This window comes from Artemia sp. Qi Xiang Cuo, chromosome 12, assembly GCF_049724085.1.
Source record: "Artemia sp. Qi Xiang Cuo chromosome 12, ASM4972408v1, whole genome shotgun sequence".
Taxonomy (NCBI): Eukaryota; Metazoa; Arthropoda; class Branchiopoda; order Anostraca; family Artemiidae; genus Artemia; species Artemia sp. Qi Xiang Cuo.
Window position 1 is genome coordinate 31,727,913 of NC_142805.1, and position 265,745 is coordinate 31,993,657.

At 35.7% G+C, this 265,745-nt stretch overlaps 1 protein-coding gene across 2 annotated transcripts; it reads left to right on the plus strand.

Moving 5' to 3' along the window:
* Window positions 1-34,698: 34,698 nt before the first annotated feature.
* fab1 (1-phosphatidylinositol 3-phosphate 5-kinase fab1) lies at window positions 34,699-225,916 on the plus strand. 2 transcript variants are annotated; one of them, XM_089097957.1, is made up of 23 exons: window positions 34,699-34,728; window positions 47,790-47,952; window positions 77,133-77,344; window positions 78,815-79,004; window positions 89,497-89,677; window positions 91,048-91,347; window positions 103,496-103,719; window positions 109,971-110,126; window positions 110,856-111,156; window positions 115,142-115,340; window positions 117,148-118,415; window positions 121,767-122,208; window positions 152,465-152,645; window positions 154,392-154,594; window positions 160,329-160,568; window positions 167,843-167,906; window positions 173,289-173,494; window positions 176,674-176,867; window positions 192,099-192,326; window positions 199,018-199,242; window positions 203,305-203,480; window positions 206,936-207,215; window positions 225,549-225,916. In XM_089097957.1, exons 2-23 carry the CDS (start codon window positions 47,853-47,855, stop codon window positions 225,625-225,627), a joined length of 5,649 nt encoding a protein of 1,882 aa, XP_088954083.1. In that variant the 5' UTR covers window positions 34,699-34,728; window positions 47,790-47,852; the 3' UTR covers window positions 225,628-225,916. The 2 variants fall into 2 exon arrangements, with proteins under 2 accessions (XP_088954083.1, XP_088954084.1); XM_089097958.1 differs by lacking the exon at window positions 34,699-34,728 and adding an exon at window positions 34,746-34,765.
* Window positions 225,917-265,745: the final 39,829 nt, after the last annotated feature.

The following is a 265,745-nucleotide window of genomic DNA, read 5'->3' on the forward strand; positions in this document are numbered from 1 at the left end:
CTTGGGAACCGGGAGCTTCCTTCGAGGTAGGAGGATCGATACCCTTTCGAGTTGGGGGAATCGGACTTCACAACACTGTTCAAATAGAACAGCCTCAAATTCTTTTCTCAAATGCATCTTTTTTTCAACGAAAATAATTGCCTGAGTTGGTTCAAATTAATGTTTTCTTCGTATCGTTGTGAAAGACATAATTGGAGATTACTAAAAACCTTCTTCCTGTTACAAGGAAACCCCTACTTAAGATTCAAAGCGGATTAAAAAGTGATGGGAGATCTGATAAGAGCCCGGATGTGCATGACGGTTTAGTACAAAATATACGGCAGGTTGAGAACGATTTGTGAAACAGTGAATAGTTAAGTTTTTGTTTTTCAAATAGTTAGTTTTTGTTTAAGAGGACTATTTGATTTATTGTATTAGAATGTATCTTGTTTAGAAGTTACAAGGTAAGGTTTTTTTTGTTTTTTTTCTTATATAAATGAATCATAAGCATTACTTTATATACCGCTAATTTGGTTAATGAAATAAAATGAAATAGTTTTTAGAAACACATTTTAAGTTTTACTCATCAAAAGCTATGCGCCTGAGAAAATTTTGTCTTATTTTTGAAAAAAAGGAAAAAAATATATACATTTACAAGTTCTGGCTGCACATCAGAAGTCTCTGGTATGGCTTGAAGAGGAGTGTCTCTCCTATCTTGATCTGATGAGGTTAAGGCATTATATGAAGAAGCCCATTCCCTTTTCAACTTCTTTCCAGGTTGCGTGGAGCTAACACTTGCGTAAGAAGACCCTGGCATTAAAAGTTTCGTGGCCATTGGCCGGCTAAGATCATGTGTAATTCTACCAGCACATTCGATAAAGGATGCCCTTGTGGTTTGCATAAATGCAGGTTCGCTCCATCTTACCTTCTTTTCCAGAGGGGCATTATAGCACGTATCTTCTTTCTTGAAAAAAATGCAAAAATTTAGCATGAAAAAAAAATTCATTTTGAGTTTGGAAAATAATTAAGTTTATGTTATGAATCTAAATTTGTGTAAAAAACATCTTGATTTCAAAATCAGGGGTTTTCAATTACTTTTTTGAGCAACTGAATCTTAATTCGACAAAAACTGGGTTTTGCCACGAAATTTTACAAGCAAGATGCTTATCTTTCTGCTAAAAAGCTGGCTAACTGATCTTGATAAAAATCGCACCGTAAATGCAGACTGGCCTGGAAGTATTTTCAAAAACATCCCTAAAAAAGCCATTGATCTTGATAAAAAGGAAGCTTTTGTAACAATTAATACATTAAAAGAATCAACATTTTATTCTAATCCCAAATTACCGATCGAAAGCTAAGCACTTTTTTCAAAAACATCTCTAAAAAGACCCACTGATCTTGATAAAAATCGCACCGTAAATTTCAGCCTATAAGAGAACTATGTAGAGGTTTCAGCTCCTAAAAACAATAGGCTTCTAAGTGCATAAGTACCCTTAGTTCTAGTGTAAGGAAAGAATTTCTTCCTTAACTTAATGACAAGACAATTTCTTTTTATTATAACAATGAGAAAATTTTACTCACCAGAAATTGCCTACTATTATCCATTTTCTATGTAAATGTTTACAAAAATGTCAGTAGTGTTAAGTTGAATAAACTATTCAAAACTGTTGAAGAATCTAATTTGAAACCCGAATATATACAAAAAATAATTGCATAACAGCGAAACAAGACATGCTGGTTTTGATTTATCACTAAAAAAATACATTGAACTTTGAAATTGCATAAATCTCTTGACAAAGAAAGATGTAATGACCTCTAGAATAGAATACCTATCAGAAAAACCTGTTTGGTACGGAGGGGCCATAGAAATAGTACCTTGGACTATACTAAGTTTAACTTTTTGTTTTGTTTATTGTTATTTTTTCTGTGTTTTTAAGTGGTGTTTTTTTCGGGTAGGTGGGGGTAGGAGAGGGTCGGGGGCTAGATGGAAGGATCTTTCCATGAAGGAAGTTTTCATGGGGGAAGGGACATTGCTATGAAGGGGGCGCCGGATTTCCCAGCATTATTAAAGAAAAAGATCAGGAATTAAATAAAAAAAACAAGTTTTTCAACTGATCAACTGATTGTGATTAAGAGGTCATTTTTAAATAACTGGAAAAAAAATTCGAACTATAGTTTAAAGAGCAGGGTATTGACTAGGGGCCGAACCCCCTAGTATACGTGTTAAAAATTTATGAATATAGAGGTTCGTTACGTAAGTTAATTTTAAGTTACGTATATTTATTACTAATAAAAACGTTCGTAAATAAAATTAAACAAGTTTCGAGAAAGCCATTTAACCAAATATAATATGCAAATTTTGTTTTAATTATTCATGTACGGTGAGCCAAAATCAAAACCTGCATTAATTCAAAAACGTTCAAAAATTAAATAAAAAAACAAGTTTTTTTAACTGAAAGTAAGGAACGACGTTAAAACTTAAAACGAACAGAAATTATTCCGTATATGAAGGGGCTGTCCCCTCCTCAACGCCTCGCTCCTTACGCTAAAGTTTGACTTTCTCACAACTCTATTTTTTTAAACAATAAAAAAACTTTAGCGTAAAGAGCGAGGCGTTGAGGAGGGGACAGCCCCCTTCATATACGGAATAATTTCTGTTCGTTTTAAGTTTTAACGTCGTTCCTTACTTTCAGTTATAAAAACTTGTTTTTTTATTTAATATATGAAAAAGGCGACAGCTTGTCCTTTATCTTGACCGTGCCGAGTAAAAATCAGGGCAATAATACCATTTATAGGAGAAAGAATTTTGAAGGCATTTTCAGAAAGTTGGCTTCAGGGAAGAGCAAGCAACCCCGGAAAATAAATACAGAGCTTAAAAAATAGTATATATAAGTCTTAGCACTCATTTGGTGATGAATGACATTTTTTTATGAAAGTAATTTGTTTTACGTAATAATTTTGGAAAATGTGTCCACTTTATGTCCCAAATGTCTAAAAAGTGTCCATTTTTTGCCCTATTATGTCATTATGTCCAGGCACATAGAAATATGTCCTTTGGACATAAAATATGTCCAGTTGGCAACCCTGTGCACGACCCAGTTGCACTATTAATCTCACTATTATCTAAGTTAATCTACCTATAAATGTAACAGTTTCAAAATTTTGACTAATTGCTGATTGTAATTTTGTTCCTGTATATTTTGTAAAAGAAAAAAAGGCCTTTTTGGGAGGAAGCTTGGGCCAAACAGAAAAATTAGGGTGGGCAATGGCCCCCCCCTGGCCCCCCCCTAAATGGCGCCCCTGGAGCATGTAAGGTTTTTATTGAAATTGATGTTGTAAAACATCCAAAATGGGTCATTCAATTGAAAATTGAAAGGGCTATTGCCCTTTTAATAGTCGAAAGTGATTGAAGGGCAACTAACCCTCCTCTCACGCCCACCATTCCCCAAGCACATCCAATCAAAATTTTGAGATATCCTTTTTGTTCAACGTATTCGAAAGTTCTGGAAATTAGGTCATTTAGGATGATAAGCCCATCACAGCTTTCAGTGCAAGGGTTGTAAGTTATGCCCTGGGGGCATATAAAATTTATATAGAAAGTTGTAAAAATTTCAAAAGGGGCTCATTTGATTGGAAATTGAAATTGCCCTTTTTAATAGTCGAAAGTGAGGGGAGAGTAATTAACCCCCCCCCTCTTATGCCCTCCATTTCTCCAAACATATTCAATCAAAGTTTAGAGATAGCCATTTTGTTCATTGTAGTTGAAAGTTCTGGAAATTATGTATTTTAAGGATGACAAACCCCCCAGAGTCCCCAGGGCGAAGGTTGTAAGTTATGCCCAGGGGGCATATAAGGTTTTTAATGATAGAGTTGTCGTAGAAATTCCAAAAGGGGCTCATTCAATTGGAAATTGAGAGAGCTAGTTGTTCTTTTTAATAGTTGAAAGGGATTGGAGGGAAACTAACCCCCGTCACACGCCCACCATTTCACCAAACACTTCCGATCAAAATTTTCAGATAGCCATTTTGTTCAACGTAGTAGAAAGTTCCGGAAATTAGGTCTTTGAGAATGAACAACCCCCCATCTCTAGCACTCAGGGTAAGTGTGGTAAGTTATCCCTTGGGGACATATAGGGTTTTATTCAAAACGCTGTCATAGAAACTTCAATAGGGCTCATTTTATTGGAAATTAAAAGAGCTAGTGCCTTTTTTAATAGTTGAAAGTGACTGGAGATAGACTAACGCCCCTCTCACGCCCACCATTTTCCCAGACACGTCCAATCAAAATTTTGAGATGGCCATTTTGTTTAACATAGTTGAAAGTTCTGGAAATTAGGTCTTAGAGGATGACAACCACCTTCACAACCCTTAGGGTAAGAGTTGTAATTTTTGCCCTGGGGGCATATAAGGTGTTTATAGGAAGTGTTCTCGTAGAAATTCAAAAAGGGCTCATTTGATTTGAAATCAAAAGGCCTAGTGCCCTTTTCCATAGTTAAAAATCACTAGAAGGCTTGAAATTTTTATATTAAACATCGATGTGGGTAAAATGTATTAATTTTTTGTTGTTGTTGTTTTGTAGACCAGGGCACTTTGTATCGAAGGAGTTGTCGTAGGAACTTCGAAAAGGTGTCATTCGATTGAAAATAGACAAGGCTGAGGCCCTTTTTAATAGTCGAAAGTGATTGGAGGAAAACTAATCCCCCTTCCCCACCCACCCTTCCATTTGACTTTATGTTTAAAAACTAAATGTTTCCATAAGATTAAATCAAAATGCACTGTGTTAGTGCTAATTCCCAATAAGGCATTTCAGCAGTATCCCAAGAACGATTGAGGGTTTTATGTTCAAACTTTTGGGGCTGCTTCTGCTCTTAAAATTTAACCTAATCAAAATAGCGTAAGTGTATCCAAGCTATAAAAGAAAGTAAACAGATTTTTTTGCGAATAGTATCAAGTTTTCCATTTCAGGGCAACTAGACGAGGTATGAAACTAAATTAAACACTTCTATTCTTCTCCAGATTCTTAAGAGGGTGTATATTGTTAAAAATTGCTGAAATTTTTTCTCCAGCATACAAATAGCAGGCCAAACTATATATCTTTAAAAAAATGAAAAGATTTGAAGTGTTATTTCTTTTTCTCCGAAAAGACTATGTATATAAAACGAATATAAAATGAACAGAAATTAATTAAAAAAACTTTTTCCACAAAATAAGTTTTTCAAAGAAAAGTAAAGAACTCCATTAAACAAACAATGAGAAAAAATAAAATCAAATAATCTACCAAGCGTGAAACTACCACAAATCAGCATCGATAAATAAATGAAACTCAAAACGACCAGAAATTACAATAAATAACCGAGTCAAACTCAAAACGAGCTGAAATTAATACAAGTTGGGCTCAAAACCCCTATGCCTTCCCAAGGCCTGAACATAATTTGCACTTTACTGAAAAAAATACAAATGAATGTGCATTGTATGTTTAATATACATATACTGATGTTTAGTAATCAAAAACTTAATATTATTTGATTTATTAAAGTTATAAAAGTAAAAACATTTGTACTTTTGTCAGTAATGTGCAAATTATGTTCTGGCCCTTGGAAGGCATAGGGGTTTTGAGCCCAACTTATGTTAATTTCTGCTCGTTTTGAGTTTGACTCGGTTATTTATTGTAATTTTATTTCCGTTTTGAGTTTCATTTATTTATCGATGCTGATTTGTGGTAGTTTCCCGCTTGGTAGATTATCTGATTTTAATTTTGCTCGTGTTTGGTTTAATGGAGTTCTTTACTTTTCTTTGAAAAACTTATTATGTGGAAAAAGTTTTTTTTAATTAATACTAGTTAAGAGCAATGGACGTTTTCAAGACACAAAGCTGATTATGGTTTAAATCACATAATCACGCACAGAATACCAAAACAAGGACCGCCAATTAAAAAGTCACCCTATAAAACACCTTACCATTTAAAATAATGGTTTGATAACCAAATAAAAGAAATGGAAGAGCAGGGTGTAATTAAAGGGGTGTTAGCGAGTGTTTTTCACAGGTAATAGTCAGGAAGAAAGACAGTACCTGGAGACTATGCATAGATTTTAGAGCGCTAAATGCAGTCACGGTAAAAGATGCTATGGAATTGCCACGAATAGATACAATTTCGGATTCGCTGGGAGGATACAAATACTACACTAATTTTGACCTGATAGCCGGATATTGGCAAATAGTCTTAAACCCAGAAACAAAACACAAGGCGACAGCAATTTTAGACGATGAAAGAACGTTCACATTTGAACGCATGCCTTTTGGCTTATCATTTAGCCCAAACTGTTTTAGCCGACTAATGAATTTAGTGTTAAAGATAACTAAGAAGGAAAAAAAGAGGCACATTAACTTATTTAGATGATGTAACATTATTTAATGAAAACATAGAAGACCATTTAATTGGGCTTAGAAGAATGCTAGGAAGATTCAAAAAAGCAGTGTTAAAACTACTGTATATATAATTAGCAGTATGATCTGTCCCTATCTCACCCATATTAAAAACCCGGACCGAGGTGCGAGTGCTCCAGAAAACGTATAAACATAAGCAACATTAGATCTTTTCACGGGTAAACAAGTCAGATTTCTCTTGAACGCGAAACTTGGCTTCAACGTTGGAACACTAAATTTTGAAGAAACCAATTTTAAATTAATTTATTCCAATACATATATGAAAATCGGTAATTAGTGGTGCAATGTTATTATTAGATGTTTATAGGAATTAAAAGTAGGTTTCCAAGTCTCAAGTTGGTTTCAAAGGTATTTTGAGAAAGTTTCTGCCAAAATACCTGTTCCAGGGTAATTGGACCGCTGATGGCAGATCAAATGAGAGGAGCTGTTTGTACGCGCCGATATAAATATATATATATATAGTTCAGATGTTTACAGGAATTACAAGTAGGTTTCGAAGTCTCGAGTTGGTTTTAAAGGCATTTTGAGAAACTTTCTTCCAAAATACGTGTTCCAGGATAATTGGACCGCTAATGGTGGATCAAATGAGAGGAACTGTTTGTACGCGCCGATATATATATATATATATATATATATATATATATATATATATATATATATATATATATATATATATATATATACTACGAAAACTTTACGAAAAAGAAAGTTTTTTTTAAAGAAAAGTAAAGGCCACATTAAACATAAGATCAGTAGAAATAGAAGCCTAGATTTCTTATAGTTCCACTTTAGAAAAAAAGTTTTAGAAATATTTTAGAAATTGTGCCGTAAAAGGTCTAAGATTATATAGACTCCGCAGTAAGAAATGCATTTTATTTATTTTTTGGTAAACAAACTGGAAGAATGTTCTATAATAGGAATTTTTTCTAGCGTAAAGCCCCGTAAAATTTTGGATCTCCCACTAAAATGTGTGATGTTCTTCAATTTTCTGAAAGCTCCCTAAGAATTTTACGAAAAACACTTCTTAACAGACGTTTGGTATTTTCTTGGATAGGGCTATTGTGGGAACTTTTTCCACAGAAACCAATAATTAGAACCCAAGTCCTAAAATTGGTCTCAATCAGGAACCCTTGTCGCTATCTAAATTCACAAAGTGCAAAGATTTTCAAACAGAAGTGTTTATTCTTTAAAGTTCAGGAAAAGGTCTGCCCATTTCATACGAAAACACTGATTGAAAACTAAACTAGTCTTATCTCGGCTCTCCGCCAAAACAGTTAATTAGCCTTTTTAAAGTTTCAGTGGAACTACAATCTGAGAAAATAAATATCACGACGGGACAAGAAAAATGATAAGCCATTCAATGGTAGATCCAGAGGGGGGCGCCCCCCTAACATAGTCTAAAGTAGTGTAATTTAACTAGTTAACGCAACTTTGCATTAATTAAACTTGCTCCTAACGTAAGTTTATCGGATCAACCTATTTTGCGCCCCCCCCAAAAAAAATTCCTGGATCCACTCCTGAAACCATCACATCTATTCCACCAGTTATTAGAAGAAAAAAAAATCCTTATTTTCACAAATTTCATCAACCCCCCGTCCCCTTTTTTAGAAATTAAATAAAAAAAACAAGTTTTTTAAACTGAAAGTAAGGAGCGACATTAAAACTTAAAACGAACAGAAATTATTCCGTATATGAAAGGGGCTGTCCCCACCTCAACGCCTCGCAAATTACACTAAGGTTTTTTATTGTTTTAAAAAATATATTTGTGAGAAAAAAAATTGTGAATTTAAATTTGTGAGTCAAAATTTAGCGCAAATAGCTGGGCGTTTAGGAGGGAACCGACTCTTTAGTGTACAGAATAAATTCTGTTCATTCTAAGTTTCAATCTTGCTGTTTACTTCCTGTGAAAAAAAATTGTTTTTTTTATTTAATTTCTGATCGTTTTTTAGTTAATGCAGCTTTTATTTTGGCTCGCCGCCATTGAATAAGTAAACAAAATTTGCATAAAAATTTTACTTTTCTTTTGCTAAATGGCTGTCTCTAAATTTGGTTCTGACGTAATTTACAGATTAACTTACGTAACGAACTTCTATAGTCGTATATTTTTCTTCTGGAAAAAAATACAAAGTTGCAGATTTTTGCAGATATGAGCTTGAAACCCATGTTATAAGGTTTTCTGATACGCTGAATCTGACAGTGATTTTCATTAAATTTTTTTCACTTTTAGGGGATGTTTCCCCCCTCTTTAAAAAATCAGCTAAGTTTTCTCAGGCTCGTAGCCTTTGATGACTAATACTAAACTTAACAAAATTTGTATATTTAGAATCAGCATTATAAGCACATTCTTTTGATACATTTATTGACATCAAAGTTCCGTTTTTAAAAGTTTCGCTTACTATTGAGCCGTATCGCTTGTTTTTTTTTTATTACGTTTATGTTATTAGGTATATGATGGGGTTCTCCCCTTAGTCAATACCACGCTCTTTACGTTAAAAGGTAAAAAAAATTTAATTCACACACCCCTGAATCATAAAGGCCGTTTAATTAGAATAGATAGCTTTTTAGAAAGCACTAAAAAAAACTGTAGCGTAAAGAGCGAGGTATTGACTTGGGGGAGAACCCCCTAATACACGTAATAATTTCTGTTCATTTTAAGTTCTAATGTTGCTTCTTACTTTCAGTTGAAAAAACTTTTTTTTTAATTTAATTTCTGATCGTTTTTTAAATAATGCTTGGAAATCCGGCGCCCCCTTCATAGAAATGTCCCTTACTCCAAGGAAACATCCTCAACGGAAAGATTCTCCCGAGTAACCCCCTCCTCCAGCCCCCCTCCCCCCACCAAAAAAAATTCTTCCTGAAAATGTCTGTATACTTCCCAATAACCAATACAATATGCAAGCAATGGGCAAAGTTCATAACTTGCAGCCCTTCCCCTGGGACCTGTGGGGGATTAAGTCATCGTAAAAGACATATTTATTAGATTTTCGACTATGCTAAACAAAATGGGTATCTGAAAATTTTAATTTGGTGACTTTGAGAAAAAAATGAGCGTGGGAGGGGGCCTAGTTGCCCTCCATTTCTTTGGTCACTTAAAAAGAGCACTAGAACTTTTAATTTCCGTTCAAATGAGCCCTCTTACGATATTCTAGGATCACTGGGTCAATACGATTACCCCTGGGAAAAAAAACAAAAACAAACAAACAAACAAATAAACACGCACCCGTGATCTTTCTTCAGGCAAAAAATGCAAAATTCCACATTTTTGTAGATAGGAGCTTGAAACCTCTACAGTAGGGTTCTCTGATACGCTGAATATGATGGTGTGATTTTCATTAAGGTTCAATAACTTTTAGGGGGTCTTTCTCTCTTTTTTCAAAAATCAGCAAAATTTTCTCAGGCGCGTTACTTTTGATGGGTAAGATTAAATTTGATGAAACTTATATATTTGAAATCAAAATCAAAATCTGATTCTTTTGATGTATCTATTGGTACCAAAATTCCGGTTTTTAGAGTTTCGGTTACCATTGAGCCGGGTCGCTCCTTACTTACAGTTCGTTACCACGAACTGTTTGATCCTTCATGGGCCAATCACTTAAATCCACTGTATATAAATAATAGATTAAGTCATAATTTGTATATAAATTAAGTCATACCTGTGAGATGGGAGAGTTGCAAACCACTTGGCCGGCTCACCAAGTTTTTTTCTGCTTTTGCAATTACGAATAATACAATTTCATACCATTTCTCATTGTTTGACTAATACACACTAACCCGCTAATGCATGAATAAGTGGGAGGAGCTTTTTGTTCGCACCAACAATGAAGAGGCTGAAATCATCTGCGGTAAACTTACTGCCTAATTATATATACAGTGGTTAAAACTAAAACCAGAAAAGCTAAAAATTGTGGTACCAATATTGATTTTTTTTGGACATTTGATAAACCAAGGTACTAATCCAGAAAAATTCACAGTCATAGAACAATAAAACCACCAAAAGATCAAAAAAGCTGTAGATCAGTTTGTGGGCTTCTAAGTTATTTCTGACGATATATAAGAAGTTATACAACAATAGCTCAGCCTTTGACATATCTTAAAAGAAACAATCAGGCAAATTTAAATGTCCACCAGATGGTGTAGAAGCACTAAACGTAATAAAAAGAGAATTATTAAAGGCTCCCATACTTCAAATGCCAGATTTGTCACAAGAACTCTGTTTGCAGATAGACGCTTCTGCCTATGAAATTGGAGCGATACTATTTAATATAAATTCTGAAGGGGAAGAATCAATAGTCGAGTATACCATCAGATCCCCGACAGAGGCCGAAAGAAAATATTTAACGATTGAAAGGAAATACTTGGCAGTTGTCGTTTTTACCAAATATTTTCGCCTAATTTTACTTGCAAAAATGTACACTTTGCGCATTGATCAGAAATCGCTAACATATTTACATAAAATGCAAAATACTTCAGCAAGGCTGACAAGATGGGTATACCGTCTTGAAGCATATTCATATAACCCGATATATACATTTAAAAGGTCGTACCAAAATTTTACAAGATTATTTATCATGGAACCCTGGTAGGGAAGGAATTTTGATAACCGCTATCCAAAACAACTTTGTCGATGTGGAATTATTATCTAATGGAAATATTTCGTAACAGCAAGATAAAGATGATTTTTGTTCAGCCACGAAATCATTTTTACTAAATGGAAAAGACCTTCCGGATCACTTCAAACATTTTCTGAAAGACCTAGATAATATTGATCTAGATGAGAGTAAAAATCTTCTGATAAGATATTACAGAGCACCGCAGGATTTTACAGATGGCACACGCAATAAGCAGCTATCACATGGGAGAAGCACAGACGATTGGACGAATAAAGAGAAATTTTTATTTTCCGCAAATGTACTCCAAAGTAAAAACCTTCATACAAGGCTGTCAAGAATTTGTCAAGCAAAAGTCGCCACCAAAGATACCTAGGGCCGAATTCGATCAATACCCTAACCCTAGGATAGGAGAAATAATTTCTATAGACATTTGAGGCGCAGGAGGAGGTTTACCAGTTTCCAGGAAAGGGAATCGCTGTGTGTTATTAATAGTGAATAATTTCAATTCATATCTGTAGGGGAGAAATTGGTACCCTGGGACATGTTCAGCTTCAAGATGTATATCTCAAGCATTTGTGACTCGATATTACTGAATCACCTGGCTCTCAGTAGCCTAATCATTCTCCATTTTAATATAATTTTTTCATTTTTTAAAGTTTTTAACAGAGGTTCAGCCAATTTGTGTTCTGAATGCACTGATTTTGTCCCATAGTACCCATGAACTGGGTACTTTGGGACAGTTGTATGGTACTCTGGGACATAGTTGTAAATACAAACTTGTTTTTAGTTTCAAGTCATATACAGCCACATAATTTTACCAGTTTCTCTCATTCAACCGCATATTTAGATATATAAATCTAAAAAAAAAATCATCTATGAAACTCATTCAATCCAACCATGGAGCCTAGGAACTAAAAGACGCAATTTGACCTCTCCAGGATCCACAAAGGCCTCTTCTCTTTCACTGGGGAACACTAACTTCCAAGATGGGAGTTGCTTTTTCAGGAAGTTGACAAAGTAACCATCACCTAGTTCCTCTAGGACCTCACCAGTATTAAATGTTGAACCCTTCTTACCTTTGAACTCCACCAAAACAAAATCGCCAGGTTCTATTGCATCTGTTTTATTTTGTTCCATAGCGACCCTTAGGTCTTCATATTTGAAAGAGTCTTCCGAGTTATTGTTACAAACAACATCGTGCTCCTCTTCACTTTTGTCACTGAGGTTAAGTATTTTTTTGGTCATGCCTTTCTTTTGGCTGGTGTTTTGGCTTCTTGCACACTGCTTTTTCTCTTTCAATTTTGACTCTTTCCTTTCTTTTTTCTGTCTCCTTTCATTTCTGCAGCATGAACAGCATCTTTCATCGATGTAAATGTAAGTACATTTTTCTCCCTTCCGATTGACAGCTTCTCTCTTTGGTAGTGGAGCTATATCTTTTGATTGAACAAGCAAGGACCTGGATAAATTTTGAGATTAGTGAGGCAAGTCACCCATGAATCCATAAGTCTCTGGCAAATCATCTTCGAATGTTATAAACTGTTCCTCTGGTGTAGGAGGAGGTGCTCTAATTGTAGTCTGCAGAGCTGAGAGGAAATCACTCTCTTGACAGACATCAGTGTTGAAGGGAACATATTAGGCTTTGAACACCCACTGACAATGTTCCATCTATTCCAACCAACTCACTGTTCCAACCATTGTTACCAGCCTCCCCCTTTCTTGTGAACTAGCACAGCCAAATTGTTTGGCTTCCGTAGGACTCAGCACTTTTTGGCACTTTTTTTCGACATTTGGGGCCCTGTTTCATCCATATTGAAACTATGACTAGCAGGTAACTTGAACTTTGAGTACTGCTCACGAAGGAAGTTGTAAATAAAATTTCAAACAGGGATAAAATCCTTTTAATATAAAGTGATGATGATAACAGTTATAGACATTCACAAAAATACCAAATATTTTGGTCACATATGCAGTGACCGTCATCGGTAGTAAAGCTGTCATAGATGACGGTCACTGAATATGTGACCGAAATATCTGGTATTTTTGTGAATTTCTATCACTGTTATCATTATCACTTTCTATTAAAAGGATTTTATTCCTATTTGAACTTTTATTTATCGTCATGGATAGGCAGTGTGGTTTCCGAAATTATCTAAGGTTGTTGTAAAATACATCAACAGCCTGGCAATTGAACCATATGTTTCTATGATTGCTGGTAGGCTCCGGTCGACACAATGAGATAGATGGATATCTTTGAAGAAAACCTTTCAACCAGTCTTCACCGGCAACTTCATCTTTATCTTATTTTGCAGGATGGAAAATGCTCAGTTGGGGAAAAGCATCAGTTCAGTTGGAATTGTCCAGCAATTGAAAAGTGGCTGAGATCTAACCCTGGCAGAGCAGTGAATGAGTACGGAATAAGTCAGTTGCTTGGAAACCCATCTCAAAAGATTTAACTCCCGCAAACATTGTCAGTGGGTTTCCAAAACATGATATTTTCCCTTTTGACACTGATTTCTGACAAGAGAATGATTTTCTCCCAGCTGTGCAGACTACAAGTAGAGCACCTCCTTCTGCACCAAAGGAACAGTCATTAGTATTTGAGGATGATTTTCCAGAGACTGATGGAGTCATGGATGACTTGCTTCACCCATTTCAAAATTTATCCAGGTCCCTGCTTGTTCAACCAGAAGATATAGCTCCACTACCAAAGACGGAAGCTGTAAATCGGAAGGGAGGCAGAAAAACTGGTCAGTCAAAGGATTTTACATCTACAATGGGGACAGATGCTATTCATACTGCAGAAACTGAAAGGAGACAGAAAAAAGAAAGGAAGGAGTCAAAATTGAAAGAGAAAAAGCGTTGTGCAAGAAGCCAAAACACCAGCCAAAAGGAAGGAATGACCAAAAACCACACTTAACCTCTGTGACAAAAGTGTAGAGGAGCAAAATGTTGTTTGTGACAATTACTCGAAGACTCTTTGGGATCTGAATACCTAAGGGTTGCTATGGAGCAAAAATAAACAGTTGCAATAAAACCAGGTGATTTCGTTTTGGTGGAGTAAAAAGGCAAGAAGGGTTTAAAATTTATTCTGGTGAGGTCTTAGAGGAACTAGGTGATGGTTGCTTTGTCAACTTCCTGAAAAGGTAACTTCCAACTTGGAAGTTTGTATTTCCCAGTGAAAGGCAAAAGGCCTTGATAATGCCCATTAGTTTCTTCAAATCCTTGCCATGTTTTCTTAATCTTATCGCTCCTGAAATTTATGTGTCCTCATTTGAACTACTTAGCGTCACAGTATCTTCAAGTTTAAAAAGGAATATCCACGGTAAAGACATCATCCATAGAGCTAATGTGTCTATCGCCCTCCTTAAGCTCCTAAATACAGTTAGCGTCCCCCCTTCCCACTCCTTAAAGATTACTAAAAGCTTGTAAGCATTTAGGTACCCTGGGACACAATGTACTCGACGTGTCCTAAGGTACCCTGAACCAAATATCCCAGAGTACCCTATAGGGACTGTTCTTAAGAAAATTGATTCCCTACCAGTAGATGGCGAGCGGCCAAATTGAAGAATATACAAACAGAAAGCCAAGAAATTGATCAATTCGAACTGAACTAATGTTTTTCCCCAACTCATCTTACCTTAAATTACCTCAAAATTTCGCACACTGAATTTTTTTCAAAATACTCAGAAAAACTTCTCACCTTAATACTTTGAAAAAAAAATTCCCTTAAGAGCCACTATTTTTTGTCCAAGGTTTTAGCGATAGATGGCAAACACGATGCGCGTAGACAACTTTTTTTTTATCCCATATTTTGTGTAGGAAGTACACACGTTTCAACATACCCTTGTCCCAACATACCAACTTCTTCCCTACGCTTTCCCAATTCAAGACGAAAAGGCCAGGACTCTGGCAAAGGTTTTAGTAAACCGTCTCTTTTTTGAACACGGAATTTTCTCTCAGATTTTACTTAATGACAATGGCCCATGCTTCAGAGCAAACTTATTAGACGAAATAACGGAATATTTGGGTACAAAAACGCTGGTATACTTCAGCATATATGGCTTCTGCTAACGGAAAAATTGAGCGAAAACATAGGGAGTTGGCTTATATGCCAGGAATACGTGCAAGGCAGGAAAGCGAAAACAGGGATGACCATTTACCTTTACCATTGACCATTTGCCATTAATGTGGCTAGCTTATTCACGTTTTCTAACACCATTTTTTTTTACAACATTTGAGAGATCCTAGAGTTTGTATGGATGAAAAAGGAAATGAAGGAACATATTACAATTTAGATCTGTATAAGCAGGAAATGATTATGCTTATGAAAAAAGCTATGGAACAATTTAAACGTAATTTGGAAGATGCAAAGGCAATACAAAAAGAAAATTATGACGAGAGAAGTCAAGATAAGACGAAATATGTTTTAGGAGATCTGGTTTATGTGAAGAAAACCAACTTAGAAGGAACAAAAAAATTTAAACCAGAATGGGAAGGACCGTTTAAAATAGTAAATGTGCTACCAAATAACTTAACGTATGTTTTAAAACACTAGGATAGAAAAACAGAGGAAGTACTACACCATAACAGGATGAAAAAGGATTTTTCTCAAAACCATAGAAATCTGAGCCTTTTTCTTCAGATGAAGAGAAAGATGAAGCAATGGCACCAGCATAAATATGCATAAATAAGTAGAGCATGTCAATTTTATTACCTTTTTAATGACCAAAACAGTTGGGAGGAATGGAAAGAATATTTGGCCCAGTCTTGGCTACAAGCTTCCCACAACCAAATAGAGAAAAAGAGTAACGTAAAATGCCCGTCTGATAGTAGTGATTAAAGTGACGAGGAAAAATTCAAAAGACAACCTAGTGGTTCAAGAAATAATAAACAAGAAAATGAAATTCAAGAAGCGGAAAAATTGGAAGAGATACAAGAATTGTCTAAATTTAATACACTAGACTCACCTGCAGTCTTGACACAGAAATGGCTTTCTCAACAAACACCTGGTACAAGAAGAGAGCTGACAACCTGTGAAACAGACAACTCCTCTACAGAAACGGATATGCCTAAGCCTGGTCCCTCAACGAAAATACTTTAAGAGAAAAATTGTGAAGGTAAGTTAAAAAACTCAAAATTCAGCAACGTGTTCCAACTTCGGCCGCGCAAGTAGCCAAATCACTAATACAAAAGGCGAAATGTCAATATTAACAAAGATTACAGAGCTTTGTTGAAGCAACGAACCCAAGCTTGATTTCAGAACCACGTAAGCCACACTATAGGGACCACGGGAAGACTTGTCAATATTATAAAGAGGAAAAGTAAAGTTATTAATCCAAACACCCAGAAGAACAAATACAAACGGAGATAGGAAGAAAAAACAACGCTCCCAGTCGCCTAATATTTGAGTAAAGTAATATTAATCATTGAAAAAGAAATCTCTGCCAAATACGTTTCATGGACTCTGCCAAATCCGTTAGATTTCCATTGAAAGTAATAATTAGGCTGGAAACTGCCGAAAATTTTGAATTTTAAACGCAGTAAATTGGTGTGTATTTTGGGCAAAGATGATCTATAAATTAAAAAAAATACGTCAACGATTTGAGAACCAAAAAAGGTAAGACACGCTTTTGGATGGGAGAATTTGATAAATTTGAAAGACAAAAATCTAGTAGATAAAATAGGAGACTCCAAAATATATGCTTAAAAAAAAACCTGTTGTACTGACAAATCTGAAAAAAGACTTAGAAAAACCCTTAGGCTTAAGTAAATAATCAAAAAAAAAAAGAAAAAAAATGTTCAAGTTGGAAATATAAACCGCTGCTACTAATAGACTTTTTATTAGACCGACGGAAGTGAAGTAAAAGAAATTTAATGGAATCGGCTAGACTTCTATATAGCTCGTACGTGCATATTGAGCTGACCGAACAAGATTAGTACGATATTTTTTTCTTACTTACCTAGTGACTACAGCTGTAACCTTGGCCGTGATTAAATAGAAATACTGAAGATATGCGTCGGGTAGTGTTGGAATATTATGCTCTTAATGTGGGAGTCGTTTTTTTTAAATAACTAGCATGACATAAAGAGTTATAAAAGGCATATTAATAGCCTAAATTACCTAATTTTAAGTCGAAATTTAAGGCAGGGCTACTTAAAGATTTCGGAAGTTAAAGTGAAAACTGTTATATCGTTTATATGTCTTAACATAAACTACCGTAAGTAAGAAAAAATGAAAACAATGACATATTCCTTGTAGTAGAGCCACCTTTTTGGTAAGGAAAGAGCCCAAGAGAAAACTCTGGGTAAAAACAAAAAGTGTGGCTATAACTAATTAATTGTTGTGTGCAGGCTCACAACAGTCTTTTCAGCATTAGCAGTAAGAAAAAAGAACCTGGAAATGTTCTATTAAGCTACTAAAAGAAACTTGTGGTAAGCAAACCTTAAAGTACAAGCACAAGTCAGTTGATAGTAATATAAGAGGTAAAAAGTCGAATTTTGAGCCTGATCAAATCTAAGCTGTCAGATGCGGACATAAAACAAAAAAGAAAGAAAAGGAAGCCAAATATTTTATCACATTTTATTGGTTACAGGAAATTTGAAGGCAACTGTAAAGTTCAGAAGTTGGTAAAGAGATACTGACAGAAAGAGAGCTGAAAGTAACTTCTGAGAAAACTGTACTCAATATAGAACAAAAGAAAAACTTGGAATAAAAAGATTAAAAAAGCGAATAATAAATGTCTGTAGTCGTATATAGAAATGTATATAGAATAATAAATATATATATATAGGGGTATCTAATGTTATTGAGGAAATATATAGTTATAAATGTATTTTGCAAAGTCGTGTTGTAAAAGCTGCTGCTAAACCCTTAAATAAAGGCTAATCTCAGTTCTCTGTTATAGTCTTAAAGTTTAGTTATTATAGTGGAATTTTCCTTCATATATAAATAGCGGATACAATACTTACCGAAGTAAAATCATATTACAAAAAGTGAATAATCTCTAACAGCTGTAATTACACCGCTCTCCAGCAAAAGCCTTATTTTTATCTGTACAAGAGAGCCAGGAAACAATGGATTTCTATGCAGTGGTTACTCTTAGTGACTTATCTGATTATATGTCCAGTTAAATTTATTAAAGATTTGTACAAAGGATAAACACTGAAGTGATTAAATAAACTGTAAGGGTTTATAATTGTTGTTTGTTAAAAAACGTTAAATCATGGATCAACATAACTGAGTGTTGTTTAAAAAAAAAGATTTATACACAAAGTTTTGCTTTGTGAGAAACTAATATGGGAAAAAAATGAATGCTTCTTGTATTTGTTGTATATATATAGGCCTATAATCTATATTAGTGATGTATTAATTGTCATACGTAACATTAAAAAAAAGTTTTTTTGGCATAAATTAACATCAAACTTTTGACACCCCATTTGATTTGACACGACCTATGTACACAATCAAATTCTCCAATGCCAGAAACGATACCTTAGAAATATGCTATATTGTGGAAATTGCACAACAAATTCAAAGACTATAAAGTGAGAGTATATCAATTGTATATTTAGGCATAGTTTAGTGAAAGACAAGTAATTGATCCAAGCAAATGAGCCAAATTTGGCAAATGAGCCAAATAAAAATCATAAAATTTATTTGTTATTACTAATTGTAAAAGTAACATTCTATCATTAATTGTAAATGTGGTTTATTTCCTTACCAAAGCGATCCTGAACTTAAAAAATAAAGAAGAATCAGAATAATGTATTTCTTCACATTCCATCAGAGCTCAACTAATAAACTGTAGTTTACTATAAAAAAAACTTTCGTCTTAAGTTGGTTAAACACTTGGACGGTCGTCTAACATAGTTTTTTCTTCTACCATTATACGGATCATCATATAGAAAACCCAGAATATGTAAACAAGTAAACATGTATTCTCCTTGAATGGTATAAATAATGGGAAAGAAGAGAGAAGCCATTGGTGCACAGATGCAAACAATCAAAAACAACAGCTTTACAACAGCAAAAAAGAAAAAGCATCGGTACACAGGCATGCACAAGATACAAACAAAAAAGTAACCAAAAGAAGGTTACACGAATAGATTGCCACAGTTAGGAAGAATTATGAAGTATTTAGAGCATTTTATTTTTTGCTGTAAAAGAAGATGATCCTAAGACATAACGACTACATTTTAAGACTAGTTCTGATGTGTGAATCAGAATTAGCCTTTGAAGCTAGAACTAAAGAGCCGAGACTTCTCTTCTTAAAGAAAGGAGTCATAGAAAAAGAAAGGAGTCCTTTCTTAAAGAAAGGAGTACCAGACATTTTGAGTTTTAATAGAGATTTTAATAGAAGCATTTAAGAATGCAACAACGCGAATTATAAGTGGGTTCTAGATACAAAGTTTTGTAATTGACCACCAAACTAAGAGCTGACAGAATGGCGGTGGAGACACGGGAAAGTTGTAATACCACTTCCTTGTTTTAAAACAGGACGTGTGGTTGGGGCATAAAATATATATATATATATATATATATATATATATATATATATATATATATATATATATATATATATATATATATATATATATATATATATATATATATATATATATATATATATATATATATATATATATATATATATATATATATATATATATATATATATATATATATATATATATATATATATATATATATATATATATATATATATTATAAAAGCACAAAGCAACGGATTTAAAGCATCATATATATCAAGAAAATGTCTGAATATGCTCAAGGAATGATAATAGGTTACACAGGGTACCATGGGTAGTCACAGAATTCCACGGACCCTTAAATGTCATGGAGGATCACAAGGGGATGGATTACGAAAACAAACCATTAGAGTTAAAGCACAATTTTTATCTACACAATTTTTATCTTGAAATTCTCTGAAAATGCTTAAGGAATGATAATGTTGGCCACAGGGTGCCATGGAGTACCACGGGCTCGCCCTTTGAAAACCAGTTGGAAGAGATCTATGACATAACAAGAGGAAAAGTTCAGTTTTGAGATATTTTTTACTTTTATATCTCAAATGACCCCCTTGCTTAAAAAATATATCTGAAATAGCTTGTGGATGATAATTTTTTTAAACACGCTTGCAACCTTTGAAATTGGTCATGATTTTCCACGTGGATAAGAAGTGCCATGGACCAGGATGTGCTAAGAGTCACAGAAAATAACGGGCCACTGATTGTCACGGGGCCATGCACTACCATGAAGTGTCACAATTAGTTGGGAGTGTCCTGGACCGGGATTTTCCATGGGGTACGATGTGTCATGTACCAAGAAGTGCCAAGGGCAAGAGAGCACCAAAGAGGCATATAATACCATGGGACAATTATTTGCCATAGGTGTTACACAAGGGGTTGGGGAAATAGTGCCCCTACTTTTGAACTCATAGAGTTGAATTTAAAGCCTGTTAGTACAAAACCTGTTGCTTAGTTGGGAGTGTCCTAGACCGTGATGGTCTAGAAAGTACAACTGGTCAGAGTTTAATGAGCCACAGAGTGTCACGGAGTCATGAACTTGCATGAGGGTATCACAATCAGGGTTTCCAACTTTTTGGCCAATGAATATGTCCCTTGAGCATCCAAAAATGTGTCCTTTTCAACCAAATTATGCCCATATAATATGTCCATAATATGTCCATCTTGAAATCTCAGAAACTGTTTTTTTTTACAACTTGTAAACCCCTTTCAAATTGGTCATTTAACATCGAATATAATGAAAACGAAAAAGATTCATTTAGTTCATCCATAAAAAATGAACTAGTGCGAAGGCACAGAAGTCCTAGAAACATGTAAACAGTAAAAAACTAAGCGTCGGAGTTTAGGACTCATTTTCCTACGAGAGTTCCACTTGACAGGTATGGTCGGCATGAGGGTCAGCATTATCACTTTTTTTTGGTAGCTTTTTGCCAATCAGAGTATTTCTTGCGCATGTCATAAGGTACAATACAGGAGTCAAGTGACGTTGCGGAGCGCTAGGTTAGCAGGGTTGCCCTTCAATCATGGGGGGGGGGGGGGGACATCCCCAAAGGCATAATTACTGGACCTTTTGAACAATTCTGAAAAAAATAGATGTCTATAAATTCTGATTTTGATGCTAGTTTTCGGAAATGATAGGTGCGGGGAGGGGGGGGGGTGCCCTAAAATCAATTTTGACTCTTATAAAGGGCATTAAACTTCAATCAAATGAGCCCCATCTGAAGTTCATACGACTACCCATTCCATAAAACCTTATATGCCCCTGGGGCATAACTTAAAACCCTTGTCCCAGGGTTCTTATGGGTTGTATAAATGCTGAGGGCATTGTTATATGTTCTTTGGACCGTTTTCAACAAAATTTTTATCTCAAAATTTATGTTGGATGCATCAAGGGAAAAGAATACGTGTATGGAGGGGGTGGCTCCACCCCTCTCCACCAAGGTTGGAAGGGGTGGTTACTCCGACGGTGGCACGGCCCTTGTGTTTCAAGAATCGGTCTTAAAAAATCGGACAAAAGGTCGAACATTAGCGTTGAGAGGGGGGTATTGAGGAGGGAGTAGCCCCCGTCATATAGGGAATAATTTCTGTACGTTTCAAGCTTTAATGTCACTCATCAATGTCACTCACCCAGGAAATCCATCCCCTCTGTAGAAAATTTCCCCACGAAAAATTTCTCTATATAAAGTTCCTCCTATGTAAAATTCTTCTGCCGGGAAATTACCCCCGGACAATACCACCCTTGCTGCGCATCCCCCCATAAAATTTTTGCTTACGAAACTGCCTGAAAAATACTACCATACTTTTATGTGAAGAAGACTTGTATTCAATTAGTTTCTGATCCTTTTTAAGGTCATCGAGGAATATTCCTGTTTGGAAAATATCCCCCCCCCCTGGAAAGTGTATCTCCCAGAAATTTTCCATGGAAAATATCTCCTGGTGATAATTACCCTATGGAAATTTCTCCCGTGGAGAATCCCCCTCCCCAAAAAAAAGATCGCAAGAGAACTCAAACTCCGCTGAAAACTTCTCCCTGAGAGTTCCCTCAGAGCGTCTCTTCATGCACAATGGGATCAACAACGAGAAAAAAGACAAATAAAAAACATTCTGTATACAAATTCTGGTCGCCATATAAAATTTCCCCTGGAAAGTTTACCCCCAGAAACTTCCAACCCAATGGGAAATTCTGCCAATAGAAAATACATCCACAGAAGATGTCCTTCCTCCCTTGGAAAATGTCAGTATACTTCCCTATAACAAATAGTATACATAAGCAATGGGCAAATTTCATAACTTGCGGCCCTTCCTCTGGTGGTTCTGAGGGGTCAAGTTATCTTCAAAAACATATCTATTGTACCTTTCAACTACACTGAACAAAATGGGTAACTAGAAATTTTGGTCAGACGACTTTCAGGAAGAAAGCGAATGGGATGGGGGCTAGTTGTCCTCCAATTTTTTGGTCACTTAAAAAGGACACTAAATCTTTTAATTTTCGTTCGAACGATCCCTCTTGTGAAATTCTAGTGCCATTGATTCGATATAATCACCCCTGGATAAAGCATCGACAACAAATAAACACGAATCCGTGATGCTTCTTCTGGCAAACACTATGAAATTTTATGTTTGTAGATAGGAGCTTGGAACCTCTACAGTGGGGTTCTCTGATTCGTTGAATCTGATGGCGTGATTTCCATTAAAAATCTTACACTTTAATGGGGCGATTTCCACCTTTTCCGAAAATTTGGCAAATTTTCTCTCTACTTAAAAAATATAATATATTTGGAATCAGCACAATAAGCAAATTTTTAGGTACATCCATTGATATCAAAATTGATTCAGGATCATCAAGAATCTAATTTTGTTCTTTTGATAACTTTTCATTTTCAGTTAGTAATACTTAATAAATAGATAGAAGTTTTTGCCTGACTATTAGAAGCCGGAAGAGAATGTTAACTAAAAATTTGCCTGCTTGCCTATCATCTTGACTGTAGTGTAAAAGTAAGGAGAAATAAAATCGTTTATAGATGAAAGAATACAAACTTATATAGAGTTTCAAGAGTATTTGCAAATAGTTGTCTGCAGGAAAGAGCAAGCAACTCCGAAAAATAATAGCGTTTGTAATAAAAAAAATTACGTCTGTAAAAAAATTAGTAGAAAATAAGTAGTTAAGTAAATTTTATGCTAGACAAGTAATTATAATACTGATTTGGTGAAAATGACATTTTTTCTTACAAAGATATGCATCCAGCAGGGAAATGTTCTATTTTGTGTCATAAATTTGCAAAATATTTCCCTTTTATGTCCCAAATTTCTAAAATCTGTCCCTTTTTTGCCCTATTATGTCATTGTGTCCCGGCACACAGGAATATGTCCTTTGGACATGAAATATGTCCAGTTGGCAACCCTGATCACAATGGGTTAGGACTGCCCTGGACTTAATGATCCATGGGATAGGAAGGGGCATGGGACCAGGATTTGCACGGGCCACAGACTGCCACGTGCCAAGAACAGTCATGGTCCATGGACGGTAATTCATTTCTTGTTATTTCATCCAATGGTTTCATCATTTCCTTTAAAAGGGTATTCCCATTGAAAATTCTAATCAGGTCTTATGTTCGTAACAAAATAAAAATTATAAATTAAATAGTCATCTTACTTTATCGCATTACAAAATAATCGTTGGCAGGTTTCACAATCACAAGTACATTTACAAAAAGCCCGTGTCCTTGTCTAGCTCGCGTCATACAATTAATAACAATGGACTTTATATTTCCTATTCCCTTTAGTTTCCACAGAAAATTATCACCTGTTAACACCCCCTTTTGAATTTCCATGCTAGTGCCTTTATTTGATACAGAGGAACTTTGAAAAAACGAGTAAAATGCTTGCCATACAGAGAAAGGAATAGGGGGTGATATTGATTAGTGCACGAAAACTATTGAATAGAATGTATTGCTAAGATCACAATATCATTACTGTCTTTTCAGTTAAGCAGAATAAGGTGTCGTTCCTTTACCTTCGGAACTCTCGGGTCTCATGTGTGATTCGTAAACTAGACAAAAAACTTTTGATGTCGGGTTACATTGCTTCTAAGAACAATACAAGTCTTGCGTAAGCGGCTTGGGGTTGCCTTGAGTAAACGTCTCGAAGAAAAAAATCTTAAAAATGTCTTGAAGAAAATCAAATCTTGAAAAATGTCTTGAAGAAAAAAAAATCTCGAAAAAAATCATGAGAAATATCCTGAAGAAGAATATAATGAAGAACCAAAAAAAATGGCGAAGAAAAAATTTAGAAGAAAAACATCTCGAAGAAAAAATCTTGGAGAACGTCTATAAGAAAAAAATCTTGAACAAAAATGTCTTGAAAAATATCTTGAATAAAAACGTCTTGAAGAAAATTACTCTTGAGAAACGTCTTGAAAAATGTCTTTAAAAATGTCTTCAAGAATAACGTCTTGGAAAACATTTTAAAACATCTTGAAGTACGTCTTGAAACGTCTCGAAATATGTCTTGAAACGTCTTGAAAAGCGTAGAACTCCATAACATTGATTAATTGTTGGTTCAGATGACTAACGCGTCACCCATAAATAATAGAAACCCTCAAGTCGCGCATTCAAATCCTGCACCCACCAAATTCTTCTGAAATCATTGGTAACTGCTTAGCAAGCATATTAAATCATTGCACACTCTGTTCCGGAATATTGCCAACAAATGTAGAATCGCATTGTCTGGGTTTCTTCAGAGTTCATTGATCCTCAATAATGCCTTGGTTAGAACTCTTTTTTTTCAATTATTCTTACGTAACAATTCATTGTCTTCAATAAACATAACAGCCTCTTATGCGTTCTTGCGTAAACCCGGTAATGAGGAAAACCATCCCTTGTTCGATTAGTTCTGGGTAAAACTAGCTCATCCTTGTTCGAATTTGCATGAGTAAACTTGACGAGGACAATTCAGACAAATTTGACGAGGTCGCTTGAATTTCCAGATGTAAATAATAGCACTTGCGTCCTGGTGAAAGCCATGAGAGTTTTTTTCGATGGGCCCGTAGGTTTTTGAACATTTAAATTTCCATAAGTAAACAATTACATCTCCTAAGCTTTCACATAACAACCCCCTGTACGTAAAACCTGCCTCTTGCCCTGAAGAAACTCTGCCAAATGTCCAGTAATTTAAAAAGGTAACGGTACCGAGAATCTAAGGGATAGGGCCGCGTTTGAAGTGCATAAGGCCTCACTACTGTTGTGTTCCATGGTTCAGATTTAATATTAGCGTTCTTCGTAGTCGAATGATTATGATAAAATGAATTAACATTAAAAATGTCCATAAACATATTTGGCAAAAGAGCATTTCAACACTCAAATACAAATGCTCGTATTTGATAATATCTATTTCACCATCCTTTAAAATATTAAGCTTTCTAAAAAGTTACTCGGCTCTATCAGTACCACGGATATATCTACCTATCAACCTTGTAGCATTGCTGAACTTAAACTCGCCAAAAATTACGACTAAAATTAGTCCCCCTTATCAAGCAACCACAATTTGTATAACAGTGCTGCAAGGAAATAATACAATAAAATCAGAATTTTGAAATGTAAAAAGTGTTGAAAACATTTCAGAACTCCAAGGCTTTTCGCCAACTTCCATGTTATGATGTCGGAGTGTTTTCCCACTCAAATTTCAACCCAGAATGAATCCCAAACACTAAACCTCTTCAACTTGTATGAGTAGTAGACCATAATCCAAAACAACACCAGGAAGAATGGGAAGAGTAGTCCTCTTAAACGTCATGAACTTAGCTTTTATGAGTTGATACTGAGAAGGTAAGTGCAAACGAATTCCTGTGGACCATTCAGTGCCCTATTAGCCTTTAATAAGAGCTCCTTCAGTGATTCTGATGCAATTACAAAAGATTTTTAATCAGTAAATGAAATAATTGAAACTCCGGAAATACAGAATATTATTGTGTCTACGAATATCAGGTACAACAGAAGATCTGGAATTGAGGCCTGAGGAGCACAGCACTTTACAAAGAATGGTTGAAAAGATTTATTATTTATAGTCACACATACCTTAATTTCGTTAAATACAATTCAAGCTAATTTAAAATACTACCCTTGATATCTAGAAAATGCAGCCTTATCAATAAAACCTTAAAATCAATAGTGACAAAAGCCTTTCCAAGATCGTTAAAAAATAATCTTTCACTGCCCACCTTTCTCAAACGCTGTGTTGCTATTTTCTTTTTTTGTCATCATAGGGTATTACATTATTCTTAAGCTCTATATACTCCACATGGACCTCATTATCCTTCAGATCCTTCATAAATTCCTCGCATACCCAAATTTTTATTTTAAACAAATTAGTGAACCCATAATGATGCCATGGGTTTCTAGGTTTATTCTTTCTTCGCTTTATTTGTTTAAGTGAGCATATTCTATCATAAATATCTGACATCATTTTGATTATTTTTTTAATGTTTAAGGTGGATGACCTTCATTCAATACTGTTTCCCCATTAATAACACTTATTTCTTCCTCAAAATGTCAAAAGTTAATTAGCTTCAGTCCGAATACTAGCATCTTAGTGTGTCTATTATATTTCTTCACTCCAGGATTCAAATGCAGTACAGCTGGAAGATTCTCAGATACTGGGCTTATCGTAACACAGAGTAAGACACTTTATTTAACGTCACAGAAGAGACAAAACATTATCCATTATTAATTCCGAACGATCCGTGATTCTCGTTGGAATACTGACGGAATAATATAATAATATAATATATAATATAATATATATTGAAAACCCATCGTATACAATAAATGTACAATGACAGAGTATACAAAAATGCGAAAAGAGGAAACAAAACGATAATATACTACAGAAAAAAAATAATAACAACAAAAGCAACAACTTCTTAAATAGTATACAAAATAGTACGAAAAGTGGAAACAGAAAGATAACATACTCAAAGATTACAACAGAAACAACAACTTCTTTGAAAATAGCAACAAAGACAACAACTTTTGAAAGGAGAAAAAAAAAAGGAAACAAGAGGGAAAATTAAACAAGCAAACTTGCCCACTCGTGCTTTAGAATTGCTGGTTTTGTTTCTTGCCGGCTAATAAGTGTCTCAACAGCTAGATTCGGGTCCGCTAGGTTGTAGCGCCGAATCAGAAAACTATTTTTTGTCCAAGGTGGCAATTTTAGTAGGTAATTTGCAAAACGGAAAAATAAAGAGCGGATTTTAGACTCTTCACGGTTTGTCAATAATTTCCAGAAAAGGGTCACATATAATATATGTGACAGAGCGGTAGCGCTGTAAATACTTGACAGTAGTTGACGGTTAAACCTCAGAGTGGATTTAACGTTCAAAGCATAGAAGCTTGAAATTCGCCGTTCAAGATGTGAGATCAGGAGGGAGCGGGTATGCTGTAATGAGGAACCTATTGGCAGCCCAAGATATACTATTTTATCAACTGGTTTTACTGAGCAATCACCTAGTGTGATATTAGTAGGAGGGTCATTCTTCCAATTATAAAGCAACACTTCCGACTTTTGGGAGTTAAATCTCAGACCGACTTTCTCGTAATTGGACTGCAGACATGAGAATATTTCTGAAAGGTGGTTAAGCGTCCGGCTGAAATTCAGCTTGTCATCAGCATAGCATACTAGGGAGATGTCAATGGAACTGAGAATGCATAATGAAGGACAGCTGTCTTGAGGTTCAATAATGTAGTTGCTGAAGAAATTGGGGGATAAAACTGCTCCCTGACTGGCACCTTTACGGACTGGTATCAAAGCTGACCGTGGGGCTGGCGGAAGGCCTTTATCGGGAGGGAGCTTGAGTCGTACGCGAAGGCGAGAATAAAGATCACGGAAAGCCCGGATGATATTTGAGTTCACTCCTCTTTTAGCTGAGTTTAGCAACATAAGCGCATGAATCAATGAATCAAACGCTCTCTGCAGGTCTAAGCCCCCGATCGCTAGACTTTCTCCTGATTTGTGTGCATCCAGGAGTGCATATGCAACGACATGGAGCGCTTCCGCACAACCAATGCCGCGTTGGAAACCGAATTGTCTTGGTGGATTGCAACACAGTTTTTCAAACTCATCTACAAATAAAAGTTCAAATAACTTACAGAGAGAGGTAGTAACCGTGAATGGAAGGAAAGTGGGGCATTGCACGGTAACCTTTCCTTTTTAGGAACTAGCGTAAGATCTCCAATTGAGAAAGTGGTTGGGACAATACCCTGAATGAGGATAATCTGCATCACGAGGGTTACATGACTAATGAGAGCGGGCCCACCACTTTTTATATGGAGTGCACTGATACCGTCAATCCCAAAAGATTGTTTAGGTTTTAGGTGAGAGATGGCCTTGCATACAGCTCCCTCCGTTACAAGATAATCACTCCGAGGACAACTATCTAAGAAGTCGTCCAACTCAGCTTCGTATCTTTCGTTGAGGGCTGGGTCAGAAGGAGAAAATTCTGACCCATAATATGCGTACCATTCAGAATCAGGGATAGCAGATGCAGATAAAGACTCATCGCTTTTAGAGGACAGAAAACGCCAAAGGAGAGAAGGATTAATTTTGGCCCGTGTAGATTCGATATCAATCATCTTTTTTCTGTGAGCTTTTAGCTCCTTTGCGAATTTTCTTTTTGTGAGCAGGAGGATTGAATTTACTACCCTCGAACGGGGTCGTCCACAAGAAATCCGAGATTGAAGCCAAAATTTAGACTCAGAATGGGTATCAACTAACTCTGGATTTTCAGACCAGCCATAAAGGATAGGATGACGGGGTCTACTTAGAGGGACGGCAGCTTTTTCAGCACAACGAAGGACATGGCCAATTTCTGCGCAATAAAAGTCAACTGATAGTTGTGTTTCCTCCCTTGAAAGAGCAGTCAATCCAGAGAGAAGATGGAAAGGGACACGGATCTTACTAAGGACTCTGGCGGCTTCTTCTTGAAATAAAACAGGGTTAATTTTACACCAATCACGGTGAGACCTAGGAGGTGTTTTCGAAGTTGTTTGCGTTTGTTTATCTGAGCTGTGGCAAGGAATATCGGCTGAGAACTGTATTGGTAAGTGATCGGACAGCTGAAAATCAAGCACAACCTTGACACGCGAAATCCTGAGATTTGCGGACGCAACGACGTGATCGAGATCTGATGTGGACATAAAGGTGTGCACGTGTGTAAAATTTAAATCTTTGCACTTGAGGTCAAACTGGTCTCCAAAAATACTAAGCAACAACGTCAACTAATATGCATTGAAGGCTTAAGGATCTAATATGGTTAATACACTGGCCGAGTTTATCACTAGAATAAGTAAAAGCACGCTCCGAACGCTCATCATGGTAATTTGTAAGAAAATATACATTAATAAAAACACAGCCCTCAACACGAATCGCCAGAAAATTATCATTGACTTCAAATACACTAGATCTTAGAGTCGAACGAACAAAAGTGGCAATACCACCGAGGGTCGCCCTTTTCCACTTAGCTGCTTCGCTGAAACTGAATAAACCGATACTGAACTACTAAAACTAAGAATACTTTTACTGCGGCTTGTGACGAAATGTTCTTGTAAACAGACAACTTCATTTTGCTCAAATACAACATCTAAGATCGGAATTTTATTCGCAAACGAGCCATTAATGTTCCGCGATAAACATTTAACTGCAGAAGCTTCAGATGTCATTTCTTTTGTGGGTTACTGTTTGAGGGACATTTTACACTGTAACACGTGTGACTGCCGATTTTGCATTCAACACAGAATGTCGGCTGTCTGCATGGTTCATCTCGCGTAGAACCATGTTCACTTGAGGCACATCTAGAGCATAAACGTTCAGCCGTACACTGGGAAGCGAGATGACCGATTTTGTGACAGCTATAGCATCGTCTTGGCAAGAACTTAAACGGATCAGCAGGTAGACGCTCGTAACCGATAATCACCGAAACACTCAGAAATTGTTGGAGCTCACTGAAAGTGTCAAAATACACTTTGAAAGAACGGGATTTTCCGCACTGTTCAGTCTTTGTACTATTCGGGATTAGATATTTTAGTCCTTCACAGTTTATATCCTCAGGGACATTTCGAAGCACAGCTATGTGCAGGGGTTCTCGAACAGTAATTTTGAGATCGGGCTTGGAAGATTTTGCTTTCTCAACGATTTTAGCTGCTGCAGCTTTTGACCTGACCACAAGCTTCCATTCGTTTTCAGATTTGTGAAGTTCACTTATGCCACTTGCATTTTCACTGAAACTGTCTATGAAAACTTTTCGGTCATTTGGGCCATTGAGCTCCTTGGGGGGATTTTTCAAGACAACAGAATAGGTAGAAGTTTCTGGGCTTGGACGTTTCAGGTGCACTACGACTGCTTGTGAAAATACTGGTGGCTGGAGCGGACTGGGTAGCTAAAAAATTATCAAGCTTCCGAGAGAGTTCATTTACTTTGGCAGTAACTGTTGCATATACCGCAACTCCGATGACCGGAACCGAGCAGGGGTTAAAGATGACAAATTTTGGCATGCTCACATTATTTTTCGCAGCTGAAACTAGACTTTTGCATATTCCAATGATATTGTCTTCATCTTTAGAATATGTCACAAGACGATTCGTAATATTCAACTCCGTATGAAGGATTCGCTTTGCCTTTATAAAATCTTCATTTGTATAGAAAGCAACACACGCTTTTACGATACACTCCAATTTTATTCCATCTGTAAGTGCTCTTGTAACACAATTCAGTAACGGATTCAAAATAATTTTTTCACTTTCAGCCATCGTAGTTCCAAGCGTAATTAAATCTCAATGTAAAGTCACAAAACAATGACTTACCCGCAAGGGGGGCTTTTTTAAGTCCCCCCAATTTCCAATAAACGCCTTCTAATTATCCAAATGAAATAATTCAATCCAAATTAAAACTCAATCCATTCAAGCAGACAGTGATGTCACAGTGGAGTTATAGCTTTTTAGTCCGAGAAATTGTTTTCAAGGGCACTGAATTAATGAGATTTCAAAATCTAAAAAGATAATCTCACACTGAATCTAGGTCAGGAATTACAATCACTTACATTCCTTATGAAATATACTTGGGTTGCGCAATAAATTATCCTTTTTGACACTTCAAATATAATCCGATAACGAATGCTATTTATTTGGTTAGATGTCCACAGCACGGGAGCTGAACAAGAACTCCGAGCTGAATATAACTCAATTGGAATTATCAGGCTCAAGAAATCAAAGTTTGACCCAAAAATTTTAATTGATCAGATTAAAATCTCCCATACATATAGACTCTCAACTAGATCTATTTAATTTTGCAGCAACAAATTTAAATCCTTCAGCAAACTCGTCAAATAATGCACTTGGTGGTTTATTGGCTTATATATAAAAAATAAAAGCTTTATTTTTTTTACTGAATATTCTATACCAGGGATTTCTATCTTGGCTCCATTCCAAATGCCCAAATCCTTTTTTATGTTCAAATTTAAATCCTGTCTTACAATAAGAGCTAGACCTCCCAGTTCTATGGACAATCAATTACGAGCTATATTATAACCTGGAAATTTAAAGGACGGGAGAAGTCTGTTATGGTCTAAGAATGTTTCCCATAATAGTATTATAAGTAAATCATTAAATAAGGAAATAAAATAAAGAATCTCATGATAAGTAGACGTTAAATGACAATTTAATGTACAAGCAGGAAATCCAGACCGGCCTTACTCTTTCAAAGCTGAGAACTGGCTATATTTAATACCAAAAGATGATCGAAGGCTAATTTACGACTTATTTTTTCCAATATATGTCAACAAACATTCATCAGCATTAAACGCATTATTTTCTAAATCACTCAGTCTTCCACAGTAATTTCTACTTAGATTGATAGGAGTAGCAAATAATTGTAATTCATCCTTCCTCCACGCTAAAACAAAAGGATGTTTATATACAGAGTAAAAGAAAAAATAACCGACAAAACGGAAATAGAGAGAAATAAAAACTTTTTTGTTTTTTTTAAAGTAACATTGGGTTTATTTAAAAAAAAATATATATACATCATCGATTCCCTGAAGCAATGCTTGTGCGGGAGCAATGCTTGTTGAGACCAAACAGAACAAGACACAATCATAAAAGTATACAGGAAAAAAAGAAGAAATAAGACAATCACTACGAGACTACTCATAAACAACATTTAAACGGATCTGAAAGGGCGTTAATTCTATAAGCATCTCGTTTATCTTAAGGTATAGAGAGCATTTAACCACAATCCAATCACATGTATTTAACACTGTACTTGTCTCTCGCCACACTCAAATTATCACGAGTGCTTCGTCATATATTCAAATATGAAAATTTTAAAACCATCCAGTTTTGATTTGCTTGCGAATAAATTACGAGCTGTCTCAAGCCGTCACTATTTATAAACCACATTTAAACGCATCTGAAAGGACGTCATAACTATGAGCAGCTCGCTTATCTTAAGGCATAGAGAGCACTTAACCACTATCCGATCATATGTATTTAACACTAGACTTGTCTCTCGCCACTTCAAGTATCACGAGTGCTTTGTACTAGATTCAAATATGAATATTTTAGAACCAATCAGTTTTGATTTCCTTGCTAATAAATTACGAGCCGTCTCAAAAGTAAAAAATCCCATAAACGCTGGGGTAACTTTGTCATTTCCCAGCCATGAAATGTTCAATTTTATCTACAAACTAATGCAAAATTACGTTCAGAGACACTTGAAAGTCCTTATTTTTGCAATGCTACATTTAGAATGGTGGACTTCTGATCAGCACCCGGCTATTGCTTAACACCGTGAAAAACAGAAGTTCCGTCCTGTTTTTGTTGCTCATAGTCATCAATTTTTACCTCTAGCTTTGCTATTCGGTTCTCTCAATTTCTGACCATGCCTTTAAGATTCATTACAGATACCAACAATTGCTCTAGCTTGGGGTGAATTCGAAAGGCACTGACAAGTATATTTCGCTCATAACGGAATTTTTGAGTAGTTGGTCCTTACCATACCTATTCAAAAGTAGTTTTGAAATTGTGCTCATTATTGACTCCTTTGTTTTTGTGGCTTCCTTCTAAGTTGTGAAGATTTTTTTTTTTTTGCGAGTAAATTCCAGTAGACGGTTTACCGAAAATTTCTTTTAGCGATGTATAACTTTTGGAAGTTGCTTTATAAATCTCCAAGTTCTGTATGACCTCCCTAAACGTACTTTCAAAATTCTTGTCAATTTTCTTAGAAGTATTACGGTGATTATCCTTATACGAAACTGCTTTTCCATAACTCATAGTCTCCATTTGAAAATGCAAATTAGTTGAAAATTCCCTCCTTATCCTTTGTTACATGATTTTTCCGCAAGGACCTTAGCGGATAGCCTTTGAAATTGGTGATCGCAAGCTGAAACTGTTTACATTTCGGCACTTTTTAAGCTATGGCAACAGAATACAAAATCAACTTATCTTTAAGGCGGTAAGCCCAAGGTAGTAATGATAATCAGAAATTGAAGGCTAGCCCTAAGATACTGCGAACAGAGTACTTCACCACAGTACTCTGGCTCTTATTTAGTTAATCAAAAATCCCTCTGGATTTCTTATTTCACCTCTGATTAATTCAGATAATAATTTTTCTTAAAAGTACTCAAATGTCCAATTAATTTAGTTACAATCATTTTCTAAAATTAAGCCTAAAGTAGACATTAATCCTTTTTCAAAGCACTTGGATAGGTTAAAAATGGTCTTAACTGGTCATGAGACTAAACTAAACTGCAATTGGTCGTATACTTATTGGACCAAATATCTGGTCTTAGTCATTATCTTGCTAGTTTTTCAGAAATACTTTTCCTTTCTTGAAGTAATTGGTAATAAATTAATGAAAAAAAAAAATTAAATTGGAATTTTTATTCAAGGTCTGAACTTAGAAAATATGGATTTAAGGCTAAAAACAACTAGCTAGAAACAGCTACCCCTAGTAACAACTAATTAAAGCACTAAGCTAACTGAGGCCAACACAGCTTCTCCTGCATCCCAATCTATTCAAAGCCTCTCTCTTTACACCCTACCAAGAAGTTCCTATTCAACTTAAATCTTTCCTTATGACATCCCCCCACCTCATTCAAAGACGACCTGCCTTCTTGTTTTGGCCCTAAACAAGTGGCCGACAAAGACAGTCTTTGGCAATCTGTCATTCTTCATCAGCAGAACGTGTCCTAGCCATTTCATGCTTTTTCTCTTTAAAGCCCCAGAAATCGGGATTGAACTGCATTTTTGTACAGCTTATTGTTCGAGATACGGTTATTCAATTGGGTATTCAAAAAAAAAAATCCGTAGGTGATTTCTCTGGAAAACCTCTTGAAAATTCTCCTCCTTTTTTGGAGTGCCCAAGTTTCAGAAACAGTCTCCAGTAATGGTATAAATTTATTTTGCAAGTCCCTGGCATTTCTTGTCTTCTCATGAATAACGGTCTGGCAGCTTTCTGATAGTGGAAGTTAAGCCGACATTACCATTCAGCTCGCAAAAAAGGGCTATATTTGTTTTTGAAGTTTTGTCTTTTTGTCGGCAATGATCTTTGCCTAATTTTGAAAGTTTTCTGCATGGTTAACCGCTTCCCTGGCTAAAATTTAAGTACTGTACCCAAAAACCCATTTTGCTGTTACACTTGGTACTCTTGTGTTTTATCTAACCAAGATAAATCATGCTATTCTATTCCTAAGTGTGGCTTAACCTATCTGATGCTTATACTCAGTTAGGACATAGTGAGTTAGCCTAACCCCTTGCCTATTTTTAACTTATTTGAAGCAGGCTTGAAGCAATCTCCTTATAATTAAAAATATTTTTGCCATCTCAATCAATCAATTTATTAATACTAAAAAAAAACAATTACAAACGTAAGGTTTTTACAAGCCCAAAAAGCTCAGCTTGTAAAGGGCCAACAAAAAAAATAAGACACTGAGACATTAATGAAATAGGGGATTTAGAAGGAAACTTGGTCAATATATACAAAATCATATTATTGAGTTAGGAGAAAAGTGAATACACCATTCGATGCCTTTTTTATGCTGATTACGAATATAATAAGCATTTCTATCAGAGATGAGTTTCAGCCCCCCCCCCTATATAGGCCAAATCAGGGTTTTGTTAGGTATAGCCTATATAGGGGGGGGGGGGCTTAAATTCATTTCCAATAGAAATGCTTATTATATTCGTAATAAGCATAAAAAAAGGCATCGAATGGTGTATTCACTTTAGTCCTAACTCAATAATATGATTTTGTATATATTGACCAGAAACTTAACATATAACTGAAAAAAAATATTTAAACAAAGAAAAAAGATTAAAAATTAGGATATGGTATTTGTTTAACCTTGGGACACCTCATAAGGAGACATGTTAAGAAAACAATTCTTACTTTAAAATATGTATAATGATCCTAGTTCTTATATTATCCAAGGGGAGAACCTTTATCATGAAGTCTCTCCTCTGAAAATCCTCAAAAGAGAAAAAGTTTCCAAATATCACCACGTTTTTAATTCAATGCTTAAGTCTTTTTAAATTGCCGCTTTAAGTTGCCGACTAATAAGTTCTTTTATAGATAGCATTCATGCCGGTATTTTTTTTTTTTTTTTTTAAAGAGCAGTGGCAAAGGGCAAATAGCAGTGGCGTAAATACAAAATATTAATAGCAGTGGCAAAGGGCAAATAGCAGTGGCGTAAATACAAAATATTAATAGCAGTGGTTAGGTTAGGTTACAAAAGATGCACAGAATTTCAAAGGGCGAATAGCAGTGGCGTAAATACAAAATATTAATAGCAGTGGTGAAATATTTTTAACAGAATTAACAATTTCTATAATCTCAATATACCACTACTTTTTCTTTGAACACGTTTTTTGACACAGGTGCTAAACACTATCTATAAAACAACTTATTTGGTAGCAGTTTACAGCAGCAATTTCAAAAGACTTAAGCATTGAATTAAAAACGTGGTGATATTTGGAAACTTTTTCACTTTTGAGGATTTTTAGAGGAAAGACTTGATGATAAAGGTTCTCCCCTTGGATAATATAAGAACTAGGATCACTATACATATTTTGAAGTAAGAATTGTTTTAACATGTCTCCTTATGAGGTGTCCCAAGGCTAAACAAATACCAATATTTTTGCCATCTCAATCAATGAATTTATTAATACTAAAAAAAAAAACAATTACAAACGTAAGGTTTTTACAAGCCCAAGAAGCTCAGCTTTTAAAGGGCCAACAAAAAAAAATAAGACGATATTAAAAAGCACATAAAAAAATACTTATAGGATACAAAAAAAAAAAAAAAGAAAAAAAAAAAACTGGATCAAGAGACATTTATGAAATAGGGGATTTAGAAGGAAACTTAACATATAACTGAAAAAAATATTTAAACAAAGAAAAAGATTAAAAATTAGGTTTGAATTAAAAAAAAAAAAAAAAAATCAGAAAAATATATTAAATGAAGAAAAAGAGACATATAGATTAGGATAGAATTCTAAAAAAGAAAAAAGGGGAAAAATATTGTATACTGGAAAGACCCGGTGAGAAACTGCCTTTGCAGAAAGAGATAGAGGGAAATCAGAAGGGATAGAGTTCCATAGTAAAATTGATGATTGTTTAGGTAAAATGAATCTGTGATAAGAGCTACATAAAAAAGAAGAGTACCTACCTGAGCCTGACAGAAAGAAAAGCTGCTGCAGAGACAGTGGAAGTGTACCTAGAAATGCAGAATGTGCTAAGTAAAGGTAACTTTTACCCACAATACAATCCAGTGGAGCTATTCTGGTATCATTATAAAGATCAGAGGAAGGGTAAAAACAAGGTAGAAGAAAAGTAGCCTTCATTGCCATATTTTGGGCTCTTTGAAGTGAGCAGAGAAGAGATTTATTAGTACTACCCCAGACAGAACAGCAATAAGAAAGGTAAGGAAAAATAAAAGCAAAATAAAGAGAAAGCATAACATCTGGGGGAAGAAATGAGTTAACCCTGTATAACATTGAAGATTGGCTGAGGACAAGGGAGCGGGTACGACTTATATGGGGTTTAAAAGGAAGAAAACAGTCAAGATACACATCAAGAAATTTCACTATAGTAGCTTGCAGGATAATATCATTCCCATAAGTCAGGATGGTTGGCTCCCTTGTGTATCTTATATGATAAGGGGTCCTGAAGTGTACAATGGCACTTTTTTGGCTGTTGAGAGTCATACCATTTGACCAGCACCAATCTTTTACTTTATCAAGAAGACCTTGAGCTAGGGAAGAGGCAGATGGCAGGTCCACTGCAGTAATGAAAAAGTTACTGTTGTCAGCAAAAGAAATAGGGTGCACAAGGCAATGAAGACCACCAACAAGATCATTAATATAAATTAAAAACAAGAGTGGTCCAAACACACAACCCTGTGGGACACCTTTCAAAATAGGCAAGGAAGAGGAAGAAGTACCATTAACCAAAACATACTGAGATCTCCCTTAGAGGTAAGACCTAAACCATTCAAGTGAGACTCCATGCACTCAAATAAAGATAATTTAGACAAAAGAACAGAGTGAACAATCAATATCAAATGCCTTTGAAAAGTCAAGAAATAGACCCAAAACACACAAGCCCTTGTCAAGATTAACATGCACAAACTGTTGTATCTGAAAGTGCATGCAAGGTAGAAAAACTGGGACTAAAGCCATATTGATAGTTGGTTATGAGAGAATTTCCTGAAATCGTATTAGTACTAAATACAAATGAAGAGAGTGTACAATACACTACTTTTTCAACAACCATAGAGATTACAGGAAGGATAGAAACAGGTCTATAGTTTGAAATTAGAGATGAATCACCTTTTTTAAACAAAGGTACAACATTAGCAACCTTAAATATGTGAGGAAAAACACCAGAAGAAAGAGAGGTTAGTTATGTGTGAGATGGGGTTAAAAACAAACTGACTATTTTTTTTAAGAAAATTACAGCTCAAACCAAAACCATCAACTGAATGGCTACTTGAAAGCTGAGAAATAATGTTAGAAATTTTGGTATCACTGCATGGGAAAAGGAAAAATGACTTCTGCTAAGGGAAAACTACTTACTCTGCTGTGGAGTGGAATAGGAACTGAAGGAAGTGTGGTGAAATACGAATTGTAGGTGCTTGCTGAAGAATTTTTGTCTGCAAAAGATCCATCAGCTTTCCTGTAATGACATGGGGGGGGGGGCTGTTTGAGTTTCTTGCAGGAAAGAGCTTCATTAACAACAGTCCAAACCTTTTGCAGATTCCCCTTACACTCATCAGTTCAATGCTAAAAATAGAGCTTTTTGGCTGCATGTACTGAGGAAGGAAACACATTTTTTTTATAAAGTTTATACTTCAAAAGATCATCCTGTGTGTTACTTTTACATGCAGCCTGGAACAGAGACGCCTTCATATGTGTAGCATTGATCAGACCTCTAGACATCCATGGACATTTGGGTATGGAATTCCTTGGCCTCTTTCTAAGAGGAAAATGCTTATCCAACAGAGCTCCCATACAACACAAAAATAAATTTGTTGCACAATCAACATCATTAGCTTCAAGAACACTAGACCAATCATTGCTATGAAGACTATGTATTAAATTAGAAATTTCTTTATCTGTGAAATTTCTAAAAGAAAACTCACCCCGCTCATCCACATGATGCTCATGCCTCAGTTTGAGGCATAAAAAGTGATACTTAAATAGGGAAGCAATCAGAAAGATGAGTGAAAACAAGACCAGAAGTAAACTTCAAATTAGAAGAATGAGAAATGAATATATTATCTATTAAAGTGGCAGAATTTCTGGTAGGGTCAACACGAGAAGGAAAGAAAATTTAAGGATGTAGCCCAGAAGAAGAAAGCACATCAAAGAGATGGTCACATGCATCACTTGATCCAATATTTAACATATTACAATTAAAATCTCCCAAAACACAAATATGTTTTTTTGAGAAAGACCCCACACAAGAAAGTTGATCAAGCAAATTGCTGAACAGATGTGTTGGAAAAAGAGGGGGCTTATAAAACAAACAAACAGTATCACATGCAAACTGGCTTTTCAGATCAATTACAAGAGAATAAACTGTCCTACTATTTGACACTACTGATGTAAACAAGGATTCAAGGTCAGACCTTCTTCTAAACTCAATTTCAGACTTTATAAATCAAGAAATACCCCTTGAGCACTTTGTTACCATTCTGGGGATATGGACAGCAACATAACCATGCATATCATAGGCTGTTAAATTGTCACCATCTGATAACCATGTTTCTGTTAAATCTATTACATCAAAAGGGCAAGAATTATCAGACCAAAAATATGATTTCAGACTATCCCACTTATCTCTTATCCCTTGCACATTCAAACAAAATACATTGAAGCTACTATTTAAAGACAGTGAGGGTATAATTTTATCACAATAATCAATGGTAGTGTGATAATTGCAGCTAGAATTAAGCATAGATTCAAAGAGAGGTTCAAATGTGTGAGCTTCTGGTCTAACACTCCCACTTGGTTGATAAAATATAATAGAGTTCAGAATAGAAGAATTTATCAAAAAAGAGAAAATCAACCCTAATTATCACACACCATAAATCCATACATAGAAATATTTATGGAATGGCACAAATTATTCAAAGTTTCAGGCCGTAGTATAATGTGACACCAGTTGCTATTATATGAGCTGCAGGTGTGCTGGACTGACAAACAAATAATAGAAATTAGGCTACATGAAGGTGAGAGGATCACAAACAAGCATAAAGAGATATCAGTAGGATGGCCCAATTTATAATGAAAGACCAGTAAAAATTATGCAAGCTGTAAGTATGCTGACATAAAAAAAATATAATAGTAATCAGCCTACATGAAGGTGATAGGATCACAGACAAATATAAATAAATATCAATGGAATGACACATATTATTCCAAAAATTAGCCCAAAGTATAATATGGGTTGTAAAAGTTATGAGAGCTGCATATATACTGACATGACAAAAATATGATAGAATTCAGGGTACACAAGGGTGATAGGGTCACAAACAAAGATAAAGAATTACCAATGAGATGGCATACATTAGTCAAAATACTGGCCAAAAGTAAAATATGGGACCAGTAAAATTTATATGAGTTGTATGTGTTCTGACATGAGAAAAATATGATAGAATTCAGGCTATAGGAAGGCGATAGGATCACTAACCTAAATAAGGAAATAATAGTGGCATGGCACATATTCATCAAAATATTGGCCCAAAGTATAATGTGGAACCAGTCAATATTATATGAGCTGCAATTATGCTGAAATCAGCCTGCATAAAGGTGATAGGATCACGAACAAACATAAAAAAAAAAAATAACAGTGGGATGGCATATATTATTCATAATATTTGCCCAAAATGTAATATGGGACCAGCGAAAATTATGTAAGCTGCAAGTGTGAAGACATGACAAAAACATTATAGAAGCCTAGCTACATGATGGTGAAAGGATCATAAACAAACATAAAGAAAAATCAATGGGAAGGCACATATTATTATAATTATTGGCACAAACTATAATGTTTGACCAATTGACATTATGGGGGTTACAAGTATATTGACACGACAAGAATATAATGTAAATTAGGCAACATGGAGGTGACAGAATCACAAACAAACATAAAGAAATATTAGTGGGAAGGCACATTTCACTCAAACTATTGGCCCAATGTTACCAGTCAAAATTATGTGAAGACAGTAAAGAATAATACAGAAATATTGTAAGAACATAAACTAAATTCCTGCAGAAACAATTCAACGTATTATAAGAAAATAAAACTAAATCCACCACTTTAATTTTCTGCATTTGCAGTACACAAATAAATTTCATTCTGATCATTAAACTTAACCACTCTTCCAGATTGGGTTTTATACAGGATATCACCTTTGTTAGACCAAACATTACGTAAGCCAAGCTTTGATTTGGCATATGAACAAAGTTGTTAGTGTGGTTTTGTAAGTGTCTCAGAAAATAGTATCCCAGATCCTTTCAAATCCTTCTTTTGTCTGAGAAGCAGTTGACGAACTCGTAAGTTGCAAAATTCTACAATTATGGGTCTGGGTTTTGCAGATGGTTTGCCAATTCTTTTGATTGATACAACATAAGACTAAATAATTGGTGTGTCAGGAAATTTTCCAGCACTTAGTGAGAAGAATCGACTTTCAGTGTTTTCAATGGAGGCACCTTCTTTCACTCCAAAGACAATAATTTGGTTGCTCAAAGCGTGCTGTTCAAAACCGTCATTTAATCTTGCCAGGTTGGACTGGATAGGCTGGAAAGAGTTTTCAAGGTCTTTCATGGATGACTCTAAAGTAGCCAAGGAAGATTCAATAGGAAATATACATCTGTTATAGCTTTCAAGGGTTTTGTCCACTAGATTACTAAGATCTAGGTTGAGGCCAGCATACACCTCCTGCTTGATTGCATCCAGCTTATCTGAAGAGATAGTGACATTATGTTGCATGAATCTCTACTCCTCTTTCATTTTAACCACTGCCTCATCTACCTAGGAAGAGATCTTAGCCAATATAAGGTCATCAAGTAACTCTTTCACTGAAGATCTAATGTTGTCAGGTTGCAGTGAATCTGCTAGCGTTTTATGTTTGATTTTTATGCTATTTATGTGGTTAGTGAGCATGAGTAGTTGCTCTGAAACAGATTCTGATCCAGAGAATTGGATTGAGCTGTCAGACCTTAGTTCACGAGGTGGCTTGAGTTGACTTTTCATTTCTTATCTGAAGTAAACAACAAAACAGGAACAAAATAAGCAGTGGTATAAGACAGTTTGGGTATAAGGCAGGATATTGTCTGCAATCTAGTAACACATTTCAAATAGAAAAGCAGGGGATTGTGAAATTTGAAGAATAAAAAGCAACCAGCACAAAACATCAAGCATCAACAGTAGCAGTGGCGTAAACCCAAGGATTGACTACTGTAGGCAAATTACAAGTTAAAATTGGTATAGGTCTCACCTGATGAGTCCCCTCTTACACCCCAGGGGTGGGGGCTGCTAAGTGTGCCTGCCTTTACCCACTGGTAGGCGGGCAGAACCAGTACTCCAGGATGCTTAAAGTGTTGCTGGTTATGCCAGAAAACCTCAAATTTATCCTACTAATTTTAGCCACGTGTTTTCAAATTTTTTGCCCCCTCCCCTCTCATCTAGTTGGGAAATTTCGTCCATCCCTATACAAGAAACTTGTATTTGCCAACTAGTCGACTAACAACTTCTCCCCAGCAAATCTTAATTTTCCAACTAGTTGAATAGTTGACTAATAACTTCTCCCAAGAAACACTTAAATTTGCCAATTAGTTGACACTAAATTTTGCCCCAGCAAAACTTTAATTTTCCAACTAGTTGACTAATAACTTCTCCCCAGAAACACTTAAATTTGCCAACTAGTTGACAATAAATTTTGCCCCACCAAAACTTTCATTTTCCAACTAGTTGACTAGTAAATTCTCCTCAACAAAACTTCATTTTTTAAATGGGCTTTCGCCCTGGCCTATTTATTATAGGCTGGGCTACTTGAAACTGTATGTGCACACATCTCTAAGAATAGAAGGGTAAATTAGTCAAATTTCCAAATATGGTAAAATTTCAGTTTAGCAGCACTTCTCAAAAAAACATGGTAAACTGATAAAATAAAAATAACAATGATCTTATTTCATGCTCTTTTTCAATATATTAGTTGTTATCCTGACAACAAAGCAACCCTCCCTCCCTGATGATCCCATCAATATATACAAAAGTAAAAGAAAATTCCAAAAAGTGGATAACATTTTGCTAGATGTTTTCCATAGAAATTGCTTACAGATTGTTCTAGGCACCTAGATTACTAACCATATTTCAAACAGTAGGCTGTGCAAGAAATGTGGTTCAATCCTGCTTTCTAGGGCTATAATGAAAGAAAGGTTGGGATGGCTAGGGCACATTCTGCAGATGAATAATGACAAATTGCTAAAGGTTTTCTTTTTTGGCCAGCTGTCTAGGGCTAAAAGGAAAGCAAGTTGTCCTTGTTCGGGGTGAGAGGATGTCATAAAGAAAGATTTAAAGGAAATGGGAGCTTCCTGAGAGGGAAGAAGTTTCTAGTTTGAGAATGAATTGTTGTCTGGGCTAATTTTTTTTTCCAGCAAGATGGCAAAATTAACTGTTACTGGGAAGAAATTACTAGTCAACTAGTTAGAAAAATTAAGTTTTGCTGGGGAGACGTTATTATTCAACGAGTTGGAAAAGGAAAGTTTTGCTGGGGCAACATTCATTGTCAACTAGTTATCAAATTTAAGTGTTGCTGGGGAGAAGTTATTAGTCAACTAGTTAGAAAAGGAAAGTTTTGCTGGGGCAACATTTATTGTCAACTAGTTGGCAAATATAGATTTCTCCTATATGGATGGGCCAAATTTTCCAACTAGATGACAAAAATGATTTTAATTATAAGAAGATTAGATAGTACCATTCTATCTAAGCTTATAAAGTAATTTTGTCCAATAGTCAAAGGGTGGAGTCCCATATAAAATGACATTTAACAGATTTTCTGTAATTTAGGAATGTAATTATTCACCCATGGTCCTCCCAAGAAGGATAGACTGTAATAACAAAAGAATTGTACCTGTATAGTCCATTCAAGAGTAAAATTCTAGTTTAGAGGCTTTTTGCTCCATTTGTTTTTGAATTAAAATAAAGTTGCCATAAAGTCATGGCCAATTGGAGAAAAATCCAAGGCAGATAGTCTGAGTGAGGGGCAAAGCTGTTTTTTGAGTTTGAGTTGAGCTAGGTGAATAGATCCCTCACAAATGTATTGTGGGCATTATTGGCAAATATGTAGTGTTCAATTAATTTAGCTAGGATGAAAGTGAAAACATCAACTGATGCCTTTTTTATGTTCTTTTATAATTCAATTATCACTTCTGGGAGAAATTACATTTTTAGCCGTTAATAGGGCACCAAAAAGTAAAACTGCCCATAATAACCAAAAGTTCAAAAGCCTGTCTAGTGAGGAAAAATTGCCTTTTGTAGCTGATTCAGGAATGGTAATTATTATTTTCCTTATTCCTAATAGTAAAACATTATTTTAAGAACAAATTTACAGGAATTTTTAAAAACAGCCAGAATGATGTCACAGCAAAACTGGTGTCATTTTTGGGAGGTATCTAGGTACTAGTGCATTGATGGACACTTTTATATACTGTATATGGAATGTCAAGCAGGAGATGCTACAGATACCCAGTACTAAGACAGTTGTTAGAGTGGAATTCAGTGAAATGGGTGATCTAATATGAATGTTAAAATTGTGAAAGGAATTACAGCATTCTGGGCACATAATTGTAACATGTAATTCTAATAATTTTGTTCCTAAACCATTATAACCAGGTATCTGTCTCTGGTTAGGTTACATATTTAATATATGGCATGCTTTACCCCCCCCCCCCCCCTAGTGTGCAAATATATAGCCCAAATTTGTTTATAAACTATTATATATTCATCCTATTTTATTTTATTTCATTAGCATTAACCAAACTTGACTTCTTTAGCAGTATATAGAAGTGTCTGTATAATGCACCAGTACTGATATCTAGATCTTTTAAAAGTTCTTTTGAATATGTTTTCATAATAACACTACTATTAAAACTTATGAAAATAATAATTTTAATTTCTGAATCAGTTACAAATGGCAGTTTTTTCTCACTAGCCAGTTTTTTTAAAAATAAATTTTTAAAGTATTTGTTACTAAGGGCTGTTTTAAGCCCTATTAGCCCACTATGGACTCAAAATGTAACTTACCCCAAAAGCTATTATTGAATTATCAAAGAGTAAAAAAAAAACAGCATCAAGCAATTTATTCACTTTCATCCTAAATAAATTATGTTTAAAACTGCACATTTACCTGGTGATCTCAAGGAAAAGTATTTTGAAGCACCTACCTCTAATCCTTCTTTCTCAGAAGGGCTCTGACATTTTCTGAATTTTTACAATCCTTTTGCTATAAAAGTGAAGCCTTGCAAAATAGATCTTCTGCTCAAATGAAGCATAAGAAAAGTGTTTTGAGCCTCATACCTTTACTCAATTCAAATGTACAAGGTTTTAAAGAACTGCAGCCTAATTGTATTTCTTAAATTTAAGAAAGAACCTTCAATATGGCTTAAAATGCTAATGGAATGACAGAAGTTGCATTTTTGAAACCTAGAGCCAGTGAAAATGCAATTAAAACTCAAATTTAAGATAAAAGATTTATAGGTAAATACGTACATCTTCACATAATTTTTCTAGGATAAAAGTGAATACAGGGCATGATGGTTTTTTTATACTCTTTCCAAATTCAATAATTGCTTATAGCACCAATTATATTTTGAGTCCGTATCTTTTTCATAGTTTTTACACAATATTATAAGCTAGAAACTCGAAATTCAATAGTCAAATCTATTACTTTAAAGTAATAAATTCCAAAGGCATTGGATCGTTTGTTTTAAATGTATATAACCTAATTTAAAAAGCATTTGAGTGTACAAAAGTCATTCTATTCTCAAACATTTTTCTGAAATTTCTATTTAAGAATGTACTTTTTGCACAATAAACTTAGTAGTAGCATAACAATAGTGGACAGAAAAATTAAGTTTGGATGGAAAAATTAACCAAAAAATTATCAGTTACATTCCTTCTATAACAATGATGAAAAAGAAGTAAAGTTACACAATGCATCAGTTGAAAAAAGGGTAAGCTAGAAATTTTTGCATTAAAAAAATGGTTAAAGCTTAAGAAATGATTATAAAACTACAAAAAAATAAACAAAAGAGGGAATCATACCTATGTTGATGCAATTACATATCCTTGGAGATTGAAGCCTGCTTGAGGTCCTTCTCATCCAAATCATCACTTGCTTCAGAATCTTCATGGACAGCTTCAGCCTCCATGGCTCTGATCAAGCAAATTTTGCAAATCATGGTCATACTGTGAATTTTATCAAGCTAATATAACCTCACTGATATTTTTCTATGCATTCTTCTGTTTGTATCGTCTCATATAGAATTGCTTACTTTTTCCATCTGTGCACAGAAAACATACCCTTTTCTACAGATGCCAGGAAAACTTTTGACATTTAAGGATAATATTTATAAATCAAAATTTTGTGGAATTGTATTGTTATAAATAGGTGCCTTTGGAGTATATTACCTTTGAACTATTTTGGATATGCATGGGATCTGCTCTTTGTTTTTATTATAGTGCATCCTTTACAGGATGAATTTTCATGCATAATTATCTTCAGTGTCAGAGAGGCATCATCAAGAGGCAACACTCTTAGTGACATCAATTAGAGAGCTCAGGGTGGAGGGAAATATGCCTCCTGAATCCCCCCCCCCTACACATTTCACAAAATGTCTTTATTGGGAAATTCTCATTGGAAATTGCCTTTTTTGGTATTTTCTTTGCCAAAAATGACAAATTTACTCCCCCCTGTAGATTTAAAAAAATAAATTTCCCTCCCCCACCTCAACTAATTTTTCATGAATCAATGCCACTACGTTAGAAAGCTTTAAGTCACAGCTAGGCAAATTGTTTTTTTTGTTAGGAATGGATCTGCAATCCAGACTGGGGTTCAGGAGGGTCTTTTCAAATATCCACAAACACTAATGTTGCCAGATGAGGTATTGCCCACTACTGGAAATGAAAGGACATTTAAAATATGTGTCAAAAGAGAAAATATAGAAATACCCCCATTTAAATGTGGGTATTAAAAAAAGGCAAGTTTATGGTGTTCTATCATTATTTGTGAGGTAAAAGGTGAACATACCACATGTCTTTCAGCACTCTTTCCAAATACACTCATCACTACTGCCTTTAGTAAATTACCTTGCCCTTTCAATGCTCTTTCAAAGTATAGCCTACTTATCTGCATATGCTTATACTTATATTTACACTAAATTATACTCATACTTATACTGTTGCAAATTCATCAATGCTCTCTCTAATGGGGCTTGATACTGCCCTAAGCTGTGCACAAAAGTTTGTTTATTTTGTGCTTTATATTATTTATTGTGCTTATTTTGGTAAAATTCAAGATAGAGACTCTTTACCATATTGGAAACAGTTGTATTAGCAAAGCGATTTGAGAGTCTAGGCTAAACTATTCCCTAGGCAGGGGTGCAGCTAAGAGGAAACCCCCCTCCAAAGTTCCAGGGTGTGTGGACAAGCAGCACAAATACCTTGAAATTTAGCTTATGTTTTTAGTTTAACTTAGCTGATGTGTCCTCATTTGTCGGCACACTAGACGATTTTGTTGGCATATTATTTATATCCCCCTTCAAACTCAAAACCCTAGCTGCACTCCTGGCCCTGGGAAGGTGCTTCAGAAAACTGGAATTCTATAATAATTTCAGGGGAAGGGAAATGGTCTTGGAATTTTATTGCTGAAGTGTCCTAATGTTCTCAAACATTTACAACTGTCCAGCTGGTCAAGTATTGTGTCATCTACATAGATGACACATCTATGTTGGATAGTAACTGTCCCCTCACCATACCATGTGGGCATACTTGTTGTTATTCTACCAGCTTCAAATTGTTGTTTAATATTTTTAGATTATTAGGAAGTTAGATAATATAGACAGAAACTTAGTTAACTCATAGTAACAAATCTTTACAGTTATTACAGATACATGCTGCATCTCATGGCAGTGGTCTATAAAAGTACCTACTAATATATAACATGCAAACTTTGTCTGGGTTTGGAGCTCAAGGCTCTGATACAGAAGAAAAGCCTGAAGGCATTAGGACATCAATATCAAGACTCTTTAAACTATCTAAAGGTATCTGTGTTTCTTTTTTTTTAAGCGAAAATTAACAATAGTAAGTCTTTAATTTTTTATAATTTTGTTTTCTAAGGCTGTTCCTAATTCTTCACTACACCACCTCTCCTCGTCTCTCCCTTAGAACTAATTAAGTATTTACGTGAAGGCTCAATGAGAGCTGGGATATTTTGGCATTAAAATGTACCCCTTGAGGTATCTCCCCTTCCCTAAGTACAAAACAATCAGATATCCTTATTGTAGAAGTTTAAATGCCTTTTTAAGCTTTATAATTTGTCCATTGCTTGCAGATAGTATTTGTTTATGGGAATTATATGGACATTTCTTGCTGGGGAATTTTCAGTGGGGAGAAAATTTTTGGGAAGATTTACCCTGAATTCTTTTGAATTATTCTTAAGTATGGAAAGAATTTTACCTTGGAATTGTCCAGGGGAAATATTCAACAGGGATCAAATTGTCTGGCAAGATTTTCTTCTGAAAAAAAGTGATTAATGTCCACAAAGATACTGCAAGGTGATCTACCTTCTTAATGCACAGAAGTATTTCTGGCATTTATTTTAATGCTTTATTTATCCAAAATGATTTGCTTCATAGTAGATTGATATATTATTAAGGAGAGGGGGCAGATCTTTGTGTAAGGAGTGGAAAAACGAAATGAGTAATCTTCAATGACCTAAGTGTTTCTCAGGGATAATTATATCAAACCAAGGATCCTAGAAGATAGGGAGAGGGTTCATTGGGAAAGAAATTTTTAAGTTTAAGTGATCTATGCTAAGACACTACTACCCCCCCCCCGCCGCCCGATGCCCCTGGACCTATAATAAAGGCATAAACTGAAAATATACGTGAGATTTAAAATAGCAATTTTAAAATAGCAATTTCATTAAAAATAGTTCAAAGGTCAGATAAGATAAACTCCTGTGTCGACGCAACCCCCGAGGGCCCGGAGGCAGGCGTTGTAAGTTATGCCTGGAGGGCATATACAGCTGATGTGAAGGGATGCTCATATAAACATTAGACAGGGCTCATTTGATTGGAAATTGAAAGTTCTAGTTTAGTTTTTAAGAGTCAAAAGAGATCAGAAGGCATCTATCCCCCACGCCCCTTTTCCCCCAAATGTATGCGATAAAATTTTAAGATAACCATTTTGTTAAAAATAGTTCAACTGTCAGATAAAAAAAAAACTCTGAAGTCGACACAACAACCCAGGGCCAGGGGTCAGATGTTGCAAGTTATACCCTGGGGGCATATATGGTTCTTATGGAAGGGATGCTAGTATAAACTTCAGAGAGGGCTGATTTGAATGGAAATTGAAAGTTCTAGCTCAATTTGTTAGAGTCAAAAGAGATCGGAGGGCCCCTAGCCCCCCCACGCCCTTTTCTCCCAAACCCATCCAATAAAAATTTTGAGATAGCCATTTTGAAAATAGTTCAAAGGTCGGATAACAAAAACTTTGGTGTCAACACAACCACACAGGACCCAGGAGGCAGGCATTGTAAGCTATGTCCTGGGGCCTTGAATGAAAGGGATGCTAGCATAAACTTCAGAGAGGGCTCATTTGAATGGAAATTAAAAGTTCATGTTCATTTTCTCAGAGTAAAAAAGGATCGGAGGGCAACTAGCCCCTGCCGCCCTCCATGCCTTTGGGTTTATTGGATGGATAAACCCATCTGATAAAAATTTGAGGTGACCATTTTGTTAAAAATAGTTCTAACGTCAGATATTAAAACTCCGGTGTCGATACAACCCCCCAAGGCCCAGGGACAGGCGTTGTAACTTATAGTCTGGGGGTATATATGGTTCTTATAGAAGGGATGCTCGTATAAACTTCAGAGAGGGCTCATTTCATTGAAAATAGAAAGTTCTAGCTCACTTGAAAAGAGTCAAAAGAGATCGAAGGGCAATTAGCCCCCCACACCTTTTTTTCCCCAAACCCATCCGATAAATATTTTGAGATACCTATTTTGTTAAAAATAGTTCAAACATCAGATAATAAAAACTCCGAGGTTGACACAAACCCATTTTTTTACTTTGAAATTGGTACTTTGATGCCAGTTTCGACACTTTGATTAACATTTGATTTTTTTTTTTAAGTTTGATTTTGAAATAAGGAATTTTCAGTATTAAGTACAAAAGAAAATATTTGTAATAAAATTGGTTTTCAGTAAAGCGCCAATGACGTAGCAAATTTTAGACTTTTACAGTGAGAGAAAGAGACAATCCCAAGACACTTGTTTCTTGCGATTTTTTTATGTTTCAAGCTTGATTTGCATATTCAATTAAGTTTCACTCGTTTTAAGATTTATTTATTCATTTACATTAATATCGGTTGTATATTTGTTTGCATTAATTGTTTATTTAATTTCTGTTCGTTTTAAGTTTAATTTTTACTTCAATAGCAAAATATTTTTTTCGTTGTAAGCTTGATTTTGATATCCAATCGAAGCATTACTCGCTTTAAGATCTATTTTTTCATTTATATTATTACTTGTTGTATGTTTTTTGCTATGATTGTTTATTTAATTTCTGTTCGTTTTGGGTTTCATTTATTCTTTAATAGTAATTTCTGGTTGTTTTGAGTTTGAATTTTAACAGTTATGTGTATCTGCTGAGCTTAAGTTTAAAATGGCCTTTACTTTTTTTGAAAAAGTTATTTTTCGGAAAGTTTTTTTTAATTAATCTATTTAAATAGACAGATAGGGGGTATACCTGAAGTTGCTAACCCCTCAAGATGCCAGCATTATTGATTATGCACACCTGAGTGTTACGTAACACTATAGGGAGTGTTTTTTCTTTGCTTGTTGCGTAATTGTTTCCTCATGCAAATGTTTTCTTCGAGAATTCTTTGGTTGTTACGTAATACTTATGCAAATTTATTGAGGATGATTTTATCGCGTGAAACTTGTTTTTTTAGAGCTCAGGGCCCACCAATGAAGTAGGGAACCCCCTGTTGTAACTGAAGATAACGTATTGCGCGCACGTGGGTGTTGCGTAATACTTTAGGAGATTTTTTTCTTCGAGATTTCTTTTTCTTCAAGATATTGTCTTCGAGCCTTTTTTTCATCAAAATTTCTTTTTTTTTGTTTCGAGATATTTTTTTCTTCAGTAAATTTTCTTCGAAATATTTTTTCTTCTTGAAGGTGGTTTTTCCCTCGAGATGTTTCATCAAGGCATTTACCAAATATGTGTTTTGATTCAGGGAACCTTTATAATCCGTCATAAAGGATTTGTGTCCACTGTAGGAATCGAGCGTAAGACCAGAGATTTCCTCAACGGATTGGTACCTTAGACAACAGAGCAAATATGCAATTAATGTTATCATTTTCCAGGAAACAAATTCTTTGCAATGTTCCCAAGCGCAAGCCACCTGATGTTACATCAAAGTTAATTGAATATTGATCTTGTTCTTAGCATATTTTTAGTAATGGATGCTTTTACTTTATTGGAAGTTAAAGGCACTAACAGCGGTGAAATGAAACCAAGCGTTCCCTTATGGTTAGAATATGGTGCATCTTCTTATACGGTCAATAGTTTGTATTTTCTTTTTCGCTACACAAAATTTTACAGTTATATTAGAGACAATCTTGAACGGGTGTATCTAATGACTACAGATGTACGTAGGCTACAAGATGCCGTGTCTATCTTTGCGTGTTTGAGTGTCTGACTGTGTGTTTGTGTGTGTTTTTGTCTCTCTCTCTCTTTTTAGAAGGTATTTTCTGTAGGTTTTAGAAGATTTTAATTTCACACGACAAAATATATAAAACGATGTGTTGAAGGGAATAACCAACAGACGTGTATGAAAAAATGTTTCTAGGCCCTTTTTAACAATAAAGGGGAATTTTTGTACAAAATCACTGGAACTATGGAGAAGGGGCATGAAATGCCATGGAGCATCACGATCCCAGAATGAAAAGGAAAGTCCTGCAGTTCAAATAAAAACAATGATCAATTTAAGTTTATAGGGTTATTTTTGTAGTAAAATGGCTGAAAATATTTTACAACTAATAATGTGTGCCACAAGGTAGTCGCATATTGCCAGGGTGGGGCTTGAAGTGTGCTGATGCTTGAAAATTGAAGACAATACGCAAATCAACGCTTCCGCAATCCAATGGAGTCAAGAAATTATTTTTATCAAGCAAATTTAAAAAAATGCCTTAGGAAGGATAATGTGTGCCACAGGGTGCCACGAGCCAGCCCTTGAGTGCCACATGCTGGGAGTTGCCATGGAGTATCACGACCTAATAATGGAATGGTAAGTTCCCACTGTTCAAATAAAAAAACATCTGTTAGGATATTCAAACTTCAGAAAACGGTTAAGTGATGATGATGGGTGACACAAGGTGCCACCGGGCAGCCACATAGTGCCATGCTCGCGATCTGCCATGGTTAATCACGATCTAATGATGAAATGGTATGTTTTCACCGTTCAAATGAAAAATATCTGTCAGGATATTCAAACGTCAGAAAGCGCTTAAGTGATGATGACGGGTGAAACAGGATGCCACCGGGTAGCCACATAGTGCCACGCTGGCGTGAACTGCCATAGTATATCATGACCTAACAATGAAATAGAAAGTCCCGCTATTCAAATAAAAACATCTGTCAATATTAGTTTATGTGGTTATTTTTGTAGGAAAATGGCTGAAAATATAAATGTTTTTACTTTTATAACTTTAATAAATCATATAATATTGACATTTTGATTACTAAATATCAGTATATGTACATTAAACTGACAATGCTCATTCATTTGCATTTTTTTTAGTAAAGTGCAAATTTCGTTCTGGCCTTGGGAAGGCATAGGGGTTTTGAGCCCAACTTATGTTAATTTCTGCTCTTTTTGAGTTTGTCTTGGTTATTTATTGTAATTTCTGTTCGTTTTTGACTTCATTTATTTATCGATGCTGATTTGTAGTAGTTTCACGCTTGGTAGATTATTTGATTTTTTTTTGCTCGTTTTTTTTTTAATAGAGTTCTTTACTTTTCTTTGAAAAACTTATTTTGTGGAGAAAGTTTTTTTTTTAATTAATTTCTGTTTGTTTTATATTGACATAGTCTTTTCAGAGGAAAAGAAAATAATACTTTAAATCTTTTCGTTTTTTTTAAGACTTTATAGTTTGGCCTGCTATTTGTATGCTGGAGAAAAATTTTCAGCAATTTTTAATAACATATACCCTTTAAAAATCTGGACAGAAATAGTAGTGTTTAATTTAGTTTCATACCTCCTCTAGTTGACCTGAAATGGAAAACTTGATGCCATTCGCAAAAAAATATGTTTGCTTTCTTTGATAGCTTGGATGCACTTACGCTATTTTGATTTGGTTAAATTTTAAGAGCAGAAGTAGCCCCGAAAGTTTGAACATAATACCCTCAGGCGTTCTTGGGATACTGCTGAGATGCCTTACTGGGAATAAGCATTAACACAGTGCATTTTGATTTAATCTTAAGGCAATATTTAGCTTTTAAACATAATGGGCAAATGGGGGGGGGGGCGTGGGAGGGGGATTAGCTGCCCTCCAATCACTTTCTACTATTAAAAAGGGCATCAGCCCTTTCTATTTTCAGTCGAATGAGCCCTTTTATAGGTTCCCACCACAACTCCTTCGATACGAAGTGCCCTGGTCTAAAAAAAAAAAAAAAAAAAAAAAAAAAAAAAAAATACATTATACCACATCGATCTTTACTATAAAAATGTCAAGCCTTCTAATCACTTTCGACTATTAAATAGGGCACTAGGCCTTTCGATTTCCAATCGAATGAGCCCTTTTTGAAACGACAACGCTTTCTATAAGCACCTTATATTGTCCCAGGGCATAAATTACAACTCTTACCCTAAGGGCTACTAGGGTGGTTGTCATCCTCTTCCAGACCTAGTTTCTAGAACTTTTAACTACGTTAAACAAAATGGCTATCTCAAAATTTTGCTTGGATGTGTTTGGGGAAATAGGGGGCTTGAGAGGGGCGTTATTCGCCCTCCAATCACTTTCGACTATTAAAAGGACACAAGCTCTTTAAATTTCCAATCAAATCAGACCTTTTGAAGTTATTACGACAAAACTTTCAATAAAAATCTTATACGCCCTCGGGGCAAAACTTACAATCCTTGCCCTGAGGACTGAGGGGGGGGGTTGTCATTCTCAAAGACCTAATTTCCAGCACTTTCTACTACGTTGAATAAACTGGGTATCTGAAAATTTTGATTGGATGTGTTTCGAGAAATGGCGGGCGTGAGAGAGGTGTTATTCACCCACAAATTACTTTCGACCATTAAAAGGGGCAGTAGTCCTCTCAATTTTTAATTGGATAAGACCTTATTGAAGTTGTACGACAACTCCATCTATAAAAACCTTATTTGCCCCAGGGCATAATTTACGGCCTTTGCCCTTGGGGCTCTGAGGGGTTTGTCATCCTTAAATACATTCCAGAACGTTCAACTACGTTAAACAAAACGGATATATCTAAAGTTTGATTGACTGTGCTTGAGGAAATGGTTGTTATTGGCGTAAGAGGGTGGATAATTACTCTCCTGTCATTTTCGGCTGTTAAAAATGGACGTTTCAATTTCCAATCAAATGAGCCCTTTTTGAATTTTCTACGACAACTTTCTATATAAACCTTATATGCCCCCAGGGAACAACTTACAACCCTTACACTGAGGGCTCTGAGGGGGTTATCATCCTATAAGACCTAATTTCCAGAACTTTTAACTACTTTGAACAAAATGGATATCTCAAAATTTTGATTGGATGTGTTTGGGAAAATGGTGGGCATGAGAGGGTTGTTAGTCGCTCTCCAATCCCTTTCAACTATTAAAAAAGACACTATCCCTTTCAATTTCCAATTGGATGAGCCCTTTTTGATGTTTCTACGACAACGCGTTCAATAAAAACCTTATATGCCCCCAGGGCATAACTTATAACTCTTGCTCTGAGGGCTGTGGGGGGAGGGGCTGTCATCGTTAAAGACATAATTTCCAAAACTTTCAACTACATTGACTAAAATGGCTATCTAAAAATTTTGATTGGATGTGTTTGGGGAAAAGGTGGGTGTGAGTGGGGGTTAGTTGCCCTCAAATCACTTTCAACTTTTAAAAAGGGCACGAGCCCTTTGAATTTCCAGTCGAATGAGCCCTTTTTTAAGTTTCTACGTCAAAGATTTCAATAAAAACCTTATATGTCCCCAGGGCGTAACTTATAACTCTTGCCCTGAAGACTGTGGATGGAGTGTCCTGCTCAAACGTAAATTCCCTGAACTATGAACTGCGTGGAACAAAATTGCTATCTCAAAATTTTATTGTATGTGTTTTGGGAAATGGTGGGCGTTGAAGGGGTGTTAGTTGCCTTCCAATCACTTTCGACTACTAAAAAGGGCACTACCCATTTCAGTTTCCAATCAAATGAACCTTTTTTTAACTTTTTATGAGAACGCGTTCTATAAAAACCTTTCATGCCCCCAGGGCATAACTTGCAATCCTTGCCCTGAGGGCTGTGGGGGGGTTGTCATCCTACAAGACCTATTTTTCAGAACTTAAAACTACGTTGAATAAAATGGCTATCTCAAAATTTGGATTAGATGTGTTTGGGGGAAAAGTGGGCGTGAGAGGGGGCTAGTTGCCCTCAAATCACTTTCGACTATTAAAAAGGGCACGAGCCCTTTGAATTTCCAATCGAATGAGCCCTTTTTTAAGTTTCTACGACAAAGATTTCAATAAAAACCTTATATGCTCCCAGGGCGTAACTTATAAGCCTTGCCCTGAAGACTGTGGGGGAGTGTCCTGCTTAAAGGTATAATTTTCTGAACTTCAAACTGCGTGGAACAAAATTGCTATCTCAAAATTTTGATTGAATGTGTTTGGGGAAATGGTGGGTGTGGAAGGGGTTTTAGTTGCCTTCCAATTACTGTCAACTATGAAAAAGGGCACTAGTTCCTTGAGTTTTTAATCGATTCGGCCATTTTGTAATCCATATGGCGACGCTTTCTTTAAAAACATTATATGCCCCCAGGGCATACGTTGCAACCCTTGCCCCCGGGCTTGTGGGGGGGTTGTCATCCTACAAGACCTATTTTTCAGAACTTAAAACTACGTTGAATAAAATGGCTATCTCAAAATTTCGATCGGATGTGTTTGGGGAAAAGGTGGGCGTGAGAGGGGGGTGAGTTGCCCTCGAATCACTTTCGACTATCAAAAAGGGTACTAGCCCTTTGAATTTCCAGTCGAATGTGCCTTTTTCGAAGTTTCGACGACAACGCCTTCTATAAAAACCTTATATACCCCCAGGTTATAACTTACAACCCTTGCCCTGAAGGCTGTTGGGGAGTGTCCTCCTCAAAACATAATTTCTATCTGGAAATCAACTACGCTGAACAAAATAGCTATCTCAAAATTTTGATTTGATGTCTTTCAGGAAATGGTGGGGGTGGAAGGGGTGTTAGTTGCCTTCCAATCACTTTCGACTATTAAAAAGGGCACAAGCCACTCAAATTTTCAATTGAATGAACCCTTTTCGAAGTCTCTACGACAACGTTTTCGATGCGAAGTGCCCGGCTCTAAAGGAAAAAAATAATAAATAATACATTGTGGCAACATCGTTCTTATATGCCCCCAGGGCATAATCAACTACGCTGAACAAAATGGCTGTCTCAAAATTTTGATTGGATGTGTTTGAGGGAATAATGGGCGTGGGGGGGGGCTAGTTGCCCTCCAATCACTCTCGACTATTAAAAAGGGCACTAGCCACTCCGATTTCCAATCGAATTAGCCCTTTTTGAAGTTTCTAAGACAGCTCCTTCGATACGAAGTGCCCTGGTATGAAAAAAAATAATACATTGTGCCAACATCGTTCTTTACTTAGGCACCTCCTCAACGCCTCTCTCTTTACGCTAAATGCTTTTATTGTTTAACAAATAGAGTTGTGGGAAAGTCAAACTCAAGCGTTAAGAGTGAGGCGTTGAGGAGGGGACAGCCCCTTTCATATGCGGAATAATTTCTGTTCGTTTTAAGTTTTAACGTTGCTCCTTACTTTTAGTAAAAAAAAAAACTTTTTTATTTATTTAATTTTTGAACGTTTTGAATAAGTGCAGGTTTTGATTTTGGCTCACCGTACATTAATAATTAAGACCAAATTTGCATATTAATTTTACTTTTATTTGGTTAAATGGCTTTCTTGAACGTTGTTTAACTACCCTGAAAATTACCCTGAAAACGTCTGTATACTTCCCAATAACCATTAGTATATGTTAACATTAGGTAAAGTTCATAACTTTCAGCCCTCCCCCCAGGGACTTTGGGGGATTAAGTCATCCTAAAAGACATAGTTATCATATTTTCGACCATGCTGAACAAAATGGCTATCTCAAAATTTTGATCAGGTGAATTTGGGAAAAAATGAGCGTGCGAGGGGGCCTAGTTGCCCTCCATTTTTTTGGTCACCTAAAAAGGGCACTAGAACTTTTAATTTCCGTTCCAATGAGCCCTCCCACGATATTCTAGGGCAACTGGGTCGATACGATCACCCCTGGGGAAAAAAAACAACAAACAAGCAAAAAACAAATAAACACGCATCCGTGATCTTTCTTCTGGCAAAAAATACAAAATTCCACATTTTTGCAGATAGGAGCTTGAAACCTCTACAGTTGGGTTCTCTGATACGCTGAATCTGATGGTGTGATTTTCATTTAGGTTGTATAACATTTACGGGGTCTTTCCGCCTTTTTCGAAAATCAGCTAAATTTTTTTCAGGCGCGTATCTAGGACTAAACTTATATATTTGAAATCAGCATTAAAATCTGATTCTTTTGATGTATCTATTGGTATCAAAATCCCGTGTTTTAGAGTTTCGGTTACTATTGAGCCGGGTCGCTTCTTATTTACAGTTCGTTACCACGAACTGTTTGATGACAAAAACGTCCTTAAAAATGCTCCTTTTGTTAACTAGTAACAAAAAACAATGTCAATTAAAACCTTGTAGAAATGAATGTAAACAAACTTTTTCTGCAAAAGAAGTTCCTCAAAAAGAAGTAAACAGCTTTAAGCCAAAGACGTAGTGACATAGAGTTAATTAATAATTCAAGCTTCAAACTAACAGAAATCACTGTCAATAGATAAATCATACCCAACACGAACAAAAATTACAATGAATAATAAACTCAATAATATGTAAACCACTTGAGAAACCAATATACGAATAGCAGTCCACTGCTATAAACTGACTCAATTTTATAGCAGTAGACTAACAAAAAGCTTACGGCCTAATTAACCACAACAAGTTGGTAGAAAACTTTTCAATGAATTTCAAGTTAACCCCTAACTAATAACAATAATTGTGTCTTTCCTCTCTAATAGTATACAAGTTGCCAAATGCCTAAATGTATATTTTTATCCCCTTCTAGTTTACAATGGTGTGCCCCAGGGAACCCTCTTAGATCCAATTTTATTTTTTTCAAAGAAAAACAACTTTGGTGTCTATTTCAGTAGTAAGGCAATAGGGAATCCGACCAGTGATTGCGTAATATGACTTACCAGGGTCAGTCACCTATTACTACGAACGGTACATGCCTTACCAGACGGGTTTCTAAGGTAACACCCATTTTTTGGGGTCAATCAGAGAGAGAGCGGTGGCTACTCCATATACAGTAACTTGATGAGTAGGGTTTTTTTTTTAAACTTGGCAACGTATAATGTACTCAAGCATGTTTTGAGAGTTTGATTACATGCCTTACCAGACGGGTTTTCTGAGGTAACACCCATTTTTTTGGGTCAATCAGACAGAGAGCGGTGGTTACTCTACATACACTAACTTCATTAGTAGGTTTTTTTAAGAACTTGGTAACGTATAATGTACTCAAGAAAAAACCCTATAAGATGTCCACACGCTTCATTTCAATTTTCATTATGTTTTAACACATTGATTATAGTACACTACATATTATTAACTTTGAAAACAATGGATTCGTCAATTTCCAATGTGAGTACACTTTCATTCTTTATTTCCCAAAAAAATTATAAAAAAAAACGTTTTACTAGTAATGTCAAATTTAAGGGGGACTTAGCCCCTGACAAAGAACCACAAACAAGCGCTAGTATAGTAAAAACGCGTACCTAAGGGGTAAAATATAAATTAAACATACACACAACAGGTGAACTTGACCGAGCCCTCCATTTTGAAACATATTAGAGTCATAAAGTAATATAAAAACAACCTTAAAAGGAACTACCTTCAAGTCATTGTAAACCTAAACCAAATAAATAAGAGGGTAAAAGCTCCCGAGACCTTAAGACAGAGCAGTAACAATTAACACCAAATAACAAAATGAAATACCGTTGAATAGTTAATATTGTTATACAGACATGCAGACAGAAGCACCACACATTATTACTCACAAAAGAATTAACGCATAGAAAAAACAAATAAAACCCACGGCTTAAAATACATTGAAATTTGTGGTATCTAAGCCACATGTTTTGGCCCGTGAACTCAACCTTGAAAAAAAAAAAACAGACTCGAGATAAATTTGAACCTGTAAAAATAAACCCGTAAATTGAGTCAAAAGCTAGAGAAAGATAAGCCATAATGCAGAAATTATCAATTTGAATATCCTAAAAGCAAATTAAAAACGCACAAATAAATTTCTTAAACCAAAATGCACATAAGGAACCATTAATAGGTGATGCGGATTAAACAACTTACACTACTCATATTAACAGAGTTGACCAGCTGATCGAATAAATCGATAGAGCCGTTGTTAATGAGTAGAGGAAAACACCTCTGTTTATCAAAATTCCTAAGTTAAAATTTGCAAAAAATATCTTCATTTTTGTCTCGTGACTGTAGAGCTAAACTGTAGCTTTGATAGCAATTTTTAAACAATCAAGAATGATAATGGAACTTGTGCGAACGAAAATGTCTGTTTTTTGAACTTTCACTTAATTTCACTACAAAAGAATAATTTGCAGCAAAGAGACGAAAATTGGCAACCGGGATACGCAAGCATTACGAGGCATTACAGCCAGAAGGAAGATTATCCCGATTGGCTAGTCACAAAGAGATAAGTTCTTTATGACGATTGGAGTAGCAGCCGAAAGGTGGCTACTTGTCAGCTGGTTAAGATACAGAATATTTTACTCTTCGAAACCTGAACTAACAAAGAAACACAAATGGAAAATATTACTGATGCTTTGCCAATGTTAAAATGTAATAGCCAGCTGTGATTACTGATAATTTTATACACCATTAAGCCAAGTACAGTGCTTGATTTGGCCAAAGCCTGCTTCATCATGTTATTCATAATATCATAATTAGCAGTATGTTATTAACGAAAAGTTTATAGTGTCACAAAATAGTCTTTTGAAAGTCCAAAATATAGTAAATTCATTGAGGCACATATAAATTTTAACTGAAACTAACCGAGATGCATCAAGTATATATATCAAAGTGGAATTAATCGACGAATATACACTTCACGTCTATGTTATAATTAAATTGTTTATGATTTGCAAGTTACCCTTGGCTTCTCTCATAATGGCTGCAACGGGATATATATAAAACGGCTACAACTATAATAGGCCGATTATTTCTTGATATTCTAAGTATTTTAATAAAATTCTGGTTAGAATAGATATTGGCTAAAGAAATCGCAAGAAAAAACAACTGAAGCATAATACAGGATTTTTAAACTAGCCTCTACAAAAAATAAACCAATGAAGAAAATAAAATTTTCAGTAATATTTAGCAGTAAGAAGAAAAAGGAAGGTCAAGAAATTAATAATAGGAGCACCTTTAAGCCATTATGCACACCACGCCTTAAAGAGCAATAAACTTTTTGCCTTTAAACAAGAGGAGGGCAAAATTGGACGTCTTAAGCATTTATTCAACAAACTAGTAAAACAGTATTGTTTTTTTCATGCTAAATTTTGCCTTCTTTTAGGAAGAGCATTCGAACACTTATCTTTCCTCCAAAAAGAGATCAAGATGAAACGAACCCGCATTGATGCAAACTACAAGAGTAACTATTATCATATGGGCTGGTTCAATTATAAATGCTCTGAACCAGCCAATGACCACGCAACTTTTAATGCCAGGAGCCTCTAATGCCACTGTTAGCTCTGCGCAAACCTCTACGCAACATGGGAGGAAATTGAAAAGAGAGTGGGCGGCTTCTCATAATGCCTCAGCCCAGTCTACTCAAGATCGTGAGGTTGACCCCCTTCATGCTTTGTCAGGGACTTCGGGTGTAGAAGCCCAGTCAGAATTTGTAAGTATATATATATATTTTTTTTCTTTCCGTATTTTCAAAAATAAGGCAAATTTTCTCAAGCGCATAACTTTTGACGAGTAAAACTTAAATTTGTTTCTAAACTATTCTATAGTAATGCTATTTAATTTTCTTTTATTAGCCGACTTAGCAGTACCTAAGAGAATAATTATAATACAGAAGTAGCAAATAGCTTACTATATATTTCTTTAAAACCTCACGTGTAACTTTTTTTTTTATTAAAATGTTTTCTAATGCAATAATCCATTATTTATTTAAACAAACTAACTTTATAAACAAAATTACCTATTTCACAGTTGACGATTGAACAATCATTCTTAAACTGGTTTATCTCTTGCACTAAGTTTGAGAGTGTATATAGTTCAGCTAAAATATTCTATCCGTATGTCTTATTTATTAATCTTACAGGTCTAAATTTGAATTTTAATTCCTCGGTGCAAAGTAGGGTTTCAAAGAACATAATGCTTATCTTAGACGGGATATTAAAACAGGAAAAAAGGTTTTTTAATAATTTACAAATATACCATTGCAGTGATGTCAAAAAACATTATTTGGGTGAAACTGTTTTTGGTCATTTCAAGCAATTATTTCGACGAAACAGTTAGGGATATTTTAAAAGATGTTTTTAAAAAGAATTTGAGGCTGGAAGTCTAGGGTCGTTATAATACACAAGTTCTATTTGAACAGTGTTGTGAACTCCGATACCCCAACTCAAAAGGGCTTCGATCCTCCTACCCCGAAGGCAGCTCCCGGTTCCCAAAGGTCCTCCCAAGGGGCTCTAAAAAGGACCATCCGGCATTTTAATTGCACATTAATTGTTGATATGAAAGGAGAAAAAAAAAGTTCTTCTCTCTTACAATGATTTATTTAGTCCAGGTCAACTACGTCCGGCGCTTCAAACAAATCCGTTGCCAAAAGACGTCGGAAAATTCAAATTGTCGAAATAGTAACACCGACACCAGCAATTAATGTAAGGGCTTCATGTCCATTAACCAAATCTGAAGAGCAAGGTTTCATACAACACATTAAGTCGGCTGAACGATGGTCAGAGTTTAATTGAGAGTTACATTCGAGAGGCCCAAAAACTAGAATTGGGCCCCTATCTTACGTTTTTATTCTGAATATATTTGGAATAAAATCATTAGTTTTATATATGATTCTCTTGTTCTAACTTGTCCTCTAAGAATAACACTTCATTTTCCTGACTAAAACAATATATATTTGTAACATGTTCAGTTGTCATTATGAAAGACATATGCCAATGTAACTTTTTTTCTTCTTCTTTTAATTGTTTAGGTGGTGGGACAGTGACTGAAAAATTTACATAATTTATTAACTTTATAAAGATAATGGTTCTTTCACATAAAAAAAAAAACTTTTTTCTATAGATTAATGATATAGCACCACCGCCACCATTGAGTCCTGAAATAATTGAAATTATCTAACCAATTCTTCTCCCGACAGCAGTGTTCAATGATGAGCTGAAACTAGTTCTAGAAAGTATTAAATGGCAAAGGGTTGTTCTCAGGAAGATTTCTGGGTGAAAGACTAGCCTATACGACTTAGCCTGCGATCTTGACTTGCATGAGGATCCAGGATATGCCTATATTTTTATGTGTCCGCAGCTATAAAATGTTACTAGTGCATCTGGACTGGGTCCTCATAACAAAACTTCATGACAGAACAAACAAAGCTGGATTAGTCAATTGTCCCCAAGAATCTTGAAAATTGCATTAGATGTCTACCTCAAGCCATCTCCAACCAGTGTTATTGATCTGACCGTGAATGGTGGTGTTATTTAACCTTGCTCGTCTTAGTGAACAATTCTGCTAAACGATTTAGGTAGTAGTAGTAATACAACAACAACAACAACAACAGCGACAGCACCAGTATCCCCTCTTCCAGATTTTTTTCTGTCCAACTTTACCTTGCATTACATATTGGTCTACAGTGCCGAATTCAGTGACCCGTTCAACTCTCTAGTGTTGGGGGCTACAATAACAGATGTCTTGACCATTATAAATGCATACAATAATAAGATTCAAGCCATTCTTGAACAAAATATGAGGGTGTGGCGAAGGGGGCTCAGTATAAAAGCATCAATAGCACTAAAAATATTTTTTCTAAATTAAAAAGCGGGTGAGATGTATTCGAAATACTTGCACACAGAGATTTTGGCAAATTTATCAAATTATGGGGTGGTTTTTCTAAATTGGGCTCATATTATTCAAAGTAAGGGTGAAAATTATAACGAGGGGTGTAGTGGATCTGTGGTTTTATTTATTGAAAGTTTAAATGTTAATATATGTAGGTTTAAAAAGGATTTTATTGTAAGAGGGGGAGCGGGGAATATTGAATTAAAATATCATTCAGATTTAGAGGGGTCTCAGGGGATACAACAAATCTATTTCGATACGAGGCTGCAGTGTTTCAAGTATGCATTTTTGATTGCAGCATACAGACCACTTCAAAAAGATGCATCTAAAAAAAGGTTGGATAAAATGGTAGGTAATGGCAGGGAGGGTTCAAAGTTTTCCAAAGCAAATTGAAGTTGTCTAAATTGTCAATATCACGTGACACTAAAAGGAGTAGATATTTTTTAGCGGGCTAATGCACATTTAAAGATTGGTGTCTCGGTGTTACAGTAAGAAACAGAATTTGAAGAGGTTCAGCGTTCCGATAAGGAGGGTATATTATTTCCAGTGGGAGCTCCTTTAATTGAATCAGTAGAACATTGGGTGTGGCTTCTATACACCCAACCCACAGACTCCAATTCAATTGGTCATTACAATGCAATAAAGGATATTAGTATGGTGTTGAGGGAGGTTAAAAAGCGAGATGGTGTGTGTTATTACTGTCCAACAAGTCTCTCAAGATTTTGCTCTGATTTAAAGTTAAAGCATCACATAAAACACTGTAAACGTCATGGATACCAGGCTGTGGAGACGGTAAGCGGAGATAGAGCGATCTTACGTTTTAAAAATTTTCAAAACCCGCTCCTGCAGAGCAATAAGATCGCTTTGGACTGCGAAGCTAAACTGACAGACGTGTGCGATCCGTCAAATTCAAATCGTGTTAAAAGACATGAAGCCATAGGGGTATCTTAAGCTTATCCGAAAAAATATTCCAATAAGATAATGCAATTTTTGTATGTATTTGATATGTTGAGTGACATTAAAGATTTCTCGCGCTCAGCATTGGTCAGTCAAATCCAACCGGCAAATAGTGCATTTTCGTTTTTTAGCTATACAAACTATCCTATGCTCTTATCACCAGATGACATAGTGGCCATTAAAAATCGTAAAATGTGTCGGGTTTGCAAGGAAGAATTTGATGATGGTGTTGGGAATGGGGGAGGAGGAAGGTGATCGACCATGATCATTTGTGGCAGGAAATTACACCGGGAGGGAGTAACTTTAGAGGGGTAGCAAACCAGTCATGCAATTTAATAGTTAGAAAACAATATTCCTTACCTGTTTTTATACGAAATTCCAATTACGACTTAAAGTTTGTTTTACCGGCGTTGGCCCGTATTACCAAGGGTGGTGTTGTAGATGACTCATGGATAAATGGTTCTTTTTCATATAATATCATACCCAAATCATCGGAGAAGCTACTGCTGCTAGAATTCATGTAGAAAACAGTTGACAAGGGTGACACGTACCTGAATAAAATACGTTTTGTATACTCTTCCAGCTTCTTTCCCAATTCCTTAAGTCAATTGATTCAGGTACAGAAAAGGGACAATTTTGACAGCTTCCCCTTCATCAAACCGCATTATCCCGATGACGAAAGGTATGATATATTAACATGTAAGGGTATATATCCATATGATTATTACAACTCTGGCTCGAGGCTAGATAAGGTGTCACTACCGCCCATTGAAGCTTTTTACAATTCTCTTACTGAGAGTGAGTGTACCACTAGCGACTACGAATTTGCTAAGAGGGTTCGGGCAAAGGGCGGATGTAAAAAAGGGTGGGATTATTTTAAACTATACTTGGCCTGTGACGTACTCACTCTTTTGGACATTCTGTGTTCAAATCCAGCTAACGTCTATGGAGATTTTGGGTTGGATTTAAGTTATTATTTTCTCCACTCCTCATCTCTTGATGGACTTGATGCTTAATATCAGCAAAGAAGAAATAGGTTTGATCGCCGATCTGTATCAGCATCTGTTTTTAGAGTGATCATTGCGGGGGGGGAATGTTTTTCACGGGGATAGTATCATGAAAACTGATCCGACTGGACAGCACACCGATGAAAAGTCGAACATGGTTTTTTTGGATCAGACCTCTCATGACCCGTCGGCAATGTCTCACTACTTTTCGCCGTGTGGCAATTGTAAATAGCACAAAAATCGATGTACTGCGAATTTTATCAACATTGCCAGTGTTAAGGAGAATGGGGCACAGGGGTGATTCTTTTAAATTGACGGTGAAATACCCATGGAAATTCGTGACTCGGTAAAAGACTTTGTTTTTCCGTGCATAAATAGACGGGTGGGTAGGGATTCTCTGAGCCCCTACAACTTATCTTTAGTAGAGGACGGAAGTATGCACTGGGTAGCTTCAAAATAAAAAGTAATTGCCGACCTCAGCCCGAAACAGAATATCGTTGTTCATCACGTGCTATTGAAATGGATCGTATCCAGTGGTTTAAAGTTCAAAAATATTTACAGAGCCCTCAAGTTTGTTCAAAATCTTAACATTGATACTTTTATTGACAACTTTGTCAGTGAGTGTTCAAAAGTTAAAAAGAAAGTTGTAAAAGAAGTCTATAAACTCATTTTGAACTCAGCTTTAGGTAAAATGTGTGAGAGCGTACAAAACAGAAGTTGATGTGACATTATAACCAACCCCAAAGATTGTGCCCGAATCATTGCGGATCCAAACTTCACATCGTTCACAATTACAGACTCTAATATGGTGCTCCTACATTGCAAGAAAACAAACATTGTATTAAATAAAAATATTGCAGGCGGAAGTGCAATAACTGAAATATCCAAGAAACTCATGTTGTCATTTTATTATAATGTATGCCAGGTACAGTGGCCGATTGTGGGACAAGTTCAAATGTATTACGGGGACACTGATTCACTCCTGTTAAAAGTCAAAACTGAAAATCTATTGAATGATTTGGAAAATGGCGAGTACATTAGCTCACGAATGGACTACACTAATTGGGACGAATCCCTCTACCCAGAGCTAGTGAAACGTCAGGCCCCAAATCAATTGTTAATGCTAAAATCTGAAACAGGTAGCGATCTGATATCCATGGATATGTTTTCTGGTCTGAAGGTATGCTGTGTGGAAACGCATAGCAATGAGATCAAACAAGTTTGAAAAGGCGTTCCTACACAGTTTGTAAAAAATAATTTCGATGTGAGTGTTTATAGAAACTCTGTGGAACATAGTTTAGTGCCAAGGGCGAAAGTCATGGCGATTCGCTCTTTACAATTTAAAAACTACACAGTTAGAGTTGAGAAAAACGCCATGTCGGCCATATAGGACAAAGTCTATGTACTAGAGGATGGTGTGACGTTACTACCACACGGTAATTATTTAATTACAGACCTATTTTAATGTGTAGATTAGAGAAAACAACTCGGTATAGAAAAATTAACTTAAATTCATTAAAAAAAAAGTATAAATTGGGTGGGAGTTTTTTTTTTGGGTTGTTAGGTGTTTTTTAAATTATTTTTTTCTATATCATAAACAATTTTCAATGTATGTGTGTGTGCAAGGCAGATCAATTTCCAGTTTTTAATGCCAGCCCCCGGACCAGACCCCCCGCTGCGGGCCCCGCCTTCCGGTGCCTGGTGCGTACTCGCCCGCCCCCGGCCACCGCAGTGGCCGCCCCCGGAGGGGAGGGGGGACCCCAAAAATTAAAATGCTGTAAATAAAAGTGATATTATTTTAAGTGCATTATTCATTAATAATGTATTTTTTTCTATAAATTCCATAAAAGTCAGTATTTTTTCTATAAATAGACAAAAAAAAGTGTATTTATTTAAGTGTTTTTTCTAGTGGTTATGTAAATGTTGTATTTTTTATTATAAATAAATTAAAAAAGTGTATTTTTTTCATCTTTAATGTGTCTTTTTCAAAGTAGATTTTTTTAAAATTATTGTTACTTTTTTATGTTTAATCTAATAAATTATTTTTCTTTATTCGTCTTCTTCTTCTTATTATTATTACTATTATTCTTGAACGGAGTAGTAATAGGGAAATTATTTAGTCATTAGACAGCCATAGTCTACGGTTAGTTGTCTAGGTGAACTATTGAAGGGAACATGTATCAATTTAAAACACCATTCAGATCGTTTCTGTGTGGACCGTTAATGTCGGGCAAAACAACACTCTTAACTAAAGTAATTAAAAATTACGATAAAATGTTCGTGGTAAAACCAAAAAAGATCTACTATTGTTCCAGTATTTGACAGGAGTCATACGATAAAATAAAAGAAATTGCCACGACAGGGCTGGTGCAGATACAATTCATAGAGGGACTTGATTTTTTCAGCATTATTGGACCAAACTCGTCGTTGATCATTTACGATATGGCTGAATCTATTGAACAATTGTCCAAGGAAATGCTACAACTGTTCACTGTTCGCTCTCATCATGAACAGATTTCCGTTACTCTGGTTCTACACAATCTCTTTCATCAGAGCAAATGTATGCGAACAATTGCATTGAACTGCACCTACTATATTATCTATAGAGTTTTTCGTAATTCTAGCTTGCTAATAACTTTCAATAAAAAAATCTATCCAGGCACCCCCAATTTTCTGTTCTCAGAGTGTAATCAGGTACCTAATAAACCCTACGGCTACATCCTATTGGATCTTAATCAAAATACATCCGAGGATCTGCGTGTAGTCACAGATATTTTCGACAATTAAATTACAGTATATCTCCCCGTGAACACTAAAAAGACCTATTAGTTGCTGTCATGACACTGAAGAAAATAAATGAAAATAGACATCTGTTTTCAGTTCTAAGCAGTTCAAAACCTCCGCTTAGAAAAGCCATACTCAAACATGGTATTGACAATGATTTCATTAATCTAATATCTGAAATTTGTTTAAAATTGACGAAGGGTAACGTTCAACAGCAAGAAGCATTTAAAAAACAGGCAAAGCAACATCGTTCCATTGTACGTAAAGTGGCATCTTAAAAGAAAAGACAAAATTTTAAAAAGAAAAGACTTCTTCAGGCGGGCGGTAGCTTTTTCACACTTACTGCCAATAATTGTAGGAGTTGTAAACAGTTTTCTCTAGTGTGAATGGCAAAACCCTATAAATTGACTCCAATAGAACTCGCTCTCTCGCCCATCGAACATTTTGAGAACAATCTGAGTAAATTAATTGACAACGAGAATATTGAGGATGATAAAACTGCTTTTACTTCAAGATGCACTTCGCCGAGTGGACAAACATAAACCCTATCGTGTGAAGCCCACTGCTGCTGCTGCTGCTGCTGCTGCTGCTGCTGCTGCTGATATTGATCACAAAAAAGAATCATCTCAGGATTCTGCTGGAACACAATTAAAGAAGGAGGAATTGGATTCAATTGTATTGAAAATTGGAAATCTAATGCCCCGCTAATATGGTCAACAACGAAAACGACTCCTAACCTATCTCATGGAAAGTGTTCAAGATCATATTCAATTTGAGAGCAATGGGAAAGGGATTATAATTCAGGGCAAGAGCTATAATATACTTGATTTAATCTATGACATGGTTACAAATCGCAGGACTACAATGCAGGACTTGTATTACATTTTGTATTACATTATTACAATTACATTGCAGGACTTGTAAACAGTTTTCTCTAGTGAGAATGGCAAAACCCTATAAATTGACTCCAATAGAACTCGCTCTCTCACCCGTGGAACACTTTGAGAACAATCTCAGTAAATTCCTTGACAACGAGAATATTGAGGATGATAAAAAACTGCTTTTACTTCAAGATGCACTTCGCCCAGTGGACAAACATAAACCCTATCGTATGAAGCCAACTGCTGCTGCTGCTGCTGCTGCTGCTGGCATTGATCATGAAAAAGAATCATCTTCTCAGGATTCTGCTGGAGCACAATGAAAGAGGGAGTAATCGGATTCAATTTTTTTTAAAATTGTAAATCTAATACCTTACTAATATCGTCAAAAAATTGCACGACTCCTAACCTATCTCTTGGAAAGTGGTCAAGATCATATTCAAGTTGAGAGCAATGGGGAAGGGATTATAATTAAGGACTATTATCATTTGATACTCATCTATACAACTTTCTAAATACATTAAACTTCCCCAAAAGTCTTATTGGCAGTAGACAAATTCTAAAAAAAATAAATGAACATGCATCATCATCATCATCAACAACATTGACACCATTAAAATATGAAGAAGAAGAAGATTTTAAATCAATTTTGGAAAATACTAGCACACCACTGATAGCTAGACAAAAGCGAAGACGTATCAAGTCAACGTCACCATTACCATTACCACCATCACCACCAACAACCAGTATACAAAAGGGTAGCGGACGTTACACAACGTGTTTAGGTTCAAAATGGTTGAAATTCTGAATGGTATTTATGAAAAAATTGGAGAGGCGGGGAATTTAATCTCCCCCGCAACTTTTTCCAAAGTCTCCGGTGTCCACACCAAAAATGTACAAGAATATCTAAAAAATGAATCAAGTGACGCTCTGCATAGAAATCATATACTTCATGACAATCAATATCGAAAAACTAAAGTCTTTTACCCATTGCATATAATGCAAGCAGATCTCCTGAATCTAGATGAGCTTCAAAGACGTCACAATACGCCGTAAAAATACATTCTACTAGCAATAAGTGTTTTTAGTCGCTATGCATATGCAATTCCATTGCGATCAAAGAGAGGTGTTGAAGTTGCTCAGGCCATTGAAAGTATTCTCGAACATGATTCATATAAAAAAATTCAAACGGATAGCGGTAGTGAATTTGTTAATCCCCATGTTGCAAAAGTACTAGAGAAATATAGTAAACTGCTCTATCATAGTCATAGTCCTATAAAGGCTGCATTCGCCAAACGATTGATAAGAACTATTTGACTTTTAATTTCAAGATATTGTAGATTGAAAAAAACACCGGCTTTTATTCATGATCTAGATAAAATCATGCTAATTTATAATCAGCGACCTCATCGATCATTGTCCAACTCTACGGCATCGGAAGTTCATCATTCTGATCATGATACAATTGACACATTTCTTAAACAGTATTCCAATAAATTAATTGTAAAGAAGAAGAAAAATAAATGCGAGATTAGTGATACTCTTCAAATTAATAGAACAATTAAAGTTTTTAAAAAGGGGAATTACTTGTGGTCCACCGAACTTTTAAAAGTGGCAAAAATCCTAGACACTAAACCCATAACTTATCGCCGGTGTGATACCAAAGATGAAGAGATTCTCGGCGGCTTTTATGACTATGAACTACAAAAAGTTAAAAATGCTAGTGAAATCTATCAAATTGAAAAGATATTAAAGACACGTACTCGCAGGGTATACAACTCTGATTTTGATTCTTGGATCGGTGTTGAAGATATTGACAATGCCCCATGATTTCTATGTAACTTTCATGTCCAACGTTTCCGATCCTCTCTACAATGACTTGAATACGACAAGTGATTTTTGGACAAAACTCTCCCCCACCATTAAATTTGACGGTGCGTATGAAGTGGCTCTTGTTGACTATATTCTCAAAAATACCTATGAAATCCTGAGAAAGGATTGAGAGTATGATAAAAAAATTTTACCATTTGATTGGACTATGATCCGACTATGCTGTGACAACTATGACTCTGTTCAAGCACTTAAAGCTAGCGAATATCCACCCGCGAAATTCAAATATATTGAATATGATAATATGGGAGATTTGTGTCGTACAATCAATAGAAAAATCTCGTATCGTAGAAATGGTACATTCCATTTTAATTATTCATTGGAACATGATAGGATTTACATTAGCTCACCTGTTGACACTGAAAGAATTATTCTCAATGATAATCTGAGAAATGCTCTTGGCTTTAAACAGAATATGATCAATGGGAAAAATGCTGGCACCGTTTACGGGATGGATTAAGTTATTTTTGCTGATTATCCGCCTGGTTTTGCCTCGGACTCTTGCACATTTCTTAATGCATCCTTTCTGAAAATATTGAGAGTCGGTAATTCAAATATCTTCCTCCTACGTGTTCTTGAACGAAAAACAACTCATGAGCTTGTTCATCATTATAATATAAAGCATCTTCAATATGTTCCTGTAAACACTTCGTATTTGGAACTCTGCCAGTTAACACTAAGAAGTGAATTGGGTGATCCTCTAGCAATAACAAAAGGCTTAGCAGTGATTAAAAGTCATTTTCGACCCATTGTCAACGACAGCACAATCACCTAAAATGAACAATAGGAGAATTCCATTTGACTCCCCCGATATTGACTGTTATGTCGGTGCTATGAGTCCAAGTAAAATACGCAATGGATTGGACTGCTATAAGGTGCGTACTACACTATCTGGCTATGGTCTTAGTAGCTCGTATGATAGGATATTTCGTTCTGCACTACCCCTTGCCAGAAAATATCTTGTACCTGCTGCATCAAATTTTGCTTCCTCAACACTACAGGACTGGGGGTTAGGCAAGAATTTCATTCATAGTTTTAAGGAATACATAAGATACTAAGAAAGAGCCGTTGGTGTGCAATTAAAATCTTAGAAAAAAGTAAAAGGATTTACATTGATGCGTGCATGTCAATCACTCATCCGTTTCTGCCCTGGTAGGACGCGACGGACATCGACAGGGTCTGTGAGGAATAAAAAAACGAAGGCCAATAAGCAGCATAAGAAGAAAAAGAAAACGATTGTTAGATCAAAGAAGGATTTCTTCTCTTAAGATGACATATCTCCCCCACAAGGAATCATATGCATCAATTAGTTCCTCATTGAATCTATTCAATGCTGAAAATGTTGATGTCAGTGTCAAGTATGGTTACTATGAACAATTTCACCCCCAACAACCCCTCTCGGAAAATATACACTTTCAAATATTTTCCAATGAAGACTATTTCATTGATTTGTCGTCAACATTTATTGATTTGAATGTTGTGGTGAAGAAAAAGTCAAATAATGCAACTCCAAATGCCGGCGATGGTCTCTCCTATGAAAACTGTATTCTACACAACCTATTCAAACAAATAAATGTATTTATTAATGGAACATCGTGAGTACTAGCAATAATTTATCAAACTATGCAAGTTACATACAATTTATGATGATGACACCAAAGGCATACATTGAGAGGACAATCATTGGGCTATGAATATCGATCAGGTGTTGATACTGACGGTGAGTTGACTACTGCAGTGACCCAGGAGTAGCATCTGGTTGGAAAATTAAATCACGAGATATTCAATATATCCCAATGACTACCCCCCAATGTCAAGATTGACATAAAGCTAAAGATGGCCCCATCGAATTTTATTTTGAGAAAAACACTTTCTCCAGCACCCAATGCAAATGTAATTGTCACTTCGGTAATTCTCCACGCCTGAAAACAACGGGTTATGAGCTCTTTTGCATTGGCATTGGAAAAGCTAAGAACCAATTGTAACAACATTAAACTTCTTGTTCCCCATACTATCACCAATCAACGTCACATTGCCACCGACTCTTGTAGCAATAGTGATTTATTTTTTATCACTATAGAAAAACCATCATAATTGGCTTTGAACTTTGTGAAGAGTAGCAGTACCGTTGGGTCCTGGACTGAATCCCCCCACGATTTTAATTTTTTTGGTCTGTTTAGCCCCGTATGCAAAGTGACTGGTACTACACTGTAGACTCTATCATTTGACAAAAAATCCTATAGAACTCTGTACGAGTTGACTATGCAATCCCTAGATCATGACTCTCAACTATTTGAAAATTGATTAACCGATTCAATGTTTTCAAAAAATCACGGGGTTATTGTTTTGGACTTATCAGGGACTCAGGATATGAGCATAGTACGAAAAGGGAATGTACGTTTAGAGTGTATATCTGCAAATGCTCTGACTGAGAGTATCACGCTACTGTCACTAAGTCAATTTGAAACCTATTGGTAAATGAGATCCGACCGTATTGCCCTACAAGACCTAGCACCATGAATACAAACCAAATAATCAACGTATTTAGTATGGATCCATACGTGTCCCAGTACAAGTCCTATTGCAAACCATCGGACTTCATTGAAGAAATTCTATGTGTTAACAATATTCTTATCGTTGCTAACAGCAGTTCATTAAATTTAAAAACTAGTCATTTCCTATGCATCTTTCAAATAACGGAGAATATTAAATTTTTTTATCCTTTTAGCCTCTTATAAAAATTATAAGCTCCATACATAAACAAATTTATCGAAAGCAAGGGAAAGACAATTATTCAAAATACACGAAGAGTACAGGATTTAATGACTTTGACATGTGGCTTTCAGGCACTACTCTTTTTCATGTTCAGATGTCGTGGCTACACATACAAGCAGTTTCTCAATATCTACGTTGACTTACCTCAATTGAACGACTTTCTAGCGGATAATATACTTTACAAGTGTATTTAATATTAGTTTTATTGCCCTTAGAATAAAATGTTCTTAAGATGTATGTGAAATTGTTTATTAATAAAAATTTACATTCATGATAAAACAACTTTTCTACTCTTTAGATTTCACCCTCTACTAGGTATTTGTCGACAACAACTAGTGCAGGTAGATTATCTGAATTCACAGTGTACTGATCCTGATGTACTGCAATGTTAGGGCCACATTTTCTACAGTAGAGTGTGACTTCACTCTTGTCATATCTCTTTGTATAGTCAATGATACTATTCTCATTAATTCTATAGAATTCACATGTTTCAATTTGCTTATTTCAAGCAATTTCATTAACAGTGTCCTCAAGTGTCGAATCACAATCCGTCACAGCCAAATTAAAATCAGTGGGCTTATAATCATAACACCCACTGTCTTCACAACGATGACGTAGAAACCATATTCTTTTGTTGATCCAACAGTTGAGTCGTTGACCCGGATCCTTCTCTCATAACAATCTAAAACCACGACGATACCAATCTTGTAGCGATAAACTAAAATCACGGTTAGGATTCTTTCCAATCATACCGGGATATGTATTCTCCCACTGATTACATTTATCATAATGACAATTGGAGCATAGGTTGCCTCTAGGATGAGAGTCACACACCTCTTCAAGACAGGAATTACAACCTTTAATTTGTACAGCATATCCTTTATGCAATTTACACGGGTTGCATAATCTACACTTTTCATCATACTCATCAATCATTGTGCAATTCTCACATGATGACCAGCTGCCCAGTGTGTACATACTTAACGGACATGTATGGAACATTTTGTCATGTGTTGACACTCTCACTACCACAATGAAACTGAGCTAGCAACAACAAAAATTGTCTGAGATACAGAGAGAGAGGAGTAACTCATCCTTGAGCACCATCTTTCTCATGAAAAAAAGTCATAAATTTCTAAACTAATGTTTAAAAGTGTATCCACAATATCATTTTGCCGTGTGGTGATCAATATATCAATATATCGTGCAAATGCATTTGGACCACGATGTAGAAGCCTTATACAATAATCTAATGATGGAGAATCAGTTTTCATTATATCAACAAGCATTCCGCGAGAAAATATCTTCCTTTGAATAGACAACTCTAGAAAATCATCATCTAGAATCAAACGTGTTTCCATATGAACTATTGTTACTGATATGTACTCTGATCCAAAACCGACTGTGTTCTTTAGAAGCCTAACATCTCCCACATTAACTTAATCTCAGCAAGAATTTCTTTGTGAGCTTTAAAGAGTATACACATATTTGATATAGAAAGAAAAAAAAATACAAGCGATCTTGTAACAATTCGATTTTGCATAAATACAATAATAATATTCACTGATGCATTTTATTCTCATTAATATATTTCGATAGGATATATAATGCTGACCGAAGTTTATTTATATGGAGAATATTCACTTTTCCAGCAAAACATAGATGCTCCTCCTGCTTAAATTTGCTTAATGACATAACGTATCTCGCATACATACTATCCCATTCAAGGCATAGTCTACAGCCAGCGGTTATTTACACAGCTACATTGGGTACTCGTATATCGTTGCTGCTGCTGCTGATGTCGGTTCCATCATTAATCTCCAATAATGTAAATGCACCACTCATTTTTTCTCCACTTATATCTTCTCAAATAAACTATTCTCTCTCTGAATTCAATTCTCTTACTAATATGAACTACAATGAAAATTACTCCTTATATTTGAATCCCATTACTAATCAAGTTACTGTATATGGAGTAGCCACCGCTCTCTCTCTGATTGACCCCAAAAAAAAAATGGGTGTTACCTTAGAAACCCGTCTGGTAAGGCATGTACCGTTCGTAGTAATAGGTGACTGACTCTGGTAAGTCATATTATGCAATCACTCGTCGGATTCCCTATTGCCTTACTACTGATTTCTTGGATCGTTGAAAATTTGTTGACGATCCAACTCTCTTAAAGACACATTTCAAAAGTCATAAAGTCATTGTTTTTATTTAACTTTATTTTTGCGTGTCTTTGATGTAATGTAGCTCCTCACTATTGTTTGGAAAACTTATTTGTTGAAAATTTTGTTTTGTTTTAATTAATCAGATGAAAAGTCAATTATTGCTATACACCATTTTAGTCTTTTTTAGTTTAAGTTTGTGCTGAAAAGGGCCACTCTTTACCTACAGTTTGTAACCACCAACAAATATTCCTTGAGAGGGAGAGGGTGGAAATTTCAAAATGAATTTTAGGGTCATGATTCTCACATTTTCCAAGGAGGACTCTTTGGAAAAATTTTATTCTTAGTATATGCCAGCCCCAACCTTTTGTTTCCACATTGAGTTCCCTTTGGCCAAAGGACATACAAATTTATGTTTCAACCTACTCAGCCATTTCCGAGGTCCATTTCCAGGTGAACCAATTTATTCTGTTTTTGGTCATTGGGGCTCTTTTATTCAAGGGACTTAAGGAGATAACTTTCAAGACAATCCAAAAAAGAAGATCCATTTTCAGGCACATTTTTGGCTAGCGAAAAATTAAGCGAGAAAATGGGTTTAATTTAAATAAAGCAGTGACAAAGAATAAAAAAAAATACCACACAGTAATTAACAAAAAAATTCTGAATATTTCAACTCCACATCCTTTATCAACAGAAAAAAAGGGGAAAAAATAAATCATCTACAGAAAAAGACTAAAAAAGAACACAAGAAGACAAAAAAAACAAAAGACAAAACAAATAAATGAAACTCGCATCTTAATAAACTCTCACAATAGTGCAACACTATAACACAGAAAAGATACCCGAAAATGTCTAGCAGAGCAGATATTACTCCTCTATAGATCAGATTAGGTCAATCTGAATCTATAGAGGAGTAATATCTGCTCTACTAGACATTTTCGGTGTCGTTTCTGTGTTACAGTGTATAACTTAATCATTTAGCATAGAAAATTACATACGTAGTGCGACAGCCGCTTTAGCGTCAACGACAATCATTTATTACTCGCTTGTAAAAAACACAATGAAAAAGTGAAGTACAAAAAAGAAAAAAGCACAAACCCATATTTAATTAGTTTAACATACAACACTGCAATGTTAACTCTAAAAACATTACAAAGTGAAAAAATAATCGTTCTCAGAAAAAGGAACTAAGGGACCAAGGACAAGAATGGATAGGAAAAGGGGCTACTAATCTTTGCGAAGTTTTACGATTCATATTCTCCAGATGGCTAGTAACTAAGCTTTACTGCTTTAAGGTCCGAGTCTACCTATTTCACAGAACTTAGCTACATGCACTGAAGTGAAGAAGGAAGATGAGTCGTTTTGTGTTTTTTCTATGGATGGTGAACCTCCTTCAGGCTCATCAATTGGATCATCGCCACCTCAGGCACGATCTGAGGATGTTTATGAAAGGACTCCAAAGCGTGTCCACAATATGATAAGAACTCTTTTGGCCGTTAAAGCTAATGTAAGTATCAAGAATTTAAAAATTTTTTTGGGTAAAAGAGAGGTTTTCAAAATAGCCAATATCATAAAATTCTCGTGACATTAAGATATCACGTCATCAATAGCATCATGATCATATCATCATAACATTCGGAAAACGGAGCTATTGAAATGTTTGTTTGTAGTCTTATTAATTTTTTTTAATTGAGTAAATTTTGTAAACAGAAGTGAGAAACAACCAGTATTTTCCGTCTAAAAACAAACTCGCAGTCCGAAAGTATAGTCGGAAGATATTATGTTATTTCTGCATATTTATTCTCACTTAAAGATAGGTTACTTGCGCTTTTGAGAAGCCATTCTGGCCAAATCCATTTGTTTTATTTTTGAGGTTCCAGTATAAAATGACTGATTAACTTTTTACATTCACTAGGCTTATGGCTCACTAAGCATGATTCGAAGTTCCAAAAATAAGGGTCAACACAGTAGCGTTGACCTGATAAAGAACAATGCGTTTTCCGTCTTTCATTTATATTCCTTTGCCGTTTACTTTTTTTGTAATAAACAAATTGTGTTAGAAACTTAGAAAATGACTCAGGAAGTTCTACCGTGAAAACTGAAAGTGATCGAAAGGTAAGTAGCCCTTACATTATTTTTTTGCCCCGGGGCCTCCCTGTAACTCTGCTTTGCAGCCGACAAAAATTTTAAGGTAGCCATTCCAAACAGACCGTCAAAAGGTCAAGAAAACGTCCTTCCATGGGGAAATGATACACACAGACCTGGGGACAAGGGTCTTAAGTTAGGGAAATGCCCCATTCTTTACAGATACGTTTTGCTAAAAAAAAAGTCTGTACAATGCGCCTTTCAAAAACCAGAAACATTTAAAGAGATAAAATTTTTATAATTCGAGGTAAAATGTGGGCCACGCCCCTCCATACCCTGCCGTCCACCGCCAGCGTTTTAGAGGAAAGATAGGCATGTTGTAGCTTGGTTAGATGGGGATCATGTAGGATTTTCAGTCTTGATTTGATGAAAAAGTTAGCAAAGTCCTCATTCGGTGTAAAAATGAGCTACGTTCTGACCTACTGTGCAAACCACCTAATTGCTGACTTGTTGTAAAAATGAGTTAAGTCCTGATACGGTGTGAAAATGAGTCAAGTCCTGAGTCAGTAGACAAACGGTTAAGTCCAAGCTGTAGAATTTCGATGAAGCGGGTGTAAAAATAGGCCAAGTTTAGATTCGGAGTGAGAAATGAACTAAATTGAATTGGTTAAAAACGAGCAAAGTTCTGACACTGGGGAAAGACGAGCTTAGCCTTGACTCAGTGTGAAAACCCGCTAAGTTATGACTTGGTACAAAAGCGAGTTATCTCCCAACTCTATACAAAAAGTGTGCAAAATTATGTTTTAAGGATAGCGAGGGGTATGTAGGAGCAATGGTAGTAATAGGTCGAGTTCCGTCTCAAATATTAATTCAATTCATATTCTATCTTTAGAAGGATGATAGAATGACAGAAGCAGAACTGAGAAAGCATTGGCTACCTGATGAAATGGCACTTCAGTGCTATGAATGTTCAAAGAAGTTTTCAACGTTTTTGCGACGTCATCATTGCCGAATCTGTGGACTTATATTTTGCAGCAAGTGCTGTAATTCAGAAATCAGAGGGAAAGTCATGGGGTTTATAGGTACGTATTATGGATTAAAAAAAAAAAAAAAAATTAAAATAATAAATGATTCTCTGCTCTGGTTTTCGAGACTGACAAATGACAATAAATGTTTAGTTTCAGAATACAGAGTATATTCTGATTTTCAGATTTTAACAGAAGAGAGTATTACATTTGATAATGATAGCTTTGGTGATTGAAAACACTCCTGTTTTCAATTGTTAGCAAATTTGAAAATGACGTGGTAGAGCATTAAAATGTCGTGAAACATTATCTTCCCATACACATCCACATTTGTTTCCTGATTGACATTTTTTTGCACACGAAGACTCGTCTTTTTCCATATTGACGATAACTACCTGGGGTTTTATAATCGGTCTTGAAGGGGGCTAGTCAGGTTTTGCACTGATTAACAGCTCTTTGTAAAATCCCAGTCGCATATAGATGATAATTTCCTCGCAAGACATCCTTTGTATCATTGACCGACGGGTCGAAACCAGATAAACCCGTGTTTCTTTATATTGTCTGTCACCAGATGAACCGTTTTATTGGAACCAGATAAACCGGTGTTTCTCTTTTTTGTCTGCTAGTTCGCGTCTCTGAAAATTTTGCTTTCGGATGACTTTATCCAAACCCTTGTTCGGCAACATGGAAACACAAGATTCTTCCTCGGCTACTTTGGTTGAAGGCTAAGTGCCTCATCATTAATGTCTTTCATTGTCCAGATTTTACTTCAATACACCTGTTGTGATCAAACTTTCGCCTCGTCAATTTCGTGCGGAGATGGATTTACTGTAACGAGTCATGCATAGACTATGAGATTGTTCTTAGTATTTGAGCTGGTGCATAAAGTTGTTTAAGAGTTGTGCTTGTAGGTAAAATACTTAAGGTGAATGCAACAAGTAGCTACTGGTACGCGTATGCTTGCTGTAACTAAAAAAATCACCAAAAATTGGTGTTTGTATTTTGGGCAGAAAATGAAAAATCGAGTTTTTTTTAAGTGGCAAATTCATGGTTCAATTAAAGCACCAGGAACAGATGGTGCAAACTGAACAACTTAAAAGAAAAGTAATATTGTAGAAACAAAACGGGGGTTGTGATATCCATAAGAGCAATAGAAATCAATCGAATGTTACAGAAACGTCTAGATGCATGAGTTATTTTCTGAATGGAAACTACAGGTTTAGTACAACAGTTTTTGGCTATGCTGCATGATACCTTATCAGAGGCAACGCTATAGAGCTCCATACGGCTCCAATGTTTTATTATTTTTTTCCCTGGGACACTTTATATGGAAGGGGTTGTCGTATAAACTTCGAAGGGGGCTCATTTTATTGGAAATCGAGAGTTCTAGTGCCCTTTTTAAGAGTCAAAAGTGAACGGAGGGCAATAAGTCTCTCCCCCACGCCCTTTTTTCCCCAAACACATCTGATAAAAATTTTGAGGTAGCTATTTAGTTAAAAATAGTTCAAAGATCATATAACAAAAACTCCGGGGTCAACACAAGCTCCCAGGGCTTGGGGGCAGGCGTTGTAAGTTATGCCCTGGGGGCAAATATGGTTCTTCTAGAAGGGATGCTCGTATAAACTTCAGAGCGGGGTAAATTAATTGGAAATTAAAGGTTCTAGTTCACTTTTTAAGATTCAAAAGAGATCGGAGGGCAATAAGCCCTCCCCCTCACGCCCTTTTTCCCCAATTGCATCAGATAAAAATTTCGATATAGCCAATTTGTTAAAACTACTTCAAAGGTCAGATAACAGAACTCCGATGTCGACCCCCCCCCCCCCCCAGGGCCTAGGGGCAGGCATTTTAAGTTATGCCCTGGGGGCATATATGGTTGTTACGGAAGGGACGCTCGTATAAACTTCATAGCGGGCTCATTTGATTAAAAATTGAAAGTTGTAGTTCACATTTTAAGAGTCAAAAGTGGTCGAAAGGCAGCTAGCCCCCTCCCCACGCCCTTTTCCTCCAAATGCATCAGATAAAAATTTTGAGATACCCATTTTGTTAAAAATAGTTCAAGGGTCAGATATAAAATTTTCTGTGTCGACACAAGTCCCCAGGGCCTAAGGGTAGGCGTTGTAAGTTATGCCCTGGGGGCAAATGTGGTTGTTATGGAAGGAATGCTCTTATAAACTTCAGAGAGGGCTCATTTGATCGGAAAGTGAAGGTTTTAGTTCACTTTTCAAGAGTCAAAAGAGATCGGAGGGCAACAAGCCCTCCCCCTCCATGCCCTTTTCCCCCAAATGCATCCCACAGGGTCCGAGGCAGACGTTGTAAGTTATGCCCTGGGGGAAAATATGATGCTTGCGGAAGGAGTGATCGTATATACTCCAGAGATGGCTATTCTGTTTGGAAATTGACAGTTCTTGTTCACTTTTTAAGAGTCAAAAGAGATCGGAGGGCAACCACGCAGATTGTTCCCAAATGCATCAGGTAAAAATTTTAAGATAGCTATTTTCCTGAAAATAGTTAAAAAGTCAGATAACAAAAACTCTTAGTGTCGAAACAACCCCCCAGGGCCTGGGGGCAGTCGTTATTAGTTATGTCCTGGGGTATATATGGCTCTTATGGAAGGGTTGCTCGTATAATTTTCAGAGGGCTCATTTGATAGGAAATTGAAAGTTTTAGTTCACTTTTTAAGAATTAAAGAGATCCAAGGGCAACTAGCCTGCCCCCCCCCCTCCTACGCCCTTTTCTCCCAAACCCATCCGATAAAAATTTTGAGATAGCCATTTTTTTTTAAATAGTTCAAACATCAGATATTAAAACTCCTGGGTCTACACAAACCCCCTGGGCCCGGGGACAGGTGTTGTAAGTTATGCCCTGGGGGGATATGGCATTTGGGGAAGGGCAGTAATTATCTCTTATCTCCCATCATTTAGATTAAGCCTGAATGAGGTTGCTGCAGGCTAATACCTCCCTTTTTACTGAAGAAAAGATTTCAGACATTTATTTTGTAACTTCATTTAACTAAACTAATTTGCTTCATATTTCATAAAAGTATATCATATTATAGGGGTTGGGGAAGGGGGGGGGCAGAGGCCGCAAAGAGTGTATTTTAAAGCCAACCACCATCACTCTTATTCAGCCTCCAGATAAATGTAGAGTGAGTTCTAGAAAACTAGGGAGGTAGAAACTAAGATCTAATACCCTCTGATTTACGGGAATATTTTTGGCCTACGTCTTTATTTTGAAAGTGAAAAGTAACGTTAAACCCAAAAACGAGGAGAATTTTTTCATATAGGGAATTTCTTCTCCTAAACCCCCCCCCCCCCTCGCCGCGGGGGCGTAGAAACTTCGGAAGATGGTCGTTCGATAAGAAATTGAGGATTCTAGTGCCGATTTTTTAAAGCCAAAAGTGATTGTAGAGCCCCTGGCATTTTTTTCGGAAATTGAGTTCTAGTGCCTTCTTCAAAGTAAAAGTTGATTGGAGAGCTACCAACCCCCATCCTAAAACTTTTCATTTATATCCAGTGTTTTTGTAACCCTTTGGGACATATGCTCAACGTTTTGACATACTCATTTTGTTCAGAATAGCTGAAAATGTAATTTTCTGCTATCCTGCACTCCTTTAACCCCTCTGATATTGAATCGAATTTTGGAATATCCGTTTTTTTCAAAAACTTTGAAATGTCTAATAAGTTTGCCTTCGGAGTTGACATCACCCCACAGTCCCAATGTTAAATTTTATCTTACCTTGCTATTATAGATGAACCCTAGAAGCACAAAAAAATTAATAAAACAAAAATGTAAAAATAAACACTATAAGGTATTCCATATTACATATTCTGGCTATCCTTGGTAGAATATATCAAGATTAGATCTTGTTTCATTATTTTTATTTGTATTTCTTTCTCTGTGGCTGCTCAATTAGGCATGGGAGGGGGGGGGGGGATTTCCTCCCACCACTGTCTACGCTAAGGTTTCAGTTTTTATCGCAAGGCTTAAAAACGAACGCAATGCGATAAAAGTATAACTCAAAATAAAATATATAGAATAATCTAAGCACTTAACACTGACAAATTAATCAAAATTGCACATTATGAATTGGGGCTCACCCAAATCATGGGTCAGAGGGCTCACTATTCCGCAATCTATCATATCAATCCTGCAATAATTAAAAGAAGTACTTTCGAGTATTTTAACGTCTTCCAGAACTTCAGCGGTTCTAAAATTCTACAGCCCGAAGAGTGTCTAATCATCTAAATCGGGAACAGGGGAGATCAGTGGACTTCCGCCCCTGGATTGGTCTCCAACCTCCCCCTCCTCCCTCTTCTGCTGTCTACGCTAAAGGTTTCTTTAAGCCAAATACATTGGGACCCCCCCCCCAAAAAAAAAAATTAATAAGGTAAAGTTTTGTAATAACTAGAATAAGGTTAATAAGAACTAGCTAAAGAATTGGCTATCAAATTACTTTCAGAAATTCTGTCAAACGGAAAATGCTAAAATACTCAAAATTGCTGCCATACTTAAAATAAGGTTAAAATAGATACTTTGCGATAGATGCTAAATTGTTGTGGTACAAAAAATCTGATAATGGTCAAATCAAAATGATCTCGTTGTCTCTAAGTCAACAATTGAAATAGTGTAACCACTTTTTTTGAAGCTATTCTTTCGTTCCATTCAACGTTTTGTGAGATAAATCAAGTATGATTTATCAGAGGCATGTATTCACTTTGCCTATAGCAAAGGCCATAAGGCTTCAATGTTTTATTATTGTTAATTAAAAAAACTTGCATAAAAAGAAGTTTTCTAAGAATATTAAAGAGCCATATTGAACTCAGGACCAATAGAAATTAATTCCTGTTATAGTTAAAACTCAAAAAGACCAGAATTTATTCTTAAAGAGTAAACGAAACCCCAAACGTATAGAAATTAAAATTAACTATCTGACAAACATAAAGCTAACAGGGGCAAACATAAATGAATGAATAAATCTTATAGAGCTTTAATATTTTTTTTATTATATTCCCCCCAGAGGTGCTTCATATGCAAGGGGTGGTGCTATAAACTTCGGAGGAGCTCATTAAATTGGAAATAATAATTTCTATTGCCCTTTTCAAGAGTCAAATGTAATTGGGAGGCACCAATCCCCTGACAAAAACGCAAGGGGGGAGGGCCTCCGGGTCCCACCCCCCAAATCTCATTAATTTTTTCCCCATAATTTTCTGATACTTCTCATAGAATAAGGGATTTGAAGGATATGCCCCCCCCCCGAACCAAATTCCCGTGTACGTGCCTACCAAGCCCCCCTCCCTTCACGCCCTCTTTTCCCCAAATGCGGCTAATCAAAATTTTGAGATGGCCATTATGTCCAAAATAGTCAAAAGGTGAAGCAATTAAAATAATTATGCCTTGGGGGTTGACAAAACCTCCCACTTCCCCCAGGGCAAGGGCTGTAAGTTAAGCAAGCTGTGCATTGTCATATATAAGCTTTTTATCAAAGGAATAATCGTTTTGACTTTGGAAAAGGCTCATTCGATTTAAATTGAAAGTTCTAGCTCCGTTTTTAAAAGTCAAGAATAATCGTACGGTAAGCAATCCTTCACCCCCCCCCCCCCCACGCCACTTTTTCTAAATGCTTCTGATCAAAATTTTGAGTTTGCTATTTTGTTCAAAATAATCCAAATGTCAAACAGCTACGGTTCCGGGTTTGAATCTCCCCCAGCCGTGGGGAAGAGGGCTGTAAGTTATACTAGCAGCCCATCGTTAACGTATAAAGTTTATATTATAGAATATAAGGTTTTTGTGGAAGAGGTGGTCGTATTAACTTTGGAGGGCTCATTTGATCGGAAATTGAAACTTCTAGTTCTTAAGAGTCAAAAGTCATCAATGGGCAACTAGCCCACGTCCCACTGTTTCAAAGGGAATCCGGTCAAAATTGTGAGATTGCCATTTCGTTCAATAAGTTCAAAGGCAAAATAACTACGCTTCTGGGGTTGAACCCCCCGCCCCTAACCCCAGGGAAATGGGTCTGAGTTGCAGAACTTGCTTATTGTTACTTTGACTCTTTTTTTACTTAAATTAAATAAAAAAAAACAAGTTTTTTCAACTTAAAGTAAGGGGTAACATTAAAACTCAAACCAAATAGAAATTATTGCGTATATGGGGGGGTTTGCACCCTAGTCAATACCTCGCTCTTTACGCTGAGGTTCGAATTTGGTAGCAATTCTTTGAGAATGTCCCCCTGAATCCCAAAGGCCGTTTAATTAGAATATATAGCTCTTTTTAAAGTACAAAAAAATTTTAGCGTAAAGAGCGAGGACATGACTAGGGGGTAAACCCCCTCATATACTTAATAATTTCTGTTCGTTTTAAGTTTTAATGTTGCTCCTTACTTTCAGTTGAATAAAAATTGTTTTTTTCTATTTAATTTCTGATCGGTTTTTAAATAATGCTTGGAAATCTGGCGCCCTCTTCATAGAAATGTCCCTTCCCCCATGAAAACATCCTCCATGGAAATATTCTCCCACGTAATCACCTCCCCCGCCCCCCCCCCCACCACCATAGAAAAAATCCTTCCTGAAAACGTATGTATACTTCCCAATAACCAATACTATATGTAAACAATGGGCAAAGTTCATAACTTGCAGCCCTTCCCCCGGGGACTGTGGGGGATTAAGTAATCTTCAAAGACATAGTTATTATATTTTCGACTATGCTGAACAAAATGGCTATCACAAAATTTTGATCGGGTGACTTTAAGAAAAACATGAGCGTGGGAGGGGGCCTAGTTGCCCTCCAATTTTTTGGTCACTTAAAAAGGGCACTAGAACTTTTCATTTCCATTCGAATGAGCCCTCTTGCAATATTCTAGGACCACTGGATCGATACGATCACCCCTAGAAAAAAAAACAGCAAAAAAAATAAAAATAAAAAATAAACACGCATCCGTGATCTTTATTCTGGCGAAAAGTAAAAAATCCCACATTTTTGCAGATAGGAGCTTGAAACCTCTATAGTAGGGTTCTCTGATATGCTGAATCTGATGGTGTGATTTTCATTAAAGTTCTATGACTTTTTGGGGGTGTTTCCCCTTTTTTTCAAAAATCAGGCAAATTTCCTCAGGCTCGTAACTTTTGATGGGTAATCTTAAACTTGATGAAACTTATATATTTGAAACATATAGTATATTTGAAATCAGTTTTTATATATTTGAAATCAGCATAAAAATCCGATTCTTTTGATGTATCTATTGGTATCAAAATTTCGTTTTTTAGAGTTTCGGTTACTATTGAGCCGGGTCGCTCCTTACTTACAGTTCGTTACCCCGAACTGCTTGATACTTTGATTTAGTGATTTACGTGGCAACTTCGATGTACGGTGCAAGGGATGTAAGTTATGCAAGATGCTTATTGTTACTTTGATACCTTGTTTACTTTGATGCTTTCTTTACTTTTTATTTTTTACTTTGACATTGTTACTTTGATATTAGTTTTGATATTTTGGTGAATAGTTGATGTTGAAAAAAAATTTGATTTGAAATAAGGAATTTTTGAAAACTTGAACCTTTTGCAATAAAAAACGAACAAAAATCTATTAAAAAAAGACTTTCTGAAAAAGAAGTTTTTTCAAGGAAAAGGAAAGGCCATTTTAAACTTAAGATAAGCAGATACAAATACCTGCTAAATTCCAAACTTAAAACGAGCAAAAATTACTTTTAAAGCATAAATGAAACCCAAAACGAACAGAAATGAAATAAACAATCATAGCAAAAAAAAAATACAACAAGTAATAATTTAAATGATTAAATAAATCTTAAAGCCGGTAATGCTTAAATTGAACATGCAAATCAAGCTTAAAACGGAAAAAAATATCTTGCTATTGAAGTATAAATGAAACCCAAAACGAACAGAAATTAAGTAAACAATCAATGTAAACAAACATACAATAGATGCTAATATAAATGAATAAATAGATTTAAAAACGAGTAAAACTTAAATTTAATATGCAAATCAAGCTTAAAACGAACAAAAATCACTACAAACAGGAGTTTGAGTATAGCTTCCGTCTCTCACTGTAAAAGTATAAAACCCACTGCGACATTGGTACTTTACAGAAAACGGATTTTATTAGAAATCTTTTCTTTTGTACTTATTATTGAAAATAAACATTAAAATTACAGTAAAATTTTGAACTGATGATCTTTCAGCAATTAATATTACTGTACATCAAATACTCAGTTTAATTTATTAGTTATGTCTAAGAGTGTTCAAGACGAATATAGTTTCACTACAAACAAGAGTTTGGATACTGCCGCCTTCCTAAAATGTAAAAATCTAAAGCATACTGCGTCATTGGCGCTTCACTGAAAACAAATTATATTGCAAATATTTTCTTTTCCAGTTCTTGCAGCATTGAAAAGGAAAATAAAATTATAGTGAAATAAAATTCGTTGATGGATCTTTCAACAATTAATATCATTATATATCAAAATTCAATTTGATTTTGTCTATAATTTCCAAGACTATTCAAGACACATATAGTTTTCAGAAAAGCGCCAATGACGCAGTAGGTTTTAGACTTTTGTTTGTAGTGACCCGAACTCTTGTTTGTAGTGATTTCTGTTCGTTTCAAGCTTGATTTGCATATTCAATTTAAGTTTTACTCGTTTTAAGATTTATTTATTCATTTAAATTAGTATATATTGTGTGTTTGTTTACATTGATTGTTTATTCAATTTATGTTCGTTTTGTGTTATATTTGTACTTCAATAGCAAAATATTTTTTTCCGTTTTAAGCTTGATTTGTGTATTCAATTTAAGCATTACTGGCATCAAGATTTATTTATTCATTTATATTATTACTTGTTTTATGTTTTTTGCTGTGATTGTTTATTTAATTTTTGTTCGTTTTGGGTTTTATTTATTCTTTAATAGTAATTTCTGGTCGTTTTGAATTTGAATTTAGCAGGTATTGTATCTGCTGATCTTAAGTTTAAATGGCTTTTACTTTTCTTTGAAAAACTTCTTTTTCAGAAAGTTTTTTTTACAATTAATATTAAAAGAATACTTCAGGTTAGATTTCAAACTCGCTGACTAGAAGAGAATATTTTTAAAAAATGCCCTTATTTTTAAATTTACTCAAAATAAAAAAAATCTTTTTTCTTGCTATCGGGAAAACTTAAAATTTCTCAAAGCTCAAAAGGAAAGTGAAGGGTGGTCATGACATAAGAGTTGCCTTTGAATATTTGCGAAGCGTCCCATGGTTTTATTTTTAGTCTTAAAGAATTTCAATTTTTTGATACATTGGAGATGAAGGGATTTAAAAATAAAAATCTTTTTATATTTTACTTTTGTAATTCTTTTAATAATTTATCCCCTTTATCCAAACCGTGTTTTGGTAATATTTTAGAATATCTTCTTGGTGACTTGGAAAGTAGTTGAGCTAGGTGGATAAAACTTATACAAACCTCCCCAGAGCCTAAATTATGCTCATGGAAGGTCTCTTGAAGCATTCAACTCCACCCAACTGCCTCCGAAGGGCTCTGACCTTTGATGAACTTAGAAGAACTTTGCGGAATAAATTCTGAAAATTCTAGAAGTAGATCTGAAGAAAAAATAAGGCACGAAGAGAGTGTTTTGAGCCTCATAACTTTGCTAAATCTTGGTTTATAAGTTATTGAAAGAATTAAAAAAAATGTGTCTAAGATTTGAAAAACAACGACAACTGTAATTTGGCTTATAATCCCACTCAAATCATCGGAGTTGGGTTTTCAAATCCGTGGGTCAAAGAGAAGCAGACTCAAACCAATATTTGTATTTTCTATGCAATTATTTAAGCATCAGAAACAGGGAAGACGTAGAGATAAGAACATGAAAGTACATTCATGGTTGGTGTTGAATTCATTTCAGAAAGTTTTATTCTCTTAACTACTTTTAAAGATAACAAAAAGCCCAGTATCTAGAATTTTACTGATGTTTTTGACAATGATAAATTAAAAACTGATTATGAAATATAAAGCTTGTTTTACAACCGCGAAAAGTTGTAAAAACAATTTATGGTATTTATTGACATTTATTTTGATACCCTTAACAGTGCGACCTAAGAGTAACTCACGCTTAAAAAGTAAATACTTAAGTACGCTTACTCACCCTTACTATTTAATTTGTGTATATAGTTAATGTGAGATACCCAAATATTAACTTTTCAGCCTTATTTGCTTTTCCCAAATCTTGTAATCAATTTTTGGTCACTACATTGAAAACGAGTCTTATGTTCCTATGAATCAAAACTGAGGGTGTGTGTTGCTCTAGGGGGCTTGATGAGAACTGGGTGATCGTTCTCTTTTTTTTTCTTTCCTTGACCCAGACAAATGGATTTAAGTAAAAGGTTTAAAAATGGTGATTTTCTTTTCGCGCTGGTGGTAAACGTAAATTTATTCTTTTAGATTTTGGACAGCTCTACTTTCTGCTTTTCAGAATTTTGCTGATTAGTGTTCTATATAGCTAAGTCGACTCCTTATTATAGTTTGAAGCAAACGGGAGTGTTTTCTATCTTTTTTTTGCAGAGGATCTTCGAGTTTGCGATTATTGTTACAAGTTTGCAATGAAATACCTACAAAATATAGCGACTGCTGAGACACGAAGTCTTCAGGAGGATTTCCATTCTTTTGATGATAGTCAAAGCGAGATTGGAAGTATTGGAAGAAGCAGACGCACATCAATGTCTATATTTGATGAACATTTAAGGTTTTTTTCATTTTACCTTTCTTCTCTCTCTCTCTCTTTGTCTGTGTATCTCTTTCTATGTTCTTTCTCTTTCTCTCTTTTTTTTCTCTCTCTCTCTTTTTCACTCTACCCTGCTTTGTTTTAACTACTGAAAGAAGAACACTAAGAGGTTTAGTTTCTTTTTCTAATAATAAAACTGAAGGACGTAGGCCAATAAGTGTACACAGACTAGATCTTTTCAAAGAGGAGTATAAAAAGTAGAAAATATGTCACAGCTCTTTATTTTATCTGATTTGGGGAGGGGCACCCTTTCCCCTCTGTGCCCCTGTTTCAGACAGGAAAGGCATATAATAATATTCCTCAATCCTACAAGTTATCGCCTCTTAAGGAGATACTAGCACTCCTACCTGAAGCAGAACTAGAATGATCTCACATCTTAGTTAGATTTCAGTGAAAAAGATGTTATGCAGAAAACCAGTGAAAATCCCTGTCTGTATACCTGAAGACCCATACTAGATGATAGTTTTCTAATTTATACCAAAACAGAGTGAACAAGTCTGCCACATTGTACTTGACTTGATAGGTGGACCGGCTCCAAGTTATGAATTGCTTGTTCCATACAATCCATTTTTTATTCCTCCACTGGATAAAAATTCCATGGAGCGGAGAGGAAAAAATCTGTTAAGAGGGGGGAAAATTTGTAAAAAAAAAACTTTGTTAAGCGGAGGGGAGCATATTTTATGTTCCCCTCCGCTTGAAAAATTATGTCATGTTTGAGTGCCAAGTTACTTGGTTGACTTACTTTTGTACAGTTAAAAGGATATTTTCAAGTTAAGAATTAATGTCCCTAAATAACAACAAATCTGCTATGATGAAACAGTATATAGAATTTTTTTTTACCTCATTTTACCAGACTTGCTTCTGTGTACTTTGCTTATTGTCCAAGCGAAATTGTACATGCAAAAAGTAAAAAAACAAAACTAAAACAACAACAAAAACTAGAGTATCATCACTTTTAGAGCTCCTTCGGTACTGCACTTCAACGGTATCCATATTTACCAAATGGGCACCCTTTTAACATTTTCCTATAAAAAAAAATCTGTTTCACTCTGTCTTTTGATAGACGTGGGGGAATGTTAATTAATCAAAATTCTGGCTTAGTTAAAAAAAAATTGATTATGCTTTCATTGATTAGCTGAAAGATCATAGTAATTGTGGAATAGATAAATAGGGAGAAGTGCCTAAAAATTAAGTTTTTTAGGATGTCCGTGTATTTTTTTTTTTTGCTTATGTGCCTGTTGTGGTAGGTTCTTTTTCTAAATGGTTGTGATGTTGAATGTCATATTCGTTGAAATTTATGAGTTAAATTTGACGTGTTTCCGATTTTTTAGGTCATCACCGTCCACTCCTTTACCGGCAATTAATGCAATTTATGAAACGATGGAACCCATCCATCCCTTGAGTGGTGCCACACCTGTCAAAGAAGCAAGACTTCACCAGCCCACTGCTGAGGAGAGAAGGAATCTTGTCCAGGACTCAGTTCAGCTGCGGCAGTTGAGAAATATTATAGTTGACTCTGTCTCTGGTGTTGAACTCAAAGTTCATAGAAACCGGCTGAGAACTTACCATAACTGTTGCACTGGGAAAGATATCGTGGATTGGCTTATTAGTACTGATAGAGCAATCACAAGGTGAGTTTTCCCATATGCAATCAGTTACCCGAAGAAAGGTCCAACGAACAATTTAACATAACTTGCCATACTTACCATTATTTTTGCACTGGGAAAGATATCGTGGATTGGCTTATTAGCACTGATAGAGCAATTACAAATTGAGTCTTCCCATATACAATCTGTAACCCGACTAAAGACTCAACGAATGATTAATGGCCTTCCAGTCCGATCTTTGCAGCTACTAGATCGTCTTTACTAATTTTCACCAAGACATTATATATTCTGAAAGCAGATCGAGGTTTTAGGTTTGAAAGCAGATTGTGTTTGGTAGATGATAAACAAGTTAGGTGTTTCTGCCCAAAATCTGAAGTTCAGGTAATGTGCCTCTTCCTGGCGGACTACCATATCATTGACTCTGTCTAATAAACGTTTTCTTTATAATCTGTTATCGTTAAATTATCGTTATTATCAGTTAATAGACTTGAAGTCTATTATTCTATATTATTCTATAATTCTATTATTCCTTAGTATTCTAAATTATTCTATATCATTCTATATTCTATTATTGAAGTCCTTATTCTAATTCAAAATCCTATTTTAGGTGCGGGTTACTGCATGTTACCTTATGCTTAGATAAAATAATACGCGTATTATAAACAAGAAATAATACACATATGATGCAAAAGCATTTATTATACTTTATATTCTTATTTAGCGTTATGAAGTCTTTCTGTTTACTAATACTGCTAGGTTGCCAGATACTGCTAGCAGTCACTGCTAGGTCGGTGCTAGAATCTTATTTAAATTCATTAAATAGACGAATTATTTAAATAGAATCTTATTAAATTTCTAGAATCTTGTTTTACATCGGCTATTGGTCAAGCTAGAAAAAAAAAACAAAAAAAACTAGAGTTGCAAATACTGTTAAGGAAATTTAAAAACATCCTATGAAATAAGTAAAGGGTCATCCACAGACAAAGGGAAGAAAGTTTCTTCTTCTTCTTCTATTTAACGGCAGGCGGGCTTTTCAGTAAAACCATTCAGCCCTTTTCCTTTTGCTTCACTCTGTGGGCTACAGAGCTACTGGCTTGATTGGCTCATATTTATTCGATATATTCAGATATCTTTCAGCAGATCTTTTGACTCTAGGAGTTCAAATATAAGTTGATAGATGTCGATTTCTATGCTCTGTGTGCAGGTATAGTTGGCTAGGCTTTTGGCTGATAGTGGGATTTTGTGGTGTTTGAAGTATTTTAACAGTTTAGAAAGCAAGGTATGTTGTGCAGACGTCAGCATATTACATTCAAATAGGCAATGGTCAATTGTTTCATTATTCATATTACAATGCCTGCAAAGAGGGGACAGGGGAATTGAACCACTTGAACTAGAAAGCTTATATGAGAATGCAAGGAAATTTCGTCCATTTGTTCCAGAACGAATTCTATGATAAATTTTAGTAAGATACTTATTGGGAAAGGGGGAAAGGATAGGATTAATCTTATTAAAATTAATATCTAATAGCCTCCATCGGTAAATATCTCTAATTGGGATTGATCTCCCACTTGGCTGGTCAATATTTATAGCATTTTTTGCTATTTCATCAACCTGATAATTACCACTTATGCTAGAGTGGCTAGGAAGGTACTGAAAATAAGTTTTTATGCCATTTGAAGCAAGATTATCAATAATACTGAGACAATGATAAGTGTCAATGTCCAACTTATATTGAGGAGCTGAGGCCAGCAACTCAAGGCTTGATAAAGAGTCAGAATAGATGATAATATTATTCGAATTTTCAATCAAAGATTGGTTTTGCTTAAGGTGTTCTAATGCCATGATTATGGCATTTAACTCAGCAGACATTATTGATAAATTATTAAATAATCTCTCACCCATTGCAATTTTCAGGTGAGGAAGGAAAACACCAATTGCAACCTTCTCTTTCATTTTTGACCCATCAACAAATATTTGGAAGTGATTTTTATAGGCAATTGTATTAAGTTCTGCAAATTTTTTCTGAACAAAAGCAATTGGGGTTAAATCTTGATTCCATTTTGAAAATTCAGTATTTATTATGGGAAATGACCAATTCCATGGAGGGGATTGGGGGAAAGTAGGTGCAATAGACTTTGCTGGTACAGGGAACTTCTTTTGAATATTGGCATACTCATCTGCAATACCTCTATACATGGCTGGATTTCTTAACCAATTATGTAATTTGTGTGATCTATTTGATTAAATTTTTTTAAGATTTTTTATCAAGAGAAAGCTACGCCTCTCACTTATTGTTGTTAATCCGCTCTACATAAGCAGAAACTTGCTGCTTGTGGGTTTCCTAAGACCAAATATGAGACGTATTATATCATTTGGTGTTGTTTCAATTTTTTGCATCTGGGTCTTTGCACAAGCACCATAGACATTGAGCCCATAATCAATATGGGGTCTTATATGGGATTTATAAAATTGGAGTAAAGTTTTCTCCTTACAACCCCAGGGTGTGGAAAGAAGTCTTTTTAGTATATTTGCTTTTCTATAGCATTTTTTTATTGTGTTTGAAATGTGGAGGTGGAAATTAAGTTTTTGGTCAAGCATAAGACCTAGGTAATTGATATTATTATCTTCTGGAATAGTTTTTTATTTAGAGTTAGTTTTGCATTAACATGGTTTCGCTTCCGGTGAAATTGGATTATTTTTGACTTGGTGGGTGAAATGGGTAAATCTGAATGTTGAGAGAATTTTTCAAACTGGAAAAGTGACTTTTGCAGATTTGACTGTGCTATCTAAAAGCTGTTGACAGATGACCATAGCACCAGATCATCAGCATATTGTAGATTCGTGTGGGGTAGGTTCATGTCCCAGAGATATAGGGCAAATAGGAGGCAACTGAGGACTGCTCCCTGAGGTAGGCCTTTGGATATTGTCTTTTGGGGTGAAGAGACGGAACCAAGACAGACAATGAAACTTCGCACTTCTATGAAGGATTTAATAAAGGATAATAGCTTAGGAGGTACTCCAAGGTTTGCAAGTTTATTTAAAAGGATTTGGTGGTTTACATTGTCATATGCTCCTTCAAAATCTAGGAAAGCTGCCACTAGGATATTATTTTTTGACAAAGATTCATTTATTGCATTTGTTAGCAAAATGAAAGCATCTGTTGAGGAGTGGTATTTCCTGAATCAAGTTTGAGTGTGTGGGATCATGTTATTTTTCTCAACAAACCAGAGGAGTCTGTGATAAATCATTTTCTCCATTATTTTCCCCATCACAGGTGTAATCATTATGGGCCTATAAGACTCAGGGTTATCTTTTGGTTTATTTTTCTTTAGGATTGGTAGGAGGGACGAACATTTCCATATATTGGGGAACCTAGAAGATGCCCAAGCGTGATTATAACAATTTAGCAGCTCGTGTTTGTATGAAGGTGTGAGATTCTTTATCCATGTAGGGTGTATATTGTCACAGCTGCAGCTAGTTTTGGACCTAATATGATGTATTGCATTATTCAATTCCTGGATTGAAAATGGATTAGTTATGTACTCGGATCCTGGGCGCGGTTGGTAACTAGGGTTCATAGGAATTGTGGACAGTTAGCTGTGATTATTTGATGTTAGCTTATTAACAAAAAGAGTTGCAAATAGGTTAGCCTTTTCAATATCATTGTCATAATGGGTATTATTATGTATAAGCTCATACAGGAGTGGGTTGGGAGAAATCTTTTTCCCACAGATGTGGCTTATGAATTTATGTATAACTGGCTCATGTATTTCTCTGTAGAGATTATATGCAAAATTATTCCAGTATTTATATTTAGCATCTATTATAGTCCTTTTTAAATTAGATTCTGCTTGTAATTTTTTTATATATGTGGTAGGTGTTGGTTTTTTTATGAATTCTGTCCTAGCTGCCTTTTTTATCCTCCATTTATTTAGGCACTCATTTGTCCACCATGCTTTAGGAATTTGTTTAGGGAATGTTTTCTTAGGTGTTGTCCTGGGGATAGCATGATTATAGACTCATAGACTCATAGACTCATTTATTTATAAACAACTATCGTAGCCATGGCCGAAGCCCCGACTAAATGGCGCTGTTTAGTACATTGCATAAAACTGGGCACTGGCGGTTTAAATAACTGACAAAAAAAAGGACGAATGAATTGCTGTGACGGGTTTTTTGACACTTTGGCGGCACTAGTTGGTTTTTATGGCGGGTGTTGGCGGTGATAGGTGCAGGTGGGGGAAGCAACGAACGGTGTTTCTGGGACGAAAGAAGGGACTGCCCAAAATTACACATTAACTGTAAGCGCCTATCACGCAACGTTGGCAGTCGTAAGGTACTAAGGGCAGCCTCATAAGAGTTGTATTTCGGGCCTAGTATCACTTTCACTGCCCGTTTTTGAATGGCTTCCAGATCTTCACTTAGGTGTTCAATATTATGAGCCTGAGGGCCCCACACAGGACACGCATATTCAAGGATTGGGCGCACATACGTGACGTAAACCGTCTTCAGCTGACTTTGTGAGAAACCCAATCGGCGCAAGGTAATTAGCGACTGTAATGCGCAACTACCTTTTTCACCAGACCGGCGATGTGCGCGCTAAATGAACAGTCGTCACTGAAAGTAACCCCGAGAATCACTGAGGTTGAGGTAGTAGGGTACCAAGGAACCGGGCATGAGAGGTCACGCTTAAGCGGATTAAACCTCATGACTTTTGTTTTATTCATATTAAGCTGGAGGTCATTAATGCTACACGCCTCGAGAAAGGAGTTCCTGATCTCACTGCTGAACTGGGGATACACGTCTGACTTTTCAGCAAGATATTTCAGAAGTAGGGAGAGATCGTCCACGTATTTGAATCTGTCTTCAAACTCGAGGATAATGTAGTTAATTACCGCTGAAAACAAAAGAGCTGCCAGCTTAGTGCCTTGTGGTGCGCCACACGTTAGTTCAGCCCACTCAGAGTTTAAGTCACTAGGGAAGAGAGCATAGACACACTGACAGCGGTTACGCAGGAAGTCAACAACTAAGAGCAAAATATGCTTCCTAGCGCCCATCTTTTTGAGGCTATTTGCTGCTGTATAGTGGCGGATCGAGTCAAAAGCCTTACGATAGTCGACTAAAAGCAGGTCAACGAGGCTACTGCCTTTGTCCAACCACTCGGTAATCAGGTGGTAGAGACGTACTAGATAATGCGTCGTACTACTCCCTTTCAAGCAGCCGTACTGAAACGGATCTAGGGCTGGCTGAACTTGGGCTAGGAGCTCTCTATAAATAAAAGATTCAGTCACTTTAGCCATATTAGGCGTAATAGAAATCGGACGAAGCTGATTGCAGGACTTCGGGTCTTTGACTTTAGGTAAGACGCGGACGTAGGCTTTTTCCAAGCACTCGGGAATTTGTGCTCCTTGAACGACTGATTGATCACTGATGAGAGTGGTTTTGCTAAAAACATAGAATATTCTCTTAAAAGTTTAACTGGCAATTCTCCTGGGTAAGAAGCACAGTTGCTTTTTAACTTTTGAAGTTCTTTATACACCGCGAACTCGGATACTTCAACGATTGTATCTTCAGAGACGTCAGCAATGAGGGCTTCGATTTCGGCTTCGGTGAAGGACGGGTGAGTAGTACAGATTGAAGTGAAAAAGGCGTTCACTTCGGCTGATTTTATCAGCGTTTTGTCGTCTTTCTGTATCTTAATTTCACTGGTGGTACGTTTACCGGTAAGCCGCTTGACTTCAGAGTGCCACCTACGGGGCTCACCTTGAAGGAGAGGCGAGACTTTGTCATGAACGTACCTTTTCTGCGCTGCTCGTAACAGTTTAACAATGCGGTTACGAAGTTTATTTGCTTGAACAATATCCCCACTGCGATGTAACTGGCAGCGAGTTAAGATAAGCTTCTTTAGATCGGGTGTTACCCAAGGTTTGTCAGTATCACTAACAGTTATTTTTTTCTCAGGGAAATGTTCGTGATATTTACATGACAGCAAAGAGTTGAAAGTATCAACTTTCTGGTCGATATCTGTCATAGAGCAAATCTCATCAAAGTCAAACGTCCCAATCCACTGTCCAAAGGAACGAATTGCCTCTTTAGTCATAGGTCGAGTGGTAATTTTTACTTTACGTGGTGCTGGAAGGCCAACTTTGGCCTTCCAAAGAAGTGTGTTATGGTCAGAGTTATGCAACGGACCGAGAGAGAAGGGTACTTCGTAATAATCGGGAATGTTCGTGAAAATAAGATCTAATATACTACCACTGACGTGAGTAGGGATTGAGACAACTTGCTTGAGGTCAAGCATGCTGGAGACCCATGCCTTATTAGTCTGATTGAAATCACCAGCGATTACAAAAGCAGGCGCTGCGTGGCTGCGGCGTAGGTCATCAGTGCAGTTTTGGATATACTGGATCAGTTCTTTCCTATTCTTTGCACTTTCGGGGTAATAAACTGCAGCTACAACCAAGCACGAATATCGCTTTGATAGGCGCTTTGGTTTGCATTCGACCCAAATTACTTCATGGCATGATTCACTGGGCTGACTTAGTAATTTACAAGGTAAGTCTTCCCGAAAGTACAGTCCGACCCCACCGCCTCGTCGGTTAATCCCTCGGTCGCGTCTCGTATTAAAAAAACACTTGTACCCCTTGATATGCCCGGTTTCATCGTTAATATCCCAACATTCTGTGATAACAGCAATGGGGGAACTCGTCTGTTTGAGAACTACTTCAAGTTCGTCGGTTTTATTGTTTAGTGATCGGGCATTACATACTAGGATATTGGGAAGTCTGCACTTCGACAAGAAATACTCAGGTGTTAGGGGGGGTGGGGTACTTGACAGTGACGATACTGGGTCAGCGTACCACGGACGAAGCGAAGGAGGGATTTCACTAGGAGGGATGCAGTTAACTACTGTCAGAATACGTTCCCTTGCTGTACTGAGAGACCTCGCTCTGTTGTTAGAAACGAGAACAGGGATAGCACAATTTTTATTTCTTTGGCCTCCTCTTTTCCCTCTGTGGCTACGCTTGGATCGCTGTTGACTTGGATTGGCATCTGGCGGCTTTCTCAACAGTCGAAAGAGCCTTAAGTTAATGAAAATAAATGGCGCCACTGTCAGACGAGATGAATTCAGTTCGTATAAATCAGCTTTTCCGTACTTTAATGCCATCGTTATTGCACTAATGGAAACTATGACAGTCAAATTTTCAATTATTCATACCACCACAGCAGAAAAGAAACCATGAGAAAATTCACAAATAAAGCTATACTTGTAAGACGCTCAGGCTGCTATTTGAGCGCTCTGGAACGCCATCTCCAATTAAACTCCAAATTACAAAATAGATGGCGCCACTGTCAGCGAGATGAATTCAGTTCGTATAAGTCAGCTTTTCAGTTCTTTAATACCATCATTAGTGCACTAATGGAAACTAGGAAAGTCAAATTTTCGATTACTTACACCATCACAGCAGAAAAACCACGAGAAAATTCACAAATCAAGCTATAATTGGACGACGCTCAGGCTGCTACTTGAGCGCTCTAAACGCCATCTCTCAAAGCATTATATCTCAAAGCAAGATTAGCAGTATTTATTAGTAAAGATGTCAAGGCTTCAGCATGTGTTTCAACTGTTGTGTTAGAAATGCATGAACTTTGGGTGAAACTTGTAATTTCATCATTTAGCTTATTTTGGAAAATAGACCAATTTGCTTTAGTGTTGATATATTTGGAGGTATGAGATGAAGTTTCAGTAGGTTCATTAAGGGAGCAAACTATAGCAAAGTGGTCTGTACATAGACTATCAATTTTATTTATGTAAATTTTGTTCAAAAATTTAAAGACACAATTTGTAGGTCAATTGTGGAGAATTTGCCACTTTTGGGGTTAAAATATGTATTCAGGTTTGGAGGGGTAGCAACAGCTAATTCATTATTATTTGAAGTCATTTGCTCAATAAATTTACCAGCTTTATTTGCTGGTTTATTCCCCCACAAAAGGCTGTGGGCATTGAAATCACCACAAATAATGATATTTTTTAACATATTAGAATTATTTATATAATTAAAGAAATCCTTGGCATCTGTAGTTTGGCCATTAGGGTTATAAAAGCTTATTATGTAGGTTTTTGAATTATTCAGCCAAACACTTATACCAATTACATCAACATCATTTGCAAAATCTGGAAAATTGATGCCACAAAATTTTATATTATTATTAACTAATAAAGCTACACCACCTCCTTTTCTCTCTGAAAATATATCCTTTCTCAGGATAGTATATCCCAGAGACTTAATTTGTTGATTTTGGGTTAAATGAGTTTCCTGGAGGCAAGCAATATTAATGGAATTATTATTCATAAATGTTATTAGTTCATTTAGCTTATAATCTGTGAGTGATCTTACATTCCATTAGAGTATTGATAAATGTTGTGTTGTTGATTTATTCTCCATCTGACTGTGTATGTATGTTCAGCTTTGTTAACAGTAAAGCAAGATCTTTTTTGCTTGAATGAGCATGTCATCAGGGATGTAGATTTTTGACAATTCTGCAATGCTTTTTGTTTTCTGTAGTTGATGTATATTCATGGCCTGAACTGCATTACAGTTTAGAATGAATAAGCATATATTTGGGGATTGCATTTTTGGTAGTGCATCCTGTTTGTTGGCTAAGGGATTGATTCCTGGTAGTGTTTCTGCTTTGTTTCTTCTAGGGAGGAAGGGACAGGCTTCCCTCATCTCACTGGAAAACGAGACTTGCTGGCTTGGTGATTCCTTCTGATAGGGATTTGAGCTGGGGTGCTTTGAAGATATTGTTTCGTATGGGGTGCTAGATGCATTTGGGGCATTTGACATAGGGGTTTTGGTTGGTTTCATTACAGGCTTTATCTGGTATTTTTGGGCAGCATTTGCTTCCATTGCTGCAAAGGGGTATGGGATGACCTTCTCTGTTGATATTTGGAGTGTTAGAGCTCTTTTCTTGTATGCAGGGCATAATGATTTATTTGTAGATTCATGTGGGCCGCTGCAATTGATGCATTTAGGCTGGGTGCTGTTGCAAGTTGTCAGCTCTTTAGGATGGAAAGATTTACAATTACTACACTCTTGGAGAATTTCATTGCATTTGTTTGTCGTGTGTCCCAGTTTGAAACACTTCTGACACTGAATAGGCTTAGGTTTGTATTCCTTGTGTGGTTTGATTTGCCCAAATAGGAATAATTTTTCTGGGATATCAATTTTATCCTTTAGTGTGAATAAGAAGGATCTACTAGTTTTTAGGCCAGTAGAGTTAGGTTTTCCAAGTTGGGTAACATCCTCAACTGGGATTGTGTTACCAGCCCTATCTGAGAAGCCTTCTTTTAACTCCTGAGTAGATATCTCTGGGGGAACATTATAAACTACAATTTTTGTAGGTGATTGTTTTGGGTTCCAATTAGATGCAATAATTGGGATATTCAGAAGGGATTTAAGGTTAATTATTGTATCTGCTGATTTCTGATCTTCTACAGCTATTAGCAGAGATCCATCACGGTTAATATTAAGAGAGAACATTGATTTTAGCAATTTAAAAATTGCAACTCTTATTGCAGTGATCATTCTTATTTCAAAGGGGGTAGTGGGAGTAATTTTAAGGTAAATTCCTAAGTTTTTGGAGGGAGGATCCAGGGCAGGGAGAGGGAAAATGCTTTTAATTGGAGAGATTTTTTTTCTTTTTTTAGAGCTCTAGAAGGGACCTCATGAAACCCATTATCATCATTTATGTTTGCATTAGGATCTACAGTTACCATTGCCCTATTCTCCGAATTGGAGCTATCATTAGAACTTTCAGATAATGTGCTTGACCAGCCAGGATGGGTATCTTGCACTATTGAATTTGATTTGGGACCTGGGGGGATGTTTTTCTTTTGAGGACTTCTTAAAAATTCCTATTGGAAAAATCTTTAAACATAAATATAACACAAAAAAAAGAAGGGCAAATAGATTATATAAAACCGTCTGCACTATACTATGGGGAGAATAAACACCACAGTATAGCCCTGAGGATGACTTGAGCAGGATAGGTTTGGTACAACTGCTGATTAGAAGCGATAATAATCACAAGATAATATGTTTCGATTTTCTTATAAGGTTGCTGTTGTGTTGCTGATTAAGATTTCTTCTTCTTCTTTCTTCTTCTTCTTCAATTATAGGCTTCGGATGAATCCATTTAACCCCTGGAAAAAAAAAATGATCAAATGAAAAAATGATCTTCCTTTTGATCAAATAGAACTAACTAGAACTTGTCCAAGCTTACTGTTTAATGAGAATGCCATCTATTACAATTATACACAGAGTAGAAAAGTTCTTTTTAGTATTTATGATGCCATATGTAATGATATAATCTGTTTCACTTGTCGTTTTAGTTTTTTTTGTTTTTTTTTAACGCTACACCCTATTCTTTTTATTCGTGTACTGCATTCTAACGAAAACAGTTACCACGGCCTAAACTGAAGCTAGGTCCATCACAATATCAGTATCTTCTTGGGGGCGTTAGAAGCTAGTAATCTACTTTTCCTGTTGCTTTTTTACTTTCACAGAACGCACTAAGGATTTAACCACGCTGATATGAAATTCAGGGAGGATTTTGAAAATATCTTGTCTATCCGCTGGATAGAGCTATAAAGCTACCGTGAGCTACTCTGCTATAAAGAAAAAAAAAATTAGTCTCAATGTACAGTAATTTGAAATACCATTCCAAAAGCTCTATTGCTCTGATCGTAATTGTAGGTCTTCGCCATTACATTAAGTACAATTATATCAACCCTGTAGTTGCATAAATATGAAGAAGCTTAAATTAATTGTTTGATTTCGAATATTTGAACCACCAATCATTAAAATCATTAAATTTATATTTTAAATCGAGAATTTAATTTCGAAAATTATGATTTTAATATATTTATAAATTCAAAGAAATCTGGTAATAAATTTAAAACCAAATGCCACAAATGATATGATTATAATAAATACTGTAATGATTTAACCAATAAAAGCAGGTGTGTCACTAGTCAAAATGTTTTGGAGAGAGACATCAACGGCTAGTTGAAAGACTTTCTGACCTATTACGGATCGAGATATCGAAAAAATTCGAAAAATTGCCATAAAATTGCTTTGAATAAATGAACGTCCAAACGGGGATAAGCCCATTTAATAGACAGTGAAAACAGATATAAAAGTCTAGATATTTCGATCACATATACCACGATCGTCATCAGCAGATATACTAAAGCATTAAAATTAACACATATTTATACAGGATAAAATAATTACTCCGGTACTTTCACTAAATTCGTCTGAGAGGGTTCATTAACAGGGTTCATCCAAAGTCTTGAGTTGTAAATTTTCTTCTTTAATATTGCCTAAATGTAAGTTGAATTTTTAATGAAGGTAGTACACTCTTCTTCTTCTTCTAATTGCAAAAGGAATGTTTTCGAATTTATAGTTATGTACTTGACTGGTCACATTTCCCTATATACACTACGTATTTTTGACGTAGTATCCATACTTCTGTATATATTTTCAATGTCAAATTAACGAACTTATCTTCATTTGAACATTTATTTGTTCGTCATAGACAGACAGTGGGGTATTAGAAAAAAATACTTAATTTAAGGTATTACGTTGACAATAAAAGCGTTTTGCTGCTTTGTCAATTTAGCGCACCCAATTTTTTACTGCCTGAATGAGCAGATCGAGAGAGGTTTCTTCTCTTCCCTACTCTTCCCTTTGTAACGCCTTTGCACAAATCCATAAGAACGGCTTGAAAAGTAAAAACTCTAAGAAAAAAAGAAAAGAAAAAGAGGATGTGCAATAAAAAGTATGTAAAACATTAGTATAAATGAAATAGTTGAATCGATAAAATATTTTGTGTCATATACCTCGTAAACGGACACTAAAAGATGAAGTCTATGAGGGGAGTCTCCCTCTCCATTAATATCGTGTTAAACAGATTTCAACAATCTGTACTTGTAAAATTCTTATATGAGAATCACACTTTTCTTTAAAACCAGAAGTCTGTATCCAAAAATAAATAAGCCAAAGAATGTTTTGGCCAAATGATCCCTAACATCCATCCGACCTATCGGTAGAACGTAGTTTTGCAAAGGCTTTGCGTAAGGTTTTGCCAAGGCTATTTATTCTAGGATTCAAGCAACTGCAATTGCCCAAGCCTTGCAGGAAGCTGGTTTTCTTGAATGCCTCACGAATCAAGAGTTTACTGACTCTCTAGCACTGTATAGACCGATTGCTAGCCGTTCGCTGAAGAATAAGCTGAAATCGGAAGTTATGACCGTTGAGACAGCCGGAAAAGATGAGCCTCAATGGGTAAGGCAGATACTAGAAGGGAATGCTAGCAGAGCTTCGATTGGTAAGCCAAATAGCATTCTGTATTTAAATGTATGTAGCTCATATGTAAATTGGATTTACTTTAAGAAGAAATGACAAGGGACGTGAAAAGAAAATGAATTGCTTGTTTTGGTAATGATATACCAACCATCTTCTGGGCTAAAACTGATGATTTATTTCTATTATTTATTAAAGGTTTGAGTAAGACCGTTTTCAGGATTTTGTTTGGGGAGTTACAATGAAAAATTTAAACACAGCAAAAAAGTGTTTATACTCATTTTTGTCACTTTTTCCACTCAAACAAAAATTTAGGTGAGGGGTGGGCAATCGGATGACACTCCCCCACTCTCCCTTGAATACGCCCCTGGATTTGAGTGTAGAGAATGTGTTTACGTTCATTTCAATACTAAGTTCTAAATTAGCTTAAAAAGAAAAGTTCTCTTTAGCTCATATAATTCATTTAGCAAATCCTGATTTGTTGTTATACAAATGGATTATATGACTTTCCAATATGCGTGCTTGTGCTTATTGATACACATTGGTGCTTAACCTTCATGCTTAACTTTAATCTAAATTTTATTGGCGAGAGTTTAAGGAAAATACCTTATTCAGTTGTTAAGATTGTATACTTCGTTAAAAGTCATACACCTTACTAAGGGAGCGCCAAGGGGTAACAGTCTCTTCAATTTTTCTCTGGAATTAATATTTTAATATGCGTTTATCCTCCTTGTCTCAATATTTTTATCCTTTGGGCTATTATATGCAGGTAAATGGTATTTTGTTCCTTAGGATTAATAAAAAAAAACTTTTTCACAAAATAAGTTTTTCAAAAAAAGTAAAGAACTCCATTAAACCAAGAATGAACTAAAATAGAATCAAATAATCTACCAAGCATACAACTACCACCAGGGGCGTCCCAAGACTCATTTCATGGGGGGGGGGGCGATCTTCGTAAATTGTACCGAAGCGCTACCTGATTTATGGCGAATTTTGAGCAGAAATCAAGAATTTTGCTAAATTTCGGTCAATTTTGCAAAATTTCTGCCAAAATTTTTGCCGTCGGTGAAAATTTTACGGAATGCCAAAAATATTGGAGGGGGGGCGCGCCCATCCCCGCCCCCCCCCCCTTCCCTCGGGACGCCCCTGACTACCACAAATCCGTATCAATAAATAAATGAAACCCAAAACGAATATAAATTAAATTCAATAACAGAGTCAAACTCAGTCGAGCAGAAATTAAAATGAGTAGGGTTCAAAACCCCTGTGCTTTCTAAAAGCCAGAATATAATTTGTACTTTTATTATTATTTATTTCCAACCCACACTATACAGAGGTATAATACGTGGAGTATCACGAAGAAAAATACATAAAAATGTAACGCAAATGAATATATACCATCAATATATCAAAGAATACCAGTTACAGAGTAACACATAGAATATAAAAGTCACTAAAACAAAAGAGAAATAACATAAAATGAGGGAAAAAGAAGAAGAGAGAAAAAAAAATCACAACTTGCAGAATCTAATAAGCAGTAACATACAGAAATATGGACACAAGCTGTCATTATTATTATCATTATTTTGTTACCATTATTTTGGGTTTCATTTATTTATTGATACTGATTTGCGGTAGTTGTATTATTTGTATGTGGTAGTTGTTTATTTATGGTAGTTGTTTACAGTATGTGGTAGTTGATTATTTGTTTTTATTTTTGTTCATTTTTGGCTTAATGGAGTTCTTTACTTTTTTTTGAAAAACTTATTTTGTGGGAAAAGTTTTTTCAATTATTTTCTGTTAATTTTATATTGACAGTGTTTTTCAGGGAAAAAGAAAATAATAGTTTGAATCTTTCCAGTTTTCCTTTAAGAATTTATAGTTTGGCCTGCTATTTATATGCTGGAGAAACTTTTTCAGCAGTTTTTAACAACATAAACTCTTTTGAAAATCATGACGTTTAGGAGGACCTAAACATTCCCTAAAAGTTTCAACTTAATGCCATTAATGTCGTTAGTTACAGTAACCGTAGAAGCAGCATTAAATGAATGCGCACAGTGTCTTCTGGCTAGCTCAAAATCCACAACCTATGAAGGTATGAAGGTGAAATTTTCAGAGAATTTTTCTGTTGTACGGATGACAACCTGCCATCCGTATGCAGGTTGCCAAAAGGGCATATCAGTAATATCTTAGAAACTGTTTCATGTGTGAAATTAAAAGTTACAACGCTTGTTATGGGGGATGTTGAACTAACCAAAAGACAATGTATGTATCATAATACTAATGCTTCTACTCCTACAATTACTGTTACTATGACTGTTACTGCTACTATTACTACTGCTATTAAAGCTAAGACTACTACTATTAACTTTACTCCTACTGCTACTACTATATTTACTGTCAATAAACCTAAGGGTATTAACGCGAAAATTTTGGGCAATATTGTAACTGTTTTGAAATAAATCGAAAAACACAATGCCCATATAGGTTGTCAGGAGGACGTATCAGCAATGCTTCAGGACCGGTTGATGGTATCAAGGTAAGAATTTCATCGTGCGTTGAAGGGCATGTTGAAAAAAAGGTACTATTTGCATACTGCTACTGCAACTATTGCTACGCATAATTACTGAACTTTTCAACATTGCTGAAAAATTGATGTCTCAAAACTTTGTTTGGATATTTGTTATGGGAAATGATGGGCGTGGGGGGGAGGGAGGTTTCTCTCTAATCACTTTGCCTCTTAAAAAGGGCACTATAACTTCCAATTTAAAATCAAATGAGACCCGTCTGAATTTAATACGACCACCTATTCCATAAAAACCTTATATGCCCCAGGGCATAACTTACAGACCTTGCCCCAAACCCTGGAAGTATTGTTATATGGTCTTTGGACTATTTTAAACAAAATTTCAATTGCACAATTTCAATAAGATGCATTTAGCGAAAAGATGGGTAGTTGGGGGGGGGGGGGTGCTACTTGACAACCATCTCTATTGAATCTTAAAAGGGAACCAGAACTTCCAATTTCAACCAAATGAGCCACCTCTAAAGCTTATACAGCCATCCCTTCCTTAATAACCTTAGATACCCCAGGGGCATAACTTACAACCCTCGTCCTCAGGCTCTGGTGGTTTTTATCAACCTCAAAAGTCTTGATATGTGATATCTGGACTATTTTGAATAAATGGACTGTCTCAAAATATCTATTGGATACATCTCAGGAAAACACGACGTGTTTGTGTATGTGTGTATCTGTGTGTGTGTGTGGGGGGGGTATCTGCGCTTTGATCACTTTGACTCTTAGAAAGGCACTAGAACTTATGATTACGAATCCAATGAGTCCCCTCCAAAGCATATACGACCACCCTTTCTATATAAACCTTATATGCCCCCAGGGCATAATTTACAACGCTTCCCTGAGAGCTGTAGGGGGGGGGGGGTGTATTCCTCAAAAGGAATAATTTCCGAAACCTTCAACTATGATGAATAAAATTGTTATCTCAAAATTTTTATTGGAGGTGTTAAGGTAAATGCTGAGCGTGGAGAGGGGGGGAGGGGGCTTTTTGATCTTAAAGTGACTCTTAAATAGACCACTATAACAATTTCAAATCAAATAAGCCACATCTGATGTTTACACGTCCGCCCATTCAATAAAACCTTATATGCCCTCATAAAATAACTTACAACCCTATCCCCAGGGCGCTGGGGGGTTGTGTCATCCCTAGAGAAATCATTATATTTTCTTTGGACTATTTTGAAAAAATCGATATCTCACAATTTCAATGAGATGCATTTGGTGAAAGGAGAGGTTATAGGAGAGTGGGGGGCTAAATGCCGCCCATCACTTTTGACGCTCAAAAAGGAACTAGAAATTTTAATTGTCAACCAAATGAGCTTCTTCTTCTTTTTCTTTTTTTTTATAGAAAGAAAGGGTTTACTCATTAACAATAAACATAACAAAACCTGAACTAAAGCTGGTTTAGGTAAATAATCACCCACTAGGTCTATATATAAATTAACTTATGAAAGGTGACGACAATTAAACACCAAAAACAAAGACATTGTTTTTGGTGTTCAATTTAAACAACTTAGGAGTTGTTTGACTTCTAAATTTAAATAACCATCCCTTCCATAAAAACCTTAAATATCCCCTGGGCATAACTTACATCCCTTGCCCCTAATCTCTGGGTTTTTTTTCAACCCCAAAATCCTTTTATATGATATTTAGACTATTTTGAATAAAATGGCTATCTCAAAATTTCTATTAGATGCCTTTCGGGACAATACGACATGTATGTGGGGGGGGGGGGGGGGTTAGCTGCCCTCCGATCAATTTGACTTTTAAAAAGAACACTAGAGTACCTGATTACCAATCCAATGAGCTCCCTCCGAAGTTTATATGACCACTCTTTCTATAACGACCTTATATATCCCCAGGGCATAACTTTTAGCCCTTGCCCTGAGGGCTGGGGGGATATGTTATCCTTAGAGACATAATTTCCAGACCTCTTAAATACGTTGAACAAAATGGCTATCCCATAATTTAGTTTGGAAGTGTTTGGGGAAATGATGGGCGTGGGGGGGGGTCATTTGTCCTCTGATGATTGTTGACTAATAAAAAAGGCACTAGTCCTCTCAATTTCCAATCGAATGAGCCCTTTTTGTTTTTTCTACGACAAAAATTTCTATAAAAACCTTATATGCCCCAAAGGTATAACTTACTACCTTTGTCCTGAGAGCTATGGGGGAGGTTCATCCTCAAAAACATAATTTCCAGACATTTATATCAAAATGTTGATTGAAAATATTAGGGGAAGTGATCGGCGTGAGAGGGATGATTCTCTCTCCAATTACCTTCGAATATTAAATAGGGTAATAATCTCTCAATTTCCAAGTGAATGAGCCCTTTTTAAAGCTTCTACGACAACACTTTCTATTAAACCATTATATGCCCCCAAGGCATAACTTACAACCTTAGCCTTGAGGGTTGTGGGGGGATTGTCATACTCAAAGACATAATTTCTAGACCCTTCAACTATGTTCGACAAAATGGCTATATCAAAATGTTGATAGGATGTGTTTGGGGAAATGGTGGGCGTGAGAGGGGGGTTAGTTGTCCTCCAATCACTTTCGACTACTAAAAAGGGCACTAGCCCCTTTCAATTTCTAATCGAACGAGCCCTTTTTGAAGTTTGTACGACAATGCTTTCTATAAAAACCTTATATGCCCCCAGGGCATAACTTACAAACCTTGCCCTGAGGGTTGTATGGGAGGGTTGTCATCCTCAAAGACCTAATTTCCAGAACTTTTACATACGTTGAAGAAAATGGCTATCTCAAAATTTTGATTTGATGTGTTGGAGGAAATAGTGGGCATGAGAGGGGGTTAGTTGCCCCCCAATCACTTTCGACTATAAAAATGGATACTAGCCCTTTCAATTTCTAATCGCAATGAGCCCTTTTTGAAGTTTCTACGACAACGCTTTATATAAAAACCTTATATGCCCCCAGGGCATAACATACAACCCTTGCCCTGAGGGCTGTGGGGGGTGAGTGTCATCCTAAAAGATATAATTTTCGAATCATTCAACTACGTTGAATAAAATGCCTATCTCAAAATTTTGATTAGATGTGTTTGGGGAAATGGTGGGCATGAGAGGGGGGATAGTTACCTTATAATCACTTTCGACTATTAAAAAGGGCACTAGCCCTCTCAATTTCCAATTGAATGAGCTCTTTTTGAAGTTTCTACGATCACCCTTTCTATATAAACCTTATATGCCCCCAAGGCATAATTTACAACCCTTGCCCTGGGGGCTCTGGGGGGGGGGGGGTCATCCTCAAAAACATAATTTCCTTTCAACTATATTGAACAAAATGGCTATCTCAAAAGTTTGATTTTATGTGTTTGGGGAAATGGTGGGCGTGGAAGGGGTGTTAGTTGCCTTCCAATCACTTTCGGTTATTAAAAAGGGCACAAGCCCTCCAATTTCTAATCAAATAATCGAATCGCTGCCTATGATACTATCCTTCAATTTAATATGCCTATAATAACGATCCTTCAGGGTTATTAATGGCGGATAGGACGCCGAATCGGCTGTCCAGTTGCTGTATTTTTTTAAGGGGACCGGTAGCAAAAATGTTTTGGCTTAGTGACTTTTATTTTAAATGATTATTTATCAGGTAAAGTTGTTTTTTTTTCAAATGGCATCAAAAAGTAATAACTGTATGTAAAGAAACTTCGAAAATTAGTCGCTCTAACCTCTTTTCTTTCAGAAACAACGTTTGGGGTGGCTTCATCTGCTATAAGCCTCACTGACGTGCATCTTCCAGCTGAAGCAATGCCTACTGTTCAAACTGGCCTTGAAGTACCTTTAAACCTGGAGCTCCCAAAAACTCCTTCGCTGGAGCTTTTGGGACCTCCTTTAGCTGGTAAGTCAGTATACAAATTCAAACGAAATTTCTTATGTTTTTGCGTTTTCTGACATAGTGTTTATCACTTGATTATAGTAAACGTTTTTAGGCTTAGGAAAATGCTATATAGCGTCAGTAAGCCAATCAGAGGGTTCAGTGTTAAGATCCAAGCCCAGAAAAAAGTAGATTCCAAGATATGTGCTCCCTTGCTGATGTAACTAAAACAGGACACCTCATTTTTGGCTACAATTGTATAAGCTGAGTGAACAGGTGCTATGATCAATGTCTTATGATACCTATGCTGACTTTCTAGTAAGACAAGGGAAAAACGTACCTCCCACGTGTTACCGCCGTCACTTCGAAAATTCTTCTAGCATGTGCAAAAAGATTTTTCTAACGAAATATGACGCTTAGGCCAAGACGAATCTTTGCTCCCAAGTATTTCAGCGTTTTTTTTTTGTTTTTTTTTTCAATTGAATCTTTTATTTTTCAATCGTTGTGGGGGAGACTGGTTCTGCTTTCTAGAACTATTATGTCCTTGTTTTGCAGGATCTACAAAATCCGTTGAAATGGAACTCGATAGAGCTGTATGAAAAGTACTTGCTTTCAAGAATATACTAACTTTGTACAGTTTATTAATATTGTTAATATGGCGTAAAGTAAATAGCGAGGAATTAGATACCTCGGAATCCACTCCTAAATACTTAAAAAAAAAAAACGTAATTCTACCTTATCTTCTCTGTTTAGGTGAAATAAAGCATTTGCAAGATGAAGGTCTTTGGCTGCCTGCTGACACACCAGGTGCCATTGAGCCAGATCCTGACGCCTGGCTGGGAGAGACTTCAGCTCAAGCTGAAGGCGATCTACGAGAAGCTAAGAAGAAGCTGAACGACATCTATAAGAATCATGAATTGAAACTGCTTCAGCAGTTGATAAGTCTTGAAGGATTGACCTCATCGTGGATTGAAGTTATACAGAAGTTAACTCACCTAGTTGTGTCAATGGTCAGATTCAATACCAGGTTTGATGAAGATATTGACGTAAGAAGGTGAGATACAGCTTTCTTACTAGCTTCTTTCAATAATAAAATTTATTATTATTGTTATTATATTAGGAATTGAAAATGAGTATTTTTTTAGTGTTTTGAAGGAGACTTTGGCATCTTTTTGAAGATGTAAAAAATACTGTGTTCCTGACTGTATCAACCTACCTCTTTGTGAAGGATGTCTGAGGGGCTAATTTGAAAAGAAATACATTTTCCAGTGATAGGATCAAAAAATTTTTGGCGCTTCGCGCCAATAAAGAAAAAGAAACTTCTAAATCCTGAATCCAAAATTTTGGCCGCTTTGCGGCATAAAATTTCTTTTCAAGATTATTTGATTTATTGCAATGATGTTTTAGGGGCTAATTGAAAAGAAAATATTAGAACCACATTATTACCACATTCTAGTGGTATATCCCGTAATAATCCGGTGCTTCGGGCCAAAAAATACTCTCTCAGACTTTTACTTAGTTCTTGTGCATGCAAATAAACAAAAACAAAATGACATTTCATAACTCTGATTTTTTAGATAACTTGGACCTTTGCAGTACAATATTGATTTGTTAGATTTTTAAGGGCGTTTGCTTCTCTAAAATGGGTTTTTAAAGGCAAATATAAGGAATAATACTTTTTTAGTCATGAATTTCTAAAAAATTCAGGGCTTCGCGGCTGAAAGGGCCGAATGATCGATACTCAATGAGAAAGGTGGGTGCGCCATTGCGGAGCAACGACGCGTTTTGTTGGCACATTATAGGGCTTTGCCCCCCCTTTAAAAATTGGCTAGTTGTGCCACTGGTAATAAACAACACCCCTGTAATAAACTGTGTTTCCAAGTAGCCTCAGTTTAAGGTTTGTTGCAGGTAAAAAAAAAAAAAAAAAAAAAAAAAAAAAAAAAAAAATATATATATATATATATATATATATATATATATATATATATATATATATATATATATATATATATATATATATATATATATATATATATATATATATATATATATATATATATATATATATATATATATATATATATATATATATATATATATATATATATATATATATATATATATATATATATATATATATATATATATATATATATATATATATATATATACAACTGTATTTTTATATATATATATATATATATATATATATATATATATATATAATTAATTAAAACCAATGAATCTTTTAAAAAAGATTAATTGAACCAATTAAAAAGAATTGGTTTTAATTCTTTTAATTTTTGCCTTTTATTGAATTTTATTCATCTTTTAAGTTTTTGGTCTTTTCTTTGTTTTTTTGTTCTTTTCACATTGATTTTCCGCGTTTGTTTTTTGTTGTTTTTTTTCTTCCACACTTTCCTTGGATAAATTATTTAGTTTCGCGCTGAAGAAGAGAGGCGTTTGTCCTCTCGAAATATTCGCTTTGTTGTGTTTTTTCAGTACTTTCATTTGGCCTATAAAAAACCCCATTTTTGCTCGTTTTTCTTTCTTTATGTGATGTCAGGCCAATGTGGTTTAAGAAATTATCATCCCCTCTGCTGTTCAAATATATGGCCCAAATTATATAAGTTCAATGCTCTCTGTCACCCTTCATTTGTCTTTGTGGCTATGAAACCGGCTTTCTAAGATTTTACATTCAGATCAAGAACTTGAGTGTGTTCTAAATAATTAATAAGTAAATTCTCTTCTTATGATTAAATGGAATTTGTTTTACTATTATTTTTATTTTTAATGATTCTCAAGCATTTTAATCATTATGTTTTATTAGAAGAATTTATTTCAGAAAACTTATATAAATAGTAGACGTTTGAAAATTCTAAATAATTTTCATTGCCTAATATAATAGTTTATAGTGATTATCCCGACACAAATTTCTGATAAATAGCGAAACTGAAACTTAAAAAACAAAGACTAAGAAATTACAAATGACTTTCCTTTATGATAGCCGTTGCAAATTGAAACCAAAAGTGGATGATGGAACTAGCTATGCCAGAGCAGGCTAGGCTATATAGCTTGCCCTACGTCTTAGAGCTCACCGCCTGGCAAGGCCGAAAATGAACAGAAAATTACAACTCCAATAGTTCAAAAAAAGAAAACGCTATTATTAGTAGATTTTGGCAAGATTGAGGAAACTAAAAAATTTTTTATTGCTATTACTTGAAAAAATAAAACAATTACTTAAGAAAAGAAAAAAAAACTATCACTTAATAAAATAAAAAAAAACACCGCCCGGCAAGGCCGAAAATGAACAGAAAATTACAACTCAAATAGTTCGAAAAAAGAAGACGCTATTATTAGTAGATTTTGGCGAGATTGAGGAAACTAAAAAATTTTTTTTTGCTATTACTTGAAAAAAATAAAACAATTACTTAAGAAAAAAAAAACAATCACTTAATAAAATAAAAAAAAACACCGCCCGGCAAGGCCGAAAATGAACAGAAAATTACAACTCAAATAGTTCGAAAAAAGAAGACGCTATTATTAGTAGATTTTGGCGAGATTGAGGAAACTAAAAAATTTTTTATTGCTATTACTTGAAAAAAATAAAACAATTACTTAAGAAAAAAAAACAATCACTTAAGAAAAGAAAAAAAAATCACCGCCGGGCAAGGCCAAAAATGAACAGAAAATTACAACTCCAATATTTCGAAAAAAGAAGACGCTATTATTACTATATTTTGGCGAGATTGAGGAAACTAAAAAGAAATTTTATTGCTATTACTTGAAAAAAATAAAACAATTACTTAAGAAAAGAAAAAAAAACAATCACTTAAGAAAAGAAAAAAAATCACCGCCCCGCAAAGCCGAAAATGAACAGAAAATTACAACTCCAATAGTTCAAAAAAAGAAGACGCTATTATTAGTAAATTTTGGCGAGATTGAGGAAACTAAAAAATGTTTTATTGCCATTACTTGAAAAAAATTAAACAATTACTTAAGAAAAGAAAAAAAAAAGCATCTTTTCTAAGTCCCATTTATGATGAAATTATTAATTCTGATCGTTTTTACATACATCCACAAAATTATGCAGAAAAAAACAATTACTTAAGAAAAAAATAAATAAATATTCAATCACATTCCTTGCTAAAAAAGGAAAATGATTAATTCCATGTAACTTTTTTCAAAAGAAGACACTTGAATAAAAGTAACTTCCACCAACTATTATTTGGAATACTATTTTCATTAGGGATTCTATTTAGTCTTGATTGTTGATGTTTGTAATTTTGTTGAGCTCCTTTTTAACGTCGCTTAAATTGAAAGATCTTTAAATAGGATGGGATGAAGGAGGAGTATTAAACAATCTGCATGCCTGAGGTAGATTAAAATATCGACGGTTTTATTTTTTATGATTTATATTGATTTGTTCAAGCATCCAATCTAATCTTTTTGTGATTTACTAACTAGTAGCAAAGCCCGTCTGGCAACACACTTGTTAGAGAAAAAACGTAGCGTATATTTTTTAGGATTGCATAAAAAAATTTCACCCTCCCCCCCCCCCATCAAAAGAGGAGAAATAAACACGATGTCTGAAAGTTTCAGCTCGATCCTTAAAGGTGTGGGACAAAAAACAGCAAGCTTACATGGTGTAATTTCAAAAATAATCATTTACGAAGATAAAAAACCTCTTTAATCACATTATTTATCCATCTGTGCCGGTAAAACAGTCTTTAATTTTTTTTATTTTTTTACTTCACAAATACACTTCAACTAGAAGAGGAATATATTCCCAACGTTTACTTTTTACGAACTGGAAAAGAAGCCCAACAACGAGCTTGAGCCCATGACTTCGAGGTTAAGAGTTGGATGCTCTATCTACCGAGCTAGCCATGCTTGTTAGTTTGTTTTACACCTTTGATCTATTTACATATAAAAATAAATGGGTTTCCTATAAGCGGACTTCTCTAGAGTCACAAACACTTACCAGCTACACTGGTAGACATAACCGAAGATTATAATTTTCTTTCTTTTTTTGGCAGTCGTATAAAAATTAAGAAGCTTGCTGGTGGCCGAAGAGAGGAGAGTCGAGTCATGAATGGTCTTGCGATTTCAAAAACAGTAGCTCATAAGAATATGCATTCTAGCCTGAAAAATCCAAGGATTGTGTTGATATCAGGTGGAATTGACTATCTGGAAAGGTGCAATAAAATGATAACTTTCGAATCTCTGGCCAAAGAAGTGAGTATAATTGGCTTCAGTTAGCACTCGCTTGAGAATTTTTTTTTTTTCTCTCTCTCTGTCTCTCTCTCTGTCTCTCTCTGTCTCTCTCTGTCTCTCTCTTTCTCTCTTTCTCTCTCTCTCTCTCTCTCTGTCTCTCTCTGTCTCTCTCTTTCTCTCTCTTTCTCTCTCTCTCTCTCTCTCTCTATCTCTCTCTGTCTCTATCTGTTTATTTCTCTTTTTTCTGTTGAATCCGATTCTATTTTAAAAATATTCTGTTTTCACCTTCATAAAGACGCCAAATTGAGATTAATTTGCAACAGCCGGCAGTACTCCAATTCAGTTTTATAACTAAGAAAAAGTTTCTATGGGAAAATGTCATTTGACACTATCATTTCTAATTTCAATGCCAAAATACGAATTATAATTAATTAAATAACCAAAACAAACTATGCTTGTGAATCTACATTTTCCTGAATATGTGCTATAATTTCCTTTGCACGTAAATTTTGAGTTTAAGTGCTAGAATACTTATTAGATTTCATTAAATTTAAATAAATAAGTTACTAAAATCAATTTTTTTTTTACTTTAAATAAATGAAAAAATTGTATTGACTAAAATTTAGTTTTTATGCAAAAGGTTTCGCAGACTTTCAAATTGTTGTTCCGTAGCTTCAGGCGTTGAGCGAACTTAATAAACTTATTTAAAACTATTTTTATGACTTTACCCCAAAACAAACTTTCAAGGGAAAATAGAATATAGATGACAGTATTTATTTCCTATACTTAGGATACACATGTAATTTTAAACGATATCTCTGCTTGTACTGGAAATGCCATCAAAATATTTTTTTGTGGATAAGGAAAACATCCCTTACTCCAACCTATCTATTCATTTGCTGTCTCTATTGTTACTAGGACGCGTACTTAAACTAAATCTTTATTAGACCTAACTAATTGCTGATAACACAAACACAAAATTCTAGTTTTAATATAAGTTATAAAGTCTATTAACCAGAACCCGTATATCCACCTGATTTGGGTCTAAGACTAAGTTTTAAATGACAATATTTTGGTTTTGCAATGTCTGATGATGACTATTAGTCCCCTTTTTCCTTGTCATCATCATTGGTTACATAACCTCCACTGTTGACTCATATGACCAAAGATAAAATTTGCACGCAAGGCTTAAAAAATAAACCTTTTTTAAAAACATAAAATGAGTTGTTTTTCATCTTTACCGAAGTAAGAAAAAAGAAAGCAAAAAAGAAGAAGAGAAGGATGTGGGATGAGAAGAGCTAATATTTTAGAATGCGTTTGAGCATCCTTTAGCTGACTAATTTGGCTACTCCTAACTTCCTGGATGTAATCTGTGAGAGATCACAATAAATACTTAACCGGCCACGTGTTGGCCTATGGGCAACTAGGTGAATAACAACAATGATCACGTTAACTCCAATATAAACATGGCTTATTTGCAGATCCTTGAAGGTGTGCTAGTTTTTACTATTACTGTTTCTTTTTATTCTCCGTCCATAATTTTATGTTTGTTTTGAAAGATTGAATAGTTTGTTTATATATGTCCATTTATCCTCCCTTGTCCTGCATTTTCTGGGGTCAGCGGGTGTAACTTATCTGACAAGTAATTCAGACCGTTTCTAGTAGCAACTCTTCTAGTCTTTGAAGTCATTTACTTCTCATGAAATGCTAAGGATAAGTAACCGGGCTTGTCGAATAAGAAATCTTACTATGCTCAAGCGCACTACTGGTGGTGCTTGCCTCGTCTTAGGTGAATGGGACTAATCATGTGTCGTGGTTTTGTTTCTAGGAGGCAGACTACTACCGCAAGACAATAAGCAACGTTGAGTCTTGGCAACCTAATATTGTAGTTTGCTCTGGCCCAGTGTCTCGGATAGCACAGGACTCTCTCCGTAAAAGGGGAATCACTTTAGTTGCAAACGTTAAATCAGACATCCTCCAAAGATTGGCTAAAATTTGTCAAGCCGAAATTGTATACCACGTTGATGCTCAAACTCTACCTCCAGAATGTGGACACTGTACTAGCTTCTTTGTACAAAGTTTTACTTTAGATAATGGAACGAACAAAAGTTTAATGTTTTTTGAGCAACGGGATGATCATGAATCAGTATTTTCGTCTGTGATTTTACGTGGCGGTACCGACATTGAACTAAGTAGAGTTAAACGTGTTATGTTTTTCATGGCTCTAGTTGCTTACAACTGGCGGTGTGAACGTAGCTTTTTATGTAATGAAATGGCCATTATTCTGGACTACTCTGCAGGATCTGAAAGCGAATCGGAGAGTGAAGAAGCGTTTGAAACAAACTGTGGTTATTTTGATATAGTAGGAACTAAATTAAGCTCCGCCCATGAGGCGGTTGAAGATTTTCGATTAGCTGAAAGTACAGACTCTGATGCCGTGTTCCTCGAATCAGAAAGAAGACGAAAAAAGGGAAAACATAGATTATTAAAAAGCCAAATAACTGATCAAAGTGATCCACTACACAGTCCAAAAGTACGTGATGAAAGCAGTGACGAAACAGTGTCCGTTGTTGATATTTCAACCTCGATAAGAGTTAGACTGCAAAGTATCTTAGAGGATATCCCACTATCCTCTTCTCCGCTTCAGACATTTCCTCTGCCTTATCTTGAAACCATAAAAGGGCGAAATTCGAAACTAAGAAACTTTTTTCCTGGAGAATTATATCAGTCAAAACTACTAGGGAATCGACACGCGTTTAAAACTGTCGAAACTAACAAGCATATAGATAACAGGAAAACAAATTTATATAACTTCATTGTTGAGAAAAGGCCAGAACATGAATTCATGTCAGCAATATTTTCGCCAGACATATGCAAAAATAAAATGGAAGATCTTGCAGCTGATTTCAGAGCACGAGGCGGTAACTACTCCTTGAAAAGGTTTGAGCAGACAGAAGAGAAGAATTGTGAAGCGGAAACCAATAACGAATTAATTAAAGACCCCCTGGATCCTAGATCCCATCAGAAGCTTCAAGTGCTTTTTTCATCGCATTCCGTGGCATCCTTAAATAGGCCGCATCCATGTGTCGCCCCGTGGTGAGTTTGAAATTTTATTAATATAATCCTCTGTCGTGCTCAGGGTAAAAGACTCGTCACAACTTATTGTGTTTTTCTTTTTCGAATTCAAGAAATATCACTAAGTTAACCGAAATCATTTCTCATTAGGGAAGCCACATCTCATTTAGATATGAGGAATTTTTTCATATATGTTATGCACTATGGATCTGAGGTTTGAGGGTATGTGAAGGGGGATAGGCTGGAAACAGTGCAACTGGGATATTATAAGAGGTGGCTAGGGACAAGTAAGCATAAAAATATTTTGGTAGTTAGAAGTGCTTTAGGTTTGTTTTCTTTAAGAAGTCGTAGGTTAGTTAACATGGTGTGGCTTCGGGAAAAAGGATAAGGGATGCACGGGGTGCGGGTGACGAAGGCGGCTTATTTAGAAATGTTGAAGTGTGTTTCAGGTAGGTTAGGCTGTACCAAGTTAAGAATATATTAGATCAGTGTGAATTAAGTCATTTGTGAGGGTTGAAAGGATTCTACAGGACCAGTAAATACAGGCATGGCAGGCCCAGCGTTTGCTTTTGGCTTCCCTGGGTCTTTATTGTCGGTCATAGGAGATTTGGGGCAAAGTTGTATTTTTCAAGGTGGGTTTAAATAAAAAGAAAATAAAGTTATTAAGTGAAGTGAGGGCCTATAGTTTGCCACTGGGCCAAAGAAGAAAGTTTCTTGGGAAGGAAAGGTCAAAGACTAGTCCATATTTTCTGTCCTATGTGTGTAGGTTTGAATGAAAGTGTATATTGATGTGTGAATGTGAAAAACTGAATGATTGGAGAATTGGAGTTTTAATAGGGAGAATTTTGAGTGGTTGGCGAGAGTTTGTGCGGATGTATGTATTATGGGTGTAAGGAATTTAGTACGATTCTTCCGTCTCGTGATGCATCATAGAGCTAGGTTTCTGTAGGATTACGTTAGGATTTTCGTAGTTTCTGTGTAATTGCTGTTTGTTTTATATATTTCGCCGTGGCCATAGGCTTTAAGCGCAAATAAATTCTATTCTATTTTTTACTTGATAAAAAAATATCTTAACTGAATGCAGTGGATGATTTCTTTAAAATGGTCATTATAAAAAAAAACTATGTTTTCAAGAAATGCGTTTCTTGGAGTGTACGAATTTTAAGGAGTCAGTTGATCTAAGTCATTGTTCGAAAAGATAGGCCTAACACAGAATTGATTTATAATTGCTAACAAGGTATAGTTGAAAAAAAATTCAAAATTTTGAAAATATGTAAAAATTCAAAATCCCTTCAAAAAAATGCAGGACAGCTGGTGATTTCATATAAGTCATCAGACAAAAACGAAGTTGTACGCATATTGACCGTATTGAAATGCTGGTAAGAAATTGAAGAGGGGTGCTACAAAATGAAATCGAAAAACTTAATTAAAAAAAAAATTAATTTTGTTGCACCATTTCTTGCTAACTGCCAGACAATTATATGACCGTTGTGTAGATTTTTCCATATCCAGTGCGGCCGTTCAAAATTAAAACACGCCCCTGCTCTCTCCATCAAAATTGCTGAATGTCTCCTTCTTTATTTTTCCTTGTTCGAAATATAATATTTATCAGGACAGCCAAGGGGGAGGCAGGGGGAGGGTTCGGTAAATAAAGGCAAAATGGCTAGATCTAGGTTGTATAGATAAAACTCAAAATTTTGAAAAATTTGATCCTTTCTAATTTTAATAGATTCTCCGAAATCTTGAAATTTTTATGACTTCTTCTCTACTTTCTTATATTTTCATAGAATTTGACTATCATTTTTTTATGTCAAGTTTTGTTTCAGAATATGATTATTCAAAACTTATTTTTTTCCGGGGGAAGGTCTTGAGGCTCGATGGCTGAGTAGGCTGTTTAAGGAATAGAATTGTGCCACAGCGTCACAAAATAAGGAAACTTGAGATATTGATAGTGATCTTTGAATGTCTTTCAAACCTAGCACCAACCATCCTCGCTGCCACCCTTGAAGGTCGCAACTGACATTTCAACACTTCTGAGACAGTTGCCCGTGTAAACCTAGAGTTATTGTGGTTCTTCTAAACGTAATAAAATATAAAAAAATAGTTTTAATGACACTATAATTTGGGGAATCAACCAAATTCCACTTTAAAAAAACAACATTTACTGTTGATATGATTCGAAATAGTGTTGTTACAATTTTTATTTTTCACTGTGAATCAGGTCCAATGGGGGAGGCTTAAAATCATTTAGATCGAGGATTTTGTTTGAAAACCTTCTTGAAAAATCAGCTTTCTCATCTTTTGCTGAATGGCCTCATAACCCTGAATATTTTCAATTATTTTATTAGCTGCCCACTGTCTGTGGATAAGATTAAAGCGTACATGACAGAGCTGATTCATGCTCCAGTAACATTAAAATCAACAACAACAGTTTTTAATTCTTGGCAATGCGAATGCATAAGGTTTTTTTTCCTTCTGTCCTTCTGTGGTCTAAATTTAGATTTTTATTAACATTTTTTTGCTTGTTTTATGTTTAAAAAATATTCAAATTAGGGTAAAAAAAAAATTAATCGTTTAAAACTAAAATTGAATAGTATCTTGACAGGTATGTTGTGTAAATAACAACTCTGCCTTCAATATCCATCAACCGTTGAGCCAAAATTTATGAAAACCACATTGAAATGTGGTTTATGAAAAGAATATATTGAAAAAATGATTTAAATCATGTCTTTGCCAAAATTATTGACTTGTTTTGTTGTGTCCTTAGTATTTAGGGATGCCTTGTTGAATTCGTCATAGCAATATGGGTTCATTAGAATGCCGGAACGACCTTCATTTTGTCTTCTTTTCTTTTGGTAATCAAACTTTTTAACAGTTTTTTGCTCATAGTACTGTTTTTGCTGAGAGTATCTCAATTTTTAGGCCAATGACTATCGTATTTTCTGGCATAACTCATTTTGTCATTGATCTGGCAAAATTTTTATAAAAGCCACATTAAAGTGTGATTTATAAATATAATTTACTGAATAAAATAATTTAGATTCTTTTTGTGCTGAAAATAATATTTTTTTCTTGTGTGTGTCTTTGTTTTTAGGGATGCACTGTTGATTTTGTGACAGCCATGTGGATTTACTAGAACGACACGATAGCCTTCTACTTTTTGCTTTGTATTCTTTTTGCAATCGAGTGTTTTATAAACTTTTTTCTTAAATAATTTTTTTTTGCTAATAAAATATTGCATTTAATTTGAATGGATTGGTATTGGTATGGACTGGTATGGATTGGTATGGATGGTATGGATTGGTATGAATGGATTGGTATGGATTGGAATGGATTGAGTGTGGTTGAATGTACTAATAGTTTAACTTTTAGGCCAATGACTATCGAATTTTATGGCAAAAGTGATCTCACTCTTGGCAATTTCCTCGAGCGTCTGTGTTTTAATGTGCAAGATCTCCCCTGTCCTTCAGCCACGTGTAAAGCAAGCATGATCTCCCACATCCGTCGATTCGTACTTGGAGATGCCTGTATTCACGTTATACTCAGAAAACTTGAAAATCCTCTCCCCGCAAGAGATGGAGCCATCCTTTTATGGACTTATTGCAAAAAATGTAAGAGTCTTTCACCAGTAACAACACTGTCAGATGATGCTTGGAATTTGTCATTTGCAAAATATTTGGAAATAAGATTTTATGGGCATGTTTATAGAAGAAGAGGAAGTGAGTGTCCACACCGGCTTCATGTTGATCACTATCAGTATTTTGGTATGGATGATATGGTGGTATCAATGAAATATACAGCTATTGGTTTAAGGGTAAGTGTTATGTGGATACATTTACGTTATTTTATTTTAGAATTATTATTTCTTACTATAAATTTCACCAGGATCTGGTATCTGAAATTCATATATTACATTGGGAATTCCTTGGAAAATAGTTTTAAAATTACTCCTTGACTTGTTGAGTTTAGCCTTGGCATGTTGCTTTATGCAAAAACATAAAGTTTTAATGTGTAGTTTCAGTGCTTAAATTATAAAAAAAAACGTATACTCCCACTCAATCGGACTATCTGTCTTGGCTTTCTCTACAATTAGCCATGGCTTGATGCATGCCCGCAACTACTTGATTTTAATTCAAAAGATTGTAAATTTTATATATAAAAAGGGCTTATCCCAGATTTGCCTCTCACTCAATCGGACCATCTCTCTTGGCTTTCTCCATCTCTCTTTAGCCATGGCTTGATGCATGCCCGCAACAACTTGATTCTAATTTAGTCAAATTAGGTAAATTCCCATTTTTCAATTTTTTTTTTATAAGAACATAATTATGACTAAAATTTACATGTTAAATAACACCAATGCCATACTTTTCGGCTGTTTAATCGTCTGTTTCTGCGAATTTCAACATTGTACATCTAGGAACACCTACAAAAATAGCCTGGCGTATATTCAGCTAATAATAGATATGTAAATTGGCTAAAATTGGATTAAAACATTAGCTTGAACTGACTTTACTATGGCGTTTCAAAACTCATAAGATATTGTTTGGAGGCTTGCTTGAGATTTCAAGGCACTCTTAAGAAATTTTGTGGCACACCTCGTCATAGCGCACTATTTGAGAGTTACTAAACTTGCTATACTTGAAGTTGCGATTTTCAATTTCATAATAATTTAGGATATTTAGGATATAATATTTTAGGATATAATCTAGGATAGCTTGAACTGACTTTACTATGGCGTTTCAAAACTCATAAGATATTGTTTTGAGGCTTGCTTGAGATTTCAAGGCACACTTAAGAAATTTTGTGGCACACCTCGTCATGGCGCACTATTTGAGAGTTACTAAACTAGCTATACTTGAAGTTGCGATTTTCAATTTCATAATAATTTAGGATATTTCTGATACTTTAATGGATTACAGATTTCATTCTGGATAAATTGTATGTTTACTTTTCTTCTTTTTTGCACTTCTAAAATAAGTTTTGTGCAGATTAGTAAAAGAGTTTTTTTTTATCTTTAGAGTGGTTTTTATTTAGAATTATCAAAAAATAAAGCAGCCTCCTTTTGGGATCATGAAATGTTTGCAATTTTAACGTAGTGAAGATCTATACAAAAAAGGAGGTAGGGCAAAAAAACAAACACTCATACCTTGAAAAGTGATGACAGGGCGTACATGTCAATCAGCGAGAAAAATAGACAAAAATTGGGAAAGTAACCAGTAGCGTAAGCGGGCCTGATCTACCCCCCCCCCCCCGATAACGATAACGATAACGATTTTTTTTTCAAACGCTTTAAAACGGTCATGCCGATCAGCGGCAGTTCTTGTCATAATAAGGCACTAAACATATAAAATGTGTGAAAGTCACAGCCATAGCTATTGTCATGCAAAATTATACATTGATTTTAAATATCACAGATTCAAACTAAACCGAGTCAAACGAATAAAAAGAATAATGAACTAAAGAAAATAAATATAAACAATTATTGACGAGAGGGTACAGAATTAAAAAACTTGACGAAGGAGGGAACAGAACTATTTGCATACCGCATATGCCGTTCTGGTACCGGCTGAATGTTTGGAACCGGCTGGGCTACGTGTCGTGGGAGCCTTTGGGGCGAAGGCAGATGCTCAGGGGGAGGATTTCACGAAGCCGGGGATTTTCGAAAATACCTACACCAAATTTAAAACATAATTCGTCACGGCGTATCGAAAGACGTCACCTTACGTGTTTGGTCTAGGTGACGTCAACTTTTTTTTTTATAGAATGGGCTCACCCTTTTCTCAAAGCTTATGCAAGCTCAATAAGAAATAGATAGATAGATAAATAGATAATTTATTCAGCCGCTAGGCCATACACAAACATTACAATGATTATATAAGACAACAGCCAGCATACACTTAAATAAATGGTATAACTACTAACAACAAACAAAAACCTTAAACCCATTATTTACATCTTTTTAAAACTTCTTTTATGAATCCAGTCACTGCTATAATCGTCTCCCGGGATGAAGATTTAAGGATCCCAGGAAAACACAGATCCCCATGACCTAAATACCACATAAAGACTTCCACATAAAACACTTCCCCTTACCACATAAAGAGCAAGTATAACATGATCTTGGGCCCTGAGCATTTCTTTCAAATACTTTAATCTACTTTTTAAGGGCAAACCATTCACTCGGACCTGGAACCACGGACGCAAGTTTTCCGGTGGCAAATTCCGATTAAAATAATATTCTAGTCCAAAAGACTTTTTTCTTTGAATAGCGACGCCAAATCTTAGATTGTTGAATCTGCTCGTCCCAGAGTTGGATCTTTTGATCCTTATGAAAATGCTTTACCTTCCGATAAATTTCCTCTGGATCGCCTGTTGGACCAAGACCTACATTCCAAGCGTATGAAAGTCCGGCTTTATTAAGGAGGGCTTTAACATGGAACGGCCACGATCTTTTTCTACCTTGCTGCAATAATTCAAAACATGCGGCTTTCATGAGCTTCTCATTTGGTAGTTGAGTAATATTCAGCCACAATTTTACTACGTGTAGTAACTTTTCTTTATCGAGCGAAAACAAACCTAGATCTCCTTTAAGAGCCTGCCCATGAGTTGTAGCATGTGCCCTAACGAATCTTTTGTAATATCGTAGTTGAATCATTTCTAATTGCGGGATCCCCTCAGATCCCCAAGGCTCCGCACCATAATGAATAGTAGGACGAATTTTCGATTGAAATAAATACTTATGCATTTTAATATTTTTAATCTCATATAAAGCCGAATTCCTTAAAACTACCGAAGAAACAGGTTTGACTCTATACGCCTTTTTTTCCACGCGATCCTTCCAATTTCCTTTATTATTTAATACAAACCCTAAATACTTAAAATTTGTACTTTTTTTCAACTCAAATATCCTCAAATAAAAATTTATCATTATTTTTATTTCTCCCAAAAACTACAATTTCAGTCTTTTGGATACTTAATCTCATTTTCTTTTTTATTCCAAATAAACATCTAAAATGTTCAACAATATTTGCAAATCTTCAGCGCTTCTAGCTATCAGCACCGCATCATCCGCAAATAGCAACAGAGACAAAGCTAAATTTTCTAAACTCACTGTTGGCGCCCATTTTTCCTCAAAAAACTCAACAATATCATTAATATATAAACAAAATAGCCTCGGTGACAAGGTGCTACCCTGTTTAACTCCTACCTCGCAACTAAATAAATCCGAAAACTATTTCCCTGCTACCTTAACCATTCCTCTTGTTAGCCTATACATATCAAACACTAGTCGAACAAAAATACGGGGCAGTCCTATCCTCAACAATTCTACGCACAACAAAATCCTATCCACACTATCGAATGCTCTCTCAAAATCTACGAAAGCTACCAATAAATTACTCTTACCTCTACTATACTTTTCTATCAACGCTTTCAGTACAAATACCCTGTCAATTGCGCTATATCCTTCCCTGAATCCACCTTGTTCCTCACGAATTATTCGATTCTTCTTTAACCAATTAGCTAGCCTATTCATCAATCTTCCTAGAATCTTACTTAATTCATCAATCAATACTATTCATCAATCAATTTTCCTAGAATCTTACTTAAGCATGGTACCAGAGCTATAGGCGTATAATTGCAATGTAACCTCGGATTCCCTTTTTTAAATAACGGTAATATCAAAGACGTCTTCCTGAAACCCAAATTCCTGATGAAAGCATACTGTTAAACAGCAGTATAAAAATTGGCATAAATAAATTTGAAAACTTTTTATATAAACGAGTTGGAATTCCATCAATTCCAGGAGCTGTTCCTCCATCCAAATTCCTTAACACATATGCAACCTCCTCAATATCTACCTCCTCTGTTAACAAATAATATTCCTCCCTCATAGTGTAATTATATTCCTTCCAAATATCTCCAAATTCTTCATTACGCCACTTACTAGGATCTCCTTCTTCTTTACTTGCGAATTGTTCCGGCCAGCTATTTGGATCCGGGATTCCCTCTGGCGCTTTTCATTGTCTTTGGTTTACCCTTATCCAACATTCCTTCATATTACTCTCCAAATAAAAACGGCTCATTTGCTCAATTTGACGTGTATTAAAATCTTTTTTCTTTACTTTTATTAATCTCTTATGGTATCTCCTAACCTCGCGAAACCTAACCAATAGTGTTGCTTTCTCATTTCTAGCTTGCTTTACCCAATTTAGGGCCTCTGCTAACAAATTTTTACTACAATCAAGGTCATAAAAACTTTCACTAACTGGTTTTAATGAACTCAATACTGGCGCTGATAGCTCCAGTAATAACGTATTAAAATTAGCATCTAATTCATCACTAGAATCACTACTTAACCTTGGCTACTCTAGTCGCTGACAAACCTGCTCTTTATTAAATATAGCGCTTAATGCATACTGTTCGCTCTCACTCGACTGTCTCTTTAGCTGTCTACTTGGTGAAGTATACCTAAACTGCAAAGAACTATATTCATTAACTCTGCACTCAAGGCTTAAACTTAACTTTATCGGTAGGTGGTCAGACAACTGAATAGTCAAAACTTCAACATTCAGTGATTCCACATCCAAACGAAGGTCAACCAAAACATAATCAATAATACTAGGCCTCAGACCCGAAATGCAAGTATAATCACCCCTTGACTTATCCACCCCAAACCTCCCATTTCCAATTCCAACTCCAACCTCCGAACAAAGTGCCAGGATCTTTCTACCTCAAACATTAACTTTTCTTTTATCATCCATGCCCTTTCTTGGGATCCTATACATATCATAAAGAACGATGTTGCCACAATGTATTATTTATTTATTTTTTTTTCTTCCATACCCAGGCAGTTCGTATCGAAGGAGTTGTCGTAGAAACTTCGAAAAGGGCTCATTTGATTGGAAATTGGAGTGGCTAGTGCCCTTTTTAATAGTCGAAAGTGATTGGAGGGCAACTAGCCCCCCCACGCCCATCATTCCCCCAAAAATATCCAATAAAAATTTTGAGATAGCCATTTTGTTCAGCGTAGTTGATTTCCATATAGAAAATATGTTTTTGGGGAGGATACTCCCCCATAACCCTCGGGGCAAGGGTTTTAAGTTATGCCCTGAGGGCATATAAGGTTTTATAGAAAGTGTTGTCGTAGACACTTCATTGTTGTCGTAGACACTTAATAACGTATTAAAATTAGCATCTAATTCATCACTAGAATCACTACTTAACCTTAGCTGCTCTAGTCTCCGACAAACCTGCTCTTTATTAAATATAGCGCTTAATGCATACTGTTCGCTCTCACTCGACTGTCTCTTTAGCTGTCTACTTGGTGAAGTATACCTAAACTGCAAAGAACTATATTCATTAACTCTGCACTCAAGGCCTAAGCTTAACTTAATCGGTAGGGGGTCAGACAATTGAATATACAAAACTCCAACATTCGGTGATTCCACATTCAAACGAAGGTCAACCAAAACATAATCAATAATACTAGGTCTCAGCCACGAAATGTAAGTATAATCACCCCTTGACTTATCCACCCTAAACCTCCCATTTCCAATCCCAACTCCAACCTCCGAACAAAGTGCCAGGATCTTTCTACCTCAAACATTAACTTTTCTTTTATCATCCATGCCCTTTCTTGGGATCCTATACATATCATAAAGAACGATGTTGCCACAATGTATTATTTATTTATTTATTTTTTTCTTCCATACCCAGGCACTTCGTATCGAAGGAGTTGTCTTAGAAACTTCGAAAAGGGTTCATTTGATTGGAAATTGGAGTGGCTAGTGCCCTTTTTTATAGTGAAAGTGTTTGGAGGGCAAGTCGCCCCCCCCCCCACTCCCATCATTCCCCAAAAAACATCCAATCAAAATTTTGAGATAGCCATTTTGTTCAGCGTAGTTGATTTCCATATAGAAAATATGTTTTTGGGGAGGATACTCCCCTATAACCCTCGGGGCAAGGGTTTTAAGTTATGCCCTGAGGGCATATAAGGTTTTATAGAAAGTGTTGTCGTAGACACTTCAAAAAAGAATCATTCGATTGGATATTAAAAGGGCTAGTGCCCTTTTTAATACTCGAAAGTGATTGGAGGGCAACTATCCCCCCCCACGCCCATCATTCCCCCAAACACATCCAATAAAAATTTTTGAGATAGCCATTTTGTTCAGCGTAGCAAGGCACTTTTTAATAGTCGAAAGTGACTCGAGGGCAACTAACCTCCTTCCCAGCCCCACCATTTACCCAAACACATCCAATCAAAATTTTGAGATAGCCATTTTATTCAACGTAGTTTTAAGTTCGGTAAATTATGCATTCTAGGATGACAGCCCCCTACAAGCCCTCAGAGCAAGGGTTTTAGGACAAGTTATGCCATGGGGGCATGTAAGGTTTTTATAGAACGCGTTGTCTTAGAAACTTCGAAAAGGGCTCATTCGAATAAAAATTGAAATGCATAGTGCCCTTTTTAATAGTCGAAAGTAATTGGAAGGCAACTAACACTCTTTCCACGCCCACCATTTCCCCAATCACATCCAGTCAAAATTTTGATAGCCATTTTGTTCCACACAGGTAAAGTTCAGGAAATTATACCTTTGAGCAGGACATTCCCCCCACATTCTTCAGGGCAAGGGTTATAAGTTATGCCCTGGGGACATATAAGTTTTTATTGAAATCTTTGTCGTAGAAACTTGAAAAAGGGCTAATTCGATTTGAGATTCAAAGGTTTAGTGCATTCTTTAAGAGTCAAAAGTTATTTTAGTGCAACTAGCCCCCCTCTCTCGCCCACCTTTCCCTAAAACACATCCAATCAAAATTTTTAGATAGCCATTTTGTTCAGTGTTGTGGATTTCCAGATAGAAATTATGTTTTTGAGGAGGACGCTCCCCCACAGCCCTCAGGGTAAGGGTTGTAAGTTATGCCCTGGGTGCATATAAGGTTTTTATAGAACGTTTCGTCGTAGAAACTTCAAAAAGGGCTCACTCAATTGGAAGATGAAATTGCTAGTGCCCTTTACATTAATTTAAAGTGCTTGTAAAGCAACCTAAACCCTTTATACGCCCATCATTTCCCAAAACATATCCAATAACAATGTTTAGATAACTATTTTGTTTAACGAAGTTTAAAGTTCAGGAAATTGTACCTTTGAGCAGGACACCCCCCCCCCCACAGTCTTCAGGTCAAGGGCTATAAGTTATGCCCAGGGGGTATATAAGGTTTTTATTGAAATCTTTGTCGTAGAAACTTGAAAAGGGGCTAATTCGATTGAAAATTCAAAGGTCTAGTGCCCTTTTTAATAGTCGAAAGTGATTTGAGGGCAACTAACCTCCCTCTCACGCCCACCTTTTCCCCAAACACATCCAATCAAAATTTTTAGATAGCCATTTTATTCAACGTTTTTGAAATTTGTGGAAATTAGGTCTTTAAGGATGACAACCCATCCCCCCCCCCCAACTTTCAGGGCAAGGGTTGTAAGTTATGCCCTGGGAGCATGTAAGGCCAGAACATAATTTGCACTTTACTGAAAAAAATATAAATACTTTTACTTTTATAACTTTAATAAATCAAATAATATTAACATTTTGATTACTAAATATATGTATATGTATATTAAACTGACAATGCACATTCATTTGTATTTTTTCAGTAAAGAGCAAATTATGTTCTGGCCTTGGGAAGGCATAGGGGTTTTGAGCCCAACTTATGTATAATTTTGAAAAACTTATTTTGTGGAAAAAGTTTTTTTAATTAATGATGAACAACATCCTAAACGGCCGGTATATCAACAACAGGCGGCTCAACCAAATCAGCTGTATAAGCATTAATGTCTCCCACCAGCAATATTCTATGGGACATAAATTTACTACGAAAAACTGTAGCTTCTTTTCCTAATATAGACCATGTATCCTATGCAGTATATGAGCTAGATTGCGGTGGGACATAAGCTGCCCAAACCAACAATTTAAGACCTGAGTGACATAAAAATCTATTCCAAAGAAGGTTTTCTTATTCACTTTTCAGCTTATTAAAAGACAAAAAAGAATTATTCTTTAAAAGCACTAAGATACCACCGTAATGCCGGGAATTCCTTGACACAGAATGGGCAACATGTTCGGTTATGAAACCGCGAAAAGATGGCTCTTCATCACTACTGTGCCATGACTCTACTAACGCAACAAAATCAAACTTTGTCATTTCCACTTCCGCTTCACTTCTTTTTATTCCTTAGTCCTTGAACATTCAATGACACAAACTTGACCACATTTTCTTGCGTATGGCCTACTCACTGCTAATTTGTGTTTATATTTTGAGCAGCTGCAAGATTGAATGGTGTCTCTGAAGGAATTCTCTGTGATTCACTGAAATCCATCCTGTAGTAGTCTTTACGTGTGTTATATGTCGATCTTCCCATATTACCACGGTACGGACTACCACCAGTATCACCTCTTCCCCGGCCACCACGAACATTTTTTGGAGGATTCCTCAGTAGATCATCGGGACTGATTATTTCTGCACTCTTACGCACTCTTGGTCGGTGGGGCATAGCTTGCGCATCTACAACTGTACCGGTATAGCTGTCTTCACTACCGGAATTTTCTCCTCCCGAACTTTCAAAGTAGGGCTGATTTACTGCAACAGATAGCGAGGGTGGTGACGCTCTACTAGGAGCTTGGTCAACACTAGCATTTTTAGCCTGAGAAGCCTGGTTTACGATGATTTCTAAAACTTTTCCAACTGCCAAATCGTACATAAACGTTCGCCCTTCAATGAACAGCTTGGTGCCTCTGAGTTTAGCATTTCTTCCTTCTTCTACAGCCCTATCAAGCAATGGCCTTAAATGCCTACCGGCTTCCCTTTGTGCGTATAATCGGGAGCAACTTTAACTCCAAACATCCTCAAAGGTCCATTATTACGTAAGATATAATCGCACAATTCTACCGCATTAAACTTGATTACCACTGGTTCAGTAGCACCCAATCGGTAAACGTCCTTAATTGCATAACTTGATATATCAAGAGATCGAAATACCTGTTTAAATAGTTCCATGACTTCCTCCTTTAACTTTTTACCAGGCTGCTGTGGTATAAAATCATACAAAATAAGATTTGCCCTCCAGAATTCTGCTTCTAACAAATCCGCTCTATGGTTTGTTGCCGACAAACGTTCAGTCATAGCACTCATATCTCTTGTCATTTTCTCGTCATTTTCTAAGGCTTGAGATAATTTTACTCGTACTTGGCTAACTTCCTGCTGAGTTTCTAAAACGTCCGAAGACAATTTTGTTAGGAGATCCAACTTAAAACTTATCTCAAGGAGATGTTGGTTCATCGCTGCTGCTTCCATCGCATTTGCTTTATCAAACGCACGGCTATTCAAAAATCCTTGTGCACTCGTTCACTGCGTGTTTTGCGCAAAAAAATCACTTGCAAATTGCAATACAAAACGCCAATCCAAAGAAAGAATAGTCAAATATCAAAGTCCAAGGATAATCAAGTTCGTTCACCGGTTGTAATATTAGTGACAATTATGTTTACTGAAGAAAAGTCGATTACGCAACAAATTTCTCCTGTATTTTAATCTATTTAGTTGAAGAAACCAGTTCTTTATTGTTCAGAGACTATAATATATCCGTTTTCAAGCTAGGTGTTCACTGAATGAATGCTAGTGAAATATTGATCTGGGAATTGATTAGTTCATTTAGGTGCAATAAAGCAATAAAAACATTAATGTTTCATAAAAGAAAAGCAAAATTAAGAAAAGCCTCAAAAGTGTAATTTTTTTTTCAACAATAGGTTTGAAAATTAATATTAAGAACACTAAGTCTCTAAGACTGGGGATAAGTGACGGTGAAGAGTTCATGTTGGGTAAGGAGAAGATCGATCAAGTAGACGGCTTCACTTGCATAGGTAGTATTGTTTGTAATGACGGTGGGTGAAGTAAAGATACAAAAAGTAGAATAGTCAATGCCCAGGGTGTTTTCTCACAGTTGAAACGTGTTTGGAAGAACAGTAAGATAAGTCTGTGAACTAAACTAGAAAATTGGAAGCTACAGTGATTACAGTGGTCAAGTCTGGCTCTGAAGCGTGGACGCTCCAAAAGACGGAGGAGGATTTGCTACATTTTGGGGTGAAAGACTCTTCGGGATGAAAAAGATTTTACTTTCCAGAACCAATCACCATGTTTTCAAACCTATTGCAGCCAACTGCCACCCTCCCCCACTTTGACTTTTGTAATAACATATTTTCAAAAACGAAGCAAATAATATGGCCAGTGGGAATTTTTACCTTATTCGATTAAATTATTTCGACTACAAGTAGCGTCTGACTGATTTACTAAACTGAGTCGATTAACCAAACCACCCAAGAACCGCATCTGTTTTTCTTTTTTCAATGCAAACAAATGCATGTCTGTAAAGCGTGTTACTTTTAAACGTTTATTTGTTGCAAGACTCAGTGCGACGTGAGTAGAGTGTATCTATGGAATTTGCTTAGACGTATAGGAATTACCATGCTATTTGCTTAGACGTATAGGAAAACATTTCCAGAGCATGTACCTATGGATTTGGGTGGATTATGTTCCTTGGCGTCTTTCCAGAGCATGTACTTATGGATTTGGGTGGATTATGTTCCCTCTTATGCTATTATAAGGGCTTATGTTCCCTCCCATGCTATTCTATAGCACCATGTTACCTCCCATGCTATTATAAGGGCTTATGTTCCCTCCCATGCTATTCTAAGGGTTTATGTTCCCTCCCATGCTATTCTAAGGGTTTATGTTCCTGTCTATGCTATTCTAAGGGTTTATGTTCCCTCCCATGCTATTCGATAGCACCATGTTCATTTCTATGCTATTATAAGGGCTTATGTTCCTTCCTATGCTATTTTAAGGGCTTATGTTCCCTCCCATGATATTCTAAGGGTTTATGTTCCTTCCTATGCTATTCTAAGGGTTTATGTTCCCTCCCATGCTATTCTATAGCACCATGTTCCTTCCTATGCTATTATAAGGGCTTATGTTCCCTCCCATGCTATTCTAAGGGTTTATATTCCCTCCCATGCTATTCTAAGGGGTTTATGTTCCTTCGTATGCTATTCTATAGCGCTATGTTCCTTCCATTGTTGTTCTATGGGACCTCTACACATGATTAAACCCGTTATGAAACTACGTGCTATTTGCTTATGCCCCTTTGGTGCCTTTCCAAACAAGCGGGGATTCCCCTCCTGTTCCTACACATTGCAAAAATAAATAGCAGTATGAACGGGGGTTCCCCACACAAGTTTGTTTCAACTCCAAGTTTTTCAACCAGACTGTTTTTGAGCTAACATCCGTTTTTTAGGAGCCAATCAGAGACATCGGTGATTGCTCAATATACGATAACTCGAGTGGTGATTGGTTATAAATAAAAGGAGTGTTTTTTTATTCGTCCTTGAGATTTTGTATAAAATGTCCATACATTACGATTTAATTTTCATTATGATTTGATATATTCTAGATAATACACCGAATATTATTAACTTTGGAGCAATGGATCCGTCAATTTTCAATGTGAGTACAGCTTACTGAATTTCTTAATTTATTTCCTAATAAAAATCGTTTTACCAGTAAATTCAAATTTCAGGGGGACATAGTCTCCCCTCCCCCCCCCCAACAATACAAACTGTACAATATGATGAGTATACCCGCTAGAAAACGTAAAGTACGCTCTTTTTTCTATTATGTAAATAACATCCCCTCCTCCTCCTATGTTTACGAGTTTAATTGTTTAGAAATAGTTATCTCGTTCAAAATGTCCCTTTTCACAATTGTGCATTTAAGATTTGTTCTCTTTTTTCTCGATCCAAATAGAACCATATGTGTTATAAGAAAAAGGTTAGTTTTGGAAAAACAGACTTGGCACACTTGTTGCTATCACCGAGATTAGTAAAACAAGTCTTTGTCTGTTTCAAGACATGTTGAAAATATAGATTAAATTTGTTATTAAAAGCTTTAATTAAAAGAATAGCGCACTAAACTTAGAATTTATATACATCCAAATCGTATTCAAATTTTTTTTGGGGGGGAAGAAATTAAAGTTTTGTATAAAAAGGACATAGGGCGCTACAAATATCAGAATCGACTTTAGGGGGTAATTTATATTATGGGAAAATGTTTTTGAAATCTCCCTTCCCTCCAAGCTCAAATTTTCCAAAATTCCACATTAGAAGGCTTTTTAATTATTTCTAAAGCGCTAAGGCATAGAGTGCTACAAATATCAGAATCGATTTTATAGGGCAAATTATATTATGGGGAGATTTTTTTGAAATTCCCCTTCCCCCCAAACTCAAAATTTTCTAAAGTTATACTTTAGAAGCTTTTTTTTAAATATTTCTAAAGCGCTAAGAAATAGAGCGGTACAAATATCAGAATCAACTCTAGAGGGCAATTTATCTGTAAAAGAGAAGCTATTATTTCCTTGATAAACTTTTCTTATTTTTTAAGGAGTAAGTGGATTCCTACAATTACTCTCCTCCTCCAAAGAGAGTTAAGGCTAATGGCATTACTCCAATGCAACAAGTGGAGATAACTAGCCTATCGGGAGCGACGCGAATACAGTCTGGTCAAAACCAAAAAGAGAATGGGCGGCAGCTCACAGGATGGTGAACCTCGCTGGCTCATCTATGCAAGATATGGACATTACCGCCCCATCCGACACACAAGTGCAGTCTGAATTCGGAAATGTATGTATTTTTACCTAATGTACTTTACGTTATTGCTATTACAAATAGTTGATTTTTAAAACGTGTAGATTTGTAGGAAAATGAATCTGATCACTATTTTTTATGGATGACTAGATTTGTAGGAAAAAAAGAGTCGATTTTTTTTAATGAGCTATTAAGACAATTATTGATTTTCTTTTATTATTTTTTTTTATAATTATTGACAATTATTGAATTATTGAGATTTTTTACCATATTTTATTGCTATTAGTCAAACGTTGCGATGTGTGTGCGCATACGTGTGTGTGTGTGTGAGTGTGTGCGCATGTGTGCGTGTGTGTGAGTGTGCTTATGTGTGTGAACGTGTGTGCGCATGCGTGTGTATGTGCGTGTGTGTGTGTGAGTGTGTGCGTGTGTGTGTGTGAGTGTACGCGTGTGTGTGAACGTGTGTGCGCATACTTGTGTGTGTGTGTGTGTGTGTGTGTGTGAATGTGTGTGTGTGTGTGTTACTAAAAAAATTTTTAATTTTTTATGCACTTGTTTTGTAAATAATACTATAAGCGAAAATTCGTAATTTATTATGCATTTGTTCTATAAATAATAATCCAATTAAAAAAAAAAAAAAAATTGTTTGATAAATCCGACTAAGAAAAAAACAGTGTGCTATAATTATGATAAAAATTTCCTAAAACAAACAATTTTTTGACAAATCCGACTAAGAAAAAAATATTGTGCTATAATTGTGATAAGCGTTTCCTCTAAGAAAAAAATTGTTTGATAAATCCAACTAGGAAAAAAATAGTTTGCTATAATTGTAATAAAACCTTATTCAAAGAAAAAAAAATTGTTTGATAAATCCAACTAAGAAAAAAAATAGTGTGCTTTAATTGTGATAAAACTTTCCTCAAAGAAAAAAAATAAATTGTTTGATAAATCCGACTAGGAAAAAAATAGTTTGCTTTAATTCTAATAAAACTTTCCTCAAAGAAAAAAAATTGTTTGATAAATCCAACTAAGAAAAAAAAATAGTGTGCTATAATTGTGATAAAACTTTCGTCAAAGAAAAAAAACTCAATCCATTCATTTTAGTTTCAGGGGGAAGCTACGAAAACAACTGCATTCCCTGGCCCGGGACTTAAAAGAATCATGGGTAATTGTTCCCTCTCGCCGGATGATGTTAGTTAAGGTATGTCATTTAGTATCCCCCTGGATTTTCAATTTACAACTGAAGAAATGGACAGTCTTATGCAAATTGTCAGACCTAATGTTCACGGGGACATTTTTGACGATGACTTTATAATAAGTGTATTGGGTCCTCTGCAAATGGTTGCAAGATATGAAAATAGTGTCACGTCCCCGGAACTACGTTAATTTTATTTTTTGGAATCTGCTCTAGGTCACATGCAAACACATAGGGTAGATTTTAATCCTCCCGAGGAAAACGTGGTTGACGGGAGCGTTATTTTAACAGACCCTGTAAATGTTCTTCATACCTACATCGACCGAATTCGAGCACTTATTGAGCTTCAGATTCAGAAATGGAGGGAACAAGGAGGGATTAAAACATCGGTAAATCAAAAAGTTTATTTACAAAAGGGGACATCTGGGGACATTTTTTATTTTCATTTTTCAACTGGCAATCAAACTTTTTATCCTGGTCTAAATGAATTTGAGGGTAACTTTTTCAACTGGGTTAATAAATTAATATCGACTTTGGACACATTTAACGAGAGGGGAAGCGGGTCCACCATTTTATACATTGAACACATGGATCTGAATCTCAGTAGATTTAAAAAAAAACTTTATTTTAACGGGAGGGCGGGGTAACAAAATAAAGTTTTTTTTAAATCTACTTAGATTCAGATCCATGTGTTCAATATATAAAATGGTGGACCCGCTTCCCCTCTCGTTAAATGTGTCCAAAGTTGATATTAATTTATTAACCGAGTTGAAAAAGTTACCCTCAAATTCATCTATACCAGGGTAAAAGGTTTGGTTACCAGTTTAAAAATTAAAATAAAAAATGACCCCAGATGTCCCCTTTTGTAAATCAACATTTTGTTTTACTGAGACCTTAATCACTCCCTGACCCCCCCCCCCCATTTCTGAATCTGAATCTCAATAAGTGCTCAAATTCGGTCGATGTAGGTATGAAGAACATTTACAGGGTCTGTTAAAATGACGCTCCCGTCAACCACGTTTTCCTCGGGAGGATTAAAATCTACCCTATGTGTTTGCATGTGACCTAGAGCAGATTCCAACAAATAAAATTCACGTAGTTCCGGGGACGTGACACTATTTTCATGTCCTGCACCTATTTGCACAGGATCCAATTCACTTATTATAAAGTCATCGTCAAAAATGTCCCCGGAAAAATTAGGTCCGACAATTTGCATAATGCTGTCCATTTCTTCAGTTGTAAATTGAAAATCCAAGGGGATACTAAATGACGTACCTTCACTAACATCATCCGGCGAGAGGGGACAATTACCCATGATACTTTGAAGTCCTGGACCAGGGAATGCAGTTGTTTTCGTAGCTTCCCCCTGAAACTAAAATGAATGGATTGAGTTTTTTTTCTTTGACGAAAGTTTTATCACAATTATAGCACACTATTTTTTTTTCTTAGTTGGATTTATCAAACAATTTATTTTATTTGAGGAATTTTATTACAATTATAGCAAACTATTTTTTTCCTAGTCGGATTTATAAAACAATTTATTTTTTTTCTTTGAGGAAAGTTTTACAACAATTAAAGCACACTATTTTTTTCTTAGTTGGATTTATCAAACAATTTTTTTTCTTTGAGGAAAGTTTTATCACAATTAAAGCACACTATTTATTTCCTAGTTGGATTTATCAAACAATTTTTTTTGAGGAAAGTTTTATCATAATTATAGCACACTATTTTTTTTCCTAAGTCGGATTTATCAACCAATTTTTTTTTTTTTTTAATTGGATTCTTATTTATCAAACAAATGCATAATAAATTACGAATTTATGCTTATAGCATTATTTACAAAACAAGTACATAATAAATTACAAATTTTCTTAATAACACACACACACACACACATGTACACACACACAGACACACACACACACACACACACACACACACACGTATGCGCACACACGTTCACACACACACGCACAAGCACACACATGCGCACACACTCACACACACACACACACACACGTATGCGCACACACATCGCACCGTTTGACTAATAGCAATAAAATATGGTAAAAAAAACTCAATAATTCAATAATTGTCAATAATTATAAAAAAATAATAATAAAAAACTCAATAATTGTCTTAATAGCTCATTAAAAAAAATTGACTCTTTTTTTTCCTACAAATCTAGTCATCCATAAAAAATAGCGATCAGATTCCTTTTCTTACAAATCTACTCGTTTTAAAAATCTACTATTTGTAATAGCAATAACGTCAAGTACATTAGGTAAAAAAATACATACATTTCCAAATTCAGACTACACTTGTGTGTCGGATGGGGCGGTGATGTCCGTATCTTGCATAGATGAGCCAGCGGGGTTCATCATCCTGTGAGCAGCCGCTCATTCTCTTTTTGGTTTTTGACCAGACTGTATTCGCGTGGCTCCCGGTGGGCCAGTTATCTCCACTTGCTGAATTGGAGTAACGCCACTATCCTTAGCTCTCTTTGGAGGAGGAGAGTAATTGTATGAATCCACCTCCTTCTTAAAAAAGAAGAAAAATTTAGTAAGGAAATAATAACCCCTCTTTTACAGATAAATTGCCCTCTAAAGTTTATTCTGATGTTTGTAGCTCTCTATGTCTTAGCGCTTTAGAAATATTTAAAAAAAGCTTCTAAAGTAAAATTTTTGAAAATTTGAGTTTGGAGTGAAGGGAGATTTCAAAAACATCCCCCCATAAAATAATTTGCCCTATAAAGTCAATTCTGATATTTGTAGCACTATATTTCTTAGCACTTTAGAAATAATTAAAAAGGCTTCTAATGTGGAATTTTGGAAATAATGAGCTTGGAGGGAAGGGAGATTTCAGAACCTTCTTCCCATAATATAAATTACCCCCTAAAGTCAATTCTGATATTTGTAGCACCTTTTGCCCTTTTGTTTATACAAAACTTTATTTTCTTTCCAAAAAAAAAATTTGAATATGACTTGGATGTATATAAATTACAAGCTTAGTGCACTATTCTTTTAGTTAACGCTTTTAATAACAACCTTAATCTATATTTTCAACATGTCTTGAAACAGACAAAGACATGTGTTACTAATCTCAGTGATAGCACGAGTGTCCCAAGTCTGTTTTCCAAAACTAACCTTTTTCTTATAACACAGCTGGTTCTATTTGGATCGAAAAAAGAGAGAACAAATCTTAAATGCACAATTGTGAAAAGGGACATTTTGAACGAGATAACTATTTCTAAACAGTTAAACTCGTAAACATAGGAGGAGGAGGGGATGTTATTCACATAATAGAAAAAAGAGCGTACTTTACGTTTTCTAGCGGGTATACTCATCATATTGCACAGTTTGTATTGTTGGGGTGGGGGGGAGGGGGGGCTAAGTCCCCCTGAAATTTGAATTTACTGGTAAAATGATTTTTATTTGGAAATAAATTAAGAAATTCAGTAAGCTGTACTCACATTGAAAATTGACTGATCCATTGCTCCAAAGTTAATAATATTCGGTGAATTATCTAGAATATATCAAATCATAATGAAAATTAAATCGTAAGGTATGGGCATTTTATACAAGATCTCAAGGACGAATAAAAAACCAGTCCTTTTATTTTAACCAATCACCACTCGAGTTATCGTATATTGAGCAATCACCGATGTCTCTGATTGGCTCCTAAAAAAACTGATGTTGGCTCAAAAACAGTGTGGTTGAAAAACTTGGAGTTGAAACAAACTTGTGCGGGGAATCCCCGTTCATACTGCTATCTTTTTTTGCAATGTGTTGGAACTGAAGGGGAATCCCCGCTCGTTTGGAAAGGCACCAACGGGGCATAAGCAAATAGCACGTAGTTTCATAACGTGTTTAATCAAGTGTAGAGGTCCCATAGAATGACAATGGAAGGAACATAGCGCTATAGAATAGCATGGGAGGGAACATAAACCATTATAATAACATGGGAAGGAACATGTTGCTATAGAATAGTATGGGAGGGAACATAAACCCTTAGAATAGCATAGGAAGGAACATAAATCCTTAGAATAGCATGGGAGGGAACATAAGCCCTTAAAATTGCATGGGAGGGAGCATAAGCCTTTATAATAGCATAGGAAGGAACATGGTGCTATAGAATAGCATGGGAGGGAATATAAAACCTTAGAACAGCATGGGAGGGACCATAAGCCCTTAAAATAGCATGGGAGGGAACATAAGCCCTTAGAATAGCATAGGAGGGAACATAAGCCCTTAGAATAACATGGGAGGGTAAATAGCGCTATATAATAACATGGGAGGGAATATAAACCCTTAGAATAGCATGAGAGGGAACATAATCCACCCAAATCCACAAGTACATGCTCTGGAAAGACGCCAAGGAACATAATCCACCCAAATCCATAGGTACATGCTCTGGAATGTTTTTCCAATACGTCTAAGCAAATAGCATGGTAATTCCTATACGTCTAAGCAAATTCCATAGATGCACTCTACTGACGTGAGTGTTTTTTTTAAGTGATACACCAGCTAAATGTAAATTTTTTCTCCCTTCAGTTTACGGAAATGGTAACACAAAAATTTATTAGAGACTTTGATATAAAAATTAAAGGTTTTGACTTTTAACTATTCAAAAATTAGGTTGTGTCCTCAATACTCACTATTTGGACTGTTTTGAAGATTAAGTAAATTGCTTTTTATGGGGTGCGAATTTAAGTAGTTATATTTTTGTCTCGAATTTCTCACTTGCTTTGTATTCATATGGCGGGGCCAGTTATGTTTTAATCTTCTATTTGTTTATTTTACTGTTGTTCCTGGGTTTTTTTCTTCGTTTTTATACTTCCTTTTCATTGGCAAACGGTATTCTTCTGCGTATTGAACTGAAAGGTGTAAATTTGTCTTATACTTAAGAGAGAGCGGGGTTGAATCTCAGTTATACCCTGAAATTTACTACTTGATAGATAAATAGATAAAATCTTGTTTCATGATAAAAGCCAAATAGCAAACATGGCCAATTTTTAGCCAAATCTTATTCTCTTTCAATGAATTTGGCTAAAGTTTTGTAACGATGAAGGACTAGAGAATGTACAGCGCGTTGCACGTAAACTAGCCAAACTTGGTTAGTTTGTTACATGTTTGAAGTCAAAAACGAAAAGAGTAGCATTTGTTCAAATTTGATTTTAAAAAATACGTCTCACATCAACATAGAACTATATTTCCTATGTGGTTAAAATTTTTGATGGGGCAAAAACGCAAGCTATAAAACAAACTTATTATTCTTTGTAGGTTTCAAGTATGTAATATATTCTGTGGTGTTGCATTTTCGCTTTCGAAATAACCCACACCGCTCCCTAATGGAGGGAGGGAGGAGCTCTTGGGCCGTGGCAAGGTCAAGAGTTAGAAGCAATTTTTGAAATGTGTAACACTGTGGACGATTTTGATTTAAAGATTAATTTACTTAATTTATAGGCTATAAAGTTTTTTTCATTAAATTACAATGATAATTCGGTCTAAAGTTTGAAGTCTTGGAAATTTTAGTAGAACTATAAAAAAGTTTGAGTAGAAAATAGATTGAATAGGAAACAACGATCTATTCTACCACCTTCAACACCAATTAGTAGACTTACCAGGCATCATAATAAACTTCAACCCGCCAAGTACCGTAAAAACAGGTTTTCAAACTCCTATTTTGTTACTAAATGTAATAAGTGACCCTATTTTAAGTTTCCTTGGGGATGGTAAAAGTAGTTTAATTTAGCGTTCGTTGCTTAGTAGCCTACTGCGATAGCTGTTTAAATAAACGAATGCGGATTGACAGAAATAATAAAACCTATTCGGACAATGTGTTGCATGGAGGAAATTTTTTTCCTCCAAAAAGTTCCTTTGGGATTGTAAATGTAGATTAATTTAGCGTTCATTGCTTAGTACTGCGATTGCTTTTTAAATAAACTAATACGGATTGACAGAAATAATAAAACCTATCCGAACAATGTGTCGCATGGAGGAAATTCTCATGATGACATGTTTTCTTTAAGTATTTATAATCTTTGGCTGGAGAACTACTGTAATGCTTAAACTCGAGAGTTTATGTACTAATACTACTAAATACTACTACTAATAACCGATTGTAGCACCAAGATGCCTGAGGTCAACACGACTGCGCACTCTTCTCCTCCGCCCAATCCATTCGTAGCTTCGACCTTTACTCCCTCCCATGAAGTTCCCGCTTATTTTAAATTTTTTCTTATAAGTAGTAAGGCATGTATTGATGGATACGGGACAAGAAACGGGACAAGAAAAACCCCATATATATTGAAAAGGGACAAGAAAATATACATTGATTTTCACAAAAATGTCGTTTCACCAGTAATGGCATAATAGTGGTACATGCTATGAAGGACGGGTTTCTGACATAATTCAAGTATTATCACGACCGGTATATGCCTTAGCAGATATTGACAAATGTTAATCGCATTAACTTGAGAATAGTTTGCTATTTAAAAAAAATGAATGTTACAATTAGAATTGTTTGATTGAAATTTGACAAAAGGTGTAAGGGATTCGTGAAGTGGACTATACGAACGATATTATGTGAATAATAATTACAAAGAGCTAGATAACATTTGCGAATTGAAGATGGAGAAGAAAAAGGGTTAAAGTGATTAGCAGTTAAGGTAACCCTGAAGAGCATGTTAATTCATTAGCATTTGCGAATACTTCGATGTGTTCGGTATAATACACAAGTGGTGTTTTGAACAGGGTTGTCAGTTTAAAACAAGAGTCTAACGAGAGCTTGTTAACTCAGGCAATTTGTTATAAACGGGTATTTATATTCTAGTTGCTTCTTCTTCCCCCAATTTTTCAAAATGGGTGTTTACAACTAAGAGTAAACTGGTCCAACCAAAGATTATTTATATTCTTGTCACTTTTCGTTACCCTAAAGTTTAAACAAGGCTGTTTAAAACTAAGAGTAAACTGGCCCGACCAAAGAGTAATTATATTCTTGTCACTTTTCGTTCCCCCCATTTTTCAAAGCGGTTGTTTACAACTAAGGGGAAACTGGCCCGACCAAAGAGTATTTATATTCTTGTCACTTTTCGTTCCCATAATTTTTCAAAGCGGGTGTTTAAAACTAAGGGGAAACTGGCCCGACCAAAGAGTATTTATATTCTTTTCACTTTTCGTTCACCCAATTTTTCAAAGTGGGTGTTTAGAACTATGGGGAAACTGGACCGACCAAAGAGTATTTATATTCTTGTCACTTTTCGTTCCCCCAATTTTTCAAAGTGGGTGTTTACAACTATTAGGAAACTGGACCGACCAAAGAGTATTTATATTATTATCACTTTTCGTTCCCCCAATTTTTCAAAGAGGGTGTTTACAACTAAGGGGTAAACTGGACCGACCAATGAGTTTTTATATTCTTGTCAATTTTCGTTCCCCCTTTTTTTCAAAGCGGGCTTTAACACCTAAATGGAAACTTGACTAACCAAAGAGTATTTATATTCTTGTCACTTTTCGTTCCCCCAATTTTTCAAGGTGGGTTTTTACAACTAAGAGGAATGGAAGAAGGATGTGTTAGAGATGTTATAGTGGAGGGCAAGTTGCTAGCGAAAAACCCGTGTGGATGAGTTGAAATAAAATTTTTAATGAGACATGTCTGAAAAGTGTTTTGGGGGAGATGTGTTGATTGGCAGAAGGATGTATTAGCGAAGTTATAATGGAGGGCGAGTTGATAGAGAAAAATCAATGTGGATGAGTTGAAATAATTTTTTTTTAACAAGAAATTATTGAAAAGTGTTTGATTGGCAGAAGGATGTGTTAGCGAAGTTATAGTGGGGGGGGGGGCGAGTTGATAGCGAAAACCCCGTGTGGATAAGTTGAAATAAAAAAATTTAACAAGAAATGACTGAAAAGTATTTTGGGGGAGATGGGTTGATTGGCAGAAGGATGTATTAGCGTAGTTATAGTGGAGGGCGAGATGCTAGCGAAAAACCCGTGTGGATGAGTTGAAATAAAAAATTTTAACAAGAAATGGCTGAAAAGTGTTTTGGGACAGATGGGTTGATTGGCAGAAGGATGTATTAGCGAAAATATAGTGGAGGGCGAGTTGCTAGCGAAAAATCTAAGCTAATAAGGGTTTTTGACCGTAAACTCTAGTTTTTTGTAAGAAAATTATGAAAAATACAATTCGTTGGTTCATAGGTGAAACTTAAGTCTAGGTATGGATCGAAAAATAAACTATTTCTGTAGAATCTGAGCTAATAAGGGTTTTTGACCATAAACTCTAGTTTCCTGTAAGAAAATTACGGAAAATACAATTCTCTCGTTCAAATGTGAAACTTAGCTCCATTCTCTGGCTCAAATCTGAAACTTAAGTCCAGCTTCGGATACTCATAATAATGAGGACTGATGGTTCTAATTCAGTTTTTTTTTTCATAAAAACAAACTATTTTTTTTTAAACTTCGAAATTATTCAACTTTTTTTTTTTTTGTACGTATCTTAAAATGGCAAAATGTGCTTACGGCTTTAACAACTGTACTCTGTGATTGGTCAGAGACACAATTTGGCTTTCCCACTGGTAGTTTATGTCCGGATATTGACACTACCTAGTCTATTGTATGCATTCAATCACCATTTTTTACGCAGTAGTACGATAAACACATGAGTCATATCTTTAAAAAAAAGTGAAGATGGAGCATTTTAATAAAGCGTGTTCACATGTCAATGGTATTGTAGCATTGAATGCTGACAAGGAGAAGTATTTAAAATATTAAAGAAGTAAAAAGGATAGAACAATTAGAAACATATGAGTGCATTGTCATGACAGTAAGGAATTTAATTTCTTTGGAGTATCAAAAAAAATCAACTCTTCTTAGGGTGGATATGCAAGAGTGAGATATCCAGAGATGATACAACTCAAAGAGAGTGCCAGTATAAAAATAAATGTTGATGACGAGGGAGATCTCTTTGGCAGTAGTTAGAGTTACATCTTAATTCTTGTTACATTCCCTAGCTAACTTTTGAATACTAGTATTAAACGGAATATCAAAAGAAGATATGTATACTATTCTTCTAATATCAATAGTCATATCTTTTCGACATGCCGAAACTGTTACCTTTGTAAAAATAATGTTGTAATAGACAGTGAAATTGCCGGAAAAATAAAAAGGGTATTGGCAGAAAATATCACTAAGGAATTTAAAGATGAATCGACGAAAAACAAAGTGCCAGCAAACGTCACTACCATTAATCAAACAATTAATGAACCAAATAATAGCAAAGATGAAGTGCATATTGAACATGTGGATGACCCCCCTATAGAAATGTGTTCACATGCTAGTGTTATTGTTGCATTGAATGCTGACAAGGAGAAGTATTTGAACTATGAAACAAGTACAAGGGGTAGCACTATCGGAAACGTATGCTTGCGTTGTCTTGACACTATGGAATTAAATTTCTTTGGAGTACCAAAAAAATTCAATTATACAAATGGTGGATATGCGAATGTGTCATTTCCAGAGATTTTAGTACTCAAAGAGAATGCCAACATAAAAATAATAGTTGATGAAGAGTGTTATCTCCATGCTAGTGCTATAGGTAACATGCTACCTATTGATAGAACCATTCGTCGTCTTTCTAGAATTCAAATTAAAGCAAAGAGGAAAAGAAAGGCCTACTCTGCTAGTGATATCGTAAACCATATCTTGTCTACGTGCCAAAACTGTTACTTGTGTAAAAAGAATGTGATAATATACAGTGAAATAGCCAGAGAAATAAAAATGGCATTGTCAGAAAATATCATTATGGAAAACAAAGATGAAAAGATGAAAAACAACTCACCAGCAAACGTTAGTGGCATTGATCAAACAGTCAATGAATAAAATAATACCAAAGACGAAAAGCATATTGAGCCTGTTTATGAGACACCAGTAAAAATTGTGTATGATTCAAAATTGAATAAAGATTATTCTACTGATTACGAACTAAGAGAAGACGATAACTACAATATCAAGAGAGAACATGGTGAACTATTTTATGGAACAGATTCAAAATGTCCAAAGTTAATCATTGATATTAATAATGTATCATAATATATTTTTGTATTAATATTATACATAACATTATTTCATTAAAAAAATTTCATTGTTATGTTTTCATTATTTTTTATATTAAGCTAGCATATCAATCGTTTAGAATTTCTATTAAAACATCGACGATGTAAGAAAAGGAATTTGCGTACATATATTGTCAGACACATGGGATAACATTGTCAAAATCTAGGTATCAGAATGAAAAAATTGTAGGTAAGTAAGTACGCAAGTAAGTAAGTAAGGAAGTAAGTAAGTAAGTAACAAACTCTTTCTTGAATTCACCTCTCGGATACACAATACAGAAATTTACACACACACACACACACACACACACACACACACACACACACACACACACACACAGATAAACACAAACAAACAAACAAACGCACGCACACACCCACACACACACTAACCCACACACACACCCTCACACAAAAAAAAACAAACAATCACAAAAAATAAAAAACAAGATCAAACAATCAAAAACAACACAAAAAACCAAAAACACCAAACCAACAGTCAACACAACACAAAAAACCCGAAACACACACTGTGTGTGTGTGTGTATGTATCTATGTGTGTTTATCATTTCTGTGTGTGTGTGTGTATGTGTGTGTGTGTGGTTTTGTTGTGTTTTTAGCGATTTTTTTTGTTTGTGATTGTGTGTTTTTTTTAGTATTTGTTTGTGCTTTTTTTTTCGTTTGTGAGTTTTTTTTTTTTTTTTTTTGTGTGTTCGTTTTTTGGCATTTTTTTGTGTATGTGCGCATGTAAATTTCTGTATTGTGTCTCCAAGAGGTGAATTCAAGAAAAGGTTTGTTACTTACTTACTTACTTACTTGCTTACTTACTTACTTACTTGCTAACATACTTACCTACAATTTTTTCATTCTGATGCCTAGATTTTGACAATGTTATCCCATGTGTCTGACAATAGATGTACGCAAATTCCTTTTTTTACATCGTCGATGTTTTAATAGAAATTCTAAACGCTTGATATGCTAGCTTACTCTAAAAAATAATGAACACATAACAATGTAATATTTTAATGAAATAATTTTATGTAGAATATTAATACAAAAATATATTATGATACATTATTAATATCAATGATTAACTTTGGACATTTTGAATCTGTTCCATAAAATAATTCACCATGTTCTCTCTTGATATTGTAGTTATTGTCTTCTCTTAGTTCGTAATCAGTAGAATAATCTTTATTCTATTTTGAATCATACACAATTTTTACTGGTGTCTCATGAACAGGCTCAATATGCTTTTCGTCTTTGCTATTATTTGATTCATTGACTGTTTGATCAATGACAGTAACGTTTGCTGGTTCTTTGTTTTTCATCGTTTCATATTTATTTTCCATAGTGATATTTTCTGACAATGCCCTTTTTATTTTTCTCGCAATTTCACTGTCTATTATCACATTATTTTTACACAGGTAACAGTTTTGGCACGTAGAAAAGATGTGGTTTACGATATTAGTAGCAGAGTAGGCCTTTCTTTTCCTCTTTGCTTTCATTTGAATGCTAATACCTGAAAGCTGACGAAAGGTTCTATCAATAGGTAGCATATTACCTTTAGCACTAGCAAGAAGATAACCCTCTTCATCAACTATTATTTCTATGTTGGCTTTCTCTTTGAGTACTAAGTTCTCTGGAAATTATACTTTCGCATATCCACCATTTGTTTAATGTAATTTTTTTTGGTACTTAAAGGAAATTTAATTCCTTAGTTTCACGACAACATCAGCATAAGTTTCTAATAGTGTTACAAAATGTATTTGTTTTAAATTTCAAATACTTCTCCTTATCAGAATTCACTGCTACAATAACCCTAACATTTGAACACATTTTTACTGGGGGTTCATCCACATGTTCAATATGCACTTCATCTTTGCTATTATTTGGTTCATTAATTGTTTGATTAATGGTAGTGACGTTAGCTGGCACTTTGTTTTTCATCGATTCATCTTTATATTCCATAGTGATATTTTCTGCCAATGCCCTTTTTATTTTTCCGGCAATTTCACTGTCTATTACAACATTATTTTTACAAAGGTAACAGTTTCGGCATGTCGACAAGATATGGTTTATGATATTAGTAGAAGAGTATGCATGTCTTCTTTTGAAATTCCGTTGAATGCTAATACCCGAAAGTTGACGATGGGGTGCAACAAGAATTAACACTTTACTATAACCAATGGTAAAAAGGTATCTCTCTTCATCAACTATTATTTTTATGTTGGCATTTTCTATGATGGCTCTTCCATCTGGATATCTCGCTCTTGCAAACCCGTCATACGAGGAATGGAATTTTTTTGGTACTCCAAAGAAATTATATTCCTTACTGTCTTGACAATACACACATACAGTTCCAATAGTGCAACCATTTTTACTTCTTTCATAATTTAAATACCTCTCCTTGTCAGCATGCAAGGCTGCAATAACACTGTTAAGTGAACATATTTTATTAGAATATTCCATTTTCACTTTTTTAAAAGATATGACTTATGTGTTTATCTTTACACTGCATAAAAAATACTGCTTGAGTATGTATAATTGAGTAGTTATTGTAAATATCTAGACATAAACTATCAGTCGGAAAGCCACATTGTGTCTCTGACCAATCACAGAGTACAATTGTTAGAGCCGTAAGCATATTTTGTCATTTTAAGATACGTACAAAAAAAAGTTGAATAATTTCGAAGTTTAAAGAAAATAGTTTGTTTTTATGAAAAAAAAATATTGAATTAGAACCATCAGTCCTCATTATTATGAGTATCCAAAACTGGACTTAAGTATCACATTTGAACCAGAGAATGGACCTCAGTTTCACATTTGAACGAGATAATTGTATTTTCCATAATTTTCTTACAGGAAACTAGAGTTTATGGTCAAAAACCCTTATTAGCTCAAATTCTACAGAAATAGTTTATTTTTCAATCCATACCTGGACTTAAGTTTCACCTATGAACCAACGAATTGTATTTTCCATAATTTTCTTACAAAAAACCTAGAGTTTACGGTCAAAAACCCTTATTAGCTTAGATTTTTCGCTAGCAACTCGCCCTCCACTATAACTACGCTACTACATCCTTCTGCCAATCAACCCATCTCCCCCAAAACACTTTTCAGTCATTTCTTGTTAAAAAAAATTTATTTCAACTCATCCACACGGGTTTTTCGCTAGCAACTCGCCCTCCACTATAACTTCGCTAATACATCCTTCTGCCAATCAAACACTTTTCAGTCATTTATTGTTAAAAAAATTATTTCAACTCATGCACATGGGTTTTTCGCTAGCAACTCGCCCTCCACTATAACTTCGCTAATACATCCTTCTGCCTATCAACCCATACCCCCAAAAACTCCTTTCAGTGATGTATAAAAGAATATTTGTTTTACAATAATTCACATGTTCTTTCCGCTGGCAAATTGCTCTCCGCTAGAACTTTACAAACACATCTGTCCGACATTCCTCCGATTTTTAAAAGGCCACTTTGGAAAATTGATGGACCGAATGGTTACAGGAATACAAATAATCTTTGGTCAGTCCAGTTTTCTCTTAGTTGTAAACACCCGCTTAGAAAAATTGGGGGAAAGAAAATTGAAAAGAATAAATTTTCCCTTTTGCCAGGCCATGTTCCCCCTTAGTTGTAAATATCCACAGTAAAACAATTAATTAAATGAAATGTAGAGCGAATATTAATCGTCTTTGGTTGGGCAATTATCCTCTTATAGTTAATAACCCGCTTTGAAAACTTGTGGGGACAAACACTGACACGAATATAAATACTCTTTTGTCGGGCCAGGGCCCAAACTTTATTTCCACTACAACTATGTAAATGGTGTGTTACGTCATTTGCCAAAAATATAAATACTCTTTGGTTGTTCCATGGTTCTCTTATGTTTTCAAACAAGCTTTGAAACATGGGTTGGCAGAAAAGTTTAACGAAAATAAATACTCTTTTGTCCGTCAGGTTTTCTCTTAGTCTTCATAAAAAGATTTGCCAAATTGGTGCACCGAAAAGTTAAACTACAATACTAATCCGCTGGGCAGTCCAGTTTATACCTCGTTGTAAACAGCCGCTTTGAAGAATTAGGAAAAAGAAAAGTGACAAGAATATGAATACTCTTTGGACGGGCCAGTTTCCCCCTTAGTTGTAGACACCCACTTTGAAAAACCGGGGGAACAAGAAGCGACTAGAATATAAATACCCGTTTATAACAAATTGCCTGAGTTAACAAGTCCTCGTTAGACTCTATTTTAAACTGACAACCCTGTTCAAAACACCACTTGTATATTATACCAAACACATCGAATCATTCGCAAATGCTAATGAATTAACATGCTCTTCAGGGTAAGCTTAACTGCTAATCACTTTAACCCTTTTTTTTCTCCATCTTCAATTCGCAAATGTTATCTAGCTCTTTTTCCTTATTATTCAAATAAGATCGTTCGTATAGTCCAATTCACGAATCCCTTACCCCTTTTGTCAAATGTCAATCAAACAATTCTAATTGTAACATTAATTTTTTTTAAATAGCAAACTATTCTCAAGTTAATGCGATTAACATTTGTCAATATCTGCTAAGGCATATACCGGTCGTGATAATACTTGAATTATGTCAGAAACCCGTCCTTCATAGCATGTACCACTATTATGCAATCACTGGTGAAACCACATTTTTGAAAATCAATGTATATTTTCTTGTCCCTTTTCAATATATAGGGGGTTTTTCTTGTCCCGTTTCCATCAATACATGCCTTACTACTCTTATAACCTTTTCCTACCGTATTTGTGGACGTCCTACAATTCGTCTGGCCTCTGTTGAATTATGAATAACCCCCTTTTTTCTGAAACCTATCCACCCTGATCCGTAAAACTCTACCCATTCATCTTAGTCTTCCTTACATTATAGTCCTAGACAGTTGGATTGACCCACATATTTAGTGCAAACAATGGGAAGAAAAAAGTTCATAGCTGTGTTTGAATGTGGTTAACTTTAGTAATTACATTTTGTTATGACTTAAGCCCTAAGGGATCTATTTTTTTATATACTATGAAAATGCTCGTAAATTTTCTATAAGAAACATATACCCGACATGAAGAAACGGAAATCTTAAAGATATTTAGAAACATTGCGAAACTATCACTACAAAATACCCATGCTTATTAGGCAAAATAGTCTAATCTTTTATGTCACTTCTTGTCTTTTTAATTTATTTTGCCATGTCTCAACTCATAGATAATCGGATATATGAACTATACTATGTTTCTTAGAACATTTTTGCAATAAAGAAGAAAGGGAATTCATGTTGCCATAACTATCGCCATTAATAGGTCCGTTTAAGACCCGAATTAATACAATTAATAATCCTCCCTTTAGTTTGGAACGTTTCTACTGAAACGGACCGAGTTCATTTCGGACTTGTTTAGTCCTCCTCCCCCCTCAGGGACAATGTCTGGCTATGCAAATGATTTCTAATCTAAATAAGTTGTGCGTTTTTGTTGTTCCTCTTTTCCTTTTTTGCTAAACAACCAGTAGAACAACAGGGAAATTCTGTGTATAAGACAGTGGAATGCAGCTTTAAATCAATATTTTGGCCCTATGTCCTCAGCACAACACAATCAAAAACATAAAAAAAAAACTTACATTAGAATGTAAAGTTTAAAACTAAAAATGTGTTTAAAAACTTTTAAAAACAGCCCTAGCATCATTATTTCTACGAAGTTTGAAGTTATTCCACTTTCGTATACAAAAAATGTCCCTATTGTTCTGCTTGTTGTTTATAATGGGAAGGCAATGTGGTCTCCTTTCTCCTTTTTTTGTTGGTCTTTTGTCTGCCTAAGTAAGATGGGATCTGGAATGAACTACAAGTTCTTTATTTAGCCAATACAGTCCATGTCAATGGGCAATTTGTAGATTTAGGGTTTAAAAGGGGCTATTAGGGTTTCCAAAGGGGCTATTAGGGTTTCCGAAGGGGCTATTACCTCGCCCTAATTCAATTTTCGGAAGTAACATGTGTAAATAGAGAATTATTTTTTTACTTAAGAAAAATAGCTCAATCTGGATTTTTTAATTTTAGGAGATATCCTTACCATCTGTTAACATTAATTCCTTTCCGTTTACATTCCTGTTGAAATATACAATGGACGAAATAAAAAATGTCACGTTATCTGGTTCTATGGTCTACTCAAGTGTTAAAGAAGGCTTACAGACGCTTGGATTCGAGTTTTCAGGGACAAAGCACGAATCGGCGGTTTCAGGTAACATTATTGTATATATTGAATAAAGTGCTGAAACCCACCAAGGCTAGAGCTTTCTTTTTGGGGAGGCTTAATTGATAGTATTGGGCCAAAGATGTACGCAGAAACTTAATCTTTGTGGGGGTGAGGTGGAGTCAAATTCCAAAAATGCAAAAATAAGTGTTTTCTACTGAAATCAGCGGCAAAATTGTCAAGATTTTGAGGATGAGGTGATACAGGTTTGAAGCTCTTCCCCCTAACGTGGATGCAAATACTCGTTCACTTGGTTTATTCTTTTTTTTTTACTTTTTTATTGGGTAAAAATTTAAGAAAAATAGTGTTTTTTTCCACTCTGAATACATTATACAATTAACACATTATAAATACTTTTATAAATAAATATTTCATATATAAATACCTTTAACACATTATAAATACTTTTTTTTGGAAAATAACTATTTTCTTGCAAGAGATATTACATAATCTAATTTTTGCTTAATTAAATATTAATTTCTACTAGATATGTATATGGTTTTTGCATCATTGCAGTAACCGTGCAGTTTCTTATTGGTATGTTTTTGGTAAGCTATAAAGTTAATTCACCAAAGAATCTCCAGCTATTTCTCTCTTTCTACTTCCTCTTCTTTTTACTTTTTTCCCTCCGTTCCCTCTCCTGTTTTCCAGCTACTTTACGCTCTTAAGCAAGAAATATCTTTTTCTTCTTTCTTGCTTTGTTTTGCTTAAAAAGTGTCGGGCTTTCAAATAGCCATAGACCTTACCAAAAAGTCATACCCAGTTAAGAAATCGTATTGAATTCCAGAAGGAAAGCAGATGTATCTTAATAGATGCGATGCATAACTTCACCTAAACGCTTTTTAACAAGGTTAGAGCACTCTCTAAAATCTCTTTAAGGATTAGAGTGACGTTTTCCAAACACTCTTTCATGAATTTTTAATTCTCTCTAATCGTGGCAGGTGCTTCTATTACTAAATACTAGAGTAATATTATAAATCTGATTTACTTTTTTACCTTTTATCCTGTATGATAGTCTGAACATGGGTACATAGAAAAGGGAGAAGGTTGAATAGAGAGAGACACAGGTTTTAAGTAGATGGTAAAAAGTGCTGTCCCAAAAGCCTTTGGTCTGAAATGTAGGAACAAAAACCTTAAAACTAATCAATAAATATAGAAATAGTCGTCAAAGTGACCGCTACTGTTTATTCTATGTAGTTGTAATATTGTTAAGTCTAAAAATTGTAGCTACAATCTCATAAATAGTAAACTGTTGCACATTTTGCTTAAATGGTTTTGTCGGATGAGCTGAAATGGTTAAAAAAAAAGAAAAAAATATATGCTCAAGAACTGAATTTGAATATGGTTGCAAATTATTTTAAGCACGAAAAGTAAATGACCTTGACAATGACTACCCAAAATAGGGTAGAAGAATACTCATGTCACTTGAAAAATGTTTTTTTTTTACTATTGAAAGCTTTGTTGAAAATAAACCTCCCTTGGGAGAAAATTTAGCGTCAATTGATTCTTTTTTATTCCGACAGGAACATGAACATGATTGATTCTTTTTTTTATTCCAACATTCTCGGTCTTTCATTTGTCAAATATTACTCCTTTCTGTTCTTCTATCAGAAAAGTATTTTTCAGATGATTTCTTTTTTTAACAAACTGCATAAAGTGAACAATAACATTTGACAAAAATATCAAATCTAGAGAATTTTTACTTCAGCCAAAAATATGTAGCTATTATTACAGGTCTGCTGCTACAGATTGAAGCCGAAAAATCTCTGTTTCGTGATCGAGTTGAAGAAGTTCAGATAATGCTGAGTTCATCAACATTGACAAGAAGTGGCAGTCTTGCCTCTCAGGAAGAACTTTTATATGAAATACTTGATCGCGAAACTTATATCAAGAAGCTGCTAGCAGATACAGCCAATATTTGGACCACAAGATTACAGGTAAGATGGCATTGCTTCTTGCCTGTAAATACAGCCTTCAAATATTGGTCTTCAAATACTATTCATATAGTGGATAATTCATCCTAGGAACGAAGCATGTCACTTACGAACCTGCCCTCGCAGCTCTGCGAATCTCAACCCTTAAAGAACTCACACATCATCCGATGTATAAGTTCGGACTGCTTTTGAGTGATAAACACCGTCCCCTACTACCCCCCGACACTGCAGTCAACAGAAACACACGCCCCAAGAACAAGCTTGAACCAGAGCACAGTAGCACAGATGGTTTCACTAATTCATTGGCTCCTTTTTTAACTAGTATGATAAATCGTACATAGTGTTTTTTATGTTATAAAACGTAGCTTAATTTAGTTCCGGCACTGACCGTAACTACGATAGCTATTTTTATTAAATGAATTTCGAATATTCGGTGCAGGCGCATGCCATGGAATGCTTCTAGATTTGGCAGATTATATTAGCGTTCTTGAAATATACTACTAATTCTAACAACAACTCATTGTGGCACCAAGCCTTCTGAGGCCAACACATCTGCGCACGCTCCCCCTCTACTTGAATCTATTCAAAGCTTCAATTTGGACCCCCTCCCGTAAAGTTTGAATTTTCTTAAAACCCTGGCTGACCTGAATGACCTGCTTTTAGTATGGCTTCAAACAGATAGCCAATTTTTTCCTCTTGAAATATACAAGTCTGTGTGTAGAGATACAGTACATCGGTGTCTCCTATATTTAGGTGGTATTTCAGAATAGTTTACATTTATGCTAAACTCACACCATAGACATATCAGATTATGATAGACAGCTGACATCGCTATTTCAGCAATCTCCATTCGATTTTTCTTTGGTACCAACCAACAAAGATAAAATTTAGATATATCGCTTTATAAAAATGGCATCGAATCACGAAAAAATCGTCGATAGTTTAGGGACAACATTAGTTGATAATCAATGTCCTTAAAATTAGCTGTATCTACAATAATGAAAACCTAAATCACTTATATATATGTCGATTCATAATAAAAACAAATTCATCCTGCCTGGAATTATAGTTCTTAAGAAACACATTGTCAGTTAAAACTTAAAAACTGTCTTTATCTGCACTTTGAAAAATGATTGCCATCATCTATGCTTTTGGTAAAAGAAGATTTCCACCATTGCGCCTTTTTTTATGTAGCCGCTTCTTGCCAACCAAAATTTGGTGCCGTTTAACCTCCAAATTTCGAATGCCTTTCCTATAATACCTGCTACCTACTACAAATAATTAGTGCATGGCTTAGACACTCTGGCAAAAGGACTTTCAACCTGAAAAAGTAGTTATATAAAAATGTTGTTGCGTTTATACCATAAGGATGGGATGTTTGAGATGTGTATATCATAGAAGCAGGTACATTTTGCATTTGAAATTGAGTTCTAATACCCCTACATGATTTGCGACAGTTCTCACTGTATTTTTTTTTTAGTTTAAAACATTCTTCAGGAAAGAAAGGGATTACACGATAAGATTGGAGGATGGTCAGCTTGGCTTACTATTTATCTTGAAAAAAAAACTTAGCAGTAGGCCTAATATTTTCCTACACCAAATAATTTGTTATGTAGAGTGAGAAACAATTTTACCAGTGTGTCCAAACTTACAGTTGCCATGAAATTATACTATGCCATCTCGTATATTTTGTTTCCTCCGAATATAGATTCATAATAAAAACAAATTCATCCTGCCTGGAATTATAGTTCTTAAGAAACACATTGTCAGTTAAAACTTAAAAACTGTCTTTATCTGCACTTTGAAAAATGATTGCCATCATCTATGCTTTTGGTAAAAGAAGATTTTCACCATCGCGCCTTTTTTTATGTAGCCGCTTCTTGCCAACCAAAATTTGGTGCCGTTTAACCTCCAAATTTCGAATGCCTTTCCTATAATACCTGCTACCTACTACAAATAATTAGTGCACGGCTTAGACACTCTGGCAAAAGGACTTTCAACCTGAAAAAGTAGTTATATAAAAATGTTGTTGCGTTTATACCATAAGGATGGGATGTTTGAGATGTGTATATCATAGAAGCAGGTACATTTTGCATTTGAAATTGAGTTCTAATACCCCTACATGATTTGCGACAGTTCTCACTGTATTTTTTTTTTAGTTTAAAACATTCTTCAGGAAAGAAAGTGATTACACGATAAGATTGGAGGATGGTCAGCTTGGCTTACTATTTATCTTGAAAAAAAAAACTTAGCAGTAGGCCTAATATTTTCCTACACCAAATAATTTGTTATGTAGAGTGAGAAACCATTTTACCAGTGTGTCCAAACTTACAGTTGCCATGAAATTATACTATCCCATCTCGTATATTTTGTTTCCTCCGAATATAGATGGTAATATCTGTAATTGACTTAATAACTACCTACCACTTAATAGCCACCTACACTTCGTCCTGACCTTGCCGTCCACAATCAGAACACGTTAAATGCAAATTTAGTTTTTGAATAAAGTTTCAATTGAATTTTATCTAAATAAAATTGTCGTTTATATTGTATTAGTTTCAGGAAAGTTAGAAATGAGACGTATAGAGGTTTCTCAATACCACATATCTATTCAATTTGTCGCTGATCTAAAGTAACTGTATTAATTTTGCTCACTAACACATTGATAAAGCGTGTATGTTTTTATTGTTGTTATGACACAGGTTTTTAAATGTTTTGATTATCGATACTGAAACCTATCCCTCCTAACGGCGATTTTATCCATAAAAGGTGCAGATATGGTGTTTTGGGCTAATCGATTATATTTTACACATTTTGAGTCTATTCTAAGCATATTGTGAGTTTGTTATGATTCTTCCTTTGTCCTGTTTTTTCTCAATAGAAATTCATTTTATCATTTATATGGTCTGCAAGTATTACTTTTCTTACGAATATCATTTGCATTAAAAAGATTAATTACTACGAAGATTTGAAATGAATTGTTGTTTTTACGAAGGTTTGGCTGAGAAAGCCGAAATATATTTTGTTTCTCTTCGAAAATTTGCCTAGAATTTTTGCAAGTTTATTCAAAATTTACTCTTGTAGTGGCCTCGGAAAAATGGAAAGAATACGAAATTTGTAAATTGAAATTACTCCGATAACCGTAAAACAAAAACGAATTGATATGAAAAATCAATACACATCAATCCGTTTTTGTTTTACGGTTACTAGAGGGGAAATAAAAAAGTTATGAGGTTTTTTTTTTGCTCTTCTGAAAATTTACAATTATGAACAAACGACCTTTTGATACCCGACTGTTGATATACGGAAGAAAAAGTCTAAAAAACAAAAAAGTGTCTTATTCCTTTTTGGCTAAAGTGAGTCTTTTGTCGTCAGCCCAGTTTACTGCAATATCAGAAAAGATTAATCTTGCTTTTTAACGCTAGGCAGCATTGTTGTTGTGTTTTTTGCACAGAGATAAACTTGACCTTGCTCTCTTGTCGGTTCCTCATGCTCTTTGGCTCGATATGTCAAAGCTATAAGTCTCCTCCCCAACAGTCCACCCAGTGAACTAACTCAACAGTGACCAGTGAACAAAAAAAAAAAAAAATGAAGTATCCAAAACAGGTCCAAATTAATTTTGTTTTGAATGTAGTTGTGTCTTTATGACGGCGAATCTCATTTTTGCTTTTTAAAGATAGGATTTCCGTTAAAATCCAAAGTAAAAGCAAAAGTAACACCGAAACCGTATTCCGACTAAGGTTGTCAAGTTTTTTCTTCCTGTCATCGTTTTTGCCCTAACGAGACTTGTCAATCTTTCTTTTGAAAATGGTGTCTTCCCAAGTGCTTTAAAGCGTGCTCGTGTCATTATTCTTTTTAAAAGTGGATCAAGGAATGATCCTGCAAATTATCGTCCCTATCTCTTTTATTAGTCTTTAGTAAAATTCTTGGAAAAGCTGTGCTTTCTCGACTTCTTGATTTTCTTAATTCTAAACAATTTTTTCATGATTTTCAGTTTGGTTTTAGGGCGAAGCACTCAACAGAGCATGCATGTGCAACTCTCTGAAATTATTTACACTCAGCTCTTGGTTCTGGTCTGATACCTGCTGCTCTTTTTCTCGATATAGGAAAAGCATTCAACTCAATGACTCACAAGATTCTTCTTTGGAAACTGTCCCATATTGGTATAAGAGGGAATGCTTATTCTTGGTTTCTATCATATTTATCTGGTCGAGTCATCTCGGTTGATCCGTACTTTTCTAACCTTTCTGGAATAGAATTTAGCGTTCCACAAGGATCTGTCGTTGGGCCATTACTCTATTTAATTTACGTCAATGACCTTATTAACCACTGTCCAGTGGTTTGGTGTAAATATCTTGCTTTATATGTCGGAAAGTCATATTTTCTCCAGAGTCTCAAAGGCTTGCCCTGACTTAAATGAAATACACGCATCAACAGATTCTCTAAGTAGACCTAACGATCCTGACGTTCGATTCCTAGGCATATTGCTTGACGAAAATCTTTCCTTCAAGCATCGTATTGATCTGATTAAAATGAAAGTCTCCAAGAGTCTCGGAATCCTTAGAAAGCTCAAACACATATTTCCAGGGTCAATTCTTAGAATCTTGTTCTGCAGCCTAGTTCAGTCTTATGTTTCATATTGTTCTGTTACTTGGATGTCAACTTTTCCCTCGTCTCTGAAGCCACTTTCAAAACTTTATGATAAAGCGAGGACTCTTATTCAGTAAACTAACCGATCTTCACTTAAGCCCTTGCTTGATTTGAAATCTCTCTATTTTCTTTCATGTTCTTCTTTCGTTTCTTACAATTGCACTGCCATCTTCCTGCTGCCCTATTTAATAATAGATCTTTTGTTTCTGATCAATCGACTTATCATCTCCGCACTTCCAACAATTTACAGATTCTTAATATTCCATCAGTGAGGTCTGACTTCAGCCCTCTGACAGCTTGTAACAGGATCTGGACCACCCTCCCAGAGTCTGAACAAAGCTGCCACTCGTTTGGTATGTTCAAAAATTATGTTAGAGAATTTCTAGCTAATAAATAAGTTTTTTTTTCCGGTTTCCCTTGGAGTTGATGTCTTTGGATTGAGTTGGATATTTAATTGAGTTGGTGAAATCATGTGCTATCCCCTGTCTAGCTTGTCATTTTGGCGTTTATTAAGGTGGGCGACTGCATTTTGTTTATATTTTTTGTGTTGGTATTTTTGTTTCTACCTGTTTTTTTCTGGCCATGGAGCCTTTTGGGGGAGATTTTGTTGAAGTAGTTTTTTTTGTTTATGAAATTTATTGTTAAATAAAGATCTCAGAACTAAAAAAAAACAAAAAAAAAACAATGAATTTATATAAAGAAGAAAGAAGTCTAAAAATATAAAAAAGTCTCTTATTAATTTTTGGCTAAAGTGAGTCTTTTATCGTCAGTCTAATACCCAGCAAAAATAGAAAATAGAAAATTACTTTTCAACGCTTGGTGGCATTTTTTTTGTTTTTTCTCAGAGATAAATTTGATTTTGTTCTCTTATCAGTTTCTTATATTTTTGGCTCGATTTAGCGTTAAATCTAAGTTTCTTGGCCAACAGTCCACTCAACCAACTAACTCAACAGTGACTAGTGAAAATGTTTTTAATTCTGATTGTTGGAAATAAAACCAACATAGCAACGCCTCATCTGTCATTTTAAGATCTTCGACGGTATTATTTCAAATTGGTAGTATTTTCAAATATTTTACTTATTTTTAGGACTTAATCCAAATCCGGAAAAAGGAGGAAAAGTCCCGGGCTGGCTCCAGATTACAATCAGTGGCTGTTCCTGCTAATTCTGAGGTCCGAAGTGAGCCAACTGAAGTGGGTGAAAGATCGCCTGCAGAAAGTGAACATTCAGAAACCGGTCATCGTTCTAATGGCTGTGTACCATCAAGCAGCCCTTCAAGGACTAGAAGACACCTGAGGAAAATGTCATCTGGATCAAACACTGTTAAGGTAGCGCAAATTTTTAAACACGAATCGGTATATCTTATAAATAATTAAATAAATTATATGCCTCTGAATCAAAACATAAAATTTTATTTATTTGAGAAAAAAAGAAGGATAATGGTCATTAAATTCTAAGCAGTCAGCTTTTCTTGATCCTTTAACCATTACAATTGGGAGCCTCACTATGACATGAGGCCTTTTCCATTACAATTGGGAGCCTCACTATGACCTCAGGCCTTTTCCAACCTTGAGGTCCTTCAGATCCTTTGACCTTCGAGGTCCATTGACCTGAGGTCCTTGGATAGGAAACGCGTGGAGGTCGTTTTCAGGCACGTACGAAGATGAAGAGGGGCTTCTGGCTCCTTTCGATTTATCTAAAGTTTTCTGTAGTATTTAGGATCCATTATTACCACACAAGATACCTTTGGAAGAATTAAGATGGATTGATGGCCATAGCCCTGTCGCTGGGTATCCTCTCTGTTTACTTGGAATAAAATTCAGGCTCAGCATTTAAATATAAAAAAAAATATTTATTCTTTATTATCAAGTATAACTAAGTACTGAAAATTTGACTATTAAGGTCTCAAATATAATTTAAAAAGGAAAGTCTAATTGGGTGAAGCAAAATGAAGAAGATTAGGAATTCGCTAAAAACGATCAAACAATTAAAATAGCCCTTCACATTACTTAGAAAATATCAGTTGTGGACCATCGGTTTTTATGGATTTCTATGCCCTCATTTCTCACCTATGTTCGGTCCCAGGGTTCCCTACAGACGTTGCTGTCTGTATTGTTGACACCAGATAGCCTCGTATCTTGAAGGTTTACGTTTCATTTCTTGAAGTTCTTTGATCTCATCAACGACTTCAAAAGTGATGCAGGTATGAGCATTTTCTGTCCACTGGCAGTATGTTAATCCAAGAGATAGAAAAGTGAAAGAGAGAGAAGTTAGAGATCTGTAAAAAAAAAAAAAAAATATAATACATATTGAAATATTTTTCGTATGATATTGTTACCTTCTTTTTTATGATATATTTTGAGACACCTGGCACATCATGCGTGCCAGTTATGCTGCTACTGCTCTACCGAGCTTAATCACCAGGCTTTGTGCATCTGTTGAACTTCTGCTTGGTGAAACATACAAACAAGTTTAAATTGAATACCCCTTTCAAGGATACAGTTCCAACTAAATGTTCTATGCTGAACAAAGCTGTTTTTTTGTGCTTTTCCTCCTTCAACTAAGCCGAGCAAGATGTATACCTCAGTGTTTTTGGTTCTGCCCTTACAAGCGATGGCAGAAGGAGAGAGAGAGCTTATCAGAAAGAGGTTAAATACCTTTAAATGTTGTAAGGGCTCTCTCCTGGTCCTACTTTCTACCCTACTTCCCCCTTTTTTGGACCCTTTTCATTGTTGCATAATGATTTTTGAGAACTGTTAACTATTTATCAATGATTGAGCTTGTCAGTGCAAAAAGCCTGGAGAAATATGTTCTCTTAAGATTACAAGAAAATAATGACTAGGAGACGCCTGAAAAGTGCTTAAAAATTGCTTAATTTCAGTAAGGATTTTCAATCAATCCAGTGGTCTTTTCCAATTAAAAAGACTATATAATAAGAAAAGAAAGAAATGTTTAAACAGACTACACAAATAGCTTATTCAGTTCCAATACCTTATGTTTCATGCTAAATAGTTCCTACCAAAAACAACAGTTACGACATGAAAATTTGCAGGTAGTTCATCATTTGTTTATTATTAGTTAAAAAAAACTTTCCGAAAAATAAGTTTTTCAAAGAAAATTAAAGGCCATTTTAAAATTAAGCTGAGCAGATAAAAATACGTTTTAAAAATTCAAACTCAAAACGACCAGAAATTACTACTAAAGAATAAATGAAACCCAAAACGAACAGGAATTAAATAAACAATCATAGCAAAAAACATACAGCAAGCAATAATATAAATGAATCAATAGATCTTAAAGCGAGTAATGCTTAGATTGAATATGAACATCAAGCTTAAAACGAAAAAAAAATATTTTGCTATTGAAGTATGAATGAAACTTTAAACGAAAAGAAATTAAATAAACAATGCGTGCAGTCAAACATAAAATAGATATTAATGTAAGTGAATAAATGAATATTAAAACGAGTGAAACTTAAATTGAATTTGCAAATAGAAAATATTTGTAATAAAATTGGTTTTCAGTAAAGCGCCAATGACGCATAGGTTTTAGACTTTTACTGTGAGAGAAGGAGGTCATTCCCAAACTCTTGTTTGTAGTGATTTTCGTTCGTTTCAAGCTTGATTTGCATATTCAATTTATGTTTCACTCGTTTTAAGATTTATTTATTCATTTACATTAATATCTGTTGTATGTTTGTTTGCATTGATTGTTTATTTAATTTCTGTTTGTTTTAAGTTTCAGTTAAACTTCAATAGCAAAATATTTTTTTTCGTTTTAAGCCTGATTTTCATATTCAATAACTTACAACGCTTACTCCCGGGCCCTGGGGGGTTGTGTCGACATTCGAGTTTTTGTTATCTGACTTTTGAACAATTTTTAACTTAATGGCTATCTCATAATTTTTATCGGGTGCATTTGGGGAAAAAGGGGCGTAGGGGGGGGGGGGGCTAGTTGCCCTCTAATCTCTTTTGACTCTCAAAAACAGAACTAGAGCTTTCATTTTCCAATCAAATCAGCCCTCTCCGAAGTTTTTACGAGCATCCCTTCCATAAGAACCATATATTCCCCGGCCCCGGAGTTATTGTTATATGGTCTTTAAACCATTAAAAAAAATTTCTATCTCAAAGTTCTTATCGGATGGGTTTGGGGGGAAAAGGGCGTGGCGGGGGGGCTAGGTGCCCTCTGATCTCTTTTGACTATTAAAAAGTGAACTAGAAATTTAAATTTCAAATCGAATGAGCCCTCTACAAAGTTTATACGAGCATCCCTTCCATAAGAACCATACATGCCCCCAGGACATAACTTACAACGCCTGCCCCCGGGCCCTTGGGGATTGTGTTGACCCCAGAGTTTTTGTTACATGATCTTTGGACTATTTTTAACAAATTATCTATCTAAAAAATTTTATCAGATGCATTTGGGAAAAAAGGTCGTGGGGGGGGGGGCTGTTTACCTTCCGATATCTTTTAACGCTTAAAAAGTTAACTAGAACTTTCAATTTCCAGTCAAATGAGCCATCTCTGAAGTTTATCCGAGGATTCCTTCCATAAGAACCATATATGCCCCCAGGACATAGCTTATAACACTTGCCCTGAAGACTGGGGGGGGGGGAGTGTCCTGCTCAAATATATAATTTCCAGAACTTTCAACTACGTTGAACAAAATGCATATCTCAAAATTTTGATTGGATTGGTTTGGGGAAATTGTGGGCGTGGAAGGGGTGTTAGTTGCCTTCCAATCACTTTCGACTATTAAAAAGGGCACTAGCCATTTGAATTTCCAATCGAATGAGTCCATTTTTAAGTTCCTACGACAAAGCTTTCTATAAAAACCGTATATGCCCCCAGAGCATAACTTACAACTCGTGCCCTGGGGGCTGTGAGGGGAATATCCAACTCAAAAATATAATTTCTATCTGAAAATCAATTATGTAGAACCAAATGGCTATCTCAAAATTTTGATTGGATGTGTTTGGGGAAATGATGGGCGTGGAAGGGGTGTCAGTTGCCTTCCAATAACTTTTGACCCTGAAAAAGGGCACTAGAACTCTCAATTTCCAATCGAATGAGCCCCCTTTGAAGTTTATACGACGACCCCTTCCATATGAAGTGCCTCTGGGAAAAAAAATAATAATAAATAATAAAATATTGAAGCCGTATGGGCTTTACTATAGGCAACGCTATAGCGTTGCCTCTGAGCGTTGCCTCTGATACCAGTTTTGTTATTGAAATTGCCAAATATGTTATATCCTGTTATTCTGCTTAACGACTTCACCACTCCTGATAGTCGATTGATTATGGTTTCAAGGGGGAGGGAGTTTGTGTGCTTGTAGTAACATCTTTGCTGTTTATAGAATGGACTTGTTGAGGGGTAGCATAACTTCCCAAAAACTAGTTCCTACACCTATCCTTACTCTAGGAGCCAACATTGAGTAATTACATAAGCAGAGACAATGCATATAAATTTTTTAATGTCTTTGGTCTTGATCTTTTATGGTTTCTTAGGATGATGAAATAGCAATGAAAATAGCAATGTATGAAGGAAAGATATAGATAGATAGATAGATAGATAGATAGGTCGTGTATTTCAAAAGCCCAAGAGCCATATACACACAAAAATTTATGAAAAATAAAGAAATCACAATAGAACAAATTACGAAACACACATTAACGTGATACATGGCGAAAAATACCTTATGTTAAATTATCGAGAAAATAAGTTTAATTCCATATAATTAAATAATTAATTATAAAAACTTTTCCTTCTTTCTAAACCCTTCTCTATGTACGCACCAATACGAAATATTGGGGTTGGATTACTACTTTGTAAAATTTTAGGAAGCAGCAAAACAATCCCATGTAAGTAATTTTCCCTTAAATCAGAGAGCACCGGGCACTTTAGGAGAAAATGGTCCAAATCTTTGTCCTCATCCCTACAAAGAGGACACACATACCGACCATCAGGATGTACTATCCCCCTGTCGAACACCATTTGCCTGCTCTGAATCGGAAGGCAATTCGCACTAAGCTGAATCCATCGACATAAGATCATAGCCGGTAAATTAAATTTAAAATAAATTTCCTCTCCAAAACTAGGTTTAACCTCATTATAATGATTCAACGTAGCAGAATTTAAAACCAGCCCTTGCCAATACTGAATTTCCTGACCCTCTAAGATAAATCATACCTGGCTTACCAAATTTGTTGGTAGATCACGGGACCCAAGTCCGTCATTCCATAAGTAAGGCATTCCCACTCTTTCTAGTAATGACCTAATTTGGGATGGCCACGACATTTTCGAACCGTAACTCAACATCTGATAATAAGCAGCTCTTACTAGTCAAAGTAGTTTTAGCGAAAACAGGCCCATATCACCTTTCAGAATCTGCGAATGAGTTGTCTGATGTAATCCAAACAGTCTTTTATAATACTGGAGCTGGAGGGACTCCAGCTTCTGTGCCGCTTCTCCGCCCCAAATCTCTGCTCCATATTCTATTACTGGTAAAATTTTTGTATTAAATATTCTTTTATGCATTTTTAGGTTTTTAATTCCCATTATCGTCGGATTTCTAAAAATTGCAGACATGGCCACTTAACCTCTATTAATTAGTTCATCAACACGACTCTCTAAACTTCCATTTTACGATAAAACAAATCCTAAATATTTTATTCTTTTACTTACTTTCAGTTCCTTATTATTAAATTTAAATCTATAATTATCTTCGCTACTTGTTTTCCTTTTTTTAAAAATAACAACTTCACTCTTTTCAACATTCAGCCTTAATTTTTTCATCTGCAAATATTCTTCTATAAGACTCAAAAGCGTCTGCAGATCTTGCGGTGTACTAGCCACCAAAGCAATATCATCTGCAAATAATAGCAGTGATAGTTTATGGGTCCCTAGAGTAACTTTCGGAGCCCATCTATTCTCTAGTTAATCAGCAGCGTCATTTCTAAAAATATTAAACAATTTAGGTAGAAGAGTGCCGCCTTGTTTTACTCCCAGCTTAATATTGAAAGGCCTAGAAAATTAACTATAACGATTCCACTCACACAAATATACATACTCACTATCAAACTCACAAACAAATGAGGGAGGCCAATTCTAAACAGGGCATCCTTCAATAGCTCTCTGTCGACACTGTCGAACGCCTTCTGAAGGTCCGGAAATCCCACATAAAGACAAGTTTTTCCCTTTCCATATTTATCAATTAATGCCTTTAGAACAAATATTGTATCTACCGTCCCATACCCTGACCTAAAACCTCCTTGTTCTTCACGTATTATATTATTTTTATTTAACCATTTAGAAAGCCTGGTATCTAGCATTTTCTCCATTACCTTACTTAAAGCAGGGACAAGCGCTATTAAACGATAATTCATGTGCAACTTAGGGTTTCCTCTCTTAAAAAGTGGCATAAACAATGACCGCTTCCACTTATTTGGTTATTGTTCTGAATTTAACACATTATTAAAAAGAAAACAATTATCAACATAAAAATTGAATGCAAACTCTTAAATAGCTTTATTGGCATACCATGAGCACCTGCAGCCAAGCCTCCGTTTAAATTCTTGAATACAAACTTAATCTCATGATTACTCACTTCCCCTACTAAATCATAATCATGTTCCTTCATAGGATAAACAACCATCTCTATAGTATGTGCTACCTCTTGTATTTCTGCACAGTCACCTTCCAAGCTTTCCAGGTAATCAGGCCATGAATTGGCGTCTGGAGTCACCTGTGTATTTCCTTTTTCATTTTCAATATGATGAGTATGGGGTTTCTGGCTCAGGGGTATAAAATAAGGTATTTATTTAAAAAAAATTCCTATCAGAAGCCCCGAAGGGCCGAATTCGTCGGAGCTGTAAAAACAATATAAGCAAAAACAAATCATAAAAGAAGCAGGACAACTAAAAAACTGGCAAGCAATATCAAAACAACAATATTAGAATGTCAAACCATTCCTTAGGCAAAAATATCAAACTGCCAAAGTTTCAGCAAGTTAAAAAGGCAAAAGTGATAAAACTAGAAAAAGAATGAAGTAATATGAACATTAAAAAAGGTTCAAAAAGGAAAATATATAAAGGGGGAGGGAACAAAACAAGCGAACGAACATAAAACTTGGGTATCACCAATACCAAATAATAAAAAATTAAAACTAGCTATTTATTTTATCAGTAATGAAGGGGACATGGTTTTTTTTATATATCTGGTGCAGTGGCGGATCCAGAGGGGCGAGGGGGCACGCGCCCCCCTAACGTAGTCTAAAGTAGTGAAATTTACCTAATTAACTTAAGTTTGCGTTAATTAAGCTTGCTCCTAACGCAAATTTATCAGACTAACCCATTTTGCCACCCCTACCCCCCCCCCACCCCCCAAAAATAAATCCTGGATCCGCCCCTGATCTGGTGGTAAATCAAAAGCAACGAACGGGGGACAAGATAGAAATTGGTTTAGAAACAGTCCGTGGCAGGCGGTTGGTCTTTTTATCCAAGATGTGTGTGGGTTTCTTTTGCTCTTGAGAGAGAATGTTTCATTTTGATTTTTAATTCTCCTCTTTATTTTCCTTTCGTATTAAAAATCTTGTGATTTTTAGGGTACTTTCGATGGACGGTCTCGAAGTGATTCGGCCTCTCCTGTCAGGCACAGTGTTCCAGAAGGTAGTTTTTTCTTCTAAGATTTATTTTTTATTGACTGCAAAGTTAAATTTCTAAGCACGCATGTAGGTATGATAAAGTAGGTGTATTAGGAAAGTATACTTATGTTTCGAATGTGATTTTTGTTAGATTTTGAAAACAAATTACTAGCACTAGGTTACCACACTAAATAGTAACGTTATTTCCCAATGGAATGCCCTTTGTCACATTTTCAAAATTTTCACTTAGGAATGATAACGATACCTGAAGCAGCTCAGATAATAGACTCTTAAATTACACAGTCTTTTAACCAAATAAAAAAAAATAGCAAAGAATAATTACATGGTAATAATGTAGTCCAATATCACAAAAGGTTCTTTGAAAGTTGCCCCGTAACGTGCAACTACATCATTAGATATAAACAATATCTTTTAGTGCAGGTTTACCTAGTAAGCTTCTAGAAACTAGTTAATTAGCAAGCATACTGTTTTTTCTCGAAAATCTGGATAATTTGTCCATATTCTAGAATATCTGATTGGTTTAGAATAAAAGGTAGGAGGAGCTATGCTAGAATTCATACTGTATTCATATGCTTTTATTATTCTTATGCTATGTTCTATATATTATTCTTATGCTATGTTCATAGACTTCACAGGCTAGAATTCGTATTGGATATTAAAGGGATAATTTCATTAAGGGGGAATTTTTACCTCTTGGTGATAGAAGAAAAACTTTGGGGAGGGCAAGGATTAAGGATGTTCGATATTTTTGTCCGATGTCTGGAAAGAATGATAAAGAATTGTTCCGTCTCTTTGCTGATTGTATAGAGTTGGGACGCTTGAGAAAGGAAATTTTTGGGGTAGAGAAAGTTGATGAGGGGTGGTTTGTTGGGGATTTGGAAAATGGGAATTTTAGTAGTATAAAAATTGTTGTAGATTCATCCGTGTGGGTATGGCGGATTGAGAAAAAATTTTCGAATAGTTGTGTTTTTTTTAATTTATTTAATTTTCGTTTTTTGTGTGCGTATATCCTATTATTTTCTTTAATTTTTTTTGCTGTGGCCCGGCTGGTTTTTTTAGTAAACACATATATCACATCATATTTCGCATAATTATTCATCAAAATATCTGCTATTTAGGGTAAGGATATTCCAATATCTAGATTTGTCGTAAATTTTTACTTTAATTGGAAATCAGCGAATAACAGACACGATTTTCCTCGAATGGGCTTACGAACTATTTGCTTATCTAACAAACCGTTTTGTATATTTATTAAGTAATTACAACCTCTAATAAATCCATTTTTATATCCAGGGTAGTTAAAGAAATGCGCTCATAGTACTTATAGCACCTTCTTAGCAAAAGCTCTGTTATTTTTTCTTCCGCGCAAAAGTGAAGAGGAAATTAAAAAATAAACATAAACATTATTTTGTTAGGTTTTATAGTTAATTTTATGACTTTTGACGCTTGCCAGAAACAAAATTTGTCCGGTGAACCACTTCTTTCCTTGAACAGTTTAATAAATATTATCTGGAAAATTATTTTGGACATTATAGAACATTGACATTTGATGATTAAGAAATTTACGCTGCCTGTTAAAAAAACGGTGGACCATGTGGGGAAAATGGATGGAAGAATACGAAATTTTTAATAATTTAGCCGAAAACAATGAAACTTGAATTGAAATAGTGGTGACACGTTTAATGAAGCTCTGCTGATAAGAAAAAGTATGAGTTTGGTAGTTTAATCTATTTATTTTAGTAAACTGCATAATTACCTTACTATACGAAAAAAAGCATGGTACCTTTATGATATACCCACTACCACTCAAGAAGTGAAGCTAGGTTACTCCTAATAAAATATGTCTATGTATGATAAAAATATAATACTTTAGAAACAAATTTGGGATGTATATTTGCACATTAGGGGGTTCGGGGTAAAGTATAGCAGGTATGCATGTAAAATGTGTTAGCTGCAATGATTCTGCATATTATGAAGTAAGAATTTTTTTCTTACTTCAAACTGTCCAAATACTTTACCCCCCCCCCCCTAATGTGCAAATATATAGCCCAAATTGTATATATCCCATGTATTCTGTCACTTGTCTTTGTCTTTTCTCACGGTAAGGTGAAAGAAACTAGCGAAAGAAACCGGTTTACAATGCGTCAATACATGAACAACTTTGGCGGTAGTGGGTATATCATACAAGTACCAATGAATCATCAATATATCCCTCATTTTGGACATAGATATTCTAGTACCTTGAGTTGTTGAGTACTTTAGTAAATATTTATTTGTCATAAAATTAAACTTTACTTGGCTCAGATAGAATTCGGCTAGAATTGGACTAGAATTTCCTCCCATGGGTGTACCACCTCTTGCTCATTTAATATGCCGTTCAATTTTGCACGAGTATTCAATCAATAAAAATCCTAGTTAATCCAAACTGTAACTTTTATCCAACTATAATGTATACCAACTGTAAGGCCTTGGCTAAACTCTCAGCATATTGCGACCATTCCATTCTTTTTCTTTCAGGTTTGCGCCCGTTTTTCAATACTAGGGATATGCGGGATATTAGAGTTTTGTACTTCCGTTATTGTAAATATCTTCTGTATTTGCCTCGTTGGTATAGAAACCGTAAGATTTTTCGAATGTTTGATGCGATTGACGTCATATAATAAGTTGGACTCCAAGTTAAAAGATTGGTCTGATTTGCATTTGTTGTTCTTTATATTTGATATTGTCATAGGAATGTTTATTATTGTTATTATTATTATTATTCTTTTTTCTTTTGTGTTTGTTACTCCACTTTACCACTGTATTAGTGGGTCATAAATAGATTATTATTATTATTAGGTCCTTTTCATCCTCTTGTGAAATTATTTTGATTTGCATTGTTTTTCCTTTGTTAAAATAATTGTTTTTGTATGTGTTCGTTTTGTATGTCTTTTCCTTTTACTTTCTTTTGTTCCTCCACCTTTTTATAATGTTAGTGGGTCAAAAATAAATTATTATTATATCAAATTATAGCACGTATTCAAACTATAGCACATATCCAAACTAAAACATCTAAAACTTGCGAGTACTTTTAAATTATGCTATTAGTTGGCTTTTCCAATCCGGTTTATTCTATTCTATTCGTGTGTAAAAAATCGAATGCATGTCTGTCTCTGTGTTGTTGTCTTATATGTTTTACCACATTGTTCATTCGATCGCCAAGAAACTTTAAGAAGTTGTTGAGTACACACCTGTGAAGGTTTTAAGTATAGAATTACCCCCCTCCCCCTCTAAAGCCCTCTTAATAACTTTCGCGCTGTCTGAAGTTAGAGATCCATGAACTCAAATACTTGGACAGTTTCTTTCATTTACGTTATTCTCATTTTCTGGATATTTGTTATCCAAAAGCGCCCGATGGGTGAATTAATACTCCTAACTTAATTTTAAATACTTTAAGTTTAAAAATACGATTGTTATTTTACATGTGGGAATTGTCCAGTGGAAATTCTCGGGATTAATTTCCCAGAGGGAGGATTTTCCGTGGAGTGGAATTTTTCTGCGGGGGGGGGGATTTTCGGAGGAAGGATTGTCCTTGGGGGAGTTTTTACAATACTGTTAAATCGAATGTGTATCACGGGTAAATACTTTTAATAGAGTTTTTTAGATTTTTAGTTCGGTCTAAATTTTTCCCTAGAATTTGCCTATACCCCCCTCCCTCCTCTACTTTTATTGAATTGGTACACCTGCGTAAGTGCGAGCGATGGATACTTAGCAAAAACGTAAAATTTACACTTTTATTTTGGAAAGACAATAATTGCAGACATATAGAGAATAAAACGACAGACTGTGCAACAACTTACAAATAAACCTTATATTAAAAGACCTACCCGTCTACCTCTATAATTCAGAAAAAAATGCCTATCCCTTCTTATCATACACTTCTCCTCTAACAGAACCATCACCTTGTTTATTTACCCAAGGTCCTTGGAGCTTAATGTCAGAAGTTCAACTGAGTTCAAGGATTCTTTAATTAGAACCCCTCCAACTCCCTTAAATATTTCTTCCAGAGCGTGTCGGTTCCTTTTCTGGTCGGTTCAGATTGTAACGCTCCTTTTAAATTATGGCCAAAGTCTTAACTTCGGACAAATTCAGGAATTAAAATCTCTATTTCAAATTTATATTTTAGATGTAGTTGATGTTACCGAAGTTCAAATGTAAAAACCCTGTGTTACTAAAACTGGAAGAGTTATCCGAATCTATTAAAATTAGATATGAAAATCAGGCTCCTTGGCAAACGAACTGGTGGTATTGGATTAATTTGTACGCAATGAGCTTTAAAAGAATATCTTATCTGAGTATGTGAATACAGAGATTTTTACTATGCAATGGTAACGATCTAAAAATGAGCATGACTTACCATCCTTTAGATTTAAAGGAGATGGTTGATATACCTACCGCTCAAGACAACGCCATCCTTGACTTGATTTTTGCCCCTTCTCAGAGGCCACTGCCGGTTCAATCCCCTTTTACCCCTCATTAACAAAGTTAAACACGACTTTACTGCCACTAACGTTACTTATAGACCACTGACTGACTCGTGAATATTCAATTTTAATTCTTAGGTCACCAGTGGAAATTATTTGCTTATTTACAACTTTGATGATATTGACAGAAAGTCTTCTTCTTTCACAAATTTATTAAATAGGAAATATGAACTCCATTGTCTAGAGAAGAGAGTAAAAAAGCTCTCCGCTTGTAAAAGCTACATGAAAGAGTAAAGAACAGAGCCCATTTCCTTACTGTTTGTCTATCTTCATCAAACCTACTGTTGGAGTGCACCCCCATCCAACACATTCACCAAACTTAAGAAGTATACCTCGCTGGTACGACACCTCAATCCTTTGATTTAACTCAGTTCAGTGAACTGAATTAACGTAATTCAGTTCATCTAAAAGTCTTCTTCCAGCATTAATTATTTCAAGGGTAAATTCCTAATTCCATCCTCCCTAGATCTGCATTTGTAACCACCGTAAAATAGGTCGTTCCCTATTTTCCGTTCTTAATCCATTGTTTTTTTGTTTGTTTTTTTAAGGAAGTGGTCCCCCCACTCCCCCAGTGTGCCAAGTTTCTATGTGTGTACTATGTTTTCTTCTAATCTTTACTAGATACACCATGTTATATTCGTATTTTTCGTAGTTAGTTTTTATTCAATTGTATCTGTTTATTTAAATTTATACCTTTCTTATGAGACGTAAAAGGTGGTTTTGGCTTATGTTTAGCTAGTAATGACTATTTTAGATAAGAATCTATCTTTTTTGTAAACAGCTTTCTCACGGTATGCGTGCTGAGCGTGTTTGAAGTATTTCATTCATCAAGAGTATGAATCCTTTTATGTCTGGTTTTGTAGACTCTCTGAAGGAGGTGAATAGAACATCAGTAGATCTGTCGAAAATGGCTCCAAGTCGAGATTCATCACCTGATGGGTTTAAGTCAAATATGGAGAAGAAAAATTCCCTCTCTGGCACTACCACCCCAAGCAGTGTCTCTCATTCGTCGACTGTGAAGAGTTTGATTTCTGGTCTGCTATCATCCTCTCAGTCTGTCCCACTACAGGTAGTATTTGGTGCATGATAAAAAAAAGATTGTTCAAAATACAGGTTAGCAGATTCTGACAAAAATATTTGTATCCCCTCCTTTTTCTTTTCGTTTGAGTGATGTTAGTGCAGACAAACTGGAATGTGACTAAGACTGAGCACTGTTGTGAAGATTTTAAGGAGTGTTAAAGAAGAGCGATGGGTCTTCTTAAGAGTTCCCTAGCATGGGTTTTGGATTAGCAATGATCAAGAATGAACACCCCCCATTGCCTAGAAAAAGTTTGAACATGCTGTATATGTTTCTTAAGCCTTTATTGTCAATTAATAGGGCTTGATCAGGTTGGAAAGGAAGAATCTCTCTTTCTCTCTCTATTTCTCTTTCGTTCTCTCTCTCTCTCTCTCTCTCTCCCTCTCTCTCTCTCTCGCTCTCTCTCTATATCTCTCTCTCTCTCTCTCTCCCCCCTCACTCTCTCTTTCTCTCTCTCTCTCTGATTGTAAAAAAAAAGAGAAAAAAGGATACCCATGTAGTTTTGATATGTAACCAAAAGATGTTGGCAAATACTCTAGTTTTGTAAATACTATTTTTATTGTTCGCTAAAAATCCTTTGATATTTACTTAATTCCAATCCTTTTCATCAAAGAAAAAATAATATATGCATTTGATAAGTAATTGGACACTTGATAGGGTTCAAAGTAAAACAAGTCTTTTTTTGGTTTTGAAATTCTTTTTGAATTCATAATACACGCAATTGTCATTAAAATGGCTGCTATTGGGCGGAAGAGTCTCTGAAATCGACAATAAGGGTTTTAACAGCACTTTTTTTCTGATTTTGGATATAATTTTTTCGGGTCGTTTTTCGGACTTAGCTTACTTGAATACGGACTTGAGTAACTCTTGAAATACATATTAAAGCTTAACTGTGTTGAAGACAATTGTTGTGCAACACTTAATTAATGGTTCAGAGTACAGCTATGCTAGTTCGCACGATTTTAGTGCAATGCTGACTTTATGAACATGCTCTGTGTAGCTTCAGTGTGTAACTTCATTTAGAATTGGTAGCCTAAAAATGAGCCTCTTAATTAGAAACCAGTGGACTATTTCAGCTCCAGAGCAGAAGGTCGTATGTAATGATTTGAAAGGTTGATGTGAAAAAAAGCTCAGTGTATCATGAACGTATCATGATTAGTTTCTTCTATATATAGGGCATTAGGTATGTCGTACCCCTTCTTTTACAGTACATATAGAGAGTATACACTAGGGTAGAAAGCATATAGAAGTTTGAAGTTTGGCAGGATAAAGAGAAGGCAATGAAATTCTGATGTAATTACTTTACTTTTACTTCTGGCGAGGAACAGGTTGTTCAGCCCAGCTCGGCACCGAGGATATGATGGACCATATTCTGCCACTGACTTCGGTCTTCTGTTTGGGGGCGGATGATTTTCAACCACGATTTATCCCAATTTCGTCCGTACTCCCTGAAATCTCCCAAAGGCTCGAGGTCTTTCTTCATTTTGGCATGCCAGGATTTAGTTTGGCCACATTGCTGTTTCTTCCAGTGGGGGAGGGGCTTAAATTCAAGGGACTGACGGGTCAGGTACTCACTTGCGTCGCATAACGTGCCCAAACTATCTGAGCCTTCTTCTCTTGACGATAGTGGATAATGAATGCTTCTGATTGCACATTTGCATTAAATGCCTCGTTGCTTATCGTTTGGCTAAGTCTGAGGTTGCAAATGGCTCTTAGGCACTTCTGGTCCAAGATGTCGAGTGAGCATTCTTCTTCTGCCTTTAGCAGCCAGGTTTCGCATCCATACAGCAGGATAGAGCGAATACACGCCATGTAGACTCGAAGTTTGGTCTTCAGCCTGATTTCTCTTCTGGACCATAATGGCTTACGCAGTTGGCCAAAGGTACTCCATGCCTTGCTTATTCTGGCCTTGATCTCGCACGAGGTCCCACCCTTGATATCAATCAGTGTCCCGGTGTATCTGAATTCTTTTACCTGTTCAAGCTGTTGTCCGTTTATGGAGACTGACGAATTTCTATCTGTGGAAAGGTGCTTGGTTTTGGGGACACTGATGGCCAGGCCTGTCAGGCTAGCGCTATTTGCCACTCTCTGCAACATTTCAATGGCTTGGGCGCTTGATTCAGTGAGGAGTTTGCCATCGTCTGCGTATTATTGGTCCCCTAACTTCTCATCGCTGGTCAGCTAGATTCCGTCTTCCGAACTTAGGGAATTTTGAAGACCCAATCAATTATGTAGTTGAAGAGGATCGTGGAAGCTGGGCAGCCTTGTCGCACACCGTGGGCGATTTCGAAGAGCTCATTGAGCTCTCCGTACACGCGGATGTTGCTACGCGTGTTCTGATAATATGTTTTCATCAGGCTCACCAGCTTCGGTGGGACTCCGTATTCCAGCATGATTTCCCATAGCAGTGGGCGAAGCACCGAGTCGAATGCCGCTATAAAATCCAAAAAGATAGCAGTGGTTTCTCGGTTGTTGATAGACGGCTGGTGTAGGAGGATCCAAAGTGCGAAAATGTGGTCCACGCACTCCATTCCTGGGCGGAAGCCAGCTTGATTTTTCCTAGCTCTTCACTCTCTTTAAGCTCTAAATCTGTTTACGATGACGATGGCGAAAATCTTTCCGACCATGTTCATGAGCGAGATGCCTCGATAGTTTTTGCAGTTGCTCCTGTCACCCTTCTTGAACACTGGAATGATAGTTGCATCCCTCAAATCCGGGGGGACGTAAGTCTCTCTTCCAGATCTTTTTGAGGAGGTCCGTGAGTGTGCTGATCAAGGATAAGCTTGCTTTATAGAGCTCTGGTGGTAGCCCATGTTCTCCTGGAACTCTATGGCTCTTGAGCGATTTTAACTTCTGATGAGTGGTACTAAAATACAACTGAGCCCCTCTTGCGGGTAATGTGGTTTATACAGAGACAAACACTTATTAGTTTTCATTCTGTAGTTTATTATTTTTTGAAGAAATCATCGTGGTTCAGGAGCTTAACATAATAAACTTTGCTTTACCAACTAAAAGTACAGTCTTGTGTTCCATCCTATTTCCTAAACATATGCTATGTGGCCGCGGAATATCTTTAAATAGAATTCGCTCGAGTTTTAGGTCTCGTTTGTGATTTCTATTGTCGAATTTTGTAATCTACTCTTGTTTTGATTTAACCTTGAATTTCGTAGCTTCCATTTTTGGCAACGGAGCACCATTTGTTAGCACCTTCTGGTCGCTTTCCTCTCTCAGTTTATGAGCTCGAACCATCTTCTATAATTGCATTTGCCTTGGCGTCGTCCGACTACGAGCAGCGACTCTCCCAACAAAATAATTTTTCAGCCCCAAGGATAGATGTCGCGATGTCTAAGTCTGATGGTGATAGGTAAGATTTAAAGTTCAAAGTACGTTTTGGTTTATACCACTAGATGGTGTTGGTTCTTGCTTTACATTAACATAAAAGATACTAATGAATCGAATTACAAACAAAGTAGCATGATGAGACTAATCCATCACAGTCTAATCTTATTGATTTTTACTAAAATTTGTAAATATTATCCATAATTTATTCTATTCCAATCAATAAAAAAAATTTAAGTGAGCTGTTGCCACTCCCTCAACAACCTTCCAGAAGCATATATCGTCTTTTAGACTTTATACTGAAAACTGAACAGACTGCTTAAATTGGGCTTTTTTTTCGCCAACTGATTTTTTTATGAAAGAAACGGGCTCGAAGGGAAGAAACTATTCAATAAAGTGAATTATTGCAGTAAAAAGGATTCTGGAGAAGTTTAAGCAACATCTAGTTTTTTATATATAAAGAAAGTATAAATAATATGTAAATGAAATAAGAAGTTTTCGAAATACATTCTGTTTCCAGTAATTTATGTTTGTTTTGAAGTTGAGATCCCATTTAAACCCAATGGTGCTCATTCTAAGTTTTAAGTTAGCTTTTTACGTTTCGTGAAAGAGCTCATATTGTTTAATTTTTGTTTTGATTACCGTTGGTGTTTAGTTGACAAAGCGTATATATATATATTTATATATATATATATATATATATATATATATATATATATATATATATATATATATATATATATATATATATATATATATATATATATATATATATATATATATATATATATATATATATATATATATATATATATATATATATATATATATATATATATATATATTAATGGTAGTAATTTTGGCTAATAAGTTTTGTTTTCGTAATAGTAGTAGAAAGTGATAGTAATAATTGTGGTAAGCATTGTTTTGATAATGGCAGTCATGATTTGGGTAGTAGAGATGATTGTGCTCGGGTCAGTCGTGCTAGAAATCGTGATGTTAGTATTTTCAGTCTCAGTAAAAGCTGTCGCAGAAACAATTAGCAGGGATAGGATTTGTCATGGCTGGAGTTATCACAAAAAAAAAACTGGCAAATTTTGTAAAAATAGTTGAGGCAGAAACTGGCATGGCAGGAGTAGCCGTGGTGGGAGTGGCCGCAACAGGGGTAGTGGTAAGGTTAGGTATTCCATAACAGGGAGTGGCCGCAACAGGGATAGTGGTAAGGTTAGGTCATTCAGTATTCCACTCGCATTCATTCAGTGAACACCTAGCTTGAAAACGGATATTTTATAGTCTCTGAACAATAAAGAACTGGTTTCTTCAACTAAACGGATTAAGACACAGGTGAAATTTATTGCGCCATTGACTTTTCTTGAGTAAACCTACTGCGAGCGAATTTATCTGTGCTCACCTTTGGTGCCAAACTAATTGGTATTGAAATAGACTGATATTAGTGGATTATATAGATTATTTTGGATATATATTATTGAATCTTTGGAGCATTATTTCAACTAAATTTTTCCTTAAGGTTCTTAACTTAGATAAAGATAAGTTGCTTTTACTTTTTTCCTCTCCTTAATAGGAAATGCCTGCATTTAAAGAGTTTGATATCGCGTTAGCTAACTTCAAAAATTATCCACATTGGCCAGTAAAGATACTAAAAGTGTCCAAGGATAGCAAAGGAAAGCCATCATATTTGGTATTTTGCTATGGGACACATGACGAATACAGACTTGTTGAAGCCAACTTGGCGGAATATAATCCAAGCATTAGCCGAACTTCAACAAAACAGACTGCAGGTGTAAAAGCTGCATTTGAGGAATTGAAAAATTCGCCCGATATTTATAAATCCCGTTCCAAGACATATAATGCATTAACAATTAAGGAATCTAAAATAGGAGAATGTGCTTCGTTGATGGATAAAATCACTTCTACGGAACTTGACCTGGAAAAAAACTAAGCGAGAGTTACTGCAAAATATAACTAAGAAGGTTAATGAAAGGTTTTCGGATGCTGATTCTTTCCGCCAGTCATCCCACGACATTATTTGTCAAATATATGATGCGATTACTCTTGATTATCAACCGAAGCTTGAAAAAATTGAACAATCGCTGAAAACTCTTCGCCACCAAAATATAAACCAAGAAGAGAAAATCATGAACATTGAGATGAATCTAGATGCATTTGAACTAGAAGTGCTGCTTGATTCGATAATTTTGCATGGTGTTAAGCAACAGTCCGGATCTGACCTCCAATCAACAATCCTGCAAGTTTTCATAACCAAAATGAACCTGACTGAAATTAATGTTGCCCAAACTAGGAATATCTACAGATTCAAAATATCTCCTGCTTTAACCGATGCCTCCCTAAACGACAAAGTCCCTCCTGTTTTAGTTAAATTTGTGAACAGTGATATAGTGAAGAAAGTCTTCAAAGCAAAAGCCAGGTTAGCTTCAAGTGGGATTTTCCTATCGGAATCATTGACAAAGAGGCGACGTGAGATCCTTTATGCCGCTAAGGACAAATTTGGTCATAGATATGTTTGGACTGATCGTGGGCAAATTTTGGCAAGTCCTAACGGTGAAAGTGTCACTAAAAAAATTCATACTCTAGCCGACTGTGTTTAAGAATAAGTTGTTTTTTTTTGTGTTTTTTTTGTGTGTGTGTTTTTTTTTTTTTGGGGGTTTTTTTTTGGGTTTTTTATAGATATGTTTATTATATTGCCATTCATATATTCAGCGAATTTATTTATATTTTGCTTATTTTTTTTCTTTGTGCGTATCTGTCTAATGATTTACTTTCGTTCCAATTAACTTCAATGAAATTTATGGATTTCAATAATTATTCTTTTTTGTTACATGCCTGTTCTCACAAGTCATTGCGTCAGTTTGGGATTTTAATCCTTTGTCATCTTGAAAATGAGTTTACTTGTATTGGTCTCATGGGTACATTAATGCAGTGGAGCTTTAGCGTTATATATTTTTTATTTTTTTCATTTCAGGAACTGAGTAGTATGATTAATGATTTGAGGAAGTCACTAAATTTGTCTGATATTATTATTATTAATTTGTTCAATAATATAAAATGTATATGTATCTTACTTATTGGTATGATTATTGTGATTTTATTTATTTTTATTTTTGTTGTTATTCATAGCCTCTTAGTTATTTTATTTATTTATTTTATTTTGTGTATGTTGCGCCGCAGGTTTGATACACAGTCTCCTTAAGTTTTATGAATTTTTCTAACTCAGGCTCTGGGGATTTTTGCTCCCTTGATGGGCGTTTACTTCAATTACAAAGAAACCCCTTAGATGTTTTGAGTATTATTTATAATTCTATTTGTCAAATTAAAAGAGATGCCGAAACTATTTCCCAATCAATAACAAGTAGGTATGTTTCCGATTTAAAGTGGGCTACTGGATGAAGAAATCCTTTTTCGGCCCTCCAACTTATTACTCAGATTCTTTGCTCTCCGATTGGTCAGTAGAGCCGGATAGTTTTTTATGGGCGAATCTATGTTATGAGGTTATTTGGGACCTTCCTTCACTCCAGGAATGAAATGATTTTAAATATACCCGGTAACAAAATGGAGTTACTAAATCACAGAAGGATGGCAAAGGGTGGACCAGTAATGCATATTTCTGGTATTTTTCCCTACAAAGTTCGAAATGATCTGTCAAGGAATGACGAAGGGGTTTTTGAATCCCAGTTTATTGAAATTAAATTAAAAAATGAGGTTTTGATAATTGGTAATGTTTATAGATCTCCCAGTGGATCCGTCCCTTCTTTTCTTCAGGTCCTTGATGAGGTCTTGGATTTAATGGCAGACGTCCATGTGAACTTGTAATAATGGGAGACTTTAACTTAAATCTAACTGACATGGCTTCCTCTACTAAGGTAGATTTTCTATCAGATATGCTCGCTGCTGGGGTTCTACCAACAACTTGTATTCCAACACGTGTAACTGATACATCAGCATCTTTAATTGATAATATTTTTTCGTCTCTTAATTTGGTTCGGAATTCTGTTGTAGTGAGTAATATTTTAGACCCTTTTCATGTATTTTCCAGTTTTATACTTGAAAAAACATTGAATAGGTACACTCTAGCATCTGCTTCAGCTTCTGTTATGTTTGTTTTGAATGAATTTATCAGACTTAGATTACATTTATCTGACAATACATGGAATATTTTCTGTGACGATAATGATTTTTGTTCTAAGTTTGATTCCTTTTATGAGTCAGTAAAGGAGTCTATTTGTGACGTATGTGCTCTGTCCTCCTCTGCTTCAAGGTCAAAAAGATCTGTAAACACCTCTGTTGGATATAGTCTGGATATAATCTCATTATACAATAAGACCCAATTTGTGATTCCCTACGGACTTATCATAGTCAACAGAATCAAGTCTGGATATAATCTCATTATACAGTAAGACTCAATTGTGATTCCCTACGGACTTATCATAATCAACATTTTTGAACTTGAATTATTTATAGTTAATTGACCAAACCTGTTTGATGCATTGCCTGTAGGAGTCAAGAGCTGATTTAATCGTGCTATATTTGGTTAACGGGGGTATTCACACACCCTCCTTGCCAGTAAGTCCCTTTTGATGCTATTTCGAATGAACTACTAATCCCCAATCCTCCCGAAGCGGATTTATAATCGAGATTTATCATGGCTAATGTTACGCAAAAATCGTTCGACGAGTTCAGAAAAGTTTTGAGCGGAAAACTAGATTCTATTATTGCTACGCAGACAGAATTAAATAATAAGCTTGACGGAACTACTTCTGAGATCGCGTCGCTGAGAACGGAGGCTGCCGACCGAGATGTGAGGCTTAATAACTTTGAGAAAACTATCGACGAGTATGTCGATAAGTACCAGGCCCTGGAAAAACAGCTACTACTTATCGACGTGAAAGATCGCCGTCTGAACCTTATTGTGCATGGTTTACCGGCAGAAGAGCCTAACAAGAAAGTTGAAGATAGCGTCATTAAATTAGTTAGCGAAAAGCTGGGTGTAACTAGTGACATATCTATGACTAAGTGCTATCGGATTTCTTCACGGGCTGCAAACATCACAAATAGGCGCAGCAAGCAAAATAGCCGACGCAAGGAGTCCCCCGTATTTATTTCACTAAGCTCGGAGAGTGATGTCCAGTCGATCATGAACAATGTTAAAAAGCTAAAATGTAGTGGGATTATAATCTCTACAGACCTGCCCCCTTCTCTCAACATGATTCGAAACTCCCTACTCTCGAAAGCACAAGAAATGAAAGAGTCGAAACATATCGTTTCATCCAGACTGCGTTATAAGGGTATTAACTTATGGTTAGAAGTGAAAAAAAGTGATTCCTCTGACTGGGAAAAGAGTAATTAGTTTGTTTGTAGTGTATACGCGGACCATTATTTGTTTTATTTGTTTAATGAAATACGTCCGCGATCGAGAGATAAAACAAGTTCATTTTGTTGGTGTGTGTCATGATTGGGAAAATGACCGCTAGTCAGTGTTGGTTTTTTTCTTTTCGTTGTTTTTTTCTTTCTTATTGTGTTCAGTGCTCAATGCGACTTCGACTTGTTAAGTCTGCCATGCCAGATTATGCTTCATCGTCGCTATTATTTTTTTCTATTTTCAATATGCCTATAAAAAAGGTTGTGTTTTTTGTTAGTGTGTTTTTTTCAGTTGAAGATCAGATATTTCACAAGACGTGCCGTACTCTTCCACATCAAGGTTTGGTTGATGATTTATTACCGCATCACTACAGACTCCCACCAGACGGTTTGGTAAGTCAAAATGATTATGATTAATTCTGCTGGTGATGGGACATCGAGTAGGTTGAGAGATTTTGAGAGAGACCCATTCGATTTAATAAAAATTTCTGCAGATTGTGGTTTTTCGAATGATGAATATGATATTTCTATTAGATCCCTCCCTATTAACAATTATTTACTCCCTAATGAGATTAACGGACATGTTTCTCCTGGTAGTGTGAGGGTGGCGAGTTTAAACTGTTGCGGGTTGATGAGTAGTTTGGACCATTTATCTTCGTTCCTTCCATGCTACCGAGTTGATGTATTAGCTGTATGTGAGACTTTCTTAAATGAGTCAACTAGTCACCTAGCGAATATTAAAGGTTAAAATTTTATTTCTAAGACTAGGAATGACAGATCGAGAGGAGGCCTTGGTTTTTTTATTCATAATGATATTACTTACAGGGTTGTTTCGGATTTTGATTCTATGTATGAAGAAATGTTGTTTGAATTTTTGGTTGTCGAGCTTGATTTTGGTAATGAAAAAGTGTTGTGTTGTTTGTTTTACAGACCACCTAGCTCTTCGGTGCAACATTTCATAAGTAAGCTGGAAGCGTTTTCTTCGATCGCAATCGAGCGAAGTCGGAAGATTATGTACATTGGGGATTTTAATATTGATATAAGTAATGCTGGTCATGATCTTTCATCTACACAATATTCGCCTTCGGCTGTTGATTTTCTGACACTTTGTCTTTCGCTGGGGCTTCTCCCGGCTTGTCGTATTCCAACTCGAGTGGTAAGCTCGACAGCAACGTTAATCGACAATATTTTTCTGAATATGGAGTTTGATTTGTGTCATGTTATTATCGATGACACGTAAGACCACTTTATGCTTTTGATGGAGATAAAAACCGGGCGACAAACGGCGACTCCGATCAAAACAACTAGAAGGCTTGACGCTGCATCTGTTCAGCGGTTGAATGAACTGCTGCTTAAAATTGACCCCTCTCCATGCTTAGACTGCGAGGATGTAAATCAAGCTTCACAGTATTGTGTCAACGAATTTACCACAGCACTTAATGTGGCTTGTCCGATGTCTTCAACCCGTCTAAGACGTTACAACAGATCTAAAAAGCCTTTGGTTACACGAGGACTACTAAGGTCGATCCAATCAAAGAACAGGCTGTATAAAATATATCTATCGAATCCCGATGAAACAAATCAAGCCTTTTTTAAAGCTTACAGAAATTGCTTAACCAAAGCTCTCAGGTCTGCTAAACAGCTCTACTATTTGAAGGCATTCAATCGCGCGCATGGATCTCCTAAGAAGGTATGGACATTAATAAACGATTGTATCGGCAAAAAAAAGTTGAATTCTTTTCCGGACGAAATGATGCCACCAGGTGGTGATACAGCTGTTAAAGGAAAACTTAACGTCGCCAACATGCTCAACACGCACTTCGCTAAAATACGTGAAAAGACGTCGGAAGAGGCATCCCAAAAATCAACGCCAAATTCTGCTGATTTCAAAAGTTTTCTACCCTCTTCTACTGACCGATCCATATTCCTCACTCCAGTCTCGTCTGCTGAATTGATGCTTGTACTTCATCAACTCAAAAATGGACACTCAGAAGGAATCGACGGATCTTCTACGAACTTGCTTAAATCGATTATGCCTAGTATAGTAAATTTTCTTGTGCACATAATTAATCTTTGTTTCAAGAATGGTATCTTCCCTTCATGTATGAAGTCCGCCCGTGTCATTGCACTATACAAAGGGGGAGATATAAAAGATCCGTCCAACTATAGGCCCATATCTATTCTATCTGCTTTCGGAAAAATTATTGAACGTTGTTTGTACGTGAGGATTGTAAATTTTCTTGACAAGAATAGTTTTTTCAGTAAGTCCCAATTCGGGTTTCGAAAAGGACATTCTACTGAGCATGCTATTTTGGCAGTAACCCAGCTTATTCATGATGCCTTGGATAAGGGTGAAATTCCAGCTTCTATATTCGTGGATATACGGAAAGCGTTTGACACTATTTGTCACATGATTTTAAATGAAAAATTGTCTAATTGTGGTATACGTGGTCCGGCTAAATCGATAATATTGTCATATTTAAGCGATAGAGTCCAGTGTATTGATGGGGGCGAAGTTATATCAACGTCTTCGAACCAGTCAAATAAAGTTGGAGTGCCCCAAGGTTCAATTCTCGGCCCTCTGTTGTTTCTAATTTATATTAACGATATTAGTAATTCAGTTGAAGACCTAGGGCTGACCGTTCTCTTCGCAGATGACACAGCCTGTATTGTCTCTGGAATCGATGAAGATCGTGTCAAACATAATTTAAGTCTAGTATTCGATAGACTAGTAGCATGGTTTACGGCAAATAGGCTAGCTCTGAACACTTCAAAAACAAAGTTTATGGTATTTTTGCGTACGTCACGGGCACTTCCATGTCTGAAGTTGATTAAGTCATCTGTTTCAGGTATGGATACATCACGTGTTGAAATTATTCGTTACCTTGGTGTGCTGGTTGACTCAAATTTGAGTTGGAAGCCGCATATAAATGGTATAAGATTGAAGCTTGGAAGGAACGTAGGTATTATGCAACGTATGAAATTCATTTGGCCGTTCAAAGCTATGCGTTCTATTTATTTTGCTCTTGTTCATTCTTATCTAAATTATTGCCCACTTATTTACTTGAATACTTTCAGTTCCCATTTAATTCCGCTTCAGAGGCAACAAAATAAGGCGCTTCGTATTTTAAAAAGTTATCTTCCTTCCCCAGCGTCTTTCCCCAGCAAGTCTTCTACAAAGAGTTTATATTGTTTATTGAATATTCTTCCTGTTGAACTTGCAGTTACTTTTAACTCGATATTATTCAAGGTTAATCATAATCTCCTGTCACTGCCCAGTTATTTCTATTCTTTTGATTTGTTCCCAGTTGCTCCGCCATCTTCTCATCTAGCTCGCAGCATACGCAAACTACGCCAGCCGTTGATAATTTCAGAGAGGTCCCGGTTTTCTCTACGAAATAGTGTGGTGGCCGCGTGGAACCAATATGAATCTATTTTTGATTTTGATGTGTTGATCGGAATTTTAAAAAATAAAATAAAATAATTCCTTTTGTAAATTTATTAGTCAAATAATATTTTAATTTTTTTTTTTTTTTTTTTTTTTTTCTCTCTTCTTATTTTTCGATCTCTCTAGGATCTTGATATCCTTCTTATTGTCCCATTGCTGGTTGAGAGTTGTTTATTTATCGTCGGGTGGGTTTCTGCCGTGATGTGGTGAGTAATTAACCTTAAATTTATTGATTTATTTATATTTTTTTGTGAAGTATACCATTTTGAATGAAAATCCGTATATTTCTTTATTGTTTTTCTTTTTTTATCTGTGCAAAACGAGCTTGTCTCACTGCCAGATATCTGTATATATTTAGTGTCATTATGTAAGATTGAATAATAAATGAACCTGAACCTGAACCCATGGATGACCCTTGATCTTCTAAAGAGTTAGAGGTGAAAAAAATATCTTTGGACAGCTTTTAAATCAGTATATCTATTTTTGAATGTTGCATGTCTTCAGCAATTCAAACTGAGCATGAACGCTTTCAATCCTTTGTTCCGTAAGCCTAAATCCATTCATTATTCCAAAAAATTTTGGGATTGTGGGAAAGATATTCGAAAAAGATGGCAAGTGATCCCTCAAACGTTCTTCTCCGGCTCCTTTTATCCCTCCAAGTCTTGAGGGTTGTTGTATCCCTCCAAGTGGTTGTTGAGGGTATTCTATCTGTTCAAGAAGCATTTACATCATATTTTGCCAATATTGGGAAAACCACTGCTTCTTCAGTCAGGTCTTCACAGTCACAACCAGATTACAAATCTTATCTTGGTCCGCCTTGTCTCAAATCAATATCCGGCTTCTGATGTTGAAGTGGCCAGGATTGTAAATAGCTTGAAGGGTTCTTCGTCGTCTGGCCCTGACTGTATTCCAACTATGGTAGTTAAGTTCATTCTTCCTTCAATTATTTCTCCATTGACAAAGCTTATAAATCTTTCTTTTGAAAATGGGATTTTCCCCAGTTCTCTTAAGTGAGCTAGAGTAATTTTTTTATATAAAGGTGGACCAAGAAGTAACCCAGCCAATATCGCCCTATATCTTTGCTGTCTGTTCTTAGCCACATTTTTGAAAAGGCCTAGCTTTCCTGTCTACTTGCTTTTTTAGAGGCTAAAAGATTTTTTCATGATTTTCAGTTTGGGTTCCAAGCTAAGCTTTCTACGGAGCATGCATGTGCAACTCTTTTAAAATTTCTCCACACTGTGTTTGAATCTGGTCTGATTCCTGCTGCTATATTCCTGGGTGTCGGTAAAGCTTTTGATTCTTTAACTCATGGGATACTGCTTTATAAGCTATCACACAATGGTGTAAGAGGACAGGTTCATACTTGGTTTGATTCCTATTTATCAGGCAGAACTATCTCCGTAGACTCCTTTTCCCACTTTTCGTCTGAAGTTGAGTTTGGTGTTCCTCAAGGTTCTGTTCTTGGACGGTTTCTGCTTTTTGCTTATGTTAATGAGATTATAGTTCCGCTTAAGAATCAAAAACCTACAGTTTGCTGTCGTCTGTGTCATCCTGAATCTTTCAATGGTAAAAAAAAATCCATCGTTTTCACAGGATGTGGACACTCTCGTTGCTTTCGCTGATGACAGTACCATTGGTACTGTAGTGGGAACTGAGTCTGAGATGCTTCCCAAATTAGTTGACCTTTTTAAGAGAGTCATTCCCTGGTTTTATTCAAAATTCCTTTCCCTAAATGTTGCGAAGTCAAGTTTTTTAATTTTTTACCGTATTTATCTGGCGTACCCTGAGTTATCTAAAATCCAGCTTTCAAGGGGCTCTCTCAGTAGACCTAAGGAACGATATGTCCGATTTCACGGTATTCTTCTCTATGAAAAACTTTCATTCAAGCATCATATTGGACTAATTAATATGAAGATCTCAAGGAGTCTTGGAATTTTGAGGAAGTTAAAACACATTTTTCCTGGATCAGTTTTAAAAATTCTGTTCCATTGCTTAGTTCAGTCCTACGTCTCTTATTGCCCTACAATATGGATGTCAACTTTCTCTTCTTTTTTGAAACCACTTTCTAATTTTTGTGATAAGGCAAGAATGCTTATACAAGAGACAAATTGTTCTATATCCAAGCAAATTAGCCCATTACTTGATTTGCAGTCTCTCTACACTCTTTCGTGCGCGTCTTTCACTTTTCATCAAATTCATGGTGATGTTCCCGCAGCCCTTCAAACTACTCCTTCTTTCGTCACTGATAGGTCTTCGCATCATCTTCGTAATTCAAGGAATATTAATATTCTATTTACTCCATCGGTGAGGTCTGACTTTAATCCATTAACTGCTTGTCATATCGTTTGGAATAGCCTACCTGAGTCAGCTAAAGAATGTCACTCGTTTGGAATTTTGAAAAGAATTTTAAGAAATTTTTTAATGTCTTGATTTTTCATGTTTAAATATATTTTTTTTAATTTTTATTATTTTTATTTGGGGGGGGGGGGTGACACTAGCCTGGGTTGGAAACATTTGTTGTGAGGGGTTTTGAGTTTGTATAATTTTTTTTTTTTTTTTTGGTTTGGTTTCAAATATATATTTGGAATTTGGCTTATTTTATTGGAGTGTCCTACATCCTTTTTTTTTGGGGGGGGGGGTGTCTCATAAAATAGCTTTTTGTTTGGGTCTTTAATTATTGTTTTTTTTTTCTCTTTTTGTTTTGTTTTGTGTGTGTGTGTGTGTGTGTGTGTCTGTTGAGTCTTTGAAAGGTTGAAATGCAATGCATTATATTGAAAATACTTGTATTTACTCCTTTTTTGTTTCTCCCCTGTTTTTTCCAGGCCAGAAAGCCTTACGGGGGAGTTTATATTGAAGTGTATTTTGTTGTGTTTATTAATTGAATAAATTGATTGATTGATTGATTGATTGATTTGTATTAACTGGATGCTTTCTATAAAGCTATGTTTCCTTAAATATCAAATTAAAGATTAATTTATATGTATAAATAATTTGTTGATGCAATCAATTAATTGATACAACTACTTTCTTACGGTTAATATCTTGTGATTTAGTGCATTTTCTTGAATAATCAAGAGTGACCAGAGGGGGGGGGTGACTAAGATTTCATGTCCTCACTTTACGCCCTCCGGTTATACAGACTAAAAATCCTGGTATAATTTCTGACTTCAAAAAGCTGTAACATGACCACTTATATGCTAAAATGTGTCTATAAAACATCTGTCTTGCAACAGACCGTGTGCATATTATGGTTCCTTTACCCTCAGAGATGCGTGTAAATAGCCTATTGTGAAACAGAGACCTTATGGATACTGGATACCATTGTATAATTAAAGTATCTCAAGTAGGGTCATGAGGTCTATTCCCCCTCCCCCCCCCCTTTCCAAAATTATTGCATACGGACATAGTGTACCCATGGGCGTAGGCAGCATCTTGTGTATAGGGGGGCAGCCGCGTCTTTATGGCGGGGGGAAGGGTCTTACTAATACTTCCCGAGGTCCTTTGAATATAGGTCTTTAGAAACTAGTCATTCTATATTTCGCTAAAACTCGGCCTTTAACATTTTCCATGTTCTACTTTTCCTGCAACAGTATAATATAAGAGACCCACTATCCTACTTCTAATTTCCAGAAAACATAAACACCACAAAAGCGATTTGACACAAATCACATTATGGTTAGATAACAGCTTCTTCTAAGAATTCAACTCAAAAGTTTACAGTTGGGCAAAATTAAATATCATAATTATATAGGGGAGACTGGCCCACGTCTAGCCAAAGCAAACAGTTTCAATATAAAAACCAATGGGGCTTCTGGTGGATTTTAAAAGTTCTGGCAGATGGTAGTTTATGTTTTTAAAGAATCTAACCTTGATTAATACTTTTACCAGAAATGTCAGATTGGATCGCGTTTTATTGTGATCAACTCTGAAATTTTGTTCAATTTTTGTCTGAAAGCCTACGCCTAAAGACGAATACTAGAAAACTCGCGTTGTAAACTCACATTGTATTCTCTTATTTTTTGCTTGTTTTTGGCAGCTTCTGAGACGTGCCATCTTCACCAGTTCACCATCTTCACCATCTTCACCAGTTAGCTGTTAGTATTTTTTAATCCTGCGGGATAGCGAACTCCCATGTTCGGTCACAATACCTGGGGTAAATTCCGCATGCCGTACCAAGGTGTCCAAAAGTGGGCTATGCTTGTAAAGGCGGTGTAAACAGCATATTTAAAGGTTGAAGGCAAGCTTAAAACCCAAAACTGTGTTAATTCTGGCGTTGTTTAATCCTGTCAGAACAGTAGGTGAACTGAAGTTCCATTTTTTCCTGTTAAATTTCATTCAAGATAAAATGCTTAAAAGTAAAAAAGAAGAGAAAAGAATGAAAGGTGGCTGGGATCCAGAAGAAAATAAAACAGCAATTTTTCTGTCTTATTCTACAAGAAGTCAGTCGGATTCTCTAGAAGTGCCATGGCTGTCCCTAGAGGAACGCTGCAAGACTACATAAAAAAAAGTTGAGAAGCTGAACATCCCTCTGAAAAGTAAGGACCTAAGTTTCCTAACACCCTGTTACAACACATGATAAATATTTACAGAGGAACAAGAAAAAGGACTAAAAACTTACTTGAAAACGATAGCTGATGTGCTTTTGACTGTATTCCCACAGAACCGTGTAAAGTTGCATACACTTATGCCATTATTAAGAGCATAAAAGTACCGGATAACGGAACTGCAAAGGCAGTGGAGACAGTGGAGGAATTACAGATAAAGATTGGTACCGTGGTTTTATGGATTGTCTTAAAACGCTATCAATAAAAACGCCAGAAAGTACAAGCCTATAACGGACAACTGCTTTCAACCGTCACAGTGTATGAGCTTTCTTTAACCACCTGGAGCGAGGCCTATATTACCACATGTTCAGACCACAAGACATTTGAAACAAGACATTTGAAAAAGTAGCAACTGAAGAACTTAAGGTCCACTTTTGGAAGGAGACTGGAGCAAGAGACTTTGCGCTAACTGACGAGACGGATAGTGTCTCAAAGACGGAAGTTGAAATGAAACTGCAACCACTAACAGGTGGTACAACAAGATTAGCGGAAGGGCTTACTTTTGGTGTTGATCAGTCAATGTATAATTAGAAATTAATACTCTTAGTTTTTTTTAAACCTTAATGAAATTCATTTTGTAGTTTTTTATGCTGACCATATTCTTTCTTAATTTTATAGCCAAAAAACCAGCTTTAATGTTCCCCTGGTCTTTTGTCCGGTGGCCAAACATAAGCCAGACACGGCCGAACCAGTGCCGGGGTGGCCCAAGTTTGGCACTCTTGACCACTTGGATAGAGAGGCATCCAGGTGGAACAATGGCGGAGTATTTCTAATTTTCTTTTTCACGGATGGTACTGAATGAGTTAATTTTGCTTTGGCATGCTCAGCAACTTCTTATCGCTTGAATCAACTCATAGGGAATTAAACAAGTCAAAATCTACCGATCGTGGGCCAGTCTCCTATCTATATATCGGACCGAAAATCAATATTGAAGATCGAAACGTAAATGTTGATATCGCAAAAGATATTTAGAAATTTCTGTTTGTTTCCAGCTTTTTTAACAACGTCCAACAAAAAATTCCAACATACGAAAAGTTCTCGTTAATGTCTAGCGTAAATTTGAAGTTCTAGAGGGGGGGGAAGCTGCACTCCCCTGCCCCCCCTCCCTACGCCCATGAGTGTACCTATGTAAAGTCTCTATTACGCAAGGATAGTTTCGGGAATGCCTCTAAATTACTAAACGTTAAGTATTATAAGTTAGTCATGATAATTAAATTAATTGCATAAACAGATTAATTGTATGTGTAAATTAACTTTGCTCAAAAGTGTCCAACCTTATTGGTAATCCTGCCACGACTACTCCCGCCTTAGCTACTTAATTACTCCTATAACGGCTGCTCACAGCAAAACTACTGCAACCAGGACTACTCCTCTGACAACTTTCCTTTGACGATGAATTTTGTCACGTTACCACTGCCTCGACTGTTGTTACCGCAACGGCTCCTACCGGGACCACTTCTGCTCATACCTTGACCACTTTTGCTCATATCACGGCTACTTCTACGACTATTACTCCCGCCCTAACTACTTCCAAGCTGACTAGCCCCATCATGTGTGCACTACTAATTAAAATAAAGTGCTATGTTCAATAAAACTTTAGTAATAAATACTAAAATTATTATTACTTTTTAGTAAAAATCAATTATTTCGCGTTAAAAAAAATTTAAATAATAACAATAATAATTATAAAACCATGTATGTTGATTTAGTTTGTACATGTATGTTTAGCTTGTTTTGATTTTGGATAGCAGCTTTCCGTTTTTTGTGTCTGAAAATCTGCTATTTTTTCTTTACTTTATCTTTTGTTTAGGAGTAAAGTTCATAAGGATAATAGAAAGGCGAAGGAAACTAAGAAGGATGATGCTGAGCCTCAAGTTTATGATCAAAGTGATGAATCGGATTCGTCAAACAGTGCAGCTCATATTGAGATTCAATTTCCTGATGCTACAACCGATTTTTACTGCAAAATTTATTTTTCAGCTGCGTTTAAGCAATTAAGGTCGTATGTTATGCCTGATGGAGAAATGGGGTTTATAAGGTAATCTATATGTTTTTTTAGCCTTATTAGAACCGAACTTTTTCGGGGGGGGGGGGCTTTACATGTCTAATTATTCTAAATCATTATGATAAGATCGCCAAATCTTAGTATTTTAGAAAAAAATATGGTACCAAATATGATATGAGTATTTATTCAAGATTGGGCTTCTTTTTATCAATTCTACTGTTGATGGCTGGAAAAGAAATTAATTTAAAACAGGGTAAGCGTGGGTTTGGGTCATTTGTGAAGATCTGTGTCCCAAAGAGTATGGAAAGCTGATTTGAGGATTTTTATTATAAATTAAAATAACAATATTTTACATTGTTCCGCTAGAGGAGAGCAGACGTTGTATACCAACGAAAAAAAAGCAACAACAAAACAATACACCTTATCACTGGGGAAAAATACTCTTGCCTAAAGTGCTTTTAAAAAGAAATAACATTGACATGTCACTCTGACCTACCGTCAACGCACGTTCATTCCAGACAATATTAAATTAACAATGTCAATTATCGGGCAACAGCAGGTAGGAAGTGCAGAAAGATGTGATCCACTCATTAACAAAATAATAATAAGAAGAAAAAATACAAAAACACCTTCCTTCACCAAAAGTAAATTCTTAATTTCTAAAGCATTGTATGAGTAATGTTCGGAGCCGAGATCTAAAGACAGCAAGTGACAACGTTGCATCCGTAGATGTAACAAACCACGAACAAATCGAAGGAACCACATACCGCACTGTAAATTTTGACCTCTCGCATTTTGGCCCAAGGATTAATAGACGAGGTCTAGATCGAGTAAAAACAGTCGTTTTGAGACATAAAGAACATAGGTCTATTTGATAATTGAAGTTATCAAGTATTTTACAATAGGTTGTATAGGTTGCATCAAGACTGGGCTGGGTAATTGTAGGACAGAGAAAAGTCAAGACAGATAGTCCAAAGTAATTGAGAGGCAAATGTTTAAATGGCTGGGGCACAGGTAAATGGCAGGAGTATGCATGACACATACTTGTCAGGTTAGTTTTTGGAAAGGCATGCCTGCCTAGAGTCTTAGGCATGCTGATCAAGAATTCAAAAAGAGGCAAACAAGGCACACCCGCCTATGGTCTTAAGAAGAATTTAAAATTGACATAGGACCATAAATTTGATGGAAATAACAGGCAAACAATCGAAAATATTTCGGAAGAGCTCCGCGGTTGAATTTAACTTAAAACAAAATTTAGAAGACTGGACACTAAGACTCACCGGGAGAGTATCCACTATTGTATGTAACGATTATATAGTTGATTTTTTGGCAAAATTTTTGATTTTTTTTTTGAGGCGCTAGAAATGACTTAAGGATACGAGCAGCCTTGTTTTGTATCTTTCGAAGGGAATTAAATTAGACTGAAAAGTATTTAGGTAAACCAATCCTGCTTAATCAAAATGAGATTGCACTAAAGTAAAATAAAGTGACTTAAGTGCAGAGTAAGGAATTAAATTTTTCAACCGGTTCATAATACCAACGCCACGTGATGCTTTCGCACGAACAATTTTGATGTGATCCTTTCATGACAGATTCTCGTCGATAGCCACACCAAGACAACGAATACTTCCCACTCTTTCAATAGACGATAAACCGTCTTCTGATAAGAGTGAATCCTTAACGCTGTAGAGTGGCTTCAATTGAGGGATCATGTACCCCTGCCATTCTGTTTAAAAAAAATGCACCTATTTTATGTGGTATTTTCATTGCGGAAATGTTTTTTTCTGATATTTTTTCGAAAAAACGACAAATTTACCTCCCTCCTCCTAGATTTTGTACAATGCATCTTGCTTCGCTCCCGCTAAATTTTCGTTGCCACTGGCGCTGAAATATGACTTTAATAGCAAATAAAAGCTATTAGTACCACTAACAGCGCAACGTCACCCAGTAGAACAAGAAAACTTCAAAACAAGTGTAAATTATTATCTAACTTTTAGGTTTCGATTGAAGGGGTTAAGTTTGTATGGATTCAGCTTTGAGTTTCTGAAAATTAGGCATATTTTATTGTGTGTACTATTTTGTTTTTTATATTACAGTTAGGTCACAAAATGGACTAGAAAACAACAAAAACAGCAACTACAAAAACAAACACACAAAAAAAAGGCGGATATATCCATTGTGACCTTTTGGTAAAATTGAGTCTTCTATTTTCGTAATATAAATCAAAGTAAAATAAGAGATCATAAAAGAATAAATACAACCAATATTTTTATTAGGAATTACATTTTTTTATTGGGAATTCTACCACACTATCTACGATGGTGTGGTAGACATGGCACCAAAAGTGCCATTTCTAGTACCATTTGGAACTTGCAGAGGGTGGAATTTATATTAAGAACGTAGATATGAGCAATATCTTTTATATGAGCTATAGAAAATCTGTCTACGATGTTATGGCAGCCCGCTAGCGCCACCCCTTGAGAAATAGCACAAAAAGTGTCGTTTTAATGCCATATGAAACTTTCGGATGGCGGTATTTATTAAAAGCACGTCGATATGAAAAATAGCTTGTGAATGAGCCATTAAGCATCTCTCTACGTTGTTCTGGTAACCTGCTAGGCCTTGAAAAGAAAAAAAAATAAATGGGAGACAGACCAGTGCTACCAATGGAAAAAAAAGTGATTTATCTTGTTGTTGAAGGAGGGGGACTATAATTTTCCTGTACACGGCTTTTGACCATTCTGATTCCAATGGTAAACTTTTCATTTTGATCTGACGCCATTTTCGAAGAGTTTCAGGTTTTTTTTTCGAAATCACTCTAAATTCGTATTTATTGTAATCTTTTACTTTTAAGACACACCAAAGTAATAATTAACATTCCTGAGTGAAAGTCAGAAGGCAATTTTTTTTCCTAGACATTTTCTTTTTCAAAACATGTTTTTTAACTTTTAGTTACTATGGGCTGTGATTCGCTCTTTACTAGGTTGCAGCTATTGCTGCAACCATGATATGCCAAAATATGATGAAAATATAATACTTTAGTTTATATAATAATATAATTTGGGCTATATATTTGTTTATTAGGGGATAGTTGGGGTAAAGTAACCTAGCCTAACCTTACCCCCACCATCCTAATTTGCAAATATATAGCCCAAGTTATACAAGTCTAATGCATTCTGTCACTCGTTATTTGTCTTTGTGGCTATGAAACTGGTTTTCATAGATCGTACATTATCCTTATTATCCTTAGAACACTGTCGTCCCCAGATCTATCCTCGGCGGCTGCTTGAGTCATACTAAATATAAAGGTATAGCTTTGGAACCCTTCAAATATGCTAAACAAAACGGCTATCTAAAACTTTCGATCAAACAATTTTTTTTGGGAAAAGAGGGACATGAGAGGAAAGTAGTAGCCGTCTGATCTTTTTGTTTAAATAAAAGGGACACTAGAAATTTAAATTTCCGTTCAAATGAGCCCTCTCCCGATGTTCTTGGACCGTTGGTTCGATACAATCACCCCTGGGAAAAAAGCAAATTAACACGCATCCGTGATTTTTCTTCTGGCAAATAATACAAATTCAACACTTTTGCAGATAGCAGATAGGGGCTTGAAACCTGTAAAGGAAGGGTTCTCTGATACGCCGAATCTAATTAATGGTTTGATTTTAATTAAAATTTTTTGACTTTTAGTGGGTGTTCCCTTCCTCTTTCAAAAATTAGGCAAATTTTCACAGTTTCTTAGCCTTTTATGGGTAAAACTAAGCTTAATGAACCTTATATATTTGGAGAATCAACATAATAAGCCAATGATATATCGATTGATGTCAAAGTTCCGTTTCGATATTTTTTCGATATTTTCGGTTACTGTTCAGCCTTGTTGCTCCATTCTTACAATTCGTTACTACAAACTGTCTGATATGTTAGCACATAAATCCAAAAACCTAAAGAATAAGATGTTATCTGCGCTTATTAGGTGTTTCAATTACAAATAAAAGAATTTGGAGAATTATTGTAGTTTCGATTAGATATTAGAAGTAAAGATTAAAATCATTAGACAATTCCCAGAGTAGATCCCCCCCCCCCCCCTTCTCCCAACCGACATCAATAATAAAATTGCAATCGATTTAATCTCGATTTAATCGATTTAGACCAGGGCACTTCGTATCGAAGGAGTTGTCGTAGAACTTCGAAAAGGGCTCATTCAACTGGAAATTGGAGTGGCTTGTGTACTTTTTAATACTCGGAAGTGATTGGAGGGCAACTAACCCCCCAATCACGCCCACCTTTTCCCCAAACACATAAAATCAAAATTTTGAGATAGCCATTTTGTTCAACGTAGTTGAAAGTTCTGAAAATTAGGTCTTTGAGGATGACAACCCCCCCCCCCCTACAGCCCTCAGGGCAAGGGTTATAAGTTATGCCCTGGGGGCACCTAAGTTTTTTTTATAGAAAGTGTTATCGTAGAAACTTCAAAAAGGGCTCATTTGATTGGAAATTGAAATGGCTAGTGCCCTTTTTAATAATCAAAAGTGATTGGAAGGCAACTAACACCCCTTCCACGCCCACCATTTATCCAAACACATCCAGTCAAAATTCTGAGATAAGTATTTTGTTCAAAGTAGTCTAATTATATCCGGAAATTATATCTAAGAGGATGACACTCCCCCCATAGCCCTCCAGTAAGGGTTGTAAGTTATGCCCTGGGGCATATAAGGTTTCTATTGAAAGCTTCGTCGTAGTCACTTGAAAAAGGGCTCATTCGATTGGAAATTAAAGGCCTAGTGCCCTTTTTAATAGTCGAAAGTGATTTGAGGGAAACTAACCCTTCTATCACGCCCGCTTTTTCCCCAAACACATCCAATCAAAATTTTTAGATATCCATTTTGTTCAAGGTAGTTAAAAGTTTTAGAATCTAATTCTTTGAGGATGATGACCGCCTGAGACCCCTCGGGGCAAGGGTTGTAGGTTATGCCCTGCGGGCATATGAGGTTTTTATGGATAGTGATGTTGTAGAAACTTCAAAAAGGGCTCATTCGATTGGAAATTAGAAGGGCTTGTGCCCTTTTTAATAGTCAAAAGTGATTGGAGGATTGCTAACACCCCTCTCACGCCCATGATTTCCCCAAACACATCCAATCAAACTTTTCAGATAGCCATTTCGTCCGACGTATTTAAAAAGTGTGAAATTATGTCTTTGAGGATGACACTCCCCCCACAGCCCTCAGGGCAAGGTTTGTAAGTTATGCCATGGGGGCATATATAGTTGTTTTTTTTTTAGAAAGCGTTGTCGTAGAAACTACAAAAAGGAATCATTTGATTGGAAATTGAAACGGATAGTGCCCTTTTTATAGTCGAAAGTGATTGGATGGCAAGTAACCCCTCTCTCACGCCCATAATTTCCCCAAACACATCCAATCAAAATTTTTGTTGATTCCCCAAACACATTCAAGCAGAAATTAACATGAGTATGTCTCAAAACCCCTATGACTTCCCAAGGCCAGAACATAATTTGCACTTTATTGAAAAAAATACAAATGAATGTGCATTATCAGTTTAATATACATATACTGATATTTATTAATCAAAATGTTAATATTATTTGATTTATTAAAGTTATAAAACTAAAAACATTTATATTTCTTCAGTAAAGTGCAAATTATGTTCTGGCCCTGGAAAGGCATAGAGTTTTGAACCCTTCATGTTAATTTCTGCTCGTTTTGAGTTTGACTCGGTTATTTATTATAATTTCTGTTCGTTATGGACTTTATTTATTTATCGATGCTGATTTGTGGTAGTTTCACGTTTGGTAGATTATTTGATTTTATTTTTGCTCAGTTTTGGTTTAATGGGATTCTCTACTTTTCTTTGAAAAACTTATTTTGTGGAAAAAGTTTTTTTTTAATTAATATCGTGAAAAATCACTAGATTTGGAAAAAAAATCACTAGTTTTAGAACAAAAATCACTATAAATCTGTAGCTAGAAGAAGATCACTATAAATAGTGATAAATACCTAGGGGATGGCAACCCTGTCGTCTCCTCTGTGAGCAAGTATCTGGCGTATACAGTGAATGCGTTTGCCGAATATTGAGTGACCTAATAATTGTTGTGAAAATTAGCAATTATATCAAATGGATTCGTCAGTTTTTTAAAGACATATTAAAGATGTTATTCAGTTCCCTATGCCTGTGAGAAACCAAATTTGGTTTTTCTGAGAATATTGATACAGAATAATGATTATTTTTATGTGGCTTGGATTAAGACCCTATGGGGCGCTGGGCTAACGAATGTCCTTTGATGGAGTATATTTGTCGTAAAAGCAAAGTAACTAAAAGAGTCGTGAATTGAGGTTCTCGCTTAAAGTTTAAAATTTGCTATTGAGGTCTTTTATCTCTTATAATAATAGTTTGCCTCAAACAAGGGTCCGAATTATTTTCAGTTCAATTAGATAATCACATTTTGAGTTTCCTTACTGAAAAGCAAGAATTTTAGTTTAAGCTCAGTAGACGGTTCAGTAGTGCAAAATTTTCAATACTTTCCTGAGTTGCCAAACAAATTTAGTATTTTTCAAAGATTATGAGTACGCTGCTCAATATTTGGGCCTCTAGATTGGAGTCTGCAATGGCATATTGGGGAATGTGGATTTAGTTTTATCCGGTCGCAATTTATAATGTCAAATTGTATAAAAAAAACCTGCAAAATGGTATTTTTTTTTTATTTTTGTAGATCATTATCTCGTTGTGCTCCGTGGGCAGCAGCTGGTGGTAAGTCTGGTCTTACTTTCTGCAAAACTCTAGATGATCGCTTCGTGATCAAGCAGATGAATCGACATGAAGTGGAATCACTAATGGATATTGCTCCATCTTATGTTTCCTACATGACTAAGTCCGTCGCTGAGAACAAGCCGACTGCACTTTGCAAAGTTCTTGGAGCATATAGGACTGTTTATAAGTAGGCTATAGCTTTTTGTACTCTGTTGAAAGATGAGACCTGCGAGAAAGTTTGATAGATTTACGAGGATAGGTCTCGGAAAGAAATTGGTGAAATTGCTTTATCTTGGGTCGAGGAAAGAAACGGATATGGTGAAGCATATAGAAAAGATGTAAAGGACTGCGAATTAGGACTATGAATAAGAAAGATTATGATTTAAGAATGGGTTTTATCTTGGATTGAGGAAAGAAACGGAGGCTGAGAAGCACGTGGAATGAGGAATATACAAATTGAAAAGACAGTAGAAAATGCAAACTAATTAGACAACAGGAATCAGATTATAATTCAAAAAAAAAAATTAGTGAAAGAAAACTCGATTGACTTGAAGAAAAACATTAAAAGACTAATTTAGATCAACACCGCTTGGGATGGAATTCCTAAATACGATGGAAATTTCCCAACTTAAAGTTTTCCGGAGTGACTAGAAATAATAATTTAAATAGGAGCATGATATTATTATCAATAATTAAGGGGCCTTGAAATCATATGCATTATTTATTCATGCATTGCTTCTAAGGCGGTAATGTACTCTAAAAACTTCATAACGGAAAACAAGGCTCAATTTCCTCTAGAAAGTACCATGAAAACGTTATGGGGAGCTGTTCTGAGAGTATTCTAGCATATAATTGCCTTGAAATATAAGTTCTGAGGAAGGAGAATAATTGATCTCTATATCTAATTCTGTAATTGATCGCTGTCTCTATATTATCTATATCTCTATATTATCTATATCTATATTGTCTATATCTCTAATTTATTTCTATCTCTTTTATTTTTATATAGGCTTATACACGTATGCAGGGGTTTCTTTTGAACCCTATGTCTGGACCAAATGAAATATTCTGAGCCAAAATGTCTGCTTTTTCTTACTTCCTCCAATTTCCATTGTTCAATTTGGTGTTGTACTATAATCATAGGCAACGCAATCGCGCTGCATAAGTAAAGAACGATGTTGACACAATGTATTATTATTATTTTTCTTTTCCTTTAGACTAGGGCATTTCGTATCGAAGGAGTTGTCTTAGAAACTTCGAAAAGGGCTCATTCGATTGGAGAGTGGCCAGTGCCCTTTTTAATAGTCGAAAGTGATTGGAAGGCAACTAACACCCCTTCCACGCCCACCATGTCTCCAAACACATCCAATCAAAATTTTGAGATAGCCATTTTGTTAAGCGTATTTGATTTCAAGATAGAAATTATGTGTTTGAGGAGAACACACCCCCACAGCCCCCAGGGCAAGGGTTGTAGGTTATACCCTGGGGGAATATAAGATTTTTATAGAAAGGGCTGTACTAGAAACTTCAAAAAAGGCTCATTTGATGTGAAATTGAAAGGGCTAGTCCTCTTTTTAATAGTCAAAAGTGATTGGAGGGCAACTAACCCCCCTCTCACGCTTATCTTTTCCACAAACACATCCAATCAAAATTTTGAGATAGCCATTTTGTTCAACGTAGTTGAAAGTTCTGAAAATTAGGTCTTTGAGGATGATAACCCCCCACAGCCCTCAGGGCAAGGGTTATAAGTAATGCCCTGGGGGCATATAAGGTTTCCATAGAAAGCTTTGTCGTAGAAACTTCAAAAGGGGCTCATTCGATTGGAAATTGAAGTGACTAGTACCCATTTTAATCGTCGAAAGTGATTGGAAGGCAACTAACACCCCTTCCACGCTCACGATTTATCCAAACACATCCGATCAAAATTTTGAGATAGTCATTTCAACGTAGGTCAACTACGTTCAACGAAGTTGAAAGTTCTGGGAATTATGTCTTTGAGGATGATAACCCCCTCAGAGCCCTCAGGGCAAGGGTTTTAAGTTAACCTGGGGACATATAAGGTTTTTATTGAAAGCTATGTCGTAGAAACTTGAAAAAGGGCGCATTCGATTGGAAATTCAAAGGGCTAGTGCCCTTTTTAATAGACGAAAGTGATTGGACGATAAATAACCCCCCTCTCACGCCCCCCTTTTCCCCAAACACATACAATCAAAATTTTTAGGTAGCCATTTTGTTCAACGCAGTTGAAAGTTTTGGAAATTTGGTCTTTGATGATGACAAGCCCCCCCCCCCACAGCCTTCAGGGCAAGGTTGTAAATTATTCCCTGGGGGCATATAAGGTTTTTATAGAAAGCGTTGTCATAGAAACTTCAAAAAGGGCTCATTCCATTGGAAATTGAAATAGCTTATTGCCTTTTTAATAGTCGAAAGTAATTGGAGGGCAACTAACCCCCCTCTCATGCCCACCATTTTCCCAAACACATACAATCATTTTTTTAGATAGCCAGTTTTTTCAACGTAGTTGAAAGTTCTGGAAATTATGTCTTTGAGGATGACAACCCCCTACAGACCCCTCAGGGCAAGGGTTGTAAGTTATTCCCTGGGGGCATATGAGGTTTTTATAAAAAGCGTTGTCGTACTTTACCAAAAAAATTCTTTTAAATATTTTCACTTATAACTTTAAGAAAACAAAAATTAATTAGGATTTTAAGGAATAACTATCAGCGTGTGTGTATTAAACTGACAATGCACCTTTTTTTCAGTAAATTCATATGAATTTTTTTAGTAAAGTACAAATTATTTTCTGTATTTTAGAAAGCATAGGGTTTAGAACCCTACTCAGACTAATTTCTGCTCGTTTTGAGTTTGACTTATTTTAATTTCTGTTTGTTTTGGGTTCCATTCATTTGTCAATACTGATTTGTGGTATCTTTATAATTGTTTGATCATTTTATTATACTTCTGTTCATTTTGGTTCCAATGGAGCCCCTTAATTTTTTTGACAAACTTATTTTGTGCAAAAAGTTTTTTTGATTAATTAACATAAATAACCGAATTTTTGGCAACATGAAACTCCACAAGCATATAAAATAGATGACCTTATTCATATAAAAGACGTAATTAGCTTTTGATATTGTGAGAAACTAGCATATCTTACTACAATCAAAAACTTTTTGAAAATAATATTAAAGGGTATATTTCATATTAAATTGAAACTTAATATAGGCTTCCCCTTATTTTATAAATATAACTTGATGATGGAATCATTTTGAGAATTGGGAATGTTTTCTTGATTCTGATTCTGGAAGATATCTATTGAGTAATAGTCCGTCACTAGTTATTATTAATTTAGCGTATAAGCCAACACTACTGCCATTAACATTTACAAAAACCATGTCAATGAAAAAATGACCGGAAATTAAATTGAAAAACTATTTTTTTCTGCGAGCGGTAAAAGGATTTTTCTTGTATAAGATTCCAAACGCAAAACGAGCAGAAATTACTATGAATTAATAAATGAGACATAAAACAAACAGAAGACACTTTATCCCTCGAAAGGACAAAATGTCATCAAGCTTCAGGGGATTTTTTTTAATATTAGTATATTTTTAACAATCAATTTAGTTTTGCTGGTCTAATGTTTAATAAACTTCACTCAGTTAGTTTAAACAGGCCTGCCACCCTGCTTCAGTACCTGTCATCATCATCACCTGGCAAAGGTTCGGAAAACAGTCCAAAGTTATTAAATAATAATTTATGTAGGCTAATTAGTATAGTTTTTGGGTACCATTGAATATGAATATATGTACTATTGCCAAGATCCTAAGCTCCGTGACAAAATCCCAAGATCTTGGGAGAAAATCGCATGAATGGCTTTTTAAATAAGACTTTTTAAATTCTTTAAAAAAAAGGAAATTACTTAAACCAGGGTACAAAACGTTGAAAAAAATTGAATTCTGATGCTGAAATGCGGATAATGAGAAGCTTCAGATTACTAGTTAAAAATAAAACAGGTGTTTAGAGATAAGAGAGAATTTTGCACGACTGTGAAATTTCACTTTCATTTTTTAGTCTTGTCCTATTTTTAGTTTATTTTCATCTTCCGCTGATGGCGGTCGCTGAATCTGTTGCCAGAATGTTCTTATTATTTTTTTTTTCTTTTCCTTTTTTTAGGTTAAATTAGCCTTTTGTTGTGTGTATTGTTTGGTTTTTATCATCATTTGATAATGTTTGAAACACTTATTTTTAGGAACAATGTAACTGGTTTGACCTCAAAGCAAGACCTTCTGGTAATGGAAAATTTGTTTTATAAACGTGAAATATCGGCTACATATGACCTGAAAGGCTCTGTTCGAAACCGAATGGTTCCAACTGCTGGTCGAAGTGCAGCAGAACTAGTGATGCTAGATGAGAACTTAATTCAAGGTATGTGTTTGAACGGCGTTCTTGTATTATCATAATGACTAGTGGAAAATCGCACACATGAAGGTTTTGCGCCCCGGAAAAAAACTGGAGTGAAGCGCCTAATTCATGATTGACCAATCAGAGTGAAGATTTGAGGCAAATTTTTTGAAATGAGAAAAGATGAAAGCATGGAAATCCAATTTTCCTTTAAGAATGATGGAAATGGTAAAATATGCAAACACATGGTATTAGCAGACAATACTTGAAGCACAGTGTTGATACTAAAGGCTTCTCTAACTAATTTATTGCCATTTCAAAATTTCGCCGTAGTAAAATCAAACATAAAGGAAACATACTTCTCATTCATAAATATTGGCTGTTTTATCAACAGGTGTGGCTATTGTGTGGATCGGGCATTAATCTGATATCTGAGCTTATTACACTGGATCAAAGACTGCGTATATGGGGAATTTCAGAAACTCCTGGGAACAGGAAACCCTTGGAAATTTGGGCGTGCTACCTTTAGATGGCCTAAGAAGACCTTGCCCCTCTTTCTGGGTAGAAAAAACGTCTCTTCTGTAGTTCTTTTTAAGTTTGAGAATTTTTGATCTTGCAAATTAATAGCTGAAGAAAAAATTACACAAGAATAATTCGTATATTGTTGGTGTATATTAGGATGTCCTTGGATTCCTTTTAGTTAGTTTGACTTTTTTTCGGCTAAAAAATTTTTACTTCTAAAATGTGGGAGGGGTTAATCTTTCTCACTTTGTTTTGGAACTTTGGCATGGGAAAAATTTGGTTTTGACATAGTTAGCCGTTGAAATATTTTTATTTACATTTTAAAACTTTAAAGACGGAATTTATGGTCCGTTTTGTAACAAATACTGTCGGTTTGATATTCTTTCTGATGATTCGGCTTAATTTGCAATGATGAGTGGCTTGTTTCGGTAAATCTAATATATAAAATAAATAGTAGAGAAGTGACAAAGAAGTTCTGTAGCTGGATCTGGGTGCTATTTATAATTTACGTTGGGATTTTTTTTTTTTTGTTTTTATTTGCCAATGTGCTTGATGTTGAAGAATATGTCGAAGCAGATTTTAGTTTTGTTTTGATAAACCATCATTTTTAGAAATCCTATGTTTCTTTTTGTCATGGCTATCCTATTTCTCTTGTTTGAAACCAATTTTTTTGTGAACACGGAAACTTGAATTCTTTTGAATCAAGTTAAAGTCAACCATTTTCTTTGGCAGAATAATTCAAAAGTATGGAGGTCGTTGTGCTTGCTTCTGAAGCCCTTATATTTTGTTAGTTTTAACGCCTGGTTGTTATTCTTAAAATAAAGGAGAGAGAATAAAAGCCTATATTTGAAAATCGAGTGTTTTAGTATGGACTTTCGTTGTTTTCGCGAAAGCGAAAAAAAGAGGTTCTTGCAAATTGTCTATTAAGCATCGATAACGATTTTGATCTTTTAAAAATCGTTTTCATAAAAAAAAATTCAACTAACAAGATTTATTATTTTTCGTTTGTTTAACGGCTATCTATTCTTATTGTATTCAGTTGTTAGTTCAATATGCTTATCCTATTTAGCATTCGAGTATAACCAATGATAAAATCTTACTATTATTTTCCATGACCACACTGCCTTTTCTATGACGAAATCAATAAGAATTCCAAATAGAGATAGGTCCTTTTATTAGACAGTGAAATGAAAATTTAAAACAAAGACTAAATATTTCGATGACACAGCCGGTCATCATCATCAGTAGAGTTACTAACTTATCAAAATTAAAACAAACTGCTTTTATACTAAACATACCGGTCAAGTTACCGGTCAATGGACCGGTAACTGGCTTTGACCCGGAAGGGATTATTTTGTTTAGTATAAAAGCAGTTTGTTTTAATTTTGATATGTTAGTAACTCTACTGATGATGATGACCGACTGTGTCATCGAAATATTTAGTGTCTTTGTTTTATATTTTCATTTCACTGTCTAATAAAAGGACCTATCCCTATTTGGAATTCTTATTGATTTCGTGATAAAATCTTAGGATTTAAAACATTCAAAAAGAGCTGTAAAAACTTTTCTTGGATCCACACGCCACTTACTTTTCAATTTCCAAGAAATGTATTTTTTCAAAATTTAGGGGGTCCGTGCCCCCTGTCAAGAATGGCGCCACTGCCACTTACGAGGGCAGTTTAAATTGTCTCTATTTAAATTCTTGGAGATTTAAACGTACGTTAATTATGGACTCTTGAGATGGAAGGTTCATGGTCTACCTTTCGCTCGGTAATTTTTTTTCCAAAAGTGATCTAATGTGGCCTAACGCACATTTGGATAAAATAAGTATCCTTAAATACTTATGAAAGAAATGTCTTTGACAAGAAAATAGCCTACTCTCCTTTTAAGGGTGTTTTGTAGAAGAAGGTAGTAGGTTTAGATGGAAATTAACATTCTATTTAGCACATTTTCCCCTTTGTCTGTGTTTTTAAAACAGATTTGTCATTTTGTTCTTCTTCTTAAAGCTAAATTTGAGTCTAACATGGAAAGCCGTCTTTGGATTTTCGGAACGCATGAAGGATACTATAGTCCAAAAAAGGAATGATCTGAAGCCAAACTGACCAACGATGGCAAAACATGAAAGTAAGGAAGCAGTAACGGAATTCAACAACAAATCTTGAAGCTAAGGCAGAAATATAATGCCCTATCTTGTTCAATAAAACAGCCCAAATGAGCCCGAATAGGGTCAAGAAACTTTCGAGGAAAAATTATGAGACAGTTGGTTTAAAACTATCAAAAAGGCATGATTTTAGATCCAGGTATAGCGCCGCTGTGTAGTGCTGCATTTGCCCTTAACGTATTTGCACTCTATTCCAAATGAACGGATACTATAGACCGTTTATACAGTAAGAGTAGCGGTCATAGATTATTGTATAGTTGCACAGCGACTTTTGGGGAAGGGGAGATCCTTGAAGCAATTTTTAGTCCCACGTCTTCAATTGTCCATAATCAATACGAAGGTGGGAATTTCTTCCATATTCTCCCTTTATTTGGAGGAATTTTTAAGAAATAAGTGCACGATATAGGTACTGAAGGATAATAGCCCCCTTCTTATTGCAAAATTGTCAGTTTTTGACAGAAACCAGTATTTTCCAAAATCAAAACAATGTGTTCAAAATTTTGAAAAATTTTGTAGTTGTTTTGCCGTTGAAGTAGCACTTGCTTCTCTGAAAGCAATAAATTATCTATTTTCTGTATTTAATGTCTTTTGTATTTGGTACCTATAAATTTTGTTGGTGATAACCTCATGTCAGCTATTATAGCAAATAAAACAAAATTGTGGTTTTTTCTGTTCTGAATGAAAAATTTTGTAGAGATTAAGTTGAACCATCAAGTTGTATATTACTTACAGGCCGACAAATAGACACCATTAACGAAAATATCAGTTTATGTATTAACTATTATGTTATTTATAGTTACGGTTGACAACCCTTTTTACATCCGGGCACACTCTTCCTCAGTCCTCAAAGTAGCACTTAGTCGGGATACGCAGTTTCTTGCCTCTCATCTTATAATGGACTATTCTCTTTTGGTTGGTGTTGATGATAAAAATGATGAATTCGTCATCGGAATAATTGATTATATGAGGACTTTTACTTGGGATAAAAAGTTGGAGACTTTTGTCAAATCCTCAGGCTTGCTTGGTGGCCAAGGAAAACAGCCAACAATTGTATCTCCTGACATCTATAGAAGCAGGTAATTATCTATCTAGATATTTGACATGGTTTTTAAGGGAAAGTAATATAGAATTAGTGTGAACATATGTCCCATTCTTTCTCGTTTCCCGTCTCCACGGTACCTTTCTTTTCTTTGCATTTTTCAATAGAATCAAGACTGTAAACTTTAAATTCAATACTTATAATTTTAAGAATTTTATAGTTTAGATATATATCATGGTTTATCAAAGGGATCGATCTTAAGAACAAAATCTGGAAGCTTCTTTAAGAAAGTTCTCCATATATTTAATATAAGGTTCCTGTATTAATGGGTGATGGAAACTGGATTTGGTAATTTTATTTTTCATTCACATTTTTATTTACCCACGATTATTTTTAATTCAGTTATTTTGTTTTTATTTTATTATTATTGTTATAATATCTATTTTATTATTATTGTATAGGCTATTTATCTTAATTTATTTAGAATAGATTTTATTAAATATTTGATTTAACAGGCAAGTAGTTACGGGGACTTTCGTGCGACCAAAAACCCTCATAAGTTTTTTCTCTAGCGGAAAGTGTTGTTCTTTATTTATTCGCGAATATTGAAAATAAAAATTGAAATTGGACTTAATAGATTCTAATTTCTAAAACTCTTGGTATATCCCCTTTATTGGTGGAGTTGTAAATTAAAAAAAAAAAATAGTATCTTATATAAAACACACTTTATTGCCTAATGTTACATAGCCTACTACTATTTTGAAGAAAGTTATTTCTTGTGAAATGTCATCCATTGCCTCCTAAAATCGTAGAATAAATTAGCTTAAAGCTGACATGAACAAGTCCGTCTTTAAAAAAGAATTAAATAATGCAAGGGGCTGCAAAAAAAAACCCAGAAATAATAAAAATCCAAAGTAGTAGTGCTTATTAAAGGTCAGTACAATAAGATGTGAGGAAACTTCTAGCAGCAAAGTCATGGGTTAAAAAGACTAAAACATTTCACAAAGAAATTAAGATATCTCTCTGTTGCTGAAATGAAATTCTTTTGCAGCAGAAATCTACTGGTATTCGTTCTATTAAGTCTAATATTTTATTTAGTTACCAGGTTGTCGTGGCAGGGATGAATTACATGAAAGTTAAATTCAGCTGCCTCCCTCCTCAATAGCTTGCTATTCACGCTAAAGTTTTTAGCACTTTTAAAAAACCTTCCTATTCTAATTAAACGGTCCTTTTATTTCAGGAGTCGTTCTTAAAATATTGGGACAAATAGTCAAACCTTAGCGTAAAGAGCGAGGTATTGGGGAGGGGGCAACCCTTCATATGCGTAATAATTTTTATTCGTTTTGAGTTTTAATGGTGCTCCTTACTTTAAGTTGAATAAAATTTTTTTTTTTTTTTTTTTTTTTTTTAATTAAGTAAGCAGTCAATACTAAGCTATTCTGTAAGGGTACCATATCACAAAATTAATAGCTAATTTGTCTCCAAACTTAAATTAATTCTGGTAACTCCTCATAACACCATCGCAAACTATCAGAAGACTAAAAGACCTAACTTAGTTCTATGGACACACCAGAAAAAAGAAACTGGTAAAATTAGAAATATTTGAATCCAAAAAAAGACGACTTTAATAATTTGCTTCTTTTGTAGGGTTTTGATAAATCCTTTAATTTTTGGACTAATATCCTTTCAAAACTAACCATTTTTGACAGTTTTGAGCATGGTTATAGAAAATGTAGGATCTATCAGTCTTCCTTAACAGGTATCACATCTAGCTTTTTGCCCATTTCTATTTATCTATAAACTTTATTTAAATGTATTCATAAATTCTTAGTAACAGAATTCAGTATAATGAAAGGTCCCTCTTGAAACTCTGTGACCGGGATACGAAAGTTAGCATATTATTGGATTTCACCATAAACTGTTAGCAGTAGCTAAATAATGTAAATAACACATAAATATATTTATATATAAAATGCAGATATAGAACTACAATGTAGAATCTTACTACTATAAATATAATATGGATATTTTATTATATTTGAATAGATTGGGAGGGGGAGGAACGTGCGTAGCTGTGTTTGCCTCGGGTAACTTTGTGCTGCAGCGAGTTTTCAGTAGTAGCAGTAGTAGTAGAAGCACCTTATTGTTTTATATAATAATAATACACCAAACCAACTTCAAACGAAAGAACAACAACAACAAAACAACTGCACTGCAATATAGTTTTTCCAAAGTGATAAATTGTGGCTTATCTAAAAAATGTTAACGAGGAAAACTTGTTTTAATTGTTAAGCTTGTCTGAAACACACTTTAAAAAAAAACAACATACCTGTGCCAAAAACGATTATGATTTTCAACTGTTGATGAGCAGTAGCCTACATAGTGTTACATTTACTGAACAGGACAACTTCCTGATTTAAGTTTATGACTTTAAATTCAACACTCTAGTTTTATGTCATTTCTTACATTTAATTCCCCCCCCCCCCTCACCCACGATCTGTTAATCTTTCTAGATTTTGGAAAATGCAATTTTTCTGTATTTTCATAGAAAAGTGGCTTTGTAAAAGTGAATTTTTAAAATAGTATTGAGGGAGGATTTTACCCTGGCGGTATTGTGAAAAAAAGAGAACAGTACCAAAGTAAATGTCATTTGTATGGCCAGACCTCAAAAATGGAAGTGATCAGACCAAGAAGACTCTATCTTTTACCTTAGGGAAGATATACTCAAAAATTGTTACGCCCTGTTCCTGCCCCTGGTACTGCCTCCAGGACATCTTCGTATTTCTTATTCACCAACTGGTGGTTAATGTTTGGTGAAAATGAGCTTGATTTTAGTTATTTGATGTCAATTTTTTAATCATACAATGATTTTCAACCTTTTTTTTATAATAAATGAATGGTTTGTATCATAACCCACTATGTATCATCCCATGTTTCTTTATGTACCACCCCCCTGGTATTTAGTGGGACAACTGGTACATGCAGGGACTCTCCCCTTTTTTTCAGTTGAAAAATCAAAAATCTGAAAAAAATCACATTCTATTTTTCTGATAATAGGCTTTCATTTGGTCTATAAATCAATTCGTTAGTCAACGATTTGATATAATTTTTTTTTATATTTAAAAAAAAAACTCCCGGTATATCACTACCCAACTTTCTGTATAGTTGACATTAGTTCTACGATTTTCTGTTTTTGTATAAAAATATTCGCTATCCGTAAAAACAAATAGATATTCATATATTTGATTTCTTGTTTTATAGATTTATACACCCAATATGGCTTCTAAAAAAAGTAAGATTGTTGATGAAAGACGGATTTTTAATGAAGCATGGGCACATTTTTATTTTTTATTGAAGTTAGGGAAGAACCTTTGTGTCTAATCATAAATAAGGTTGTGCCTAAGTAAAGAACTATGTTGATTAATTACTGAAACTTAATATTTATTACTAGATTACTAGAAACTAATATTTATAGATTTTTTTGGTTGGTCTTAGAACAGGGCACTTCGTATCGAAGGAGTTGTAGAAACTTCGAAAAGGGCTCATTCGATTGGAAATTGGAATGGCTTGTGCCCTTTTTAATAGTCGAAAGTGATGGGAGGGCAGCTTACGCCCCTCTCACGCCCACCATTTCCCCAAACACATCTAATCATAATTTTGAGACAGCTATTTTGTTCAACGTACTTGAAAAGTCCGGAAATTATGTTTTGTGGATGACAAACCCCCACACCCCTCAGGGCAAAGGTTGTAAGTTGTGCCCTGGGGGCGTACAAGGTTTTTATAGAAAGCGCTGTCGTAGAAACTTCAAAAAGGGTTCATTCAACTGGAAATTGAAATGGCTAGTGCCCTTTTTAATAGTCGAAAGTGATTGGAGTACAACTAACCCCCCTCTCACGCCCACCATTTCTCTAAACACATGCAATCAAAATTTTAAGATATCAATTTGGTTCAATGCAGTTGAAAGTATTGGAAATTAGGTCTTTCAGGATAATACCCCACCCCCACATCCCTTAGGGCAAGGACCGTAACTTATGCCCTTGGGCATATAAGGTTTTTATAGAAAGTGTTGTGATAGGAACTTCTAACAGTACTCATTCGATTAGGAATCAATAGTTCCAGTGCCCTTTTTAATAGTAAACACTAACCGGAGGGCAACCAACTCCCCCCCACGTCCATAGTTTTCCAAAACACATCAATTAATAATTAGAGATAGCCATTTTTTTCAACGTAGTTGAGAGTTAAAGAAAATAGATCTTTAAGGACGGCAACCCCCCCCCCCCACAGCCCTAAGGGCGAAGGTTACAAATTATTCTCAGGGGGCATATAAGGGTTTTATAGAAAGCGAAGTTGTAGAAACTTAAAAAAGGGTTCATTCGATTGGAAATTGAGAGAGCTAGCGCTCTTTTTAATAGTTGAAAGTGATTGAAGGGCAACAAACCCCCTCTCACGGCCAATATTTCCCGAACACATTCCATAAAAATTTAGAGATAGCCAATTTGTTCAACGTAGTTCAAAGGCCCAGAAATTTTGTCTTTTAGGATGACAAACCTCCACAGCCCCTAGGCCAAAGGTTGCAAGTTATGCCCTGGGGGCATATAAGGTTTTTATAGAAAGCGTTGTTGTAGAAACTTCAAAAAGGGCTCATTCAATCGGGAATTCAGAGGGCTAGTGCCCTTATTAATAGTCAAAAGCCATTGGAGGGCGAATGCCCCCCCCCACTCACGCCCATCATTTCCTCAAACAGTTCCGATCAACATTTTGATATAGCCATTTTGTTGAACGTAGTTCAAGCGCCTGGAAATTATGTCTTTGAGTATGACAACCCCCCTCCCACAGCCCTTAGGGCTAGGGTTGTAAGTTATGCTCTGGGGGCATATAAGGTTCTTATAGAATGCATTATCGTAGAAACTTCAACAAGGGCTCATTCAATTCGGGATTGAGATGGCTAGTGCCTTTATTAATAGTCATAAGTGATCGGAGGGCGAATGCCCCCCTCCCCACGGCCATCATTTCCCCAAACACTTCTGATCAACATTTTAATATAGCTATTTTGTTGAACGTAGTTGAAGGGTCCGGAAATTATATTTTTGAGTATGAAAACTCCCCTCCCCCCACATCCCTTAGGGCTAAGATTGTAAGTTATGTCCTGGGGGCATATAATGTTTTTATAGTAAGTGTTGTCATAAAAACTTCAAAAATTGGTAATTGGATTGCGCTAGTGCCGCGGTCAATGTTTGACAGCGATTGAAGGGAGAATCACCCCCGCCCCATGTCCATCATTTTTTTGAATATTCATGGTCAACATTTTGATATGGCCATTTGGCTCCGCGTTGTAGAATGTTCTGGGAATTATTCCTGTGGGGATGAAAATTCTTCCCTCGTAGCCTTCAGGACAAGGGTCCTAAGGGTTCTGTCGTAAAATCTTGTCGTAGAAGCTTCAAAAAGGGCTCATTCGATCGGAAATTGAGAGGACTAGTCCCTTTTACTGAAAAAAATTCTTTTAAATGTTTTCACTTTTATAACTTTAAGAAATCAAAAAAGAAATATAACTTGAAGCGACATTATGGCACTGAGCACAAAACTAAACTTGACTGTCTTGAAGGTGAATCTCGAAAAAACAAAATCATTAGCTTGAAATCGTCCCTCAAAATCAGCAGAAAATCTTTAACGTTGTGCAAGACAAAAGCGAATCAGCTGTACGTACCAGCTACAAAGTGGCAGAAATAATAGCAAATCATGGTTGCCCATTTACTGACAGCGATCTTGTAAAAGAGTGTGTCTTGGCTATTGCGGAGGAAGTATGCCCGGAAAAAATTATTTGAAAACATTAGTCTCTCTGCTAGAACTTGCACTCGCCGCACCGAAGACTTAGGTACTAACTTCTGTGAACAGCTTAAGGATAAAGCACAGTCTTTTACGTACTTCTCTCTTGCGATGGACGAAAGTACGGACGTGTCGGATACGGCACAAATCTTAATATTTGTACGAGGAATTGATGAAAACTTTCATGTATATGAGGAACTATTTAAAATATGCGGTCTTGATGGAACTACAAAGGGAGAAGATTTATTTCACCACTTTGAACAAGCCCTTGTTTTATGCGGCTTGAGCTGGAATAAATTAATCAGTATCACCACGGACGGCGGGAAAAACATGAGCGGTCATAATAAGGGTATCGTTCGAAGAGTCAACAGCAAACTTCTAGAGTCTGGATCTGAAGTTCCGTATACATTTCACTGCATTGTTCATCAAGAAGCATTGTGTTGCAAGGTTATCGTGGAAAGAAATAATGGATACCGTTATATCTGCTATTAATTTTATAAGAAAAAATGGGCTTGTTCGTCGCCAGTTTAAAAAGTTTTTGGAAGAGGTGGAAGCTGAATACGGTAACGTGATGTATTACTTTGAAGTTAAATGGCTAAGCCGAGGAGCAGTACTTCAGCGATTTTTTTTTATTTAAAGAAAGAAATTTGTAACTTCATAGAGATAAAAGGAAAGGTAATACCCGAACTTTACAACAACCAATGGGTTGTAGATCTTGGGTTTTTAACTGATTTGACTTCAGAACTGAATCTACTCAATACAGGTTTAGAAGGAAAAAATAAATTGATTTGCCAGATGTATTCAGATGTTAAGGCATTTGAAATTAAACTAACATTATTTATCAAGCATATCGACGAAAGAAAAGCTCGATTATCTTCCAAATTGCAAGAAAGCACTAGTAGAAGCTGGTATAAATCTTGTTTGGCAAAATACTAAAATGAAAAGTGCATTAATACAACTTCAAACTGAGTTTGAACAACGGTTTGCTGATTTCAAAAAAATTTCACTTAGGATGGATATTTTTGAAAACTCCTTCGTAGTGGATATCAATAATGTACCAAGTGGTTTGCAAATCAACGTGATAGACTTGCAAAGTGATAACACACATATAACAGCTTTTAAGGAAAAAAACAACTTTGTGGATTTCTATGGAAGTTTGCCTCCTGAAAACTACAAGGAGTTAAAAAGGTTTGCTCAAATAATTACTATGTTTGGTAGTACATATATTTGTGAGCAAACTTTTTCAATTCTGAATTATCAAAAAAACAAACACTGTTCTCGGTTATCGGATATACATTTATATGCAATACTACGCCTGTCTACTACAAAAATGCAAACTTATGTAGAAAAACTTGCAAGTCAAATGTAACAACAAAATCTCATTGATTGTATTAACTACCATAAATGTCGTAAAAATATATATTAAGCGTTTTATTTTTAAGCCTAAAATATGTGTATATAAATATTGCAGATGCACTCTAATCATTATAGTATACCTACACTACTAGCCTACATTACAGTGTAATGATATGAGACCTAAGTGCGGCCCGCATAATATCCCCGCGTAAAATTTCGGCCATTTTACAACAAAAGGTTGCCGACCCATGCTTTGATTGATTAAATTGAAAAAACAACATAACTCTACATTTCCCCCTCTCCCTTAATTTCCGAGAATTGACACCACTTTTGGGACTCCAGTATACATTACTTGTGAACGGTGAAAAAGCCATATCACTGTTTAATACAATGAACATTCCTCTAGTTTTGTACGTCTTCAGCTTAACAATTAAAACAACTGATTCTAATTTATTAGTTCTACTTGGTGTCTTTCAACATTCCCTGAAAGTTTCAAATAAATGCTATTGCTTGATCTGTAATTTCTGAGATATTGCAAATACACTCTTTTGACAACCAGAATGCATGTAGTGTCTTCTAGGGTCGTAGTAAGTTCAACAGCCCCCTCAATATTCTCAGAAAGTTTCAAATTCACACCCTTAATTGTTCCTTAGATATTGTACACACTATTTTAACAAGCTGGATGTACAAAGTACCTTTAGATTTAATTCAGTATCCCCAGAAAGCTTCATCTAAATACCATTAGCCCATCCTGTGATTTTGCATATGCGCCCTTTTGACAACAGTAATAAACATAGTTGTATTTTAATTAAGTTCAACATCCCCCTCAACACTCTCTGAAAGTTTTGACCTATTACCCTCTGCTATTCATAAGATATTGCAGACATGCAATTTTGACAACCAGGATGCATATGGTGTCTTTTGAGTTAGCTCAGCATCCCAATCGATATTTCCTAAAAGTTTCAACTTAATAATGTTAGTCGTTCCTAAGATATTGCAGCTACACCCATTGGCAACTGGTCTGCACATACTGTCTGTAAGTTCAACATTCCCCTCAGAATACTCCAAACGTTTCAACTTTATATCATCTCTAACCATTCTTGGAATGTCGAAAATATACCGTTTTGACAACCTGGATGCATATAATAATGCCATTTTGACAAGCAGGATGTAGCTAAACTCTTTTGATTTAGTTCAATAGTTTCAGTCATAATGGTGGAATTTGCAGTAGCATTTACAATCACAGTCGCATCGCAGCATTAGTTTCAGTAGTCACAGTCACAAGCAATAGCAGTTGCATTCATGAGTTGTCACATTTGCAGTCGCAAGTTGTAACGGTTGAAGCTGCGAGTAGTCACACTCGCAAGTGGCAGTTGAGTTGTATTCGTATTCACAGTCGCAAGTTGTTCCAGTTGCAGTCATTAGTTGTTTGCAGTCACAAGTATTCACAGTCTAAAGTAGTCGCAGTCACTAGTAGTCATAGTTACAAGTAGTAAAAGTTACAGTCGCAAGTAGAATTTGTCGCATCCACAGTCACAAGTAGTTCCTGTCGCTAGTATTCGCAGTCACAAGTGGTTACAGTCGCAAGTATTCAGAGATGTAAGTAGAAACAGTCACGAAAAGCCACAGTTGTAATTGCAGTCGCATTCATAAGTAGTCGCAGTAGCCGTTGAAATTAGTCGCAGTCACAAGTAGTCACACTTGCAAGTAGTTGCAAGCAGCCATAATTGCAGTAGCTGTCGCAAGTAGTCGCAGTTGTAGTCACAGTAGCAGCAGTAATGGTCCAGAAAGTCTCAAGCCCATACCCTTCACTGCTCTTGAGATATTGCAGGTGCGCCCTTTTGATAACCTGGGTGCACGTACTGTCTTTGATTAGCTTGAAATTCCCCTGAACACTCCCTAGAGTATCACCTTAATGCCCTCAGCCTTTTCTGGCACACCCAGGATCAAAATGACCCCCCTTTTCAATTATAGATCCTGTATATAAACAATGGACAGATTGCATTATTTACAGCCCTTTCCCTGGCAGCATATTCATGTTACAATGGAAGAGTACCATAGGAATGAGCTTCTCTCGGCAAAAAGCAGGAGTTTTTTTAGTCTCTTTCGCAAAACGTTAAAATGTGGATTTAAGTCCCTTATCAGCACAGCACGGTTTCACCAATAAACTAGTAATTCTTGCTTGTTTTCGTTTTAACATCTGATCACAATTATCATTGGTCCAAAAAGTCCAGGTGATTCAATTCTTTCGGGTAAAATTTACGCTATAACACCTCTAACATCATCTATCCCAAGTACTGGTGTGATCAAGGGTCCTATTGTCAGTCAGCAGACGATTTATGGAGAATTTAAAAGGGAGTGAGAGGGGGAACAAGTTTTCTCAAATTTGTAACCTATATAGACCGTTTTTCGCACGGAAAATGGTAGTTTACCAATTTTCAGAAAACTTGTAATGTCTTTTTTTAGGGGGAAAAAAACTATATAGCTGTGCAAGCATATACGATTATTGCTTGTTTTAATAAGAGTGATTTTAAATCTCTCGGAAAAGGTCGATAACATGCTTTCCCAGGTAGAGCAACTATTTTAGAGACTGAGGGGCTGTTTAGGGCATTAATTTTACCTTTTTCTGTTTTCTCCAATAAACAAAATAATCTACAGTTTGATAAATATATATATAAACAGAGCAGGTCCACAAAAAAGAAAACCTACTTCGTGTTTCTATTTTGTTTTTCGGTAATAACCAAACTTTATTCTTCACTTAAAAAAAGCTGTTTAAACAGCGGTTTTTGGTTTACCTGTATGCAGACAAACTTTTCCTATGAATTTGGGAGAATTTTTTTAGCAACAAGTATAAAAAAGTAAAAAACGTATCACAAGTATAGCCGTTTTATAGGCAATGTTACGAAACTCGGCAGTTTTCATTGACGACACAACTGAATTTGGGAGAATTTACCAGAGACTCATTTTTGCAATGATCCTTACGCAATATATATATATATATATATATATATATATATATATATATATATATATATATATATATATATATATATATAATCGTATCACAAGTATAAAAAAGTAAACAACTTATCACAAGTGTAGCCGTCTTATTGGCAATGGTACGAAACTCAGCAGTTTTCATTGACGACACAACCAGGGTTGCCAACTTTTCGGGCCATAAATATGTCCCTTGAGTATCCAAAATTATGTCATTTTTAGCCAAAATATGTCCATATTTCGTCTTAAATATGTCCAAAATATGTTCATCTTGAAATCTCAGAACCTAAAGGTTGTTTTTCTTATCAATTGGGATATTGACCAAAATACGCTATGGAAACATCTTTCAAAGCGGCCAGTCAACATCAAATATATTGAAAACGAAAAAAACCATTTAATACAAGCACAAAACTCATAAAAACAAGTGAACACTAAAAATAATTTGTGGGAGCTTAAGATTAGTCTTCTAGCGAGAATCATCTTGAAAATTATGTTCAGCATGAGAGTCAGCCTTATTTCTTAGTTTGCTAGCTATTTGCCAATCGGAGTTTTTCTTGCGCATTGCAAAAGGTATAATCCAGGATTCCAGCGACGTTCCGGAACGCCAAATCAGTTGCTTCACATACATTGAACAACTAGTCGTTTGCACTAGAAGACCATTCCATAATTTGGTTTTGAGGTTACCAAGTAGCGTAAACTGTCTTTCAGCAGCTGCTGAAGAGTGTGGCAGGCCACATAACGTTAGCATAAAATCATAAAGATCCTTGTATTTTTCTTTGTCCTTGGCATCCATACATTTTCTTAGGGCAGACCAGAAAACTGATGGATTTGCTTATTCAGAACGGAAATTAAAAGTTCTAGTGCCCTTTTTCAATGACCAAAAAGAATGGAGGGCAACTCCTCCGCTCATTTTTTCCCAAAGTCACCGAATCACAATTTTTAGATAGCCATTTTGTTCAGCATGTTCGAAAAATATAATAACTATGTCTTTGAGGATGACCCCCACAGTCCCCGGGGGACGGTCTGCAAGTTATGAACTATGTCCAATGTTTACATTTAATATTGGTTATTGGGAAGTATACAGATGTTTTCAGGGCAATTTTTTTCTGGTAGGGGTCGGGTTTTACGTGGGAGGATCTTTCCATGGAGGAAGGGACATTGCTATGAAGGAGGCGCCGGATTTCCCAGCATTATTTAAAAAAAACAATAAGAAATTAAATAAAAAACAAGTTTTTTAACTGAAATTAAGGAGCAAAACCAAAACTTAAAAGAAACAGAAATTAATACGTACATGAATGGGTTCGCCCCCTATTCATTACCTCGCTCTTTGCGCTAAATTTTTTTTTTTTAGTTTCATCAGAGCTATTTATTCTAATTAACGACATTTGTGATTAAGGGCCATTCTTAGAAAACAGAAAGAAAATTTGAACTTTGGTACAAAAAGTGAGGTATTGACTAAGGGCTACATAAGTTAATTTGTAAGTTACCTCAGATCAAAAGTACACGAAAGCCATTTACCAAAAAAAGTAAAATTAATATGCAAATTTCGGTATAATTATTTATGTACGGTGAGCCAACATCAAAGCTGCATTAACTCAAAAACGTTCAGAAATTAAATAAAAAAAAAACAAGTTTTTTTTAACTGAAAGTGAGGAGCGATATTAAAACTTAAAACGAACAGAAATTATTCCGTATATGAAAAGGGCTGTCCCCTCTTCAAATATATATATATATATATATATATATATATATATATATATATATATATATATATATATATATATATATATATAGATAGATAGATCGTGTATTTCAAAAAGCCCAAGAGCCATACACACACAAAAAATATGAAAATAGAAAAATTACCACAGAACAAATTACAAACACACATTAACATGAATACATAGCGAAAAATACCTTCTGGTAAAATACCAAAAAAAATAACTTTAATTCCATATAATTAATAATAATTAATTGTAAAAACGTTTCCTTCTTTTTAATCCCTTCTCTATGTACGCACCAATACGAAATATTGTGGTTGGATTGCTACTTTGTAAGATATTTGGAAGCAGCAAAACAATCCCATGTAAGTAATTTTCCCTTAAATCAGAGAGCACCGGGCACTTTCGGAGAAAATGGTCCAAATCTTCGTCCTCATCCCTACAAAGAGGACACACATACCGACCATCAGGATGTACTATCCCCCTGTCGAACAACACCATTTGCCTGCTCTGGATTGGAAGGCAATTTGCCCTAAGCTGAATCCATCGACATAAAATCATAGCCGGTAAATTGAATTTAAAATAAATTTCCTCTCCAAAACTAGGTTTAACCTGATTATAATGATTCAATATAGCAGAATTTAAAACCAGCCCTTGCCAATACTGAATTTCTTGACACTCTAAGATAAATCGTACCTGGCTTACTAAATTTGTTGGTAGATCAGGGGAACCAAGACCGTCATTCCATAAGTAAGCCATTCCCACACTTTTTAGTAATGACCTAATTTGGGATGGCCACGACCTTTTCGAATCATAGCTCAACATCTGATAATAAGCAGCACTTACTAGTCTGTCTTCATTACACCTAATGATCTTCAACCAAAATCTAAGCATCAAAATAGACCTACGTAGTTTTAACGAAAACAGGCCCATATCACCTTTCAGAACCTGTGAATGAGTTGTCTGATGTAATCCAAATAGTCTTTTATAATACTGGACCTGGAGTGACTCCAACTTCTGCGCTACTTTTCCGCCCCAAATCTCTGCTGCATATTCTATTGCTGGATAAACTTTTGTATTAAATATTCTTTTCTGCAATTTTAAGTTTTTAATTCCCATTATCGTCGGATGTCAAAAAATTGCCGACATCAACTTCACTCTTTTCAACATTCAGCCTTAGTTTTTTCATCTGCAAATAATCATCTATAAGACTCAAAAGCGTCTGCAGATCTTGCGGTGTGCTAGCCACCAAGGCAATATCATCTGCAAATAATAGTAGTGATAGTTTATGGGTCCCTAGACTAACATTCGGAGCCCATCTATTCTCTAGATAATCATCAACATCATTTATAAAAATGTTATACAATTTAGGAGAAAGAGTGCTGCCTTGTTTTACACCCAGATTAATATTAAAAAACCTAGAAAACCTGTTACCAACTAACACGATTCCACTCACACAAATATACATACTCACTATCAACCTCACAAACAAATGAGGGAGGCCAATTCTAACCAGGGCATCCTTTAATAGCTCTCTGTCGACACTGTCGAACGCCTTGTGGAGGTCTAGAAATCCCACATAAAGACAAGTTTTTCCCTTTCCGTATTTATCAATGAATGCCTTTAAAATAAATATTGTATCTACCGTCCCGTACCCTGTTCTGAAACCTCCTTGTTGTTCATGTGTTATATTATTTTTATAATATATATATATATATATATATATATATATATATATATATATATATATATATATATATATATATATATATATATATATATATATATATATATATATATATATATATATATATATATATATATATATATATATATATATATATATATATATATATATATATATATATATATATATATATATATATATATATATATATATATATATATATATATAGCGAAGTGATTCCACTATGCTTTCCCTCCTTAATGTGCAAAAATATAGTAAAAATTATAATTATTTTCTATGCATTTTGCCATGCATCACTCTTTTTTTCAACTAGTATAACCGTAAATCAAATAAATGCTGACGAAAGCAAGAAACGGGAAAACATATAGGAATAATACAATTCTTCTATCTATACGTTTCCATATTAGAGGCGCTATATATATATATATATATATATATATATATATATATATATATATATATATATATATATATATATATATATATATATATATATATATATATATATATATATATATATATATATATATATATATATATATATATATATATATATATATATATATATATATATATATATATATATATATATATATATATATATATATATATATATATATATATATATATAGAGTGTGTGTGAGTGATATAGGTGTGATATATATATATATATATATATATATATATATATATATATATATATATATATATATATATATATATATATATATATATATATATATATATATATATATATATATATATATATATATATATATATATATATATATATATATATACAATTGAGCTATATCACCTAACATTTAATTTTTACTTACTTAAATTTCTCCCAGCTCCTTTCCCGTGATGAAAATTTTCAAACTGAAGGAATTTACCCCGGGTGTTTGACAACTTGGCTTTAGTTTTGATTTCAGACCATCAACAATCGAAAGGTTTCATTTTCTTAACTTTTCATAGAGGTCTTTGTGTGACGTTCAGAAGCCGGAAGCAAGTTTATATGAAAAAGGCGACAGCTTGTCTTTTATCTTGACCGTGGCGAGTAAAAATCAGGGCTAATAATACCATTTATAGGTGAAAGAATTGTGAAGGCATTTTCAAAAAGCTTGCTTCAGGGAAGAGCAAGCAATCCCGGAAAATACAATACAGAGCTTAAAAAATAAGTAGATATAAGTTTTAGCACTAATTTAGTTATGAGTGACATTATTTTATGAAAATCATTTGTTTTACGTCATGAATATGGAAAATCTGCCCACTCTGTTTCCCAAATGTCTAAAATTCTCCGTTTTTGTACCTATTATGTCATTATGTCCGGTCACAGGGAAATTTGTCGTTTGAATATAAAATATGTCCTGTTGGCAACCCTGGACACAATTCTCAGTAATGCACGAACGTCTTGAGTCTTCTGAGTCAAGATGTTCCGTAAATAACTTTAGCCAATACTTTTTTCCGATTAGTTTAATTTGTCAATTCAAAATTATTTTGCCAGGTGCTTCAATTTCTGTGAGACAGTGATTAGCCCCCCCCCCTTCAGGTTTGATTCCAAATAGCATCATTTCTTCTTTCAGAAGGTATGGATAAAATTGCTGAAGATCTGGAAGATGTAACCAGATGGCACAATAATAAAACATTCTATTGGTATATTAAAAAATTGGAAGAGAATAGTCAATTTGAACTTATCCAAGTTAATTATCGATAAATGATTATACATTCGTTCGGTTTTATGTCCCTGTGACAATTCAAATTTTTGTTGTGTGACAAGGAAACCGGTTCTAAAATGTATGCTTCACTATCGTAAACTAAGTTAGTACTTCCCTTTTTCTAGCATATTTTCTTTCTAAAAATATTTTTAGTTGGAGAGTTGTAGTTGGAGAACTCAGCTTTTGACATAAAAAATTGTGTACTTTGAAGGCGTTAAAACTATTTGACTTTTACAGACAACTGCTCATCAATAACACTCGATGAGCCCAAATATATCTCATTTTTCTGGTTTTTTTTTAATATCTAAGCTATATAGCTTAGAGCCTTTTAATTCACCATAGGTCCAAGGGTATCAATTTGGACCCTCCGATCACATGGATCAAAAGTTCTTGCCTGATTCTGATTTGAACAATGTTTAGCATGTCCACATTTCTACTAAAATATTTGCCTGATGCATCTATTTTAAATGGACTACTTTTGTAATTTTAGGTCCTTTCGCCTAACACACGGGCCCAACTCTGATTAAAATAAACCTGTCTTTTGAAATTATTTGCTTGGTGTTTTTTTTTGGACTTGTGCATTGCAGTGATAACCTCAGATATGTAAAGAACAAGCCCAAAAATCCTCAAAACCAAAACCTTTAAAACTTTAGAAATTAGCTACTGAACATTTTTGGATTTTGAAACTCTATATTGCAATATTGGCCTCAGACTTGTAATCAGCGAGCTCAGAAATCCATGAGTGTTAATTTTGATGGAAACCAAACATCATTTGTTAAATATGCACTTAGTGTGTTCTGATATCCGACTCTGGTGCGACACTGGGCTCATATTTTTAACCAACTAAAATTGTTTTAATGGAAACCAGCATCTCCGCTATGGTAGCTCAAAGCGTGCTAGGTTATTCAATGTACGATTTACAGTCAGGGCAAAAAAAAAAATAAACTTGAAATATCTATGTCTTAAATATGAATTATGAAACTCGACACGCTGGTAACTTTGTGGTCCTGCATAGAAGTGGAACCAGGGCTGGATTCAATGCCATGTTTTCAAGAGGGTTTTATAAAAGTAAGTTAAAGAATTATTTGTTAAGGGTTCCTAGTTTTTACGATTTTTTTTTTTATTAACAAATGGGTCACAAAGAAAACATAGAAATCTCCATATAATACTAACAAAACAAAACTGCATGTAATACTAACAATAACAAAATAGGTCCCGACGCATATTAGCGTGTTTGGGATGACCCCAAAAAAAGGGACATTTCAACTACTTATACACTAATACACTTCCTCGAGGGGAATATTACTCTTTGACTCCTCCTCCCCTCCCCCACCCCGACTAAACAATGAATCAATATTCTAAAGATAATAAATTTTTATTTACAGGGAACTTAAAGGAACCCCACACTCATACTCTATGATTCATCATGCTTCCTTTCATATACCGACAATCGCCTCAATCAACACACAAAAAAATTTTTCTTTTTAACACTCACACGCATATACTCACTTCCGAATCAATCACTTAATCCATATCTACAATACTGGTTAAAACAAATACATCGCAAAGAAGCCCGAAATTCCTCAAGGGCCTTCTTACCTTTTACTTCCACCGGCCTGTTCCAGGCTTCAGGACTATTATACCTAATAGAAATTTTAGACCTGGTAGTAACTGGAACCGGCGTTCTTACAAATTCAACATTTCTAGTTTCATAACTATGTTCCCTTTCATTATAAAGTTCCGAAAAACATGCAGGTAACAAATTAGAAAAAAAAATTTATACATAAACAAATTTACATAAAATTTAACCAAACCAAAAAATGATAAAATTTTTAATTGGTGATGCCTCGATCTTACCGAATTCTGGGACACGTCATTGGTCAAAACTCTTACGGCTTTATTTTGTAACACACGGAGCGGATACAAATGGCTAGTGAACGTTGACGACCACACTGTAACACAATACAGCAAATATGGATGAATAAGAGAAAAATAGAACATTCTAATAACCTTTTTGGGAAAAAAAAATTCAGCTTCCGCAGAGTTCCCACATTTTTGGCTAATTTAGTACTTATAAATGCAATATGATCTTTAAAACTTAGGCATTTATCTACCATTACACCAAGATGCCTTACAATGCTTGTCCGTTTTATGCTTCCATTTACTAACTCAATTTCTTCAATCCATGGATAGTAATTTGCACTTCTGCCGTATAAAATGAACATTGTTTTCTTCTGATTAACAAGCAGTTTGTTCACTCGCATCCACCTCTTGATTATCACCATTCCTTGTTTCATGCCATTTTTCAAATCCGCTTCTGTTTTCGTAGCCATTGTAAACTGAGTATTATCAGCAAAACTTGGAAGTATTGCTCGCACCGGGCCATCAGTGTACCTTGGAGTTGACAGTTGTTTGAGGCATCCATTTGGATCATTAATGTACACAAGAAATAATAGGGGACCCAACACAGACCCCTGTGGCACACCGCACTTTACTACCATCTTTTCTGACAGGACTGTGCCCAGCCGTAGTCTTTGCGATCTTCCTTCAAGGAATGAAGCAATCAATATCAGACTTTTAAAACGAATTCCAGCATTTTCAAGCTTAGCCAATAAAATCTTATGATCAACACAGTCAAAAGCCTTCATAATATCTAGAAAAATTGAACCCACCTTTAAACCTGAATCTAGGCACTCGTTAACAAATGTTGTCAAAAATAATAAAGCATGCTCTGTAGACATATTATTATTATTATTATAGAATGGACCGATCGGACACTGAATATGATTTTTTCGCTTGTATTATGCTTGTTTTTCCTTTTCTTGTTTTTATTATGTTTATACATCTTTCTAATAGTCTAGTGTACATAGCCAACCCGCTGCAAGTATTTTTGTAACTCTTTTGAAAAGCTAAATGTAAGCTAGCTGATGTTTATTTCGCTTTAAAGAATTAAGTACCAATTTATTACTAAGCTCGAAAACTATGGTGAAAGTTGTTTTTCACCGTGTCATTATTGTTCACGTTTCCAACATAAGATTATCTTTTAGATTTTGTGATGCCATGTCTCGTTACTTCTTGGCTGTTCCTGACCGATGGACTGGCCTGTCATCAAACGCAGATTGTTAGTTTTTTGCTTCTCTTAAAGAACTATTGAAGAAGAAAAAGTTGATAGATTGTCTGTACCTGTGTGTTTGGATTTCTTTTGTTTGATTAGAGAGTGCTATGGAATCACAAGCACGTAATGATTCCAGATGGTTTATTTTTCGTCCTTTTTTTGTGTTGGAAACCCAGTCGTTTGATATCAACGTTGCAAAATTTCAAATTATAAATATATTTTATTTTTTAGATCAAACCAGTGGTTATACTTTATACTAGGGTGCTTATACTTTTTGTTCTTTGTGACTATCAACATGAGTTACTTATAAATGATTGTTCACCCTTCCTAAATGTAGCCTTGATGTTTAAAAATGAAGGATAAATTTACTTTTTTAAGTAAGACAGTAAACTTTGCTTAATTATTAGTTACTTGATAGTAGTATGACGGTAATTAGATAATTTCCTTTTGCAATGGTGAATAGATTGCACAACAGACACGAATTTTACAGAGACAGCATTGCTTCCGAAGATCAGCAAGGGTTTTACACTCTTCTCAACAAAGGTGTTTTTAACCCTTAAAAGGCTTATAGGCCGATACCTTGCAGTCTTTACCAGTAAAATCGTCACGAGACAAGTTTCAGGCCGCTACTAAAAACGGTCATAATTGCAGAAAAGCGACATTTTTTCGGCCTGTAGTAATATGTTACTCTGAATAATTTCTTCAAGTAGTGTCAGGAGCACATGGATTGTATTAGAAAAGAAAGAAAAATGAACGAATGGAGAAAGAAAGTGAAAGAAAATGTCTTATGAAAAGTTTTCATAGACAGTACTCTACGTCACCGACGATCTGCGTGTTACGCGAAGCGTAACACGAGCAACAAAAATTGGGATATCGTACAATTTTTTTGTCTTTGGTACATTTTTCGTGCAATTTGTGGTACATTTTGTTTCGAAATAATGGCAACATCGGGGAGGGGTAAGAAGTGGTCCACATCCGAGCAGTCGGGGGGCATGGGATATTCTTCAGAGGAAAGGGATGTTAGAACATTCGGAACAAAGGTGGCATGTGCCTGCCCTAAGTCTTCAATAGCATATTTTTCTTCAATTTATAAACTATTTTTTATGCTTGATCGCTTTTTTTTATAAATTTGACTCAATAGGTCAATCATAAAGTGCCATATGGCACCCAAGAGTGTACTTTGGGTTGTTTTTTTATTTTTTAAGTGAAAATAACAAAAAAGGGTCTTTTTTAATGAAAAAATTCTGCGGACAAATTTCTCCCCACCCATGCGGAAATTCTCTTCCAGTAAAAAAGCCTCACCTGGAAATGTTTCCTATATTTAAAGTAACGATTGTATTTTAACTTAAAAGTGTTCGAGAAATGAAGTTAAAATTATTAGCTTACCCATGGGGCATCATGCCATGTTGGCATAGTGGTTGCGGCGCCAGGCACAAGGTCTGGGTTTAAACATGACCTAGTCGTAGTTTCCAGCCCACACATGACATAATTTTATTAGTTACTACAGTGTAGTGGCTATAGGACTCCCCTTCTGGCAAGGGAGATAAAAGCTGGAGTCACTCTGTAGTAATGATTTGGTGACAGTAAACTAAAATTTTTGCCCGGGGTTTGACTCCTGCCGCAGCAAGGATGGGAGACAAGCTTGCTACTTGTCCCTGTAAAAAGACCTAGCAACTGAACCGTCGATTTGACTCCCTACACGCTAGCAGCGGAACCACGACAAGCTGCATATTCAGTTCAGAGTTCATTTTATTAAACAATAAACGAACACAATAAAAGGAAAAAAACCTTCCACATATAATTAAACACAATAAAGAGAAGAAAGAAAAAAAAAACGCTACAACATATTCCCCCCGCAGGGCTCCATGGCCCGGAAAAGCAGAGAGAAAAAAAGAAAAAAACACACCTAAATATCACTAATACTGATGACAAACTGTCGCCCACCACTCAAAATCAGCCGAAACCAAGCCAGGCGAGATGCTGCACAAATGGTAAACACCACTCATAAAAAAATATCCAACTCGGCCCATAGACGTCCACCCCATCATAACAAAAAAAAAAAGATCTTAACATAATAATAATAATAATATTACTATAAACAACTTTAAAAAAGGAAAAAAAAAACAATGTTAAACATAATTCATCTAGACAATAAAATATATTTTACAGGTTCTTCTGAAGGTACCAAACAAGTGACAATTTCGAGCTGATTCAGGTAGGGCATTCCATACCATATGACATGCGATCAGCGGATTAAAATCTGACCCCACTGATGGAGTAAATGGAATGGTAATGTTGCTTGAATTACGAAGATGATACGTAGACTGATCAGTGACGAAAGATGGAGTAGCTCTTAGGGCCGCAGGAACATCCCCATGGAATTGAAGAAAAGTGAAAGACGCACACGGCAAAATGTAAAGTGACTGCAAATCAAGTAATGGCTTAGGTGCAGAACAATTTGTTTCCTGTATAAGGCTCCTTGCTTTATCATATATCTTCGACAGTGGTTTCAAAAGAGAAGAAAAAGTTGACATCCATATCGTAGGGCAATAAGAGACGTAAGACTGGACTAAGCAATGAAACAGAATTCTTAGAATCGATCCAGAAAATATATATTTAATCTTCTTCAAAATTCTAAGGCTCTTGGAGATTTTTATTTTAATTCGACCAATATGATTGTTAAAAGAGAAATTTTCATCTAGAAGAGTAACTAGAAATTAGAAATACCGATCCCTAGGTCTGATGAGAGAAATCCTAGACAGATGGATTTCAGATAACTGAGGGCAAGCCTGAGAAATACATGAAAATCCTAGAAACTTGACTTAGCAACATTTAGGGCCAGATATTTAGCATCAAACCCAAGTATAACTCTATCAAAAAAGTCCACTAGTTTGGGATGCATCTCAGACTTCGTTCTTACTGCAGTACAAAGGGTACTGTCATCCGAGAATGCGACGAGAGTGTCCCCATCTGTGAAGGAGATTTTGACTGTTGATCATTAAATATTTCAGGATGACATAGCCGACAGCAGACTGTAGGTTTCTGTCTCGTAACCACAACTATAAGGTCATTAAAATAAATCAAAAATAGAAGTAGCCCAAGAACAGAACCTTGAGGAACACCAAACTCAACTTCAGACGAAGAACGGAAAAGAGAATCTACGGAAATAGTTCTACCTAACAAGTAAGAATCAAACTAGGCATGAATATGGCCACTTACACCATAATGCGATAGCTCAAAAAGCAGAATCCCACAGGTTAAAGAATTAAGAGCTTTACGGACGTTAAGAAATACAGCTGCATGAATCAAACCAGGGTCAAGGGTTAAGTGGAGAAAGTTTAAAAGAGTTGCACATGCACGCTCGGTTGAATGCTTCGCTCAGAAACCAAACTGAAAATCATGAAAGAAACTTTTTGCCTCTAAAAAAGTAAGTAGACGGGAAAGCATGGCCTTTTCAAAAATCTTGCTAAAAACAGACAGCAACGATATAGGCTGATAAATAGCTGGATCATTCCTTGGTCCACCTTTATATAAAACGATGACTCTAGCTCGCTTGAGAGAACTGGGGAAAACCCGATTTTCATAAGATAGATTCACAAGCTTTGTCAAAGGAGAAATAATCAAAGGAAAAATGAACTTGACTACCTTCGTAGAAATGCAATCAGGGCCAGACGACGATGAACCTTTCAACCTATTAACAATCCTTGTTAATTCAACCTCAGAAAGAGGATCCAACGCCATTGACTTGAGACACGGTGGACCAAGATAAGATTTATAATCGGGTTGTGACGGCGAAGAACTAACTGAAGAAGCAGTAGTTTTCCCAATATTAGCAAAGTATGAAGTAAATGCTTCTTGAACAGACAGCTCACCCTCAACAACGACACCATCAACCAAAAGACTTGAAGGGACAGAAGAAGTACGAGAAGAACGCTTAAGGACAGAATTGATCACCTGCCAGGTTTTTCGAATATCCTTTCCACATTCCGAAAATTTATTTGAATAATAGAGGGATTTAGCCTTCCGGCACAAAAAGTTATAAGCATTCCTGTAGAGTTTGAATAGCTGAAGACGTGCAGCACTAGAAGATGGCTTTGCTGACTTATAAGATTTCCAAAGGTTATTTTTCCTTCTCCAGCTCCTAAGAAGGCCAGGGGTCATCCATGGGTTTAGAGGAATAGATCTTTTTGACCTAGAAGTAGAAGTGGACGCAGCACATACATCAATAATAGACACTTTCACAAACTCATAAAAAGAATCAAACTGTGAACAAAAATCTAACTCCTCATCAATAATATTCCATGAGTTATCAGCTAACCGAGATCTGAGGAGGGTCAGCTCATTTGGACCAAACCTTAAAAAAAGACGAACTAGAAGCTGGGATATTCCCACTCATCAACTCTGCAAAACCGAAAATAGAAAACACAGGATGATCTGAAATGTCACTCACAACTACTGAGTTCTTAATCAAATTGAGAGAAGAGAAAATATTATCGATCAAAGATGCTGTAGTCTCAGTTAAACGTGTCAGGATACAGACTGTTGGAAGAGTCCCAGCAGCAAGCGTAGTTGAAAGAAAATCCACCGTCGTAGAGGACGCCATATCATTCAGGTCCAGGTTGAAGTCTCCCATTAATATAAGTTTGCGTGGACGTCTCCATATTAAATCCAAAAGTTCATCAAGGATCTGAAAAAAAGAAGGGACGGATCCACTCGGAGATCGATAAACATTACCTACGATCAGATCCTTGCCATGTAATTTAATATCAATAAACAAGGATTCAAAGACGCCTTCTTCATTCCTTGATAAATCAGATCTAACGGAATGGGGAGGATCATCATATATATGCAATGCGAGACCATCTTTTGCTAACCTTCGACGATTTAGTCACTCCATTTTATAACCAGGTATATCAAGAAGTATTTCATTATGTGAGTCCAAGAAAGTCTCACATAATCCAATAATATCCGGTCGCCTATCAGAAACTATCTGTCTCAACTGATCATTTGACGAAAATAAACCCTGAGTGAGATGAAGCACCAAAAAATGATCATCTCATTTGAAGCCCTCCTTTAAATTAGAAACATACTTACTACTAACAGAAGGCGAAAATTTACAGAATTTCTTTTATCTTGACCTACAGAATTATTAACAATACTCAAAACATCAATTGGGTTACTTTGCAATTTAAGTAAACGCCTATCAAGGGAGCAGACATCCCCGGAGCCTGAGTTAGAAAAATTCATAATACTTACAGAGATGGTTAATCAAACCTGTGCCACAACTTCCCCAGCCCGGAATCGGCGAAACAATGATAAGTGGACAGTAACTTGGCAAAATGAACGAACTCAACTTTTGAGATTGCGAAAACTGAAAAAGAAACAAAGGCCAAAAATAATGAAACACAAGAAAAACAAAAATGACGAAAAAAAGAGAAAACATAATGACAGAAGAACAATTACGGGAGAATAAAAAAAAAACGATCACAAGACAAAATCAAGATGAAAAGAAAAAACAAATAATTATTCGTCATCATCATCAAATGGCACCACAGACGGAGGTAAAGCACTAGAGATAGAAGCCGACAAACTAAAGGGATCATAGCACGAATCGTCAAGACGGGACCATTTTTTTAGATTTGGGCGTCTTTTTCACTTAAATCCACATATTAATGCCTTTCACCATTATTCGCATTCCAGAAACCTTCACTGAATGGTCAGACGAGGTACGGAGACTATAGCCGTAGGCAAGGAGCCCTTTTCAGTGTCATGCCAAATCTCGCAGACGATCAGAACTAACACTCTTTCTTGAACCTTTCAGTTTTCCACAGTTTTTCATAATATCATCTTTATCCAACAAGTTCGCTAATGACACGAAAATTGACCCCAGTTTGCTCGCAGGTTCGGTTGCTCTAGTGTTAACACCAGATTGCTTATTTGCATTGAATCGATAGCACTTAACAATCTGTAACGAATTTGCATTCGCTGCTCCAATCTCAGTGAACAGTTTACGAGCAGCAGTCTCAGGATCTACACCTTGAACAATCGGTATACCGTGTAAAATAATGTTCTGCCTCTTTGAAACCAATTCCGCTTGACGACACGACTTTTTAAAGTTAATCACTTCTGATTTAAGTACAGAATTCTCTTGCTTTAGATCCGAGTTTTCCTTACGTAGAGCAAAAATTCCATTCTCAAGGCTGAGAATTTTATCCATGAGTTCTCTGTGCTTTTGGTCGAAATGCGCCAACGTGAGAGAAATCTTAACCCTAATCAATAATCTCCCGCGATCGCTTATTAAATTAAATCAAAATTCCATAAAACGAAGACGTACTGGCAAGGGCCCCGTATGACTGATTATTAGCCAGAGGGGCCCGCTTTCAAACAGCACAAAATCAGCAATCCTTGAAAGGAATCCACTGCAAGCGTACAATCTCTGCACTGAATGAGTTTTTTTCGTAATCAAAAATCAATCCACTATCTTTCGGTCGTTTCAAAGCAAAATTACTGTCCTACCTTGAGGCTATTGCAATAACTATACTCTCTTTGATGTTCACTGCTTGAGTGCTGAATGAATATTTATTCAAATTTCTGCTTAACAAAAAACCCACTTAAATCACAATAGACGTGGTAGTTCGCAGGGGTTAATGTAATAAAACATATCATAAACAATAATTTTCTGGAATGTTTTCTTTAGTTGCGTGAGATCAATTCAGTTGAATCAGCTAGGTCAATAAAGTTTTAGTAGACTTTCTGAAAGTTATAGTTTGTTTGCCGTAGTTATATTTAATTTGTCGTATTGTATATTGTCATAATCAATCACTCACTCTCTCACACGATTCTTCTATCCTAACGCAAAAGTCACTTGCGTGTCAAAGCCTTTTCCGTAATCCAAAATCAGTCCACTATCGTACAGACTTTTTCAGGCGCAAAATACAGATGCATCAAATCCATTTCGTAATTCAAAATCAGTCCACTATCATTCAGTATTTTAAAGCAAAACTACTGTCATACCTTGAGGCTATTGCAAAAACTATAATCCGTTTGATGTTCACTGCTTGAGCGCTGAATGAAAACTGAACAATTTTTTTTAGCAAAAATTATGCTCATAGAATTACCCTTTGACTTTAAAATTCTACCATTTTGGCAGAAAACAAACAAAAACAACATTGAAGAAAAAAAAGGTATCAAATCTCAGTAAAAATTCCAGAAGCGCTAAAACCGTATTTACACGATTTTTTTAGGTTTTCCTGTGTGGTTATATATGTTTTCTATGATATATGTTTATATTTATGTTTTCCTGTGTGGTTCCATATACATCCAAGCCTGGGGTTAATTTAATGGTCTCTGGTGGGTCTTTATCCTTGTCCTTTTTATCCATCGGGCATTGTTTGATAAAGAGTATCCAGAAAATATTAATAAACTCTTGGCAGCATTGCGGCAGAAACCTTGGATTAATTAAAGCTTGCCATGGGCACCAATCAGAGGGGAGAATTTGGCATCTAGAGTTTGAAAATTACCTTCCCCTTTGTATCTTTGCTTAAAAGAAACTAAATCTAGAAAAAAATACTCAAAAGTTTTTTCTTGTGTGAATCAGAGTAGGCTATGGTGGGTATACGTTTCTCAAGGAGGGGGTGGGGTACACTGATTATCATTTTTATACCTAAAACTCCCTTCACTAAGCAAAGCTCGGTCCCGTAGTTCTGCATGTTAAAACTGATACACTATAGAAACAGAGTATAGGTTGACACCGTTTATGTGTGCATACAAAATTTCTAAATGTGAGAAAAATATACTTTTATTGCTCGAATTCACGTTATCCTACTTACAGCAGACATTTCGTTCAACATGCTGATAAAGAGATGAATGTCCCATAAGTAGCTCTGGCGTTGCGTGAAATGCGACTAATTTTAGTGATAGTCGTAAGTTCATTTATGTCAATTCTTTTTTTGGAGCTCGTTAGAAGAAATATAGAGAAAAGCGAAAACAACGAGAAGTCAGCATGGTATCATAAACAGAGACAATTCTACATTTATTGGTTAATATATGAATCAGCGCTTATTAGGCATTTCAATCACACATAAGAGAATTGGGAGCGTTACTTGAATTTTCATTAGATATTTTAAGTGAAAATTAAAACATTTAAATGATTCTTTGAGCTCTTGGAGCAGATCCCCTCCCCCCCCCCCCCCTACTCCCTACCGACTTCTATGATTAAGCTGCAACCGATTTTACATATCTGGTTATAGTACGAATATTATTATAAAAAACACTAAGTCTTATTTCTTTTTGAATGATTTCTTTTTCATTCAGAAAATTATATTCACTGTATATCTATCTTCTTATTTTTAATGATTCCATTTCCGCTCTCTTTGCAGATTTAGAGGGTGCATTCATATCCACTTTCGAAAGTTTTCAAAACAAGAAAATCTAATCTTGAACTGGTAGATTTTAGAGAGTAAAAGAACGTTAAATATCAGGAAAAAAATGAGCTGAGGAAACGCTGCAAAACAGAAAGTATAGAAAAGTTTTTCTCAATTTTACGATCAACTATTCTTACCTATTTTCTTGATGATAAGGCTCTGAGGTCTACGGTGCTAATAAGAAATTTCAAAGGTGGTATATATGTATAAATGTTAATGTGGAATATCTTAGGAAGTGTAATGGTTCCCTGTTTTTCGCATTTTGCTTTTTTTATATTAAAAGCGAGCATGGATTAATTTGATAAAAATTATGCGCTGAAAGTAAAGAGCGAAGTTGAAACTTAAAACGAGCTACAGTTTTAAAGTTAACTAATAAAGTATGTTTTCCTCAAATTATTGAAGGTGGTGTTCAAATGCCTCCAGGGATGGCATGATCCCCCCCCCCCCATAGCTTCTTGAGCAGGGGTAATGAGCTATGCAAGGTGCCGATTGTTTACGCATAGCGAAAAGAAGGGTATGTTTTATCTTGAGTCTCCAAAAAGGCTTACAGTATTAAGATGAAACTCAGGAAATATTGAAGGGGATGCTGATCAAAATTAAAAAACAATATGTGCATGCTGGTTGTCAAAAGGGTGTATCAGCCATGTCTCAGGAAGGGCTGAAGGTATTAAGCAGAATCTTTCAGGGGATGTAGAAAAGCAATGGAAAGACAATCGGCCCCCTTTGGCCCCTTATAGATACACTCCCTCCTCAACACTGGTCTAAATTTTGAGATAGCTATTTTGTTCAAAGAGTAAAAAAGTCCAGTATCTCTAAATATGCCCAGAGGCGGATCTAGGATTTTTTTTAGGGGGAGGGGGCAAAATAGGTTGATCCGAAAAATTTTGTTTAGGGGGGGGGTGCAAAATAGGTTAATCCGATAAGCTTGCGGTAGGAACAAGTTTAATTAACGCAAACTTGAGTTAATTAAGTAAATTATACTACTTTGGACTATGCTAGGGGGGGGGGGCGCCCCCCTGGATTCGCCACTGACTATGCCTCCAAGGATGACATGACCCCGAAAGCCCACGGACAAGGGTTGTAAACTATGCAATTTTCCTATTTTTTATATATAGGATTTACTATTGGGAGAGGGGGGGATGTTTGATCGTGGGTGTGTTCGAAAAGCCTGAAGGTATTAAGGTGAAACTTAAGGGAATATTGAGGGGGGGGATTTTGAACTAAATTAAAAGACACTAAGTGCATCCAGGTTATCAAAACTTTCGCAAATGTATAATCTTGGAGCGGCTAAGGACATTAACTTGAAACTTTACGACTACTCGCAACTACGACTGTGAATACGACTACCTGAGATTGTGATTGAGACTACTTGTGACTCTACTGCGACTACTTGCGGCTGTGGTTGCGTTTCCAACTACTTGTGACCGCGACTGCGACTACCTGCGTCTGTGATTTTGACCACTTGCGACTTTTACTACTTGTGACTCTGACTACTTACGACTGCAACTACTTGTGTTGAGACTATTTCGGACTGTGACTACTACTACTACTACCACTCCGATTGCGACTGCGACTGTGACTGTTGCCACTACTTCTAATACTACTACTACTACTACTATTCTACGATTGTGACTACTTGCGACCGTGACTGAGACTGACTTGTGACTGTGACTGTTCCTAAAACTCCCAAATTCCAGGGAATTTTGAAGGGGTCTTGAACTGAATGGAAAGGATTTATGTGCATTCAAGTGCTCAAAGAATCTTATCAACAATATTAAAAATTTCAGAGAAAGTTGAGAGAGATTTTGCATCAAATCAAAAGACACTAAGTGCATCCATGTCGTTAAAAATGCGCATCTATATTTATCTCAGGAACGGGTACGGGTATTCAATTGGAATTTTCAGGGAATGCTAAGGGGATACTAAACTAAATCAAAAGACACCATATGCATCCAGCTTGTCAAAATGGCCCATCTGCAAAATCTCAAGAACAGTTAAGGTTATGAAGTTGATACTTTCTGAGAATGTTGAAGGGAAATAATGGACTAAAGACAGCATTCCGGTTGTATAAAGAGCGTATCTTCATTATCTCATGAACGGCTAAGATTATTATGTTGAAATTTTCAGGAAATACCGACTGGGATGTTGAACTAAATCAATAGAAACCACGTGCATTCAGGCGGTCAAAGTAACATAATGACAATATCTCAGGAGCAGGTATAAAGTTAAAATTATATGCGCAATATACTAGGAACGGTTAGGGTATTGACTTGAAACAATCAGAAAATGTTGAGAGGTGTGTTGAATGTAATCATAAGACATTATGTTCATCCATGTTGTCAGGATGAAATATTCTCTATTAATTCTCTTATTTCGTTTTCATTCATAGGGAATCTTTTGAATATTCTCCGAGGACAATTCTTTCGAGGAATTGCGGTTGAATCAAAATGCTAGCTCCAAAACCGTTCCAAAACTTGAATTCAAATTGAACAAACTATATGCAATAATTATATTGAATTCAATCAAAGACAACGCTCAGATCATCTTATGCAGCTAAAGGATTTAAACTAGAATCTAATATTTTAAATCTTGAACCAAAACCTGAAAAACTGCAGAAATATTCATAATATTAACCAATAATGAATAAAAAATATGACAATCAAAACGAACAGAAATTAACTATAGACAAACTTTAGATTAAAGAATTTTTGCAAGAAAAGTAAATAGCCATATTTAATTTTAAGACAAGCAGAAATACAGTCCTATGATAATTCAAGCTTAAAACGACCAGAAACTATTATCAAAGATTAGATGAAACCAAAAAGGAACAGAAATCAAAATGAATAATCACATCAAACATTTAGCTAACAGACACTGATATAGGTGAATAATTAAATCCTAAAACGAGTAAAAACTAAAATGAATACTCGAGTGAAAACGAACAGAAATTACTTCAAACAGGAGTTTGGCTACTGGATCCCGTCCCCTAACCCTAAACCTTTCAAAGTCTATAGCATCATCTGCGCTTTACTGAAAACAAAATATATTTCAAATTTCTTTTTTATAATTATAACAGAAAAATAAAATTAATGCCAGTTATTATCATGAATTGCTGAGATTTCCAGCAATTATTTCATTATATATTGAGCGTTCAGTTTGTTTTCATTAGTTCTTTCCATTAGTTCTTTCCAATAATTTCAGTGCATAAAAAAATTCAGTCCAAAAAAAAGTGCTAGTACAAACATTATTTTTCTAATAGTAATAGTCACGACTAAAATTTATACAAGTCTCATTTTGAATTTCAAAAAGATTAAATGTGGTATTTATGTTTTAAATCTGTTTTATGTCACTCTAAGCCATGTACAAAAAAAGCTGAAAAATAGCATGTTAAAAAATAGTAATAAAACAACTTAAAAAAATACAAAAAAATGGGGGGGGGGGGGGAAGAGGCCAAGAAAGTTGGAGGGATGGGCCCCTTGGAGGTTGAGGATAGGGGACCTTTGGAGGTTGAGGTCCTTGGTGGTTAGGGTCATTGGTGCTTACGATCCTTGACGATTCATACTCATAATCACCAAACTACTTGATTTGCAAGGATTTCTAAGGATTGTTCTGAATTTCTTTATTAAAATTCATTTCTTGCCATCTACATCTCTATTAGTGTCAACTTTTTAGTATACTAGAATGTTATAGCATATTTTATAATGACAACACTGTTCAAATGCTACTTGTGTATTATACAGAATAAATCGGAGAAGTAAAGCTAGGTCAAATCACAAGGTCATTTTATCATCGTCAACCATTTTCATAGATTGATGCTATTCCAAATTTATAATAAATAGCCTATGAGTTAACAACCCCTTCGGGCTTACCTTAACTGGTAATCAGTTTAACCCTTTTTTAGCATCTTCATACAATCCAGTCACTAATTAAGATCATTCTCACCCCTATTACTCAATCACCAATTAAGATCATTCATAGAGCCCAATTCGCAAATGTTATATCTTTTTTTGCCCCCTATTATTCAATCATCAATTAAGATCATTCATACACTCCAATTCGCAAATGCTATACCTTTTTATCGCAAATTGAGTTAGCTTTTACGCAAAATGATATAAAAAACATAATTATCTTCCCATACGACTGAAACCCGCATTTTTATATGAAGCCCATTAAGCTATTAAACACCTTGTACCAAGGTCTCTTGTAGGCGTCAAATCTATTACACTTCTGTGCATATTCTTTGTATAGTTGATAGAACAGATTCAAAATGTCCAAAGTTGTCCATTGATATTAATAATGTATAATAATGTATCTACCATATATTTATATTAATATCATACATGTCATTATTTCATTAAAAATATGTTATCTATTGCTTTTTTATATTTCCATTATTTCTAAGGTACGCTAGCAGATTCAAAGAGCTTTTATTAGAAACTGAGATAGGTTAATAGATACGCATACAGAGAGAGTGAGAAACACATACAAATACATAGATTCGAACATGGAAACCGACAAAGACAGACACTGGAATAAGCAGGCACCAACTCAGACACACTGGCTTAGAGAGTGAAGGAGATAAAAACACATGCTAATATATGGATTTTGACATACAAACCAACAAAGACAGATATTGAGATAAGCAAACACCCGCCCAGACACACAAGCAAAGGAAGTGAGAGAGATAAAACAAATACAGCCACACAGATTGAGACACACAAACAAACAAAGACAGGCACTGGGACAATCAAACACCCACCTAGAAACATAAGCAAAGAAAGTAAGAGAGACAAAACTCACACAAATACAACTATATAGATTCAGACATACAAACTGAGAAAGACAGGCACTGGGAGAAGCAAACATCCGCCCAAACACATATGCAAAGAGAGTGAGAGAGAAAAAAAACAGACAAACCCACAGATTAATACATACAAACCGACAAAGAAAGGCACTGGGACAAGCAAACATCCGCCCAAAAACACAGGAAAAGACAGTGAGAGAGATAAAAACATATACATATATATAGATTTAGACATACCAACCAACAAAGACAGGCGTTGAGAAAAGCAAAAACCCGCCCAGACACATAAGCAAAGGAAGTGAGAGAGACAAAAACAAATACAAATATACAGATTCAAGCATAGAAATCGACAAAGACAAACACGAGGATAAACAAAAATCTACCCAGAAACACTGACAAAAAGAGCAAGAGAGACAAAAACAAATACATATTTATATATTCAAGCGCAAAGACCGAAAAGTACATGCGTTGTGAATAACAAACATCCACTAAGACACATAGGGAAGGAGATTGCGTGGGACAAACACACACACACACACACACACATGCAAAGAGAGTGAGAGAATAGATTCAGACGCAAAAACCGACAAAGACAGGCACTGGGACACGCAAACATCCGCCCACACATACACAGGCAAAGAGAGTGAGACTATAGATTCAGACGTAAAAACCAACAAAGACAGACACTGTGAGAATCACAAACCCACCCAGATTCACAAGCAAAGAGAGTGAGATAGTCAAAAACGTATAAAAATACATAGATTCAGACATACAAACCGACAAAGACAGACACTGGGAGAAGCAAACATTCGCCCAGACACATAGACAAAAAGAGTTGGAGAGATAAAAACACATGCAAATATATAGATTCAGACATACAAACCAAAAAAGACAGGCTTTGAGATAGGCAAACACCCGCCCAGACACATAAGAAAAGAGAGTGATTGAGTCAAAAACACAAATAAATAAATATAGATTCTGACATACAAACCGACAAAGACAGGCACTGGGAGAAGCAAACATCCGCCCAGACACATAGGCAAAGGGAGTGAGAGATAAAAACGCATTCAAATATATAGATTCCTACATACAAACCAACAATGACAGGCATTGCGGTAGGCAAACACCCGCCCAGACATATAAGCAGAGGAAGTGAGAGAGACAAAAACACCTATAAATATATGGATTTTGACATACAAACCGACAAAGACAGGCACTGAGATAAGCAAACACCCGCCAGGACACATGGGCCCAGAGAGGGAGAGAGACAAAAACAAATATAACTATATAGATTCAATCATACAAACCGACAAAGACTTTTACTGGGAAAAGCAAACACCCACCCAGACACACAGGTAATAGACTGAGAGTATGGATTCAGACCTACAAACAGACAAAGATAGGGGCTAGGAGAAGCAAACACCCACCCAGATAGATATAGATTCAAAGATAAAAACCGACAGAGACAGGTACTGATATAAGCAAACCCCTGGCCAGACCCGCCAAGAAACATAGGCAAAGAGAGTGAGAGTAAAAATTCAGACGTACAAACCGACGAAGACAAACATCGGGAGAAGCAAACATCTACCCAGATACACAGGCAAAAAGAGTGAGAGAGACAAAAACACATATAAATACATAGATTAAGACATTCAAACCGACAAAGACAGGCACTGGGACAAGCAAAAATCCGCCCAGACACACAGGCAAAAAGAGTGAGAGTATCGATCCAGACATAAAAACCGAAAAAGACAGAAACCGAGAAAAGCAAAATCCCACCCAGATTCACAAGTAAAAAGAGCGAGAGTATGGATTCAGACGTAAAAACCGACAAAGACAGACACTGAGAGAAGAAAACTCACACCCAGATACAATGACAAAGAGAGTGAGAGAGACAAAGACAGGCATTGAGAGAAGCAAACATCTGCTCAGACACAAATGCAAAGACAGTGAAACAGACAAAAAAAGATACAATCGTATAGATTAAGACAAAAAACTGAAAAAGACAGACACTGGGACAAGCAAACACCCGACCAAACACACACACACACACAGGCAATGAGAGTGAGAGAATAGATTCAGACGCAAAAACCGACAAAGATAGGCACTGGGACACGCAAAAATCCGCCCACACATACACAGGCAAAGAGGGTGAGACTATAGATTCAGACGTAAAAACCGACAAAAACAGACACTGAGAGAATCAAACACCCACCCAGATTCACAACCAAAGAGAGTGAGAGAGTCAAAAACGCATAAAAATACATAGATTCAGACATACAAACCGACAAAGACAGGCACTGGGAGAAGCAAACATCCGCCCAGACACATAGGCAAAGAGAGTGAGAGAGACAAAAACACTTACAAATACATAGATTAAGACACACAAGCCGACAAAGACAGGCACTGGGAGAAGCAAACAACAGCCCAAACACACAGGCAAAGAGAGTGAGAGAGACAAAAACGCATACAAATATATAGATTCAGACATACAAACCGACAAAGACAGGCACTGGGACAAGAAAACACCTGCCCAGAGACACATGCAAAGAGAGGGAGAGAGACAAAAAACACATACCAATGATTAGATTCAGACTATAAACCGACAAAGACAAGTACCGGGACAAGAAAAGATCCGCCCAGATACATTAATAAAGACAGTGAGAGAAACAAAAACACATGCAATTACACAGATTTTGACTTACATACCGACAAAGACAGGGACTGGGAGATGAAAACACCCGCCCAGACACACATGCTAAAAGAGGGAGAGAGACAAAAAACACACACAAATACATAGATTTAGACTACAAACCGAAAAAGACAGGCAGTGGGAAAAGAAAACACCTGCCCAGAGACGCATATAAAGAGAGTGAGAGAGACAAAAAAACACATTTAAATACTTAGATTCAGACTACAAACCGACAATGACAGGCACTGGGACTAGCAAACACCCACCCAGACACACAGGTAAAGAGAGTGAGAGAGACAAAAACACATATAAACATTGATCAGACACACGGGTATAGTGAGTAAGACATGCAAAAAAAGTTAGGGTTACTTAAGTTCACTTTCACCAGTTCACTACCTTAGCTGCTGCCATCTTTACACCTATAGTTATAGGTAGCACATTCCTTCAGACACACGGGTATAGTGAGGGGGATATGCAAAAAGTTAGGTTAATTTAAACTCACTTAACGCGCTAACTGAGCTTATCGGATACATCAGATAACATTCATAAAATCCAAGTTCTATTCATTTTGACTTTATGCATCGATCCGTTGAATGTAGGTTAGACAGGTTATAGATGGCAGCACACCCGCTCAGACACACAATCATAGTGAGAGAGATATGCAAAAAGTTGGGTTAATTAAGGTTCACTTAGAGTGGCGCGCCACTCTAAGTGAACATAAATTGACCCAACTTCTTGCATATCTCTCTGGGCAGGTGTTTTCTTGTCCCAGTGCCTGTCTTTGTCGGTTTGTATGTCTGAATCTACGTATTTGTATGCTTTTTTTACTCTCTCACTCTCTTTGCCATTGTATCTCGGTGTGTTTTTGCTGCTCTCAGTGTCTGTCTTTGTCGGTTTTACGTTTGAATCTGTACTCTCACTCTCTTTGCCCGTGTTTCTGACCGGATGTTTGCTTGTCCCAGTGCCTGTCTTTGTCGGTTTGTAAGTCTTAATCTATGTATTTGTATGCGTTTTTGACTCTCTCACTCTCTTTGCCTATGTGTCTGGGCGGATGTTTGCTTCTCCCAGTGCCTGTCTTTGTCGGCTTGTATGTCTGAATCTATATGTTTGCATGTGTTTTTTATCTCTCTCACTCTCTATGCCCGTTTGTCTTGGTGGGTCTTTGCTTGTCCCATTGCCTGTTTTTGTCAGTTTGCATGTCTGAATCTGCGTATTTGTATTTGTTTTTGAGTCTCTCACTCTCTTTGCCTTTGTATCTGGGTGGGTGTTTGCTTCTCTCAGCGTCTGTCTTTGTCGGTTTTTACGTTTGAATCCATACTTTCACTCTTTTTGCTTGTAAATCTGGGTGGGTGTTTGCTTCTCTCAGTGTCTGTCCTTGTCGGTTTTTATGTCTGAATCTATACTCTCAATCTCTGTACCTGTGTGTTTGGGCAGATGTTTGCTTGTCCCAGTGCCTGTCTTTGTCGGTTTGTAAGTCTTAATCTATGTACATATATGTGTTTTTGTCTCTCTCACTCTCTTTGCCTGTGTATCTGAGTAGGATTTCTCTTCTCACGCTGTTTGTGTTCGTTGGTTTCTACGTCTGAATGTTTACTCTCACCATCTTTGTCTATGTGTCTGGAAGCGTCTAGCTGGGTGTTTGCGTATCTCAGTGCCCGTCTTTGTCAATTTGTATGTTTGAATCTATATGTATCTGGGTGGGTGTTTGCTTCTCCTTGTCCCTGTCTTTGTCGGTTTGTACGTCCGAATCTATGCTCTCACTCTCTTTGCCTGTCTGTCTGGTCGGGTGTTTGCTTGTCCCAATGCTTGTCTTTGTTGGTTTGTATGATTGAATCTATATAGTTGTATGTGTTTTTGTCTTTCTCACTCTCTGAGCCAATGTGTCTTGGAAGGTGTTTGCTTTGCTCAGTGTCTGTCTTTGTTAGTTTTCATGCCGGAACCATTAAATTTATCCCTCTCACATCCTCCGCGTATGTGTCTGGGCGGGTGTTTGCCTATTGCAATGCCTGTCATTGGTGGTTTGTATGTCTGAATCTATATATTTTCATGTGTTTTTATCTCTCTCACTCTCTTTGCCTATGTGTCTGGGCAGATGTTTGCTTCTCCCAGTGCCTGTCTCTGTCGGTTTGTATGTCATAATCTATATATATATATTTATTTGTGTTTTTGTCTCTCTCACTTCCTTTGCTTATGTGTCTGGGCGGGTTTTTGCTTATTGCAATGCCTGTCTTTGATGGTTTGTAAGTCTGAATCTATATATTTACAAGTGTTTTTATCTCTCTCACTCTCTTTGCCTATGTGTCTGGGCGGATGTTTGCTTCTCCCAGTGCCTGTCTTTATCGGTTTGTATGTCATAATCTATGTATTTATATACGTTTTTGACTCTCTCACTCTCTTTGCTTGTGAATCTGGGTGGGTGTTTGCTTCTCTCAGTGTCTGTCTTTGTCGGTTTTTAGGTCTGAATCTATAGTCTCACTCTCTTTGCCTGTGTGGGTGGTCGGATGTTTGCGTGTCCCAGTGCCTGTCTTTGTCGGTTTTTGCATCTTAATCTATTCTCTCACTCTCTTTGTCTATGTGTGTGTGTGTGTGTCTGTGGGCGGATGTTTGCTTTTCCCAGTGCCTGTCCTTGTCGGTTTGTATGTCTGAAGCTATGTATTTGTATGTGTTTTTGTCTCTCTTACTCTCTTTGCATATGTGTCTGGGCAGATGTTTGCTTCTCCCAGTGTATGTCTTTGTCGGTTTTTATGTCTGAATCTGTATAGTTTTATTTGTTTTTGTCTCTCTCACTCTCTTTGCATATGTGTCTTGGTGGGTGTTTGCTTGTCCTTGTATTTGTCTTCGTCGATTTCTATGATTGAATCTATATATTTGTATGTATTTTGTCTCTCTCACTTCCTTTGCTTATGTGTCTGGGTGGGTGTTTGCTCATCTCAACGCCTGTTTTTGTTGGTTTGTATGTCTGAATCTATATATTTGCATGTGTTTTTATCTCTCTCACTCTCTTTGCCTATGTTTCGGGTCGGGTGTTTGCTTTTCCCAGCGCCTGTCTTTCTCTGTTTTTATATCTAAATCTATGTGTTTGTATGTGTTTTTGTCTCTCTCACTCTCTTTGCATATGTTTCTGGGCGGATGTTTACTTTTCTCAGTGCCTGTCTTTGTCAGTCTATATGTCTGAATCTATATAGTTGTGTGTGTCATTTTCTCTATCACTCTCTTTGCCTATGTGTATTGGTGGCTTTTTGCCTGTCCTCATGTTTGTCTTTGTTGATTTTTATGATTTAATCTAAGTAGTTGTATGTGTTTTTCTCTCTCTCACTTCCTTTGCTTGTTTGTCTTGGCGGGTTTTTGCTTATCTCAACGCCTGTCTTTGTTGGTTTGTATGTCAAAATCTATATATTTGCATGTGTTTTTATCTGTCTCACTCTCTTTGCCTATTCGTGTGGGCTGATGTTTACTTCTCCCAGTGCCTGTCTTTGTCGGTTTGTATGTCTTAATCTATGTGTTTGTATGCGTTTTTGACTCTCTCACTATCTTTATATATGTGTCTGGGCGGATATTTGCTTCTCCCAGTGCCTGTCTCTGTCGGTTTGTATGTCTGAATCTATATAGTGGTTTTTGTCTCTCTAACTCTCTTTGCATATGTGTCTGGGCGGTTGTTTGCTTATCTCAATGCCTGTCTTTGTCGGTTTGTATGTCTGAACCTATATATTTGTATTTGTGTTTGTCTCTCACTTCCTTCTCTTGCGCTTCAGGACGGGTGTTTGCTTATGTCAATGCCAGTCTTTGTTGGTTTGTATGTTAAAATCCATACATTTGCATGTGTTTTTATCTATCTCACTCTCTAAGCCAGTGTGTCTGGGTTGATGCCTGCTTGTTCCATTGTCTGTCTTTGTCGGTTTGCATGTTCGTATCTATGTATTTGTATGTGTTTTTCACTCTCTCTGTATGTGTATCTGTTAACCTATCTCAGTTTCTAATAAAAGCTCTATGAACTGCTAGCGTACCCTAGAAATAATGGAAATATAACAGAGCAATAGATAACATATTTTTAATGAAATAATGAAATGTTTGATAATAATATAAATATATGGTAGATACATGATTGTACATTATTAATATCAATGAACAACTTTGGACATTTTGAATCTGTTCCATAAAATGGTTCACCATGTTCTCTCTTGATACTTTAGCTATTGTCTTCTCTTAGTTCGTAATCAGTAGAATAATCATTATTCCATTTTAAGTCATACAAAATTTTTAAAGGTGTGTCATCGACAGGCTCAATATGCGTCTCGTCTTTGGTATTATTTGGTTCATTGACTGTTTGATCAATGATGTTAGTAACGTTTACTGGCACTTTGTTTTCATTAATTCGTCTTTATATTCCTTATTGATATTTTCTGCCAATACCCTATTTATTTTTCCGGCAATTTCACTGTCTATTATCATATTATTTTTACACAGGTAACAGTTCCGGCACGTAGACAAGATACGGTTTATGATATTAGTAGAAGAGTAGGCCTTTATTCTCCCCTTTACTTTCATTTGAATGTTAATACCTAAAAGATGAGGATAGGTTCTATCAACCGGTAGCATGTTACCAGAAGCACTAGCAAGAAGATACCCCTCTTTATCAACTATTATTTTTATTTTAGCATTCTCTTTGAGTACTAACTTCTCTGGAAATGATACTTTCTCATATCCAGCATTTGTACAATGGAATTTGTTTGGTACTCCAAAGAAATTTAATTCCTTACTGTCATGACAACGCACGCATACATTTCCGATAATGCTACCACTTGTACTTATTTCATAGTTTAAATGCTTCTCCATGTCAGCATTCAATGTTACAATAACACTACCATGTGAGCAAACGTTCGTAAAATGCTTCAATTTCACTTTTTTAGAGATTTTAGTTTTGTGTTTATCGTTCCACTGCGTTAAAAATACTGATTTAATACATGCAATAAACTAGGCGGTGTCGATAACCCATCATAGCCTACCAGTGGGAAAGCCCCATCGTGTCTATGAACAAGCAACGACTACTATTGGTAGAGCCGCAAGCATAGTTCATGTCATTTTAAGATACATAAAAAGAAGTTGAATAATTTCAGAGCATAAAAAAATTCAGTCCAAAAAAAGTGCTACTACAAGCATTATTTTTCTAATAGTAATAGTCACGACTAAAATATCTGTACCATTCTCATTTTGAGTTTCGAAAATATTAAATGGGGTTTTTATATGTTTTAAGTATGTTTTATGTCACTCTAAGCCATGTAAAAAAACTTGAAAAAATAGCAAGCTAAAAAAATAATAATAAAAAAACTTCAAAAAAATTAAAAAAATGGGGGGCGGGGACCAAGAAAGTTGGAGGGAGGGGCCCCTTGGAGGTTGAGGATAGGGGACCTTTGGAGGTTGAGGTCCTTGGTGGTTAGGGTCAATGGTGCTTACGATCCTTGACGATTCATACTCATAGTCGTCTCACTACTTGATTTGCAAGGATTTCTAAGGATTGTTCTGAATTTCTTTATTAAAATTCTTTTATTGCCATCCACATCTCTGTTAGTATCAACTTTTTAGTATGCTAGAATGTTATAGCATATTTTATAATTAAAACACTTTTCAAATGGTACTTGTGTATTATACAGAACACATCTGAGAAGTAAAGCTAGGTCAACTCACAAGGTCATTTTATCATCGTCAACCATTTCCATACATTGATGCTATTCCAAATTTATAATAAATAGCCTATGAGTTAACAACCCCTTCGGGCTTACCTTAACTGGTAATCAGTTTAACCCTTTTTTAGCATCTTCATACAATCCAATCACCAATTAAGATCATTCTCACCCCAATTATTCAATCACCAATTAAGATGATTCATAGAGTCCAATTCGCAAATGCTATATCTTTTTTCGCCCGCTATCATTCAATCATCAATTAAGATCATTCATACACTCCAATTCGCAAATGCTATACCTTTTTCGCAAATTGAGTTAGCTTTTACGCAAAATGATATAAAAACATGATTATTTTGCCATACGACTGAAACCGGCATTTTTATATAAAGCCCATTAAACTATTGAACACTTTGTACCGACGTCTCTTGTAGGCGTCAAATCTATTACACTTCTGACTATATTCTTTGTATAGTTGATAGTAATTAATTCCCATACGCCACCATTCAACCTACCATTGAATGCTAATAGCCGAAAGCTTTGGCTGTTGATCATATAACAGAAAAGTCCAATAAACCTTTGAACACGTTGAAAATCACTCCTTATATTTGAATCCAATTACTAATCAACTTACCGTATATGGAGTAGCCTCCGCTCTCTCTGATTGGGCCCCCCAAAAAATGGGTGTTGCCTCAGAAACCCGTCTGGTAACCCATGTATCGTCTGTAGTAATAGGTGACTGACCGTGGTAAGCCAATGTACCGGTTAAACTGCACTGTATAGTCATGCCTCAGGCGTAGGTTTCGTACCTTATACATGCTTACTACTACTATAGTTATTTTATTTTTATTTTGTCGTTGATGTTTTGGAAAATTAAAACACAGTGTTCAAGATATGCATAGTTTTCAGTAAAACGTTATTGATGCTAATGTTTTATGTTGCTTTAAAAAATAGAATGAAGCAAATCAGTTTTGTTTGCAATCGTCCCGCAGCACCGTTATTCAGGCTTAGTCTTAATAGAGGGAGATGAAATAATTCCTACCACCCCCACCCCCTATCCTCTTATATGTTTATCTGCAGGCTCTTGGAGAGTTAGAGAATTTTGGCGTTGAAATGTGCTCTTTTAGGCATCTGTCCCCCCCTCCAACCACATAAAGACCCAACGTCCCTCCTTCATAACAACTGTTAAACAAAACATAAAGTTAAATATTCATGTTAACCATTCATCTTATATAGACTACGTGACTTTTCAGGAACGAAAGCGCTACCGTGCTGCACAACTCCTGTTATAACTGCGAAGCTTAATACATAATTATTTTTTTATACTTTTATTCGGTTGGCTCTCTCAAAATTGTCAATTGATAGTAATTTTGTCCTCTATGGGGTAAAATCCTTATTTGATGCTACAATTTGGCAGAAAACGCTACTTTCCCGTGGCACAGTCTTTTTGCTACACTAACTTTTAATTCCGACTAAAACGAGCCCTCTCCCAATCTTCTAGGACCGTTGATTTCAGACGATCACTTCTGGGAAAGCAAACAATAAAAAAAAACAATAAACCAAATAGAGACGCAACCGTGATACTTGTTTTGGCAAAAAAAAACCATTTAATTCCACATTTTTCTAGATAGGAGCTTGAAACCTACACTCTGGGGGCTTTCTAATATGCTGAATCTGATGGTATGATTTTTATTAGGATACTTTGTCTTTTTAAGGGTGTTTTGCCATGTTTTTGAAAATCATGAAAATTTTAAACTTAATGAATTAAATTTTAAACTGAATGAATTAAACTCAATTGAACTCACGTGACGATTGCACCCTTGGATGAGACGTATCGGCTTTTCTGGGACACCATCTTCCCAAATCGTAATCTCTATGCTATATTTAATGATCGAGTTGGAGTGTTATGTAACCAATAACTATATCCATACTGATCTGGTCATGTTTCATGTGGTGCTTGAGGAGCTGTTGGACAGTAAAGAGCTGATTGACACAGCCCAACCCAGGTTGTAACCTTTGTGGTTTTCATTTCTGGTCGTGTTTCTGATATAGAGTTTTATCCCCTTTTTTGTACAAGAGAATGATAAGTTCATCTGGAAGTACTTCCAGATGATTTGGAGCTTCCTGGAATCAAGACGAGTGATTCTAGACAATCATCTGGGAACACTTCTTGTTCCCAGTTCTTCTTCAAAAGTTATGGTATGTGGTGAGCAAGAAGCCTCCGACTTGCCCTGTAAATTTCTGCTGCAATTGCATCCATTCCTGGTACTTTATTACTTTTCAGTTTTTATTGCTGCCAGTATTTCATTCTCATCCGGGGGCTTCAGCTTCACACCCACGAATGGATTTTTGATTGGCACTGGGAATGGTTAAAGAGTGGTAGAAATACGGGACGGTGGTAAGACCGGGTGATTGCTAGACTATGCAGGGAGTAGCTGTTATTCTATTTGGGATTTAGTAGTTTCTGAATGTAATGCTTCTTTCTGAGTTTTTCATTCTCTTCCTTGTGGACTAGTTAAACTTCGAGGATAATCTCCTGATATCTGTAATGCTAGATGTTTTCTGTATCTCTACAGCTACATTTTCCCAGTGTTTCTGTTTATCGCTCCTTCCAGACTGATGACATTATTTACTAAGATGCTTAAATTTGGCTGAATAGTATAATGGTACCATGTTTTTCTTTATTGTAAAGTTGAGTCTCCTCTGGCAAAACCCCGTCTCCCCATGGGCGCCCATTTGGGATGGGGGGCAGAGGGGGCTCCAACCCCTTCTCCTTGGCTGAATGATGTTGCCTTATATTTTATATTTTTGTTTTCAGATTTCTATTATACAGCATTGGAAGTGCTGATTAGACTAGTTAAGTCCCCCACCCCTAAAATTTAGCTTGTGGGCGCCAATGGCCCCCACTTTCACTTTGCTTTTCCTAGGGTTTCGTCTGCTATCTCTTGGAGCATCTTTTCTATCATCTGCAAGTATCCATCAACCGTCGTATTAGAGTTACCGTCTGCTACTTTCTCGCTTGGATCTTCATCTTCAATGGCACTGAAGCGGTTTGAGAGCTAGAGACGGAATTACTCTACTATTCCTGGGTCCTTGAGAAGGGCAAAACTGAATCTTCTGGGGTTGCTTTGGTGCAAGGCCGTACTCAGAATTTTTTTTGGACGGGGTTTTACTCAAAGATTTTTTTTTTCGGGGGGGGGGGTCACACAAAAACCCTCAAAAAACGCATAAAAAATTTGTTTATATCCATTTTTGTTACGTTTTTACGAATCAAACAAACATTTCGAAGGGGGTTCAATCCCCCCTAACCTTCCCCCCCTCGGGGTACAGCCTTGCTTTGGTGTACGCGCTGCAAGTCTAATTTTTATCAAAATTTTGGCCATAGCATGGTCTTAACTGTACTACAAACCAATATTAAGTTTTCCGTACGCTCTTTAGTTCTGTATTGAGCTCCTCTAGTCGGAATGTACAAGGATATATTCTATTTTTGAAGTTGTCTCTAGACCTCCATATCAGGATATGATAGGGTTTGTGTCTGGAAGGTGCGTTTGCTGTCATAATCTTAGCTCTACTGCTGCTGTTACTGCGACTACTGCTCCAACTACAATTAGTGCTACCATGACTTCTATTGCTGTTTCTGCTAATGCTCTTAGCAAAGCTTTGAAAAATGGTATTTTTTAAATATTTGTTTATTAAAACACCAAAGAAATGGTATTTTTAAAAATCTGGGGATAGTTATTACCACCCCTCACCCAATTGACACCCCTGGCTACTCCTACTCTGACTGCTATTGCCATTACTGCTTCTACGGCTACTGCTGCCACTATACTACGACTACTAAACCTAGAAATGAAACCACATCTCATAAGAACGTGGAGTTGTTAGTAGTATGTTACCTTATACTTTGCCGCCTTTATGTTCCATCCTGTTTTATTTGCGGCCTTTACGTTCCTTCCGGTTTTTCTGGTAGGTAATTCTACTTCTACTGGTCATTACACTCTTTCTTTGCCAAGAGATTTACGTAATTAATTAAACCTGTATTATAAAACCAGCGTGTCTTGTTTCGAGTTTTAACGGACAAGTTTTTTGATAACTTGATAGGTGATTTGAATAAAAGGAACTCAATTTACTTCTTAGTGTTAAATGACAGATTTCCAAATACGATCATTTTGAAAAGCAGACAAAAAAATTGGTTTGTTCCCTCATTTCTGTAGGGCAGGAGATAACTTAATTTACTTAGACAATGAACGATATTAATTAGTGATTGATTGTATCAGTGGAGAAAAAAAGGATTAAACTGATTAACAGTTATGGTAACCCCAATGAGCTGTTAACTGAGGTAATTTGTTATAAATTTGAAAAATACCTAACGATGAATCGGAAATGGTTGATTAACATTTGCAAAAAAAAAGGGGTAATGAAATTTGCGAATTGGAGGAGATGGGGTGGTTATGCACTGTATAATACACAAGTGATGTTTTGGAGAGTATTGTCAATTTAAATAGGATCTAACGTTCCCCGGGGGGTTTAGTTAAATTGGGTTGAGTTGCACGAATGTTCAGTATTACGAGAGTTAAGTAGCACGGGGGTTCAGTTGTATAGGGTTTCGGTTATACAGGGGTTCAGTTACATGGAGGGATTCAGTTGAACGAGGGGGGATTTGCGATTTGGAGGAGATGGAGTGATAGTGTACTGTATAATACACAAGTAATGTTCTGGAGAGTATTGTCAATTTAAAATAGTTTAGAAATAAAAAAAATTAACAAGAAATGGCTGAATAGTGTTTTGAGGCAGATGGACTGCATGGAGGGTTGAGAGGCACGAGAGTTCAGGTAAAGGGGGGGGTACAGGGACAACGTTTGATTAACATTTTCAAAAAAGGAGTAATGGGAGGGGTGACTTGGAGTAGCTGGGGTAGACAAGTGATGTTGTGCAGAGTATTGTCAATTTAAAGAGGATCTAACGGTCCCCGGGGGGTTTAGTTAAATTGGGTTGAGTTGCACGAAGGTTCAGTATTACGAGAGTTAAGTAGCACGGGGATTCAGTTTTATAGGGTTTCGGTTATACAGGGGTTCAGTTACATGGAGGGATCCAGTTGAACGAGGGGGGATTTGTGATTTGGAGGAGATGGAGTGATGGTGTACTGTATAATACACAAGTAATGTTCTGGAGAGTATTGCCAATTTAAAATAGTTTATAAATAAAAAAAAATTAACCAGAAATGGCTGAAAAGTGTTTTGAGGGGAGATGGACTGCATGGAGGGTTGAGATGCACGAGAGTTCAGTTAAAGGAGGGAGAATTTAAAATAGTTTAGAAATAAAAAAAAATTAACAAGAAATGGCTGAAAAGTTTTTTGAGAGAGATGGACTGCATGGAGGGTTGAGATGCACGAGAGTTCAGTTTAACAAGAAATGGCTGAAAATTGTTTTGAGGGAGATGGACTGCATGGAGGGTTGAGATGCACGAGAGTTCAGTTAAAGGGGGGGGGGGGGGTACAGTTACAACGTTTGATTAACATTTGCAAAAAAAGGAGTAATGGGATTTGCGAATTGGAGGAGATGGGGTAGTTATGCACTGTATAATACACAAGTGATGTTTTGGAGAGTTAGGGGACGTGTGTGTCTCTTTGGGCTATGTGTGTCTCTTTGGGGCGTTTGAATGTTTTGGTCTGTATGTGTCTGTATGGGCGTTTTTTTTGTATATTAGGGGGTTGTGTATATAATTAGCCAGTGTGTGTCTCTTTGGGCTGTGTGTGCCACTTTATGCTGTGTGTATCTTTGAGCAGTTTTGAATCTTTTTGGTCTGTGTGTGTCTCTTTTAGCTTTTTGTGTCGTTTTGAGCATTGTGTGTCTCTGTTGGATGTGTGCGTCTCTTTGGGCCGTGTGCATCTCTTTGAGCTGTATGTGTCTTTGGACTGTTTGAATCATTGTGGTCTGTGTATCTTTATTTTGGCTGTTTGTGTCTCTTTGGGCTCGTGTGTGTCTCTTTGGAGCTATGTGTGTCTCTTTGGGGTGTTTGAATCTTTTGGTCTGTATGTTTCTGTATGGGCTATGGGCGGTTTCTGTCTCTTTGGGCTGTGTGTGCGTCTCTTTGGGCTTTGTGTGTCTATTAGGGCTGTGTGTATGTATATTTATCCTGTGATTATCTCTTTGGGCAGTGTGTGTCTCTTTAGGATGTGCGTCTCTTTGGGACAGTTTGAATCTTTATGGTAGGTGTGTGCCTCTTTGGGCGATGTGTTTCGTGTTTGGGCTTTGCGTCTCTCTTTGGTCTGTATGTGTCTCTTTGTGCTGTTTGAGTCTATTAGGTCTCTGTTTTTCTCTTTGGGTTGTTTGTCTCTTTGGGCTGTTTGTGTCTCTTTGAGCTGTTTGTGTCTCTTGAGGCTGTGTGTGTCTCTTTGGGCTGTGTGTCTCTTTGAGCTGTTTGAGTCTTTTTGGTCTGTTTGTGTGTCTCTTTGGGCTGTTTGAGTCTTTTTGGTCTGTGTTTGTCTCTGTGGGCTGTTTCTGTCTCTTTGGGCTGTGTGTGTTTCTTTGGGCTTTGTGAGTCTCTTTGGGCTGTGTGTCTCGATTGTTTTTTTGAGTCTTTTTGTTCTAATTGTGTCTCTTTGGGCTGTTTGAGTCTTTTTTGGGATGTGTTTGTCTCTTTGGGCTTCTGTCTCTTTGGGCTGTTTGTGTTTCTTTGGGCTATGTGTGTCTCTTTGGGCTGTTTGAGTCATTTTGGGCTGTGTGTCTTTCTTTTGGCTGTTTTTGTCTCTTAGGTGTCGTTTGTGGCGCTTTGGGCTATGTGTGTCTCTTTGGGGCGTTTGAATCTTTTGGTCTGTATGTGTCTGTATGGGCATTTTTTGGTCTGTGTGTTTTGTGTATCTTTTGGCTGTGTGTGGTTATTTTGACTTTGTGAGTCTCGTTGGGCTGTGTTTATCGATGGAGTGTTTTAGTATTTTTTATATGTTTGTGTCTCTTTGGGCTGTTTGAGTCTTTTTTTGGGCTGTATTTGTCTCTTTGGGCTTCTGTCTCTTTGGGCTGTTTGTGTTTCTTTGGGCTATGTGTGTCTCTTTGGGCTGTTTGAGTAATTTTGATCTGTGTGTCTTTCTTTTGGCTGTTTGTGTCTATGTGCCTCTTTGGGCTATGTGTGTCTCTTTGGGGTGTTTGAATCTTTTGGTCTGTATGTGTCTGTATGGGCGTTTTTTGGTCTGTGTGTGTTTCTTTTGGTTATTTGTGTCTCTGAGAGGCCATGTATGTCTCTTTGGGCAATGTGAGTCTCTTTTGAGGGTTTGAATATTTTTGGTATGTATGTATGTATTGGCGTGTTTTTTCTAGGTGGGCTGTGTGTGTGTCTGGTTTTGGTTTGTGTGTCTATTAGAACTGTATGTATGTCTCTTTGGCCTGTGTGTGTCTCTTTGGGCTGTGTGTGTCTCTTTAGGCCGTATGTCTCTTTGGGCAGTTTGAATCTTTATGGTCTGTGTGTGCCTCTTTTGGCTGTTTGTGTCTCTTCGGGCTTTGTCTCTCTCTGTTGGATGTGTGCGTCTCTTGTCTCTTTGGGCTGTGTGTCTCTTTGAGCTGTTTGAGTCTGTGTGGTCTGTTTGTGTGTCTCTTTGAGCTGTTTGAGTCTTTGTGATCTGTGTGTGTCTCTTTGGGTTGTGTGTATCTCTTTGGGCTGTGTGTGTTTCTTTGGGCTTTGTGAGTCTCTTTGGGCTGTGTGTCTCGTTGGACTGTTTGAGTCTTTTTTATCTGTTTGTGTCTCTTTTGGCTGTTTGAGTATTTTTTTGGGCTTTGTTTGTCTCTTTGGTATTGTGTCTCTTTGGTATTTTCTTGGTTCATTGGGCTATGTGTGTCTCTTTGTGCTGTTTGAGTAATTTTGGTCTGTGTGTGTGTCTCTTTAGGCTGTATGTCTCTTTGGGCAGTTTGAATCTTTTTGGTCTGTGTGTGTTTCTTTTGGCTGTTTGTGTCTCTTAGAGGCCATGTGTGTCTCTTTGGGCAATGTGTGTGTCTCTTTGGAGGGTTTGAATCTTTTTGGTATGTCTGTGTCTGTTTGGGCGTTTTTTTTTGTCTCTTTGATCTGTGTGTGTGTGTCTGGGCTTTGTGTGTATCTTAGGACTGTGTGTATTTCTATTTAGCCTGTGTGTTTGTCTTTGGGCTGTGTGTGTCTCTTTAGTCTGTGTCTCTCTTTGGTCAGTTTGAATCTTTATGGTCTGTGTGTGACCCTTTTGGATGTTTTGTGTCGTGTTGGGCTTTGTGTCTCTCTTTTGGATGTGTGCTTATCTTTGGGCCGTGTACGTCTCTTTGAGCTGTTTGTGTCTCTTTGGGCTGTGGGTGTCTCGTTGTGATCTATGTATCTCCTGAGTTTCTGTGGGTATCTTTGGTCTGTGTTTCTTTTTGGGGTGTCTGAGTCCTTTTTGTCTATGTGTGTCTCTTTGGGCTGTTTGTGTCTCTTTGGGATGTGTATGTTTATTTCGGCTTTGTGTGTCTCTTTGAGCTATGTGTCAATACGTTTAAGCAATAAATATCTTTAAGCTTAACCCGTCTTTATTCTTTAGAATAGTTCTATTGTAAGCAAGTAACAAACTCTTTCCTGAAGTCACCTCTTGGATACACAATGCAAAAACTTCATTTAAGAAACAATGAAAAAATTGTAAGTAAGTAACAAATTCTTTCTTGAAGTCACCTCTTGGAAACACAATACAGAAATTTCATTAAGGGAATAATAAAAAATTGTAATTTAATAGCAAATTCTTTCTTCAATTCACCTGCTGGATAAACAAAAAGACATTTTGTTCAAGTAAATATGACAAAATTCTAAGTAAGTAACAAACTCTTTCTTGAAGTTATCTCATGGATACACAATGCAGAAATTTCATTTAAGAAATCACCTGCTGGATAAACAAAAAAGACATTTCATTCGAGAAACTATGACAAAATTCCACGTAAGTAACACACTCTTTATTGTTTTCATAACTTAGATATATTATGTAGAAATTTAATTCAAGAAATTATGAAAAAATTTTCAGCAAGTAACAATTTCTTTCTTGAAGTCAATTCTTGTGTAGAAAGTTTAGTTCGAGAAATTATTACAAAATTCTCAGTAACTAACAATTTGTTTCTTTAAGTCAACTCATGGATACACAATAAGGGAATTACATACAAGGAATTATTAAAAAATAGTCAGTATGTAGCAATTTCTTTCTTGAATTCACCTGTTGGATAAACAAAAAGAAATTTCATTCAAGAAATTATGACAAAATTCTAAGTAAGTAACAAACTCTTTATTGTTTTCACGAGTTAGATATACGATGTAGAAATTAAATTCAAGAAATTATGAAAAAATTCTCAGTCTAAGTGGCAAATTCTTTCTTGAATTCACCTGTTGGATAAACAAAAAGACATTTCGTTCAAGAAATTATGACAAAATTCTAAGTAAGTAACAAACTCTTTATTGTTTTCACGAGTTAGATAAACGATGTAGAAATTAATTTCAAGAAATTATGAAAAAATTCTCAGTAAGTAACCATTTATTAATTTCATTAAATTATGAAAAAATTCTCAGTAAGTAACCATTTCTTTCTTGAAGTCAACTCTTGGATACACAATACGGAAATTTCATTCAAGAAATTATGAAAATATTTGTAAGTAAGTAACAAACTTTTTTTTTTTATTTCACCTCTTGGATATACAGTACAGATACTTCATTCCAGAAATTATGAAAAAATCGCAAGTAAGTAGCTTTTTTTTCTCTTTATCACAAACAATTTTCACTTTGCTACACGATGTAGAAATTTAATTCACGAAATTATGAAAAAATTCTCAGTAAGTAACAATTTCTTTCTTGAAGTCAACTCTTGGATACACACAATACGAAAATTTCATTCAAGAAAGCATAAAAAATATTTGTAAGTAAGTAACAAGCTCTTTATTGATTTCACCTCTTGAATATACAGTACATATACTTCATTCAAGAAACGTGATTAAACACGTTTTGAAACTACATGCTATTTGTATGCCTTTCCTTGGCACCTTTCCAAACGAGCGGGGATTCCCCACTGGTTCCTACACATTGCAAAAGGTGAGCAGTACGAAAACTCCACGTTTTCAACCAGACTGTTTTTTTTAGGGACCAATCAGGAGAGATATGCAAAGTCGACATAGCTTTATTTCATTTTTTTTTAAGGTTCATTTAGACGAGGTTACGTGCGCGCACGTAACCTCGTCTAAATGAACCTTAAAAAAATTAAATAAAGCTATGTCGACTTTGCATATCTCTCCTGATTGGTCCCTAAAAAACCAGTCTGGTTGAAAACGTGGAGTTTTCGTACTGCTCACTTTTTGCAATGTGTAGGAACCAGTGGGGAATCCCCGCTCGTTTGGAAAGGTGCCAAGCAAAGGCATACAAATAGCATATAGTTTCAAAACGTGTTTAATCACGTTTCTTGAATGAAGTATCTGTACTGTATATTCAAGAGGTGAAATCAATAAAGAGCTTGTTACTTACTTACAAATATTTTTTATGCTTTCTTGAATGAAATTTTCGTATTGTGTGTATCCAAGAGTTGACTTCAAGAAAGAAATTGTTACTTACTGAGAATTTTTTTATAATTTCATGAATTAAATTTCTACATCATGTAGCTAAGTGAAAATTGTTTGTGATAAAGAGAAAAAAAAGCTACTTACTTGCGATTTTTCATAATTTCTTGAATGAAGTATCTGTACTGTATATCCAAGAGGTGAAATTAAAAAAAGAGTTTGTTACTTACTTACAAATATTTTCATAATTTCTTGAATGAAATTTCCGTATTGTGTATCCAAGAGTTGACTTCAAGAAAGAAATGGTTACTTACTGAGAATTTTTCATAATTTCATGAAATTAATAAATGGTTACTTACTGAGAATTTTTTCATACTTTCTTGAAATTAATTTCTACATCGTTTATCTAACTCGTGAAAACAATAAAGAGTTTGTTACTTACTTAGAATTTTGTCATAATTTCTTGAACGAAATGTCTTTTTGTTTATCCAACAGGTGAATTCAAGAAAGAATTTGCTACTTAGACTGAGAATTTTTTCATAATTTCTTGAATTTAATTTCTACATCGTATATCTACCTCGTGATAACAATAAAAAGTTTGTTACTTACTTAGAGTTTTGTCATAATTTCTTGAATGAAATTTCGTTTTGTTTATTCAACAAGTGAATTCAAGAAAGAATTTGCTACTTAGTTACAATTTTTTCATAATTTCATGATTGAAATTCCCGTATTGTGTATCCAAGAAGTTTCGATTCAAAGAAAATGAAAAATTGTAACTAAGTAGCAAATTCTTTCTTGAATTCACTTGTTGAATAAACAAAAGAAATTTCATTCAAGAAATTATGACAAAATTCTAAGTAAGTAACAAACTTTTATTGTTTTCACGAGTTAGATATACGATGTAGAAATTAAATTCAAGAAATTATGAAAAATCTCAGTCTAAGTAGCAAATTCTTTCTTGAATTCACCTGTTGGATAAACAAAAAGACATTTCGTTCAAGAAATTATGACAAAATTCTAAGCAAGTAACAAACTCTTTATTGTTTTCACGAGTTAGATAAACGATGTAGAAATTAATTTCAAGAAATTATGAAAAATTCTCAGTAAGTAACCATTTATTAATTTCATGAAATTATGAAAAATTCTCAGTAAGTAACCATTTCTTTCTTGAAGTCAACTCTTGATACACAATACGGAAATTTCATTCAAGAAATTATGAAAATATTTGTAAGTAAGTAACAAACTCTTTTTAATTTCACCTCTTGGATATACAGTACAGATACTTCATTCAAGAAATTATGAAAAATCGCAAGTAAGTAGCTTTTTTTCTCTTTATCACAAACAATTTTCACTTAGCTACACGATGTAGAAATTTAATTCACGAAATTATGAAAAATTCTCAGTAAGTAACAATTTCTTTCTTGAAGTCAACTCTTGATACACACAATACGGAAATTTCATTCAAGAAAGCATAAAAATATTTGTAAGTAAGTAACAAGTTCTTTATTGATTTCACCTCTTGAATATACAGTACAGATACTTCATTCAAGAAACGTGATTAAACACGTTTTGAAACTACATGCTATTTGTATGCCTTTCTTAGCACCTTTCCAAACGATCGGGATTCCCCACTGGTTCCTACACATTGCAAAAGTGAGCAGTACGAAAACTCCACGTTTTCAACCAGACTGGTTTTTTAGGGACCAATCAGGAGAGATATGCAAAGTCGACATAGCTTTATTTCATTTTTTTAAGGTTCATTTAGACGAGCGTTCGGGCGCGCACGTAACCTCGGCTGCATGTACCTTAAAAAAATTAAATAAAGCTATGTGGACATTGCATGTCTCTCCTGATTGGTCCCTAAAAAAAACAGTTTGGTTGAAAATGTGGAGTTTTCGTACTGCTCACTTTTTGCAATGTGTAGGAACCAGTGGGGAATCCCCGCTCGTTTAGAAAGGTGTCAAGGAAAGGCATACAAATAGCATATAGTTTCAAAACGTGTTTAATCACGTTCCTTGAATGAAGTATATGTACTGTATATTCAAGAGGTGAAATCAATAAAGAGCTTGTTACTTACTTACAAATATTTTTTATGCTTTCTTGAATGAAATTTTCGTATTGTGTGTATCCAAGAGTTGACTTCAAGAAAGAAATTGTTACTTACTGAGAATTTTTTCATAATTTCGTGAATTAAATTTCTACATCGTGTAGCAAAGTGAAAATTGTTTGTTATAAAGAGAAAAAAAAAGCTACGTACTTGCGATTTTTTCATAATTTCTTGAATGAAGTATCTCTACTGTATATCCAAGAGGTGAAATTAAAAAAAGAGTTTGTTACTTACAAATATTTTCATAATTTCTTGAATGAAATTTCCGTATTGTGTATCCAAGAGTTGACTTCAAGAAAGAAATGGTTACTTACTGAGAATTTTTTCATAATTTCATGAAATTAATAAATGGTTACTTACTGAGAATTTTTTCATAATTTCTTGAAATTAATTTCTACATCGTTTATCTAACTCGTGAAAACAATAAAGAGTTTGTTACTTACTTAGAATTTTGTCATAATTTCTTGAACGAAATGTCTTTTTGTTTATACAACAGGTGAATTCAAGAAAGAATTTGCTACTTAGACTGAGAATTTTTTCATAATTTCTTTAATTTAATTTCTAACTCGTATATCTAACTCTTGATAACAATAAAAAGTTTGTTAATTAATTAGAATTTTGTCATAATTTATTGAATGAAATTTCTTTTTGTTTATTCAACAAGTGAATTCAATAAAGAATTTTATACTTAGTTAAAATTTTTTAATAATTTAATTTATGAAATTCCTTTATTGTGTATCCAAGAATTGACTTCAATAAAGAAATTGTTACTTACTGAGAATTTTTTTTCATCATTTATTGAATTAAATTTCTACACAAGAGTTGACTTCAAGAAAGAAATTGTTACTTGATGAGAATTTTTTCATAATTTCTTGAATTAAATTTCTACATCGTGTATCTAAGTCATGAAAACAATAAAGAGTTTGTTACTTACTTGGAATTTTGTCATAGTTTCTTGAACGAAATGTCTTTTTTGTTTATCCAGCAGGTGATTTCTTAAATGAAATTTCTGCATTGTGTATCCATGAGGTAACTTCAAGAAAGAGTTTGTTACTTATTTAGAATTTTTTCATAATTTCTTGAAAGAAATGTCTTTTTGTTTATCCAGCTGGTGAATTCAAGAAAGAATTTGCTATTTACTTACAATTTTTTATTATTTCCTTAATGAAATTTCTGTATTGTGTATCCAAGAGGTGAATTCAAGAAAGAATTTATTACTTACTTACAATTTTTTCATTGTTTCTTAAATGAAGTTTCTGCATTGTGTATCCAAGAGGTGACTTCAGGAAAGAGTTTGTTACTTGCTTACAATAGAACTATTCTAAAGAATAAAGACGGGTTAAGCTTAAATATATTTATTACTTAAACGTATTGACACATAGCTCAAAGAGACACACAAAGCCCAAAGAAACATACACAGCCCAAAGAGAAACAAACAGCCCAAAGAGACAAACAGAGACCAAAAAGACTCAGACACCCCAAAAAGAACCACAGTCCAACGAGACACACAGAACCTAAAGAGATACACACATCACAAAGAGACATCCCACAGCCCAAAGAGACACATACAGCTCAAAGAGACGTACACGGCCCAAAGAGAAGCACACATCCAACAGAGAGACACAATGCCCAAAACGACACAAAACAGCCTAAAGAGACACACACAGACCATAAAGATTCAAATTGCCCAAAGAGATATACAGCCTAAAGAGACACACACACCCCAAAGAGACACACACAGGATAAAGAGACATACACAAAGTCCTAATAGACACACAAAGCCAAAAGAGACACACACACAGCTCAAATACACAAAAAAAAAAACGCCCATACAGACACATACATACCAAAAAGATTCAAACCCTCCAAAGAGACACACACACATTGCCCAAAGACACACACATGGCCTCTAAGAGACACAAACAGCCAAAAGAAACACACACAGACCAAAAAGATTCAAACTGCCCAAAGAGACATACAGCCTAAAGAGACACACACACAGACCAAAATGACTCAAAAAGCCCAAAGAGACACACAGAGACCAAAGAAACACAAACAGCCCAAAGAGACAGAATCACAAAGAGACAAACACATCCCAAAAAAGACTCAAACAGCCCAAAGAGACACAAACAGATCAAAAAGACTCAAACAGTCCAACGAGACACACAGTCCAAAGAGACGCACAAAGCCCAAAGAAACACACACAGCCCAAAGAGATACAAACAACCCAAAGAGACAAACACAGATCAAAAAGACTCAAACAGCTCAAAGAGACACACAAACAGACCAAACAGACTCAAACAGCTCAAAGAGACACACAGCCCACAGAGAAAAGAAACACACACATCCAACAGAGAGAGACAAAGCCCGAAGAGACACAAACAGCCAACAGAGTCACACACAGACCATACAGATTCAAACTGCACAAAGAGACATACGGCATAAAGAGACACACAAAGCCAAAAGACAAACAAACAGGATAAATAGAATCACAAACCTTTCTATTATAAACAAAACCCCCACCGAGAACCACCTCCCCCCAAACTAGAAAAAACACGCCCATACAGACCAAAACATATCAAAAAGATACAAACCCTCAAAAGAGACCCACATTGCCAAAAGAGACACACATTTCATATCAGAGACAAAAATAACAAAAATAAACGCACACAGACAAAAAAACGCTAATACAGACACATACAGACCAATAGATTCAAACACCCCAAAGAGACACACATAGCCCAAAGAGTCAAATACGACTCCTAAGAGACAAAAACAGACAAAAGAAAGACACACAGATCAAAATTACTCAAACAGCCCAAAGAAACACACAAATCCCAAAGAAACACAAACAGCCCAAAGAGACAGAAGCCCAAAGAGACAAACACAGCCAAAAAAAGACTCAAACAGCCCAAAGAGACACAAACAGATCAAAAATACTAAAAAAGACCATCGATACACACAGCCAAACGAGACGCACAAACTCAAAAGAACCCCAAACCGCCAAACGAGACAAACAACCCACCCACAAAAACACGCCAATACATACACAAACAGACCAAAAGATTCAAACTCCCCAAAGAGACACACAAAGCCCAAAGAGGAACAGACGACTCCAAAGAGACACAAACAGCCAAAAGAAAGACTCACAGACCAAACTGACTCAAACAGCCCAAAGAGACACACAAAGCCCAAAGAAACACAAACAGCCCAAAGAGACAGAAGCCCAAAGAGACATACACAGCCCAACAAAGAATCAAACAGACCTTAGAGACACAAGCATATCAAAAAGACTCAAAAAGTCGATAGAGACACACAGCCCAAAGAGACTCACAAAGCCCAAAGACACACACACAGCCCAAAGAGACAGAAACAGCCCAAAGAGACAAACACAGACCAAAAAGACTCAAACAGCCCAAAGAGACACAAACAGACCAAAAAGACTCAAACAGCTCAAAGAGACACACAGCCCAAAGAGACACACACAGTCTCAAGAGACACAAACAGCTCAAAGAGATACAGACAGGCCAAAGAGAAACACAACCCAAAGAGACAAACACAGACATAAAAGACTCAAACAGCCCAAAGAGACACATACAGACCAAAGAGAGACGCAAAGCCCAAAAACGACACAAATAGCCAAAAGAGGCACACACATACCATAAAGATTCAAACTGTCCCAAAGAGACGCACATCCTAAAGAGACACACACTGCCCAAAGAGATAATCACAGGCTAAAGAGACATACACAGAGCCCGAAGAGACACACAAAGCCCAAAGAGACGCACACACAGCCCAAAGAGACAGAAAACGCCCATAGCCCATACAGACACATACAGACCAAAAGATTCAAACGCCCCAAAGAGACACACATAACTCCAAAGAGACATACACGAGCCCTAAGAGACACAAACAGCCAAAATAAAGACACACAGACCAAAATGATTCAAACAGTCCAAAGAGACACATACAGCTCAAAGAGATGCACACGGCCCAAAGATACTCACACATCCAACAGAGACACACAATGCTCAAAACGACACAAAAAGCTAAAAGAGACACACAGAGACCAAAAAGATTCAAAACTGCTCAAAGAGACACACAACATAAAGAGGCACACACAGCCCAAAGAGAAACACACAGGCTAAATATATACACACAGCCCGAATAGATAAAAAAACGCCAATACAGACACATACAGACCAAAACATTCAAACGCCCCAAAGAGACACACATAGCCCAAAGAGACACACACGTCCCCTAACTCTCCAAAACATCACTTGTGTATTATACAGTGCATAACTACCCCATCTCCTCCAATTCATACATCCCATTACTCCTTTTTTTTGCACATGTTCATAAAACGTTTTAACTGTACCCCCCTCCCCCCCCCTTTAACTGAACTCTCGTGCATCTCAACCCTCCATGCAGTCCATCTCCCTCAAAACACTTTTCAGCCATTTCTTGTTAAACTGAACTCTCGTGCATCTCAACCCTCCATGCAGTCCATCTCCCTCAAAACACTTTTCAGCCATTTGTTTTTAATTTTTTTTTATTTCTAAACCATTTTAATTTGACACTCCTTTAACTGAACTCTCGTGCCTCTCAACCCTCCATGCAGTCCATCCCCCCTCACAACACTTTTCAGCCAGTTCTTGTTAATTTTTTTTTATTTCTAAACTATTTTAAATTGGCAATACTCTCCAGAACATTACATGTGTATTATACAGTACACCATCACTCCACTTCTCCATATCGCAAAGCCCCCCTCGTTCAACTGGCTCCCTCCATGTAACTGAACCCCTGTATAACCGAAATCCAATAAAACTGAACCCCCGTGCTACTTAACTCTCGTACTACTGAACCTTCGTGCAACTCAACCCAATTTAACTAAACCCCCCGGGGAACGTTAGATCCTATTTAAATTGACAATACTCTCCAAAACATCACTTGTCTACCCCATCTCCTCCAATTCGCAAATCCCATTACTCCTTTTTTGCAAATGTTAATCAAACGTTGTAACTGTATCCCCCCCTTTACCTGAACTCTCATGCCTCTCAACCCGCCATGCAGTCCAGCTGCCTCCAAACACTTTTCAGCCATTTATTGTTAATTTTTTTTATTTCTAAACTATTTAAAATTTACGATACTCTCCAGAACATTACTTGTGTATTATGCAGTACACTATCACTCCATTTTATCCAAATCGCAACTCCCCCCTCGTTCAACTGAATCCCTCCATGTAACTGAACCCCTGTATAACCGAAATCCTATACAACTGAACCCCCGTGCTACTTAACTCTCGTACTACTGAACCTTCGTGCAACTCAACCCAATTTAACTAAAACCCCCGGGGAACGTTAGATCCTATTTAAATTGACAATACTCTCCAAAACATCAATTGTTTATTATACAGTGCATAACCGCCCCATCTCCTCCAATTCGCAGAGCCCATTACTCCTTTTTTTTTGCAAATTTTAATTAAACATTTCCGATTCTTCGTTAGGTATTTTTCAAATTTATAACAAATTACCTCAGTTAACAGCTCCTTTGGGGTTACCTTAACTGTTAATCAGTTTAATCCTTTTTTTCTCCACTGATACAATCTATCACTAATTAATATCGTTCATTGTCTAAGTAAATTAAGTTATCTCCTGCCCTACAGAAATGAGGGAACAAACCAATTTTTTTGTCTGCTTTTCAAAATGATCGTATTTGGAAATCTGTCATTTAACACTAAGAAGTAAATTGAGTACTTCCTTTTATTCAAATCACCTATCAAGTTATCAAAAAACTTGTCCGTTAAAACTCGAAACAAGACACGCTGGTTTTATAATACAGGTTTAATTAATTACGTAAATCTCTTGGCAAAGAAAGAGTGTAATGACCAGTAGAAGTAGAATTACCTACCAG

What these genes read in the sequence shown, in the direction of transcription:
- fab1 (XM_089097957.1), top strand. Translation starts at nt 47,853, where the DNA reads ATGCAAACTTTGTCTGGGTTTGGAGCTCAAGGCTCTGATACAGAAGAA. An exon ending in ACTCTTTAAACTATCTAAAG is followed by an intron (nt 47,953 to 77,132) that starts GTATCTGTGTTT and finishes TACTGCTTTAAG; the next exon opens with GTCCGAGTCTACCTATTTCA. An exon ending in TCGAATCTCTGGCCAAAGAA is followed by an intron (nt 115,341 to 117,147) that starts GTGAGTATAATT and finishes TTTTGTTTCTAG; the next exon opens with GAGGCAGACTACTACCGCAA.